This window comes from Ranitomeya variabilis, chromosome 1 (genome assembly GCF_051348905.1).
Source record: "Ranitomeya variabilis isolate aRanVar5 chromosome 1, aRanVar5.hap1, whole genome shotgun sequence".
Taxonomy (NCBI): domain Eukaryota; kingdom Metazoa; phylum Chordata; class Amphibia; order Anura; family Dendrobatidae; genus Ranitomeya; species Ranitomeya variabilis.
In genome coordinates this window covers 1,110,488,330-1,110,720,818 of record NC_135232.1, presented here as the reverse complement: position 1 = coordinate 1,110,720,818, position 232,489 = coordinate 1,110,488,330, and the positions used below count along the sequence as shown (strand labels likewise).

The 232,489-nt window shown below is 46.4% G+C and overlaps 1 protein-coding gene across 4 annotated transcripts; it reads right to left on the bottom strand.

Moving 5' to 3' along the window:
- Nucleotides 1-64,181: 64,181 nt before the first annotated feature.
- ZFYVE28 (zinc finger FYVE-type containing 28) lies at nucleotides 64,182-226,413 on the bottom strand. Of its 4 annotated transcripts, none has more exons than XM_077280179.1 (14): nucleotides 226,063-226,407; nucleotides 129,464-129,604; nucleotides 117,019-117,156; nucleotides 114,079-114,281; nucleotides 113,246-113,335; nucleotides 111,059-111,148; nucleotides 110,364-110,465; nucleotides 94,591-95,946; nucleotides 84,383-84,487; nucleotides 76,135-76,289; nucleotides 74,021-74,137; nucleotides 72,603-72,707; nucleotides 71,936-72,039; nucleotides 64,182-69,780 (listed from the first exon to the last, which is right to left on the bottom strand). In XM_077280179.1, the coding sequence occupies exons 1-14, from the start codon at nucleotides 226,099-226,101 to the stop codon at nucleotides 69,649-69,651; spliced, it is 2,877 nt and encodes a 958-aa protein (XP_077136294.1). In that variant the 5' UTR covers nucleotides 226,102-226,407; the 3' UTR covers nucleotides 64,182-69,648. The 4 variants fall into 4 exon arrangements, with proteins under 4 accessions (XP_077136294.1, XP_077136295.1, XP_077136298.1 ...); XM_077280180.1 differs by having other exon boundaries at nucleotides 76,135-76,286; XM_077280183.1 differs by lacking the exon at nucleotides 84,383-84,487 and having other exon boundaries at nucleotides 76,135-76,286; nucleotides 226,063-226,413.
- Between the last annotated feature and the right edge of the window lie 6,076 nt (nucleotides 226,414-232,489).

The window sequence follows — 232,489 nt, the reverse complement described above, 5'->3', positions numbered from 1 at the left end:
TTTGTTGGAGGAGGGGTAATGCTATGGGGTTGTTTTTCAGGGGTCACCCTCATCTCCTTAGTCCTAGGAAAGGGACATGTTAATGTTCCAGCACACCAAGACATTGTGGACCATTGTAGCTTCCAGCTTTGTGGGAACAGTTGGGAGAAGGTCCCCATGACTGTGCCCAGTGCACAAGGTCCATAAAGACACGGTGGGGGAAAATTGGAGGAAGAACATGACTGGCCGCACAGAGCCCGGACCTCAGCCCTATCCAACATCTAGAACAGAGAATGTGACCTGTGTCCTCACAGCCAACATCACTGTCTGCTCGGGGCAAGACCAGTATTCGGAACAAAACCTAGTAATAATGCCCTTGAGCGTCCATTAAAATAATAATGCCCCCTGAGTGCCCCCTTTATTGAGTAATAAATTGCACCTTAAAACATAGTGATGGCTCCTTAGTGCCCTATCCAAAAGTAATAATGCTACACCCCCCACACACACACACTAACAGAGCGGCCTGGCACAATGTAGTGACGTCATTGACCTTGACATCTTGCAGGCCTTAGGCCTATAGAAGTCCACAGGACAGGAAGTGATGGAGCATGGCTCCTCATCTCTCCAAATGGCTCCCTGCTCCACCACAAGATCCAGCTGTATCGGCCAATACAGATGAAAGTGACGCACCCCTGTTGACTTCAGTTTTGGGAAGAATAGTTGGCCGTTTCCAAAGATGGCCAAAAAAAAACTATGATTTGGGGGCAAAAAAACCTTTTATATAATATTATACAGAGAATTTCTCTGCAGTCCTGAACATGTTGCATGTGAAATTTTCTTTTTTTGTACCATTTGGATTAGTTTTTGTCCAATTTGTTATTTTGAAACGAGAACAATGTAAAAAAAAGTCGACAAGCGGCTCCAAACTCATATTACTCATAGGGTTGAGAGTTGAGAGTTGATAGGAGGCGCAGGGCTCTCCTGGGAGGTGTCTCCGGTTACTCCATAAGCCGTCAGCCTTCACTTAGAGCCTAACAAACCTTTAGCCCTCCCTTGTCCTATCACCTTCCAGCTATTCTCCAGACCTATGAACTCACCACTTGAACCTACTTTACTTTCTCGGAACCTTTTTTTTTCCTTTTTTTTCTTTTTTTTACAACCAAAATTGAAGTTTTATACGCTTTTCACTACACCAGTTCCCTGAAGCAATTACATTTGCAAGTTCTGCCAAGATATCGACCAGCTGAGCCTGCAAAAATCCCCGAAAATCCACGTAGTTCTGCTTGTGTCCAGATACAAAAAGCCCCATTAAAAAAAAAAAAAAAGTTCCATTTATGGACTAAAACTTCATCTTGATGACTGGTGGGAATGATGCCACTAAATCCGGATCAATAAAACAGGAAATAAAGTAAAATCACACAATATATATACAATATATGCTAATGTAGTGTCGGACTGGACTGGCAAAAGCCCACCAGTAACAGTCGGCCCACTGTTCAGCCACATGCAAAAATAACCTGACCCTGGAAAACAAATTAACTTTCGTTTCTGTGTAATATTAATTTGGCTAGCTTGCTTGATAAATGATAAGATGATACTCCTTCCTGCGCCACTCATTAGCACTTCTTCACAGGGGCCCACCAGAGGATTCCCCAGCTCTCCCGAATGCCAGTCCAAGCCTGTGTTAATGTAAAACTATATCTATATTTTCGATTTGAGATTTTTTTTTTGCGTTACGTGAGCCCAAAATAGGCTCCATTAAAAGCAATTTACAGATGCCTTATATTAGAAGACATATTGAAATTTTTCTCATCTTTACATTTTTCTGTAATGCATTTCCTAAATCATGTGAGATCATCAATCCCTATAAGGTTGTCTCAATTTTTACAAATCACAAACCCACTGTAGGGGCGTCCGGTTGTTTCCAAAAAAGTGAGACAGCGCCTTTCTTCTGAGAGTTCTAGGTCAAGTGTGACCTTAGCACCGGTCAATTGTTTTGTTGCTTCTACTTTTACCCAAAATTGTTGGAGTCATGGACATGACCAAAAATGTGTCATACTGTCACCACATCTCCACCATGCGAATACCGGAAGAAAAATAAGACTGCAGAACAGTCAGGCAGCGGGTACCAATTTTGTAGCCTGTTTCCTGGTATTTGGGAAACATGGAGGATCAAGACATCTTTTCCTCTTTGTTCAAAGGTCAATTGAATATTTAGTTTTCCCATTTCGTTAACAAAGCGAGGTGTTGAGCCGACTCATGGGAGATCAAAGTAAGCAGATAAGATTGATAAGATTAGCAGCCAATTCTACAATTTATCAGCAGTGGCCGGTCTACTAGGCAAAGAGCGCAGCCAGGGTCATAACTAGAGGCAGATGGGCCCCGATGCAAGATTTGGACCCCCCCATCCTGATATACCGGTATATATATATATATATATATATATATATATATATATATATATATATATATATATATATATATATATATAATAACCCAAACATCCAAATGACTCTGATCAAAAGTTCATATATCCGGTGATTTTGGCCTGATAACATGCACAGAAGTTGACACAAATGGGTTTGAATGGCTACTAACGGTAACATCCTCACCTGTGACCTGTTTGCTTGTAATCAGTGTGTGAGCATAAAAGCTGAGTGAGTTTCTGGGATCCAGACAGACTCTTGCATCTTTCATCCAGCCACTGATATTTCTGGATTGTGAGTCATGGGGAAAGCAAAAGAATTCTCAATGTATCTCACGAGAAAAGGTAGCTGAACTGTATAAAACAGGAAAAGGATACAAAAAGATATCCAAGGAATTGATAATGCCAGTCAGCAGCGTTCACACTGTGATTAACAAATGGAAAATCAAGGGCTCTGTAAAAGCAAAACCACGGTCAGGTAGACCAACAAAAATGTTGTCCACAACTGCCTGAAAAATTGTTCGGGATGCAAAGAAAAACTCACAAATAACATCAGCTGAAATACAGGACTCTCTGAAAACTAGTGGCGTGGCTGTTTCAAGATGCACAATAAGGAGGCACTTGAAGAAAAATGGGCTGCATGGTCGAGTCACCAGAAGAAAGCCATTACTGCACAAATGCCACAAAGTATCTCACCTACAATACACAAAATAGCACAGAGACAAGCCTCAAAACTTCTGGAACAAGGTAATTTGGAGTGATGAGACTAAAATTGAACTTTTTGGCCACAACCATAAACGTTACATTTGGAGAGAGGTCAACAAGGCCTATGATGAAAGGAACACCATTCCTACTGTAAAGCACAGAGGTGGATCGCCTACTATATCTATCTATCTATCTATCTATCTATATACACACACACATACACAGTGGGGGAAATAAGTATTTGATCCCTTGCCCACTGACAAAGACATGAACAGTCTATAATTTTAAGGGTAGGTTAATTTTAACATTTAGAGATAGAATATCAAAAATAAAATCCAGAAAATCACATTATATAAATGATATACATTTATTTGCATTTTGCAGTGAGAAATAAAAATTTGATCCCTCTGGCAAACAAGACTTAATACTTGGTGGCAAAACCCTTGTTGGCAAGCACAGCAGTTAATGGGAGTTAATGATGAGGTTTGCGCACATGAGGAATTTTGGTCCACTCCTCTTTGCAGATCCCACCTTAACCATTGTTTGTTGTTTGCACGTACTCTTAGACTCTGATGCTTACTTCCGAGCCCCATCCATACATACGTACCCAAATCTGCCGTACATATATGCCGGATGTCAGAAAACAATTAAAAGTAGTAAAATACAAATAAAAACTAAATAAATTTGGTATTTCCATAATCGTATAGACCGGCAGAATAAAGACGCCAGATCATTTTTTAACCATTTTTTTTAAAAAAAAAATTCTATGTTTTTCTGCCTATTTTAATGTTTTTAGAAGGTCCCATATTCCTGGTACTGAGTATCCGGCGTATTTCTTGCTCCGTCACTACTGTTGATAGTAAATACTACGTTCTTACATTTCCTGCCTTGGCGCCAGTATAATAAGAGAGGCAATAATTTACACCTAATAGCAGATAATCGCTGTCGGGTTTGTCACCTAAAGACACGTTATCAGGACACCCTATCATTATCCTTTAGTTTTAGACCAAACAGAGCAGATTTTACCCGTGCGTGACACGCAAATGTGTTTGTGTCTTTTACACTCCTCTGATAAGGAAAACATTTTCTTTTCTTTTTTTTTTTTACATAACATCTTTCCATTGAGAAAAAAAACAATATAAGCAGAAAAATAAAAAAAAGGAATACAAAACATGGAGCTGCACTTCTGCACTTAAAGGAACCTGTCATAATAATTTACTACTGAAACAAGCGGTACGGCTGTATAGGTCCTAGCGCAACAATAAAAATGATACCTGTCTTGTAGTAATCCGATGTGTCAGCGCTGAGAAATCAGGCTTTGATGCCACATGCAAATTAGCCTGGAAGTGCAAAGGGGGCGTGTCGATGCACTCGCCGTTCATTGACACGCCCCCAATGCAATTTCCAGTCACTGATGTGAAATACCATGTACAATCGGTTGATATGTGTGGGGTTGTTTTAAAATAAATCATCCATGCTGTTCTCATCTTGTATACAACCCCTTTAAGCTGAGATTACTCCTTTAACCTTACCCTTTAAAAGAGGTGCTCCCAGTCGAAAAGTATTTGAGGTATCATGAGGGTCCGAACTCAGAGCACAGCTGATATCACAATAGATACTGCATGTATTATTCTATGGATCTCCTTCACCTGATGATGCTGGTGTACTTATTTTGAAATGGCTGTATAATCGTGATAATAAGATGAGCAGTTTAGGAGTTTGGCTCTAAAATGAAATAGCTCATACTGTAAGTGAAAACGTATTCAGTCTGTGCCCACCGAGCCTCACTGACAGCTGCAGCTTGTGCTGAGTAATGGGAGTTCTCAGCAGCAGGGAGGAGGGACACTGAGGATCTGTACGACCCGGGTCGGAATCAATCAGGGGAACGTTTGTAGTCTGTTTAGCTTGATTCCACTTTGCCGATATATGTGCTAAATTTATTAACGAGTCTCACGTTGTTTGATAACTTTGGTACATCTTTATTATGAAGTCATCAGCAAAAAATGACCGTTTTGGTTAAATCAAGTTTTGTGTTACATCTATTGTTTTTTTCCTTTTTGGCAATATTTTTTTCTTTTTGTGATATAAAAATCTTTAAAAGCAAATAAAAAATAGTCATCTTGCTATTTTCACACTGACTCCATATTGTAAGATTTCATTCACAATAGGTGATGTCACAGCTCACCTCCTCCTCCTGTACAATGACTGATAACCCCTCTATATACAGTAGATAACCCAGGATCCACCATTCACAATAGGTGATGTCACAGCTCACCTCCTCCCCTGTACAATGACTGATAACACCTCTATATACAGTAGATAACACAGGATCCACCATTCACAATAGGTGATGTCACAGCTCACATCCTCCTCCTGTACAATGACTGATAACACCTCTATATACAGTAGATAACACAGGATCCACCATTCACAATAGGTGATGTCACAGCTCACCTCCTCCTCCTGTACAATGACTGATAACACCTCTATATACAGTAGATAACCCAGGATCCACCATTCACAATAGGTGATGTCACAGCTCACCTACTCCTCCTGTACAATGACTGATAACCCCTCTATATACAGTAGATAACACAGGATCCACCATTCACAATAGGTGATGTCACAGCTCACCTCCTCCCCTGTACAATGACTGATAACCCCTCTATATACAGTAGATAACACAGGATCCACCATTCACAATAGGTGATGTCACAGCTCACCTCCTCCCCTGTACAATGACTGATAACACCTCTATATACAGTAGATAACACAGGATCCATCATTCACAATAGGTGATGTCACAGCTCACCTCCTCCCCTGTACAATGACTGATAACCCCTCTATATACAGTAGATAACACAGGATCCACCATTCACAATAGATGATGTCACAGCTCACCTCCTCCTCCTCCTGTACACTCATTAGACACTTTAATACAAGATATAGTGTCGGAATCTGACCATTGTGGCTATGTACATGTGTTGTTTCCGAAAACAATGGGGATTTAGAGTCTGAAATAGCCCTAGTGGCCATTGTAAAAATTGCAAGATTTCAATTTTTTTTTTTTTATACAAAAAATGATATGTAAAAAAAAAAAGCCAAACAAAAAAAAAACCATATAACACAAAATCCTTATTTAAACAAAAGTTCATTTTCTGATGATTGCTTCCATTTAAAGGGGTTGAGGTTAAAGTCTACAGTCACTATACGACTACAGACTTTTCAGTTCTCACATCGAGTGCAACGCACGCCGTCAGGATCCTCCGGGGTTGGCGCCAGGGGGTGGTCATGGGGCCTCAAGAATGTGATTTGCATCCATGCGGTCATGTAATGGCTGTGACCTTGCTCAATACCAATAAATTGCACATTTTTGTATGAAAACGACGTAGAAAAATACAAATTTTTTTTTTACAACAAAAAAGGGCATAAAACACTAAACACATTTTTATATCGCATCATCTTATGATGAGGATTCATTCCCTTTAAGAATACTGACAGTTTAGAAAACCTGCTTTAAGGTACCCTGTGGTGGTGGAAATAGTATATATGGCTGTATGGCTGTATAGGTGCCTGTACCCTGATAACATTGACACTTTTTTTTTGCAGAGATCCGATGTGCCGGTCATGAAAAATACAGTGTAGAAGCTATAGACAAATCAGGCAGGAAGTGCACTGGGGGCGTGTCACTGCACTTGTAAGAAGGCGGCCACGTGCATTGACACGCCCCCAGTGCACTTCCCGCCTGATTTGTAGTTGACTTCTACAATCGATTTTTCATGACTGCCACATCAGATCTCTGCTAAAAAGGTAACATTTTTCCTGAGGGACAAGCCGCCATAGAGTCACACCACAGCATCTATATTGGCAGTTTCCCTTCAAGTTAATAGTTACCCATCAGCCACGTAATTTAATATTACGCTGAAGGACCTTTGCACAGGAAAAAAAAGAAAAGATCACCTTCCTGGGTCATGTAATATTAAAGAGACTTAATGCTTCTCCATAGTGTTTTATTGGGCTATCTTCGCACTTTGAGTTTTTGCTGCTTTCTTTTTTTCTGCATTAATTATGCAATTTAAAAAACAGCTTTTTACGGTACCAGTAAGCACGGTGAGATTTCAGAAATCTCATGAACACAATTTAAATGTAATTCATATGTTTGTCTAAAAATTAATTTTTGCAATTGGATTTCATTAAAAAATGTTGCAGCGTTTGCTTTGTATAGGTTGTTGTGTTCTCTGTATTACCCATCCTGTGCTCACTGAGAGATTCCCAGTTAACTCTTTCTGCAGCCAGCAATAAACAGAGCAACACCGAAGCTATAGAAGGAAAACTGAAACATTTTTAATGAAACCGTGATTTTTAGCTATTATGGAAAGCAGCGCACAAAAGTAAACCTACATAATCCCAAAGCGAGCCAGAAAAAAAACATGTATCAGTAATGCACAGTAGTGACTATGTGGTTAATATACACTGACACAGGGAAGTATATAGTAAAACCTTACAAAAAAAAACCAGGGAATGTAGCAACATCAATGCACACAGCATAAAAAGAGGTGAAAGCAAAACATGAGATGCAGCACAACCCCAACGTACGTTTCGCCTGAAGCTTACTCAGGGGCGGACGAGTGAGACCATGCTTTTTGCTGTGTCAGTGAATTTTCACTACTGTGTATCACTATGTTGTGGCTCATTTTGGGGGTTTGTTGCACCTCATGGTTTTTATTAGCCTTTGTGGGCTGCTTTCTATGCTTTAGTGGCTCTTTTATGTTTGTTTTTACCATATAGTGTGCGATATTTTATTAGAATTTAAGTCTATGGTATTGTAAAAATCAGAAACAATCCTTGCGCTGCCTATTTTTAATATTGCAAATTTTTTTTTTTTTGCATACGAGAAAATCACTGATTGTAAAAACTGACACTGATGAATTTATTTTTTTTTCACATTTTTTTTTCCTATATGCCCTACTGATTCTGGACCAATACTCGCAGCCCATTACTGCACGGCGGCAGTGCCACCATTGAGACCCTGTTACCTGTGCTGTCTGCCATCTTTGTCCCAGGGTGCGCTCGCTGTCATTTTCCAGGCAGATTTTTTCAGCTCACGGATTTTTTTTTCTATACACGATGCTCCATCTGGGATTAATGTTGCCTAAAGCAGCTGTCCAACCTCGTTCTGCCTCCAGGGTATTTCATTTTTCCACTTCACATGGATATGAGCTGTCAGATATTTACTTGGCGTTACCAGGCATCAGGTTACTTTATTTGGGCACATGGTTCTAATATCTGTCGTATTTCGCTGTATTCGAAGGCTCTGCAGCCGCAAAACTTCACCCGTTCTCTTCCGCAGGAGAGCTCTAGCTAAGAATTAAAATTCATTTGCAAACTAAAAAAAAACAAACAAAAAAAAACCCTAAAACATTCAGGAAAGAACACAAAATCTGAAGTTCCTCACAATTTTAAGATCTCTAGAAATGGAAGACTCCAGTTTCATAAAAAAACTGTACTTAACTCTGGCCGCTGTTGTGCTAACATTGTTTTACTTAAAGTGGAAACCTCCTTTAAGCTGGTAAGATCTCTCACCCCGCAGAACGTTTCTACTGCTCAAGAGTCCACTTTTGGCGTCTTTACACCACTCCATCCGACTCTCGGCATTGTGCTTGGTGACGTACGGCTGCATGCAGCTGCTCGAGAGGTGCATGGCAGTGACGTCATGCACCACCCATGGCTGACATGCCGAAGTCAGCTACAGAAGTGGACGCCACACGTTGTGTGACTGCACAAAGGTAAGAATCATTACAGGGGCTGTCCACAACTGGGACAACTCATTCTTGATCAAAATGTTTGGCCAAGATAAAAAAAATAAAGCCTATACTCACCTCCCGTGGTGGTGCTCTTCCCGCGGTATCGACACTTTTGGGACTTTCGTGCAGTTGTTGTGACACGTAACGCCGGCGCTCAATCTCCAACTTTGGGCAAAGCAAACATGAAGTGGAAGTCGGGGCTGCAGCTGATCTCTGACTTCCTCTTCCTGCTCAATTCGACAGGAGTCAGGGACAGAGACACCGGCGCTGATTGGGCTCCGGCGTCAACATGGGAGGTGAGTATAAGCTGTATTATTTCATGGGGGCAAAGCAAGGGGTATGAGAAGATGTTGTCCGTAGTGGACATCTTCTTTAATTTTATTTCTAATGTGGAAATGAGGGGGACATTATAACAGAAAGGGGCATAGGATGGGGAACATTATACCTTGAAGGGCCCTAGGATGAGAAATATTATTACAGAATGGGGGCCAGAACAGGAACTGGAAGGTGCCAGGACAGAGGACATTATTACAGGAAGGTGCCAGGATGGGGGACATTATTACAGGAAGGTGCGAGGGTGGGGGACATTATTACAGGAAGGAGCCTGGGATGTGGGGACATTATTACAGGAAGGTGCCAGGATGAGGGACGTTATTACAGGAAGGTGCCAGGATGGGGGACATTATTACAGGAAGGTGCTAGGATGGGGACATTACTACAGGAAGGTGCCAGGATGGGGGACTTTATTACAGGAAGGTGCCAGGATGGGGGACTTTATTACAGGAAGGTGCCAGGATGGGGGACATTACAGGAAGGTGCCAGGATGGGGGACATTATTACAGGAAGGTGCCATGATGGGGGACATTATTACAGGAAGGTGCCATGATGGGGGACATTATTACAGGAAGGTGCCAGGATGGAGGACATTACTACAGGAAGGTGCCAGGATGGGGTACATTATTACAGGAAGGTGCCAGGATGGGGGACATTATTACAGGAAGGTGCCATGATGGGGGACATTATTACAGGAAGGTGCCAGGTTGGGGAACATTATTACAGGAAGGTGCCAGGATGGGGGACATTATTACAGGAAGGTGCCAGGTTGGGGGACATTATTACAGGAAGGTGACAGGTTGGGGGACATTATTACAGGAAGGTGCCAGGATGGGGGACATTATTACAGGAAGGTGCCAGGTTGGGGGACATTATTACAGGAAGGTGCCAGGATGGGGGATATTATTACAGGAAGGTGCCAGGATGGGGGACATTATTACAGGAAGGTGCCAGGATGGGGGACATTATTACAGGAAGGTGCCAGGATGGGGGACATTATTACAGGAAGGTGCCAGGATGGAGGACATTATTACAGGAAGGTGCCAGGATGGGGGACATCATTACAGGAAGGTGCCAGGATGGAGGACATTATTACAGGAAGGTGCCAGGTTGGGGGACATTATTACAGGAAGGTGCCAGGATGGGGGACATTATTACAGGAAGGAGCTAGGATAGAGGACATTATTACAGGAAGGTGCCAGGATGGGGACATTTATCACATGGAGGGTGAACATGAATGTCTTTATAGGATCTAGAACGCTACAAAGGCCAATGCATCTGAACAATATGGAGGTGGAGGCCCAGGTCCAAATTTTTCATCGAAGACCATGAGACTCCAATTATACCACTGGCTCTAGCAACGCCTTATGTAGACTTTTCTTCAGAGTCAGAAGTAAGGCATGAGCCGTGGCTGGAGTGAGGATACAGTTTTGCAGTAAGTTGTACCACGCCGGTGTAAGCACCACATTCGGCACGTTATGGCACAGGAGATACTGGAAGAAGCATGTGCAATTTTCAATATTCTTAGTTACCACTTAGATATCGTTCTCATTACTCAGCGCTGTTTCATGCAGGGTATTTTTCCTTAGTGCCCCTCCTCCACTGACCTGCACTCCTGATTTACTCCCATTTTCTCTTCTTATGGATTAGGTTACATGATGAAAGATATAAACGAGGTCTGAGATTTGGCAAATTAAATGAATACCATAGAGTTATCACATGCCGTTGTTATGGGGCTCCTGCGGACAGGGGTGTGTGCGTTTTGGGTGGGGGTTCGCTCTTGTTCCTACCCTCTTTTCAACTGGATAATTTTCAGGATTCCCCTTTCCAATCTATAGACCTGCATTATACGTAAACACAGGAGGAGGCAAATGGAGCCAAGGGTCATGAATAGGGAACCAAATAATATTCCCTTTTGGGTTGCCAGTGAAGTGGAGTGAAGGAGAACATATAAGGGAAAAACAAGCCGGCTGTAACGAGTAACCACAAAAACATCAGCCGCTCAGAGTCGTAGTTCTGCAATCACGAGAGTCCTGTGCAACGTCTGCGAAATCTCTGCAAAATATCCACTCAGAATGAAAGTCACACCAGGCGTGGGCCGCCGTGCAGCTCACGTGGCCAGAACTAGCTGGTAGGTAACCATACTGATACAGCCGGTCATGATGTACGGGTATGCAGATCATAGAAAGCTGAATGAAACGATACCTTGATATCCGTCATCCGATGTTTTATTCCAGAGAAATCCAGGTTTTTCTTAATATGTAAATGAGCTGTTAAGATCTATGGGCCGGACATAGATCTTCTCGAGAATCTGCCTCCAGAGCTTATTTTTTATGAAACGGGGCGTTACCAATGTGAGTCATCTTGTGACTGACAGTCTGCTCTCCTGATCTTTTTTTCTAAAAAAATAAAGGAATTAAAAAAAAGTTAAAAATAAGCACATTAAGTATCGCTGTCCCTGTAAAAATCTGATCTTTTAACATCTAAAAATTACTTTTCCAATAAAGTAAATGCTGAAATGAAAAACAACTGCTGTTGCTGTTTTTGTTGTTGTTGTTGCTGCTGCTGCGAATCCTAAAATAAATGTAATAATAAACGATCAAAACATTATATGTACCCCAAAAGCTATCAATAAATCTACAGCTCGACGTGCAAGAAAACACTGGGTCATGCATGGGGTGACTTTTTTGGGATTATCATGCTGCGTTACACTCACTGCGTTCCCATTCATTGGCATTACGTAGTAATGTAGCAGCAATAAGGAGCAAATTTTTGCAATTTTTTTTTGCTGTTTAGCCCCAGACTTATACAGAGCGCTGTCCTAATCCTATATAAGGCACCCACTTTCCTAGCATTAGGCATTTCTTCCATTTCTAAGTCATAATAGCTTTGCCATGTATGCAGTGCCGGCACAGATCCATCTTTCTGCTGAGTAAATAGTAATGACGACGCTTAGTCGCCTCTTAACACTTAACCGTTTAGGCGCCACCGTGTTTACAATGTAATTCTTTTTTGCCCACAATGCAGACATTTTTGCGGTTTTTGTCCCATGTGGTTTGCAGAAACCAGGATGACCGTATCGTCTGAAAATCCATCCGTCTGTCAACATCCCGCCGAGTTTGAGAACACCTGTATTACATTACTGTATGATTAGAGGTAGCACCGGCCGATGGCACGGCCCAGAAATGATGTGGAGTGGTGTCTCTGGTTACAATCACTCACCGTAGAATATATGTCTCTGTTTTATGTGCGGCTATACGTCTATCTACTTTAACGTACGGGCATAAAAACTACTTTGCTATTAGGTGCCATATTTTGCTCCGAGACCAGTGGTGCACAAAAGGCATCTCAGGACAATATCAGTCTGCGATTTCCCTGCTTCATTTCACCTCTCATCTTCCAATCTGCTCTGTCAATGGGACGTCATTGCAAACATCATGATGATTGACAGCTGGCTCCCCACGGAGAGGTAGCGGGGAGCCAGCTGTCATTTAGCAGCCACGCCCCCGTCAACAGAGCAATGAGGAAGAGAAGACGTTGTTCTGTCAACAGTGTGACATACAGAATCACTGGCATAAACGGTCAATTAGCAACTATCTGCCTGTAATTTCTTAACCCCATATGCAAGAATTATAAAAATCCTCTTTTTTTTTAGTGTAAATGTTCAGCGTTGGGAATTCGTGTTCCCCGTGGCAAATATTTTTCCCGTGGCAAATATTTATCATTGTCACACTCATTTTTTTTTCTCAGCTCTGACTCAATTTTTCATCATAATTTGAGGATTATACAAACATTCTGACATTCATTAATACTTTTTGTCAGGATTGACGTAAATATTGTAATCCTCTTTACACCATCAACATGGTTATATCGGAACTTAATCAGGTAACGGTTTTTAGAATCTTTATTAAAGAGGGTCTGTCAGCAGGATATCGGCCCGTAACTACAGATACAACTGTAATGGCGCTGTGAAGCTGACTAAAATTATATATATATATATATATATATATATATATATATATATATATATATAAATATACACACAAGCTGTGGCAAAAATTAAGAAACCACTGCAAAATTTTCAGTTTGTCTGCTCTTTCTCTTTACAGGTATATTTTTGAGTAAAATGTACATTGTTGTTTTATTCTATAAACTACTGACAACATGTCTCCGAAATTTAAAGCTAAAAATTTTGTATTTATTTGCAGCAAATGAGAAATCAAATAAATAATAAAAAAGAAACAGTGCTTTCAGACCTCAAATAATGCAAAGAAAACAAGTTCTTATTCCTTTAGAAACAACAATACTAAGGTTTTAACTCAGGAAGAGTTCAAAAATCAATATTTTGTGGAATAACCATGATTTTTAATCACAGCTTTCACACGTCTTGGCATGCTTTCCACCAGTCTTTCACACGGCTTTTGGGTGACCTTATGCCACTCCTGGTACAAAAAATGTAAGCAGTTCTTTGTTTGATGGATTGTGACTATCCACTTTCCTCTTGATTACATTCCAGAGGTTTTCAATGGGGTTCAGGTCTGGAGACTGGGCTGGCCATGACAGGGATTTGATGTGGTGGTCCTTCATCCACACCTTGATTGACCTAGCTGTGTGACATGGCGCATTGTCCTGCTGGAAAAACCAGTCCTCAGAGTTGGGGAACATTGCCTGAGCAGAAAGAAACAACTGTTTTTCCAGGATAACCTTGTATGCGGCTTGATTCATACGTCCTTCGCAAAGATTAACCTGCCCAATTTCAACCTTGCAGTAGCATCCCCAGATCATCACTGATCCTCCACCAAATTTCACAATGGGCGCAAGACACCGTGGCTTGTACGCCTCTCCAGGTCTCCGTCTAACCATTAGAGGACCAGGTGTTGGGCAAAGCTGAAAATTAGACTCATCAGAGAAGATTACCTTACTCCAGTCCTCTGTGGTCCAATCCTTATGGTCTTTGGCAAACCTCAGCCTGGCTCTCCTTTGCTTCTCATTGATGAAAGGCTTTTTTCTAGCTTTACATGACTTGAGTCCTGCCTCTAGGAGCCTGTTACGAACTGTTCTTGCCGTGCACTTCACCCCACTTCACGTTAAATAAGATTTGGTTCAGGTGATCACCTAATCAGAAGCACATTAAGTAGAATGAGGTGTGCTCTGGTTGGAATTCAACTGACACTGGTATGGAATGGCTGTCAGACATGTAGAGAAGCTGATTTTTATAAAACTTTGCAGTGGTCTCTAATTTTTGCCTAAGCTGTATATATTTTTTTTTAGGAAATCTGTTTTTCTCGTTCTTCTGTAATCAACTGTGAACTTTTAAGCTAATGAAATCCAAGCAAAAAAACACTAATGAGGTGCAAGTGCATCAGGGCAGGATGTTGCACTTGGTCTTCTCCTCCCAGTCTGTGCATTATCCACCCCCCCAGTCTGCATCTGGTCTATGAATAATGGGGTCACTGCTTTTTTTTAGTGACCTGCCTCCTCTGGTTGAAGTTTCATGGATGCACCCTCATTGCCATGGTTGGGGATGTGCAGTAACTTCCAAATAACGTTGTCGAGCTGAAAAATCGATCTACACATGTGCTGCACCAAGAAATACCTGCATGAGATTTTGGTCAGAGGAGGCAGGTCACTAAAAAAAAAAAGCAATGACCTGTCTATCATAGACCAGTGGCAGACTGGGGGTGCAGATAATAGGCAGAAGAAGGTCAAATGCAGCGTCCAGCCCTGTTGCACTTGCGACTCATTAGCATAAATCCTCCACAGCTGATTAAAGAGGAGAAAAATGGTTTTCTCCAAAATAAGGTATCATTTCAATCAGTTTCAAAGCGGTTTTACAACCATTGTCTTTAGAGTCCAATATTCTGTCCACAGGTTTTCTTTCAAGGGAGCCCGTCAGCACAACATGGCTGTTCAAACAAAGCATTAAGTAGTTCAGTGCACCTTTCCTTCTACAAGTTTTCCATCTATTTCAGTCCTCTGGTGCCTGTAAATCCAGAGCTGCTAAAGGAGGGAAGAGAGAGATGCACAAGGTGGGAAGGTGCCCTGAGCTACTTGGCCACACCAAGGTGCACTGAGAGCCTCTGCTTGGTTTGATCAGTCATTTTGTGCTAACAGATTCCCTCTTATTTTTGGGGCGAGGATTGAGATTTCCTTGATTGCACCATTTTGTATGGTTGTTGCATCGATTATCAACATTTCCAACAAGATCCTCAACTATCACTGGTGTTAAATGATATTGGTCTTCTCATATGGGCCTAAAGGACGCTACTGGGCTCCAGGTCCTAGGTGAGCTAGCAACTGCTACGCCTTTTCTTCCTTTACTCTGGATCTCACTATCCACTGCCTCAGTTTCTACTCACGTCAGGGACACCCACGTCACGTGGTTCTGCCGGCTAGTCAGACCTTAGGTCTGCGTCTCTTGCACACTGGGCTCTATCTCATTCGCTACCAGGAAGTCCTCTCTAATCTTGCTACATAGCCCCTTTGTGGCACCCCAGGAGTTCCGGTACCACAGTAGTGCTGCCTTCCTCTCGGGGAGGGTAGTGCCATGTCTGGAGACAAGGGAGATTCCCTTTGGTAGGTTATCACACACACAACACCTTCCAAATCCAGGCCAGGAGGGGGAGCTCACAACCCTGTTTTTGGGCAGCTTCCCTGGATAAAGATCCTGGTTTGGAGGAGGCGCTAGACAGTAACTTGGTCCCAGGAGACCAGTCAGTTCAGTCTGTACGGAGAGTCTGTGAGCAAGGACAGACAGGAAGGGAGCAGGGAGGAGATGCAGGACTCAAGGAGGCTACGACTAGGCCTCCAAGGAGTCAGTGCGCAGAAACCGTGTACTGGGAACCCGAGGCTTTTGTGGAAACTCTAAGACACAGAGCAGAACCAGAGGGCATAGGATTACACGGACATTGCCCATTCACACCTGTGGTACAGCAGCACCCTGGAGCCTGGAGTCACCGTGTGGGGACCCCCAGTAAGCACGGCTCAAGCTGCCTACCATACAGGTACCTGTTCCAGGACAGGCGAAACAACTAGGACCTTGTTTGGAGCAGCAGGGACCTCAAACACAGCAAGCGCAGAGTGGAAGGCCCCCGACCTGACCTGCCCAGGGGATTCCACTCGTCTCTGGACTACCTGGACTACTAAAGTACCTGTTGCCGGTGCCCTGGACTGTGGCCTACCATCTGCAGTAAACCAGGTAAAGACTTACAACTTGTCTCCTCCATTTATTCATCGGCACATACCATCATCTTGGCCACACACCATATGACCCCGCTTCACTTGTGGGAAGTGTAGCATCCGTGCTGCAGTAACATCCCCCAGAGGACCCCTTTAACGCAGCGTCGGTCCCACTACTGACCGAACACCACAGGTTGAGTCACGACAGGCTTTTAACATTTTCCCCTTTAAAGACTGTTCCGCTTTAACGTTGAGCCCCAGGGCCACCGACCGGGTTGCAGCCACGTGACATCCCCCCTGCAGACCGGACCCGGTACCGAGTACCCCACTGCCCTGGCTGGGCGACTCACCTTACTCTAAACTCTATCCATACCTACTCACTACCTTGTTGTGAATTTTGTTCTCGAACTCCCTCCTGTGGTGATGAATGGTACTTCGGCGAGTTCTGTCCATGGACTCCCTCTGGTGGCTGTGAGTGGAGCTGCTGGTTCTGAGGTTCCTTCCTCAGCTGACCTCGTTTATTCCTAGGCTGGCTGCTCTATTTAACTCCACTCAGATCGTTACTTGATGCCAGCGGTCAATGTCCTAGTACTGGTTCAGTTCTCTCTTGGATCTTTCAGATGACCTGTCTACTCCAGCAAAAGCTAAGTCCCTGCTAGCTTATTTGTTTACCCCTGTTTTCTTGTCCAGCTTGCTATCATGATTTTGCCTTGCTAGCTGGAAGCTCTGGGATGCAGAGTGGCACCTCCGCGCCGTGAGTCGGTGCGGGGATCTCTTTTGCACACTCTGCGTGGTTTTTTGGTAGTTTTTTATGCTGACCGCAAAGATACCTTTTCTATCCTCAGTCTGTTTAGTTAAGTCTGGCCTCCTTTGCTGAAACCTATTTCATTCCTGTGTTTGTGACTTCCATCTTAACTCACAGTCAATATGTGTGGGGGCTGCCTTTTTCTTTGGGGAATTTCTCTGAGGCAAGGTAGGCTTTATTTTCTATCTTTAGGGGTAGTTAGCTCTTAGGCTGTGAAGAGGCGTCTAGGCAGAGTCAGGTACGCTCCACGGCTATTTCTAGTTGTTGTGATAGGATTAGTGGTTGCGGTCAGCAGAGCTCCCACTTCCCAGAGCTTGTCCGGTATTACTAGTTTGCTCATCAGGTCATTCCGAGTGCTCCTAACCACCAGGTCATCATAACAGTACAGCTGGCCCGTAAAGTGTTAATGCATCTCAATAGAGGGATAAGAGAAGTACTGAGACCATTTTTTTTTTCTCTGCAGCGTGTTTTGTTTTTCTTTTCCCCTAAATCTCTGGGTGGTTCAGGACACAGGTGTAGATATGGACATTCAAGGTCTGTCCTCTTGTGTGGATCAACTCACTGCAAGGGTACAAGGCATTCAAGATTATGTAGTTCAGAACCCGATGTTAGAACCCAGAATTCCAATTCCTGATTTGTTTTCTGGGGATAGATCTAAGTTCCTGAATTTCAAAAATAATTGTAGACTGTTTTTTGCTTTGAAACCCCGCTCCTCTGGTGACCCCATTCAGCAAGTAAAAATCATTATTTCTTTGCTGCATGGCGACCCTCAAGACTGGGCATTTTCCCTTGCGCCAGGAGATCCTGCATTGCGTAATGTAGATGCGTTTTTTCTGGTGCTTGGATTGCTTTATGATGAACCAGATTCAGTGGATCAGGCAGAGAAAATCTTGCTGGCTTTGTGTCAGGGTCAGGATGAAGCGGAGGTATATTGTCAGAAGTTTAGAAAGTGGTCTGTGCTTACTCAGTGGAATGAGTGTGCCCTGGCGGCAATTTTCAGAAAGGGTCTTTCTGAAGCCCTTAAGGATGTTATGGTGGGATTCCCCACGCCTGCTGGTCTGAATGAGTCTATGTCCTTGGCCATTCAGATCGATCGACGCTTACGTGAGCGCAAAACTGTGCACCATTTGGCGGTATCTTCTGAGCAGAGACCTGAGCCTATGCAATGTGATAGGACCTTGACCAGAGCTGAACGGCAAGAATACAGACGTCAGAATGGTCTGTGTTTTTACTGTGGTGACTCCACTCATGCTATCTCTGATTGTCCTAAGCGCACTAAGCGGTTCGCTAGGTCTGCCACCATTGGTACGATACAGCCAAAATTTATTTTGTCCGTTACTCTGATTTGCTCTTTGTCGTCCTATTCTGTTATGGCATTTGTGGATTCAGGCGCTGCCCTGAATTTGATGGACTTGGAGTTTGCCAGGCGCTGTGGTTTTTTCTTGGAGCCCTTACAGTATCCTATTCCATTGAGAGGAATTGATGCTACGCCTTTGGCCAAGAATAAGCCTCAGTACTGGACTCAATTGACCATGTGCATGGCTCCTGCACATCAGGAGGATATTCGCTTTTTGGTGTTGCATAATCTGCATGATGTGGTCGTTTTGGGTTTGCCATAGCTACAGGTCCATAATCCAGTATTGGATTGGAAATCAATGTCTGTATCCAGTTGGGGTTGTCAAGGGGTACATGGGGATGTCCCATTGTTGTCAATTTCGTCTTCCCATCCTTCTGAAGTCCCTGAGTTCTTGTCAGATTACCGGGATGTATTTGATGAGCCCAAATCCAGTGCCCTACCTCCTCATAGGGATTGCGATTGTGCTATTAATTTGATTCCTGGTAGTAAGTTTCCGAAGGGCCGACTGTTCAATTTATCTGTGCCAGAACACGCCGCTATGCGGAGTTATATAAAGGAGTCCTTGGAGAAAGGGCATATTCGCCCGTCGTCGTCACCGTTGGGAGCAGGGTTCTTTTTTGTGGCCAAGAAGGATGGTTCTCTGAGACCTTGTATAGATTACCGCCTTCTCAATAAAATCACCGTCAAATTTCAGTACCCTTTGCCGCTACTGTCTGATTTGTTTGCTCGGATTAAGGGGGCTAGCTGGTTCACCAAGATAGATCTTCGAGGGGCGTATAATCTTGTGCGTATTAAACAGGGCGACGAATGGAAAACAGCATTTAATACGCCCGAGGGCCATTTTGAGTACTTGGTGATGCCATTCGGGCAATGCTCCATCTGTGTTTCAGTCCTTTATGCATGACATCTTCCGAAAGTACCTGGATAGATTCATGATTGTATATTTGGATGATATTTTGGTCTTTTCGGACGATTGGGAGTCTCATGTGAAGCAGGTCAGAATGGTGTTCCAGGTCCTTCGTGCTAATTCCTTGTTTGTGAAGGGGTCTAAATGTCTCTTTGGAGTTCAGAAGGTTTCATTTTTGGGCTTCATTTTTTCCCCTTCTACTATTGAGATGGACCCTGTTAAAGTTCAAGCGCTTGAAAGACCTTAGGTGACGTCACGGCTTTGTGATTGGTCGCGTAGCGGTCACGCGACCGCTACGGACCAATCAGAGCGCCGTGTGTTATGACCCCAATGGCGAGGGTCTCAGAGGAACGTGGAAGTCTGCAGAATACAAAAATCCAGCTCATAGGGCAGTGGTAACTGGGTTGACCATATATCTACTCCTAACGCCAACACTAGAAGTAGCCGGGGATCATTCCTACGTTGATTCTAGATGACACGCGCCAGCCGGAGAATCTAGCTACCCCTAGTAGAGGAAAACAAAGACCTTTCTTGCCTCCAGAGAAGGGGACCCCAAAGCTGGATAGAAGCCCCCCACAAATAATGACGGTGAGGTAAGAGGAAATGACAAACACAGAAATGAACCAGGTTTAGCACAGAGAGGCCCGCTTACTGATAGCAGAATAAAGAAAGGTAACTTATATGGTCAACAAAAACCCTATCAAAATCCACACTGGAAATTCAAGAACCCCCGAACCGTCTAACGGTCCGGGGGGAGAACACCAGCCCCCTAGAGCTTCCAGCAAAGGTCAGGATATAGATTTGGAACAAGCTGGACAAAAATACAAAACCAAAACAAATAGCAAAAAGCAAAAGGCAGACTTAGCTGATTAACTGGAACCAGGATCAGTAGACAAGAGCACAGCAGACTAGCTCTGATAACTACGTTGCCAGGCATTGAACTGAAGGTCCAGGGAGCTTATATAGCAACACCCCTAACTAACGACCCAGGTGCGGATAAAAGGAATGACAGAAAAACCAGAGTCAAAAAACTAGTAACCACTAGAGGGAGCAAAAAGCAAATTCACAACAGTACCCCCCCCCTTAGTGAGGGGTCACCGAACCCTCACCACGACCACCAGGGCGATCAGGATGAGCGGCATGAAAGGCACGAACTAAATCGGCCGCATGAACATCAGAGGCGACCACCCAGGAATTATCCTCCTGACCATAGCCCTTCCACTTGACCAGGTACTGAAGCCTCCGCCTGGAGAGGCGAGAATCCAAGATCTTCTCCACTACGTACTCCAACTCGCCCTCAACCAACACCGGAGCAGGAGGCTCAGCAGAAGGAACTACAGGCACAATGTACCGCCGCAACAAGGACCTATGAAATACATTGTGAATAGCAAACGACACAGGAAGATCCAGACGAAAAGATACAGGATTAAGGATTTCCAATATCTTGTAAGGCCCAATAAAACGAGGTTTAAATTTGGGAGAGGAGACCTTCATAGGAACAAAGCGGGAAGAAAGCCACACCAAATCCCCAACGCGTAGTCGGGGACCCACACCGCGGCGGCGGTTGGCAAAGCGCTGAGCCTTCTCCTGTGACAACTTCAAGTTGTCCACCACATGATTCCAGATCTGCTGCAACCTATCCACCACAGAATCCACCCCAGGACAGTCAGAAGGCTCCACATGACCCGAAGAAAAGCGAGGATGGAAACCAGAGTTGCAGAAAAAAGGCGAAACCAAGGTGGCGGAACTAGCCCGATTATTAAGGGCAAACTCAGCCAACGGCAAGAATGTCACCCAATCGTCCTGATCAGCAGAGACAAAACACCTCAAATAAGCCTCCAAAGTCTGATTGGTTCGCTCCGTCTGTCCATTAGTCTGAGGATGGAAAGCAGACGAAAACGACAAATCAATGCCCATCCTACTACAAAAGGATCGCCAGAACCTGGAAACGAACTGGGATCCTCTGTCTGACACAATATTCTCAGGGATGCCGTGCAAACGAACCACGTTCTGGAAAAACACAGGAACCAGATCGGAAGAGGAAGGCAGCTTAGGCAAAGGAACCAAATGGACCATCTTGGAGAAGCGATCACATATCACCCAGATAACGGACATGCCCTGAGATAGCGGAAGATCAGAAATGAAATCCATGGAGATATGTGTCCAAGGTCTCTTCGGGACAGGCAAGGGCAAGAGCAAACCGCTGGCACGAGAACAGCAAGGCTTAGCTCGAGCACAAGTCCCACAGGACTGCACAAATGACCGCACATCCCTTGACAAGGAAGGCCACCAAAAGGACCTGGCCACCAGATCTCTGGTGCCAAAAATTCCCGGGTGACCTGCCAACACCGAGGAATGAACCTCGGAAATGACTCTGCTGGTCCACTTATCCGGGACAAACAGTCTGTCAGGTGGACAAGACTCAGGCCTATCAGCCTGAAATCTCTGCAACACACGTCGCAGATCCGGAGAAATAGCTGACAAGATAACTCCATCTTTAAGAATACCAACAGGATCAGCGACTCCAGGAGCATCAGGCACAAAGCTCCTAGAAAGAGCATCGGCCTTCACATTCTTTGAACCTGGTAAATACGAGACAACAAAATCAAAGCGGGAGAAAAACAATGACCAGCGGGCCTGTCTCGGATTAAGGCGTTTAGCAGACTCGAGATACATCAGATTTTTGTGATCAGTCAAGACCACCACACGATGCTTAGCACCCTCGAGCCAATGACGCCACTCCTCAAATGCCCATTTCATGGCCAACAACTCCCGATTGCCCACATCATAATTTCGCTCGGCAGGCGAAAATTTCCTAGAGAAAAAGGCACAAGGCTTCATAACAGAGCAACCAGGGCCTCTCTGCGACAAAACGGCCCCTGCCCCAATCTCCGAAGCATCCACCTCAACCTGAAAGGGAAGTGAGACGTCAGGCTGGCACAAAACAGGCGCCGAAGTAAACCGGCGTTTCAACTCCTGGAAAGCCTCCACGGCAGCAGGAGCCCAGTTAGCTACATCGGAGCCCTTCTTGGTCATATCCGTCAAAGGTTTCACAATGCTAGAAAAATTAGCGATAAAACGACGGTAGAAGTTAGCGAAGCCCAAGAACTTCTGAAGACTCTTAACTGACGAGGGCTGAGTCCAATCAAGAATAGCTCGGACCTTGACTGGGTCCATCTCCACAGCAGAAGGGGAAAAAATGAACCCCAAAAAGGGAACCTTCTGTACACCAAAGAGACACTTTGAGCCCTTGACAAACAAAGAATTTTCACGCAAAATTTTAAAGACCAACCTGACCTGCTCCACATGCGAATCCCAATTATCAGAAAAAACCAAAATATCATCCAGATAAACAATCAAAAATTTATCCAGATACTTCCGGAAAATGTCATGCATAAAGGACTGAAAAACTGAAGGCGCATTGGAGAGCCCAAAAGGCATCACCAAGTACTCAAAATGACCTTCGGGCGTATTGAATGCGGTTTTCCATTCATCACCTTGCTTAATGCGCACAAGGTTGTACGCACCACGAAGGTCTATCTTGGTGAACCACTTGGCACCCTTAATCCGGGCAAACAAGTCAGACAACAGCGGTAAAGGATACTGAAATTTGACAGTGATCTTATTTAAAAGCCGATAATCAATACAAGGTCTCAAAGATCCGTCCTTTTTTGCCACAAAAAAGAATCCCGCACCAAGAGGGGAAGAAGACGGACGAATATGTCCTTTTTCCAGAGACTCCTTGATATATGAACGCATAGCGGTATGTTCAGGTACCGACAGATTAAACAGTCTTCCCTTAGGAAATTTACTGCCTGGGATCAAATCTATAGCACAGTCACAGTCCCTATGAGGAGGCAGTGCACTGGACTCAGACTCACTGAAGACATCCTGATAATCAGACAAATACTCCGGAACTTCCGAAGGCGTAGAAGAAGCAATAGACACAGGCAGGGAATCCCCATGAATACCACGACAGCCCCAACTTGAGACTGACATAGCCTTCCAGTCCAGGACTGGATTATGGGTCTGTAACCATGGCAGCCCTAAAACGACCAAATCATGCATTTTATGTAAAACCAGGAAACGTATCACCTCGCGGTGTTCAGGAGTCATGCACATGGTAACCTGAGTCCAATACTGCGGTTTATTTGCTGCCAATGGTGTAGCATCAATACCCCTAAGAGGAATAGGATTTTCTAATGGTTCAAGAGTAAATCCACAGCGCTTAGCAAATGAGAGATCCATGAGACTCAGGGCAGCACCTGAATCTACAAACGCCATGACAGGATAAGATGACAGTGAGCAAATCAAAGTTACAGACAGAATAAATTTAGGTTGCAAATTACCAACGGTGACAGGACTAACAACCTTAGCTATACGTTTAGAGCATGCTGAGATAACATGTGTAGAATCACCACAGTAGTAGCACAAGCCATTCCGGCGTCTATGAATTTTCCGCTCATTTCTAGTCAGGATTCTATCACATTGCATTAAATCAGGTGTCTGTTCAGACAACACCATGAGGGAATTTGCGGTTTTTCTATCACATTGCACCGAATTAGGTGTCTGTTCAGACAACACCATGAGGGAATTTGCGGTTTTGCGCTCCCGCAACCGCCGGTCAATTTGAATAGCCAGTGCCATAGTATCATTCAGACCTGTGGGAATGGGAAAACCCACCATAACATTCTTAATGGCTTCAGAAAGGCCATTTCTAAAATTAGCGGCCAGTGCACACTCGTTCCAATGTGTCAGCACGGACCATTTCCGAAATTTTTGGCAATACACTTCAGCCTCGTCCTGCCCCTGAGACATAGACAGCAAGGCCTTTTCTGCCTGAATCTCAAGATTGGGTTCCTCATAAAGTAAACCGAGCGCCAGAAAAAACGCATCAAGATCAGCCAATGCCGGATCTCCTGGCGCCAGCGAAAAAGCCCAATCCTGAGGGTCGCCCCGTAAGAACGAAATAACTATTTTTACTTGCTGAGCAGAATCTCCTGATGAACAGGGTCTCAGGGACAAAAACAATTTACAATTATTCACGAAATTCCTAAACTTAAACCTGTCTCCGGAAAACAGTTCAGGAATCGGTATTTTAGGTTCTGACCTAGGATTTCTGATAACATAGTCTTGTATGCCCTGCACACGAGTAGCCAGCTGGTCCACACTTGTAATCAAGGTCTGGACATTCATGTCTGCAGCAAGCATAGCCACTCTGAGGTAAAGGGGAAGGAGAAAAAAAAAACTCAGAATCTTCTTTCTTATAATCCCTCTTCTGCAATGCATTAAACATTTAATACTGGCCTGGCAAACTGTTATGACCCCAATGGCGAGGGTCTCAGAGGAACGTGGAAGTCTGCAGAATACAAAAATCCAGCTCATAGGGCAGTGGTAACTGGGTTGACCATATATCTACTCCTAACGCCAACACTAGAAGTAGCCGGGGATCATTCCTACGTTGATTCTAGATGACACGCGCCAGCCGGAGAATCTAGCTACCCCTAGTAGAGGAAAACAAAGACCTTTCTTGCCTCCAGAGAAGGGGACCCCAAAGCTGGATAGAAGCCCCCCACAAATAATGACGGTGAGGTAAGAGGAAATGACAAACACAGAAATGAACCAGGTTTAGCACAGAGAGGCCCGCTTACTGATAGCAGAATAAAGAAAGGTAACTTATATGGTCAACAAAAACCCTATCAAAATCCACACTGGAAATTCAAGAACCCCCGAACCGTCTAACGGTCCGGGGGGAGAACACCAGCCCCCTAGAGCTTCCAGCAAAGGTCAGGATATAGATTTGGAACAAGCTGGACAAAAATACAAAACCAAAACAAATAGCAAAAAGCAAAAGGCAGACTTAGCTGATTAACTGGAACCAGGATCAGTAGACAAGAGCACAGCAGACTAGCTCTGATAACTACGTTGCCAGGCATTGAACTGAAGGTCCAGGGAGCTTATATAGCAACACCCCTAACTAACGACCCAGGTGCGGATAAAAGGAATGACAGAAAAACCAGAGTCAAAAAACTAGTAACCACTAGAGGGAGCAAAAAGCAAATTCACAACAGCCGTGACGTCATCTAAGGCCCTTCAAGCGCGCATTCTTAGGTACAACGGCTCCCGGTTACGGCGGTAAAGTCCAGGGCCCGCCGGAGAGGTGAGTATATCCCTATTTTTTATTTTAATTCTTTCTTTTACACATTGATATTAATCCCGATACCGATTCCCGATACCACAAAAGTATCGGATCTCGGTATCGGAATTCCGATACCGCAAGTATCGGCCGATACCCGATACTTGCGGTATCGGAATGCTCAACACTAGCGGCGGGTGCTGCAGGAATTTCAGGCTGATAGACCTGACCGTTGCCCAGCGGAGAAACTGTTTGTCCCTGATAGATGGACTAGTAGAGTTATCTCTGAGGTTCATTGTTCGGTGTTGGCTGGTCATCCTGGAATCTTTGGTACCAGAGATTTGGTGGCTAGATCCTTTTGGTGGCCTTCCTTGTCACAGGATGTGCGTTCTTTTGTGCAGTCCTGTGGGACTTGTGCTCGGGCTAAGCCCTGCTGTTCTCGTGCCAGTGGGTTGCTTTTGCCCTTGCCGGTCCCGAAAAGGCCCTGGACGCATATTTCCATGGATTTTATTTCAGATCTCCCTGTCTCTCAAAGGATGTCGGTTATCTGGGTGGTTTGTGATCGCTTCTCTAAGATGGTCCATTTGGTACCTTTGCCTAAATTGCCTTCCTCCTCTGATTTGGTTCCATTATTTTTCCAGCACGTGGTTTGTTTACATGGCATTCCGGAGAACATCGTGTCAGACAGAGGTTCCCAGTTTGTTTCAAGATTTTGGCGGTCCTTTTGTGCTAAGATGGGCATTGATTTGTCTTTTTCTTCAGCTTTCCATCCTCAGACAAATGGCCAAACCGAACGAACCAATCAGACCTTGGAAACCTATCTGAGATGCTTTGTTTCTGCTGATCAGGATGATTGGGTGTCCTTCTTGCCTTTGGCTGAGTTCTCCCTTAGTAATCGGGCCAGCTCGGCCACTTTGGTTTCGCCTTTTTTTTTGTAATTCTGGTTTCCACCCTCGTTTTTCTTCAGGGCAGGTTGAGCCTTCGGACTGTCCTGGTGTGGATTCTGTGGTGGACAGGTTGCAACAAATTTGAACTCACGTGGTGGACAATTTGACATTGTCCCAGGAGAAGGCTCAACGTTTCGCTAACCGCCGTCGCTGTGTTGGTCCCCGACTTCGTGTTGGGGATTTGGTTTGGTTGTCGTCTCGTTATGTTCCTATGAAGGTTTCGTCTCCTAAGTCGTTTCATTGGTCCTTATAAGATTTCTGAAATCCTTAATCCTGTGTCATTTCGTTTGGACCTTCCAGCTTCTTTCGCCATCCATAATGTGTTCCATAGGTCGTTATTGCGGAGATATGTGGCTCCTATGGTTCCCTCCGTTTACCCTCCTGCCCCGGTGTTGGTTGGGGGGGAGTTGGAGTATGTGGTGGAGAAGATTTTAGATTCTCGTATTTCAAGACGGAAACTTCAGTACCTAGTCAAGGTTATGGTGAGGAGGATAATTCCTGGGTGGTTGCCTCTGATGTTCATGCTGCCGATCTTGTTCGTGCCTTTCATTTGGCTCGTCCTGATCGGCCTGGGGGCTCTGGTGAGGGTTCGGTGACCCCTCCTCAAGGGGGGGGTACTGTTGTGAATTTTGTTCTCGAACTCCCTCCTGTGGTGATGAATGGTACTTCGGCGAGTTCTGTCCATGGACTCCCTCTGGTGGCTGTGAGTTGAGCTGCTGGTTCTGAGGTTCCTTCCTCAGCTGACCTCGTTTAGTCCTAGGCTGGCTGCTCTATTTAACTCCACTCAGATCGTTACTTGATGCCAGCGGTCAATGTCCTAGTACTGGTTCAGTTCTCTCTTGGATCTTTCAGATGACCTGTCTACTCCAGCAAAAGCTAAGTCCCTGCTAGCTTATTTGTTTACCCCTGTTTTCTTGTCCAGCTTGCTATCATGATTTTGCCTTGCTAGCTGGAAGCTCTGGGATGCAGAGTGGCACCTCCGCGCCGTGAGTCGGTGCGGGGATCTCTTTTGCGCACACTGCGTGGTTTTTTGGTAGTTTTTTATGCTGACCGCAAAGATACCTTTTCTATCCTCAGTCTGTTTAGTTAAGTCTGGCCTCCTTTGCTGAAACCTATTTCATTCCTGTGTTTGTGACTTCCATCTTAACTCACAGTCAATATGTGTGGGGGGCTGCCTTTTTCTTTGGGGAATTTCTCTGAGGCAAGGTAGGCTTTATTTTCTATCTTTAGGGGTAGTTAGCTCTTAGGCTGTGAAGAGGCGTCTAGGCAGAGTCAGGTACGCTCCACGGCTATTTCTAGTTGTTGTGATATAATTAGGGGTTGCGGTCAGCAGAGCTCCCACTTCCCAGAGCTTGTCCGGTATTACTAGTTTGCTCATCAGGTCATTCCGAGTGCTCCTAACCACCAGGTCATCATAACACTACCTGTTGCTGGGCAGACACCTCTCCTGTTGCTGGGCAGAACACAACTCTATCGCATAATGATGTAAAACATTGTAATGCATCACATCAGATATCAATAAGGGGGAACGTAGGCACAACTTCCAACGTCTTGCATATGCATAAAAGAGCTGGAAAGCTGTCAATCAGTGGCACAGGCAGGTTTATACTGCACTCATAATTAAGAGGACTAGTAGCGCTGCATCAGATAAAACAATGATTTTATCAAAACTACAGCAAGTAGCCCAGTAAGTGACCCAGCACTGGAAACAACGTCTCTGTTCATATTTTATGTTGCCTTAAGATTGGGAAGCAAAAACCTGGTGACAGATTCCTTTTAAATATAAGATACATTGAAGTGGATCTTTCACTTCACTGACAAACTTTTTATATAGGTATTTTGCTTTTTCAAAACTTATTTTGCATTGTTTCTTTTACATCTGACAGCTCCCCTAAAGTGCCATTATTTGCAATGGCTGCGGGATCAGGACACTAGGGTTTGGTTGCCAACAGAATGGTCTGGAGTGTATCTTATCTGGAGCATGATGTATGGGCAGAGACTCTGATTCCAGTGCTGTGTCACTCACTGGGCTGCTTGCTGTAGTATTAATATTCTCCTGCTAACAAAAGTTATCACTAGAGTCCTCCATATTCATGAGTTCTGAATAACACCGCCCACAACCACTAATTATGTTGTACACTGTATAGGCAGAAAGCTGCCAATCAGTGGTGTGGGGGCTGGGTTTTACAGGGTTAAGCATTCAGAGCACTGTCGGATCTACAGCTTAGAAAAATGTGATTTTATCAAAACTGCAGGAAGCAGCCCGGTAAGTGATAAAATGCTGCAATCAGGCTCTGTGTCCTTACATTGCGCTGCTCCAAGATGTGGTAGTAAAAACTGTTGACAGATTCCCTTTTTAAAAAACAAACAAATGGGCTTTTAGAAAAAAAAAGTTATAAAAAAGTCACAAAACACACGATATTATACACATTTTTCATCACATTGTATCGTTCATGCTGTAAGGTTCACATTGAAATTAGAATCATAGATTCATTGAATGATAGCGTTGGAAGGGACCTCCAGGGTCATCATGTCCAACCCCCTGCTCAATGCAGGATTCACTAAACCATCTCAGACAGATGTCTGTCCAGCCTCTGTTTGAAGACTTCCATTAAAGAAAAACTCACCACCTCTCGTTGCCGCCCGTTCCACTCATTGATCACTGACACTGTCAAAAAGTTTTTCAAATATCTATTTTGTATCTTCTCCCTTTCAGTTTCATTCTATTGCGTCTCGTGTTTCCATGTAAAAGTGAGAATAAAGATGATCCTTCTACAATGTGACAGCCCTTCAGATATTTGTAGATAGCTATTAAGTCTCCTCTTGGCCTTCTTTTTTGCAAGCTAAACATTCCCAGATCCTTTAACCGTTCCTCGTTGGACATACTTTGCAGTCCGCTCACCAACCTGGTAGCTCTCTTCTGAACTTGCTCCAGTTTTTCAATGTCTCTTTTAAAATGTGGTGCAAAGAACTAGACACCATATTCCAGATGAGGCCTGACCAAGGAGGAGTAGAGGGGAATAATTACTTCCAGTGTTCTAGACTGTATTCTTCTCTTAATACATCCTAGAACTGTATTTGCCTTTTTTTCAGCTGCATCACACTGTTGACTCATGCAGTCTGTGATCTATTAGTATAGCCAAGTCTTTTTCACACCTGCTGTTGCTTTTCTCTATTCACCCCATTCTGTAGATGTAATTTTGTTTTTTTTTTGCACAGATTTATAATCTTGCATTTCTCCTTGTTAAATACCATTCTATTAGTCGCTGCCCATCGTTCAAGCTTATTTAGATCCTTCTGAATCCTTTCTCTGTCTTCGCTAGTCTTCGCTTTGCATCATCTGCAAATTTGATTAGTTTACCTTCAGTTCCCTTATCTAGATAATTTATAAAAATGTTGAACAACACTGGGGCCAGGACAGAGCCTTATGGTGCTCTATTTGAAACAGTTTTCCAATTGAATGTGTAACCATTACCATGATGATGATCACTGAGCCAGTTAAGAGTCTACCTAACTGTAGCCTTGTCAATCCCATACTTGGTCATTTTTTCAATAAGGATAGTATGAGATACTTTATCGAAAGCTTTGCAGAAGTCAATATATATTATATCTACCGCATTTTCCTGATCCACGCAGTCAGTGATTCCATCATAGAAGGAAATTAGCTTAGTCTGTTATGACTTGTTTGCTACAAACTCATGCTGGCTCTGGTTAATAACTGTATTCTCATCTAAGTACTTACATACTTGCTGTTTATTAATTTGGTCATATATTTTTCCTGGTATAGAAGTAAGACTCACTGGCCTGTATTTTCCTGCCTCTGTCTTCTTTCCTTTTAAACGATAGGGACATTTGCCTGTCTCCAATCTTCTGGGACTTCTCCTGTTTTCCAGGATTTTTCAAAGATTCTGGCTAGTAGTTCTGAAATCTCTTTTGCTAAGTCTTTCAGTACCCTAGGATGTAACTCATCTGGGCCTGGAGATTCAAATTCATGTAAATTAGCCAAGTGTTCCCTCACCACCTCTCTGTTTATGGCTAGTGTGGATTCTTTTACTCCTTTGATATCACCATGAAGATCAGTTGATGTTACATTTGCTTTCTTAGAGAACACAGATACAAAATAGGAATTTAAAAGTTAATTCTTCTCAACATAAGGTTTTAACCACTTCAACCTTTTCATCCTGTAAAAATCCTATAGCAACTTTGACTTTTCTTTTGCTTTTGATATACCCCCAAAATACTTTTTTATTGTGATTGGTCTCTATTGCAAGCCTCACTTCATTACTGGCTTTAGTTCTTCTAACATTTGCCCTGCGTTCCCTGCAGAAAGCATTATAGTCTTCTTTAGATATGCCCCATCTTTCCATTTAATATAAATTTATTTTTTCCTTTTTAACAAGTGATTAAGTTCTGGGTTTATTCAACCTGGTCTCGTTAAATTCTTCCAATTCTTCCTTCTTTTCGGGATTGTTATCAAATGTGCGGTGAGAATTTCATTTAGCAAAAACTCTCATCCTTCTTGGACATTTCTGTCCTTTAGAACGCCCAGCCATTGGACTTTCCTACCCTCTTCTGAGTCCATTAGAATTTGTCTTTCTGAAGTGCAACCTTAAAGTCTGAGTCATCGCTGGTTGTCCTTCTCTTGTAATCCAAAATTCAAGGATAGCATTGTCGCTACCTCCGAAATTCCCAGCCACCTTTACTTACTCAACCATTTCCTCCCTAATGGTAAAAATTAGGTCCAAGGTTGCAGATTCTCTTGTTCTCTCTTTTGAAAGATAAAGTTGTCAGCAAGAAAAGATAAGAAATTTCTGAACTGAGTATTTTTGCCTGAGAGAGCTTCCCAACAAATATCTGGATAGTTAAAATCTCCCATGATCACTATATCGTACTTTTTTGGAGAACAGAGACATGTGATGTAAAAAGAGTTTAATTCATATCTTGAGTCTGTCCAGGTGGCCTATAGTAAACACCTACAATAGTGTACTTTCTGTTCTTCTCTCCTTACCCAAACAGTTTCTACAGAGCTACCAGTCTCTGAAGCTTGGATCTCTGTGGAGAAATACGTTTTCCTAACATACAATGCAACACCTTCTCCCTTCTTATTAATCCTGTTTCTAATAAATAAGTTGTAGCCTTCAAGGTTTGTATTCCAAACATGTGTACCATCCCACTAAGTTTCAGTGATGTACAAAAGATGTGTTAGAAACATAATAATGTAGTGGTACCTATATCCAAAAATGGCGATGTGATAAATAACAAAGGGTACCTAACTACATATATAACCAGACCGTAGTCAGGAAAAAACTGCCAGCCACAGGCAAAGAAACTACACAGATAAGCAGTCTAGGATTCCCATAAAAACTATATCTTTATTAATAATATATGATAAAATTACATAAATATCAGAACAGGTAGATGGACAGCAGAGAAAAACAGGATTGCGACATGGACAATGGACGAAAAGCCCATAGGCTCCGGGCAAACTGGATTACTGAGCCATTAGTGCGGTGTAAGTACACACTATGTATAGAAAACAGGGCCTAAAGTAAATACTATTGAAAAATCAATGCCCCCCACCACCGCCGCTAATGGCCATATGAAAAGAGACATAGTGCATGGTTCAAATACCTTGTAAATTAGAACCAGCAGCCAGGAGCGCACCGACGCGCGTTTCGGAGCAATACTGCTCCTTCCTCAGGGGGCGTGGAGGATGTACCATTCCCGGCATGAAATATATAGTACAGGGCCGGAAATGACCGGACAACGGCCACTGACGCGCCGTCCATCGCCGGCGCTGATGCGCACAGCGTCCGCATCACCAGCACGGAGCAAGCACGTGGGGCCCCACGTGATTGCTCACCGCATAGCCATGGGAACGCTGGGACGCAACAGACGTGCGGCAATGCGCATGCGCGAGGCCGCCGCCATATTGGAATAGGGAAATACAAAGGGCAAAATAACCGTACGCAGCCACAGAAAAACTAAAGAACAAGCAACATCATACAAGTACAACATGCAAAGTAAGCAAACAATATGACAGAAAATTAAAATACATATGCGTGGCTACATAGCGGACCTGTGCCACACGAAAAATACAAAATGAATACAGTATGTAAGGTATGGACGTACTGTCAACCAGAGACATCACAAAAAAGATAACGCTAAAATATGCAGTGCTCTATGTAGCAATGTTCAATATAGCCATAGAACAGTTAATCCGGCATAGATGGTGTTCCTATATGGATATCCTGTTGATAGAAGACAGCACCATCCTCAAATCAAAGCAGCCGTATAATGGACACATCCCCACAGCAACAATATTCTATAAATAGCAAAAAACATACAATGTTAAAAACATTAAAAACACACAGCCGTATACCATAACGCAACCAAGAGATGCACAGGGCGATCAATCACAGAAAAGGAACAAAGGAGATGTTCTCATTTAGTCCATTGGGACTAGTGGTCTGAAGCGTCCAAATCCATCTAGTCTCCATTTGAGCTAGACGTTTGCTGAGACCTCCCCCCCTAATGTTGATATTCAAGAGATCAATACCCCGGACCTTAAGTCCGGTGGCATCGCAGTGGTGAAAATCCCTAAAATGCCTAAAATCTCCCTTCCTTCCTGAAAGATACAGGGGACCTACTGCGCAGGGTCGACGGCCTGTGTTTCGAGGGTGATACTCTTTTAGCTTCCGTGGATGTTGAGTCCCTCTATACCAACATCCGGCATTCCGATGGTCTTCGGGCAGTTGGTTATTTTTTGGGCATGTCCAATCTCCCTTTATCTTTGAGGGACCTCATCCTGGAGCTACTTGAGTTCACCCTCACCCACAATTTTTTTATTTTCAAAGGATCCTTCTACCTACAGCTCCAGGGTACAGCCATGGGAGCGGCCTTTGCGCCATCCTATGCCAATCTGTTCCTGGGGCTGTGGGAGAGGGATCTTTTCCTGTCAGACGAACAGGGATTGATGGAGCGTGTCCTCTTGTGGACACGCTACATTGATGATATCTTCTTCGTCTGGCAGGGCACGGCCGTCGACCTTGCCCAGTTTATTTCTGCATTAAATGACAATGATCTTAACATACGTCTTACTCCGGTGTGGGATGGAGAGAGAATAGATTTCCTTGATGTTACTATTCATAAGGATGAATTTGGCCTTCTACAGACGGATATTTTTAGGAAACAGACAGCTACCAACACTCTGTTGCATGCCACCTCCTGCCACCCGCGCCATATGATTAGAGCTGTTCCAGTGGGGCAGTTCCTCCGTCTCCGGAGGATCTGCTCCACTGATGCAGATTTTGAGATAAGGGCAGATGAACTTAAAGCTCGTTTTGCTGCGAGGGGCTATAGTCGCCGTAGTATAAAACATGCATACCATCGTGCTAAACATTCTATCCGCAACAATCTTCTCTATAATCAGACATCCAGACAGTCTAAACATAATAACATGGTGAGGTTCGTAACATCTTTTAACCCCCAACATGAGAAGATACGTGCGGCACTTACTAGGGCTTGGCCTATTCTAAAAGTAGATCCTATAATGGGCAAATTTTTGCCTGACTGCCCTGCAGTTTCGTTCAGACGAGCTAAGAATCTTCGTGACCGGTTGACACAGAGTCACTATGTGAGTAAATCGGCCCCCACATTTTTGGATCTCATGCGTCCTGGAGGTGGATGTGGTCCGTGCGGTAGGTGTGTGGCCTGCCCTAATGTAGAGAAGTGTACCTCGTTTACTGATTCCCGAGGTACTAAGACGTATAACATCAAACAGAATATCTCGTGTGTCTCCAGGTACGTAATTTATTACGCCACATGTCCATGTGGACTTATCTATATTGGGCTGACTACACGTCAGCTCAAGGTAAGGATCAGAGAACACGTGCTTGGTATTCTGGCGGCGGCCACGTGCACGGATCCATCCATCCTCAAGACATTACCCCGGCATTTTAGGGATTTTCACCACTGCGATGCCACCGGACTTAAGGTCCGGGGTATTGATCTCTTGAATATCAACATTAGGGGGGGAGGTCTCAGCAAACGTCTAGCTCAAATGGAGACTAGATGGATTTGGACGCTTCAGACCACTAGTCCCAATGGACTAAATGAGAACATCTCCTTTGTTCCTTTTCTGTGATTGATTGCCCTGTGCATCTCTTGGTTGCGTTATGGTATACGGCTGTGTGTTTTTAATGTTTTTAACATTGTATGTTTTTTGCTATTTATAGAATATTGTTGCTGTGGGGATGTGTCCATTATACGGCTGCTTTGATTTGAGGATGGTGCTGTCTTCTATCAACAGGATATCCATATAGGAACACCATCTATGCCGGATTAACTGTTCTATGGCTATATTGAACATTGCTACATAGAGCACTGCATATTTTAGCGTTATCTTTTTTGTGATGTCTCTGGTTGACAGTACGTCCATACCTTACATACTGTATTCATTTTGTATTTTTCATGTGGCACAGGTCCGCTATGTAGCCACGCATATGTATTTTAATTTTCTGTCATATTGTTTGCTTACTTTGCATGTTGTACTTGTATGATGTTGCTTGTTCTTTAGTTTTTCTGTGGCTGCGTACGGTTATTTTGCCCTTTGTATTTCCCTATTCCAATATGGCGGCGGCCTCGCGCATGCGCATTGCCGCACGTCTGTTGCGTCCCAGCGTTCCTATGGCTATGCGGTGAGCAATCACGTGGGGCCCCATGTGCTTGCTCCGTGCTGGTGATGCGGACGCTGTGCGCATCAGCGCCGGCGATGGACGGCGCGTCAGTGGCCGTTGTCCGGTCATTTCCGGCCCTGTACTATATATTTCATGCCGGGAATGGTACATCCTCCACGCCCCCTGAGGAAGGAGCAGTATTGCTCCGAAACGCGCGTCGGGTGCGCTCCTGGCTGCTGGTTCTAATTTACAAGGTATTTGTACCATGCACTATGTCTCTTTTCATATGGCCATTAGCGGCGGTGGTGGGGGGCATTGATTTTTCATTAGTATTTACTTTAGGCCCCGTTTTCTATACATAGTGTGTACTTACACCGCACTAATGGCTCAGTAATCCAGTTTGCCCGGAGCCTATGGGCTTTTCGTCCGTTGTCCATGTCGCAATCCTGTTTTTCTCTGCTGTCCATCTACCTGTTCTGATATTTATGTAATTTTATCATATATTATTAATAAAGATATAGTTTTTATGGGAATCCTAGACTGCTTATCTGTGTAGTTTCTTTGCCTAAGTTTCAGTGATGCCTATGATATAATATTTTTCTTCCTGTGTTAGCAGCTCCAATTCTCCTTGATTGTTTCCCAATAAATCTTTTCCCAAATAAAAATGTATGTAGATTAAAAGCTAATGTAATTCCACTTGAACACTTATTGACACACGGCGTTTTACTTTTTAGTCTGCGTAAATCACCTGACATTCTGTAGATATTTATGGCTGTGTTTATATTCATATTCCAGGAACTTACTGAAAACCCCCTTGTTCCTCCTTTTGTAGGTTTTGTGTTGCACCTGGATGGACAGATGGGAATAATATAGAAGTTAAAACATCACTTCAGAGTCCTATCATCAAACGTCTGTCCTTATTCTCAGTCTTTCCCCACTTGCCATATATTGCCTCCCCAATACTTCAGATGCAGTGGGTATGGAAAGTATTCAAACCCTTTACATTTTTTACTCTTTGTTTAATTGCAGCCATTTGGTAAATTCAAAAAAGTTCATTTTATTCTCATTAATGTACACTCTGCACCCAACCTTGACTGAACCCCCCCCCCAGAAATGTCGAAATCTTTGTAAATGTATTAAAAAATAAAAACTGAAATATCACATGGTCATAAGTATTCAGACCCTTTGCTCAGACACTCATATTTAAGTCGCATTATGTCCATTTCCTTGTGATCCTCCTTGAGATGGTTCTACTCCATCATTGGAGTCCAGCTGTGTTTATTTAAACTGATAGGACTTGATTTGGAAAGGAACACACCTGTCTATATAAGACCTCACAGCTCACAGTGCATGTCAGACCAAATGAGAATCATGAGGACAAAGGAACTGGCCAAGGAGCTCAGAGACAAAATTGTGTCAAGGCACAGATCTGTCCAAGGTTACAACAGAATTTCTGCAGTACTCAAGGTTTTTAAGAGCACAGTGGCCTCCATAATCCTTAAATAAAAGAAGTTTGGGACCACCAGAAGTCATCCTAGACTGGCCATCCAGCCAAACTGAGCAATCGTGGGAGAAGAGCCTTGGTGAGAGAGGTAAAGAAGAACCCCAACATCACTGTGGCTGAGCTCCAGAGATGCAGTAAGGAGATGGAAGAAAGTTCCACAAAGTCAACTATCACTGCAGCCCTCCACCATTCGGGCCTTTATGGAAGAGTGGCCCAACGGAAGCCTCTCCTCAGTGCAAGACATTAGCGATGAGCGAATATGCTCGTTACTCGAGATTTCCCGATCATGCTCAGGTGTCCTCCGAGTATTTGTAAGTGCTCGGAGATTTAGTTTTCATCGCCGCAGCTGAATGATTTACAGCTACTAGCCAGCATAAGTACATGTGGGGGTTGCCTGGTTGTTAGTGAATCCCCACATGTAATCAAGCTGGCTAACAGATGTAAATCATTCAGCTGCTGCAAGGAAAACTAAGTCTCCGAACACTTACAAATACTCGGAAGACCCCCGAGCGTGCTTGGGAAATCTCGAGTAACGAGTATATTCGCTCATCACTACAAGACATGCCAAAAGTTCATTTTTTTTCTCATTAATGTACACTCTGCACCCCATCTTGACTGAAAAAAACAAACAGAAATGTAGTCATTTTTGCTAATTTATTAAAAAAGAAAAAATGAAATATCACATGGTCATAAGCATTCAGACCCTTTGCTCAGTATTGAGTAGAAGCACCTTTTGAGCTAGTGCAGCCATGAGTCTTCTTGGGAATGATGCAACAAGTTTTTCACACCTGGATTTGGGGATCCTCTGCCATTCTTCCTTACTGACCCTCTCTAGTTCCGTCAGGTTGGATGGTGAACGTTGGTGGACAGACATTTTCAGGTCTCTCCAGAGAAGCTCAATTGGGTTTAGGTCAGGGCTCTGGCTGGGCCAGTCAAGAATGGTCAGAATTGTTCTGAATCCTCTCCTTTGTAATTTTAGCTGTGTGCTTAGGGTCATTGTCTTGTTGGAAGGTGAACCTTCGGCCAAGTCTGAGGTCCAGAGCACTCTGGAAGAGGTTTTCATCCAGGATATCTCTGTACTTGGCTGCATTCTTGTTTCCTTCAATGACAACCAGTCGTCCTGTCCCTGAGCTGAAAAACACCCCCATAGCATGATGCTGCCACCATGTTTCACTGTTGGGATTGTATTGGGCAGGTGATGAACAGTGCTTGGTTTTCTCCACACATACTGCTTAGAATTATCACCAAAAAGGTCTATCTTCATCTCATCAGACCAGAGAATCTTATTTCTCATAGTCTGGGAGTCCTTCATGTGTTTTTTTTTTAGCAAACTCTATGCAGACTTTCATATGTCTTGCACTGAGGAGAGGCTTCCATCGGGCCACTCTGCCATAAAGGCCCGACTGGTGGAGGGCTGCAGTGATAGTTAACTTTGTGGAACTTTCTCCCATCTCCATACTTCATCTCTGGAGCTCAGCCACAGTGATCTTGGGGTTCTTCTTTACCTCTCACCAAGGCTCTTCTCCCACGATTGCTCAGCTTGGCTGGACGGCCAGGTCTTGGAAGACTTCTGGTGGTCCCAAACTTCTTCCATTTAAGGATTATGGAGGCTACTGTGGTCTTAGGAACTTTGAGTACTGCAGAAATTCTGTTGTCACCTTGGCCAGATCTGTGCCTTGCCACAATTCTGTCTCTGAGCTCCTTGGCCAGTTCCTTTGACCTCATGATTCTCATTTGGTCTGACATGCACTGTGAGCTGTGAGGTCTTATATAGACAGGTGTGCGCCTTTTCAAATCAATCACAGCTGGACTCCAATGAAGGAGTAGAACCATCAAAAGGAGGATGACAAGCAAATGGCAGCATGTGACTTAAATATGAGTGTCTGAGCAAAGCGTCTGAAAACTTATGGTCATGTGATACTTCAGGTTTTCTGTTTTATTAAATTTGCAAAAATTTCTACATTTCTGTTTTTTTTTTTCAGTCAAGATGGGGTGCAGAGTGTACATTCACGTGAAAAAATGAACTTTTTGAATTTACCAAATGGCTGCAATGAAACAAAGAGTGAAAAATTTAAATGGGTCTGAATACTTTCCGCACCCACTGTATGTGGTACAAATAACATTGGGGGAAAGAAAGATCGGACATGTCGAATTTTATCAGCCTATCCTTTTGTGAACAGGTAAGAAAAAGCGGATACCAGAGTCGGCCAAACCAAGTGTTCACGTGTTGGGGGGTGGGCTGCCGGTCAACAGCTGTAAGGTGTATAGAGACATTCTTACAGAAAAGAAGCAGAAGACACTCCAAATCTTAGATAAGAGAGGACAAAGTAGCAGACGAGGCACAAAATGTACAAGGAGGCCTGAGGTCTTCTCAGTTCACCATTCCGGTGTGCAGATAAACATTGGCCTGGTGTGTGTATGGAGAGAACACATGACAGCTACTGATGACTTCATATCTGAAGCAGCGAGATTTATTTCTCCCGTTCAGGCAGGTTGGCAGATGGCCTATTTCATTGCAAGGTTATTTATGACCAAACACGTTCGGCCGTAAATCATGTGTCTCTTTTAATATCTGTTACATCATCTGTTGCTCTTTTTTTGGTTTTTCAACTTTTTTTTGGCTTCCACTCAAAGTGACAGCATAATGATTTTTTTGGGGGGAAGATACACTAAATGGTAAAACTAACATGGCAATATGATTCTCCAGGTCAGTACGAGTTCGCAGATATCAAACGTATAGTATTTTTTGTTATTTCAGTAGTGTAAAAAAAATGCAAAAATTTGTAAAAGAAATCTTTTTTTTTTGCTTGTGCCGCCATTTTTGAGACTTGTAACTTTTTCATGTTTCAGGATACGGGGCTGTATGAGGGCATATTTGTTGTATCCGGAGCTGACGTTTTTACCAATACCATTTTGGGCTTCATTCAGTGTTTCGACAGCTCCAAAAATTGTAATTCTGCCGTTTTGATTGTTGTTGTTACCGATCAGATTAATTTATTTTAGATTTTGATAGATCGGAGTTTTACAAATGTAGGAATACTAAGTATGTGAATTTTTTATTATCTTAATTGCTTTATTTTTTAATGGGGGCAAAAGGGGGATAGTTTGAACTTGTGTTTTTTTTTAAATTTCTTTCATATTTTTTAAAAACTTTTTTTTACTGTCCTTTGGAGACATGAACCTGTGATTGCCACATCTGCTCCCCCATCAGTGATGACCAATTTCCTTGGCAAGGAAGTGCCGTGCTTACTAGCTATACGTTATATAGCTTGTAAGTCCTGCTCTGAAGCTGAATGCAGGCGACTTCAGTTCCCTTTGCTTCTCCATTGCAGCAGAGGCAGCCATGTTGCATGTCTGAGCTATCTATCAAGCAGGAGAGCACCGCTTCCGGCATGCGGAAAACCAGGAGGTTGGGGAGCTGTGTACTTCTAATTGAGAATGTGGGACAACCTCCCTACTTTCAACATTATGGCGCATTCACAGGATGAGTACTGTAGTTGCTGACGGACCTGGATTTCTCTGGACTCCTGGACTTAAAGGGGACTGGCTTATTCCAGGAGGAAGGTCAGGGTGTTCCCTAGAAGGCCATGTGGCGGGGTTGGGGGTGGGACTTATACGACCAGGAAATGTTGGCGACTATGCATGGTGTGCCAAACAGCCCCTGGCAAAAATTATGGAATCACCAGCCTTGGAGGGTGTTCATTCAGTTGTTTAATTTTGTAGAAAAAAAGAAGATCACAGACATGGCACAAAACTAAAGTCATCTCAAATGGCAACTTTCTGGCTTTAAGAAACACTAAAAGAAATCAAGAACAAAAAATGTGGTAGTCAGTAATGGTTACTCTTTTAGAACAAGCAGAGGGGAAAAATTATGGAATCACTCAATTCTGAGGAAAACATTTTGGAATCATGAAAAACAAACAACCAAAAAAAAACCTCCAACACATCACTAGTATAGGTGCTGTACATGTCTAATAGATGTGGATCACACTTTTCAGGCCTGACTATATGTCCTGAACAGAAATTTCCTGTCCCTTGTGCCACCTGGTGAGACAACTGCAGTATTTAGGGGAAGAATAAATGAAAAGCTGGTCATCCGTGCTTCACATAAAAGTGAATAGAAGGATCCACGGACAAGCATTGACAGGATTCGCTAACCTCACAAGATGGGACCCTTGTTGTGGGTGTCAGTGGTTTCATCACATTTATCAGTCGTATACTCTGGATATGCCATAAAGGTATAAAAGAGGATACCCAAATTCACTAATAATATAAGATCAGTGGCAGTCCAACATCTGGTACCTCCACCAATCAGCTGTTATCACCTGTGTACCCGGCAGCAGCCATTAAACAATGGAACGTAACGGGAGAGGAAACCCTTCAGTGACTTATTGGGTAATGTCTCTTTAAGATGTAGTGTATTACGCCGCGTCCCACTTCTCACATGCTATACCTAATATCTCGCCAAGGAACCTGTTAATCTTTAATTCCTTTCCTCACCAGACATCAGTGTGACTCAGTGTGGCGGCGTTATCTTGACGTGACTTGGCATTTCTGTCGAAAGAAACTGAAAGTTTTGCACAACTGTTAAAGACCAATCTCAATCTGTCTGACATGGGGTTAATCAAGGCATTACTATCCTCACTGGTGTATGGGGCCCGGTGAGCAGAAGCATATTGTGTGGAACTCTAAACACTGGACTCCATAAATATTGGTATCAGTAATATATCAGTAATATAATCCTCTCTCCACAATAACAAAAGAAAATTACAGCCAAATATGGTGCAACTTCAAAAACAGTACACCCTATATTGTGCCCCAGATGGCAATAACCCAGCACACAGTAAAAGCACCATCTTTGTTCTCAACATGGTAATAATGCCCACCATGGCACCCCTTCCAAAGTAATTATTCCCCAATTGTGCCCCCTATTCAGTAAAAAGTATTCCTAGAAATTAATGCCCCGTGTGCCTCTTAAAAAACTGTCCTCCTTTTTGCCACTGAGTAGTAACATTGCCCCCTGTGTGCCCCTTTGAACATTATAATTACCCAATTATAATTGACCCTTTATAAAGTAATCATGCATTGAGAGCAACTTATAAAGTAATAATGCCCCTTTATGCCATACCCTTTCTACCTGCCTAAAATAATAATGTTCTGGAGAAAAAAAAAAACAACAAAATGTATATTACCCTAAATCTGGGTTCCCGACAAGCCCTCCAGCCAAGTCTTCTCCTCATACTGTTAGCATCTAAGTGTTGCCCCAACTGTTTTAGAGATCACAGATTTCGATGTAGCCATGTTGGCATTTTGTGAATGTCAAAGAAGTTGGACATGCCAGTGTGGGACCCACTTTGCAAGTGTGCCGGAGCCAGTGGCATAACTAGAACCCCATGGGCCGTGGTACTAAAATTGGACCTTAGTGCCCACCTCCATGTTGGTCAGATGTATGGGTCCTTGTAGCTCTAGATCCTATAATGACATACATGTTCACCTTCCATGTGATGATGTCCCCATTCAGGCATCTTCCTGTTAAAACTTCCCTTGTCCTGGCCTATTCTTGTAATAATGTCCCCCATCCTGGCTCCTCTCTGCAATAATGTTCTCTTTCCTGGCCGTCCTTCTGTAATAATGACTCTCATCCTAGGCCCCTGTTCTAATGTCTTCTGTCTTGGGCCTATTCCTGGTATAATGTCCCACTAAATGGTATAATGTTCCCCATCTTGGGCACCTGACAGGTGTAATGTCCCTCATCCTGAGCCCTTTGCTGGTATAATGTCCCCTGTCCTGGGCCCCTTACTGTAATTATGTCCTCCATTCTGGCTCCTTCCTGTAACAATGTTCTCATCTTGGTTCCCCCCATCCATCCTGGGCACCTTCCTGGTGTAATGTCCTGCACACTGGGCTCCTTCCTGGTATAAAGACCCCCATTCTGGACTCCTTATTTGTATAAGGTCCTCCATTTAGGGTATATATATGCTGGAATATCGTCCTCCATCCTGGCCTCCTCAAATGCATATCCAGCCGAAATAGGCACTGGTGTTTGCGGGCCACCCTCCGACACCTGCCTGGTCTCGTTCCCTCTCCTTTAGTCTGTGATCGTTGACGGGAGCCTTTGCCTTCTCCCATACCTCCCCATTAGATACACTGATCCTTAGTGATAAGTGATTGCCTCCAAAGTCACTTCCTATGGGGTTGCTGTTGCTTTTTATGACATATAATTTGTAGGGCAGCATGGTGGCTCAGTGGTTAGCCCTTTTCCTTTCACCACTGGGGTCCTGGGTTCAAATCCCATCAAGGACAACATCTACAAAGAGTTTGTATGTTCTCCCTGTGTTTGTCTGGGTTTCCTCCGGGTTCTCCGGTTTCCTCCCACATTCCAAAGACATACAGATAGGGAATGTAGATTGGGAGCCCCAACGGGGACAGCGATGATAATGTCTGTAAAGTGCTGTGGAATTAATGGCGCTACACAGTGAGTAAAGTAATAAATAAACATGGTTTTGTTTTTTACGTGAACTGCCCATTTTATCGATAATTTCTGGATTTAAAAAATAAAATCATTAAAAATAAAAAGTTTCATGTTGACTCAAGCGGACATTCACCCCCTTCCCCTCCTGTTCTTAAGTACCTGTGTAAGCCTCAGTGTGCACCTCGGAGAGACCGTGCCCTAAGGCCGTGCCTTGTCTTCACCCCCTTTTCCACTGATTAGAAACACCGGGGAATTGTCATGGATCATTTTTTACTGCCCTCTTTGCCGGGGATACAGTTACACCCTTCCCTCCCTCCTGGTGTATCCATCTGATGACATCTGAATGCTGAATAGGTGCAAAATAAAACCTCAGCTCACCTCACGTGACGTGGCCTGAAGTACCACATCTGCTTCCAATCTACCCCCCCACTCTCCAGTCACAGGAGCGTGTGGGGGGACGATGGCAGGTGCTGCCGAGACCCTAATATGAATCATATGTGCATTCAACACAATGTACGAGTCTCAGACTAATGTCACCATCAGGGGAGAGGGTCCTAAATTATGATGGGAAGATTAAACTCGCCAAGTTTATAGCCGCTGATCCCGGCCGCCTTCTACCGCGCGGGAATATTTCACATTACCGTCTGCATTCAATAATTCATACGCTACCAATTCTTTACTATCGAGAAAAGTAGGAACTTCAGGGCGGTACGTCAAGAAAAATGAGATACCCACTATACTCAGTACCAACGGTCAAAATGTACTCTGGCTCCACCGCAATAATCGACCCCATAGCCTGCGTTCACATGTTGCGTATTTGATGCAGACTTTTGGTGCAGATTTTCAGCAAAGTGAGTTTTAGCTTAATCTCATCCACATTTTTTTTTAGAGCAGAATCTATGCTGAAATTGGCACGGTATTAGTAATTTTTGCAGATTTTTTTTTTCCGTAGAAAAGGGTGAAACCTGCACCAAATACCTAACCAAAATTCTGAAGCAAAATCAGCTCCAAAAACCTACTTAAAAACAAAGTTCACACAATGCCACACTTAATTTTTTTGCAGCAATTTTCTGAAATCACTGTAAAATGATAATGATTTTGGAAAAACTCACAGCACAATTTCATTGCGTGAACATGAACTAATCCAAGCAGAATTCAAATATCCAGCAGAAAACAACATAATTTAATGGCAAATTACTGACACCATAAGGAATATTCACGCTTCGGATATGCTGCTGATTTCCTGTGCATATACTGTATGTGTGTACTGTAAAACTGGGAGAGTAACTGCCATATTCTGCTACAAAGGTGAGGTTGTGGAAGACAGTTTCATGTCACAGGTCATACACTACTGTAAGACTGAGCACAACAAGACACAAGGTCGTTATACTGAATCAGCAAGGTGTCTCCCAGGCAAAAATTTCAAAGCAGACTCGGGATTTCACGATTTCCTGTTCAAAGTCTGACACAAACAACGTTGAGGACCTTAAATTCAGTGGTGGCCCAAGGAAACAATGCAGCAGATGAAAGACACATCAGACTTCTAAATCAGAAAATGTCCAGCAGTGCCATCAACTCAGAACTGACAGTAAACAATTGGGACCCATCTACCTCCATATACTGTTGGGAGAAGTCTGGCCAGAATTGGTCTTCACGGAACCATTGCAGTCAAAAACCATAATTTCAACATGGAAACAAGGTCAAGCGACTCAACTGTGCACAAAAAGAAGGAACTGGTGGCTGAAAAATGACAGCAGGTGCTCTAGACTCATGAGTAGTGATGGGGGACACCTGGATGTTCGGTTCTGGTGGGTTCGGGTACAAGAAGTGTACTCAAGCCCAAACTTGGACCTCATTGAGATGAATGGGGAGCCCGGACATCGTTGTATACTGTATATTTCAACTACATAAAAAATGAGTAACTTTATAAATACATTGCATTCCTTATTTTTCAGCCTGTATTAAACTTCAAAGCTGCATTCCTAATTCTGCTAATATCACTGTAAAGAGCCGAAAATCATGCTAATGACTGTAAATACTAAAATGTTTCAGAAGGCAAATTACCAGAACAAAGCTCCGTGCAGGCATGGAGGCAGGGAGCGATCTGAAGAAATGTCATCTGTGGCACCAGTAGAATTATGATCGCAGCTCTGGAGTACGCGGCAGATTGTAGTACAATGTGTTTACTGAGTTCCTCCATTTTTTGCATAGAATAATATTATAGAAGGGTCTGTAAAATTCCAGCGTGAGGTGAAGAATGGACACTGAGGTATCTGGCGAGGCCTGTGCAGGGGAGATATAATTACAGGCGGAGATGTTGCACTTTACGCACCATTGTAAGACATGACACGATTGTCATAATTGGATTAAGCCAGGAATGTGGTTCCCCTCTTCCACATGGATACCTTACTGCAGTCATGGGGGAGAAAGTCTCCTTGACATAATATAGGAGGACAGAACGCGTCTCCTGAGATTCCTAACATACATGTGGTGAAGAGGAGACAGTTGTGCACATGTTGGAGCCCTATTTCTGTGTCATTGAGCAAAATAGATATAAACAATGTCGGATTAAAGGGGTTCTCCAGGCTTGGGGTTTAACTCTGTGACTGCAGACTTGTGAATCCTCACATTGTGCACAGTGCACGCTGCCAGGATACTACGGTGCCGCCCCCGGGAGCGACGCATAACCTCAAGTATGCGATTTGCATAAATGCGGTCACCTGCCAACTAGACATGTGCAGCCTCACTTAATGCAAGTGAATTGAACGAAGCCGGACAAGTCTAGTCGGAATGTGACTGGAAGCATGTAAGTCGCATACTTGTGGTCACACGATTGTCCGTTCCCGGCGCCAGCAGCGGAGAATCTAACAGCACACAGTGTGAGCGCTGCCAGTATAAAGGGTATGTTCACACGTTCCTGATTTCAATCCTTTTTTTTCAGGACAAAAACCACAGCTCTTGGCAGAAAACGCAGGTGCGGTTTTTGGTGCGTTTTTGGTGCGTTTTTTGGTGCGTTTTTTGATGCGGTTTTTAGTGCAGTTTTTTATGCAGTTTTCTCTGCAGATTGTCTGTGTTTGACACAAATAAAGCTTTAACTGCAGTGGGGGGGAAAAAAAAAAAAAGAAATGATGTCATTTCCTTGTCCAACCCTTTTCTTCTTCCATCCTCCATTTTGGGACTAAACACCAAAATGAGTGGACGTGTTTTGAATGACAGCGCTCCGCAGAGTGCTGAGCGTAGGCCAGATCACAGCCCGCGGATCCAGCTCTATCCAGCTATTTAAGTCTACGTTCACATTTGCGGTCTGCGCCGCAGCGTCGGGTGCCGCAGCGTCGCCGCATGCGTCATGCGCCCCTATATTTAACATGGGGGCGCATGGACATGCATCGCGCTTGCGTTTTGCGCCGCATGCGTCACTGCGGCGCACACGTCCGGGCGCAGAGGACGCAGCAAGTTGCATTTTTGCTGCGTCCAAAATCAATCAAAAAAAGGACGCATGCGGCGCAAAACGCAGCGTTGTGCATGCGTTTTTGTTTGCGTTGTGCGTTGCGCCGACGCTGCAGCGCACAACGCAAATGTGAATGTAGCCTAAGTGCCACGTATTTAAGTGCCACGTATCACGTATTTAAGTGCCACGTATATATGCAGCGCCCCAGAGTCCTGGTCGTTGCAGTACTGTGGCTCCGCCACTAAGGGGAGCCACGGTGCGTTCGATGGCACTGAAGGAGTTCCTCCAATCAGGTATCACAGACACCAATATGTTTCACAGCTGGGCCTCCGGGGGGAGCTAAGGGTGCTATTCATTAGGCCACTCCCCACCATAGTGGGTAAACTGGGGGTCAGGCAGGAAGTTAGTAGAGAAAGCTGACTGGATCGAACGAAGCAACACCTAGTGAGAGAGGGTGTTGTGGAGGAAGAGACAGTAGGGTCTCTGCCAGGGGTGGGATCCTGGCAGAGGCTTGGCATTGAAAGAACGTAACGGGACCGTGCCTGCTCAGAATAGCGGCGGTGCCCTAAGAAAGGATTAGAAGCGAGATAGATTGTGCTGAGTGAGAAACGAAATCGAGCAGAAGGAGAATACCAGCAGGGGTTTTGTTGAAAGAGGCAGCACCTTGCTGAGGCGCATTACCGGTGGCCGGAACGCCGAGGGAGTGGAATAATATACAGCTTTAAGCCATACTCCAAACAGTGGCAGGACAGTCAGTCTCAGGCGGGCTGTCTACCACATATCACCTATGAAGTCTTGGGGGGCAATTGCGGGAGAGGGGCGTCTCTAGGGTCCCGGAAGAACTCCAGGCCTACCTGACAAACGGGTGCCGTTCTTACTGTAACATCAGGAAGGGACGGAAGATTAGCAGAAGATCAGTTAATCGAGTTGTGAGGGAACTTAAGAAACAGACACAACAGTTGTGGGGACTTTCCGTAAGCACAGCAGGGAAGGACTACAACACAAAGCGCTAAGAAGGAAGGCACTGATTTCCACCTGTGAGGAGAACTCTGGAGGTGCCATTGGACCGGCCGGACTTGCGCAGCCTGGTGGACCGGATTCTGGACTGAGGACCGAGAGATCTCCAGTAAAGAGGTAAAGAGACTGCAACCTGGTGTCCTCGTTATTTACCGCGACCTGCACCCCACAACTGCACCGCTATACCACCGTTAACAGCACCTATTTGCAACGGACGTCCCCCACTGACAGACAGGGCCACGGACCGGGTCTAGCCACCGTGACAACCCCAGGACTGAGATCCCAGAGGCCCGGCTCCGGGTACCCCTCGGCCCTGCGGCGGTGTGGGGGCGCTCCAAATCTTGGCGTCACGAACAGGATCTACTTAAGCCTGAAGAATCAGGTCATGTGTGCCTAGAGACTGTGATTTGTTGTGCATGAACTGTAGCTTTATTGAGAGACTGTGTGCTACCACTGACCAATAGAAGTTCCCGCCAAAAGCCGCCGCCATTGCTACTTTGGAGAAGAAGGAGGGCGTGCTATGGGAGGAGACTACCAGAATGGCGCGAGAAATGGATACCGCCCTCTGCGCTTCGGGCTGCAAGGAGATGACCTGCCCCAAAGCAGAAGACAACCTCCTGATTTGCAACGGCGGGAAGCAGGAGATGGAGAAGCCCGACCTCGGAGAAATGGCGGAGTCAGGTGCATGCACTGCCACCGACTATCAGGCAGCGATGATGAACAGCAAGTGCCTGAGCGAGGGAGATGCGACTCCGGCTTGCCCCTCTTCACCGGAGACGGACTTATGTCCCCTGCAGCTGGAGGACCTGAAACTCCTGGAACAGATAGCAGAGCTGAGTCCACCAACCCTGACCTTGGAGTCCGTGGAGGAGGAACCACAGCGAGCGGAGCAGCGTTCGGGGGCCGCATCGGAAGAGCCGCGGTCCGAGCAGCAGCCGACTCCAGCGTTCTTGTCAGCGGACCGGATCGACATCGGTGGAACCACATCAGGCGTAGGTACGGAAGACGCCCCTGCTCCCCCTCACAAGTCCGCTTCCACGACCCACCTCCATCTCAGTAAAGGTCGACCCTTCTCGGCAGGGTTAATGGTGTTATCCCCTGGTGACCTGGGGAGGATGGTGCCACCGCTGTCGACTAGAGTGGGGGAGCCCGTGGATGTGAGTCTAGATGGAGTAGTTCTTCGGTGGGACAGCCCCTGGGTTGGGACAGATGGATCCCAGGAGAACGGGTCCACTCTTGCGGTGCTTACGTGGGAACAATATAGACAGTGCTTGATTCTACAGTGGAAAGGCCGGAAAGAGGCCGAGCCGATGGGTCCACCGAAAATACAACAATCCCCTCCGGCATGGGATGACAGAGACGTGATAAGGCGGGGCACTGTGTTGGCCTACCATGCAAGAAGGGGGTGGGGCCTCATACACGAGCCGGGATTGGATACTGACGTTTTTGTTGCGCACTGTAACGTGAGGGCTCCCTGCTGTGGCCGAAGTGGAGAACCATTGCAAAAGGGGGATCAGGTGACCTACAGCCGCCACCAGAACCCGCTCGGGTGGTATGCACGGAATGTTCGGCGGTGTATGTTTGGAGCCGCGACCCTTACCACCTCGGATCTGGTCCCAGGAGCACCCGACCTTGTCACCATCGCGACAGTGCGCCTGGTAGCGGCCACCGAGTTGGCCAGTCGAGTTCATCTGCACGTTCGAACCGCGGACACTGGCACCACAGTGGCCGGGGGGCAGGAGCCCAAGCCACCTGAGCAAGAGTAAACCTCGGAAACCTGAAAATGTAAATAGTTACTGTTTGTTCTTTAAGTTGCTGCTAAACCCGTCCAGGGTAAACTTTAAAAAGGTGACCCCTTTGTTGACCCGGGGTCACTATTGTTGTTTTCTTGAAGTTTTGCACAAAGTTACACAAACTGCGAAATCATGGACTGTGCATGATTTGAACTTTCTTGTAAATAGTTTGCACCTTCTTAAAGGTGCTTCCTACTGGTTTTGTTTAAAGACATTTTGCGAAGATACCATTCCGGAGCCTTTGCATGGACTGGTAGGCTGAGAAGAAGAGCTACCTCAGAAAGACTTGATCTCCTCTTAAAGGGGAGGTTAGAATTGAACTTGAAAGTGATACTGTTTTAGAACAGTAATGTCAAGATAATGCTTTGAAGGAAATGTAACTGTTTTTCATGGAAAAGTTATGTGTGTTTAATTTGTTTAAAATGTGAAACCTAGATAATGTTCTTTGAAGAGAAAGATGTAGAAAGCCCGTAGGGGTAGATGTAGAGTTCCGTTTAACTAAAAGTAAAGAAGTAATAACGAAGGTGAGGATAGAAGGTAAACCCTGCGTCCCCATAGAAAGTTAGTTCGTTACTAAGGACAGAAAGTAGACCCGTAGGGGTTAGTGAGTGAGTCCTTATAGGAGCCAAGCAGAGTGGGCTCCATGCTCTCAAATTGAAAGGAATGTTATGTCTATACTATGTATAGTAGAGAAAGGCAGTAGGCCCTGGCTGAACGGGGCGGTCCTGTAAAAGAAAGGAGAGGCAGTAGGTCTGGTGCCATAGGGACAGGCGGTCCTGCAGGTTCAAAGTAGGAGAATGTGAAGTTATCTTGCCCTGTAATGTGATTATAGGAAGGCCTTTGGTAAACTAAGAGTGTATGTTTCCTAAAGGCAATGTTAATTTATTGTTCCAGCATTTGCACTTAGTAGAATACCCGGTTGGGTAATGAGAGTTAATTGTAGCCTGTTGCTATGATATTTGATTATGTTTTGTAACGTTAAAGTGTCCTCACCTCCCATAAAGGGAAGCCTGTTCAAGTATGCTTATTGTTTTGCACTCAACAAATTTGTATGTCTTTTTGCTAACCTGTATTGTTGTTTTCTTCCCAGTCCCGGAGTACTGTGTTTAACCAGGGGGGAGTGCAGCGCCCCAGAGTCCTGGTCGTTGCAGTACTGTGGCTCCGCCACTAAGGGGAGCCACGGTGCGTTCGATGGCACTGAAGGAGTTCCTCCAATCAGGTATCACAGACACCAATATGTTTCACAGCTGGGCCTCCGGGGGGAGCTAAGGGTGCTATTCATTAGGCCACTCCCCACCATAGTGGGTAAACTGGGGGTCAGGCAGGAAGTTAGTAGAGAAAGCTGACTGGATCGAACGAAGCAACACCTAGTGAGAGAGGGTGTTGTGGAGGAAGAGACAGTAGGGTCTCTGCCAGGGGTGGGATCCTGGCAGAGGCTTGGCATTGGAAAGAACGTAACGGGACCGTGCCTGCTCAGAATAGCGGCGGTGCCCTAAGAAAGGATTAGAAGCGAGATAGATTGTGCTGAGTGAGAAACGAAATCGAGCAGAAGGAGAATACCAGCAGGGGTTTTGTTGAAAGAGGCAGCACCTTGCTGAGGCGCATTACCGGTGGCCGGAACGCCGAGGGAGTGGAATAATATACAGCTTTAAGCCATACTCCAAACAGCGGCAGGACAGTCAGTCTCAGGCGGGCTGTCTACCACATATCACCTATGAAGTCTTGGGGGGCAATTGCGGGAGAGGGGCGTCTCTAGGGTCCCGGAAGAACTCCAGGCCTACCCGACAAACGGGTGCCGTTCTAACTGTAACATCAGGAAGGGACGGAAGATTAGCAGAAGATCAGTTAATCGAGTTGTGAGGGAACTTAAGAAACAGACACAACAGTTGTGGGGACTTTCCGTAAGCACAGCAGGGAAGGACTACAACACAAAGCGCTAAGAAGGAAGGCACTGATTTCCACCTGTGAGGAGAACTCTGGAGGTGCCATTGGACCGGCCGGACTTGCGCAGCCTGGTGGACCGGATTCTGGACTGAGGACCGAGAGATCTCCAGTAAAGAGGTAAAGAGACTGCAACCTGGTGTCCTCGTTATTTACCGCGACCTGCACCCCACAACTGCACCGCTATACCACCGTTAACAGCACCTATTTGCAACGGACGTCCCCCACTGACAGACAGGGCCACGGACCGGGTCTAGCCACCGTGACAACCCCAGGACTGAGATCCCAGAGGCCCGGCTCCGGGTACCCCTCGGCCCTGCGGCGGTGTGGGGGCGCTCCATATACGTGCCACGTATTTCAGTGCCACGTATATACGTGCCACGTATTTCAGTGCCACGTATATACGTGCCACATATTTTTGCTATTGTAAGGTGGCATTAATCCCGGTTAATAATGGAGAGGCGTCAATAAGACGCCTATCCATTATTAATGCTATCAAAGGGTTAAATGGTGGAAAAAATTGGCGTGGGCTCCCGCGCAATTTTCTCCGCCAGAATGGTAAAGCCAGTGACTGAGGGCAGATATTAATAGCCAGGAGAGGGTCCATGGTTATTGGCCCCCCCGTGGCTACAAACATCTGCCCCCAGCCACCCCAGAAAAGGCACATCTGGAAGATGCGCCTATTCTGGCACTTGGCCACTCTCTTCCCACTCCCTGTAGCGGTGGGATATGGGGTAATGAGGGGTTAATGCCACCTTGCTATTGCAAGGTGGCATTAAGCCCGGTTAATAATGGAGAGGCGTCAATAAGACACCTATCCATTATTAATCCAATGAAAGGGTTAAAAAAAAACCACAAACACTAGAAAAAAAATATTTTAATGAAATAAAGACACCCACTTTTTGACCATATTTTATTGTACGCTCAATCCGTCCTGAAGACCCTCGACCTGAAAAAGATGAAAAATAAAAAAACAAATTCATACTCCCTGGCCCTGTCCGCAGAAATCCATCGAGGGTCCCACGAAGATTTTCCATGGAGAACAGACACATCCAGAGATATGTCTGCTCTCCACGGCTGCAGCAACACACTGACAGGAGCCATAGTTCCTGTCGGTGTGTCACTGCGCATGCGCGAGCGAGTTTACCGGCGGTCATTGACCCCGGCACTCTCGCTTAACGGCAGTGCTGCGTGGGAAAGTTCAACGCAGCTGTACTGCTGTTAACCGAGACGCCGGAGCCATTGAACTCCGGAACAGTAAGCGATACACTGCTAGGAGCTTCGCTCCTGGCAGTGTATCGCCGGAGAGCAGGGGATCGGCGTGGGACACTCGTTTTATGGATTCTGCGGACAGGGAGTATGGATTTGATTTTTTATTTTGTGATTTTTTTCCTGGAGGATCGAGGGCTTCACCTACAAGTGTGCTGCTGGTGAGTATATACTCTATGTTATGTGTTGTATGTACTGTACTGTGTGTCATGTATGTGTATTGTGTGTAGGTGTTTTGTGTAACTTTACAATTGTGCTAAGTCGCCGGACACAGGGACAACTCTCCCATCCTAATACCGGATGGGAGTAGTAGTCCCATACGGCGACTTAGCACAATGGAGGCACTATCGTCGCATGGGGACACACGCACACACACACACACACACACACACACATACCAAATCAATCACGATCCCCATGCGACGGTATGCCTCCGTCACTTCGGAACACACTCCGCCCACGCACTTCCGCCCACGCACTTCCGGCCGCTTCCCCGCACTTCCTGCTGCAGCGGTTCTGCACCACAAACCGCAATAAAACCCGCAGATATATTTTTGATCTGCGGGTTTTACTGCGGGTTTGACCTCACAATGGAGGTCTATGGGTGCAGAACCGCTGCAGTTTCGGACAAAGAAGTGACATGCTCCTTCTTTTTTCCCGCAGCTATTCAGCGCGGCTTTTTTTTAAAAATTCAGGATCATGTGCACAGCGGTTCCTGTTTTCCATAGGGTACATTGTATTGTACCCTGCATGGAAAAAAGCTGCGGAACCGCAGCGGCAAAACCGCCGCGGTTCCGCAGTAAAAAACGCACTGTGTGAACATGGCCTAAAACTGAACAGCCATCAGGCAGTGAGGGTAGGAAAAGGCTCAAGGTAGTGGAAGTCAAAGGGCAGCCGCAAATAAATATTTGTCTGAAAAAGACAAAATACTCTGATCAGGTTTTGACATAGTGACACTTTTGTACATGAGTTATATCTGGTATTGTAACTAGGTTCCACCCCGTTGAAAAAAAATAAGAAAACCTTTTGCTTATCCTAATCTCAAACTCTACACTTTCCCTACCGGGAGATTTTCCACTTTGCGCTTTTATTTTTTCCTCCCCCTCTTACAAAAGCCTTAACTTTTTTTTTTAATTTCCTTGTCGAGCCATAATACAATGCTTGTTATTTGCAGGGCGAGTTGTACTTTTGAAAAGTTGCCATCCATTTTATCAAGCGACGTACTGGAAAAATCTAAAAAAAACAAAACAAAAAAAAAACAAAAAAAAAAAACAGCCAAATGGGGTAAAAGTGCAAAAAAAATACATATGATGTTTTGATCGCTACTTAATGCATATTTTGTGACGCTACAGCTGCCAAAAAAGACGCAATTTCTTTGCAAAATTTTTAGATCAAACTTGTACGGACGTGATTTTTTTTGTTGTTTATTTTTAATGGGGGACAAAAGGGGGTGATTAAAATTTTTAGATTTTTTTCCATATTTTTTAAAACTTTTTTATTTTTTTTATTTTGCTGTAATCTGTAGTTCCCTTTGGGAACTTGAACCTGCGATTGTCTGATCGCTTGAAGGACAAACTGCAATACTATAGTACTGCTGTGTATATGAAAATCACTGTCTTCTATGAACACAAGCCATGGGTACCATCATGACAAGCATGGAGGTCTTCAGTAGACCCCTGACTGACGTGGTACCCATCACTTGGGGTGGTGATGGGTAATTCAAATTGCGAGCCCCCAGGCCTCACACTGAGTGCCGCTGTCTCAGATTGACAGTGGCATTTAACTGGTGATCAGAGCTCAGATCCACCCGCGGCTGTTAGAGGCAGATGATGGCTGAATAATAAAGCCATCATCTGCCTGCAAAGATGCAAGCTCAATTCTTAAGACTGCATCAAAGACAAGGGAGGCGACACATGATGTACCAGCTTTTTTTTTTTTTTAGAATCGAAAGTTATACTCCATCTATAGGATACTTATTGAACACTAGCATTTCTAATGCTGGGACTCCTAAATCTCAAAATTGGGGCTTTGGATGCTGAAAACCGAAGTCCTTTCTTGAAAGAAGCAAATTTTTCCTGCAACTTACTCCTTATTCCACTAGATGGCAGACTAAACCTAGCTATAAATTGAATCTGGTACATAAAATGATATCGCGCGAGTCATCCTGAAAAAGTGCCATGACATTATTATTAGGTTTTATGGCTGGTACTGTTATAAGCAGGGATGAGCGGACCCAAGGATGTTTGGGTTCGGCGGGTTCGATCGTACTGCCGTCCAAAGTTCGGTTCGGGTATCAGAACTTGGCCCGAAGTTGATCCCGAACAAGAACCCCATAGAAGCCAATGTGGACTCGAACTTTTGTGTTGTAAAATGTTGGTACTAATAGGTAGGAGGCTGCAAAAGGAAGGAAAATGGGAGCAAAGGCTAGACAAGTGCCCTGCAAACAAGTGTGTTTAGGGAAATGACTTAAAATAACTTAGAATAATAAATAAAAATCTTGATCCAGGAGGTGGCGGTCCAAGAGGAGGAGGTGGAGGTGGCGCTGCACCTTTTGTAAGTCGACTCAGAGAACTGCTGACTCCAGTCCGGGGGGCGGCAAAATGCAGCCGCCGGGGGGGAAAGACACTTCGGACAGCCGCATTAGGCGGCCCAACTGCACCCCCCTGCCAGCCGCGTCCAAGGCACGTGCCCCGGCTGCCTCCCCCTAGATATGCCTCTGACTGGTGGTGTGCAGTCAAAATCTCGTAGCAGATATGGGCCTTGCCTGACACATGCCGAATTTGGTGGTGCAGAGTTTCCTGAAAAATTACACAGTTATGTCAGAGCTGCGGCAGAAAGTGCGGGCCGTCTGTGTGTGTGTTTTCGATGTTCACACCTTGCTGCTGCTCACCTGTCTGCGTTGTAGCGTCACTACTGCCTTCCTGCTCACCGCCTCATATGCTAGGAAAGAACAGTCAGTGAACGATATAATTCTGGTTAAATACAATAGTAATTTACAGTAACTTTAAACAGTTAGTGATAATAAGGTAAATCAAACAATAAACCAAATACTAATACGAGTGAATTAGCAGCGAAAGTTCTTCACTATAATATACTAAAGTTCTCTTCACAAAAGTGGCACATCCGTTCACGAGAGTTACCATGTAGATTCTCTCTCTGAAGCTCCGGCCCTAGTGGGGGTCATCGGGTCTTCCCGCTAGGCCGCAAGTCTTTCTGACAAAGTCTATACTATGTTCCAAATTATTATGCAAATTACATTTTTCTCGGATTTTCCTAAATGGTCGGTGCAAATGACAGTCAGTCTAATAAAAGTCATCACCCGTTAGATTATACATCGAATTTTATTGAAGAAACCTCCCAATTATAACAGTATAATCTCCAAAATGAATAAAAACTCACAATGCACTGTTCCAAATTATTAGGCACAGTAGAATTTCTAAACATTTGATATGTTTTAAAGAACTGAAAATGCTCATTTGTGGAATTTGCAGCATTAGGAGGTCACATTCACTGAACTAAAAAGCTATTTAACTCCAAAACCTCCTAACAGGCCAAGTTACATGTTAACATAGGAGCCCTTCTTTGATATCACCTTCACAATTCTTGTATCCATTGAACTTGTGAGTTTTTGGAGAGTTTCTGCTTGTATTTCTTTGCATGAAGTCAGAATAGCCTCCCAGAGCTGCTGTTTTGATGTGAACTGCCTCCCACCCTCATAGATCTTTTGGTTGATGATAATCCAAAGGTTCTCTATAGGGTTGAGGTCAGGGGAAGATGGTGGCCACACCATGAGTTTATCTCCTTTTATGCCCATAGCAGCCAATGACTCGGAGGTATTCTTTGCAGCATGAGTTGGTGCATTGTCATGCATGAAGATGATTTTGCTCCTGAAGGCACATTTCTGCTTTTTAGACCATGGAAGAAAGTTGTCAGTCAGAAACTCTATTTACTTTGCTGAGGTCATTTTCACACCTCCAGGAACCTTAAAGGGCCCTACCAGCTGGTTCCCCATGATTCCAGCCCAAAACATGACTCCTCCACCTCCTTGCTGACGTCGCAGCCTTGTTGGGACATGGTGGCCATCCACCAACCATCCACTACTCCATCCATCTGGACCGTCCAGAGTTGCTCGACACTCATCAGTAAACAAGACTGTTTGAAAATTAGTCTTCATGTATGTCTGGGCCCACTGCAACCGTTTCTGCTTGTGAACACTGTTTAGGAGTGGCCGAATAGTAGGTTTATGCACCACAGCAAGCCTTTGAATGATCCTACACCTTGAGGTTCGAGGGACTCCAGACGCACCAGCAGCTTCAAATAACTATTTGCTGCTTTGTAATGGTATTTTGGCAGCTGCTCTCTTAATCCAATGAATTTTTCTGGCAGAAACCTTCCTCATTATGCCTTTATTTGCATGAACTCTGTTTGTGCTCTGTTTCAGTCATAAATCTCATCAGAGTATGATGATCACTCTTAAGTTTTCGTGAAATATCTAATTTTTTCATACCTTGTCCAAGGCATTGCACTATTTAACGCTTTTCAGCAGCAGAGAGATCCTTTTTATTTCTCATATTGCTTGAAACCTGTGACCTGCTTAATAATGTGGAACATCATTTTTAAGTAGTTTTCCTTTAATTAGAATCACCTGGAAAACTAATTATCACATGTGTTTAAGATTGATTTCAGTGATTCATTGAGCTCTGAGACAATACCATCCACGAGTTTATTTGAAAAACAAAACAATTACATCTTTATGACACTTAAATCCAATTTGCATAATAATTTGGAACACAGTGTATTAAAGCGCGCTGGGCCTTCCATGCACTAACTGTCCACCTCCCAACCTGTTGCCCTGACCCTGGTCAACCCCAGGACCGTATGTCAAAACTGGAAGTGACGGTCCTGCTCACTCACGCTGTTCCTCTGCGGTTGCAGGCGTGCCTCTTTTGTTGTAGTCTCCTAGAGGATTTTCGCTGCTTGATCGTTGGTGAATATCTGCTGGGCATGGAGCGGGGAGGACTGGGGCTCGTCTCTTGATATGCGATGTCTGGTCTCTGGGCCTTGATTGGCGTAGGGCACTGGTCCTGGTCTTGACTGAACCTTGACAGGTGGTGAAAGGCACCCTGGTGGTGCAGACTTCCCGCTGAGGTCTCAGCGCTATCCCTGGTCCGCGTCTGCTCCTCTCTTTCTCTTGGAGCCAAATCTGTCCATAGCTTGGCACGCAGGGTTTTATATCCCGGGGATCCATCCTGTGAGTTACCTGACTAGGTCCAGCACATGAAGCTGCTCCCCTTGGAACCAATTTGTACCGAAAGAATTACAACTGATTGCGCCTGGTTAGCAGATGCCGGTCTTTCCTTACTATGGTTACATTCCAAGAGGTCTCTTCAGTGGTATCAGTGCTTCCTCTTACATTCTTCCCTCCTTTTAGCTCGCCAGTCCTCGGGCAAGTGGAACCTTTGTGTGTTCGAAGTTTGCCCATGGGTATGCCAAGTTCGATCAACATTTGAGCGCACTCCCGGGTTTTCTGCTGTATTTGTGACCAGACAAATTCATCTTAAGCATACCGAGTGGGGGGAACTCTGGCGTTGGCCCACTCAGTCCTGTGATGCTCTTCTTGTAAAGAATCTTCTGGAGTACTTGGAGACTCAGTCACCAGAGATTGCAAATCAACGAATGAGTCGTTTTCTGTCCCATTTGAAAGCGACAGCGGCATCTCTGGTGAACTCAACAGCACTATGACCCATGCTTCGTCCTCTTCCGGGACTCCAACTGACGCGAGTCCTCAGACTTCAGCTTCAGTTCAGAAATCTCTCCTCCAATTTGCCCAAACAGCAGCATGTAGGGAGTGTAATCGGTAGCCGCGTGGACTCTGTTGTTGCAGACCCACACTAGCTCAGACACGAATTTGGGCAACTTCATCTTCTTGTCCTCTTCCAGGGTCCACAATAATTGTAACAGGATCTATTTGAAGCATTCACAGGCTCAGTTCCCTCTTGGGTGGTACAGCATAGTTTGAGGCTCATAAATCCGGTAGATACGATAGTTTGCCTTGCAAGCAGGCCCCTTGGTTGGAGTGAGTTTGCTTCGGGCACCCATATATTGCGAATGAAGTCCCGACAGATGGCTCTGGCTGCAGCTTCGACTGTCTGATTCCGGGTTGTGGTCACCACCACAAACTTGGTGAAATGGTCAGTCATCACCAAACAATATTCATAGCCGTTGTGCAAAGTTCCGATAGTTCGGATAGCCTGAATAGGAGCCTGCTGCTCTGGGGGTTTGTTCAGCTCACACAGTCAACATTTTCAGCAAACATATTCGATCTTCTGTCAGAGTTGGGGCCAATATACCAGCTGTTGCAACTTCCGAAAGGTCTTCCCGAAGCCGAAGTGAACACCTCTCCCATGAGCTTCTTTAACAAGCTGCACCACTCATGGGAAGCACTCTCTGGAGCCACCACCTGCCAGGTAACATCGAACTCTCAAGAAAGCTGAATTCTTCAGCACAGTAGGCCACCTCTCAGAAAGAGCCTTTCCCACTGGTCCAAGATCTGCAGGGTGCTTTGGGATAAAGCAGTCCTAACCTCCTGATCAGGCCTTTGCCCCAGAGCGACCCATTTCCTCAGTTACGCCAGCGCCGAATCATACTGTTGCAGATGTATCCACTCGTCTCGAACAGTGCAAAATCTGGGTGGATCTGGATTCTTCTCTAGATTCCTGGGCGGTTATTACAGCGGCAGAAACCGTTTAAAGTCCAGAATCTTAACACCTTCCAGCTCTCCATCTATATATTTCTTCGGGTTGGCTTGAGTGGCCCGGGACAAGGTGTCTGCATGCGTGTTCTGGGACTTAGACCGGTAGATCTTAAACTGGTATTTGAATGTTCTTTTGACCCATCGCTGCTCTAGTGCCCCCAGCTTCACATTTTCTAAGTGGGCCAAGCATTTTTTAGTCTGTTCCCATATGTATTTCTGACCCTGACAACTACCTTGCAAATTTTTCTGTCATGGCCCGCACTAATGCTAGCAACTCCAGTTTAAACGAACTGTAATTGTCCGGATTCTTTTCCGTGTCTCTCAGTGACCTACTGGCATACGCGATCACTCTCTCTCTTCCTTCTTGCACCTGAGCCAGTACTGTCCACAATCCGTACAGGCTTCTATCAGCGCAAAGCACAAAGGTGATGGCTCCAGAAGAGCACACAGCTGAAAACTTTGCCAATTGGCTGCGCTGTAGCCTTTCAACCAACTTTATTAAGCATCCGATCCCGAACAGTACAATGAACCTCCAGCAGATGTCTGTTTTCAGAGTTCAGCACCGGGCACTAGGAGTCCGATACAAACCCCAAACTATGCACGTGGGGTTCGCTCATCTCCAGTTATAAGGGCACTTATTATAAGCACAACCTACTCGGTATTAACTCTTTTCAACACTAGGAATGGGCGAACCCAAATGGTAACGTTCAAGGTCCATACTGAACACAGTGTCTGTGCGGAACCCGACCACGGACTTCTCCCTGAAGTCCGCGTTACTGTTTGAGTTAGGCAGCCTGAACATCCAGTGTTTCTAGTCTGTCATCTGTGTGACAACACGAGAAACACCGGCTCTGATCGGCAGCAAGTTGATTACTGCCAGTCAGAGTGCTGCGGTTCCCTGACAGCTTGTGAACCAGTAGCTGTGACCAGTGGTAAAAAGGTTACTGCCGGTCACAGGCGTCGGGGGCTGAGAAGAGTACTGCGCTCATCGTACGCCTGGCTCACTGATAGCAGGCGAGTCTGATGAAAGTATTCACCAGCCAGTCCCTGTCCAATGAGAAAAAAAACACATTACGTGGGGTCTCTTCTATTTTTGCTAACCAACGTGGGTAACACCGACAGCAAGTTGCAACACCCAGCTGTCAGTGTTATCTTGGCTGGTTGTCAAAAATAGAGGAGTCCCCACGCTGTCGTTTTTTTAAATTATTATTAGTATTTAAATTTTAAGAAAACAGCATGGGTTCCCCCCCATTTATGACAACTAGCCAAGCTAAAGCAGACAGTTGGGGGGTGGTATTCTGAGACTGCAAAGGGGCCATGGATATTAATCCTCTCCAACTTAAAAATAGCAGCCTGCAGCCACCCCAGAAAATGCGCATCTATTAGGTGCACTAATTCTAGCTATTTACCCGGTTCTTTCCCGCTTGCCATGGTGTGGTGGCAATTGGTGTAATATTTGTGGGGTTGACGTCAGCTTTGTAATGTCCGGTGAGATCAAGCCTATGGCTTAGTAATGGAGAGGCGTCTAATTTAAAAAAAAAACAAAAAAACACACAAACTCTGTGTTGAGACCCATTTTTGATAACCAGCCAATATAACGTGGACAATCCAGAGAAATCCACATTTTTCTTATATGTTAATGAGCTGTTAAGATCTATGGGCCTGGCATAGATCTTCCCAGGAATCTACTTCCAGAGCTTATTTTATATTAAAAACGGCGTTACCAGTGAGACATGTAGATCAGGAGAGCAGACTGTCAGTCATTATTACATGTCTCACACTGGTAACATCCCCGGTCATGTAAAATAAGCCCTAGAAGCAGATTCTCAAGGAGATTAATGTCTGTCCCATAGATCTTAACAGCTCATTTACATATTAAGAAAAATGTGGATTTCTCTGGAACTAAAACATCGGATCGCAGATATCAAGGTATCATTTTATTCAGCTTTCTGTGACCTACGTGTCCATATAGACGGCTTAGGAGGGATGATCACACTGAGAGATTCCCTTTAATGCTATATATCAGGATATTATCAGCTGCAGGAACAATATTTTAGTTTTATGGCTGAGTTTGCTTCTCTCTTCGACTCTTGACCTGAGTGGGCTCCTGTAGCAGCTACTGTGGCTGCTAAACCTGCACTTACACCCATGCTCCTAAAGGGATGTATTTTTTGAAAAATTGATCACTTAGGGACCCAAAAAAAGATGGTGAAAAAGAAGCAAATTAAAAGTCACTTTAGTATATTTTAGCTTAAAGAAAACCCATGGCTGCTAATGTAAAACTAATTACTAGTGAGATAATAGCTGCAAATGCACTAATGGAAAAATCTCTTCAAGGAGACTTCGCTTTTCATTTATCCTCAGAGTTGAAGTAACATGCGACTTTCTAGATTGCCATCAGGTGCGGCCTCCTGTAAGTAATGGCAGTAATGCATATCTTGTCTGAAGAGCACATGTGAATCTACCGTGAATGTTTGGGATCTTTGTAATCTCCTCTTTGATCCCCCCCCCCCCCCAAAAAAAAAAATAAAAATAAATAAATAAAGGAAGGGCCTCCTTGCAGTTCGCCATTTGCACATTTTGACAGTAAAATGTTACAGGTTTGTCTTCAAAAGAAAAAAAATTAGACAGTCTGTAACGAATAAGAGTATCGGGGTAAGACTGCGCAAAAATGTTGTGATATTTTAAAACATCACAAATCAGCTGAAAACATCTTGAAAATGAAAAGCAAACCCGATATTGTCAAGGAAACTTAAAAGTTGTTGAAGGATGAATATAATCTAGTCTACAAAAAAGGCACAAAAAGACAATGAATTTGCTGAAAACATAGAAAGAGAGCAAACTTTTAATAAACAGTTCAAGGTTTCTCAATATGTGCACTAGTCGGACTTGGTGGAAATTCTGCTGTGCATTGGTACTAAATCGGAGAATTTGGCATCGGCACCAACAACTGCTGAATTTGGCATCGACACTGTTATGCTCCGGCCTGCCTCGCCGCATGTGTCTCATACTTACCACGCTGCGGCGTCCTGGCGCGTCCCTGCTCGCTTCCAGTCTTCTATCTCTGCGCGCTCGGCTCCTGCTCCTCCTCGGGTGCGCGCGCGTTCTGGGTTCTATGGCGCACGCACACACATCTCTCATTGATCCTGGCCGTGCCTTCTGCTTCGCTCTGTGGACTTTGACCCGGAAGGTATGCCTTTGCTCTCTTTATCAGGCTGCCTCTTCCTCTCGGCGGTGCCTGATTGTCATTTGTGTTCTACAAGTGAATCTGGCTCCACGTCCCTCCTGCGTACCGTCCTGCCTTCTTGTTCATCGCTCACTTCCCGTTGCTGTTGCTAACCCTGGTCTTCTCCTTTGCTCCCTCCTAGTGCCTGCCTTCTGGTGTCCTCCTTCCAGTCCGTGTACCAGTGTCCTTGCCTGCCTGCCTCCGTCCTCCTCCTAGTCCGTGTTCCAGTCTCCAGCCTGTCTGCCCGTGTCCTCCTTCGGTCCCTGCTCTCGTGTCTTGCCTTCCCACTCGTCCTCTCCGTCCAGTCCGTATTCCCACGCTCTGCCTGTTAGTCCTTACTGAACCCTATTTGTTGCCTTCTTGTCCGTCCTTCCTTACCAGCTGCCGTGGCGATAGTCTCCCTCGGGTTTGCCCCTAACGCTCCCTGTATAGAGGGTGGTGCACTTGGTCAGCTCGCCCGTGGGAGGTTCGTTGTCACGGTCCAGTGGGTCCACCCTTTAGCCTCCTCAGTCAATCCTCACAGGCACTAACAACTGCTGAATTTGACATCGGCACTAACAACTGCTGAATTTGGCATCGGCACCAACAACTGCTGAATTTGGCATCGGCACCAACAACTGCTGAATTTGGCATCGGCACCAACTGCTGAATTTGACATCGGCACCAACAACTGCTGAATTTGACATCGGCACTAACAACTGCTGAATTTGGCATCGGCACCAACAACTGCTGAATTTGGCATCGGCACTAACAACTGCTGAATTTGGCATCGGCACCAACAACTGCTGAATTTGACATCGGCACTAACAACTGCTGAATTTGGCATCAGCACTAACAACTGCTGAATTTGGCATCAGCACTAACAACTGCTAAATTTGACATCGGCACCAACAACTGCTGAATTTGGCATCGGCACTAACAACTGCTGAATTTGGCATCGGCACCAACAACTGCTGAATTTGGCATCGGCACTAACAACGGCTGAATTTGGCATCGGCACTAACTGCTGCTGAATTTGGCATCGGCACTAACTGCTGCTGAATTTGACATCAGCCCTAAACTGTTGAATTTGGCATCGGCACTAACAACTGCTGAATTTGGCATCGGCACTAACTGCTGAATTTGGCATCGGCACTAACTGCTGAATTTGGCATCGGCACTAACAACTGTTGAATTTGGCATCGGCACTAACTGCTGAATTTGGCATCGGCACTAACTGCTGCTGAATTTGGCATCGGCACTAAATTGCTGAATTTGACATAGTAAATTTTCTGAATTTGCTGCATAGAAAAGGGTGATAACTGAAGTAATTATCAAGCCATAGATGGGAAATGCGCAATACTGGTCAATTTCGTAAAATGTCATCCATCACGGTCTTGTCGGACTTCTCTGCACATTTTCCGCTGTGCATACGCCGCATATCAATATACCCCAATTCTTACAAATCCATGACATCTTAAAAAACAAAAAAAAGTTCAAAGAAATGGAAGATCCAAAAGGTGTAGAGAAATTACCATCATTTTAATCATCTTAAGTTATTACAAGACAGAAGTCTCCCTCCGAGGCGATTAGTATTGTGCTTTTCATTACAGAAATCTCAGTATATACATAAGAAACTACTGTACAGCATCTGAGATCAGTAAATAGATATATGGAAAGGTTTGTCTTTTAGTTTTTTCAGATTTATTTAATTTACAAAAAGAAAAAAAACAAAACAAACAGGCTGTAAATAAATAAAGTACAATCCATGAAATAACATTGTTCTACATCACAGCTTTCTGCATATTGTATCCGCTGTGCGATCGAAATGAAGCACGAAAATAAACGGCAAGAACTATTGCAGAGTGAAGCCTGAGATATAAGTGTGAATGTCGGTCATCGGTAGAATCCGGCGATCCAGCCGCACACACAGGAGCCGGCAGATCCTCATCCAAGGCTACATTTATGGCAATGGGAACCTAACATGTGTAATAAGCAGGCGGCACGGAGCACTGGGGATTCCACCATGTAAAGAAAAGTTTTCTTAGCTGTAAAAGTTCTTTGCCAACATTTACAACCCAATAGTAGGTCCCATTTCTCCAAGCATTTTTGGCAGGGCCACAAAAATTGTTTATTGGCCAGGGAATACGTCCGGCGGAGGGGGAATTCAATTCTGTACCATTCCTCTAAAAAAGTTAATTTTTTTGTCTTTTTTTCTCCAATACAGAAAGTTCTAAAACTTTACAAATCACTATTATTATTATTAGGGGACTTGTTTTCATTCTTGTAAAAAAAAAAAACAACAAAAAAACATCCAAGTGGATTCCAAACCCCTGTCTATTTACAGAACATACGCACGTGGAGTACAGATGATGGCAGTGAAAGGATCACTCACCGCCTGCCATCTTCTGAGTGTTCTCCGGCAGCAGCATATCCCCAAAATTCGACAAGGGCTTTGCGATGACACGTGTCGCCAAAATTCGCTTGGTGCCGCAATACAAGGGAATGGATAAGTTGCATTGCGACCTCGAGGGTCCTGCAACAAGCAAGTTGCAAAAAAATTACAAAATCAGAAGAAGTTGGACTTCTTGAGACTTGCATGTTTCTTGCTGCACCCTCGAGGTCGACCCCATTCACTTGTGCTGCCCTGCGAAGTAGCAATGGCGCGTAGCGAACCTTGGTGGCGGAACAAGTGTCATGGCCAAAGTTGTTGTATAGCGGTAGCGAGATATAGGCGCCGAGCCGACCCATTCACTGCCATCATCTGTACTCCAAATTAATATGGTCTAGATTGGGGAGTAGCAAGATTTTTAAAGCCACTTACATGATTTTTGTTTTACAGGAATGAAGACAAATCCCCTAATAAAGTGATTAATACATTTCCGTAATAGACAAAATTATAAAAAAATAAAGTTTAGTTACATACACGAGTATATAGATCTGATACTCGGCGTGTAACTGGTCACCATAACCAGCCACAGACACGACAGCCTGCGATTGTCATTAGGCACGTTAGGTCTATGAAGGGGACTAGCAGCTTCTGAAAAATTCTGCTCATCTAAGAGGAAAAATAGGGGATTGGCCAAAAATGGTCCAACTTGGACAATCCTATTTTTTTTCTGAATTATTGTGCCACACAGAAATTACCACCTAAGACCAGAGATGGGTCTCATATAGGGGCAGAGCTAGCCTAGATATCCAGATATCTAAATTAAAATGCCCCCCAAAAATTCCATGTAAAAATTTTGGAAGGCTGGAACGAAAGAGGTTTTGACACCCTAAGAAAGAACCCAACGTGCCATCAGCGGAGTCAATGGTCCCACCAAGGGCAAATAATCTATTTTTGTGTTTCACCTTTGGACACCAAGACTGAAACCATTAGAACCGTTCTTTACGGAAAAAGCCCCAAAATTCACAAATATATTTGTCAGTGCCAGGTTTATAGAACAGATCAAAAGTGACCAAAAAAAAGTGTCCAACCGGGAGTCAAGAACAAGGTTCATTTTTATAGCAGCTGTGAAGAAACCGTGGAAGAAGTCCTCCAGAAAGTGCAATTGTACATCTACAGCACAAGACGACGGAATCCAGTTCATCAAAGTCCAGTCTACGGCTCGCCGATAGAACATGGACAATGTACATAACTTTATTGACGACTCTCGGTGTACAACAACAAGTGACCGTATGCACAAAGAGCATGGAAATCACATCTTTCCACAACATAAGCCACAATTAGACATCAGATCCCCGGACAGGGATATTCCAGTGTTTAGGACTTGGTGCAGCTCTACCTGAAGGGCATTATTTTCGGAGGGTAATGTCTTCTCGCTGTCCTTCTTCCTGGTAAAGTTGGGGAACGTGAAGACCGATTATAGTTGGTCGATAATAGTCCCCGGTCTGGGAACGTATCAGGAGTTTGGTCAGCACTGATACGTCACCATTGGCCTCACACTTTGAAGATCTTAGAAATATTTCTGAATTATGTAAAGAAAAAATGTCAACTTTTCACCAAGGAGCTTCATAGTCAACCAAAGATTTACTTCCTTGAACTCAACCGGAGTTCTCCAACCGTTCTCCACTACCCTGTTCTGGCCACGGCAAAAAAATAGCACTAGATTGAACTGGATGTTAACCAGGCGAGAAGAAGCTATAACTGGCAGCTGACGAAGTTGCCAGTTATAGTACTTTCTTTGTGGTCAGGTGGCTCAGGCCATTTCTCCTCACTTGTAACGTTGCCACGGCCAATACAGGTTCAGGCTACATCCGAGTGGAGGACAGTATGGACTTAATGTAAAAGTTCATGGGAATTATTGAGTTATAGGAGTTTCAAGTTTCTCTCCGCTGAGGTTTGTTTTAAAACAAAAAATGTTCTCCAGCGTTAAGTCTCTGCCGCTGCACCGGATGTCTTTTACTGTTTGCAACAGCGCTGCAGCCAATCTGTGAGCTCAGAAGCTCATGCCATCAGTCGCTGAGATTGGCTACAGTGACCATTACAGACATCGGGAGCCGCAGCGGAGACTCAGTGCTGGACCGGGGGTGGGTGTAGGGTGAGCAAGAACAGTTTGTTGTATTTTTTAATTTTTTTTTAAAGCAAAAATGCTGCATAAAAAAAATCCATCGCATTTGAATGGGTGAAAAACGCTGAAAGGATTGACCTCCTGCAAATAAAAAAAAAAAAGACAAAAAAAACTTTGACGGTTCAAATCTGCAAGGAAAAATGATAAGCAGCGTGTGTGTGAGACTTCACAATTCTCATAGTTTGCTGGTACCGTAAAACGCTGCAGTTTTTTTTTCACAGCAAAATGCAACGTGTGAACAAGTCCTTACGTTTTTATTTTTTTATTTTACCAGATTTTACCCAAAACGATATTTTAAAGTCTTGATTTCATAGGTGGGATGCAAGTTTCTTAGGTGAAGAGTCAACATCTTTTATTGTAGTCTATTAGACCATTTCTAATTTTTGTTGTACCCTACGCAAAAGGTTACGGGTGATATTAAGTGCAATTATCTCCATTTAAAGTGAGCAGCATGTGACGCGTGCGCAGTCCGCGGGGTAATACGGCAGAATGGAACGAAAATTCGAAGAAACTAAGCAGCACGTCTCGTATACAGCAGATCATACACTGTACAGACCCGTCGGAGGGTGTAAGTGAGACGTCTTCCCAAATTTGAAAGGGACAGAAGAAGAATATATTGTGTAAATCAAAAACAGCGCCACTCTGGTCAGCAGGCAATGAGTGGTATTGCAGCATTAATTTACAAGAGACCGAGCAGAAATACAATGCACAGCCCATAGATGAGGGTGTCACTCTTCTTGGATGCGATCGGCCATTTTTTATTTATTTTTTTTACCCAGGGACGCTTCAATTAAAATTTATGAAATAAAAACAAATGAGTCAAACTAGGCTAAAAGATGAACAAAAAACCCCCTGAATTCTGATAAAAACCCACAATGGTCCCTTTGAGGTTCCAAGGATATCATGACTTTGGCTTCAGTTTGTTAGGAACTGAACTAGTGGATTTAAAGGGATATTCCATCCGAAAATATTCACCCATTCACTAAGCAGATGAGGGTCACATCGGCTGTTTGTATCACTCTTTGAGGGAGTAGAGGATCGGGGTCCCCTGGTAAGGGCCAAAGCAATCAGTTCCCTCACTGATCTGATAATTATCAACTTTCAAGTGGGATAGGCGATGAAAGTTTTTGGCTAGAACACCCCTTTTTACAGCTGGTCCCATGCGGAGCTATAGTTGGGGCACGATGTGGATCCATTTAATAAAAAAACAAAACCTTTATAATGGAATTGTAGGAAACATTTTTTTCAACTGTTCTCATTTGACTCCGTTCAGATCTGTTTAAAAGGTTCAAGAGTTGGAACCATGTGACAAGGTATTGCCCCGCCCCTGAGGTTCCATCACACTGAATTGATTAAGGACCATGCATGACCCTGAAGGCAAGTTTCCCTTTAAAATGCTCTAATAAGCTTTGCCTCAAAAGCAGTATTTTATATCAAATGGCTTACGAGCAATTGCTTTCTGTACAGGTATTACCAATTCTGATGTTACAAAAAAAAAAAAAATAATAATTATAAATAAATATTACTTTCCGTCAAACAAAAAATAAAAAAAGGGATTCAATTCCGATCATGCATCCAGATTCTTCTTGCAAGTGGGAAGAGCATTCTTAAGTGTCACAGTCAGCCTCGGCAGAGCTATGCTTTTTGAACAGGCTGCCAAGAGGAGTGGGGGATGGGAAGTGACAACTGCAGTGAGCACATTTCTAGCTCTGTGGTTGTCGGTCTTAAATTTGCTCTTTGGCATAATAAAATAGGCAGGACAACTACTTCATTAGGATTACAATACCGCTCCCTATATAAAAGAACATGAGGGTGAACAGATGAAGAAATTTCTGAATGTGACAGCAGTAGTATGTCTGTAGTGTAAAGTTATTGCTGTAAACTAGGAAAGCAAAAAAACCCACACAAACCGCAGCACGTGGACTGTAACGACCCCACAAACCCTATAATCTAGATTTTCCTAAACCATCTTGATTCTGCTCGACAGAGCAGACGAATGTAATGTATATAATGGAAGAGAGGTTCCTCGGGGGCGGGGTTTCCCAGCCACCAGAGGTGCAGCCATGCTTTACAGCAGTGCTGTGACAGATGCTACAATCTTAAATGTTTAAGGTAAGCCGTGATGCAGTGACATCCGTGAAGTCATATTCTTTGTAGTCTTCTGTGTCATGGCGTTAGGTGTGCCCGTGCCGGAACAAAATGGAAGACTGTACTGAAGCTGAGAGGCACGCATATCATCCTTTTTTTTTTTTTATCTTTTAGCAGCTTGAGAAAAATTAAAAATAAAAACAAAAAAAAAACAATCAAAATTTCTCTGTATAAATAATAATAAAAGTATAAATTAAAGCCGGCATGCCTCCAGTCTGTATTCAGTGAAAATTCTTGGCCCGGGTTCCCCCCCGGTGGGGTCATGGCATCAAACGGCAGCTTTGTCACTGTAGAAGGGAGTGACGTGGAACATGTAACAGTGCGTACAGACACGGACCGGCTTCATCTGCCCGTATCGCGGTAATGGAGCAGAATGGGAAGAGCAGCGAGAACAAAAGATCTGGAAGAGAAGAAAAAAAAATAATTATTTTTCTACTGACGCGCTTTTCTATATATTTTTTTTCTCATCCATTACTAATCCTATAGTTGTACAGTAAATAAAGACACAGCCAGAATAAAGTCTTTTATTTGAAATAAAACAAAACACACAGTTTTCCATTTTTATTTAAAAATAACATACACAGTTATACTCACCTAACGCCTAATTCCACTGAAGCCCTCGTCTCCTGTAATAAAACAAACAAACCCAACAATATCCCCCACCTGTCCTACGTCCTGTGCCACGCCATAATCCATGTCTGGGGATTAATAGTTTTCAATCTGGACGGTGCCAAGATGAAACCATCCAGGCTGAGAACCACTGGTGAAAGAGCTGCTGCGAGCAAAGCACCAGTGACCGGAGGTGACATCATCAAGGTTACCTGCGGTCACTGAGGCTGCGTTCCGTCAGGCTAATGGACTGCGGTGAACACACCTCTGCACAGTGAGACTTTTTCTCACAGTGCTAGAGGTGATCTCACCGGAGGGAGGTCACCACAGTTCAGCCAAGCGGGGAACACAGCCTCAGTGACCGGAGGTAACCTCTATGACATCACCGCTGGTCACCGACGCTGCGCTCGCAGCAGCTCATTCACCAGTGGTGCTTAGCCTGGATGGTCGCATCTTGCCACCATCCAGGTTGAAAAGTATTAATCCCCAGACATTATTAGCGGCAGCAGGCGTAGGTTGATGGGAGCAGTAGTCCCATCAGCTGATGCCAGTGCCGGAGGTAAACTTTTTACCTCCGATCAGCAGCTGGCTCGCGCTGTCATTTGACAGTGTGAGAACGGCAGTTGCCTGACAGACGCTAATGATTTTACTGCCGATCAGAAGCAGTGTTTGCCGTGCTGTTATGCAGATGACAGCGTGGGAAACACTGGATGTTCGGGTCCCCATTCAAGTGAATGTGGTCTGGGCTCGGGTCAGTGTACTGTTTTGGTAGCTGAACTTTTTTTTTTTTTTTTTTAACTGTTCGGCAGAACCCGCCGGACCCGAACATCTAAGGGTCCGCCAATCTCTACTGTTCACTTCTAGGAGAGTGTCAGTGCCCATGTGTGACCACAGCTCCATTCACTTTTAGAGGAGCAGTAGTGCGCATGCATGACATAAGCTGCATTCACTTCTATGGGAGCGGTAGTGCACATGTGTAACCACAACTCCATTCACTTTTGCCCAGGTATAACTCTGCAGCCCCTCGTACGGCCGGTGCCCCCTATAATCCTGACCTTGCAGTGAGATAATGGACAAGAGCAGAATAAATAACGAAAAGGAGCAGAACCATCCAACATCTTTACAGTCCATTTCTATCAAATCCGCCTTTATTTTACCAGCCGAGACGTCTCCCCGGGGGCCGGTGATCGCTTCACGATTCATCACGTCTGTGAAATATATGTGTAAGCGCAGAGTACAAGAGCGGGCGCAAAATATATCTGCTCATTATACGGAGCTGCGCCTGCAACCCGCACGGGGCCACTCTGGCGTCGTAAACCATTTCCTAAACCGCCAAGTCAGCAACTTTGGCCGTGGAAGTTGAGCACTTTTTTTTGGCCAACAGTAAATTTGCTGATTCTTTGCTTTATTTTTTTGTGTGCCAATTTTCAGTTATTTCCGGTACAAAAACGTACTTCGGCTCTTAGTGACTTCATAGGAAACTAATGTTGGACAAAGATGAGCAGGTCCATATAACATCTCTTTCCTCTGTCTAATACCCCTGGGATCAGGGCAAGGTTACTCCATAACCAGATCACAGGTGAGAAGATAGCAGCGGGAGTAGAGTGGTCTGACCTTGTGGCAGACAGTGACCAGGTGATTTTTATTTCTCCTGTGTGGACACTGCGGCCTGCCCTCACATACACATACATCCTGTACGATCATTTCAGCAGTATAAAAAAAATAAGATTCCTTGAAATCTCAGTTACATATAAGAAAGTAGCTCGTGGGGTAATTCCTTAAAGGGATAGTCTCAATTTTGGAAGTTATCTGTGGATTGGGGCCAACTTCCCGATCGCTGGGGTTCGGACCGGCTGAATGGCGTGGCGGTCGATCATGCGCACACCCGCTCCATTCACTCTTAATAGAAGCGTCCGAGATAACCGAGTGCTCCGACAATCACTTACCTTGCCGCAACTGCGACAGTGGTGTTTCCTGCGGATGACGGTAAAAGGAGCTTTACACGCAGTGCACAGACTGCAGACTTCATCCGGCACCCAGTCAGGAGGATCTGAGGAGCACAAAACAAAGCTTTGCAAAAAGTCGTAATAAATAATAATAAAAAAAGAAAACTACGTTTACAGCTCCCGTGTAAACCTATGTGTCTCCATGGTAACAGACTGCAAATAAACTCTGTGTGGTCTGATCCTGCAGAAAACGGGATTGCTAGACTACGCGCACAAGTCAGAGCTGATAAAAGAACATTTTGATCAAATCGTGTGAGCCCAAGCTGTCTCGTCGCTGGCAGACTGGATCACGCAATTTGATCAAAATTTACAAGACCCTCAGATGTATAATTATAGGGTAGATTGTAGTAATGCAGCTCAACATTCCTATATCTGTTTCCATAGCCCTAGTGTGTAAGACGTACGTCCTACAGGAGGGTCAACCCCCACAACTGCCGAGAGGAGGCTCTTTACCTAAGGAATAGCATGAACGTGCGTCGGGGGTGGGACACACCGCTGATTTTCCCTAGGGGCGGCCCTCTGTTATTTGTGTACCCAACAAAGATTAGGAACATAAAGCAGATGTCTGACAATTTTTCATGAAGAAGCACAATATGTCGGTCCATACCTTCAAAGTCCCCGTCCCGAGCCTTGGCAGCCAGCTCTGAAGAGGAGATGGTCTCCTGGCAGAGAGCACAGTCTTCTAGTGCAGCGCTCCTTAGTCCCTGGCTCACTGCAAAAAAAAAAGGGCGGCCGTCAGTCACGTCTCCAAACCGGGAATGGGATGTGTGCTCTTACAGAGAAGACCCCTTCCCATAAAGCGCACAGCTGGCCGTACACAGATGTCAGTGCGAGCAGACAAGCATCTAAGGTGTATGGAGGTGGTGCGGACTCTCCCTTTATGGCAGACTTTCGTGGTCCCTTTAACGTGTTTATGTCTGGTAATAATGCCCCTTTTTATGACTGAATAACAGACATGCAGCCTCAGACCGGCCTATTATAATTGTGATTATACGAAAGGTTAATGGGGACTTTATTGATGACTGGTCTGTAGGATAAGTCATCAATATGAGACCGGTGGGGGTCCGACCCCGACAACTTCTCCAATCAGCCGGTGACCGGATGTAATGGACGGAGCTGCTGTGATCCACCCTGTATATTACTTACAGAGCCGATATCTTATAGCTTATCCTGGGAGTGCCGGATGTCGGACCCCCACTGATGTCCCATACTAAGGATACGTCAGTAATATGCAACCCGTGGGGGTAAGCGCTCAGGTCTCCCTTGGGAGCAAAGGCTCCATCATGTTGCAAACCATCATGCCCACTCCTATTTACCCCCAATATATATTCGATAGTTACTGAAAGAATGCCTAAGGTGTGAGAAAGGGCTGTATTTAGGGCTCATATATTTAAGGCAAAAAAAAAATAAAGAAAAAGAGGTCTTAAATATAAAAATGTCTCATATTATGTTTATTACTTGGCACAAAGTTATTTGCCCTTTGCAACAATAAATTACAAGAAGTTGAACTGCTGCCACATTTAATACGAAAAGTTATGGGCTGCATTCTATGTGATCACCACTAGAGGGAGACATTGCACAGTTTATGGTACATGGCTCTATATATCTCACTCCATCAAACACAACCCGACTCCTTACTGGTCAGGAGACAGAGGCCGCTTTGGTAGTTAAGCCTGGTCATGTTACAGGGCTTTTCTATGGGTCAGACACGGACTTACAGGGTAGCTTCCCATAAGTAAACAGCATTTCCTTCCTTCTGGAGGAGAGCTATACCAAATTAAAGGAATTGCACAAGACGAGGAAAAAAAATGGCTGGTTTCTTTCATAAACAGCCCCATGAATGTATACAGGACATTTGTGGTATTGTAGCTAAGCCTTTTTCATTTTATCAAAGCTAAGCTGCAATACCAGTCCTCACCCATACACAGGTGTGGCGCTGTTTTGGGAAGACAGCAGCTATTTATTTTTTTTTACCCTTTAGGGTTGCATTGTGCAGATCCCAGTATCTATAGTGATGCCGAGTACCTTTCTTCTGCTTCCCCTTGTCGTCCACTTCTTGCTTGGTGGCCATGACTTCAAACAACGTCTTCAGAATACTTCTTAGATCACTCGCATAATTAGTCTGCAACTGATCGGCAACTCCTGAGGGCCACAGGGGAGGAAGAACAAGCTTAGTGGCATAATGGGTTTATCAGGGAGCTCAACCTAAAAAAGGTGAGGGGCCAAGCACAACACAGAGACTCAAAGACCACCACGGAGGGGTCTATGGCACCACCCAGAACACAGCGGGGCACTGCAAACTCACAGTACACGCTCATACAACTTATGGGCCTTTATATTTAGTGGTCATTTTTAGGGTTTTTCAAGAGGACATGGCTCACATAGTAATTATGCAAAACAACACAAAGACACGCCCCTGAGGATCCTATAACCCCCCAAAAGGCATGGCTCACATAGTAATTATGCAAAACACAAAGACACGCCCCCAAGGATCCTTTATGCAAGAGGGCATGGCTTGAATAGTAATTATGCAAATCAATAAAAGACACGCCCCCGAGGATCCTGTATAACGAATTCCTGGTACACACCATGACCTGTGTCTAGTATACATGGCCAATAAGACACATCCCATGGACTAAAGTGGTGTGGTTTCTAGAACAAATAAAAAACAACTTTTGGAACATTATGATATTCTGCGACTTGCACGTCACAGTAACTTGTGCGCTGCATCGCAAAAAATAGAAATCTAGCAATTCTCACACTGGCCACTAGGGCTTTTTTTGTTTTTAGACTCATACTTCCTATTGTTTCAGGACAGAACACATGTACATTAGCCACAATGAAAGGACTCCGCCCCTATCTTTTATATTGAAGCATTAAATGAGCGTGTGCAAAGGTCATTGTGAAGGGAAGGAGAGGAGGGGAGCTGTGACATTGCCTATTGTGATTAGTGGATCATTTGGTATTAGCTATGGTATTGCCATTGTAATCATGACTCTGATGATAAGAAAGCTGCTGAAAACTCTTTTGGAGAGGAAGTATGAGCGTAAAGAAGCCCCAGTGGCCAGTGTGAAAACTTCAAAATTAGTAATTTTAGTGGTTTTTTTTGGTTTATAATAATCACGATACGAAAAAAAAAATTACCAAACAAATACATGTAACAAATAAAACAATATAAACAATAGGTAATTAGTGCTTATAAAGTTCCATGGAGATGAAGGAGCCTGAGATAGGAAGTAACAGTTGGTGCTTATAAAGTTCTATGGGGAGGGAGGAGCCTGAGATAGGAAGTAACAGTTGGTGCTTATAAAGTTCTATGGAGATGAAGGAGCCTGAGATAGGAAGTAACAGTTGGTGCTCATAAAGTTCTATGGAGAGGGGAGGAGCCTGAGATAGGAGGTGACAGTTGGTGCTTATAAAGTTCTATGGGGAGGGAGGAGCCTGAGATAGGAGGTGACAGTTGGTGCTCATAAAGTTCTATGGAGAGGGGGAGGAGCCTGAGATAGGCGGTGACAGTTGGTGCTTTTCAAATTCTATGGAGGAGGGAGGAGCTAGAGGTCGACAGACATTCTACTGCAAGTTCTCATGAAATGAGTTACACTTCTCCATAGAACATCATGAGCACCAATTGTTACCTATCTCAGTAATGGCAACATCTGTATTCACTGCACATTTTCCCAGTGAATTGAACATTTTGATATCCGTCCAGGAGGAGAAATGAGCAGATTTCTCTGATAAGATATATAACCAAAGTCTCATTTTCACGTGATTTTATTTTAAAATATATATATATTTATGTCACTAAAATGAGTGAGACAATTATGTAATTTGTAGATTAGGAAATAGGGTGCGTTTCATTTTTCTTTTAAAAGCAGCGCCAATCTTGTCCATAGCTGCTCCTGGTACTGCAGTTCATCCCAATTAAAATAAATGCTGCAATACCAGACCCAGCCTATGCTCAAGAGAGGCGCTATTTTTTTTTTTTTTTTTTTTCCAGATCATGGAACATTGGTTTAGTCTGTTATTTTCTCCTTCTATATGTCAATCATCTTGTTATCACGTACGTACACAAGTGAGGAGTCTCATCTGGAAGGTGCAGAACAGCGATCGCTCCGCGCTGACTGCAGGAGGAGACGCACCTGAGATGCAGACAAAGAGCCGGTGAATGAGGTCATTGCTGCTGTGGAAGCGGGAGCGGATCTTCTGTCTGGAAGCGATCTTTGCAGCCTTCAGCGCCAGTTGTATTTCCTCCTGATCAATGTCATCTGACGAGCAGGAGCTGGTCATCAGGCTGCTGGGGGAGACATGATGGGGGAAGAAGAAGAGGAGAAAAATAATAATAATAATCATCAGCAGTAGCCAGACGGTTAGTGATGTATTATCAGAGCCGATAGAGGAAAGGTCAGGAGAGCGCACCGACACCGCATAGGAGAAATACAGATTTCTATCGCAGAATAACGAGCCTTCGCCTCAGCTGTCATTACTACAGACACAACGTGACAATCGCGGGATGAGATTCTGGGAGGGGTCATTCATAGCCGCCATCCAATCATCAAAAAGAAAACTTCCAAAAAGGGAGGAGTCAGGCATTCCGGAACACAATTCAAACTAGGAAACTACAAACTGTCGACCACTCCATATAAGGTATGGTCTACAAACTGTCGACCACTCCATATAAGGTATGGTCTACAAACTGTCGACCACTCCATATAAGGTATGGTCTACAAACTGTCGACCACTCCATATAAGGTATGGTCTACAAACTGTCGACCACTCCATATAAGGTATGGTCTACAAACTGTCGACCACTCCATATAAGGTATGGTCTACAAACCGTCGACCACTCCATATAAGGTATGGTCTACAAACCGTCGACCACTCCATATAAGGTATGGTCTACAAACCGTCGACCACTCCATATAAGGTATGGTCTACAAACCGTCGACCACTCCATATAAGGTATGGTCTACAAACCGTCGACCACTCCATATAAGGTATGGTCTACAAACCGTCGACCACTCCATATAAGGTATGGTCTACAAACCGTCGACCACTCCATATAAGGTATGGTCTACAAACCGTCGACCACTCCATATAAGGTATGGTCTACAAACCGCCGACCACTCCATATAAGGTATGGTCTACAAACCCCGACCACTCCATATAAGGTATGGTGGTGATGTCGTCAGGACGGACTACACAGGAGTCAAATCACACACAGCCCAAATGCCGTGCAGCTACATCAGAACCCCAAAATTAATTCAGACCCTGATAGAATATTGACCTGTCCAAGGTAGCGGAGGAGAGGCTGCTCCGCCATGAAGCAAAAAGGAAGACTGACTCCTGTATTGTGCTTGACGCCAAATGGAGCGGGTGCGAACTGTCCGCCATCACTATAAGTCCTAGTTTGTCCTAAACTACTTCTCCTAACCCATGTATCCTTTTGTCTTTACCACACAACATCCAAAAAATTTCCATAGCCAACTGGTATTGAGGAAGCCCCCACATCAGTGGAAAGTCAGCGCTATACTCCCCGTTTGCAAAAGCATCATACTAATAAAAAAACCCTCAAATATTGCCCCCCCCCATGTAACGCACAGCAGCAGTATGGGGGTATTGTACGGAATATAAGCCAGTACAATAGGATGACACTTGCTGTTCTCGGCAGCACACTTGTCAGCTTTGGTGTACAGGCTGTGACAGAACGAGTCATCTCATGATCCTTAGAGGGCGGGAGAGTTTATCGCACTGATATAGGGCTAGATAAGGCGAATAGTAGAACTATACATCATAAAGCTCTGTATACAGCTCTGCTGGCGGAGGAGGGGTGGCAGCCCAAAACTCTGGACACTTTAATAGTCTATAGAAATGGCTCTGATGATCACGTCCCGTTCACTGCAGCTGGTGTCAAGCAGCCCTCGCTGTACTGTGCATACAGACAACATGAGGAGACATCCGCATGGGGGTCCTCACACAAACCCGCGATCCATCAGGGTCCAGTGCGACTTCTTGGAACTGTAAGTGGCCAGGGGACCAAAAAAGGCAGACCCCGATACTCCCTCTTTGCTATGTACCCTCCACGTTGGTGCCAGCACCCCACAGTTTATGTGCACCCCTCCTCTCCTGTACAAGTCAGTGTAAGGGGCCCTATTAAAGAGCTGTAAATTGTGCCGCGCTGCAGCGCCAGCGTCTCACAGATCCATTACTGATCTGTAATCCTGAGATCAATGTGACGACGAGCGACATGTCCGCTCCCGAATCACCGATGTGTCAGCAGAACAATGGAGTCATCACCGGGTCAGAACCAGCGGTAATGGATCATCTGTACAGGACGACAGCAGACATCTGCGGAGGGGTCAGCACAAGTCTGAGAGCGGACAGAGGACCACTGTGGGCAGCACACCTCAGAACGGCTGCAGAACCTCACTATACACACCCCAGCTGCTGCAGAACCTCACTATACACACGCCTCTGCTGCTGCTGCAGAACCTCACTATACACACCCCAGCTGCTGCAGAACCTCACTATACACACGCCTCTGCTGCTGCTGCTGCAGAACCTCACTATACACACCCCAGCTGCTGCAGAACCTCACTATACACACGCCTCTGCTGCAGAACCTCACTATACACGCACCGCAGCTGCCGCAGAACCTCACTACACACACCCTAGCTGCCGCAGAACCTCACTATTCACGCACCTCAGCGGCTGCAGAACCTCACTATGCACACGCCTCAGCGGCTGCAGAACCTCACTATGCACACGCCTCAGCGGCTGCAGAACCTCACTTTACACACGCCTTAGCTGCTGAAGAACCTCCCTATACACACGCCTCAGCTGCTGAAGAACCTCACTATACACACCCCAGCTGCTGCAGAACCTCACTATACACACGCCTCTGCTGCTGCAGAACCTCACTATACATACGCCTCTGCTGCTGCTGCAGAACCTCACTATACACGCACCCCAGCTGCCGCAGAACCTCACTATGCACGCGCCTCAGCGGCTACAGAACCTCACTATGCATGCGCCCCAGCTGCTGCAGAGCCTCACTATTCACGCGCCTCAGAACCTCACTATGCACGCGCCTCAGCGGCTGCAGAACCTTACTATGCACGCACCTCAGCTGCTGAAGAACCTCACTATACACACGCCTCAGCTGCTGAAGAACCTCACTATCCACACGCCACAGGTGCTGAAGAACCTCACTATCCACACGCCTCAGCTGCTGAAGAACCTCACTATACACACCCCAGCTGCTGCAGAACCTCACTATACATACGCCTCTGCTGCTGCCGCAGAACCTCACTATGCACGCGCCTCAGCGGCTACAGAACCTCACTATGCACGCGCCCCAGCTGCTGCAGAGGCTCACTATTCACGCGCCTCAGAACCTCACTATGCACGCGTCTCAGCGGCTGCAGAACCTCACTATGCACGCACCTCAGCTGCTGAAGAACCTCACTATACACACGCTTCAGCTGCTGAAGAACCTCACTATGCACGCACCTCAGCTGCTGAAGAACCTCACTATACACACGCCTCAGCTGCTGAAGAACCTCACTATCCACACGCCACAGCTGCTGAAGAACCTCACTATCCACACGCTTCAGCTGCTGAAGAACCTCACTATACACACGCCTCAGCTGCTGAAGAACCTCACTATACACACGCCTCAGCTGTTGAAGAACCTCACTATCCACGGGCCTCAGCTGCTGAAGAACCTCACTATCCACGTGCCTCAGCTGCTGAAGAACCTCATTATACATACGCCTCTGCTGCTGCAGAACCTCACTATACACGCACCCCAGCTGCCGCAGAACCTCACTATGCACGCGCCTCTGCGGCTACAGAACCTCACTATGCACGCACCCCAGCTGCTGCAGAGCCTCACTATTCACGCGCCTCAGCTGCTGAAGAACCTCACTATACACACGCCTCAGCTGCTGAAGAACCTCACTATCCACACGCCACAGCTGCTGAAGAACCTCACTATACACACGCCTCAGCTGCTGAAGAACCTCACTTTACACACGCCTCAGCTGTTGAAGAACCTCACTATCCACGGGCCTCAGCTGCTGAAGAACCTCACTATCCACGTGCCTCAGCTGCTGCAGAACCTCACTATCCTCGTGCCTCAGCTGCTGAAGAACCTCACTACCCACACGCCTCAGCTGCTGAAGAACCTCACTATACACGCCTCAGCTGTTGAAGAACCTCACTATCCACGCGCCTCAGCTGCTGAAGAACCTCACTATCCTCGTGCCTCAGCTGCTGCAGAACCTCACTATACACACACCCCAGCTGCTGCAGAACCTCACTATACACACGCCACAGCTGCTGCAGAACCTCACTATCCACGTGCCTCAGCTGCTGCAGAACCTCACTATCCTCGTGCCTCAGCTGCTGAAGAACCTCACTACCCACACGCCTCAGCTGCTGAAGAACCTCACTATACACACGCCTCAGCTGTTGAAGAACCTCACTATCCTCGTGCCTCAGCTGCTGCAGAACCTCACTATACACACACCCCAGCTGCTGCAGAACCTCACTATACACACACCTCAGCTGCTGCAGAACCTCACTATCCACACACCTCAGCTGCTGCAAAACCTCATAATACACCTCAGCTGCTGCGGAACCACATAATACTTAATGAAGGGTTCTGGCCGACTGCATGACCGCAGACAGCAGGAATGGACAGTGGCACAGACACAATCCCAATGGGAAACACAATCTGCTGTCTCTGAGATTTACACCCCGTCCAGGGCGAGGAGACGAGCAGTCGGGGAATAACAGGGCGACACGTCTGGTATCTGTGAAGTGGAAGGCACATCTGTCTGAAGATGAAGGCTCGGCCACAAGGTGACACTCAGAAGCCTCCTATACCACGGCCTATGATAATACCGCAATACTCCTGCCAATAACACCGGCCAATCAGTGAAAAGCTAATCCGAATAATTACACCACATATTACTCATCAAGCAAAGACGTGAGCTCCGCCCCTCCGATCACTGAGCTCCGCCCCTCCGATCACTGAGCTCCGCCCCTCCGATCACTGAGCTCCGCCCCTCCGATCACTGAGCTCCGCCCCTCCGATCACTGAGCTCCGCCCCTCCGATCACTGAGCTCCGCCCCTCCGATCACTGAGCTCCGCCCCTCCGATCACTGAGCTCCGCCCCTCCGATCACTGAGCTCCGCCCCTCCGATCACTGAGCTCCGCCCCTCCGATCACTGAGCTCCGCCCCTCCGATCACTGAGCTCCGCCCCTCCGATCACTGAGCTCGGCCCCTCCGATCACTGAGCTCGGCCCCTCCGATCACTGAGCTCGGCCCCTCCGATCACTGAGCTCGGCCCCTCCGATCACTGAGCTCGGCCCCTCCGATCACTGAGCTCGGCCCCTCCGATCACTGAGCTCGGCCCCTCCGATCACTGAGCTCGGCCCCTCCGATCACTGAGCTCGGCCCCTCCGATCACTGAGCTCGGCCCCTCCGATCACTGAGCTCGGCCCCTCCGATCACTGAGCTCGGCCCCTCCGATCTGCAGATGTTCTACAGGAGAAGGACTGAGGAGATAAGCAGCTACTGTCATTATCTAATACCGCTTTATTTTATTTATTTAAAGGGATTGTCCATCATTCAGGACAATTTTTTTTTACTTAAGTGCATTTATTTAGGGCTAAATATCTTTTTTTTTGCAATCTGGTTTATTACACATTTCCCACCGCTTGCCTCCTATATCCACTGTGTGCACTATTGCTGGCTGTAGAGTTAACGGAGAACCTGTCAGTGAGTCAGGTCGGAGGGGAGAGTTGGCGACTCGTCTGGGCTGTTCTGAGCTCCTCTTAGCATCATAGCAGAATACCATATATACCGTATACATACACATATACATCCCGCACATCAGACCTCGCTACCAGCAGCACAGAGGACATAAGCGAAGGAAGGAAGGAAGTCTTGTGTTAGTGCGAGGAGGGGAAAAAAAAGATGGAGCACGACATGACGGGACAGAATGGAGAGAAGAGCAGCGTCATCTGGAGGATCCCAGGCCGGCTGATAGACCGGATGATGAGGACCCTGCGGGTTTCCGGAGGAGAGATCAGAATTAAACAGTCACTTTGTAGTTTTCACCCCAAAATAACCTGAGATCCCGGTGATCAGCTTTCATCCAAGAGCACACCTAACAGGAAGTGTTCAGTCCCCTACACTGCCCCCACAGGGCACATTCAGTATTACCAGTGCCTATCGGGAAAACAGAGACTCCGGCTGACAAGAGTAAAATCTCATCTCACCCCATTATGGCGGACCCCACATGACCCGGCATTACTGATTACATGGATCTTCAATGTTAATCATTGGGCTGTCATAGACCCCCGGAATCAGTGCAAACATCTGCCGCTGTACGGACCACCAGGAATACTGACATTAACTACTTCACTGCCTTAGGCCTGTTTCACACTTCCGCCTTCTGCTGTGCGTTGTTGTGCAGTAAAATGACGTGTCGCCGGACGTCAGGAAAGTAGTGAAAAACGTGTGTGACGCATCCAGTGTAATGAAGGATGTGTCGTTTGTGGTGTTGCCACAATTTCAATGGAGAAATTTTTGGCAAAGAGAGAAAGAAACAGAGAGAAACAGAGAGAAACAGAGAGAAACAGAGAGAAACAGAGAGAAACAGAGAGAAACAGAGAGAAAGAGAGAGAAACAGAGAGAGAAACAGAGAGAGAAAGAGAGAGAAAGAGAGAGAAAGAGAGAGAAAGAGAGAGAAAGAGAGAGAAAGAGAGAGAAAGAGAGAGAAAGAGAGAGAAAGAGAGAGAAAGAGAGAGAAAGAGAGAGAGAGAGAAAAGAGAGAGAAACAGAGAAAGAGAGAAACAGAAAGAGAGAACAGAAATAGAGAGAAAGAGAGAGAACAGAAAGAGAGAGAAACAGAGAGAAAGAGAAAGAAAAGAGAGAGAAACAGAAAGAGAGAGGACAGAAATAGACAAAGAGAACAGAAAGAGAAAAAGAAAGAGAGAGAACAGAAATAAAGAGAAAGAGAATAGAAATAGAGAGCAAGAGCGAGAGAGAACAGAAAGAGAGAAATAGAGAGAGAAACAGAGAGAGAAAGAAACAGAAAGAAAAGAGAGAAAGAGAGAAAGAGAGAGAACAGAAAGAGAAATAGAGAGAAAGAAAGAGAGAAAGAGAAACAGAGAGAAACAGAAAAAGAGAGAGAGAAAGAGAGAGAAACAGAGAAATTGAGAAAGAAAGAGAGAAAGAGAGAAAGAAAAGAGAGAAAGAAAGAAAAGAGAAAGAGAGAGAGAAAGAGAGAGAGAACAGAAATAGAGAGAAAGAGAGAACAGAAAGAGAGAACAGAAAGAGAGAAAGAGAGAGAGAAACAGAGAGAAACAGAGAAACAGAGAGAAACAGAGAGAAAGAGAACAGAAATAGAGAGAAAGAGAACAGAAATAGAAAGAGAACAGAAAGAGAGAAAGAGAAAGAGAGAGAACAGAAATAGAGAGCAAGAGCGAGAGAGAACAGAAAGAGAGAGAAATAGAGAGAGAAAGAGAGAGAGAAACAGAGAGAGAAAGAGAAACAGAAAGAAAGAAAAGAGAAAGAGAGAGAAAGAGAACAGAAAGAGAAATAGAGAGAGAAAGAAAGAGAGAAAGAGAGAGAAACAGAGAGAAACAGAGAAAGAGAGAGAGAGAGAGAGAGAAAGAGAAAGAAAGAGAGAAAGAGAGAAAGAGAGAGAAAAAGAGAGAAAGAAAGAGAGAGAGGCACTTTTTCCAGGATCTGAAAATCCTTCCGGGCATGGTCAGAGGGGAAAAACGTTTTCTCGATGGACCACTATTTTCCGACGGATCCAGTGCACAACTGATGAAACGTGAGGCCGTCCGTCACAATCCGTCGCTAATACAAGTCTACGAGAAAATGCAGGATCCCGCATTCTCAAGAAACGACGGATTGTGATGGGAGCTGAAAGACAGAAGTGTGAAAGAGGAGACGGGCAAGGGCCCCGATATTAACCTCTTCACTGTTCTAGACCACAAGGGGCATAGACAGTCCCCACGCCTCTAGTCCCTCATGTTGTTTATTACTTTATGCCTGGGTTTCAGTAGTACGGTGACGGTAGAGAGTGACGTCTGACCTGAGCTGTCCCTGCTGCCCCACATCTCCGCAGTATGGCAGTGACGTCTGACCTGAGCTGTCCCTGCTGCCCCACATCTCCGCAGTATGGCCGCAAGCAGAGAACACACCGATGACACAGGAGATTCCCGGCAGGAGGAGGCAGAGGTGTCTGCAGAACCTCCAGGACGGAGGTGAAAAGGAAAATCCAAAGGTCATTGCCACAGTGAGAGAGAACAGAGAGTGGCGCTGCGAGGAGAGCGGCGCCGGCCGCGGGACACACCATTACCTCTGGGTGTAACCACTGGAGAGACTACATGTGGTGACAGACACGCTGTCAAAGTCACTGCTGACCACCGAGCCGAGGGGGGAGTCCCGAGAGCCGTCCTGAGAACTGGAAACAAAAACATGGAAATGGCATGAACTCAAAAGGGCCCCTGAGGAAGCCAACGTTTCGCTCGCATGGTGGGAGCTTTATCCATCTGCGCACTCTGTGCCGCGCCACCGGCATTACCTTCTTATTCGGACGTAGCAGAGCCGGGTTTGTCATCTATTTTGGGGTTGATGCTAAAGATTTAGGCCTCATTGAGTAGAACGTATAAATGGAGCACGCGAAAAGAGAGAATAGTTTTCAGCCATTTTTTTCTTCCTATGAGGCCAGATTTACCATCAGTTTTTCTCATATGCAAAAAAAATACAACTTCCAAGCTTCATATTAAGGTCCCCATGACAAAGTCAGCTCTGCTGCATCTGAAGAACGTCACGTTGGTAAATGAATAGAAAGGCGACTTATCGCCCGTGTGTGATCAAAAAGGGGAAGAAAGCGTGAAAATATAAAAACACCATATAAATAATATATACATAACAGAAAATCACCACAGCGTCTGTCCACATTGCTGCTGTCCCGTATCTCGCCTACATGTAGCACAGTGGGGTTCAAATAAAGGGTTAATTGGGGACATTATTTTGACGACAATGCCGAAAAGTTTTACCCACGAAACTGCAAGACCATTAAATAAAAAGTTTTGCAGGCTTAAAAGGGTTTGTCCACTTTTTTTTTTTTTTACTTGAATGGATGTATTTGGGGCTTAAATTTTTTTTTTTTGCAATCAAGTCATTGGGGGCGTGGCCATGGTGACTCTTCTGCCAGCATGGCTCCACCTCCTTGACTCTTGCATAGTAAATTTATACACAGCTTATTATACAAATAGCGGTTCCTGCTATTACAATGTAAGAACAGGTTTAGAAAGCTAAAGTGCTACCGATCGGCGCCATAGCACTAACCACCCCTACCTAGACTCAGGTCACTGCTTTTCACCATGGCCCATTGTGTCCAGGGCTACAATGAATATTCCTGACCTGGACAATTTCAAGACTTTATTGACCTTACTTAAAGGGGGTAGAAAAGCTGAACAACCCCTTTAAGCAGTTTCTTACAGCCATATTTTTTTTTATTCTAGGAGGTAATAATCAGAGATGATAGATGCCGGTCACAGCTTTCTGAAAAAAACTAAAAAATCACCTAATTTGCTGGAACAGATGTGAAGAGGCGACATTCAGAGCACAGGGGACGTCTTGGCGGCAGCACTCTCACCTCGCGCTGAAAAAGTGTTTAGGAAATAAAATCACTGGCGAAGGGTTTGTTCTGCAGCTTCCGGGAATTTATCACGTACTTGTCTACAGCGAGAAATTTAAGAATTTTTTTTTTTTACTTTTTTTCTTAAAGTTTCCAATGCGGACTGGCAGCTCCGGCAGTAATTAGCGGTAATACCGATGTGGACGGCGTCTCTGGGGCTCTCGCCGTTTACTCGCAAATATCCGGGTTTTTGCTATAATATCGTATAGAGATTCCGTACATCAGAACCAGCACTGGAGAAATCTGCACTCATCTCCACGTGGACCCAATTAGTGCGGCTATTAATTAGTGACTGCGGTCTCTACACAAATATTCCCGGAGGTTAATTTCCATTTCTTGTTGAAAATGGGAAAGTTGTTAAAGTTAGCGAAAAATGACTATTGTGATTTATCAACGTAAAGAGTTTGTTCTCCTCACAATGGGTAGGACCGGAGAAGAAGGAGTCCGGGGGAAACGGAAGTCACCGCACACAGTTCTACGGATATTCGACAAGGCGGTATTGTGCATGACCGACTGCCGCCCCATCCCCCCAGGTTTTAACCGGACGCCTGCCGCCCCGTCCCCCCAGTTCTAAACGGATGCCTGCCGCCCTGTCCCCCCTGTTCTAAACGGCTGACTGCCCCCCGTCCCCCCAGTTCTAAACGGACGCCCTGTCCCCCCAGTTCTAAACAGCTGACTGCCGCCCCGTCCCCCCAGTTCTAAACGGACGCCCTGTCCCCCCAGTTCTAAACAGCTGACTGCCGCCCCGTCCCCCCAGTTCTAAACGGACGCCCTGTCCCCCCAGTTCTAAACAGCTGACTGCCGCCCCGTCCCCCCAGTTCTAAACAGACGCCTTCCGTCCCGTCCCCCCAGTTCTAAACGGCTGACTGCCCCCCCGTCCCCCCAGTTCTAAATGGCTGACTGCTGCCCCGTCCCCCCAGTTCTAAACAGACGCCTTCCGTCCCACCCCCCCAGTTCTAAACGGCTGACTGCCCCCCAGTTCTAAACGGACACCTGCCACCCCGTTCCCCCAGTTCTAAACAGACCGACTGCTGCCCCATCCCCCCAGTTATAAATGGACGACTGCCGCCCGTCTCCCCTAAGTCTAAACGGACGAATGCCACCCTGTCCCCACAGTTATAAAAGGACGAATGCCGCCAGTCTCCCCCAGTTCTAAATGGACGACTGCCGCCCGTCTCCCCTAATTCTAAATGGACGAATGCCGCCCGTCTCCCCCAGTTCTAAATGGACGACCGCCGCCTCCCCCAGTATTAAACGGACAACTGCTGCCCCGTCCCCCCCAGTTCTAAACGGATGACCACCGTCCCAATCAAAGGAGAGGACCCTCATGCTTCGTAGGGACTGCTACGATAATACTTTTATTGTCTAGTCAGTGGAAGGGTGATCAACTTTGTTTGGAGGGTCAACTCCTTTAAAGTGCACCTGACAACCCAGAGCTTAATGTGTGTGCGTGAGGACTTTATATAACTTTTACCCTGCATTTTTCCCAGTTTTCTCTTCTGCAGTATCTCTAATTTTCCATTCTCTCTGAACTACTGGGTGGGGACTTACTGCTATGATATCTCCCATACACAGCACACACAGAAATAAGATTCCTGATCCCCTGTTTTTGTGTAGCTTATGTTGAGAAGCAGCAGCATGGAGGACATTATACAGCAGCACTGAGCAGTGCAACTGTGAATCCAGCTTTGGGATGAGAAAACATTTACTAGAAAACAGCAGCACAATCTGCCCTTTTCACTCTATCTCCCTCCTCCTTCTCTTCTTTATCCATAGACTTCAATAGGCAGCTGTAATCTGATCGCTCAGAGAACTGGCAGGCTGACTGATGAATTTTGTCTACTTTTCTCAATGAGGAGATCTGGAAGCAGGAGCGGAGGGATGAGTACTATGCTTATACTATTGATTTAGACAATGGACAGTGATGTTTAAATCGCCATCTTGACCCCCCTGCTTCATGGGGAAACATTTGTGATCGGATGTGGAGTAGGTTCGCCATTACTTAGCGCTGCAAATGTGTCGGAAAATCAAAGAAAAGGATGAAAATTCAGGTTGTTATGGAACTGGATGGCAGCGGTCAATATGGTGATGTAGCGTCTGGCAGTAAGCATTCATCAGCAATATGCCAGGACTTACAGTAATATGGGGAAGCTTGCAGAATAATATGTTAACTCCGAGCTGCCCGGAAATCTTATCTCACACTTAAGGGAAAAAGTTAACGTCTTCCACCAAGAATCTCAGTCCAAGAAGTTGCATCTAGACCGACATCCATGAGACCTTGTGCTACTGGATGAGGTTTTCTTGACTGCCGGCATCACAAATTCAGAGCAAATAAAGTCTCTTTTTCCAATACAAAGGAGCCGATACTATGGTCAGACGCCGTGTGCACATCATTAGGCTTAAGCCCACCAATGTACAAAAGGTGGTCCGAGCGATCAACCACCCAGTGACTGTTAAAGCTGGCCATACACCTCAGATAAACGTCAGCCGAACCTGTCAATCGCAGCAGGATTGGCTAATATATATGGTGTGTACCCCAACATCACAAAAAGGAGATTTTTGTTTACTTACCGTAAAATCTTTTTCTCCGAGCCACTCATTGGGGGACACAGGACCATGGGGTGTATGCTTGCTGCCACTAGGAGGACACTAAGTAGACAGAAAGATTAACTCCTCCTCTGCAGTATACACCCCTTCACTGGATACAATTTCAACCAGTTCGGTAGTAAAGCAGTAGGAGCATGAACAAAGACAACTATGTCAAAACCAAAGAAGTAACAACAAGCCAAAACAGGCTAACAGGGTGGGTGCTGTGTCCCCCAATGAGTGGCTCGGAGAAAAAGATTTTACGGTAAGTAAACAAAAATCTCCTTTTCTCCTACGCCTCATTGGGGGACACAGGACCATGGGACGCACAAAAGCAGTCCCTGGGTGGGGAGCAATATGCTAATACCCCATGTACCACTGGCTTACGGCTTAAGGAACTGCCGCTCGCAGAATGCGCCTGCCAAGGGCGGCGTCTGCAGAAGAGATAGAATGAATGTGGTAATGCTTGGTAAAAGTGTGCAAACTGGACCACGTCGCAGCCTTGCAGACCTGCTGTGCTGACGCCTGGTGCCGAATGGCCCACGAGGCGCCCACCGACCGAGTGGAATGAGCCTTGATCCCAGCTGGGATAGGCACACCTTTGACACGATAGGATTCTTGAATGGCTGACCGAATCCATTTTGCCAGAGTGGCTTTTGAAGCAGGAGAACCCCTCCTGGGCCCCTCTGGAAGTACGAACAGGACGTCTGACGTGCGAAAAGAAGCCGTCCTCGAGACGTACCGACGAAGAGCCCTCACCACATCAAGAGTGTGTAGAGCCTTTTCGATGCGATGGACAGGTGTCTGGCAGAACGAAGGTAGGACAATCTCCTCATTGAGGTGGAAAGAGGAGACGACCTTGGGCAAAAAGGTGGGAGAGGTCCTCAATACCGCCTTGTCCGGATGAAAAATTAGAAAGGGAGGGCTGCAGGAGAGCGCAGCCAACTCCGAGACCCATCTGATGGACGTGACGGCTACCAGGAAGACTACCTTCCAAGAAAGGAAGGTTAAGGAAACGTCCTGCAGCGGTTCGAAGGGAGCCTCCTGAAGAGCTCCGAGAACTAAGTTGAGATCCCACGGATCCAAGGGTGACTTGTAGGGAGGGGCCACACGGGAGACTCCCTGGAAAAAAGTTTTCACCGGCAACCTATTGGCAATCTTCCGCTGGAAAAGAACTGACAATGCCGAAACCTGACCCTTTAGGGAGCTAAGGGCAAGTCCCGACTCTAGTCCGGACTGAAGAAACTCCAGTATGGAAGGAATAGAAAATACTAGAGGAGACCGTCCCTGTGCCTCGCACCATGAGAAAAAAATTCGCCAGGTACGGTGGTAACTACGCATGGAAACAGGTTTCCTAGCTCTGATCATGGTGGAGGACACCCTGGGAGAGAAACCCGCTTGGCCTAGAATCCAGGACTCAACAGCCAAGCCGTCAAAGACAGGGCCCTTGAGTTCTGGTGGTAAATTGGGCCCTGTGAAAGAAGATCCGCGCGATCCGGGAGACGCCAGGGGACGTCGGTTACCAGCTGAACCATTTCGGCGTACCATGCCCGACGCGGCCAGTCTGGCGCGACGAGAATCACTGGTACCCCCTCTGCCCTGATCTTTTTGATGACCCTCGGTAGTAGGGGAAGAGGAGGAAAAATGTACGGGAGGCGGAATTGGCGCCAAGGCAGGACCAGAGCGTCTACTCCGAGGGCCCGTGGGTCGAGGGACCGAGCAAGGAACTGAGGAACCTTGTTGTTCATCCTGGAAGCCATGAGATCCACATCCGGGGTCCCCCAGCGATGGCAAATCTGCTGGAAGACCTCCGGGTGGAGGGACCACTCTCCGGAGGCGATGCCCTGGCGGCTGAGGAAGTCCGCCGCCCAATTTTCCACACCTGGAATGTGGATCGCCGAAATGGGCGAATGGTTCGACTCCGCCCAATGGAGGATGTGAGACACCTCGAGCATGGCCGTTCTGCTGCGGGTTCCGCCCTGACGGTTGATATATGCCACGGCCGTGGCGTTGTCGGACTGGATTCTGACTGGATGACCTGCCAGAAGTCGGTGAAACTGGTACAATGCTAGCCTGATAGCTCGAATCTCGAGGATATTGATGGCAAGGCGAGACTCTTGAGCGGACCACCGCCCCTGGGCTGTGTGATGGTTGAAGACAGCTCCCCAGCCCATGAGACTGGCATCGGTGGTCACCACCAGCCACCGTACTGGGAGAAAGGACCTTCCCTGAGTTAGGGAGGACTTCAGCGTCCACCATTTGAGGGTCTTCCTGACCCGAGGGGACAGGATGAATCGGCGGTCGAGGGAGGACGGATTGCCGTCCCAAGCCGACAATAGTGCATGCTGCAGGGGACGGAGGTGAAACTGCGCAAAAGGGACCGCTTCCATGGCCGCTACCATCTGCCCGAGAACTCGCATGCTGGCGCGAATGGAGTGGGATACTGGACGAGAAAGACGCTGGGCTCCCTGCTGCAAGGCCAAAACCTTGTCTTGAGGGAGTATGACCAGACCGCGGGAAGTGTCCAGTATCATCCCCAGGAAGGAAATCTGTTGAGCCGGAATTGGAGAAGATTTTTCGAAGTTTATCTTCCATCCCAGACGAGAAAGAGTATCCACCGTGAGAACGACGGACTCTTCGCACGCTGGGTAGGAAGGACCCTTTATCAGTAGGTCGTCCAAGTACGGAATTACCACCACTCCCCTGGAATGAAGAATGGCCATGGCAGCCGCCATGACCTTCGTGAAAACTCTGGGAGCGGTGGCGAGACCGAAGGGCAAGGCCACAAATTGGAAGTGTTCCCCGCAAAAGGCGAAGCGAAGGAACTGCTGATGCGGAGGGAAAATCGGTATGTGCAGGTAGGCATCCTTGATGTCTATGGATGCCAGGAATTCTCCCTTTTCCATAGACGCGACCACAGAACGGAGGGATTCCATCCTGAAGTGTCTGATTTTTATGAATCTGTTTAGTAGCTTCAGGTCTAGGATCGGACGAAGAGATCCGTCCTTCTTTGGGACCACGAACAGATTCGAATAGAAACCCTTGAATCTTTGTTCTAGGGGGACCGGAATGATGACTCCGTCCCTTTGTAGTGCCCGGATTGCCTGGAGAAACGCTGTGGCCTTTGACCTTTGAGGGCAAGATTGGAAGAAGCGTGTAGGGGGGGGGGGGGGGGGGAAGGAAAATTCTATTTTGTATCCGGTGGACACCAGTTCTCTGACCCACTCGTCGGAAACGACTGAAAGCCAGGTTTGATGGAACAAGAGTAGACGTCCGCCTACTTTGTCGGAGTCCACCGGATGATGCAAGGAGTCATTGGGCGGAGGATCCCTGGGATGCGGATCGCTTAGATCCGGGAGGTTTAGGCCTGGGTCTCCAGTTACGATTAGGTCTGTAAGAGACCTGGGTGCCTCGGCCACCGCGTGAACCTCGTCCTGATGCGGGGGTAGAAGATGAGGAAGACCAGTTGGTATTGGGCCGAAAAGGCCGAAATGGAGGTTGCTGCTGGTATCGAAAGGGCCGGGTAGGCTTTTGCTGGGGGAGAAATTTACTTTTCCCTCCGGTAGCATCCGAGATCATTTGGTCCAATTTTTCTCCAAATAACCGACCAGCCTGGTAAGGCAGGGCAGTTAGAGAACATTTAGAAGCCGAATCTGCACGCCAATCCCTGAGCCACAGGGCTCTCCTGATGGAGATTGCATTGGCGGCTGCCTGTGCAGCGCAATTAGCTGCGTCCATAGAGGCGTTGACTATGAAGTCTCCAGCCTGCACTATCTGGTTAACCAGAATGCTGGCTTCTGGAGGTAAATCACTGGCTTGGATATTAGAGGAAAGAGTCTCAGTCCAAGAGACCATAGCCTTAGCCACCCAGGAGGCGGCGAAGGATGGGAAGAGAGACGCTCCTGTGGCCTCGAAGGCGGAACGAGCCAGATAATCAATCTGACGATCGGAGGGATTCTTAACGGAGGAACCGTCCGAAAGAGACAGGATGGTCTTGGACGCGAGGTGTGACACAGCCGGGTCCACCGAGGGAGACTGTAGCCAGTCTTTGACTAAATCCCGAGAAAAAGGGTATTTGGCCTCTATGAATTTTTGTCCTATGAAGCGTTTATCTGGGCGATCCCTATGTTTTTGTACAACCTCCTTGAAGTGGGGGTGAGTGACAAAAACATTTTTAACCCGTTTAGTTTTTTTGAAAGACACCGCGTGTTCGGGTTCCGATGCGGAGTCCTCGGTCACCTTCAGGGTCTGGTTTACCGCCTCAATGAGAGAGTCGAGAGACTCCTGGGAGGAGGGGGGGGTCCTGAACGTAGGAAATGTCGGACTCATATTCAGAGCCATCCGATTTAGGAGAAGGGGACCGGGAAGCAGAGCTTGCGGGTACTGAAGGGCCCGCTAGCTGATGGTCAGGGGATGAAACGTGAACACGTTTTCTAGAGCCCCGGGTGGAAAGTGACCGGGTACGCCCCCTGCTGGTAGACGAATTCATATCGTCGTCTGAATCCTCCGTGGTCCGACCTGGAGGGGGGCCCCGGAGGGAGTCAATTGCCCTGGCTAGGGAAGCCACAGATCGTGACAGAGAGGTTGCCCACTCAGGGGGACTAGGCTCTACCGGGTCGACGGCTGCGGCATCGGCGACGGTACCGGCGTCGGCAGGGGGCGGCTGCACAGAGGGCGAAACGCAATCTGCACACAAAGGGCTAGTGTGGGCTCGGGGCAGGGCCGCATTGCAAGTGGCACATACAGTAAAAAATACTGTGTGCTTCTTGTTACCCTTTTTTGTCTCGTTGGATTGAGACATAGTGCCTTAGGGACAGAGCGGGCAGTTATGCAGAGAAAGGGTTAAGCTATTTTGAAGCAGCTTACCCACGGTCCTATCTGTGTCCCCAGAGAGATAAGGCGTTCTCTTCTCCTCTAGATAGCATGGGCTCCGTGCAGGGAGAGAGGAAATATGGCCCCCGAGATTTGGAGGGCGCCTCTCGTCCCAGACGAGAAGCGCTGATGTAGGGGGGCGGAGCTACGGCCAGGGGAGGAGATTCTTCCACCGCGGCCTACTCCGGCTGAAGAAGCCGGGGACTAAATTTCTGGGCCCTGCCGACGGAGCGCCGCCGAGCACCACCGACCCCCGGTCGGCGGTGCCTCTCCCTGGGGACCCGGACCGCATCGCTGCCGCTAAGGGGGAGCAGGGGGGAGTCCCCTGAAAGTACTTACAGCCGCCATGTCCCGGTTCTCACAGGTCTGTTTCTTCTGTGAGGAAGTGAACTCGATCCATGCACCCTGGATGGGGATGGAGAGGCCCCTGAATGTATCACGCTGCTGCAGTAGATGGGGGCTGCGGCACAACATCCCCTCCGGACTGCATTCTTCTCCAGAATTACATTGCTGTAATGCAGGGTCCTGGAGGGGGTTGGGGGAAATCGGAACCGAGAGGAACCGTTGCCCTGGCGCAACCCTTTCGTGCGCCATACGTCGCAGGAGAGGAACGGGGAGGTATACTCGCCGTGCTCGCCTGTTGTTGATTCGGGGGAGAGCGGACCTTATGAAAAAAAGGACCCGTCGCCCCCTTCACTCCGTTAAATAAAAAATTAAAAATTTACATAAAATTAAAATCAAAAATTAAAATAAAATTGGGGTCTGGGAAAAAGACCCAAGTGCCTCCTAAGACACTAAGCAAGAACTGGTTGAAATTGTATCCAGTGAAGGGGTGTATACTGCAGAGGAGGAGTTAATCTTTCTGTCTACTTAGTGTCCTCCTAGTGGCAGCAAGCATACACCCCATGGTCCTGTGTCCCCCAATGAGGCGTAGGAGAAATGGGGGGTAGAGAAGGATTAGACATGTTGTTTTAGCATGCCCAATCCTTGGTTGCTGCAGAAGATAAAGCTTTTGCTACAAGGTTCTGGCAGCAGCCGATACCCATGCTTATGAAAAAGGTGCCCATATGGCCGAAAGCTAACTTAAAGGGGCTGTCCAGGACTGACATATTGATGACCCATCGATATGAGATCGGACCCCCTCACTGTTCAGCTGAAATTTGCTTCAGCAGCAGCCAAATAATAGGCGAAACTTAACAGCCCTGTACATTGCTTGGTGACCACCGCAGAGCTTTCTTCTCCCATTCTCCTACAAATAGGTCATCAATATGTCCGTCCTGGACGACCCCTCTAAGTGCATGCCCACAGTACTAACAGGGGTCACATGAGCAACAGTGGACTAAAAAGGGGCAACCAAGTGGTCCTCCTCTCTAAACAAAAAAACAACAACCACATTTCGTTACCTGGTACTAGACCTGGTGTCTTCTTTAGTTTCGGAGCCGTTCCCCTCCGTTTTTTGCGACGGCCCTTTTTCGCTTGCACTTTTTTTCCTTTTCGGATCCCTTTTTAGCTGACCAGTGGAGATCCCCATGTTCTCCTCGGATTCACTGTCCGTCCCCAGCTGTGATACGGAGCGGTGTGTCAGGCACTTGGAGGAATGAAAGTGTGATTGATCCGGTCTGTCCGTGTCCCTCTCCAACAACAAAACGGGAGGCCCTTCCATTTTTAACGCCTCTTTAGCAGACATGGAGCTTTCCGGTCTCTCTAAATGGCCCATTTCTTTGGACTTTATTAAGCTATAGGAAGCATTTATAACTTTCCCCGAGGAGTTAATACTTCTTATGTTGCCCAAGACGTCTTCTCTCGAGTCGTCGCAGCTCCCGCAACACACGCATGAATTGATTAAACAGTTAGTGGCCGCTATGCTGAGTTTGTTAGCCTCTTCCTCATCGTTGTTCGTTAACGGGTCCGAGGAAAGGGGAATCCGGCTGCTGGCTAAATCCGGTGAGGCTTCTGGGGATACGGGATTGGAAAGAGATTTAGGGTTAAAAATGACAGTAGCAGAAATCTTCATCCCGCCAGTTCTGTGAGCAATGATCTCTGCGGTCTCTGCCGCATTGTCACCGCTCGCGTCCCAGCCGTTGAGGTATAATTGTGAGTCTGACGCTTCCAGACAACTACAAGAGTTTTGCAGAGATCCGCTCGTCATGAGGATTTTACTCCCGTCGATGGTGTTGTTATTGCTTAAGTCGCTTTCTACATCTTTCAAGAGGTCGAGATTGTCCACGTCCCCATTTTGCACAAGGGTGTCTTGGCGTTGAGGCACCTGCTTAGGGTTGTAACAGGAACTGTTGACCCATGCGATGGTATTCTCCGAGGCTCTTTGTCTAGAAAGACCCTCCAAGGCTCCATCAAGGTCTTCCATGAAGAACACCCTGTCCTCCTCATCGTTGAGATGACCAAGAGGACGTCTGCTGGGGGAGGCCTCGGTGCTTGAAGTAGTAGCCCTGTGCGCAGGTGACTGACAGACACTTGGTGGAGAAAGTAAAGAAGACATCTCATCGCCTACCCTATGAACCATCATATTGAGCTGCTCCAGCTCCTGCTCATCGTACTGCATGGAGCAGGCAAGTTCAACCTCAGTGTTTTCGGCTTTGGATGAAAGCGGATCTTCTGTAGGTAAGGCATTGACTAAGACGGGAGAGATCGCCGTGGGCACTTCTGGATCTGTCCGGACTGGAAACTCCACATCTTGTGATATGCAAAGATTCCGCTCTAGAGTGTGCAGCTCTTCCTCCGTCAACGTCTGGAGAAGATCTCTGGAAAGATGTGGAAAAAAAAGAGAGAAGATTGAGTACAGAACTTCACTATTTTATAGACGCTAAAGACATCTGAAACTGCGCAGAAAATTGAGCTCTGATTCATCTAACAGTTTTTGTTAAAATTGTGGAGCAAAAACGGTGTGAAATTTTGCTAAAATTTTGTGATTTCTGGCCATCTCCTGGTCAAATTTTTCAAAAAGTGGGAAAAACTTCAAGAACAAATTCAGCATAAATTACAAAAGAAATGTACTCCAGACCATGAGTGGAGTGAATTTCTTGGGGTTGGCGCACAGGAGCTGGAACATGCACCAATTTCGCAAAAGATAGTCTTGGTTACACCATGATGAAGGAGTTACCTGAAACGTGTAGAGTGGTACAGTTCACATGACACGTCGGGTGGACAGCTTCTTTAAATCGCATAAAATAAGAAATGTTTTTACATTAAAAATTTTTCTATGTGCGGCCCATACACCCAGCAAAGTTTGAGACCCCTGGTCTGGTGTATCCCATTTTCCTATTCTACACCATTATTTCTTGCCATCACCCAGTTTGTTCATTAGAGCACATACAGCGACGGGTGTACAACGGGCCTATTTCCTGCATACCAGCCCCTGACCCACTATATCCGCCACATACCATATATTGTAGATGCAGAAACAATACATATAGCACAGGTATATAGAAATCTGGAGAGCAGCATGTTTTAGCTGACATATGTTCAGTTCTTAGATGTGAAATTCAAAAAAAAAAAATAAATTATTAACTCCCTAAATGGAATTTTCCTCTCTCGTAACAATCAGCCATGATAGAGCTTAAAGGTATCGCTGTCATGCCCCGCAGTGCCTGGGGGAGCGAGGCGATGACACCGCGGTAATGTGAGGAGAGCGATGGTCACTACAGGCTGTGGGGTATGTCACCTTACTGAGCTGATAATTAGGATCAGCCGCACAGGACCGGAGGGTTCATCCTCAATGAGTATTCATTTCTATTGTTTTTGTCCCCCTTCAAACAAAAAAAAAAATCATTTTTATGGAAGCCTGCGATAGAAGAATTTCAAGGTTAGCCGACTTAGTAATGTCTCCGTAACTACAGTAAGAGTCAAAAGTGGCTACATTCATTGTCATCTGCGTGCCTCACCACCCCCAACAGTCAGCTATCCGCATATCCCCCCAACACTGTCATTACCGTGCCCCTACCACACACAGTCATTCTCTCCCACACACACACACACATACAGTCAGTCAGTCATCCACGTGTCCTCTATACAGTCACTAGTGTTTACCCTACATACACAGGCACAATCTGTGTGACTCTCCACCCACACATTCTCTCCCACACACAGTCAGTCACCCACGTGCTACACACATACAGTCAGTCATCCGCATGCCACGTACAAAAAATTCCTTCCTCACACATTCATCCACATATCCCACACACACTCAGTCATCCGCGTAACCCCCGAGTTCCTTCATCTGTGTGACACCCCCACACATGATCCATCATCCACTGTGTTACAGTCATCCGTGTGTCCCTCACGAACACAGTCCATCGCACACAGTGTCAATCACCCACGTTCCACACACAGAGTCCTCCCCCACAGTCACAAGTATCCCACACACACCGGCATCCACGTGTCCCACACACACAGGCATCCACGTGTCCCTCACACACCGGCATCCACGTGTCCCTCACACACCGGCATCCACGTGTCCCTCACACACCGGCATCCACGTGTCCCTCACACACCGGCATCCACGTGTCCCTCACACACCGGCATCCACGTGTCCCTCACACACCGGCATCCACGTGTCCCTCACACACCGGCATCCACGTGTCCCTCACACACCGGCATCCACGTGTCCCTCACACACCGGCATCCACGTGTCCCTCACACACCGGCATCCACGTGTCCCTCACACACTGGCATCCACGTGTCCCTCACACACCGGCATCTATGTGTCCCTCACACACAGGCATCTACCGTATGTGTCCCTCACACACAGGCATCTACCGTATGTGTCCCTCACACACAGGCATCTACCGTATGTGTCCATCACACACAGTCCCTCCCATACACACAGTCAGTCATCTGTGTGCCTCACACACAAAAGCCCCTCACGCATTCGTCCACATGTTCCCCACACATTCCATCATCTGCGTGACCCCAACACACGATCCGTCATCCGCGTCTCACACACACAGTCATCCGTTTGTCTTCTACACAGTCATTCGTATATCCCCACCACAGTCATAATAAGCGTGCCCCCCCACCCCTACACAGAGTCATCCGGGTGTCACCCCCACACATACAGTCAGTCATCCATATTCCACACAAACAAACAATCCGTCATCCACATGCCATACACGCACACACTCCTCCTACTCACCCACATATCCCAGACACACAGTCACCCGGGTGACACCCCCACACACAAGAACCGTAATCTGTGTCAGTGTCCTCCACATAGTCATTTGTGTCCTCACAGTCACAATCCACCATCTGCATGACACACACAATCCTTCATCCCTGTGCCCCGTCCCCCACAGACTGCCATCTGTGTCTCCCCCATAACTGCACACTGTGCTGATGAGCAGCCTCGGACCCTCACCGATCAGCCAGTTATGGCACAATATCACTTATAAAAACATCTGTGCCCGGATCTATCACACGGCCGCACTGACGCCTTCATGTCATAGGGATGTGGGAAAACGTTGGCGCGGTATAAATAACAGAACACAAAACTCTTCGGCTCCGCAGGAATTTGTTTTTCAGCATTTTCTCTTTAACAACTAATTCTCTAGAAACAAAAGCAGTAAGAAACAAAAAAAAAAAAGAAAGTGCAACAATCAGACAAACCGCGGCGTCCTGAAATGTCTCGCTGGCATTTGGAAATGTCTGACATATGTTAATGCATCAAAAAGCTATTAGATTCCCACAGAATGTGCAAATAGAGGAAAACCGGGAGAACACGCAGCAAACGCTCGTATCTACATGCGGCTCCGGAGATGATAAACCTGCTGGTCGGGAAGTGAAAAAAGACGCAGAAAACATTGGTTACTGCTGAGCTCCTGGGGCAGCCCAGGCCGGGGGCACCTGACATCACCAAAAGATCAAGCAATAGGGCTAGTAACATCAGACTTTTGTCTCAGTTTTCGGTAAAACCCCAACATTCTAGCCATAATTTTGAAAATCAAGGCAAAAAAAAAAGCAAGTAATTAGTGAAATGAGAAGCCTGTGGATGGGCATCCTAGAGTCTAAGGGGCAATTTGTGGAGCGTGACATGCCAGTGTAAGGAGACTTATAGGCCGTGCAATGCTCCTTTGGGAAATTAAATATGCAAATAATGTCTTCAGAGAAGATGAGGACTAGAATGCCTATGCAACCTAATGGAAGTAGCAATCCTAAAAGTCACTGTTGACCCTTTAATGAGCCTTGCCACATGACTTGGGATAACAGCCGAACTAGAATCTCAATTTACAGACACGTGTTTCGGGGGTGTTGCCCCTAGTCAGTGCAAAGCAGGAGCTCGTATTTAGATGTATGAGAGGCATCTGACTTGGGTCTAAGGGGCAACGTTTGTCCTTGTGTAGATTGTCTCTTTAGAGAGGAATAGGACTAGAACTCTAGGGCCACCTATTAGAAGTAGCGATCCTAAGAGTCAATATCGACTCTCTAATAAGCCTTGCCACATGACTTAGGATAAAAGTCAAAAATGTTATCCTAAGTTATGTGGCGAGACTAGTTAGAGAGTCGATATTGTCTTTTAGGATCGCTACTTCTAATAGGTGGCACTAGAGTTCTAGTCCATTTCCCATCTGAAGAGACAATTTGTATATTTCCCAGAGGACCATTGCAAGCGTTAAAAGTCTCCTCACCTTGGCATGTCAGGCTGAACAGGTCACTCTCCGCAAGGAGAACCGTTACCACTTGGATTCTTGTGTTGAGTAACTCCAATAGGTGATATTATAGTACAGGTCCTCTTCCTCTCTGAAGAGACACTTTACATAATTTCCCAGAGGACTATCGCAGCCTACAAGTCTTCTTATACTGGCATGTCACACTCCAAAAGGAGAAACGTTACCCCTTAGACTCCAGTCAGAGTCCTCTCATACAGCTAAATCAGATCTCATGTTTTGCACCGATGAGGGGAAAACACCCCAAAAAATGTGCCTGCAAAATTAGATTCTGATTTGGCTTATATAAGGGTATATTGCAAGGCTTGTTAAAAGGGTCAATATTGACTTTTAGGATTGCTACCTCCAATAGGTGGCGCTAGAGTTCTAGTCCTCTTTCACTCTGAAAAGACAATTTGTCTTCCTAGGAGAACATCAATTTCACTATAGTACAACTGGTCAAGTGACCACAGGCTCATGCCCCATCGAGAGGTTAAAAAATAGAATAAAAATAAAAAATTCTAAAAAATTAAGAAATGCTAAAAAATAAATAATTCCAGACAAATAATAAAAAAAATGATATTGCAGTGTCTTTATAAATCAGATCAAAATATAAAATTATTCAAACCATACATTGAAAACCCCGCACCCCCCCCCAACAAAAATAAATGCCAGAATTGCCTTTTTTGGTCATCGCAGATCCCTCAGAAAATGCAAAAAAAAAAAATCTAAATGTTTTATCTACCTTAATGTACAGAAAAACAAGCCCCCACACAGTTCAGATTGATGAAAAGTTGCACGTTTAAAAAAAAAGAAAAAAAAAAAGAAAAAACAAACAAAGCACCATTTTTTTTTACTTATTAATATATACCGTATATACTCGAGTATAAGCCGACCGAGTATAAGCAGAGACCCCTAATTTTGCCACAAAAAACTGGGAAAACTTAATGTCTCGAGTATAAGCCTAGGGTGGAAAATGCAGCAGCTACTGGTAAATGTCAAAAATAAAAATAGATACCAATAAAAGTAAAATTAATAGAGACATCAGTAGGTTAAATGTTTTTGAATATATATATTGAATCAGGAGCCCCATATAATGCTCCATACATTTCATGATGGGCCCCATAAGATGCTCCATATTAAAATATGCCCCATATAATGCTGCATAAAAGGTTAATAATGGCCCCATAAGATGCTCCATATTAAAATATGCCCCTTACAATGCTGTATAAAGGTTGATTATGCCCCATAAAATGCTCCATAGATTATGCCCCATACAATGCTTTATTTAGGTTGATGGCCCCATAAAATGCTCCATAGTTTATGCCCCATATGCTGTTGCCGCGATTAAAATAAAAAAATGACTTAATCACCTCTCGTCGCTCAGGCCCCCGACACTTGCGATATTCCCCTGTCCCGTTCCACCGCTGCACGGCGCTCTGTCTTCCGGCTCTCTGACTATTCAGGCAGAGGGCGGTGCACACTAACTACGTCATTGCGCCCTCTGACCTGAACAGTCACAGGCAGAGGATGCGTCAGACGGAGCGGCAGTGGAACGGAGTCAGGTGAATATCGCGCAATGCACACCCTCCCCGGTTATACTCGCCTGCTCCCGGCGCGGTTCCTGGCAGCTTCTCACTGTCAGATGATCTCCGGGAGCATCTTTTTATGTTCAGCGGTCACGTACCGCTCATTAAAGTAATGAATATGCGTCTATATTCATTACTTTAATGAGCGGTACCACGTGACCACTGAACACAGGAAGCGCTGCCAGGAGACCATCGGACATGCAGGGACCGTGCCAGGAGCAGGGGAGTATGTGACAGCCGCCGCTCCCCCTCCCCCGCCGACAATGACTCGAGTCTAGAGGGGCACTTTCAGCCTTAAAAAATGGTCTGAAAATCTCAGCTTATACTCGAGTATATACGGTATGTATAATACATTAACCCCTTCATGACCGTGCCGTTTTTTTGCAATTCTGACCAGTGTCCCTTTATGAGGTAATAACTCAGGAACGCTTCAACGGATCCTAGCGATTCTGAGATTGTTTTTTCGTGACATATTGGGCTTCATGTTAGTGGTAAATTTAGGTCGATAATTTCTGAGTTTATTTGTGAAAAAAATGGAAATTTGGCAAAAATTTTGAAAATTTCGCAATTTTCACATTTTGAATTTTTATTCTGTTAAACTAGAGAGTTATGTGACACAAAATAGTTAATAAATAACATTTCCCACATGTCTACTTTACATCAGCACAATTTTGGAAACAAATTTATTTTTTGCTAGGAAGTTATAAGGGTTAAAATTTGACCAGTGATTTCTCATTTTTACAACAAAATTTACAAAACCATTTTTTTTAGGGACCACCTCACATTTGAAGTCAGTTTGAGGGTTCTATATGGCTGAAAATACCCCAAAGTTACACCATTCTAAAAACTGCACCCCTCAAGGTGCTCAAAACCACATTCAAGAAGTTTATTAACCCTTCAGGTGTTTCACAGCAGCAGAAGCAACATGGAAGTAAAAAATGAACATTTAACTTTTTAGTCACAAAAATGATCTTTTAGCGAATTTTTTTTTATTTTCCGAAGGGTAAAAGGAGAAACTGGACCACGAACGTTGTTGTCCAATTTGTTCTGAGTACGCTGATACCTCATATGTGGGGGTAAACCACTGTTTGGGCGCACGGCAGGGCTCGGAAGGGAAGGAGCGCCATTTGACTTTTTCAATGAAAAATTATCTCCATCGCTAGCAGACACCATGTCACGTTTGGAGAGCCCCTGTGTGCCTAAACATTGGAGCTCCCCCACAAGTGACCCCATTTTGGAAACTAGACCCCCCAAGGAACTTATCTAGAAGCATAGTGAGCACTTTAAACCCTCAGGTGCTTCACAAATTGATCCGTAAAAATGAAAAAGTACTTTTTTCACACAAAATTTCTTTTAGCCTCAATTTTTTCATTTTCACATGGGCATCAGGATAAAATGGATCCTAAAATTTGTTGGGCAATTTCTCCTGAGTACGCCGATACCTCATATGTGGGGGTAAACCACTGTTTGGGTGCACGGCAAGGCTCGGAAGGGGAGGCGTGCCATTTGACTTTTTGAATGGAAAATTAGCTCCAATCATTAGCGGACACCATGTCGCGTTTGGAGAGCCCCTGTGTGCCTAAACATTGGAGCTCCCCTACAAGTGACCCCATTTTGGAAACTAGACCCCCAAAGGAACTTATCTAGATGCATAGTGAGCACTTATAACCCCCAGGTGCTTTACAGAAGTTTATAACGCAGAGCCGTGAAAATAAAAAATAATTTTTCTTTCCTCAAAAATGATTTTTAGCCCAGAATTTTTTATTTTCCCAAGGGTAATAGGAGAAATTGGACCCCAAATGTTGTTGTCCAGTTTCTCCTGAGTACGCTGATACCCCATATGTGGGGGTAAACCACTGTTTTGGCACACGTCGGCGTTTGGAAGGGAAGTAGTGACGTTTTAAAATGCAGACTTTGATGGAATGCTCTGCGGGCGTCAGGTTGCGTTTGCAGAGCCCCTGATGTGCTTAAACAGTAGGAACTCCCCACAAGTGACTCCATTTTGGAAACTAGACCCCCAAGGGAACTTATCTAGATGTGTGGTGAGCACTTTGAACCCCCAAGTGCTTCACAGAAGTTTATAACGCAGAGCCGTGAAATTAATAAATGTGTTTCCTTTCCTCAAAAATATTTTTTTAGCCCAGAATTTTTTATTTTTGCAAGGGTAACAGGAGAAATTTGACCCCAAAAGTTGTTTTCCAGTTTCTCCTGAGTACGCTGATACCCCATATTTGGGGGTAAACCACTGTTTGGGCACATGCCGGGGCTCGGAAGGGAAGTAGTGACATTTGAAATGCAGACTTTGATGGAATGGTCTGCGGGCGTCACATTGCATTTGCAGAGCCCCTGATGTGCCTAAACAGTAGAAACACCCCACAAGTGACCCCATTTTGGAAACTAGACCCCCCAAGGAACTTATCTAGATGTGTGGTGAGCACGTTCAACCCCCAAGTGCTTCACAGAAGTTTATAACGCAGAGCCGTGAAAATAAAAAATAATTGTTCTTTCCTCAAAAATTATGTTTTAGCAAGTAATTTTTTATTTTTGCAAGGGTATCAGGAGAAATTGGACCCCAACAGTTGTTGCCCAGTTTGTCCTGAGTACGCTGGTACCCCAAATGTGGGGGTAAACCACTGTTTGGGCGCACGTCGGGGCTTGGAAGGGAGGGAGCACCATTTGACTTTTTGAACGCAAGATTGGCTGGAATCAATGGTGGCGCCATGTTGCGTTTGGAGACCCCTGATGTGCCTAAACAGTGGAAACCCCTCAATTCTAACTTCAACACTAACCCCAACACACCCCTAATCCTAATCCCAACTGTAGCCATAACCCTAATCACAACCCTAACCCCAACACACCCCTAACCACAACCCTAACCCCAACACACCCGTAACCCTAATTCCAATCCTAATCCCAACCCTAACCCTAACCCCAACCCTAACCACAACTGTAACCCCAACACACCCCTAACCCTATCCGTAACCCTAACCACAAGCCTAATCTTAACCCTATTTCTAACCCTAGCCCTAATTCCAACCCTAACTCTAATTCCAACCCTAACCCTAAGGCTATGTGCCCACGTTGTGGATTCGTGTGAGATTTTTCCGCACGATTTTTGAAAAATCTGCAGGTAAAAGGCACTGCGTTTTACCTGCGGATTTACAGCAGCTTTCCAGTGTTTTTTTGGTGCGGATTTCACCTGCGGATTCCTATTGAGGAACAGGTGTAAAACGCTGCGGAATCTGCACAAAGAATTGACATGCTGCGGAAAATACAACGCAGCGTTTCTGCACGGAATTTTCCGCACCATGGGCACAGCGGATTTGGTTTTCCATAGGTGTACATGGTACTGTAAACCTGATGTAAAACTGCTACGAATTCGCAGCGGCCAATCCGCTGCGGATCCGCGGCCAATCCGCTGCGGATCCGCGGCCAATCCGCTGCGGATCCGCAACCAAATCCGCACTGTGTGCACATGCCATAACCCTAACCCTACCCCTAACCCTAACCCTACCCCTAGTTCTAACCCTAGTTCTAACCCTAACCCTAGTGGAAAAAGAAAAAAAAATATTTTCTTTATTTTATTATTGTCCCTACCTATGGGGGTGATAAGGGGGGGGGGTTATTTATTATTTTTTTTATTTTGATCGCTGTGATAGAACCTACCACAGCGATCAAAATGTACTTGTAACGAATCTGCCAGTCGGCAGATTCGGCGGGCGCACTGAGCATGCGCCTGCCATCTTGGAAGATGGCGGCGCCCAGGGAGAAGACGGACCGACTTCGGGAGGCTCGGTAAGTATGAGGGGGTGGTGGGGGGGTGGATCGGAGCACAGGGGGGGGATCGGAGGATGGGGGGAGCGGACAGGAGCACGGGGGAGCGGACAGGAGCACGGAGGGGGGTACCGGACAGAACGGAGGACTGGGGAGGAGATCGGGGGCGGTGGGGGGGGGCCAGAAAATGATTTCCAGCCATGGCAGATGCTATTGCAGCATCGGCCATGGCTGGATTGCAATATTTCACCATTTTCATAGGTGAAATATTGCAAATTGCTCTGATTGGCTGTTGCACTTTCAACAGCCAATCAGAGCGATCGTAGCCACGTGGGGGCAAAGCCACCCCCCCTAGGCTGAAGTACAACTCCCCCTCTCCCTGCAGATCGGGTAAAATAGGAGTTAACCCTTTCACCCGATCTGCAGGGATGCGATCATTCCATGACGCCACATAGGCGTCATGGGTCGGGAAGGGGTTAATATATATATATATATATATATATATATATATATATACAGTTGTGCTGAAAAGTTTATATATCCTGGCAGAATTTTTGCTTTCTTGGCCTTTTTTCAGAGAATATGAATGATAACACCAAAACTTTTTCTCCACTCATGGTTAGTGGTTGGGTGAAGCCATTTATTGTCAAACTACTGTGTTTTCTCTTTTTAAATCATAATAACAACCCAAAACATCCAAATGACCCTGATCAAAAGTTCACATTCCCTGGTGATTTTGGCCTGATAACATGCACAGAAGTTGACACAAATGGGTTTGAATGGCTACTAAAGGTAACATCCTCACTAGTGATGAGCGAGTATACTCATTGGTGGGGTTTTCCCCAGCACGCTCGGGTGGTCTCCGAGTATTTGCTAGTGTTAGGAGAATAAGTTTTCATCACCGCAGCTGAATGATTCACAGCTACTAGACAGCTTGATTACATGTTAGGATTACCTAGCAACCAGGCAACCCCCACATGTACTCACGCTGGGTAGTAGCTGTAAATCATTCAGCTGCAGCAATGAAAACTTAATCTCCGAACACTAACAAATACTCTGAGATCACCCGAGCGTGCTCAGGAAAACCCGAGCAACGAGTACACTCGCTCATCACTAATCCTCACCTGTGACCTGTTTGCTTGTAATCAGTGTGTGTGCATAAAAGCTGAGTGAGTTTTTGCGATCCAGACAGACTCTTGCATCTTTCATCCAGCCACTGAGGTTTCTGGATTGTGAGTCATGGAGAAAGCAAAAGAATTGTCAACGGATCTACGGGAAAAGGTAGTTGAACTATATAAAACAGGAAAGGGATACAAAAAGATATGCAAGGAATTGATAATGCCAGTCAGCAGCGTTCAAACTGTGATTAACAAATGGGAAATCAGGGGCTCTGTAAAAACAAAACCACGGTCAGGTAGACCAACAAAAATGTTGTCCACAACTGCCAGGAAAATTGTTCGGGATGTAAAGAAAAACCCACAAATGACATCAGCTGTGGCTGTTTCAAGATGCACAATAAGAAGGCACTTGAAGAAAAAAAGGCTGCTTGGCGAGTTGCTAGAAGAAAGCCATTAGTGCGCAAATGTCAAAAAGTATCTCTCCTACAATACGCAAAACAGCACAGAGACAAGCCTCAAAACTTCTGGAACAAGGTAATTTGGAGTGATGAGACTAAAATTGAACTTTTTGGCCACAACCATAAACGTTACATTTGGAGAGAGGTCAACAAGGCCTATGATGAAAGGAACACCATTCCTACTGTAAAGCATGGAGGTGGATCGCTGATGTTTTGGGGATGTGTGAGCTACAAAGCCACAGGAAACTTGGTCAATGTTGAAGGAAGGATGAATGCAGCATGCTATCAGCAAATACTGGAGGCAAATTTGCACTCATCAGACCGGAAGCTGCACCTGGGACGTACTTGGACATTCCAACATGACAACGATCCAAAACACAAGGCCAAGTCGACCTGTCATTGGCTACAGCAGAACAAAGTGAAGGTTCTGGAGAGGCCATCTCAGTCTCCTGACATCAATATCACTGAGCTACTCTGGGGAGATCTCAAGCGCGCAGTTCATGCTAGACAGCCCAGGAATTTACAGGAACTGGAGGCTTTTTGCCAAGAAGAGTGGTCAGCTTTGGCATCTAGGAAAATAAAGAACCTCATCCACACCTACCACAAAAGACTTCAACCTGTCATTGATGTTAGAGAGAGCAATACACGGTATTAAGAAATGGGGCATGTAAACTTTTGATCAGGGTCATTTGGATGTTTTGGGTTGTCATTATGATTTAAAAAGAGATAATACAGTAGTTTGGCAATAAATGGCTTCACCCAACCACTAACCATGAGTGGAGAAAACGTTTTAGTGTTATCATTTATATTCTCGGAAAAAAGGCCAAGAAAGCAAAAATCCTGAGGAAAAAATAAGTTATGGCTCCTGGAAGAAGTGGAGGAAAGAAGGAAAGTGTTAAAAATAAATAAGTGGAATATTCTACAAACTGCAAGGTATGAACTAGGCCCAATAAAAGCTCCGCACTATGATGTGTTTGGGCCGAGTCCAGCAGTGAACATGGAGCAGCGGCCGCTAATGCTTGATAAACACAATGATACGCTCCGTCAGCCACATGGCAAACAGACAGAGTGCTAATAACACGTCCTAATGATTATCGCTCCAGAGGAACAATAAAGGCGGCAGCTTTATGGAGACCGTATATGATGAAAAATCTCAATTAATCTCATTAGCAAAGCTCACAGAAATAACCGGATCAGTCAACCGGGAACACAACCGCCATGCAGATCCACTGAGGCTTCAAGGCTGGAGAGTAAGAGGGTCATCAGCCGCTATCCCACCTCCCTCGGCGATCATGTAGTCTTCATGGTTCGTAGGTATAGTGAACCCAAAAATTGTTTGTGTAACCCACAGATTTTGGAAAAATTTTCTTCCCATTCCTGAAGCAGATGTCTTCTTCTGGCTGCTCTTCCTCCCCTCCCACAGCATGCAGTGTCACTGACACACTGGGGGTAATCACTGCAGCTGCATTCCGAGCACATCCCCCAAGGTAGGACCCTCCTCTATGTATTACGGTATATCCAAGGAATATATAATACATACAGTTACTATTGAGTCTATTTTATTAACCCTGTTCCCTTAGCGAATGCAGATTAAATTGTCCCCCGTTCCGCCCCCATGGAGCGAGTTTTGGGTGGGGGGGTGCACAAGAGCCTTCAATCATTAGCATGCTGAGAGTAACGGCTCAGAGCAGGGGGGGTGGTGTAGAAAATGAGCTCCAATTAGGCGACACCGGTATTTTCAGGATGCAAATGGCTGAATTAATTCGACTTAATCCCCAGGTAATATCTCGCCATCAGACAAGTAATCAAAAGCAGAATTTCATTATTAAGGCGGCTTAATATTCTCCTCGTCTGCTCCATCGGAGACCTTCCCAAAATGATGGAAGTACCAGGTAAGTACGTGCACGCTCGCTGGGGACGGTTGGAGAGATGGCTGTCATATTCCGTAATTACAGCAATATTTTGTTTTCTCGATCGCGCCTAAACTGGAATCCGATCAACAATAGAAGAGATGAAGGATGTCCTAAAGTCACTGCTCTCCAGGGGCCGGCCTAATCACACGATAGGCATTTAAAGGCGGCCTATCACTTGCCATAAATATGTATATTTTTTTCCTGGAGTAAATGCCTCTGTTCTCCGGAATCCGGCGTTGTTTTTCTTTTTCTCCTGCGCCTCTCCGTTCCTGAGATATGGCCTCCTGTTCCTTGTATGTAAATCCTGTTATCCCAGGGGGAATGGTCCTCAAGAAGAGAAAAAATTGTGACCGCACCCACTTGGCTAACAAGATCAATTTTTCTATACAGGGAAGAGGGGGCCATATCTCAGGAACGGAGAGGCGCAGGAACAAAAGAAAAACATCACCGGATTCAGGAGAACAGCAGCATTTATTACAGGTGTAAAAAAAAAAAGGAGACATTTATGGCAAATAACAGGTTGTCGTTAACCCCTTATTGACCTAAAAGGAAACCTAACCAAAATGAGAGGTGAACACAGCCTAAAAATAAGCTGCAAGAATCCAGTAATGTGAAGACGCTAAGAAGGAGAGAAGTGCTTAAAAGATGAGGGGTAAGAAAAGGGATAAAATAACGGTAGGGAGGAGGAAAACATTACTCGTAGGGGGAGGGTGACACAGAACCCCACAGTAGCCGGTGGCAGGATAAGATTATGGGAGACTAGGAATTTACTGGAGGAATACGGGGGAATGTGTTTTTTGCAATTTTGGTGATGTGGATAGGAAAAGACTTGGGGGCTTTAAAGTCAACGGGAAGAAGGCTGGAGTGACGTGATGGGTAAAGGTGTGCGGAAAAGGCAAGGACCCTCGTAATTACAGACAGGTTGGAAATGGACAAGTAGAAAGTATCAGTCATAGCTGGTCATTCCAAAAGTACAATACCTGGTGTACAAACAACAGTATCACTGTGCTTGATTGGCAGCGTACTCACCTGACCTTATCCCCATAGAGAATCTACGAATTATTGTAAGAGGAAGATGAGACACCAGACCCAACAATGCAGACGAGCTGAATGCTGATATCAAAGCAACCTGGGCTTCCATAACCCCTCAGCAGTGCCACAGGCTGATCGCCTCCATGCCATGCTGCATTGATGCAGTAATTGATGCAAAAAGAGCCCGACCAAGTATTGAGTGCATTTACTGAACATACATTTCAGTAGGACAAAATTTCGGATTTTAAAATCATTTTTCAAGCTGTTGATATAAAGTATTCTAATTTACTGAGATAATGACTTTATGGCTTACAGCAAATGAAAACCCAAATCATCAACATTAACAGAAATTAACACTCGAAATAGATCACTTTGTAATGACTCTGTATAATATGAGTTTCACTTTCTGTATTTAAGAACTGAAATAATTTCACTTTTGATAATATTGTGATTTTGTAAATGATTGTGGAAGAGAATAATAATACAAGAGCCATGAAGCAAAAAACAATATGTGTAAAATATTAAAAGAAAATCAGAAGGAGGTGAAGCGGAGGACACGGTGTTCAGAGCGGCACACAGGAGCCGCAGGAAGGAGACGGGCACAACGTCTACATAAACGGCACAACAGACACTTGCCTGATTTTCCGCAGCAATGTGTGGAAAGGCCGGAACAGTTCGGACATGTCTTCCGCTTTGCGATCGAGGTTTAGTGGTCCTTCAGAGTAAACGACAAGCCCGCTGGGGAAGAGGTGAGAAAAGAAACGTTATGTGAAATGCTTCATGGTCCACTCATGAAAGATTGTCGGCTCGCAAAAATGGGGCAAACGGGTCTGGAGAAGAGGTGGACAAAACAGGATTGTGTGCGTGTATGACTGATGGAAGGAGAATAAACCAAGATACATGCTCCATTTCTCTACACAGAAGCGGTGCAGTGCTCCTATTATGTAGGGAGCGCGGCGGCCAGACAGAGCCCCCCCTGGCCAGACAGAGCCCCCGTTGCCTGCTGATAGCAGAAATCATTGCACGCAGCTACGTAACCTGTCTGTATGCACATAGCTGGTTGCAAATGGTGCAGTAAGAGGAGAAGGCAAAACGTTGAGTGACCCTGCTGTGACTACTGGGGGAGCTGCAGGTACTATTATGTGTATGGTGCCTGCTGCGACTGCGAGTGGAGGTGGCATTGCTGCACTTTCTGAGGAATTGGGGACCTCCACTGGGAGAATAAGAGGGGGGACTGATCCCAGTATTAGTCCTATTTTCCCTCCTGGGGGAGGAGGGAGCCTGACCCACCTTTTGCACCAGAAGTCAGAATCTAAGCGTCCAACACTTACCATACGATAGCAAGTCTGGGGATTGTAAACATTAGTGCTGGTTCATAATCATCAATCATGTCTTGAGTGAGGTATCCAAGCTTTAAGGCTCTGTACAGGGAAACAAGGAATGACACAAGATAAGACTTATGGCCGGCAAAACCGGGAGGGCGACGCAGCGGCAAAACCGGGAGGGCGACGCAGCGGCAAAACCGGGAGGGCGACGCAGCGGCAAAACCGGGAGGGCGACGCAGCGGCAAAACCGGGAGGGCGACGCAGCGGCAAAACCGGGAGGGCGACGCAGCGGCAAAACCGGGAGGGCGACGCAGCGGCAAAACCGGGAGGGCGACGCAGCGGCAAAACCGGGAGGGCGACGCAGCGGCAAAACCGGGAGGGCGACGCAGCGGCAAAACCGGGAGGGCGACGCAGCGGCAAAACCGGGAGGGCGACGCAGCGGCAAAAGCGGCAGGGAGACAAGCGGCAACAGTAGCAGGGGTCGACAAGCGGCAAAATCAGCAAAAGCGGCAGGGCAATGCAACAGCAAACGCGGAAGGGTGACGAAGCAGCAAGTCTGAAAAAAATAGTATTTTTTTCTGAACCTCCCCCAAGTCCAATCAGTATATTTTATGTAGCAGAGGACAAACCCTTTAACAATATTTTGTTCTGCTGCAGACAGTTGCCTTACAGCCAGACACAGGACAGAGGACGTGGGAATTACTGATCTGTAACTTGCATGGGAAGATTTCCTTTCTGAAATCTGCAGTTTTAATTGTAAAATGAGACAAAATGTGATCAAAGAATTGGAACAGGTAATGAGCAGATACACACGGCTGAAAGTTACATTCCGCATTAAAGCCGCAACGCTCAGCCTGACCGCAGGCAAGGCTGTGGAGTCAGAGCCCATTTTGGTGGAGTCGGTGTCATGAAAATTGAGCAGTCATTCGGAGGTTTGGCTTACCGACTCCACAGCCCTGACCACAGGTCTCCTGACCTGACAGCCTCATAGACATATATAACTCTAACGCTGACAATCAGGGAGGAACTGCTGCATATTTTTTGGTGCACCTTCTACTTTTATTGTTTCCTTGCGCAGCTTCTATATTGCATGTGAGGCTGAACTGCTCAGCTATTTAATAGGAAAGGGGTCCACAGGCTGATCGGGCACCCGGGTCTTCTGCTGTGTGCCCCCTTACGGCAGTCTGTATTCTGGGCCCTTATTATGCGCCGCTCAGCCAGTGAAGTTCAAGCGCCGTTCAGCTTTTAAAGGGATTAAACCAATTTCCTCTCCGCCTCGCTGTATAACATGGAGAGCGTGAACGTATAAATCAGCTTTTCTTTGCTGGGAAATAATTCAATTACGGCTGCAGCCGCAGCACGAGCCGCCTTATAGGCTGCGGAGCTGCACATCTCCGGGTCAGCCCGGTGTATTAACCGGGGGATGAGAACGCCATCTACCCCTGGCACAACGCCTGTAATTCTGCCTCTCTTCAGTTACAAGAAGAATTTTAATTACCGGCTTATGTGGGAACAATCGGGGGTTAGCCTCGCTCTTCTCTTACTTTATGTCATCCAAGCAAACTCTGGACACGGCAGCGAGACTTATTCTCATCTCCAGGATCCTATCCCAACATGTAGTAGGTGTAATAACAATCATGTTAGCAAATACCTCCAATTAGACATGAGGTATAGTTCTTCTGATTAGCTGTGTCGCTTACCTCATATGCTGGGCATTGCAGTAGCTTAGGTATCCAAGGTTACGACCACTAGCAACTAACTGTCACTATGAGTGGTTGTAACCATGGATACCTAAGCTACTGCAATGCTCTGCACATGAGGTAAGCACCATAGCTTATCAGAAAAACTATACATTACTAATTGGGAGGCATTTGCTAATATTAATATTATTATATCAACTATATAGTGGGATAGGACCTCAGAGACGGGAATACCTCTTTAATGCCCTTATAAATGCCAAGTCTGCCTGGCAAGGGATCAGCATACTGAATAATTAGGAGGAGATGGGAAAGAAGTGTCACTAACTATGGTACTAGGTACCAATGAGTGCGGTGTTTATCAGCAGTCATCACTACTGCAATTTTTGGGAATAGTAACCACCCCCTTGGCTATTTGAAGGGCACACATCAAGGGTAACTAGGCCAATTACCCTTTATAAACGCCCATGAAGATGGCTGCCCCCTGGATAGTTACCTTTCTACAGTTTCACAGAAAAGGACGATTACTTCTTGCTGCACGTAGTACTCTTTTGGAGATTTTACAGGTACCATCGCAGACACGTAGCTGCAGGAAAAAAAAAACAGAAATGGAAGTGGATTAGTGAAGTTTTAACACACATTCTTATCAAATGACAATTTTGACAAAACAGTCGTCTGACAGCTCGTTCTCATGTTTCCAGGAGGAAGTACCAGCAAAATGCAAAGACAGGCATATCAGAAGAGCGGAGAGGTTTTCTTTATCGGAGTTCAAAAGGCAATGATTTTTTTTTTTATAAGTCTGTGCAGGAACGAGAAGAGTTTGACCTCCGAAACCCTGACCAATCCTTAGTAGAACCTCCCTTAAAAAGGGGTTATCTACTTTGGACAAGCTTTTTCCAACAAAAGCTGATCACCTTCCGCTACTGGGACCCCCAGCTGTGATCTGTTGGGAACTCAGACAGCAAGTGTTCATTTCTACTGCAGCAACCCCACAGGTGAAAAAAGGTATTACATCAGTCTGGTCCTCCTAAGGGAGATTTGTGGATGAAACGGACAATTATTTTATACGCTTGTGTGAACCCTGCCTAAGATTAAGATCTGCTCCTAGGGATTCCCAACGGAGGGGCTTATCCCCTACAAACACCAATGCACTAATCGTGTATAGGAAGTTAAATTCAGACGTTTAAGCCCCTTAATGCATAGGCCAACTCCATGCAAACCCACGAGCCCCAATTCTGGAGGCTCCGACCTCACCTCCAAGTTTAGCTCTCCAGGCACAATCTTTGGGCACTGCGCCCGCCTAAGGTCACATCTACGAGGCGATTTTACCTTAGTTCAAACTCTGCGAAGAGAACATCAAAGTGGCGCAGAGAGTCCTTAATTTTTTCCGTGTAGAAGTTCAGATCCCTGAGGGCCTGGTCTCGGATAATGTTTCGAACTTCCTCGAGGCTTCTGGTCAGGTCCTTGGCCAGCGGTCTCATGGCCATGCTCTCAATTTCTCGGTTCATGATGATCGAACCGGCAGCCAAACACTGGCGGAAGAGATGAAGAATGTCAGCAAGATACTATTGGAGGGGTGTCCTGGTGAGGGTCCATTCCTGGTGGCTACCTGCCCCTCAAAGTACATAGAGTAAGGTCAACGTGCCGCCATACATCATTATTTCATTATCCCCCCAAAAATGGCCGTTCTCAATTATGGATCAATAAAAAAAGAAAAAGAGCCAATACAAAGAGTAGTGTTATCACGGCTCCATCACCGCCGTATGATTACATCCCTATGGCACGATTACTATTCCGCACTATTAGTAGGCTATGCCCACATGATGTGTTATTTGCCGTGTTTTTTTTTTCTGTACCAAAAAATATTTGGAGGAAGAAAACTTTGTACAATACACACATTTTTCGCTGTGATTTTTACCCCATTCATTTGGGTGGGTGAAGAACTTTGCAAAAACAATGAAAGAATTGACAAAAATGCTTCAAGGGTCAAAATACGAGCAGAAAAGAAAACAAAAAAAAACCACGTGTGCACGAGCTTTCAGAAAAGCCGATGTGTAAAATAAAGCCGCCAAGAGTGAAAATGCTGGTAACTTATTCTTTTAGTACCAATATTGGAGTAGTAGCATTAGTTCAATATTTCTTTAGCACTATACTAGTGTAATAGTATTTTATTTCCGTTAGTACTACTACTAGAGTATTATTAGATTCCTTCAGCACTATTAGAGTAGTATTATATCCCTTTAATAATATTATTATTATACATTTTTATAGCGCCATTTATTCCATGGCGCTTTACATGTGAATACGGGGCAAATATAGACAAGTACAATAAACATGAGCAAAAAAACGAGGCACTAACAGGTACAGAAGGAGGGAGTATCCTGCCCGCGAGGGCTCACAGTCTGCAGGGGACGGGTGATGATACACTAGGAGAGGGTAGAGCTGGTCGTGCGGCGGTTCAGTAGGTTCAGGATCACTGCAGGCTGTAGGCTTGTCGGAAGAGGTGAGTCTTCAGGTTCTTTTTGAAGGTTTCTATGGTAGGCGAGAGTCTGATGTGTTGGGGTAGAGGGTTCCAGAGTAGGGGGGAAGCACGGGAGAAGTCTTGGATGCGGTTGTGGGAAGAAGAGATGAGAGGGGAGTAGAGAAGGAGATCTTGTGAGGATCGGAGGTTGTGTGTAGGTAAGCACTGGGAGACCATGTCACAGATGTATGGAGGAGACAGGTTGTGGATGGCTTTGTATGTCATGGTGAGGGTTTTGAACTGGAGTCTCTGGATAATAGGAACCGAGTGAAGGGCTTGGCAGAGAGGAGAGGCCGGGGAATAGCGGGGAGACGGGTGGATTAGTCGGGCAGCAGAGTGTAGGATGGATTGGAGTGGTGCCAGAGTGCTAGAGGGGAGGCCAGAGAGTAGGAGGTTGAAGTAGTCGAGGCGGGAGATGATAAGGGCATGCACTAGTGTTTTTATGGTTTCATGGTCAAGGAATGCATGGATCCAGAAAATATTTTTGAGTTTGAGATGGCAGGAGGAGGCAAGGCTTGGATATGTGGCTTGAAAGAGAGGGGAGAGTCGAAGATCACCCCGAGGCACTGAGCATGCGGGACTGGGGAAAGTGAGCAGCCATTGACATTGATGGATAGGTCTGGTGGAGGGGCAGAGTGAGATGGGGGAAGATGATGAATTTTATTTTTGTCCATGTTCAGTTTTAGAAAATGAGCAGAAAAGAAGGCCGAGATAGCAGACAGACAGTGTGAGATTTTGGTCAGTAAGGAGGTGAGGTCAGGTCCGGATAGGTAGATCTGCGTGTCATCAGCGTAGAGATGATACTGCAAACCGTGGGATTCTATGATCTGTCCCAGACCGAAGGTGTAGATGGAGAAGAGTAGGGGTCCTAGGACTGAGCCTTGGGGAACACCGATACAGGGGGTGAGGTGAGGAGGTGGTGTGGGAGAGGGAGACACTGAATGTTCCGTCTGTTAGATATGACGAGATCCAGGAAAGGGCCAAGTCTGTGATGCCGAGAGATGAGAGAATCTGTAGCAGGAGGGAATGGTCAACAGTGTCGAAGGCAGAAGACAGGTCCAGGAGAAGGAGGACAGAGTAGTGTCGCTTGCTCTTGGCGGATAGTAGGTCATTGGTGACTTTAGTTAGGGCAGTTTCAGTTGAGTGGTGCGGTCGGAAGCCAGATTGTCAAAGAGGGAGCAGGAGGAGAGGTGGGAGGACAGTTCAAGATGAACATGCTGTTCCAGTAGTTTTGAGGCATAAAGGAGAAGAGATATTTGCGGTAGCTAGACTCAGAGGATGGGTCAAGGGAGGGCTTTTTGAGGATGGGTGTGATCTTGGCATTCTTGAAGGATGAGGGGAAGACACCAGTTGTGAGTGAGAGGTTGAAGAGGTGTGTTAGAGTTGGGATGAAGACTGTGGCGAGGTTAGGGATGAGGTGGGACGAGAGCGGGTCAAGCGTGCAAGTGGTGAGGTGTGATCTTCACAGGAGGGTGGAGAGCTGATCTTTGGTCATAGTCATTAGAGCAGTATTATATCCCCCACCCGTGGATGATGGGTGAGGAATAGACAGCCCCTTTATCAGATACTTTACAATAGACTTTCCCTTATTCCCTGTACTTCCCGTAGGTAATAAAAACCTGAACCTCCCGATCGTACAGATGACCGCTATATGGCAGAGCGTGCAACTGACCATCTGCCTGTACAGCGGGAATATTGGCAGCAAACAATAAGGATGTTGGCACTATACAAAAATGTGAGTGTTTTACCTCTGCGCCAAACCAGAGCTGTCCTGCCAGATTATCGTGACGAATTTCTTCAGGAAATTTCACACAGAAGTCCCGGTTGGCCCGCTCGTGCTGGATACATTCCTCCATGATCTGGTTTATGATATTCAGAACATTGTCCTAAATGGGAAAAAAAATACAAGAAAGGTGAGAATTTAGCTTTGTTTATTTATTGGATTTACACCCCTGTGATCCCCGTGACCTGCTACAGTGCTGTCAGTCACAAGTTCCAGAATCCCTGTGCACTCGAGAGAAACTCTGAGTAGTAGATGGAGCATGTGCACTGGAGCATGGGCATCACCAGAGTATGCGCACTGGTGCATGGGCATCACCAGAGCATGGGCATCACCAGAGTATGCGCACTGGAGCATGGGCATCACCGGAGCATGGGCATCACCAGAGTATGCGCACTGGAGCATGGGCATCACCAAAGCATGGGCATCACCAAAGTATGCGCACTGGAGTATGGGCATCACCAGAGTATGGGCACTGGAGCATGAACGCCACTGTAAAAGTGCAAGCAGTGATATTTTGCAAGAAGCACAAGTGGGTCAGTGAACATTCACAATGGATTAAGATGCCCTCAGTGGGGCCTCTTGGACACTTCGTGCACACGCTAACCGCCATTTTTTGAAAGCCTCATAGGCAGTGGAAGAACTTAGTAAACTAATCGGCAGGAGATCTAGCGAGCTCCACACTGATTTAGAGGGAATGCTGAACCCCTGCTCCAGTCTTACAGGGCTGCACTCTGCGAATTCTGGAAGCTCTAAGAATGAATTGAGCACCGCCGCTCCATTTCGAAAAGGGGATACAAGTTACTCATTATGCCAAATCTGTGCGGGTCTCCCCACTGTTTAATGCCATTCTTTGGATCACTAGTAACTTGATTTCACCAGACACCCCTTCAGTGAATCGCGCCAGAATACTTGCACCATTGATTGCGCCGAGTAGAGAGGGGCACCCAAAATTGATGGTTACCTACCTTCCATACTTGTGGAAATATGACAAAAACAAACTTGTTTGGGGTCCAATGGACCCTATGCCACTAATTAAAGGGTTAAGATAAGCCATAAAAAGACATTATACAACAGTACTTCACAGTGTAGCTGTGAATCCAGCTCTGGGGTGAGATAAGCCTCTTACTAGAAAGCAGAAAAAAAAAAAAAAGAGTGTTTCTCAGACTGATTCTCAATCTGTTGCTTCCTCCTTCCAATCATCTTCTATACACAAGACTTCCATAGGCAGTGGTAACCTGATCTCTCAGTCAGCTGAAACTCTATTTTGCTTTGACCAACATGGAATGGAGCAGATTTTCAGAGTCAAAGATGAGTTCAGAAGGCAAGGAAAGAAATGGCTCATAAATGGAGAAAGACGTATATTTATAGGAGATGCATCACCAAGATCCTTATTTTCTGTTCTATTGATATTTGCATAAATTGTGGAAGCAATCATTCAAGAAACCTAGAGTACACAGTGTGCAGAATTATTAGGCAACGTGTATTTTTGATGATTAATTTCGTTACTGAACAATTGGCAGTAAGTTTGGGAGTGGATTTCAAGTCCATCTTCAACCGTACCGAGGTCCGTACCGGCTACTGATCCAGCCACGGTGCATCCATCTGGTCCGTCATCTCATCAGTCCATGTCTGCAGATATTTATTGACTGAGTCTTGACAGCAGCAGGCACAATTTTATACATCACCACTAGATGGCAGCGGCAGGCACAATTTTATACACCACCACTAGATGGCAGCGGCAGGCACAATTTCATACACCACCACTAGATGGCAGCGGCAGGCACAATTTCATACACCACCACTAGATGGCAGCGGCAGGGACAATTTTATCCACCACCACTAGATGGCAGCGGCAGGGACAATTTTATCCACCACCACTAGATGGCAGCGGCAGGTACAATTTTATACACCACCACTAGATGGCAGCAGGCACAATTTTATACACCACCACTAGATGGCAGCGGCAGGCACAATTTTATACACCACCACTAGATGGCAGCGGCAGGCACAATTTTATACACCACCACTAGATGGCAGCGGCAGGCACAATTTTATCCACCACCACTAGATGGCAGCGGCAGGTTACCAGGACACACAAGTGCAGCGACTGCTAAAGCTAGGCTATCCGGAATAATTGCCAATCATCATCAGGGCTGGTCAAGAAACTACAAGTGCCTAATTACACGTGTAATTAAGGGTGACCGAACGATATCTGCTGCCTACCCGCCTGCAGTCACCATTAACTGGGTCAGAACAAAGTTTGACGTTGGTCAAATGAGCAGTTACAGAATTAATGGAGCGATTTTTCCCGTTTATTGGGTAATTACTTGTGCTGAATTAACTTCTATTACTTTTTGCAATAATTAACAAGTTTAGAATGGAACGAAATGGCAAATACTAAGCCACTAATCCAAGCAGCGGAGTCTCAGCCCCGGGGTACGGCGGGCGCAGAGACTGAGGTTGTACCCGGGTGCTGGTACTGTATCAGAGTGGGGGTCTATGCCAAATAAGAAGACACCAATGTTATAAATGGCAAGTGGGGTCTGCTACAGAATTTACACAGGGGGCTCATGTTTATGAGTGATTGCTGGAAAGGAAAAAGCAAAATTTCTTACAGAGCCAAGAAAATGGGGAATCTGAAGTTTCTGATCAATATCCGCACTGAATATTTAGTAACAATACATAAAATAGAGAAACTAATGATCCTGGGGGTCATTTCTACGGGAGGGATGGAGATCGGCTTTTTATTAGTCATCCCGGCCACGTTGGCTAATGTTAAAGTGGACATGTCCTTATTGCACCATAGGAAATGTATTAATGTTTTGCTCCTCCACGACCAGTGCCGGACCTGGATCCAGAATGCTTGGCACAGAGTCCCGCCAATCTAATGCTTTTCTGCAGCCACCACCAGAGGGAGCAGTTCCAGTTACTGCATACAGCCCTTACATCAAGCTCAATGAGAGAGCAGTGTGCAGCAAGCTCCCAGGCTCCCTCTAGTGGTGGCTGCAAGCAGTCACAATCAGAAAACAAGCCAAACCGGGGTACAAAATTTTTTTTAAATAAATAAAAGTGAGGTTCAAGGAAGGCCATTCAGGCCAAGTAATTGTTTGGAAAAGTTCCAAATGAATCTAATATAATAAACAGGCTCCAAATTGGGATTATTATCCTACATTACTCAAGTATGTTACAATCCTATGCAGCTCGCCATGACTGAGGGCCCTATAACAAAGCAAGCTGTTGTATACACAACCATTTTGGAGTAATAAGCCAAGCGTTATTTACAGGGCTGTGGAGTCGGAGTTAGTTTTGGCTGGAGTCGGAGTCGGTAGAAATGTACCGACTCCAGCTTTTAAAAAAAATGTATTAATATTTCATAATTGAACTTTCATATGAATTTTATAAATGTTACTCAAATATATATGTTCTATCAAACTATGGACAACAGTGATAAGAAGTTCTGCTGGAGACATTTCTTACTTCTTGTGTGTCACTGTCCTCCACTGCCCTTATCTAATCTTATACTTGGTTAACCTCATGCTGCCCAACCCCCCTACTTACAATGTATGAAACTGAAAGTGAAAATGTGTTGCAAATTCTTAGTAGTAAAGCTCCTCCTCTAGACTAGATGTTTACTAGGTGTGCGTCTTCCAAGCATCTCACAGCTGCTACTCAGAAGAGGAAGACTGTAAGAAGTATTATCCTTTCAACAAACTTTGCATCAGTTAACTGTGAGTACATGAGGAATAACAGTATTACTGACCACTATATCAGTTGTATGACCTGGCAATAATTTTGTACAATTGTTGTTAGGAAAAACAATTGTCACTTGGATTGTGAATGCAGAATTAAAAACCTGAGAATGTCAAAGAAGCGTCACATTAAATCAGCTGTATTTGAACATTTCACCATCACTCAAGATAGAAAACATTATGTCTGTCAGTATATGACAAATGATCGAGACGAAAACAAATGCTGTGAAGCCAAGATCAGTGCATATTCAGGCAAAGATAAAAATGCTCCTACCAGAGCTTCTAATCTAAAGAGACATTTACAGCGCTTTCATCCAGAAGTACTGAAAGCAGTGGATGAGAAAGACTGCATCCAAACCAATGAACCAGTGCACAGCTCTTCCAGCCAAACAAAGGAGCAGAGAACTTTGCAGCCATCAGTTGCAAGATATTTTGTCAGTGACAAAGTTACTGTGACAATGACAGTAGATATATTTAAAAAACAGATCATAGAGCTTGTTGTAAAGGATAGTGTGCCTATTTCATTATTTTCACGACCAGCTTTTGTGTGTCTGAATGGGGAAATGGCCCGCAAGCTTGGTGTTTCTCTGGAGAGAGAGAGTATTAGAAAATTAGTAATCGATGAAGCTTTTAAACAAAAGGAAGAACTTAAAAAACTCTCAAGGGACGCTTTCTGTTTCTTAAAATGGATGCCTGCACACGTCACAGAGTGAACTATTTTGCCATCAATGTCCGATTTGTTTGTGACAAAAATGAAATAGTTACCAAGACATTGGCAGTAAAAGACACCAAAGCTCATCACACCAGTGAGTTTCTCCAGGTCTTGGTGGAAAAGGTTCTGCAAGACTATGAACTTAAAAAAGAGCAAGTTCTTTCTGTCGTAACTGACAATGCTTCAAATATGATAAGTACTATTAAGCTAATGAATGAGAATAATGATGGTGACCAGCAGCTAGAAGAACATTCTGGGTCCACAGACACAGAAATGTTTGAAATAGAGGAACACAGTATTGTAACTGAGGAGCAAACTGAAGTTGCTTCAGATGAACAGCAACATGATAGTTTAGATGATCTTGTTGAAACTGTCAATACGTTCTTTCATTCATCACATGCGCTGTGTTGTGCATACGCTACAGCTGGCTATAAGAGACAGTCTGCAAGAAGGACATGCTGCTGCACTGATTGGCAAGGTGAGAAAATTGGCTACTGTTACCAGAACCCCTAAAGTTGACTCAATTTTGAAGAGACGTGCTGGAAAAGGGGCAATTATTGATCAAGCCACACGATGGGGCAGTACTTAATGATTCAGCGCTTGGTTGAACTGAAAACCTTTCTTGTAGATATGGCTAACCCTCAACTGACGCTAAATAAAAGTCAGTGGAATCAGGTGACTGAGCTGGAAAAATTGCTAGAGCCCCCATTTACAGTGACTAAAAAATTACAAGCAGAGAACTTAACTCCAGGTATTTTCTTAAAGGAGTGGAAGAACCTGATGTTTCGCCTCTCCCAAAGAGGAGGGTTAATTGCAAGTGACATTGCTATATCAATGAAATGGAGAGAGGAGCTACTATTACAAAATAACATTCTTTTGGCAGCTGTTTATGTAGACCCAATGCATCGGATTCTTCTAGATGATCAACAGCTAACTAAAGGAAAAGAAGCTCTGTTTGAAATGGCAGTAAGGATGAAAGGGTTGCAGAACAGTCAGGAGGAACAAGAAGAATTTGGTCGTCCTGCCACATCTTCACCCTCATCAACTGATGAAGAATTTAATTTAGAAAAATATTTGGATCACAAGGACCGTGCAAAGCGTTCCCGCATAGAAGAAGAGTCATCCCCATCAAAGAACACAGCCAGTAGATTTCAGCAGAATTTTTCATGTGCACTAAAAGAAATTGAGAAGTTTGACCGTTCATCAAAAATAACAGTGCAACAAGCGATTCCTCTGTATCCTGACATTGTCAGAGATGTTGCCCGAGTGGTTACTGCTTTGCCACCAACCCAAGTTAGTGTAGAGAGGTTGTTCTCTGCTCTCAAAATAATTAGATCAGATTTGAGGGCATCCATGGAGGATCTGACAGAGGCAATAATTTTTCTGAGGACAAATTTATAGATTTCTTCTTATTAACTACATAACAGTGTTTATTGCATATTTACTTACAAGAGTTTAGAAAAGTTTATAAAAGTTATTTGCTATATTCTAATTGTATTCTAATAAATATAGTTTTTGCTCTAAGTGGTCTGATTACTTATATGATGGTGAGAAACTGAATAAGCACGATGTTAATATTTTACAACAGTAAATGTATTGTTACGAATTGGCCATTTATGAAGGAGTCGGAACCTGATAAAATCCAGGAGTCGGAGTCGCAACTGTGGCTTACCGACTCCACAGCCCTGGTTATTTAGCTGTCCTGGCTCCAGTGCTGGGTGCTGCACCCTTCTCCTGTCTCGGTCGCCTCTCTCTGCTCTTCTGAGTGTAGATTTACAATGCACACTACTTTGTAGGAAAGCTCAGGCAGTTGGATGCCGTCTGAGTATTCAGGTAGCTTTCATACATGAAGCTCTCTGGGGTAGCGACACTGCACTAACTCTGCTTCAAACATCTTGAAAAAATACCCAGCTCTGAAATCCACGGCTGGCCTCCTGGCATATGCTCTGCTACATTGCTAGGCTCGGCTGTCTAAAGGTCAGTTTTGGCCCAGACTGATTAACTACCCTAATATATAACTGGTAGTAAATGAACCTTGTGAGTATCACAACTCTGTAATGCTGTGAATGCAATCCTAGACATTGTGAAATTCCCGGCTCCGCTACTAACCAGTTCAGTACTGGACTCAGTGACATTCCCACTCAGTAATGGATTCAGCTATATCTTTGAGTCAGCTCTGCATTGGACTTCCTGACTCACTCTGCTCTGCTACATCACTGCATCTATTCGGGTATATTACCATGAGGTCTCATCTTCATCAAACTCCAAGGTTCCAGTCCTGTTCCTCCAGTTTCCGTCCAGCCTTCCTGCTGCATCATCATAGTGGTCTCCACTTCATCAAACTCCAAGGTTCTAGTTGTGTTCTCCCATATATCGTCCAGCCATTTTGCCCATCCTGCTGCGTCGACATAGTGGTATCCACTTCATCGAACTCCAAGGTTCCAGTCCTGTTCCTCCAGTTGCAGTCCAGCCATTCTGCTGCATCATCATAGTGGTCTCCACTTCATCAAACTCCAAGGTTCCAGTCGTGTTCTCCCATATATCGTCCAGCCATTTTGCCCATCCTGCTGCGTCGAGATAGTGGTATCCGCTTCATCGAACTCAAAGGTTCCAGTCCTGTTCTCCCAGCTACTGTGCAGCCATTCTGCCCATCCTGCTGCATCGACAGTGGTCTCCGCTTCATTGAACTCCAAGATTCCAGTCCTGTTCCTCCTGTTGCCATACAACCACCTCAGCAGGAGAGACGCAACACCAGAGATGGCATTATCCAACAAGCCGATCGCTTTACAGCCTGTATCTGCATTAAATTCCTGACTGACATTTTTAGAAATTCCCAACTTTTGTGTGTAGATTTTTAAAGGATGGCGTTCGGGCAGAATAAATCAAACCGGCAGTGGCAGCGATGGCTGAAGCTCCATTTCCTGCATTTATTGACTAATATAAAGATTTATCATGTGCAGATCGGAGAAATGCAAATTCCGAGTATATTTAGCGATCCGTCCCCTGGATCTCCTCTCTCTGGTGAAGGAGGAGGAGATTTATTAGCATTGCAGGAGGAGGCGCACATTGCAGGGAGACAGCAGCACATTGTACAGCTCATTAGACCCGGAGAAGAGTCTCGCTGCAGATTTCATGCCTAAAGACGTCCCCGTGTAATTAGCACTCATTACAAATCACAACGACAAGCGAACATTACCTAAGCACGTCACGGTGCAACAACTAAACAAAGGAGGCGGGAGGACTCAATTAAAAAAAAAAAAAAAAAAAATTGCTGCGGTTTAATTAACAGACAATTATTAGAGTTATTAATTATCTGCCGTTCTGAAAGTCATCAATAATTAACCATGATTGGGTAGGAGCAAAATCATGGAGATGACAGAACAGAAAGTAGCACAGCTGCTTATACATGGATGGCGCAGCACGAGCACCCGGCAGAGCGCAGCACGAGCACCCGGCAGAGCGCAGCACGAGCACCCGGCAGAGCGCAGCACGAGCACCCGGCAGAGCGCAGCACGAGCACCCGGCAGAGCGCAGCACGAGCACCCGGCAGAGCGCAGCACGAGCACCCGGCAGAGCGCAGCACGAGCACCCGGCAGAGCGCAGCACGAGCACCCGGCAGAGCGCAGCACGAGCACCCGGCAGAGCGCAGCACGAGCACCCGGCAGAGCGCAGCACGAGCACCCGGCAGAGTGCAGCACGGTCTCAGATCTAAGTAGCTTTTTCCTTATATTAAAGCTTTTCTTCCCAAAGATAAAACTATTTTTGATACACACACCAGTCTAATATTTGCACTAACTGTCCATATTCTCAATTGCCATCTACTTTTCTTTTTAAAATGACAGATTCCTCATCAGCATTCTGCCATAACTATAGGTGCTATAGCATGCACGACATCTAGCTGCCCAATGACTTGCCTGCCCTAAACTGAAATCCCACCTCTGTCATGCTTATATGCAGGGTGACAGACAGGAAAGCAAGACCAAAGAAAAAGATGACTCTCCCCACCTCCCACACAGAGATAGAGACCCTCTCTATTTCCCATAGCGACGAAGACCCTCCCCATTTCCTGTAGAGAAACAAAGACCTTCCCTATTTCCTTGTAGAGAAACAAAAGATCCCTCACTTCCTGAAACAAAGACCCTCCCTATTTCCCGCAGAGAGACAAAGACGCTCCCTATTTCCCATAGAGAAACAAAGACCCTCCCCATTTCCTGTAGAGAGACAAAGACCTTCCTTATTTCCTATAGAGACAAAGACCCTCCCTATTTCCTGTGAAGACAAATACCTTCCCCATTTCCAATAGAGACAAAGACCCTCACCATTTCCCATAGAGAGATGAAGACCCTCCCCATTTCCTGTAGTGCAACAAAAGACCCTTCTCACTTCATGAAACAAAAACCCTCCCTATTTCCTGTAGAGACAAAGACCTTCTCCATTTCCCATAGAGAAAATGACCCTCCCCATTTCCCATAGAGAGACAAATACCCTCCCCATTTCTCATAGAGAGACAAAGACCTCCCCATTTCCTGTAGAGAGACAAAGACCCTCCCCATTTTCCATAGAGACTAAGATATTCCCCATTTCTCATAGAGATACAAAGACCCTCCCCATTTCCCATAGAAACAAAGACCCAACCCATTTCCCATAGAGACAAAAGATCCTCTCCATTTCCCATCGAGAGACAAAGACCCTCCCCATTTCCTGTAGCAAAACAAAGACATTCCCCATTTCCTATACAGAGACAAAGACCCTCCCCATTTCCCGTAGAGAGACAAAGACCCTTCTTACTTCCTGAAACAAAGACCATCCCCATGTCCCATAGAAACAAAGACCCAACCCATTTCCCGTAGAGACAAAGGTCCTCCCCATTTCCTATAGAGAAACAAAGACCCTCCCCATTTCCTGTAGAGACAAAAACCTTCCCCATTTCCCATATAGAGACAAAGACCCTCCCCATTTCCTATAGAGACACAGACCCTCCCCATTTTCCATAGAGACACAGACCCTCCCCATTTCCTATAGAGACACAGACCCTCCCCATTTCCTATAGAGACACAGACCCTCCCCATTTCCTGTAGAGCAACAAAAGCCCCTTCTCACTTCCTGAAATAAAGACCCTCCCCATTTCCAGTAGAGCAGCTAAATTTCCCCTTCCTGCAACATCCAAAACTGACTGGTGTTCTAGGTTCATTTTTTTACTTTATTATATAGACATCATTTTCGTAAAACAAAATGAGCTGTACTCCCTTTGTCATCCATCTTGCTCCAGTGGTGCCTCTCCGCTGTTGCCCTGATTTTTGCTGACAGGCTGCATCAATGATGTCAGGACTACAGCACGTGACTGCTGCAGACAATCACTGGGCTTGGCCAATCACAAGACTATTGAACCCACTGATTGGATGCAGCCACGACGTGCTGTATTCGCGACATCATCGCTGCAGCAGTGGTCAAGTGTGAGCGGCAGAAAGGCCTCAAAATAATGTATTCACATCTCCCGAAGTGCTGCTGTTCCCGTTGGGTAACGTGATTTGTTGTGCCATGTGATCGCTGCAGTCAGTGGCCGCTGATCGGTTGCAGCTCATCAACATTCCGTCAGAGCGGACGCCCATTCTGACGGAACAGTAAAGATTGCCACTAACAATGCTGTCACTTTAAAGCTTAAAGTGGTGATCCAGTCTCAGCCATGAATACCTGAAGGGGCACGCATAATGGTTTTAAAAAAGCGATATAACAAGGGGCGGATTATAGGCACAATTGAGACTTCTACCATCACACAGCCACTGTGGCCTCCAGCTTTGTACAGGTATCACCTCCTGGACCACCCAACCTCTCCAGGGGTTCACATACAAATAAGTCTCTCTCTCAACCCTAGAAGACCACCTGAAACTCCCATAGACTTCAGTAGAAAGGGCCATGTATGTGGCTGTTTGGGGCAGTCAAAACATTCGGGGTCCAGGGTTGTGATTGTGGCCACCCATCAAACTTTTGCCCAGAGGTCTCCACTAGTGATGAGTGAAAGTGGTTGGATAAGGCGTTCTCCGAGCACGCTCGGGTGCTAACCCAGTCTCTTCAGCGCGCTTGAAAAATATTTTCGAGTCCTCTCGGCTGTTCGACAGCCACAGCACATGCCTGTTAGACAATCCCTGCATTTGTTGCAGCTGTCGAACAGCCACGTGGACTCGAATATTTTTTTGAGCATGCTGAAGACACGAGCATTCTCGGAGAACGCCTTTTCCGAGCACGTTCACTCATTACCAGTCTATACTAAACATAACCCGGGCCCGGATATTACATAGTCCAAGGGCAGAAGTGTCTGGAGGCTTGGCACAGCTTTGATCTTCATCGTATGGAGCGCAGTGATCCGATCCGCCGCGGCGGCGGTTGTGTCGATGATTGACATTGATGCAGTCCTACACTCTCCTCACGTCTGATGTCAGCCATTAGCTGATCCACCGGCGGCTCCTTCTCGGATGCAGCAGGGGGTTAATGATGAAAGCGCATCTCGCTCGGCAGGAACTAAAGCGTTCTTTTATGGCTTAAACTCGTGTTTTTCTAAAACATCAGTTTATCACATTATTGGCCTGTATTCTTTTGGCACTGCACATATTTAACTAGGAACACAACACAAGCAATACTTACATCTATAGACTAATTAGCTTTATAAGAAAGCCCCCGGGAGATCTCCGGCATCTGGCTAACGCAATTTGCATTTGCCGTTGTCTTTTGCAACCTCTAAGGGTAAATTATTTTCAATGAAACTTTGCATCATGAGATTAAAAAAATTGCAAGGCTGGTAAAAATCTGCAGGTTGCCCCCACCGCTGGCAGCTGGTACATAGCTGTGGTTTGCCCCCACCGCTGGCAGCTGGTACATAGCTGTGGTTTGCCCCCACTGCTGGCAGCTGGTATATAGCTGTAGTTTGCCCCCACTACTGGCAGCTGGTACATAGCTGTAGTTTGCCCCCACCGCTGGCAGCTGGTACATAGCTGTGGTTTGCCCCCACTGCTGGCAGCTGGTATATAGCTGTAGTTTGCCCCCACTACTGGCAGCTGGTACATAGCTGTAGTTTGCCCCCACTACTGGCAGCTGGTACGTACATAGCTGTAGGTTGCCCCTCATAGCTGGTTTTATGGAGAAAACCATTGTACTAGTAACACATCTATCTTTATACCATTTTTGGCTTTTTTTTCCGCTGGAAATTTGCCGCTGCCACCAAACCTTTTGGATTGTTTCACTTTGCAATTTGACAAATCCCATAAATCTTAAAAAAAAAACAACACATCACTTCATCCTAGTATGTAACAGAAAAGGACTGCCCAGCCTCTTTAGTTAATCACCTATTCTTAGGATGAGCCATCAATTTATGAGTGTTGGTGGGTCACATCCCCAAATATCACCCTCCCTACCTACCAATTAACAGAAGGAATAGGCTGCAGCACTTTGTGGACTGACATCACTGTACTACTAGATGTGACTGTACCTGGTTCTGTAGCTGTGTACTGTTCTCCCTATTCTCATATTACGGCTAAGCTGAAGTAGCAGGCACATCCATATTTACAGCGCTGTGTTTGCATGACCAGTAAGGGAACGTCCACATACAGATTTTTTTTTTTTTGCACAATAAATCTGCAGAAATGAAATGCACGTGTTGCAAGCAGATTCCACCGCGGATTCACCCCTGCTACATTGAAAGCTGTAAAATTGATGCAAAAGAAACAGATATCCTGCAGATGCAAATCTGCCCCTAGGAAAAGTCTGCAATGTGTGGAAAAGTTTTTTTAAAATGTCATCCATGGGTAGGGTAATTTGCTGCGGATTTTACCTGCGCTGCTAAAATCCACTGCTATTCTTTCCCATGTGGGCTTACTGTAAAGGATCAGGTTGCCACTTACGGATCACCACAAAACCAATCACCTAAAAACACAACCAACATTAATTTACTAACTCACCTGACATGAACGAAACTGGTTCACGAGCAGCGTACACCTCTGAGGATCCTTCCGTCCATCCAGGCTGTCCAGTTCAGCCGCCACTTGGTTGAGTTCTTCGTCTGCATAGTAGAATTGAGCAAGAAGCTGCGGATCTGACCTCTAGAAAAAGGTTAAAAAAAAAAAAAAAAAATTATATATGGATGGGCCAAATGATACCAAGACAATGGAACAGTATATATATATATTTTATTTTGACAGTTAAGTGTTCACCAGTGAGATTATCAACGTAACCCATCTCTATCCCCAGTGTCCTTGTGACCCCGAGCTTGTTGCTCTCAGTGGAGGGAGCCCACACAATGGATCATGAGTTTCGATTTTCTGCGCTCTCTCACCAAAAAAATATTTTGCATGATGCCCTTTTTCTGTAAAGCACGGCTTTATTTATTTGTAGCTCAGCCTGGCTGCCACAACACAGCGATAAATGTGATTTACGTCGGCAGAAACAATCCACCTTCCATCTATCGCCTCTCATTCTTGTAATAAAATCAGGGCTGCCAGAGCTGGCTGCTCTCACTGCCGGGGACAGAATAGAAATTCACTGACCTCAACTTACATGGGAAAGGGAGGAGAGGCTGGAAACGCGGAGCTGCAGAAACATCAATCAGACATAAGGAGCACTGCGTATGCTTCATGCTGCTACAGTCACAGTGAGAAACCAGTTTTAGGATTATGGAATCCAGTATCTGCACCCAGATCTTCTGATGGTACTAGCCCTGTATGGGCCCTCTGATCTCCTGATCCCAGATGGTACTAAACCCGGATATCTCCAGATCCAGGATGGCACTAGACCCTGTATGGGTCCTCTGATCTAATCCCAGATGGTACTAGAACCTGATATCTCTAGATCCAGGATTGTACTAGACCCTGTATGGGCCTCCTGATCCCAGATTGTACTAGACCCCGATATCTCCAGATCCAGGATGGTACTACACCCTGTATGGGCCTCCTGATCCCAGATTGTACTAGACCCTGATACTGTATCTCCAGATCCAGGATGGTACTAGACCCTGTATGGACCCACTGATCTCCTGATCCCAGATGGTACTAAACCCGGATATCTCCAGATCCAGGATGGCACTAGACCCTGTATGGGTCCTCTGATCTAATCCCAGATGGTACTAGAACCTAATATCTCCAGATCCAGGATGGTACTAGACCCTGTATGGGCCCACTGATCCCAGATCGTACTAGACCCCAATATCTCCAGATCCAAGATGGTACTAGACCCTGTATGGGCCCTCTGATCTCCTGCTCCCAGATTGTACTAAACCCAGATATCTCCAGATCCAGGATGGCACTAGACCCTGTATGGGTCCTCTGATCTAATCCCAGATGGTACTAGAACCTAATATCTCCAGATCCAGGATGGTACTAGACCCTGTATGGGCCCACTGATCCCAGATCGTACTAGACCCCAATATCTCCAGATCCAAGATGGTACTAGACCCTGTATTGGCCCTCTGATCTCCTGATCCCAGATGGTACTAGACCCTGATATCTCCAGATCCAAGATGGTACTACACCCTGTATGGGCCCTCTGATCTCCTGATCCCAGATGGTACTAGACCCTAATATCTCCAGATTCAAGATGGGACTAGACCCTGTATGGACCCACTGATCTCCTGATCCCAGATGGTACTGGACCCTGAATGGGCAAGTTCAGTTCCTGATCTCAGTTGTGACCAGACCCTGTATCTGCACCTTGATCTCCTGATCTCAGATGGGACTAGACCCTGTATTTGCACCGTGGTCTCCTGATCTCAGATGGGACCAGATCCTGTATCTTCACCCTGAACTCCAGATGGGACCAGACCCTGTATCTGCACTTTGATCTCCTGATGGGATTAGAGCCTGTATGGGCCCACTGATCTCCTGATCCCAGATGGTACTAGAACCTGTAGGGGAATGCTGATCTCCTAATCCAGATGGTACTAGACCCTAATATATCTCCAGATCCAAGACGATACTAGACCCTGTATGGGCTCACGGATCTCCTGATCTCAGAGGGGACTAGACCCTGTATGGACCCACTGATCTCCTGTTCCCAGATGGGACTAGACCCTGAATGGGCAAGTTCAACTCCTGATCCCAGATGGGACTAGAACCTGTATCTATACCCTTATTTCAGATGTGACCAAACCCTGTATTTGCCCCCTGATCTCATATGTGGCCAGACCTTGTATCTGCACTGATCTCCTGATCCCAGATGGGACTAGACCCCGTATTTGCACCTTGATCTCCTGATCCCAGAAGGGACTAGACCCCGTATTTGCACCTTGATCTCCTGATCCCAGAAGGGACTAGACCCTGTATCTGTTCCCTGAACTCCAGATGAGACTAGACCCTCTATCTGCACCCTGAGCTCCTGATGGGAGTAGACCATGAAATGTGCATCCTGAGCTCCTGATCCCAGACCCTGTAGTCGCATCCTGAGTACTTGATCCCAGAAGGGACCAGACCCTGTATCTGCACCCAGTTCTCCCTATCTCTGATGGGATAAGACCCTGTATCTGCACCCTAATCTACTGATCCCAGATGGGACCAGACCCTATATCTGCACCCTGAACTCCAGGTGAGACCAGACCCTGTATCTGCAGCCTCTCTCAGATGAGACTAGACCCTGTATGAGCACACGAATTTCCTGATCCCAAATGGAACTAAATCCTGTTTCTCTTGATCCCAGATAGCAGTAGACCTTGCATGGGCACACTGATCTCCTCATGAGATTAGACCCTGTATGGGTACATTGGTCTCCTGATCTGAGATGAGACTAGACCCTGTATGTGCACCCTGATCTCCTCATCCCAAATGAGATGAGACCACGTATCAGCCTAAAGACACTCCCCAGAGGATCTAGTAAGCCACGCCCCCTTGTAAATAGCATAATTAGCAAAAGGCCCACATCCCTGGAACCATATAACAGGTTTAAAAAAAAATGGAATACTCAGGGGAGCAGCAAGAATAAATTAAGATCAAAAGCTGGTCACTGTGGACCTGGTCACAGGTCCTCTAAAGTTATAAAGAGATTTTTTTTATAGGTTAAAAACAAGCTATTGACTATTTATATTAATGAGACAGTGGTACTCTCCTAATGGGAGTATGGCAAGCGTAAAGGAAACTAATCTGTGATCCGAGCAGTGTGTCCAGCATTAAGAGTATACACAACGCTTTACAAATGTCAATACCGCATAATCATGAAGCGGCAGCCACCTGACATTGGGCACACACACAACACATGACATCAGGACAAACACAAGAGTACGATACACGAGCGTGTGTACATACAGCAACACCGACGTCTGAGGCCGACGGTCATATCACCTTACAGGACCCATAGACATGTCTAGCTACAAGGCACGAGAAAGTGATCACAAGGGAAAGACACCCAACAAACTAACGACTGACACTAATGACTACCACGAAAACTGAAAAACAATCAACAGAGGAAGACTTGCAAAATGATATTATGATAAACGTCATTTATTCTTAGATTATAAAAATATTTGCTCATTTATTTTATGAAGTAGAATCTTCTGCATTGTGTTTTTTCTCTGTTTTTCCTCCTGGAAATTTATGAATAAATTGACAATAGGGCGTTATCATACCAGTGTGGGGTTGGAAGGTGAGAACTGGGGGTTCAACACAGCCTAATCTCATTCAAATCCGTAGCAGATTGGGGTGGGACAGACCCCTTTGAGAAGGGGGAAATGATAAATTGTTGCTCCATGGCCAATGCAGTTCCAGTTGCTCCATGGCCAGATCCATTCCAGGTTGTCCGCTCCAGTTGCTCCACTGCTGGCTCTGTTCCAGGTGCACCACGGCCAGCACAGGTCCAGGTTCTCCGTTCCAGGGGCTCCATGGCCGACTCCAATCCAGATGTTCAATGACTTGCTCCGTTGCAGGTGCCCCGTTCCAGTTGCTCCACAGCCAGCTCCATTCCACATTCTCCACTCCAGGTGCACTACAGCCGGCACCGTCCAAGGTTTTCCATTACAGATGCTCCACGGCTGGCTCCACTCCAGGTTGTTCGCTCCAGTTGCTCAACTGCTGGCTCCATTCCATGTACACCACGGCCGGCACTGTTCTAGGTTCTCCACAGCTGGCCCCATACCAGGTGCGCCGTTCCAGTTATTAAACAACTGGCTCCATTCCAGTTGCTCTACAGCCAACTCCGTTCCAGGTTCTCCACTCCAGGAGCACCACAGCCAGCACTGTTCCAGGTTCTCCATTCCAGTTGCTCCACAGCCGGCTCCATTCCAGGTTCTCCGCTCCAGGTGCACTACAGCCGGCACCGTTCCAGGTTCTCAATTTCAGGTGCTCCACGGCTAGCTCCACTCCAGGTTGTTCGCTCCAGTTGCTCCACTGCTGGCTCTGTTCCATGTGCACCATGGCCGGCACCGTTCTAGGTTCTCCACTGCTGGCTCCATTCCATGTGCAGCACATCCTGCACCGTTCTAGGTTCTCTGCTTCAAGTGCTCCACGGCTGGCTCCATTCCAGATGCTCCGCCCCAGTTACTCCACGACTGGCTCCATTCCAGGAGCACCACAGCCAGAACCGTTCCAGGTTCTCTATTCCAGTTGCTGCACTGTTGGCTCCATTCCAGGTTCTCCATTACAGTTGCACCACGGCCGGCGCTGTTCCAGGTTCTCCATTCCAGTTTCTGCACCACTGAATCCATTTCAGGTTCTCCGTTACAGGTGCACCACAGCCGGCGCCATTGCAGGTTCTCCATTCCAGTTGCACCACAGCCGGCGTCGTTCCAGGTGCTCCATGGCCAGCCGTGTTATGTCCACATCCAACAACTGTTAGATGTGCACATTAGCTAGGGTTTAGCACCCCCTGACTATTTTCATGGCTTCTATTTATATGGACCCATCTGATGGAAGGCCCAAAAAGTAAAAGTAAAGTTCTGAAGTTCTCATTCCATCACATATTGGGAAATTGGTCTTCTTACATGAGAGCCAACATCCTAGCATCTCAAACTGATACAAGGCATTGTGTAACTGGAGAGATAAACAGTATTTGGGGATCTGCTGAGCAAACAAGATGGCAGAACTGATAATCGCTGCGCAGGTCATCACACACATATATGATTACTCAACAATTTAACATAACACAGGATTTCTTGGGAATTCACCATCCGCCATCCATAAAAACTAATTGAATGTTTCCTGCTGCACAATAAAACAAGCCCTAGGTAGATGGTATTGCATGTGCCGTGCATCCTCAGCAGGCTAAAACTTTATTTTATAACATCGGATACGAGGATCATATATTAAAGGTGTAATTAGTTCTGCGGAATCTACGGAGAAGTGACAAAAAGCTCAAGATCGGCGCGAAAGTAAAAATCCGGATAATTCAACTGCAACAGCAATAAAAATAATATCATAAATGTGTGCAAGCAATGTGATAAAACATAAATGACCACCCTGGAGATCAACGGATCCCACAAAGGCCATCAAATAACAAAAGAATCATGGGAGCCTTCCAGTAATAGAAAATACCCACAGAATAATAACCCAACAAGGCTCCTGCAGATATAAATCCTGGTAGTTTTTCTCAAGTCATCTAAGAAAAATCAGGCTTGTAGAGTTCATTTGTGCAGGGTTTTTTTTGCATACACTAACAGCCAACGGCCTTAGATGGTGAGGAAGGAAGTAGCTAGCTTCTCCTCCCAATCAAATAAGAACAGAAGTCAATACAGCCATCAGCCTGGGATAGTGAGGAAGGAAGTAGCTAGCTTCTCCTCCCAATCAAATAAGAACATAAATCAATGCAGCCATCAGCCTGGGATAATGAGGAAGTAGCTAGCTTCTCCTCCCAATCAAATAAGAACAGAAGTCAATGCAGCCATCAGCCTGGGATAGTGAGGAAGGAAGTAGCTAGCTTCTCCTCCCGATCAAATAAGAACAGAAGTCAATACAGCCATCAGCCTGGGATAGTGAGGAAGGAAGTAGCTAGCTTCTCCTCCCGATCAAATAAGAACAGAAGTCAATACAGCCATCAGCCTGGGATAGTGAGGAAGGAAGTAGCTAGCTTCTCCTCCCGATCAAATAAGAACAGAAGTCAATGCAGCCATCAGCCTGGGATAGTGAAGAAGGAAGTAGCTAGCTTCTCCTCCCAATCAAATAAGAACAGAAGTCAATACAGCCATCAGCCTGGGATAGTGAAGAAGGAAGTAGCTAGCTTCTCCTCCCGATTAAATAAGAACAGAAGTCAATACAGCCATCAGCCTGGGATAATGAGGAAGTAGCTACAGTAGCTTCTCCTCCCAATCAAATAAGAACAGAAGTGAATGCAGCCATCAGCCTGGGATAGTGAGGAAGGAAGTAGCTAGCTTCTCCTCCCGATCAAATAAGAACAGATGTCAATACAGCCATCAGACTGGGATAGTGAGGAAGGAAGTAGCTAGCTTCTCCTCCCGATCAAATAAGAACAGAAGTCAATACAGCCATCAGCCTGGGATAGTGAGGAAGGAAGTAGCTAGCTTCTCCCAATCAAATAAGAACAGAAATCAATACAGCCATCAGCCTGGGATAAGTGAGGAAGGAAGTAGCTAGCTTCTCCTCCCGATCAAATAAGAACAGAAGTCAATGCAGCCATCAGTCTGGGATAATGAGGAAGTAGCTAGCTTCTCCTCCCGATCAAATAAGAACAGAAGTCAATACAGCCATCAGCCTGGGATAAGTGAGGAAGGAAGTAGCTAGCTTCTCCTCCCGATCAAATAAGAACAGAAGTCAATGCAGCCATCAGTCTGGGATAATGAGGAAGTAGCTAGCTTCTCCTCCCGATCAAATAAGAACAGAAGTCAATACAGCCATCAGCCTGGGATAGTGCGGAAGGAAGTAGCTAGCTTCTCCTCTCAATCAAATAAGAACAGAAGTCAATACAGCCATCAGCCTGGGATAGTGCGGAAGGAAGTAGCTAGCTTCTCCTCCCAATCAAATAAAAACAGATGTCAATACAGCCATCAGCCTGGGATAGTGAGGAAGGAAGTAGCTAGCTTCTCCTCCCGATCAAATAAGAACAGAAGTCAATACAGCCATCAGCCTGGGATAGTGAGGAAGGAAGTAGCTAGCTTCTCCTCCCGATCAAATAAGAACAGAAGTCAATACAGCCATCAGCCTGGGATAGTGAGGAAGGAAGTAGCTAGCTTCTCCTCCCGGTCAAATAAGAACAGAAGTCAATACAGCCATCAGTCTGGGATAGTGAGGAAGGAAGTAGCTAGCTTCTCCTCCCAATCAAATAAGAACAGAAGTCAATGCAGCCATCAGCCTGAGATAATGAGGAAGTAGCTAGCTTCTCCTCCCGATCAAATAAGAACAGATGTCAATACAGCCATCAGCCTGGGATAGTGAGGAAGGAAGTAGCTAGCTTCTCCTCCCGATCAAATAAGAACAGAAGTCAATGCAGCCATCAGCCTGGGATAATGAGGAAGTAGCTAGCTTCTCCCGATCAAATAAAAACAGAAGTCAATACAGCCATCAGCCTGGGACAGTGAGGAAGGAAGTAGCTAGCTTCTCCTCCCTATCAAATAAGAACAGAAGTCAATACAGTCATCAGCCTGAGATAGTGAGGAAGGAAGTAGCTAGCTTCTCCTCCCAATCAAATAAGAACAGAAATCAATACAGCCATCAGCCTGGGATAAGTGAGGAAGGAAGTAGCTAGCTTCTCCTCCCGATCAAATAAGAACAGAAGTCAATGCAGCCATCAGCCTGGGATAATGAAGTAGCTAGCTTTTCCTCCCGATCAAATAAGAACAGAAGTCAATACAGCCATCAGCCTGGGACAGTGAGGAAGGAAGTAGCTAGCTTCTCCTCCCGATCAAATAAGAACAGAAGTCAATACAGCCATCAGCCTGGGATAATGAGGAAGTAGCTACAGTAGCTTCTCCTCCCAATCAAATAAGAACAGAAGTCAATGCAGCCATCAGCCTGGGATAGTGAGGAAGGAAGTAGCTAGCTTCTCCTCCCAATCAAATAAGAACATAAATCAATGCAGCCATCAGCCTGGGATAATGAGGAAGTAGCTAGCTTCTCCTCCCAATCAAATAAGAACAGAAGTCAATGCAGCCATCAGCCTGGGATAGTGAGGAAGGAAGTAGCTAGCTTCTCCTCCCAATCAAATAAGAACAGAAATCAATACAGCCATCAGCCTGGGATAAGCGAGGAAGGAAGTAGCTAGCTTCTCCTCCCGATCAAATAAGAACAGAAGTCAATGCAGCCATCAGCCTGGGATAATGAGGAAGTAGCTACAGTAGCTTCTCCTCCCGATCAAATAAGAACAGATGTAAATACAGCCATCAGCCTGGGACAGTGAGGAAGGAAGTAGCTAGCTTCTCCTCCCGATCAAATAAGAACAGAAGTCAATACAGCTGTCAGCCTGGGATAAGTGAGGAAGGAAGTAGCTAGCTTCTCCTCCCGATCAAGTAAGAACAGAAGTCAATACAGCCATCAGCCTGGGATAATGAGGAAGTAGCTAGCTTCTCCTCCCAATCAAATAAGAACAGAAGTCAATACAGCCATCAGCCTGGGATAATGAGGAAGTAGCTAGCTTCTCCTCCGGATCAAATAAGAACAGAAATCAATACAGCCATCAGCCTGGGATAGTGAGGAAGGAAGTAGCTAGCTTCTCCTCCCATTCAGATTTCAATACAAATCCCTGTAGTTATTGGTCTGTAATACATGAAAGAGGAAGCAGTTAGCGTCTCCTGCCATTTCTATAAGAACAGAAGCCAACACAGCCATCAGCCTGGGATAAGTGAGGAAGGAAGTAGCTAGCTTCTCCTCCCGATCAAATAAGAATAGAAGTCAATGCAGTCATCAGCCTGGGATAATGAGGAAGTAGCTAGCTTCTCCTCCCGATCAAATAAGAACAGAAGTCAATACAGCCATCAGCCTGGGACAGTGAGGAAGGAAGTAGCTAGCTTCTCCTCCCGATCAAGTAAGAACAGAAGTCAATACAGCCATCAGCCTGGGATAATGAGGAAGTAGCTAGCTTCTCCTCCCAATCAAATAAGAACAGAAGTCAATACAGCCATCAGCCTGGGATAGTGAGGAAGGAAGTAGCTAGCTTCTCCTCCCAATCAAATAAGAACAGAAGTCAATACAGCCATCAGCCTGGGACAGTGAGGAAGGAAGTAGCTAGCTTCTCCTCCCGATCAAATAAGAACAGAAGTAAATACAGCCATCAGCCTGGGATAATGAGGAAGTAGCTACAGTAGCTTCTCCTCCCAATCAAATAAGAACAGAAGTCAATGCAGCCATCAGCCTGGGATAGTGAGGAAGGAAGTAGCTAGCTTCTCCTCCCGATCAAATAAGAACAGATGTCAAATACAGCCATCAGCCTGGGATAGTGAGGAAGGAAGTAGCTAGCTTCTCCTCCCAATCAAATAAGAACATAAATCAATGCAGCCATCAGCCTGGGATAATGAGGAAGTAGCTAGCTTCTCCTCCCAATCAAATAAGAACAGAAGTCAATGCAGCCATCAGCCTGGGATAGTGAGGAAGGAAGTAGCTAGCTTCTCCTCCCAATCAAATAAGAACAGAAATCAATACAGCCATCAGCCTGGGATAAGTGAGGAAGGAAGTAGCTAGCTTCTCCTCCCGATCAAATAAGAACAGAAGTCAATGCAGCCATCAGCCTGGGATAATGAGGAAGTAGCTAGCTTCTCCTCCCGATCAAATAAGAACAGATGTCAATACAGCCATCAGCCTGGGACAGTGAGGAAGGAAGTAGCTAGCTTCTCCTCCCGATCAAATAAGAACAGAAGTCAATGCAGCCATCAGCCTGGGATAATGAGGAAGCAGCTAGCTTCTCCTCCCGATCAAATAAGAACAGAAGTCAATACAGCCGTCAGCCTGGGATAAGTGAGGAAGGAAGTAGCTAGCTTCTCCTCCCGATCAAGTAAGAACAGAAGTCAATACAGCCATCAGCCTAGGATAATGAGGAACTAGCTAGCTTCTCCTCCCAATCAAATAAGAACAGAAGTCAATACAGCCATCAGCCTGGGATAGTGAGGAAGGAAGTAGCTAGCTTCTCCTCCCAATCAAATAAGAACAGAAGTCAATACAGCCATCAGCCTGGGATAATGAGGAAGTAGCTAGCTTCTCCTCCGGATCAAATAAGAACAGAAATCAATACAGCCATCAGCCTGGGATAGTGAGGAAGGAAGTAGCTAGCTTCTCCTCCCATTCAGATTTCAATACAAATCCCTGTAGTTATTGGTCTGTAATACATGAAAGAGGAAGCAGTTAGCGTCTCCTGCCATTTCTATAAGAACAGAAGCCAACACAGCCATCAGCCTGGAATAGTGAGGGAGGAAGTAGCTAGCTTCTTGTCCCATGCAGATTTTAATAGAAATCAATACAATATGGGACAACAAAATGGAGCATTTTTTTTGTTTGTTCTGTTTTTCTTTTCCACCGTGAGACAGACTCTGAATATGTTTTGCACAATTCCCTAAGATGTGTGTATTTAGTAAAATATTTTTGGTATTTCTTTGGAATGTAACGACTATCCATGAAGCCGGGAAGACTTCTGTATGGATCAGAGCGATCACAGGCCATACGAAATAGGACTTGTCCCACACACAGGAAACCGAACAACAATCCAAATCGTTCCATTCACATTGCATCACCTCGAAGGGCTCTGAAGAGTCTATTGTAGCCGGGAATAAATCATTCACAAATTAACAGAAGTGCAAATCTGGCAGCGGAGCGCGGCCCGTACAGGACACAATTGTGCTTCACATCATCAAGGATAATTTATGCTGCATTGCTGAATATTTTACACAGCGATTTGTAGGGTGGAGAGGAGGGCAGCGCCCGGACTGGGTCCCCCTGCTCCTGTACGGGGCTGACCGGCTCATGATAAATGAAATCCAATTAATCGTTCTCGATTTCTGAGATAATTAGTGATGAATTGGGTGGCATTAAAAAAATATGAGACATTCCTGAAGCTGCAGGTCAGGAAATAATAAACCATGAGATTTCTGAATTCTCATAGCTTTACCTGGCAGTGTAAAAACCAACTTTTAATTTGCATAAGGTAAAAACAAAAAAGATGCATGTGAACAAAGCCTTACTGTACCGGCGCAGAGGAGGGGACATTATGTACCACCAATTCCTCATGGGGGATCTTCGCCCCTGGAGGTCCCAGGTGGTAGATATTATCGTGATATTTCTTATCACGATTTTACCTTTACATACTGTTGAAACATGGCCTGGATAGCATCATCCATCAGAACGTTATTAGGTTGGAAAGTGTTAGAATGGCCTAAAGATGATGTGAGTAAATGCTTTATTTTCGTCCCTACACTAGGACGTCGAAAATATATCTCCCGTAAATATCAGATCAATGCAAACCCCAACATTCATCGCTGACCAGTGTCTCCAGCTGGACTGTGATCAGAGGAAGCCCTTTGGTTTGGAAACATACTTCCCTGCTAATCTCAAGCCTTGGTGTCTTCTTCCCACTAAATTTCCATGCTGTAACCACCTGACCACTGCAGGAGGTCCCTACTTCAATGGAAATGAAAGTGTCAGCTCTCTCTCTCTTAACTGTTTCACTAGACTTCTCTCTTCCTCAGTTATAAATACTCTCTTTCCCAGCCACAATTAATCCCATATGTTCAATCCAAGGAGATCTTATAGATTTTAATTCAAATCTCTGATTATCTCACATATGAGAAAAACAAACTGACGAGTTTCATCAGATTTGCTTTACATAGTGATAAGTGATGGCTCCTTATCACGGGCAGTGCCCACTAAAATGTAATTTTCTCTGCACTGGGCTCCGGGTAGCCATCAATACTGGTGACCGCTCACAGAAGTCACCTTGCAGCCGGATATACAAGTCAGGAACCATCAGAACCAGGTGGAAAAAGAAGGGGGATAAAAAAGGAGAACTGGAAACATGATACCATCCCAAGGCTGTGCTTCTGCCCCCCATTAGTCAGTGCAGGATGTCCCTTGTTAGTCATTGCAGTCTCTCTCATCTGTAGTAGTAGAAAACTGTCTCCTCACTGCTGCAAGCCAAGTTTTTTCATTCCCTGCCTATTAACAATCCTCTCCGCTCAGAGAATCCGAGGGATTTAAATTTTTGATGCTCAATGTCTAGGTTACCAGTCACCTCTGCAGAAGTGGCTGACCATGCACAGTATTAGCTCTTTGTAATAACGCTGGTAGATACGGATCTATAGCTGGTTCATCATATTGTTAGCTTTAGTGTCCCTGCCCTGCAAAATCGGAGCGCGTATCTGCATCGTCAAGGATAGCTGTGCAACCATGACACCGGTCCGACTGGTCAATCTTCAGGAGCGCATCATACCCTGGTAAGCAGGAAGCTGGGAGGCACTGGCTTTGACAGAGAAGGGGGCTGGCTTTGCTGCTTAAGTAGAGAGAGTAAAAATAATCCCAAAATATTCTTTAACTATATAAATAGTAAGAAACTAAAAAATGACAGTGTTGGCCCCCTTAAAAATAGTCTGGGTGAAATGGTGGATGAGGATGAGGAAAAAGCCAATATGCTAAATGACTTTTTTTCATCAGTATTTACAAAAGAAAATCCCATGGCAGCCAATATGACTAGTGATAAAAATTCCCCATTAAATGTCACCTGCTTAACCCAGCAGGAAGTACAGCGGCGTCTAAAAATCACTAAAATTGACAAATCTCCGGGCCCGGATGGGATACACCCCCGAGTACTGCAGGAACTAAGTACAGTCATTGATAGACCATTATTTTTAATCTTTAAAGACTCCATAATAACAGGGTCTGTACCACAGGACTGGCGTATAGCAAATGTGGTGCCAATATTCAAAAAAGGGGCAAAAACTGAACTCGGTAATTATAGGCCAGTAAGCTTAACCTCTACTGTGGGTGAAATCCTGGAGGGCATTCTAAGGGATGTTATACTGGAGTATCTGAAGAGGAATAACCTCATGACCCAGTATCAGCACGGGTTTACTAGGGACCGTTCATGTCACACTAATTTGATCAGCTTCTATGAAGAGGTAAGTTCCGGACTGGACCAAGGGAACCCAGTGGACGTAGTGTATATGGACTTTTCCAAAGCTTTTGATATGGTGCCACACAAAAGGTTGTTACATAAAATGAGAGTAATGGGGATAGGGGAAAATATGTGTAAGTGGGTTGAGAGCTGGCTCAGGGATAGGAAACAAAGGGTGGTTATTAATGGAGCACACTCGGACTGGGTCACGGTTAGCAGTGGGGTACCACAGGGGTCAGTATTGGGCCCTCTTCTTTTTAACATATTTATTAATGACCTTGTAGGGGGCATTCAGAGTAGAATTTCAATATTTGCAGATGACACTAAACTCTGCAGGGTAATCAATACAGGGGAGGACAATTTTATATTACAGGATGATTTATGTAAACTAGAAGCTTGGGCTGATAAATGGCAAATGAGCTTTAATGGGGATAAATGTAAGGTCATGCACTTGGGTAGAAGTAATAAGATGTATAACTATGTGCTTAATTCTAAAACTCTGGGCAAAACCGTCAATGAAAAAGACCTGGGTGTATGGGTGGATGACAAACTCATATTCAGTGGCCAGTGTCAGGCAGCTGCTACAAAGGCAAATAAAATAATGGGATGTATTAAAAGAGGCATAGATGCTCATGAGGAGAACATAATTTTACCTCTATACAAGTCACTAGTTCGACCACACTTAGAATACTGTGCACAGTTCTGGTCTCCGGTGTATAAGAAAGACATAGCTGAACTGGAGCGGGTGCAGAGAAGAGCGACCAAGGTTATTAGAGGACTGGGGAGTCTGCAATACCAAGATAGGTTATTACACTTGGGGCTATTTAGTTTGGAAAAACGAAGGCTAAGGGGTGATCTTATGTTAATGTATAAATATATGAGGGGACAGTACAAAGACCTTTCTGATGATCTTTTTAATCATAGACCTGAGACATGGACAAGGGGGCATCCTCTACGTCTGGAGGAAAGAAGGTTTAAGCATAATAACAGACGCGGATTCTTTACTGTAAGAGCAGTGAGACTATGGAACTCTCTGCCGTATGATGTTGTAATGAGTGACTCATTGCTTCAATTTAAGAGGGGACTGGATACCTTTCTGGAAAAGTATAATGTTACAGGGTATATACACTAGATTCCTTGATAAGGCGTTGATCCAGGGAACTAGTCTGATTGCCGTATGTGGAGTCGGGAAGGAATTTTTTTCCCCATGGTGGAGTTACTCTTTGCCACATGGGGTTTTTTTTCCTTCCCCTGGATCAACATGTTAGGGCATGTTAGGTTAGGCTATGGGTTGAACTAGATGGACTTACAGTCTTCCTTCAACCTTAATAACTATGTAACTATGTAACTAAGTTAGCAGGAGGCCAGCTTCCTTTATGCACAGCCTTGGTCACATGCCAACATGGACATGCCAGATATTACAGGACACCTTCAACGGTCTTGTGGGGTCCAAGTATTGTGGGGGATCCGCAGTATTGGACAGGTGGGTGATCGGGGCAGCGGTACTTGGTATACGAGCCGGCTTAACCGGAGCGTTGTGCCGACTATGAAACACGTCAAATATACTTAAAGGCTTGTACCTGACGCTGCGGATAAAGCTCCCGCGGTGAACGCCGGGGATAAACTATGTCCTGGAACTTTAATTCAATGCTCAAATCCTATTAGTCCTCCTGATCGGAGGTGTGCACCGGCCATTTATCAGAAAGAACACAAGGTTACGAGGCCCCAGATTCTAAGAAGATCTAACCGGCCTCCTGGAACAAGAACCAATTACAGAGGATCACTAGACGTGGATGTGTAATAGACTCGCACGGTGGAGACACAGCAGGAGGAGCAGGGCCCTTTAAGGAAAAAAAACAAAAAACATTCCCTTTAGCTAAATACAGTGGGGAAAAAAGTATTTAGTCAGCCACCAATTGTGCAAGTTCTCCCACTTAAAAAGATGAGCAAGGCCTGTAATTGACATCATAGGCAGAACACAACTATGAGAGTCAAAATGAGAAAACAAATCCAGAAAATCACCTTGTCTGATTTGGTAAGATTTATTTGGCAAATTATGGTGGAAAATAAGTATTTGGTCACCTAAAACATGCAAGATTTCTGGCTAGAAAACCTTTGGAGGGAGTTGAAAGTCTGTTCTTCCCAGCGACAGGCCCAAAACATCACTGCTCTAGAGGAGATCTGCATGGAGGAATGGGCCAACGTACCACTAACAGTGTGTGCAAACCTTGTGAAGACTTACAGAAAATGTTTGACCTCTGTCATTGCCAACAAAGGATATATAACAAAATTTTGAGATGAACTTTTGTTAATGACCAAATACTTATTTTCCACCATAATTTGCTAAATAAATCTTGCCAAATCAGACAAGGTGATTTTCTGGATTTGTTTTCTCATTTTGACTCTCATAGTTGTGGTCTGCCTATGATGTCACTTACAGGCCTCGCTCATCTTTTTAAGTGGGAGAACTTGCACAATTGGTGGCTGACTAAATACTTTTTTTCCCCCACTGTAGCTGTAAGATTTTGTGCAGACTCATTTATTAATATCAGGTTATATGGGAGAAAGTCCTGAGTATGGAGCCTTTCAGGCAAGGCACCATGGGAGAAAAGTATGCAAATGAGCTCATGTCAACAGTGCTGCAGCCAGTAACTGAGCACCATTTTCATGCTCTAGTTGACAGGACGAGTCGCTCAGTACTGGACCTGGGGAGGATGAGTAAAGGACTGTTTTTTTCTTTTTAAATAAACCACAGCTGAAAATAATACTGGAAAATCCCTATCAGAAATTCAAAAAATAAAAACATTAAAAGTTGATTTTTTATTCCAATTTTCTAATCAATATTTTAGATTCACATTTCCAGATGTTTCTAAAAAGCTTTTCTGTAGTCTCATTATTACAGACAGGATTACAATGAAAAGTACTAATTCTAAATATGGTAGATACCACAGGATTCATGATAGGTGGTGTCACAGCTCACCTTCTCCTCCTGTCCACTGACTGATAACACCTCTATATACAGTAGATAACACAGGATCCACCATTCACAATAGGTGATGTCACAGCTCACCTCCTCCTCCTGTCCAATGACTGATAACACCTCTATATACAGTAGATAACACAGGAACCACCATTCACAATAGATTATGTCACAGCTCACCTCCTCCTCCTGTACAATGACTGATAACACCTCTAAATACAGTAGATAACACAGGATCCACCATAGGTGATATCACAGCTCACCTCCTCCTGTACAATGACTGATAACACCTCTATATACAGTAGATAACACAGGATCCACCATTCACAATAGGTGATGTCACAGCTCACCTCCTCCTCCTGTCCAATGACTGATAACACCTCTATATACAGTAGATAACCCAGGATCCACCATTCACAATAGGTGATGTCACAGCTCACCTCCTCCTCCTGTACAATGACTGATAACACCTCTATATGCAGTAGATAACACAGGATCCACCATTCACAATAGGTGATCACAGCGCTGAGAAGTGGCAGCACCTGGACACAAATCTTTACTCAGTCTTGGACCAGGTGGAGGTGCACAGAGCACATAGCCGGGACACCACCGCTCCGCACACGGTGTAGTGGCCTTTCCCTGGTACTGCAGTCCAGCTCCTATTCACCTGCAATAGGATATAAGCAGGGAAAGGTCATTACACGGTATACAGAGCGTCCGGGCCCCAGGCGGTGTTCCCTCCATCGATAATGAAATCATGGACAACACTTCAAGTACAATCACCAGGGTTCTCCCACAACCAACATTAATCCCCTATCTGCAGTGTAAATTAAGATATATTTTCGATTGCCGAGTCCCTGGTTACTATCGTGGGGTCCAATCACAATGTTGGGAATCTATATATTCTCTACACAGCTGACAAAGATATAGAATGTCAGTTGTCAAGTTAATATACAATTGACAATTTCAGGAGGAACAATAGAGGAACCATACAAAGTTCAAAAAAATAATGCAAACATTTGCAGAAACATTTATGATTGAAGTCTGCCAGTAGGTTCTCTTTAAAAACGTATCTGTAAAAAAAATGTGACAATATAAACTGCATACATTAAATGTGGAAGGACATTCTGCAGCACCAGGTAGGAGGGACACTGAGGAGCTGTCAGTCTGGCTAGATGGGAGGACATTCATCAGCAGTGAGGAGGGACACTGAGGAGCTGTCAGTCTGGCTAGATGGGAGGACATTCATCAGCAGTGAGGAGGGACACTGAGGAGCTGTCAGTCTGGCTAGATGGGAGGACATTCATCAGCAGTGAGGAGGGACACTGAGGAGCTGTCAGTCTGGCTAGATGGGAGGACATTCATCAGCAGTGAGGAGGGACACTGAGGAGCTGTCAGTCTGGCTAGATGGGAGGACATTCAGCAGCAGTGAGGAGGGACACTGAGGAGCTGTCAGTCTGGCTAGATGGGAGGACATTCAGCAGCAGTGAGGAGGGACACTGAGGAGCTGTCAGTCTGGCTAGATGGGAGGACATTCAGCAGCAGTGAGGAGGGACACTGAGGAGCTGTCAGTCTGGCTAGATGGGAGGACATTCAGCAGCAGTGAGGAGGGACACTGAGGAGCTGTCAGTCTGGCTAGATGGGAGGACATTCAGCAGCAGTGAGGAGGGACACTGAGGAGCTGTGAGTCTGGCTAGATGGGAGGACATTCAGCAGCAGCGAGGAGGGACACTGAGGAGCTGTCAGTCTGGCTAGATGGGAGGACATTCAGCAGCAGCGAGGAGGGACACTGAGGAGCTGTCAGTCTGGCTAGATGGGAGGACATTCAGCAGCAGCGAGGAGGGACACTGAGGAGCTGTCAGTCTGGCTAGATGGGAGGACATTCAGCAGCAGCGAGGAGGGACACTGAGGAGCTGTCAGTCTGGCTAGATGGGAGGACATTCAGCAGCAGCGAGGAGGGACACTGAGGAGCTGTCAGTCTGGCTAGATGGGAGGACATTCAGCAGCAGTGAGGAGGGACACTGAGGAGCTGTCAGTCTGGCTAGATGGGAGGACATTCAGCAGCTGTGAGGAGGGACACTGAGGAGCTGTGAGGAGGGACACTGAGGAGCTGTCAGTCTGGCTAGATGGGAGGACATTCAGCAGCAGTGAGGAGGGACACTGAGGAGCTGTCAGTCTGGCTAGATGGGAGGACATTCAGCAGCAGTGAGGAGGGACACTGAGGAGCTGTCAGTCTGACTAGATGGGAGGACATTCAGCAGCAGCGAGGAGGGACACTGAGGAGCCGTCAGTCTGACTAGATGGGAGGACATTCAGCAGCAGAGAGGAGGGACACTGAGGAGCTGTCAGTCTAGATGGATAGAAGTTTAGTTTCATAAAGCAAATATAAAGGCTTTTTTTTCACGTTTAAAGTAAGTACACGGCCATTATGTAATGTATGCAGTTTGTATAGTAAAATCTGGTGACAGATCGGCTATAAAAATAATTCATATTACGGAACATAATATTTGGAGCAAACAAACACACACTTGTGGCTCTGTGCGGTTCCCATGGGTGGCAGATAAAAGAGTAATGAAAAAAAGACGGCGAGGAGGGCGGCGCTGGGGATTCTTTACACAGGATGTAACAATAGCATAAAAGAAAATAACTAAACCTTATACGCCAGAAATCCCAACTAACGACAGTGACACACGCTGCAGGCGATCACTGACAACACGAGACGTTTCCCACAGTCCTGACAGCAAAAACAGGAGGCACACAGCGTCTGCAGGTAACGTGGCAGACACCAATATCAGCCCCATTAGGAGTCGGCGGGGCTCGTCTCCCACCCATGTCGTGTCCCTCAGATCCACTAGAACGGTGTTATTAATGGTGCCCCCTATATTTGTGTCACAAGAGCCCATATGTCACTTTATTTGCCTATAAGCCCCCGCGGGCGGCATGTGATGGGGAGATGATCTCCGGCGCCACATTTTCCAGTCCCATAAGACAGGAGGCGAGCGCAGAGTCCGCACGCCCAGGTTTAATATCCATTAATTAAATAATAAAGATTATAAAGCCCCCCGGGTTTATTACCACCGCCGAGGCTCAGCGAGGATCGCGTCATTAACCCATTCACGGCTGCAGTGACGGCTTTTACCAGACCTACCGTTCATTTCATAAGGAGACTAATCAGGTGACTAATTTTTCCCACCAATCCCTATTAAAGGGTCATTCCCAACTCACTAAGATGGTCAGTACCTAAATGTTAGAATTCATGAAGGACTGCACCTCCTCTACAGTTCTTCTCTGGTCAACGTCCTTCCAGCCACCCAGTTGTGCTACTTTTAGAAAATAAAATTGTACCGAGTTTCAGTCTGAAACCTTTATTCCTTCATTCATCTCGTTTTCAGACCCCTTTTAAATGCAGTTTACAGCCTGACCCAAGTTTCTGAATTTACTCTAATGAGACTGCCTCTCTCAGTAATACGGGCTGGACATTTTGACATTCACTCTTATACAGGACAGCTTCTATCCTGCACTTATTTCTTTTTTTTTCAACGTGATTTCTTCCTTTTCTTCGGCTCGTTTTCTCTGCCTCCATGGGAAAACAGGTTAAAGAACAGGAGTAAAACACAAAGATAAACTAGGATAGAAGTTGTACTGATACATGAGCAAAGAAGATAGCAGCACCCCGATTTCCCCTCTCTCAGCACGGTGGACATGCGTGTGAGTGATGACCTAGCCGAGTGATATCTCATCACTTCTAAAGGGCAGGGAATCCATTTTTAAAGTGAACAAGCACCAACATTCTAAAAGAAAAAGGCTTTAGAATTCTAAGCAATATTCTCCATTTCCCTTTTTTATATGCAGCCTAATTTCACACTGAGCAGCTCATCCACCCAACAAAGGAGGAAAGGAAGAGGCATTTATTGGAGAAGTGGTCACATTTTTAGCAAAAATGCGGGACAGAGTCTAGGTAGTCTGACTTTTAACATTTCTTGGAAAGCCACTAACACCTTCAGGGATTAATCCTAATCTTCGTAAATGGGCGTTGTTGGAAGGGGCTTGTAATACAAGCAATTTTGCAATTTAGCACTTAAAAAAAAATTGCAGTTCTTGAGATATTAAACACTTTTCTTTTGTTTACAGCTTGTTGCCTTGGAGACCGACCACTACTGCTAAACAGCAGAGCATTCGCAGTGCTTACAAGCTCTTTTCTATTGAGCTTTTATCACAGTTTTGAAGCCGGCCAGGATTGCCAGAGCGCGTGGTTAGCACCTAATGCCAGCACAGTGCTTACAAACTAGACAGCCGCAGTGGTCGGTCTCCTAGGCAACGAAAACAATAAACTGTAAAAATCCTTAGAACGGTTGCAAATTTTTCCATGCAGTAAATTGTAAAAATAAAAATCATCCAACCCCTTTATACACAATGACAGGAATCGGGAAGCGATGAAAGCAGCCAATGCACGGGGGGGGGGGGGGGGGGTCTAAAAGTTCATGTGGCAGGAAAAACACAACAAAGATCAACTCACTACTAAAAAGAAAGAAAACTAGAAGCTCCGACGGATCCTTGCAATTTTCTAACGGACTTGTAATGGCCATACTCTTTCCCCCTCTTCATAAGAAGCAATAGTAGGAATGGAGCAATAACGGCTGGAGGTGCAAAGGCAGATAAATTACTTCTCCCTCTCTCCTCCCACCTCGATATTATGGTAATAAAAAATAACACTGAAATGTTAACTACCGTAATGGCAAGAAATACAACTTGAAAGTGTAGTCAAGGAGTATGTAGAGCAGACCGTTCGACTCAGACTCACAGCTTCACACAACGAAAACCTGCTGTCTTCACTAGCTCTCGTGTATCAGCACAGCTTCATTCCTGGAGCGATTTCCCCATCTACAGCTCATTAAAAATCATGCGTTTTCCTCTCCATCTACTGCCTGAGTGACATGCCCTCATTAATAACATTGATACTCCCAGCATTTGTCCTTTCTGATCTGCTATTTATCACCTCCTCTCCTTCCCTGCCGCTATCTCTAAAATAGAGTGAAGGGAGAAGGAAAATGGCTGTCAGGAGCAGAAGCTCTCAACAATCAGTATCAGATTCTGCACAGCAGGTTTTAGAGTGTAGTCACTTTACATTTATTTTAAAAACGGGATAGGTCCACTACCTCCACTGGTCTGCAGGGCTTTACTGTTTTGTTGTCGTTTACAGGGGTGAAATTTAGAGATTATTTTTTTTCGTTTAGCCATTAAAAGTCAACTACAGAAAACTTTGTCTTTTGGATAAGGGTGGTAAAAAAAATGAATAATAGAAAGAGGAGCCCTAGATTACTAGCTGGTGTCTTGAAGACGCAGAGACAGCGAGAGAGAAAGGAGAAGAGTCAGAAAGAAAGAGGAGAAGAGTCAGAGAAAGAGTAGAGGAGAAGAGAGTCAGAGAAAGAGAGGAGAGAAGAGTCTGAGAAAGAGAAGAGAAGAGTCCGAGAAAGAGAGGAGAAGAGTCAGAGAAAGAGAGGAGAGAAGAGTCCGAGAAAGAGAGAAGAGTGAGAAAGAGGAGAGGAGAAAAGAGTCAGAGAAAGAGGGTAGAGGAGAGAAGAGTCCAAGAAAGAGAAGAGTCCGAGAAAGAGAGGAGAGAAGAGTCAGAGAAAGAGGAGAGAAGAGTCAGAGAAAGAGGAGAGAAGAGTCAGAGAAAGAGGAGAGAAGAGTCAGAGAAAGAGGAGAGAAGAGTCAGAGAAAGAGGAGAGAAGAGTCAGAGAAAGAGGAGAGAAGAGTCAGAGAAAGAGGAGAGAAGAGTCAGAGAAAGAGGAGAGAAGAGTCAGAGAAAGAGGAGAGAAGAGTCAGAGAAAGAGGAGAGAAGAGTCAGAGAAAGAGGAGAGTCAGAGAAAGAGGAGAGAAGAGTCAGAGAAAGAGGAGAGAAGAGTCAGAGAAAGAGGAGAGAAGAGTCAGAGAAAGAGAGAAGAGTCAGAGAAAGAGAGAAGAGTCAGAGAAAGAGGAGAGGAGAAAAGAGTCAGAGAAAGAGAGGAGAGGAGAAGAGTCAGAGAAAGAGGAAAGGAGAAGAGTCAGAGAAAGAGGAGAGGAGTCCAAGAGAGGAGAGTAGAAGAGTCAGAGAAAGAGGAGAAGAGTCAGAGCAAGAGAGAACACAGAGCAGGAGAGAAGAGCTAGAAAGAGAAAGAGGAGAGGAAAAGAATCCGAGAAAAAGAGAGGAGAAGAGTCAGAGAAAGAGAGAAGAGTCCGAGAAAAAGAGGAGAGGAGAAGAGTCCGAGAAAAAGAGGAGAGGAGAAGAGTCAGAGAAAAGTCAGAGAAAGGGATGAGAGGAGAAGAGTCAGAAAAAGAGAGAGAGTCAGAGCAGACTGGCAGATTTGGCTTTGGGATGCAGGGAGGTCTCACTCCTCCTCTCCCACAGTGTGCGTGCTCCGCATGTTCTCAGGATTACGGCGCCCTGTAATTAATGCTACACGGTATTTAGTTTCTCCGCTCTGATGGGATTTCATTTCTTCCGTGATCGTTTAGTGGGTCAGGCTGGCGGAGTGTTAGCGTGAGAGATCGGATGCTTTGTGGCCGCGCTGTGGAGTTTATCATTCGTAGCTATACAGTTTCCGTGCGTACCGTAGCTTTACAATCATTAACTGCAACAAAAAACAAAACCCTATTCCTATTAATGCGCGGACTATAAATAATGCTTCACATCATCATCGCATATTTACTGTTCTGCCAGTAATATGTAAAGTTCTTATTTTTATTACTTTAAATAAAGTATTACAATTTGTAATTTTTGTTGCTACTGATACATTTTTTTTATATCCTCAATTTTCTTCTTTTTTGTAATAAAGAGCGACAACCATGGATATTGTCACACAGTACTCGTAGAAACACACACTTTTGCAATTTATTGCTTATTAAAATTTGGAGCCATACTTGAAATAAAATTTTTTTTTTTATATATATATACAGCACGTTGCCTAGGCGACCGACCACTGGGATCACTGGAGCGCGTAACATTGCGCTCCAGTGATTCCGCACAGCTTCACACTCAATAGTTAAGAGCTTGTAAGCACTGCGCATCGTTCTGCTGTCTAACAGCGGTGGTCGGTTTCCAAGGCAACGAGCTGTGAACAAAAGTGTTCATATCTCAAGAACGAATGAAAAATCTAAAAAGCAGTAAATGGCAAACTTGCTTGCAATTCATAGCGCTATCAGACATTATACCCATTTATGAAGATGGGAATAACCCTTTAAGAACAGACCTGGACTACCTGATGAAGAGGTATACTGGAAAAGAAGCCTCTTAATTTATGATGGGGCCAAAATGTGACCACCAGGATTCACATGGACACAGTCAGAAGCCTAATTGCACAGCCCAGTTGTCTCCGTGTACAGAAACGCATGAAAAATCATCACTCCTAAGGCGTTGATGATGTCATAATTTGGAGTGATGTCATCAAGTGAAATGTTAAAGCCTCTAAAAATAGTCTCATGTCATAGCAGGAACAATGATTTTACTGGCATATACACAGGCATCAGTCATAACAGAGATGTATCAGTTCCGGTGTGTGACATGTACCTACTCAACAAGGATAAATTAGACCTTTTTCTATCGATTCCTCCCTTCCTGACTGCGCAGCCCCTTCCCGGTGAGCGCTGTGATTCATATTGATCTGGGCAGACCATAGCAAGCACGGAAAATGATAATCTGGGATCGCCATTAGGGCAGCAAAGAGTCTATTGTAATTGATAACAATCAGGGCAGATCCATCATTCTAGATTCCAATCCTTTATACAGGAACCTCAGTGTAAAGTCCTAAGAGAAAGAGCAACGTCTGCGAATAAGACGAGATCGGTGCTATAGCCAAACTCCCTGTAGACCCTAGTAAAGGTTAATAATGCAAATTTACATCATAAATGGTGGCCATACACATCAGAGAGCCGACGTGTGACCCTTCGTTCAGCTGACACCATACACATGTATGCTCGGCGCCATACGTGTAGTTACAAGTTATACAGATTAAAGACTGGGGGCATTGGATCCCTGCCTGAAGCAGGTTATCTGATGGAGAGAAGAAATGGAGTGCTCTCACTGTGAACAGGTAAGTGAAGCAGGTTATCTGATGGAGATAAGACATGGAGTGCTCTCACTGTGAACAGGTAAGTGAAGCAGGTTATCTGATGGAGAGAAGACATGGAGTGCTCTCACTGAGAACAGGTAATTGAAGCAGGTTATCTGATGGAGAGAAGACATGGAGTGCTCTCACTGTGAACAGGTAATTGAAGCAGGTTATCTGATGGAGAGAAGACATGGAGTGCTCTCACTGTGAACAGGTAAGTGAAGCAGGTTATCTGATGGAGAGAAGACATGGAGTGCTCTCACTGTGAACAGGTAAGTGAAGCAGGTTATCTGATGGAGAGAAGACATGGAGTGCTCTCACTGTGAACAGGTAAGTGAAGCATGTTATCTGATGGAGACAAGACATGGAGTGCTCTCACTGTGAACAGGTAAGTGAAGCAGGTTATCTGATGGAGAGAAGACATGGAGTGTTCTCACTGTGAACAGGTAATTGAAGCAGGTTATCTGATGGAGAGAAGACATGGAGTGCTCTCACTGTGAACAGGTAATTGAAGCAGGTTATCTGATGGAGAGAAGACATGGAGTGCTCTCACTGTGAACAGGTAAGTGAAGCAGGTTATCTGATGGAGAGAAGACAGGGAAAGTGTTCTCACTGTAAACAGGTAATTGAAGCAGGTTATCTGATGGAGAGAAGACATGGAGTGTTCTCACTGAACAGGTAATTGAAGAAGGTTATCTGATGGAGAGAAGACATGGAGGATGTTCTCACTGTGAACAGGTAATTGAAGCAGGTTATCTGATGGAGAGAAGACATGGAGAGTGTGTAGACAGAGTAATTAACAAGTAGCCGACAGCTGTTGGAATGGCACACTGACTGTGTACAGCCCGATTTCCAAAGAGATGCTAATCAACGGCCGCACAGCATAGAGAAGTGGCGCCCCCCCCAAGTGGCATCTGAGGCACGTGTTTCGCGAGTGCTGTTTGTGGCGAACTGGTTGCTGCGGTAGTGCTGGTCATGACAATGGGTAAGTGAAGAAAAGGCCCCCAATACGCATTAGATAAAAGTCATACAAGCCTGATGATTATGGCAGGCTTGGCCAACCAGTTAATGTATATAGGGGTCTCCCGAATGTTGCCGGACAAGTGATGATGGGGGAGAGTAGGATCCGGAGGTTGGAATTAAGCCAATGTCAGAGAATTCTGGCAACAAAATAGACCAATGATGGCCACAGCCACCAATATCAAAGGGTTAATAATGAGGCACCATCAAACTGATCGTCAGGGTAAGAATTTTTTTTTTTTCCGGAACCACTTTTTGCAACCTTCTGATTAGGCACAGAGGTTTCAAAGAAGTAACATGCACATTTTTGGGGGGTTGTACATTATTCCCAGAACCATCTGCTTCGGTAAATTGGTGGCTGTGGTTGATCCTGACCCATCAATTGATTGAAAGCGATCACCTTGCACCAGCCAGGTGGCCAGTGGCTACCCATCAAAAACTTGTCTGCCTCTTCCAAAAACAGAGCCTCACCTGCTCATAGGTTTTATTTACTTTCAATAAAGATTTTCTGTAATACCAGACACCACCACGTGGACAGTTGTGGCGCTGTTTCTGTAAAGACGCGGCCGTATTTTTCCAATCCTGGCCAGATTTTTATTATTTCGCTGCACAAGCCGTTATGTGCGAGTCAGGCCACCAGAAATGTTATCACGTTCGCCAGTAACAATTGAAATTAATAACGGCATTAACATTACTCAGAGACCTATGAAAACAATTAATCATATCAGAGGGAAAGTACGATCCCCCCAGACGGCACAAAGCGGCGGGTCACCCAGACATCTGCAAGGATTTAATTAAGTTCTTAGGAGGTTACAGAGAGAAGGGACACAGGAAAAATCACATTGTCCGTACATTGTGTAAAGGTCATCGACGAGGTTTTGCTCAATTATCTGTAGTGCCATGCCATGAATTACTGAGAAAACAGATCAGAACTCGCGACAGAAACTGGAGACTGTGCAGACTTCTCCGTAGAGGACATTGTCCGCCCAGTCCCAACCTCAGCAAGAGGTCATGGTGAACCATCAGCGTGGGGTGGACCAAGGACGGCTTCATTCACACCTGCTTCCAATTTTCCATAATTTTAAAGGGAATCTGTCAGCAGTTTTTTTTTTTTTTTTTAATCAGGGCAACACGATGTAGAGGCAGAAACCCCGATTCCAGGGATGTGTCACTTACTGGGCTGCTCACTGCACTTTTCATAGAATCCCTGTTTTCTCTGCTGTAGACGAAACAGCGCTTGGAATGCCGAGCTGTGTTTAACCCCGCCCACATCCCTGATTGGATAATTGGCAGCTTCCTGTGTACATTATCAGCAATCTGCCAATCAGTGGTGGAGGCGGGGTTACACACCACACCAGCTTGTCCTGCAGCGATAATCTCCTGCTGATAAAACACTGATTGCATTGAAACTACAACAAGCCGCTGAGAAAGTGACACATCCCTGGAATCAGCCGTTCTGCTCTCAGATTTCTTAGCAAAAAAAAAAAAAAAAACTGCTGACAGATTCCCTTTAAGAAGAGGAAGAAGAATGTAGTGCTATTTTCTTTCTTCTTAAAAAGATAGACATACTATGGAAACACAATAAAGACACCAAGGTACGTCAGGCACTGCTGGTGCCCGTCATGTGACTTTTCAAGCCTAAATTCCCTTTTTGCGCTCCTGTAAGAGTACAGAAAAACAGAGTTCCTAATGCTGGTGTGAACCTAGCCCAAGTATGGGTATAAACTTGAACAAACGTGTGCTAACAGTATCTTTGGCTCGTTCGAATACAATGTTCGAGTCGCCGCTGCTGCACAACAGCTGCAACCCTTGCGGGGATTGCCTAACTGGTTAGCACCCGAGCGTGCTCAGATAACACCCTATCCGAGCACGTTCGCTCAACACTAGTTACGAATGACAAAATATATTACAGATCAATATTACAAAATAAAATTTAAAGGTGTTGATATATTGCATTAGATTAAAGGAATCTTTAGTTTTTACCCTTTTTCTGCTTTAGCACTGCCTCTGCAGTGCTGCTCCCAAAAGCAGCAGTGACGTCATGACACAACATGTGACCTCTGGGGCCAATTGGTGCAGTGTTTCTGCCAGAAGCAGCAGTGATGTCATGACACAACATGTGACCTCTGGGGCCAATAGGTGCAGTGTTTCTGCCAGAAGAACAAGTGATGTCATGACACAACATGTGACCTCTGGGGCCAATAGGTGCAGTGTTTCTGCCAGAAGAACAAGTGATGTCATGACACAACATGTGACCTCTGGGGCCCAATAGGTGAGGTGTTTCTGCCAGAAACAGCAGTGATGTCATGACACAACATGTGACCTCTGGGGCCAATTGGTGCAGTGTTTCTGCCAGAAGCAGCAGTGATGTCATGACACAACATGTGACCTCTGGGGCCAATAGGTGCAGTGTTTCTGCCAGAAGAACAAGTGATGTCATGACACAACATGTGACTTCTCGGGCAAATTGGTGCGGTGTTGTCTGCCAGAAGCAGCAGTGACGTCATGACACAACATGTGACCTCGGGGGCCAATAGGTGCGGTGTTGTCTGCCAGAAGCAGCAGTGATGTCATGACACAACATGTGACCTCTGGGGCCAATAGGTGCAGTGTTTCTGCCAGAAGAACAAGTGATGTCATGACACAACATGTGACTTCTCAGGCAAATAGGTGCGGTGTTGTCTGCCAGAAGCAGCAGTGACGTCATGACACAACATGTGACCTCGGGGGCCAATAGGTGCGGTGTTGTCTGCCAGAAGCAGCAGTGACGTCATGACACAACATGTGACCTCAGGGGCCAATAGGTGAGGTGTTTCTGCCAGAAGAACAAGTGATGTCATGACAACATGTGACTTCTCAGGCAAATAGGTGCGGTGTTGTCTGCCAGAAGCAGCAGTGACGTCATGACACAACATGTGACCTCAGGGGCCAATAGGTGAGGTGTTTCTGCCAGAAGAACAAGTGATGTCATGACAACATGTGACTTCTCGGGCAAATAGGTGCGGTGTTGTCTGCCAGAAGCAGCAGTGACGTCATGACACAACATGTGACCTCTGGAGACAATAAGTGCGGTGTTGTCTGCCAGAAGCAGCAGTGACATCATGACACAACATGTGACCTCTGGAGCCAATTGCTTGGCTCAGTAGTCTCATCTGATTGGATGCAGAAGTCACATGCTATAGTCGTGAAGTCACCAAAATCCGGGGGCAGCAGCGGAGAGGCGGCACTGGAACAAAAGGGGATAAGTAAGGCTGGTTTTAAAATTTCCACAGGGAGCAATTTTGTAAACTAAACTAAAACCACGGGAGTACCCCATAAAGTAATCACTTACAAACACAAATATTTACACAATAGAAAACTCTTTTTAAAAAGGTAAAGAAAAAAAAAGGTTTCGGAAATTGCCACTTTAATAGAAACCCGCTGTCTACAGGCAGCCGAAATCCTGGAAGTAATGCTAGAACTAAGTGTGTCTACCGAAGAACTCGAGAGGTCGGAGGGGTTGAAGGCTCATTTAACAAGCTCTTGAATAAGGCAGAGATCGATGGACGGTGCGAGCACAGGCAGAGCAGACAGGGATGTCCTGAAGATACCCTATCGGCATCAGAAGGGAAAAGGAAGATTACGGAGTCTGCAGAAAGTGATAATTCCTGATAAGCATCTAATCTGTAGTGGAGCTGCTGCCACCAGTAGCGGGTCACCTTATTAATGGAGCCTTGCGGCAATAATTACCTGGTCCTGACGAGTCACACTGCAATGATAGGAGTCAAACATTACAATAAAAAAAAAAACTAAAGTAAAGTATGGCCTCATCTAGAGGGAAAAAATGCTGGTGGATTTTAGCATCCGTAATATGGCCCCTACCCTAGCGGGGATTAACGACTGAACTACCAGCATCATGGTCGCCTTCCGACTCTCCAGCGACAAATGATGGGGCAGCAGAGAGGGATCCGGCATTGGAATTTCAATGGTTGATCCTTTTGCTCTGAACGGAGCCAAGAAGCTGACAGAGCCCTCCTCTCCCCTAACCCTCATTGGATGTACCCAACAAAAAACAAAAAATGCACAAAAATAAACATAAAAAAGAACCCCTACACTTCCTTCCAATCCCATTTTGTATATTTCAATAATAAAAAAAAAATTACAAATATTTGAAAAATAATTCTGTGAGCCGAAAGCCATCTCCCCCTCCACCTCGCGATCCTGTAGAACCATCAGACAACTAGCTGCATTGAAGACGTGGCGGGAAGCCGGCTCATCGCAACGTACAGTATGCAGGGAACAACGTGGATAAATGCAGAAAAAGAGGAAAAAGTTCTAGCTTCTGATGAAAAAAAAATTAACCCAACTTTATTTGATAATTAAAAATACGATGTGGGGGAGACGGGAAGCACAAAGGTAACGCGTTTCAAGCAAAGAATTTTCCAAACTACTACCTGCAGCATGATCCTCCTTCTTTTAGGACAAAAAGAGACCTTTCACCCTACCCCAAGACTACCCCGGCCTTTACTCATTAGTTCATTTGGTCGACAGCCATCTCGGGCGCAAGATACACAGAAGCCCAAGATCGATATCTTCACCGATGACTAGTTGGCAGGTGGCCCCCACACACATCAGACCACTAGCTCAACCTGTCGATATTGGAGGGCTCGGCTGACATTAGCCTAACGAGGATGGGGACCGTAAGAGGCCCCCCAAACACAATAGATAGTGGCCGATCCATCATTTGGCCGACAGGCTCCTGTGTTCTCTACGAGAGCCAATGTCAGACATCTCCAGTGGCGGATTATCTCTTCGAGAACCAAAAGGTAGCCGACCGAGATCAGACATGCCAGATCCTTATCTCCCCTGACAGGTCGGGGAGATAGTTAAGAGGCCCCCATACACACTAGACTAGAATCGTATGAACCCACGGATATCGACGGGTGCGGCCAAGAGTCTAACTGAAGGTCGGAGAGATGACGGTCGCACTTGTCCAATTTTGGACTGACGATTGCATTGTTCTCCCAGAGATAAGCCACCGGCCGATGTGTCAGTCGGTGGCTTTTTCCATCGAAAACAGAGAAGGGCTCAGCCGAATGAGAGCTCCTGTGTATGATTGTTGGCTGGACGATCGTTCGGCCGACAGCCATCTAATGTGTATGGCCAGATTTAGGGTAAGTGTGAACTAACGCCAGTTTGGACGGAAATTGGTGTAAAGGCATCCGCTGGCCAAGAAAACACGGTTGGCCATTCTTTCGTTCATAGGTATATTTTTCTCTGAAACACCAGAATATACTTTAAAGATCTGTTAGGGGGATCATAGTCGGATCCACCCACCCTTGGCCGACTTCTCCCAGCGCCGCTCCAGATGATTGATGGGTCTCTCACTATGGGAAACACCTGTCAATCACAATTCTCCAACGTTTTAGAGAAAATCTGGTTGGAATATCTGGCCGGGGAACATCGCCAGAGATTAGATTAGTCTAGCACAGTGAGACAGCTGTCAATCACCAGCACCGGCGCTGTGAAGAGCCGGTCTAGTTTATTTTCTGCCTGTGGTCTCGGGACAGATGATTTTCCAACTTTATGTTCCCTGAAAAGTTGGAGCGTTTAAAAAGAAAAATATACCTGGCTGCAATCGTACAGCCATTTTCTGTTCAAAGAAGTCATCATGTTCCAAAACTGTTCACCTGAAACACTCTGTGCTGCATCCAGTAACTTATCAACTGGAAGTTTATGAATAAAACAATAAGTGAAAAAATGACCGGTATGTTGTGCATCGGCATTTCGGCTCCTTTCGTTCCTGCGGGTCATTATGGGTGGAGGAGGCATCGTCAACAGGACCAAATGTCACCTGTCGGACACATGACAAGTGCGGACGTACTCACAGCTGAGGCGCGCGCATGACTCAGCCGAATGAAGATTAAATGGTTCAGCACATTCCTGGTGGTGTAATGATTTCACATCCAGGATCGCCAGCTAAGCCGCCCTTATTATGATACAGTCGGACAGAGCCGCCATGTAGAAGCAGAATGCAAAGATTAACTCTTCACATCCGACACCGATCACTTGCTCAGTCACAAAATTCCTACAGGTTCACAAAATTTTTCTGTGCCATGACAGTGGGCGGTGATCAGGGACTGGATAGGACACAAATATTATTGACCTTAAAATGTAGATTATGTAATGGATATCAAATCTGAGGTGGGGGTCTGGCGGCCAGCACCTTCGCCAGGACCAGCACCCTCCGCCTGGGGCCAGCACCCTCGCCGGGTGTGTGTTACCAGAAGCCAAGGACCAGCAGCCCTCTGAAACACCTCCTGAGCACAATGTGTCCTACCGGCAGCCGTGGGGTTCCTGCTGTCAGCTGATCTCTTATGTCGCGGTCCCATACCCAGCAACTGGAGATCGATTACCTATTCTGAAAAAAAAAAGTAATCTATATGTTAAGCTCCCCCATCCACATTTAACTATCGTTGGCCCAACCTGCCAATATCAAGGAGGCTTCCTGAATCTCCTACAACAGATGTCAGGGAGTGAAGGATCGAGGAGTTGGAAGTTTCAGTGGCCATACCTTTGTTCTCCGGGAGCCCGGCGGTGGGCAGGGGAGACCGGACTGGTAAATACAGAATGAACTGCTATTATACCAAGAGATATACTGAATCTTCTTACCTTAAAAAGGAGTTGTTCTAAACCGTCAAATTCCTTATTAAGAACCACAGTTTGCTGCAGCCAATTATCAGTTGCTGATTGACTGCAGTGGTGATGAGACGTTATGTCAGGGGAGCAATGGGGAGGAGGGACAGCGCCGAGATCGAAGTATTAATGCCGGTATAGGAGGTAAATAGTTTTATTTTTTTCTGCACACTGGGGTTATTATTAAGGAGCTTGTCCAATATTACATGATCCCTTTATTGGTCGTCATTCTCCCGCCATCGGTGACTTTGTTCCATTTTTGATCTTTAATATCGTTCTGCAGATAAGACTTCAGAAGGATTTATGGCAGAGCGTGTTCTGTGATCTGTGCAGAGGTCATTGTGCAGGGAGGGGGAGGAGGCGAGTTGTGACATCCACTATTGTGAAAGCTTTATCTACATTTATCTGCCATTGTAATCCTGCCTCTGATGATAACACCACTGCTTAGAAGTGATCTCTACAGAACGTGACGTATTAACCCAATACTAGGCCTGGTGGTCGGAGTGAAAACTGCTGCAAGATATATACACACACATATGTACACACATTATATATATATATACATACATACACATGCCAAGAGTGTGCAAAGCAGTCATCAAAGTTAAAGGTGGCTGCTTTGAAGAACCTAGAATATAAGACATAATTTGAGTTGTTTCACACTTTTTTGGTAAGTATATAATTCCACATGTGTTAATTCATAGTTTTGATGCCTCCAGTGTGAATGTACAACTTTCATAGTCATGAAAATACAGAAAAATCTTTAAATGAGAAGGTGTGTCCAAACTTTTGGTCTGCACTGCAATATATATATATATATATATATATATATATATATATATATATATATATATATATATATATTATATATACACACATGCATATGTACCGTATATACTCGAGTATAAGCCGACCCGAGTATAAGCCGACCCGAGTATAAGCCGACCCGAGTATAAGCCGACCCGAGTATAAGCCGACCCGAGTATAAGCCGACCCCCCTAATTTTGCCATAAAAAACTGGGAAAACTTATTGACTCGAGTATAAGCCTAGGGTGGAAAATGCAGCAGGTACCGGTGAATTTCAAAATTAAAAATAGATACTCCATACCGTTCATTATGGCCCCATAGATGCTCCACATAAAGCTGTGCCACATATAATGCTCTGCACCGTTGCCCCATAGCTGTGCCATATATATAATGCTCTGCACCGTTGCCCCATAGCTGTGCCATATATATAGTGCTCTGCACCGTTGCCCCATAGCTGTGCCATATAGTGCTCTGCACCGTTGCCCCATAGCTGTGCCATATAGTGCTCTGCACCGTTGCCCCATAGCTGTGCCATATAGTGCTCTGCACCGTTGCCCCATAGCTGTGCCATATAGTGCTCTGCACCGTTGCCCCATAGCTGTGCCATATAGTGCTCTGCACCGTTGCCCCATAGCTGTGCCATATAGTGCTCTGCACCATTGCCCCATAGCTGTGCCATATAGTGCTCTGCACCATTGCCCCATAGCTGTGCCATATAGTGCTCTGCACCATTGCCCCATAGCTGTGCCATATAGTGCTCTGCACCATTGCCCCATAGCTGTGCCATATAGTGCTCTGCACCGTTGCCCCATAGATAGCTGTGCCATATAGTGCTTTGCACCGTTGCCCCATAGCTGTGCCATATAGTGCTCTGCACCGTTGCCCCATAGCTGTGCCATATAGTGCTCTGCACCGTTGCCCCATAGCTGTGCCATATAGTGCTCTGCACCGTTGCCCCATAGCTGTGCCATATAGTGCTCTGCACCGTTGCCCCATAGCTGTGCCATATAGTGCTCTGCACCGTTGCCCCATAGCTGTGCCATATAGTGCTCTGCACCGTTGCCCCATAGCTGTGCCATATAGTGCTCTGCACCGTTGCCCCATAGCTGTGCCATATAGTGCTCTGCACCATTGCCCCATAGCTGTGCCATATAGTGCTCTGCACCGTTGCCCCATAGCTGTGCCATATAGTGCTCTGCACCGTTGCCCCATAGCTGTGCCATATAGTGCTCTGCACCATTGCCCCATAGCTGTGCCATATAGTGCTCTGCACCGTTGCCCCATAGCTGTGCCATATAGTGCTCTGCACCGTCCATTATTGCCCCATAGCTGCTGCAATAAAAAAAAACAAACACATACTCACCTCTCTTGCTTGCAGCTCCTCACGTCCCGTCCCGGCGTCTCTCTGCACTGACTGATCAGGCAGAGGGCGGCGCGCACACTATATGCGTCATCGCGCCCTCTGACCTGAACAGTCAGTGCGGAGAGACGCCGGGAAGATGGCGCGGCGCCCGGCGTGTGGAACGCGGACAGGTGAATATGCGATACTTACCTGCTCCCGGCGTCCCGCTCCTTCCCCCGGACAGCTGGTCTTCGGTGCCGCAGCCACTTCCTCTGTCAGCGGTCACCGGCACCGCTGATTAGAGAAATGAATAGGCGGCTCCGCCCCTATGATTTCTCTAATGAGCGGTCCCACGTGACCGCTGACAGAGGAAGAGGCTGCGGCACCGAAGACAGTGTGACAGGCAGGGGGAGCGACAGGAACGCCGGGACTAGGTGAGTATATGACAGTGCTCACCCGCCGACCCCACCACCGATCATGACTCCAGTATAAGCCGAGAGGGGCACTTTCAGCCCAAAAATTTGGGCTGAAAATCTCGGCTTATACTCGAGTATATACGGTATATATATATATATATATATATATATATATATATATATATATATATATATATATATATATATATATATATATATATATACACATATATACATACACACAGACATATACATACACACACGAAACACACATAATACACACATTATATATACAGTCATGGACAAAAATTTTGAGAATGAGACAATTATTAATTTTTCCAAAGTCTACTGCTTCATTTTTTCTAATGGCAATTTGCATATACTCCTGAATGTGAGGGTATGTGCACACGTTGCGGATTTCTTGTAGAAATTTCCTGAAGAAAACTGGAAATTTTCTGCAAGAAATCCGCATTTTTTTTTTTGCGTTTTTTTTGCGTTTTTTTAGCATTCTGCAAGCGTAATTAGCTTGCAGAATGCTAAAGTTTTCCAAGCGATCTGTAGCATCGCTTGGAAAACTGACTGACAGGTTGGTCACACTTGTCAAACATACTGTTTGACAAGTGTGACCATCTTTTTACTATAGATGCTGCTTATGCAGCATCTATAGTAAAAGATAGAATGTTTAAAAATAATTAAAAAAAAGGTTATACTCACCCAGACATCTCCTCACCGGCGTCCGTTCCTCTTCCTATAGCTGGTCTGTGCGCGCAGGACCTTCCGTGACGTCACGGTCACGTGAGCGGTCACATGACCGCTCACGACCAATCACAGGACAGTGACGTCATCGGCAAGGTCCTTCACCGCACATCAGCTACAGGAACCGAAGCGACAGCATGCAGTGGAGGCGGGAAGACATCGAGGGTGAGTATAGGACTATTTTTTATTTTAATTCTTATTTTTTGACCACTTATATGGTGCCCAGTCCGTGGAGGAGAGTCTCCTCTCCTCCACCCTGGGTACCAACCGCACATAATCTGCTTACTTCCCGCATCGTGGGCACAGCCCCGTGCGGGAAGTAAGCAGATCAATGGACCCCTAGGTGTGCGGAATCCCCTGCAATTCCGCATTTTAATGAACATGTTGCTTTTTTTTCCGCGATGCGATTTTTTCGCGGAAAAAAAGGCTACATTTGCACAAAAAATGCGGAATACACTTAAAATAATGGGAGGCATATGTAAGCGTTTTTTTCGCGTTTTTATCACGTTTTTATAGCGAAAAAACGCGAAAAAAACGCGAAAAATACTTAACGTGTGCACATGGCCTCAGAGTGATCAGCTTAGCAGCAATTACTGTATTTGCAAAGTCAATATTTGCCCAGAGAATGAACTTTAACCCCCAAAACACATTTCCACATCATTGCAGTCCTGCCTTAAAAGGAGCAGCTAACATCGTTTTAGTGATTGATCCATTAACACAGGTGTGGGTGTTGATGAGGACAGGGCTGGCGATCAATCAGCCATGATTAAGTAAGAATGACATCACTGGACACTTTAAGAGGCTGGTGCTTGGTATCATTGTTTCTCTTCAGTTAACCATGGTTATCTCTAAAGAAACACGTGCAGCCATCACTGCACTGCACAAAAATGGCCTAAAGGCCCCGTCTCACATAGCGATTTACCAACGATCACGACCAGCGATACGACCTGGCCGTGATCGTTGGTAAGTCGTTGTGTGGTCGCTGGGGAGCTGTCACACAGACAGCTCTCTCCAGCGACCAACGATCAGGGGAACGACTTCGGCATCATTGAAACTGTCTTCAACGATGCCGAAGTCCCCCTGCAGCACCCGGGTAACCAGGGTAAACATCGGGTTACTAAGCGCAGGGCCGCGCTTAGTAACCCGATGTTTACCCTGGTTACCAAAAAAAACAAACAGTACATACTCACCATCTGATGTCCGTCAGGTCCCTTGCCGTCTGCTTCTTGCTCTGACAGTGCCGCCGTACAGTGAGAGCAGAGCGCAGCGGTGACGTCACTGCTGTGCTGCGCTCTCAGAGCGGGAAGCAGACGGCAAGGGACCTGACGGACACCGAAAGGTGAGTATGTAGTGTTTGTTTTTTTTTTACATTTACGCTGGTAACCAGGGTAAACATCGGGTTACTAAGCGCGGCCCTGCTCTTAGTAACCCGATGTTTACCCTGGTTACCAGTGAAGACATCGCTGGATCTGTGTCACACACACCGATTCAGCGATGTCAGCGGGACCTCAACAACCAAAAAACGGTCCAGGCCATTCCGACACGACCAGCGATCTCACAGCAGGGGCCTGATCGCTGGTACGTGTCACACATAGCGAGATCGCTACTGAGGTCGCTGTTGCGTCACAAAACTTGTGACTCAGCAGCGATCTCGCTATGTGTGACGGGGGCTTTACAGGGAAGAGTATCGCAGCTACAAAGATTGCACCTCAGTCAACAATCTATCGCATCATCAAGAACTTCAAGGAGAGAGCTTCCATTGTTGTCAAAAAGGCTCTAGGGCGCCCAAGAAAGACCAGCAAGCGCCAGGACCGTATCTTAAAACTGCTTCAGCTGCGGGATCGGACTACCAGCAGTGCCGAGCTGGCTCAGGAATGGCAGCAGGCTGGTGTGAGTGCTTCTGCACGCACTGTGAGGTGGAGACACTTTGAGCAAGGCCTGGTTTCAAGGAAGACAGCAAAGAAGCCACTTCTCTCCAGAAAAAACATCAGGGACCGACTGATATTCTGCAAAAGGTACAGGGAGTGGACTGCTGAGGACTGGGGCAAAGTCATTTTCTCTGATGAATCCCCTTTTCGATTGTTTGGGACATCTGGAAAACAGCTTATTCGGAGAAGAAGAGGTGAGCGCTACCACCAGTCTTGTCTCATGCCAACTGTAAAGCATCCTGAAACCATTCATGTGTGGGGTTGCTTCTCAGCCAAGGGAATCGGCTCACTCACAGTCTTGCCTAAAAACACAGCCATGAATAAAGAATGGTACGAGAATGTCCTCCAAGAGCAACTTCTCCCAACCGTCCAAGAGCAGTTTGGCGCCCAACAATGCCTTTTCCAGCATGATGGAGCACCTTGCCATAAAGCAAAGGTGATAACTAAATGGCTCATGGAACAAAACAGAGATTTTGGGTCCATGGCCTGGAAACTCCCCAGATCTTAATCCCATTGAGAACTTGTGGTCAATCATCAAGAGACGGGTAAACAAACAAAAACCAACAAATTCTGGCAAAATGCAAGCATTGATTATGCAAGAATGGACTGCTATCAGTCAGGATTTGGTCCAGAAGTTAATTGAGAGCATGCCAGGGAGAATTGCAGAGGTCTTGAAGAAGAAGGGTCAACACTGCAAATATTGACTTGCTGCATTAACTCATTCTAAAGGCCCCGTCTCTCATAGCGAGATCGCTGCTGAGTCACAAGTTTTGTGACGCAACAGCGACCTCCATAGCGATCTCGCTATGTGTGACACGTACCAGCGATCAGGCCCCTGCTGTGAGATCGCTGGTCGTGTCGGAATGGCCTGGACCTTTTTTTGGTCGCTGAGGTCCCGCTGACATCGCTGAATCGGTGTATGTGACACCGATCCAGCGATGTCTTCACTGGTAACCAGGGTAAACATCGGGTTACTAAGCGCAGGGCCGCGCTTAGTAACCCGATGTTTACCCTGGTTACCAGCGTAAATGTAAAAAAAAAAAAAACAGTACATACTCACCTTTCGGTGTCCGTCAGGTCCCTTGCCGTCTGCTTCCTGCTCTGACTGAGTGCCGCCGTACAGTGAGAGCACAGCACAGCACAGCAGTGACGTCACCGCTGCGCTCTGCTCTCACTGTACGGCGGCACTGTCAGAGCAGGAATCAGACGGCAAGGGACCTGACGGACACCGAAAGGCGAGTATGTACTGTTTGTTTTTTTTGGTAACCAGGGTAAACATCAGGTTACTAAGCGCGGCCCTGCACTTAGTAACCCGATGTTTACCCTGGTTACCCGGGCGCTGCAGGGGGACTTCGGCATCGTTGAAGACAGTTTCAACGATGCAGAAGTCGTTCCCCTGATCGTTGGTCGCTGGAGAGAGCGGTCTGTGTGACAGCTCCCCAGCGACCACACAACGACTTACCAACGATCACGGCCAGCTCGTATCGCTGGTCGTGATCGTTGGTAAATCGCTATGTGTGACGGGGCCTTAACTGTCAGTATAACCTATTGGTACTCATAATATGATTGCAATTATATTTCTGTATGTGATATAAACATCAGACAAACACTAATAAAAACCAGAGGACAGCAGATCATGTGAAACTATAATTTTGGTGTCATTCTCAAAACTTTTGGCCATGACTGTACATACACACACATTACATATACACACACTACATATACATACACACATTATATATACATACACGCACATTATATATACATACACGCACATTATATATACATACTGTGATATATGTGGTGGTGTAGTGACCCCTGTGGCAGTTAGGGGGCGCTCTGTGCGCTCTGCGGGATATGCATGGAGGCGTATCTGTTGTGGTGATATTCGTGGTGAACCTGTGATCGTCAGTGTTGTGAATGGCCGATATGTGTCGCAGAGGGAGTCTGCGTAGTAAGTCTGATGTTTTGTGTTTATGCTGGGACCTGTAGTCCCTCAAGAGTTTCTGTAATGTGTATAGTTAAGTTTGGGTGACTTACTAGGCTAGTCATGAGAGACGGGTGGGTCAGACTAGCCACACATCCACACACACATCCAGGGGTGTGGTTTCAGGTATATAATGTGACCAGGATGTGGGTCACATGGGAGGCGTGTCCGGTAGGTCCTGTGTGGTACCTGTGTATGGACCTGACCGGTGAAGGTGCTGACTAGGGTCCCGAATGGTGCTGGATTGGCCTAGGAATGACTAGGGTCCGGAGAGCACCTAAGACCGTGAGACTTGGCTTCGGGTGGCCTGGGCATTGGACGTGCCCGGCTGCGGAAGGACGTCCTGAAGAATACCCGGACTAGGCCACCGGCGTGATCCTGGTAACCTGAGGTAACAGGTGGAGGACGGGGTCCAGGACCTAAGCTGATAGGTGGAGGACGGGGTCCAGGACCTAAGCTGATAGGTGGAGGACGGGGTCCAGGACCTGTTGTGACAGGTGGAGGACGGGGTCCAGGACCTAAGCTGATAGGTGGAGGACGGGGTCCAGGACCTAAGCTGACAGGTGGAGGACGGGGTCCAGGACCTGTGGTAACGAGGTGAGGACCAGGATCTGCGGAGCCAGAGACTGTTCCTGTGTGGGGAAGCTGCAGTCCTTCGGTGAGGTCCGGACTGTCTACTGTGTATTGACCAGGCGAGTTGGTGATCCCCGTTAGGCAGCTTACCCAAAGGCTGTTGGAAGAGTCGGCAAGGTGGAGCAGGAGCTCCCGTCAGGTACCAAAGAGACTGTTGGTGCCTGTTGTATTCTATGTAATGAACTGTGCTTAACCCGGTTTATCTGGCTTAATAAACCGTATGGACTGCTTTCTTTTATAAACTCGTGCTGTGTGCTTAAATATCGCGGTCAAGCGAGTGTCCCCCAACACTCTCAGTAAGAGAAACCTTACAAATTGGTGGAGAATTTTGGCAACGATCCCGCTAGCACGTGGAGTTAATTGCGGTGGCAGAGCCACGAAGGTGACAAGCGTCTAGCTGTAACTCGGCGGGGTTACGAAAGTGACAAGCGTCTGCTGTGACTCGACGGGGTCACGAAGGTGACAAACGGCCGCAGTGGAGCCGTGCAGAGCCGTGTCGAGAGTAGCCGCGGTTGCAACGAGAGGTTCCACAGCAGGCGGAGCTGTAGTGGCTTGTGGTTGGCAGCACCTGGAGGTGCCGGTTGTGTGTGACTGCAGCGGGAGCTGTGGCGGTACCAGCAGGAGCTGGTGAACTGACAGAGAAAAAAAAATAAATAAAAAATTTTTTTTTCCTTTTGTGCAGACTCTTAAAGGGCCAGTACAAGCCCAGAGACGTTGGGGTGTACTGTGTGAACTGGGGCCTGAGTGCCGTGGGGAAGTTCACGGGGTGTATCCCAGGGAGGGGAGTATCCCTAATAGTGAGCAGGAACCCAAATGGAGATAGTTGCCCAAAAGGGGGCGGAGTCCCAAAAAGGGGCGGTAACCCGAATAGGGGTAATGGCCCAAAAAGGGGTGGAATCCCGAAAGGGGGCTGAATCCCGAAACGGGGTGGTGTTAAAAAGCGGAGCACTTGCCCAAAAAGGGGGTGGAGCCAAAAAAGGGGTGGCAATCAGTGAGGAGCCACGTCTGTGTACTTTTTGGCTGAATGGAAAGTGTGTGCGGGGATTGATAGACCCAGGGAGAGAAGCGTCTGTGCTGGGAACCCGTCCAGGGGAGTTTGTGTCACCTGAGGACACTGAATATCTCCAGGTAGCCACTATCTACATTGTCGCACCGGAGGTTTCCACATACCGTGAGGTAGCTGTAGACCCGATCTTGCCGTATCCTATGGTAATAGGACAAGATTTGGTAGCACTATGGGAAAAGGCTGAAGTGTTTGTGGGTAGTGTTGAGCGATACCGTCCGATACTTGAAAGTATCGGTATCGGAAAGTATCGGCCGATACCGGCAAAGTATCGGATCTAATCCGATACCGATACCCGATACCAATACAAGTCAATGGGACTCAAGTATCGGACGGTATTCCTGATGGTTCCCAGGGTCTGAAGGAGAGGAAACTCTCCTTCAGGCCCTGGGAACCATATTAATGTGTAAAAGAAAGAATTGAAATAAAAAATATTGCTATACTCACCTCTCCGAGGGAACCGGCAGCGTTCTTTGTTTAAAATTTGCGCGTTTACTTGGTTACGTGAAGTCCCGGCTTGTGATTGGTCGCGGCGGCCATGTTGCCGGGACGCGGACCAATCACAGCAAGCCGTGACGTAATTTCAGGTCCTGCAGGATTTTAAAATTACGTCCCGGCGTTGTGATTGGTTGCGCCGCAGTCACATGGGCGACGCAACCAATCACAAGCCGTGACGTCACGGGAGGCTGGACACGCGCGTATTTTAAAATGCGCGCTTGTCCAGCCTCCCGTGACGTCCCGGCTTGTGATTGGTTGCATCGCGGTCAACCAATCACAAGCCGGGAGGCTGGACGCGCGCATTTTAAAATGTGCGCGTGTCCAGCCTCCCGTGACGTCCCGGCTTGTGATTGGTTACGTCGCCCATGTGACCACGACGCGCCCAATCACAACGCCGGAACGTAATTTTAAAATCCTGCAAGGACCTGAAATTACGTCACGGCTTGCTGTGATTGGTCCGCGTCCCGGCAACATGGCCGCCGCGACCAATCACAAGTCGGGACTTCACGTAACCAAGTAAACGCGCAAATTTTAAACAAACAACGCTGCCGGTTCCCTCGCTGAGGTCCGGGCTGCGTCGGAGAGGTGAGTATAGCAATATTTTTTATTTTAATTCTCTCTTTTACACATTATTACATTAATGTTGTTTCGATACCCGATACCACAAAAGTATCGGATCTCGGTATCGGAATTCCGATACAGCAAGTATCGGCCGATACCCGATACTTGCAGTATCGGAATGCTCAACACTATTTGTGGGTGTAATTTGGATGTCAGTTAGTAATGTAGAGAATGCGTCCCCTAGAGGTGACAGTCCTAATGTAGGCCTGACCAAGGGAAAAGATGCGATTGCCCAACTAACTGACCTGACGTCACTTGAAGTGTACCACAATATGACTGGTAGTGGTCTGTTGGATAAAACAAGTGGAACTGACACCCAGACAGAGAGTGACTTGCGGGGTCAACGTACTGTGGAGTGTGACACAGACTCTGGGGGTGACTGACAAGTCAGGGCCAGTAACAAGGGCATGTGCCGTGCTGACGATTGGTGGTGACTCCCATTCAGACGGTGATGCCAGTGAGAAAGAAAGGCTCCTGAGACAGGAGGCTGAGCACAGGCTGAATGAGCTGGAGAAGGAAGTCTCGGAGCTCAGAGGTCACCTATTATCCAGGGAAGATGTGAAAGGGCTCAGAGAAGCATTAAGTGGTCTTCTACAAGAGAAGAAGATGCTGGTCGAAGACTCACATCTATTAATGCCCATCGTGACCAGGGGTCTGGAAGAGGGTAAAACTGAAGAAGAGTGGGCGTTAAGAGCCGAACAAGATAGTCACCCGGTTGTGGCAGATGTCTTGTTGGAAAGGTCGATGGCAAAACAGGGGCCGTCCGTTCCTGAAGAAAGTGAGGATCCACTCTTCAAGTGTGTGATAGATGTACCCGAAGAGGCGCAAGATGTATGTACCAGTGAGAGTGTGCATGAAGCCTTTAAAAAGACAGTAAAAGCGTATAGTGTGCATTGGGCACTAGAGATGAAGCAGTTGGTGGTACGGTCGACTAACGAAGTCACAGTGAAGCGAGGACCGGTCCTCAAGAATATACGTCTACGTTGCTTCTGCATGAAACAGATGATCATGTTAAGGAATAATGGAGCAACTCGACGTTTGGAGCAGGCCAGGGAAGCTCAAAATCGCCTGGGCCTGGCGGAATGGCTGATCGCCAAGGAAGAGTTAGAGGCAGTTACTCCTCAGTTAACTCAGTGTTGAGTGACCTAGGTGGGAGACCTGGTAGAGAAAATGTAGTGACTAAGGGTTTGGTGACACAGACAGACTGTGATTTAAGGGCCCAAACTCAAGGCCTACGTGTGGACCGCTGGGGGCGGGGTAATCCAACCAGAGTATGAGTATGATTATGAGAGTTGCTCAAAACCGTTTGAGACAGTCTTCTCGACTGGTGGGACAAGAAAGTGTGTGTGACCTGTTTCGAGATTTCAGGTGTTTGTCAGGTGTTCAACCCTACGGGTGTGAACAGAGGGGGAGGATATGTGATGGTGTAGTGACCCCTGTGGCAGTTAGGGGGCGCTCTGTGCGCTCTGCGGGATATGCATGGAGGCGTATCTGTTGTGGTGATATTCGTGGTGAACCTGTGATCGGCAGTGTTGTGAATGGCCAATATGTGTCGCAGAGGGAGTCTGCGTAGTAAGTCTGATGTATTGTGTTTATGCTGGGACCTGTAGTCCCTCAAGAGTTTCTGTAATGTGTATAGTTAAGTTTGGGTGACTTACTAGGCTAGTCATGAGAGACGGGTGGGTCAGACTAGCCACACATCCACACACACATCCAGGGGTGTGGTTTCAGGTATATAATGTGACCAGGATGTGGGTCACATGGGAGGTGTGTCCGGTAGGTCCTGAGTGGTTCCTGTGTGGAACCTGTGTATGGACCTGACCGATTTAGGTGCTGGATTGTCCTGGGAATGACTAGGGTCCTGCAAGCACCTGGGAACGGTGCAGGACTGTCCTAGGAATGACTAGGGTCCCGAATGGTGCTGGATTGGCCTAGGAATGACTAGGGTCCGGAGAGCACCTAAGACCGTGAGACTTGGCTTCGGGTGGCCTGGGCATTGGACGTGCCCGGCTGCGGAAGGACGTCCTGAAGAATACCCGGACTAGGCCACCGGCGTGATCCTGGTAACCTGAGGTAACAGGTGGAGGACGGGGTCCAGGACCTAAGCTGATAGGTGGAGGACGGGGTCCAGGACCTAAGCTGATAGGTGGAGGACGGGGTCCAGGACCTGTTGTGACAGGTGGAGGACGGGGTCCAGGACCTAAGCTGATAGGTGGAGGACGGGGTCCAGGACCTAAGCTGATAGGTGGAGGACGGGGTCCAGGACCTAAGCTGATAGGTGGAGGACGGGGTCCAGGACCTGTTGTGACAGGTGGAGGACGGGGTCCAGGACCTAAGCTGATAGGTGGAGGACGGGGTCCAGGACCTAAGCTGACAGGTGGAGGACGGGGTCCAGGACCTGTGGTAACGAGGTGAGGACCAGGATCTGCGGAGCCAGAGACTGTTCCTGTGTGGGGAAGCTGCAGTCCTTCGGTGAGGTCCGGACTGTCTACTGTGTATTGACCAGGCGAGTTGGTGATCCCCGTTAGGCAGCTTACCCAAAGGCTGTTGGAAGAGTCGGCAAGGTGGAGCAGGAGCTCCCGTCAGGTACCAAAGAGACTGTTGGTGCCTGTTGTATTCTATGTAATGAACTGTGCTTAACCCGGTTTATGTGGCTTAATAAACCGTATGGACTGCTTTCTTTTATAAACCCGTGCTGTGTGCTTAAATATCGCGGTCAAGCGAGTGTCCCCCAACACTCTCAGTAAGAGAAACCTTACAATACACACATGAAACACACACATTACATATACATACACGCACATTATATATACATACACACATTATATATACACATATGTACACACACACACACACACACTACCAAAAATGTTGTAACAAAAATTAAACTAACATTTTCTAACAAAACATTCCTAGTACCGTAAGGCTACTTTCACACTTGCGTTGTGTGACGTACGTCGCATTGCGTCATTTTGGAGAAAAAACGCATCCTGCAAAGTTGCCCGCAGGATGCATTTTTTTTCCATAGACTTTCATTAGCGACGCATTGCGACGGATTGCCACAAGTTGCATCCGTCGTGCGACAGATGCGCATTGTTTTGGCGGACCGTCGGCACAAAAAAAACGTTCCATGTAACTTTTTTTGTGCGTCGCGTCCGCCATTTTTGACCGCGCATGTGCGGCCAAAACTCCGCCCCCTCCTCCCCGGATCTCACAATGGGCAGCGGATGCGTTGTAAAACTGCATCCGCTGCCCACGTCTCACAGCGTCTGTCAGTACATCGGCTCGACGCATTGCGACGGGCCCGTACAGACGGATCAGTGTGAAAGTAGCCTAAGTTGCACAAAGTAGACGACTGATTTGATGGAAAGTATCGGGAACCCGGACATGGAACATAATGGATTACTAAACTTCTACACATAGAGAAGTTTCCTTCTGTGCAAAAGCAATTGTCCTAAAACGAAATGACGGATTGACCACATAGATCCGTTAGCCTCTTTTTCTGCTCCTTCTTGAATTAATAAATGAAAGGCGTCTCCGCCGGTTTTAACGAAGACCGGTTCCTTATTTCAGCCCACGGCTGTTCTGCTCTCCCGTCGGGAAGTGTTGGCGGGATCGGCGTTGTTATTGTTGTTGAGTAATCACTGTTAATAATTGCGGACTCTGATTTCAGGCTTCATCGGCTCTCTGAATGCTCATCTGTATGTGACAATATCACCGAGCGGAGCTAAAAATCAACAACTCTATTTGGTAACGAGGTTCCGACAAAGCTTCTCTCTTTACGATTTACAAAGAAAAAAATGAATCCCTTGCCGAGCGGTTATTAGATGGGTAATGAAGTGATTCATCAGCCGATGCTTGTACCCAGATGCTTTTAGGCCAACGTAAGCCTCTTAGAAACAACAACAAAAAAGTTCTGACTGGAGAGAGACCCCGGGGTTAATTGATTGCTTGATTCAAGGTTACACAACTGGAAATGAAAGGTGGACAAGCGAGAACGTGGCATTAATCAAGACAACAAACTCCCAGGTAGTCCTCTCTTGACCTTTTACGGGCACCAATCTTACAAACTTCAATTAATTTTACAGCGTTAATAACTTTCGAAGTTGGCGCTTCGCCAATAAAACAAGTTAATACTTCATCGACGGACATCCAATAAAAATAATTAAAAAAAACAAAACAAGAAGCTTTAGAGAGAGTCTAATCTCTGGTGGACATGTCACATTGGCGATGAGGGAACCATTCAGTGATGCCTGGAAAGTTTGAGGGGTATTAACAGGTTATTGCCATCTCTGTCTGTTATGGCCAACACTGGAATAACTGCTTCTGAGTCCCATCCAAAAGCGTAGGGCTACGAAAAACATCCATAACGGGCCATAGAATTAATTAGGAGTTTAATAAACGCCACCGACTGGCTGAACGCCACAAACCAGCTGAAAACCACCGACCGGCTGAACGCCACAAACCGGCTGAACGCCACAAACCGGCTGAACGCCACAAACCGGCTGAACGCCACAAACCGGCTGAACGCCACAAACCGGCTGAACGCCACAAACCGGCTGAACGCCACAAACCGGCTGAACGCCACAAACCGGCTGAACGCAACAAACCGGCTGAACGCCACAAACCGGCTGAACGCCACAAACCGGCTGCACTACGTTGTGTTCCTGACCTCCTCCAGTACCCAGGACCTAAAGGCAGGTATTCCCATTTTGGCCATTAAAGAGCAAATTAGGAATAATGCTTTAAAGTCCATTTACAACGGCAAATTTCTACCCATAACCTAACGTTAAGCACTGTACACAAGTTTAGCTGATAACCGGGGTGGTACAATCGTTCTGCTCCCATTAAATCTGTTTATTGTCAGAATAACCCCCTGTCTACTTGGGAAGATATGCCGCCGACAATTATTTTAAATGGCCACCATAAATTATCAAAACACTTGGCGACAAGTTTATGTTGATTAATTGTTCGGTAACTTCCCCCATCCTACAAAACAATGTGCAGAACAACTCAACAAAGATGGCCATACACTTGACCCAATTTCCAACTCATCTATTCGAAAACAAGCTTTGCCAAGTATGGATCATTTTTGTTTTTTTCAATGGCAGCTCTTCTCCTGCCAAAGATTAGGCATGCTGAAATTCAACATGCCTGATACTTATTTCCCCCATATCGGCCACCAGACAGAGGTTAAAGACCACATTGGTGGTTCTCTAAACAACTCTTTGGTAGGTTTGAAGGACTTCCAGGCTGTTACCAGTCTAAGAAACATCCAGCATGATAACGGATGGTCTGTGCCAAACCAACAACCATTAGTAAAGGATCCTAATAGGCGGACCCCAAGGCTCAGCTGGTGTTGAGGCGGGAGGACTACACCGAAAAAGGAGGAGGCGTTAAATCAATTAAGTTATTTAAAAAACTAGGTGCCTAAGTGCTTAACCAGTAGAAAGGGCGTAAAATCACTGACTGTGGCTACAGGAATAAGGCCACATATCCCCATGAGACTAGCATGGGAAGAACATCCCACAAATATCCAGCGGGTCCCAACAGAGAGGAAAAAGATAGTAGTAGGAGAGGCAGTAGACTAAGTAGTGGAGGAAAACGCTTCCAGGACAGAAATTACTTTTAGGGTCGTGACATGACTGTTGTGCTTGCCAACAAGGGTTTTACCACCCAGTATTAAGCCTCGTTTGCCAGAGGGATCAAATACTTATTTCTCACTGAAAAATGCAAATAAATTTATATCATTTATACAATGTGATTTTCTGGATTTTATTTTTGATATTCTATCTCTCAATGTTAAAACTAACCTACCCTTAAAATTATAGACTGTTCATGTCTTTGTCAGAGGGAAAACTTACAAAATCAGCAAGGGATCAAATACATCTCTCCCCTAATGTAAATCAGTGGAGTGCACGAGCCTGTACACGGTAAGTACTATGGGCACGATTAACGATTACATTGGTGCTTTTTTTGGTAACATTTTTGGTATTTTTCCATTTGAACCCTTTTTAATGTCTACATTTCTAGGTTTTTTGTTTGTTTGTTTTTTTATGTTCGCCACTGTGGGTCGGGTGGGGAAAAAGTTGGGGCTTCAGGATAGTTTTGCCGATTCATTAATTCGAAGTTTTTTTTTCTTTAAAATTCCAAAAGCCCCGAGTGTGCACAATGCTACAGAAAACATAGCAGCGTTTCTTGCCAAACCCGGTCCAGGGCCGCACAACTGCTTTATTGTCACTTGCGATAATTGAATTAAACAATGGCAAATGTGACACGTCTGAAAGAATGTGCCCCCAGCGCTCCAAACGTCGTCTGCAGTATGGAAATGTGATTTCTCTATTTCAGCAGGTTATTCAGGGGTGAAATGTTTCTAATAAAATATTTTTCAAAGAAATATTGAAGTTGCTAAATCAAATTAATAAAGAAAATTGAAATCCACATTTTATTACTCCCGTTTATGTACCCGGCGACTACAGGCGCTGCATAACACAGGGTGAATTACATTTTTTGCTAAATATTGAACGAGACTTGTTAAAGGGAGCCGCCAAATTTAGGCTGGTTTAAAAGGAATCGGAAAATGTATTTAAATGAGTTTTTGTGTTTATTTTTTTTAAAATGTACCTTATAAAAATTAATTTGATAGTGATACAGGAAAGCTGAACACAAAACAAAAACTAAGGCTTGCAATTTTCACAATGGCCACTACGCCAAATACTAACTTCACATCATAGTTATGGGGGCTTTCACACTACGTTCAGTTGGTCAAATCAGGGCTTGCATTCGAACCCCCGGGAACATGGGATACGGGTGTAGACGGACAGCCAGATGCAGTCTACTATGTTTGGGTGTCAGTCTCCAGTAGGTGTACATGCCTGAAAATGATGCCAGCAGTTTATGGCCCCTGTCGGCGCATACGTCCAATACACCTCGTTTTGTGGTGTATTCAACCGTTGGGGCCAACAAACTGGTTCCTGAATACAATGCAAAAGTACCCCAACACAGAATCCACCATTCACAATAGGTGATGTCACAGATCACCTCCTCCTCCTGTACAATGACTGATAACACCTCTATATACAGTAGATAACACAGGATCCACCATTCACAATAGGTGATGTCACAGCTCACCTCCTCCTCCTGTAGAATGACTGATAACACCTCTATATACAGTAGATAACACAGGATCCACCATTCACAATAGGTGATGTCACAGCTCACCTCCTCCTCCTGTACAATGACTGATAACACCTCTATATACAGTAGATACAGGATCCACCATTCACAATAGGTGATGTCACAGATCACCTCCCCCTCCTGTACAATGACTGGTAACACCTCTATATACAGTAGATACAGGATCCACCATTCACAATAGGTGATGTCACAGATCACCTCCCCCTCCTGTACAATGACTGGTAACACCTCTATATACAGTATATAATACGGGATCCACCAGTCACAATAGCTGATGTCACAGCTCACCTTCTCCATCAAGATTTCAGAAAACGTATTCAGCTTGTTGTCTTAGCCCTAGGATACTGATCTCTCCTGGCCCCAGATCCGGTCCATGCATCTTCCCTCTGCTCTCAAGCACATCAGGTTATTATGATAACCTTGAGTAAATCTCTGACAAACACCCTAGGCCTCTTAAGTCCTACTCTGGTGGTTGCTGATGTCTTCAGGCAGTGTGCGCACGCCACTTCCACATTATGTCCAAGAAGTTTATCAACTAACCCAGTTAGGCTATTCCAAGGAGCTGTGAAACATTCGTCTACTACAACCAAATGCATGACAATCTCGGCTCTGCCGTTCAGGGATGCCGTTCACACACTCGGCACGGCCATACACAAGCTATCACCAAGTCTAATCATCTAAACGGTTTTAAAGTGATGTCCGCACATAAGATTCTGCTATTCCAAGGTGCCCATCGGTATCTCCTGTGCGCCATCTAGCTCGCCCAGTTCCATTGCATCACCGCCTCCCGGCCGTGCTGCTCACCCTCATCCATGGCTTAGCGGATTCACCTCGGCAGGTGGACAAGTGACTTTTTGGTGCCCCCTTAGGCCTCAACAGGTCCTTCTAGCGGTGCCCCAGCCAATTAAGAATGAACACTCATAAGACCTATTAATAAGAGATTTTAAAATATGTTCTCGAGATTCCTTTTTGCTCTTCGATGCTCGGGAATGAAGATCTTATTTCCTATGTGGGAGATATTTTTTACATAATTTGAGCAGGAGACTTAGCACACTGTTCTTTATGGTATAATTAGCGTGAAAATAATGTACATTTGGGGCCTTAAATCTCGCCCGCGCAGAGTTTTGAATATTTTCATTAAAATTTCTCTTGCTAGAGAAGATCATGGCTGGTAGCATCAAACACTTCCAGTACGGTCACCGACTCCCGCGGAGGTTCGAGTGCTCATTACCAAGCTGAAACTGGTCAAATTAGATATGAGAACCGCAAGTTGCGTGAATCATCTTCACAAATTACTAGGTTTAAGAAAAAAATACTCTACTAATGATGACTTTCTTGACCATCTGGTGGCTTTGTAGGCGCAAGAGTCATGTTCCACTCCCTGCGGCTCTGCGGCAGCAGCCTGACTACCAATCCCACCACGACAAGACAGCTGGAAGCTGCAGACTACGGTAATTATTTGCCTAGTACTTCACTAATATTATAGTCAAATTTATTTATAGGATATGCCAATCACTAAGATGGTGAGGCCCGACCTCTGAAACCACCGCTGATCCTGATAAAGGGGCAGAAGTTTAGCAGCGTCCAACCCCTCCATGCCCCTTGCAAGGAACAGCCCCCTACTCTTTATTCTTATTCTCTGTAGCCAATAAGAGGGAAAAAGAGGGACATGGCTAAACAAATATTTCAGTTTTAGCATTCAAGCGTATAAATCAGTGTTGGCGGCTTTACATCACTTCATCTGATGCTCGGCACTGTGCTTGGTGATGTAAGGATGCATACAGCTGCTCAGCCATGAAGTTCCCGGTGGGGGTGCAGTGTTTGTGCTGATGTTAATACCAGAGGAGGTCTGGACTCTGCAGTTATGGAGGCAGCAGAGAATTGGTGACTTTTCTGCCCTCTGCTCCTCAGCACTCGGCCCCCCGCTCTGTAACGTAACGTGGTCTCCACTTCATGGCCAAGTTGCTGCGGTTCCTTCCGGTTCTCAATAATATCAGTCACAGGTGATGGGGGAAGTTGTAGGAGAGAGGAAACATCATGACCGGACTTGTTGCCCAGGTGGCTCCTATTACAGGACCGTGCTGGTATCAGTGAGCTCTGCCCCTCCGGCAATTCTGTCACCTGTTAGTAAAGGCCGACGGCGCAGTGAGGAGGCCGGGATGTTATATGTCGGGGTGGAGGTGCGAGGCGGCTGGGAGTGTGATGGGGCTGGGATGTTATTCGCTGGGGTGGAGTGGTCGAGGGGGCTGGGATGTGATATGTCACTGTGGGGGTGCAAGGGGTCCAGAATGTGATACTCAATATAGCGGTGCAAGGGAGCCGAGACGTTACACGTCATGGTGGAGGTGCAAGGGAGCCGGGATGTTATACGTCAAGGTGGAAGTGCAAGGGAGCCGGGATGTTATACGTCAAGGTGGAAGTGCAAGGGAGCCGGGATGTTATACGTCAAGGTGGAAGTGCAAGGGAGCCGGGATGTTATACGTCAAGGTGGAAGTGCAAGGGAGCCAGGATGTTATACGTCAAGCTTTGGGTGCAAGGGAGCCAGGATGTTATATGTCAAGGTGGAGGTGCAAGGGAGCCGGGATGTTATACGTCAAGGTGGAGGTACAAGGGAGCCGAGATGTTATACGTCAAGCTGGGGGTGCAAGGGAGCCGGGATGTTATACGTCAAGGTGGAGGTGCAAGGGAGCCGAGATGTTATACATCAAGGTGGAGGTGCAAGGGAGCTGGGATGTTATACGTCAAGGTGGAGGTGCAAGGGAGCTGGGATGTTATACGTCAAGGTGGAGGTGCAAGGGAGCAGGGATGTTATACAGCAAGGTGGAGGTGCAAGGGAGCCTGGATGTTATACGTCAAGGTGGAGGTGCAAGGGAGCAGAGATGTTATGCGTCAAGCTGGGGGTGGAAGGGAGCCGGGATGTTATACGTCAAGGTGGAAGTGCAAGGGAGACGAGATGTTATACGTCAAGGTGGAGGTGCAAGGGAGCAGGGATGTTATACAGCAAGGTGGAGGTGCAAGGGAGCCCGGATGTTATACGTCAAGGTGTTGGTGCAAGGGAGCAGAGATGTTATGCGTCAAGCTGGGGGTGGAAGGGAGCCGGGATGTTATACGTCAAGGTGGAAGTGCAAGGGAGACGAGATGTTATACGTCAAGGTGGAGGTGCAAGGGAGCCGGATGTTATATGTCAAGGTGGGCATGAAAGTGAGCCGAATGTTATATGTCAAGGTGGGCATGAAAGTGAGCTGAATGTTATATGTCAAGGTGGAGGTGCAAGGGAGCCAGGATGTTATACGTCAAGGTGGGCATGAAAGTGAGCCGAATGTTATATGTCAAGGTGGAGGTGCAAGGGAGCCGGATGTTATACGTCAAGGTGGGCATGAAAGTGAGCCGGATGTTATATGTCAAGGTGGAGGTGCAAGGGAGCCAGGATGTTATATGCTGGGAAGGGTGGGAAGGGCGAGGAGACCGGAATGTTATATGCTGGGGGCAAAGGAACTGATTGGGAGACCGGAATTCAATGATTAATTTGTCCGTAACAATACACCTCTCCATATATTGTGCAGCCTGATCTGCTTTGATATTGTGGGAACAGTCAGTGCCGTCATGTCTGAATTACAGCATTTTTGCCTCCACGCTGCGGCAGCCGCTGCTTCCAGATCTACAGTCACAATGCCTGGAGCAGGATGGTTTCCTTTCCTCACTGCTGGTACTACGACGCCTACACCGATAACGCTCTATGGAGCAGCCATTGCAGGGATATCTGTAGAGTGAGGCCATTCCTCGGCTCCACTGCTCCATTCCTGTATAATCACTCAGCATGCAGGTTACGGTATATTTACTACCGCACCGCGGAGCTGACGGAGGGATATTCAGAGCGGCCCTAATAAGAAGCGTGCAGGAGGGTCACAGCGTGCGCCATTCCCAATAATGGTGTAGTTACAATGTGGCACAGGAAGGGGGAAACAAAAGATTTACTACCCAAGACCTTGGAAAATTATTTTGTAGGACAAAATGCGTCAGAATCCAAATGCAGAGTTTGCTCTGGAATAAGAACCTACAGCTTTTTCTTTACAGGAAACACGGGCTGTCTTATCCGCTATCATATCATCAGGAGCGCACGGCTTCCAGCTTCCCCCTTGCACAGGGGATAGTGCGCTCCTGATGAGGAACAGCTCGGACCAGTGGCATGGCTCCACCGATGGTCCTAACTGAGCTTTGCCTCTTCAGCATCGCAGGGGCACTGAAGCTGGCAGGTGTTTTATTTTTCATAATGGTAGCTATAGCTAAAAAGTGCAATTTTCACACCAAGCCTAATACTGATGCCGACCTTACTGAACGGTTATCAGGGTAATGGTCACTGAATGGAGGAGGAGGTGAGCTGTGACATCTCCTATTGTGTATGGTGGATCCTGTGTTCTCTACTGTATATAGAGGTTATCAGTCATTGTAAAGGAGGAGGTGAGCTGTGACATCCCCTATTGTGAATGGTGGATCCTGTGTTATCTACTGTATATAGAGGTGTTATCAGTCATTGTACAGGAGGAGGTGAGCTGTGACATCCCCTATTGTGAATGGTGGATCCTGTGTTATCTACTGCATATAGAGGTTATCAGTCATTGTAAAGGAGGAGGAGGAGGTGAGCTGTGATATCTCCTATTGTGGTTGGTGGATCCTGCGTTATCTACTGTATATAGAGAGGTGTTATTAGTCATTATACAGGAGGAGGAGGTGAGCTGTGACATCACCTATTGTGAATGGTGGATCCTGTGTTACCTACTGTATATAGAGGTGTGATCAGTCATTGTACAGAAGGAGGAGGTGAGCTGTGACATCACCTATTGTGAATGGTAGATCCTGTGTTATCTACTGTATATAGAGGTGTTATCAGTCATTGTACAGGAGAAGGAGGTGAGCTGTGACATCACCTATTGTGAATGGTGGATCCTGTGTTACCTACTGTATATAGAGGTGTTATCAGTCATTGTACAGAAGGAGGAGGTGAGCTGTGACATCACCTATTGTGAATGGTGGATCCTGGGTTATCTACTGTATATAGAGAGGTTACTTATTTGTTTGTGCTAATAATGAAACTGTTGAAAAGTCTTCTGTACAGATCAGGAAGAGAGAGTCTACTCAAATTTTAAAGAACAGATTGAGACTTTTTTTTGCCATTACAGTCACCTATATGTACTATATGCAAGAGAGACCGATAACTAAAAAGTAATTTATGGTTGAAATAAAAAATACTTTTGTTAAGTCCAAGTGGGTATTCTCAAATATTTTTCACTGGAGGCGTGTACTTCTACTCCCTGTATGATGTTAACTAGTGATGAGCGAATATACTCGTTACTCGAGATTTCTTGAGCATGCTCGGGGGTCCTCCGAGTATTTTTTAGTGCTCGGAGATTTAGTTTTTATTGCCGCAGCTGAATGATTTACATCTGTTAGCCAGCATAAGTACATGTGGGGGTTGCCTGGTTGCTAGGGAATCCCCATGTACAGATGTAAATCATTCAGCTGCGACAAGAAAAACTAAATCTCCGAGCACTAAAAAATACTCTGAGGACCTCCGAGCATGCTCGAGAAATCTCAAGTAACGAGTATATTCGCTCATCACTAATGTTAACCAATCATAAAGCAGGCATCAACACAGCACATAAAGAACTTGCCCACACAATAGTTTAGGTTTCTCTGTGTGACAGGTAATTCTACAGCCCTGATCTCCTGGTCTAAGGGTACCGTCACACAGTGCCATTTTCATCGCTACGACGGCACGATCCGTGACGTCGCAGCGTCGTATGATTATCGCTCCAGCGTCGTAGACTGCGGTCACACTTTGCAATCACGGCACTGGAGCGATGCCGAAGTCCCCGGGTAACCAGGGTAAACATCGGGTTACTAAGCGCAGGGCCGCGCTTAGTAACCCGATGTTTACCCTGGTTACCAGCATAAACGTAAAAAAAACAAACAGTACATACTTACATTCCGGTGTCTGTCCCCCGGCGTTCTGCTTCTCTGCACTGTGTAAGCACCATAGCCGGAAAGCAGAGCGGTGACGTCACCGCTGCGCTCGCTTTCCGGCCGGTAGGCGCTCATAGTGCAGAAAAGCTGAGACGCCGGAGGACAGACACCGGAATGTAAGTATGTACTGTTTGTTTTTTTTACGTTTACGCTGGTAACCAGGGTAAACATCGGGTTACTAAGCGCGGCCCTGCGCTTAGTAACCCGATGTTTACCCTGGTTACAAGCGAACACATCGCTGGATCGGTGTCACACACAACGATCCAGCGATGTCAGCGGGTGATCAAGCGACGAAAGAAAGTTCCAAACGATCTGCTACGACGTACGATTCTCAGCGTGATGTCTGATCGCAGTAGCGTGTCAGACACAGCGATATCGTAACGATATCGCTAGAACGTCACGAATCGTGCCGTCGTAGAGATGAAAATGGCACTGTGTGACGGTACCCTTACCTCCTGCATGATTAGAAAATGCTGGGAGATTAGATTCCCACATTTCAGATAAGGTCATTGTAAGAGAAGGGGCAGCACAGCTGAGTTTAGATGTGTCACATTCCAAAAACCTATCAGCTTTCCTCCTTTCCTAACACTGTTACCTCTGCTGTACTGTGTACTGTACCTTTCCTACCACACTGCCTGTCCGGAGAGGAGTCACAGTTATGTCTGTTGTGCTAAGTGCACCTTGTCTTGTGTTAACTGGATGTCACTTTGACTGACAGCTGAAATCAGGAGAGGAAGAGTGGAAGTGGGAAGGCAACATGAGAGGGGCATGGCTGGGTACTGCATGTCTTTGGGTATCGGATGAAGCATTTAATAAGTAACGATGAAGAAACGGTTCAATAACTTGGACCTTTCCTTGACAAACATTTCTTAGAAATGATGTTAACTTGTCTCATCGAGCAGAACAATCGAGAAGTGCAAATTCATGACTAACGGGGTCATATAGTTTGTTGTTGGTTCTGGAGATACAACTGGAATGTGACATGGATATAATAAAGTAGGCAGCCGATAGCACCAATACCGACGGTACAGTCAGTAAATATCCAAACATCCATCCGGCAAAACCTCAAAACCATCAAGAATCAGAAAGACTGCTGTTTATTGACCATAAACATATCTTAATTTTTTTTCCAAAATTTTCTGCTTTTCATTGAAACAATGAAAAAATAAAAAAAAAGATAGCAGAAGGCCGAGTGCTGGTTCAGCCTCATCGAATAAAAAAAAATAAATAAAAAAAAATAGTAATGATACGCTTCCGACTTCCGTTTACAGCAGGACACAATTTTTGCACTTAAAACACATACACACACACATATATATATATATATATATATATATATATATATATATATATATATATATATATATATATATATATATATATATATATTATATATATATACATGCACACACACACAAAATATAAAAGATCAACAAAAGCAGCTTGCTGATTGTTTCCAGGCAACACATTCTTTTTATAAACTGCACGTAAAAAAAATAAATAAATAAAGTGAAAAGGGAGATATATAAGAGATGGTAGATATCAATTCTCTTATTTGATATTTTATCAGAATTGAATGCATGGGAAGCTGGAGGTGACCTAGCGGAGGAACCAGCGGACGATGGAAATCTACCGCAATGTAGGTGATGGGTTTTATTATCTGATTTGTACCCAAGGAACAGAACAACAAAAAATAACAAATAAACAACTAAATGAAGGGTAAAGCATATGGAGTAAACAATCTCCGTGGCCGCTCAGCGAGGACATTAGTATGCCGACCTGTGCCTGCTCCATAATCACTCCAAGTCACTGTCTGCAGGACCGCCCGGCTACATGGGAAGCAATATAAGAGGAGGCAGCGCAAAAACGGACAGAGCAGGCGAGGCCTCCAAAAACAACAAGGAGAAAGAAGCAAAAATGATGAGAATTGTGCATCCCGGACTCAAATGCATCATGCAAAAATCAAGGAATTCAAAGAGTAACCTTCATTTTAGTTTTATGATTTCATAAATCAACCGTACATGTGAAAATAAGAAACTCTAATATATCTGATCAGAGAAGCCAGTTATTTTTCCCCTCTGATCTTTCATTCTCAAATTTCTCAGTTCACAGTTAAAATGTGTCTTCTGTGCACACAGATTGTTACATTGCTGAGATAGGAGGCGACAGTTGGTGCTCAAAGTTCTATGGAGAGGGGAGGAGCCTGAGATAAGAGGTGACAGTTGGTGCTCATAAAGTTCTATGGAGAGAGGAGGAGCCTGAGATAGGAGATGACAGTTGGTGCTCATAAAGTTCTATAGAGAACTGTACTAAAATCCTGACGGACGGTCAAATGTCGTTAACGGAGACTAACTGGCATAAGAAACCCCAGTGTGAACAAGCTCTAAAAGGCCCCCATACACATTAGATAAATTTCCATCAGACCTGCTGACCGATGTCGATCAGATAGTTGGAATTTCAACACCTTATCCTTTTGGGGGAGGTAAGCCGCTCTAGAAACATCTGGCAGCAGCTTTCTTTTCTCCTGGTTTCCTGTTGAAAACGCATACCGACCAACAAAGCTAAGATTTGGTAGAGCTAGCTGTCTACCGAACGGAATGGAATCTGTCAGCAGGTTTTTGCTATGAAATCTGAGCGTGGCATGATGTAGGGGCAGAGACCCAGATTCCAGCGTTTTGTCACTTATTGAATCAGCTTTGATAGAATCCCTGTTTTCTCTACTGTTGATATAGCAGTGCTCAGAACGGTGACTTAACTGTGCATAATCCTACCCACACCACTGATTGGAAGCCTGTACATAAGAAACTGCCAATCAATTGCGGAGGCGGGGTAACAGATTAGCCCGACTGCTCTGCACATGAGACCTAGTCCTGCAGTGATAATTTCCTGATGATAAAACACTCACTGTATTCAAACCACACAGGCTAATAAATGACACCCCTCATTAAAATCAGGGTTTCTGTCTGGTAATATGCTACTCTCAGATTAAAACAGCAAAAACCTGCAGACAGATTCCCTTTAAGGCTGTCCGTACACTTTGGATAGCGCTAGGCCAAGTGCTGGTTCAGCCAAAAGCAAACTCACCCGGCTCGTCATACACGTGTGCGCTGGGACACCCTTCAGAACAAAATCATTGGGGCATTATACTCAATCCTTCTTTCAAAGGAAGAAAAAAATCGGGATGAAATCTTAAAAAACAACCAAAAAAAACAAACAAACAACCATCTATACGTTGCGAATATTTTTGGTGATTAAAGTAACCGGTTGGGTGGATTTTTAATATCCGGAGCACACAATCTTTGTGTGCATTAACATGAAAATATGGGGATTTTAGTGTGATTTTCTGCCTCTGTTACATATCCATTTAACCCTACAGTTATAACCCTTAACACTTTTGGTGCCGAAACCCGGGCTACCTTTATGGGTCCTGCGGAGTTCATTCTTCCACCGGTCAGAGCTCTGCTGGCACAAGGGGGGACCTAAGCAGTATTAGCCAAAGTGATTTTAATGCTATGGGAACTATGAGTTAGAATCTAGTGATGTCCAAGAAGAATTGGCAGCTGGAGTTGTGATCCTTTCGTGTGGCTTGAAGTCTTCCGTGTGGTCCACACCCAGCCGAATGCAGCTCGTGCTCCGCATTAACTCCCTCCCTGCTGTAGCAGAGCGGATCAATGATGGACTAAAACCCACGGGGCCGCAAAAATAGAACGTGATAAATCAATGGCGAATTTTATTGCTGCAGGTAGACGATATTCTGTACTCAATCACCAGGAAGGTTTCCAGGACGGGCCGCGATCTCCGGGTCAGTGCGGCGCGCAGCCACCACCATCAATGCGATGTGGTTGAGCACTTCCCTGTGCAATCTCAGACAGAGATCCTGTCTCCTTGGAAGACCTACAATATCTCAATCAATGATTCATGAAGAGACATTTTTATCCCAAGGTTCTTGAGCGCGCGCGTCTTCTGGCTGCTGTCATTTTCTCCGCGACCGATTCATTATTTTCTGATGCCCATCACACAGCGGAGATCAGTGCAGGGCTCCTACCACCGCCATCCTGATCATGGTGCTCCGTTTACAGTAGGTTGTCAGCCCCCAGTGGGGGCAGACACTGGTGTCAGTAATGGCGGTATCTGTACGGCGCTGTTTAAATGCATAAAATATAGTTAATAAAAAATAAAAAAAGAGCCCAGATTTTATAAAAGGGGCACTGCACACAGGAATCCTTTGGATAATCCATTTGGAGAGCCAGTAGATTCCGCAAACCATGACAAGCATGCGTGAAAAACTCGGACGGCACATTGATGATATTTTACTCGCATCCGTTCGCTGTACAATTTTCACTGACCGATAGGAGAAGCTGGAGAAACCTCCGTCAGTTTTTTTTTTCCCCATCCAAGAAAAACTGCTGAAACAGATTTTTGCGTATGAAAAAAAAAAAAAAAAAAAAAAACTACTGACATCTGAATGAGCCCTTAGTGCAGCCTTTGGTCTGATTTTTAGGAATCTGTCCCTGCCGGGACACTGACGAAACGTTCTGACTGATGAATGAGGAAGTATCAGATATGTTACCGCGGAGCTCGGAGAAGTAGGTTTACGAGGTCTGCGAGCCACATGCTACGACCTAGGAGTCCACTACTGCAAGGTGCGTTATCCCGCTGTTCACACCACGTCTATACGTGAAGCGAAGGCCAAAGTTCTCACGAATATATGTCCGGTCCAAGCGCTGGCCGCAAAAAAAAAAAGCTGCACATCACGCAGACCTCGCGTGCTATTCAATTAATCTATTCTATTTTTTTTTCATGGACCAAATCTGAATGTGACAAAATAATAAATAATTCACAGTATGGACTAGTTTCTTCCGTTTGTCTATGGGTGCACAAAAAAGAAAAAAAATCAGATTCTAAACAGTCGAATATAGCAGCCAATTTTTACAGATATTTTGCAATTCTATAACACTGGAAAATGGATTTGGTCTTGTAAATTTTAATAACTGCTGCTGTATAAAAATGGAAGAACATACAGATAAAAAAAAAGATAAATAATTAGGCCTTGTGCAGCTCTTCTCTCTCCTGATCTCACAGGCGTGGAGAGATGCTGCAGCAGGGAAGCACGGACAAGTGCCGCAGCCGATGTTGGATGCCCAGGAAGTATTGTGCATGTTTACTGTTCTAATCCTTAGCCTTCCTCGCTGGGCATCCAACCTCAGCCAAGGCACTAGTTGGATCCGCAATTGGTGGCATCCACCATCAGCAGCGGCACTAGTCCGAGCCTCTCTTGCTGGGCATCCACCATCAGCAGTGACACTAGTCCGAGCCTCTCTTGCTGGGCATCCACAATCAGCAGTGGCACTAGTCCGAGCCTCTCTTGCTGGACATTACCATCAGCAGCGGCACTAGTCCGAGCCTCTCTTGCTGGGCATCCACCATCGGCAGTGACACTAGTCCAAGCCTCTCTTGCTGGACATTACCCATCAGCAGCGGCACTAGTCCGAGCCTCTCTTGCTGGGCATCCACCATCGGCAGCCACACTAGTCCGAGCCTCTCTTGCTGGACCATCCACCATCAGCAGCGGCACTAGTCCGAGCCTCTCTTGCTGGGCATCCACAATCAGCAGTGACACTAGTCCAAGCCTCTCTTGCTGGACATCCACCATCAGCAGCGACACTAGTCCGAGCCTCTTGCTGGGCATCCACCATCGGCAGTAACATTAGTCCGAGCCTCTCTTGCTGGACATCCACCATCAGCAGTGACACTAGTCCGAGCCTCTCTTGCTGGACATCCACCATCAGCAGTGACACTAGTCCGAGCCTCTCTTGCTGGGCATCCACCATCGGCAGTGACACTAGTCCGAGCCTCTCTTGATGGGCATCCACTATTGGCACTAGTCCGAGCCTCTCTTGCTGGGCATTCACCATCAGCAGAGGCACAAGTCCAAGCCTCTCTTGCAGGACATCCACCATCGGCAGTGACACTAGTCCGAGCCGCTCTTGCTGGGCATCCACCATCAGCAGTGGCACTAGTCCGAGCCTCTCTTGATGGGCATTCACCATCAGCAGTGGCACTAGTCCAAGCCTCTCTTGCTGGACATCAACCATCAGCAGTGACACTAGTCCGAGCCTCTCTTGCTGGACATCCATCATCAGCAGCACTAGTTGAAGCCTCTTTTGCTGGGCATGCACCATTGGCAGCGGCACCAGTCCGAACCTCTCTTGCTGGGCACCCACCATTGGCAGCAGCACCAGTCTGAACCTCTCTTGCTAGGCATCCACCATTGGCAGTGGCAATAGTCCGAGCTTCCCTTACTGGCCATCCAATACCGGCTGCGCCAATTGTTCGAGTCGCTCGTGCTCGGCATCCAACACCAGCAGTGCCAATTGTCCGAACCTCCCTTGCTGGGCATCCAATACCGGCCACGGCACTAATAAGAGATTGTCGTTACAGCATCTCTCCTATTGCCAGATCAGGCAGACTAAGAGAAGAGCTGCAGATTACCGGAATATCTGAAAATCCGGTATCACTTTTGTCCAGTTGATGCTGCATTAAATTTTATTCTAATTTTAATAATTCAAAGCAATAGGGGTCCTAGTCCTAGTCACAAAGACAGCAGACTATAAACAAGAGTAGCGATGCCGGGCGCTGTCTGCTGGCTGCAAAATCATAAATCAGCAGCAGAGCTACGGAGCAAAATGTGTGCGTGTAGAATATTGGAGGAAAAGTAGGCGACAAAACAATTTCCCCATCAGTGGCAAATCATTGCCATAAAGAGTTAGAGCTCACAAGATCCTACAAATCAAAAAAGAATGGTTTAAGGGGGTGTCTCATAATACAAACCCCTCAAATTAGGGCCCCCACAGAAGTCCACCTGATTTTTCCAAAAATCTAAAATAGCAGCTGTTCTTCTGAATCTGGCATTTGCCAGAAAAAAAACAATGTCATCAGGTCCATGTAAAATCCAAGTAACCCACAAACTATTAATATATTTAGGGGTGTTGCAATATATAATCAAGCATAATGGATAAGAAAACAAGAACTTGATAGTTACACAACCTCTGCCTCCTACGTAAAGAACTGGTTCATCAACACGAAAGATTCTCTAACTTCATGAGCTTTTGCCGCCTGCGAGAGAATGATTGCAGTAATCAAGATTTATGGTGAAACTAAAGGAAACCGCACAAAAGGAAGAAATGGTAAAACGGAGGTGGTTTCTCGCTCTGCCCGGGTTTTAAGATTGAAGAAGGCAATCGGGCATTTCCTTGTAAAACTGTCAAAGACACCCCCCCCCCAAAAGAAAAGAGGGAATAAAAAGTTATTTTAGACATCATAGATTTAAAGTGTAACCGTCATCTAGATCCTCCGACACGAAACTCACAGTCCCATCAGATCCTAATTTTCTATACCGCAGCCCCATGGCTCCAGTGATCTATATACAGTTGTGGCCAAAAGTATTCACACCCCTGCAATTCTGTCAGACAATACTCAGTTTCTTCCTGAAAATTATTGCAAACACAAATTCTTTGGTATTATTATCTTCATTTAATTTGTCTTAAATGAAAAAAACACAAAAAGAATTGTCCTAAAGCCAAATTGGATATAATTCCACACCAAACATAAAAAAGGGGGTGGACAAAAGTATTGGCACTGTTGGAAAAATCATGTGATGCTTCTCTAATTAGTGTAATTAGCAGCACCTGTAACTTACCTGTGGCACCTAACAGGTGTTGGCAATAACTAAATCACACTTGCAGCCAGTTAACATGGATTAAAGTTGACTCAACCTCTGTCCTGTGTCCTTGTGTGTACCACATTGAGCATGGAGAAAAGAAAGAAGACCAAAGAACTGTCTGAGGACTTGAGAAACCAAATTGTGAGGAAGCATGACCAATCTCAAGGCTACAAGTCCATCTCCAAAGACCTGAATGTTCCTGTGTCTACCGTGCGCAGTGTCATCAAGAAGTGTAAAGCCCATGGCACTGTGGCTAACCTCCCTAGATGTGGACGGAAAAGAAAAATTGACAAGAGATTTCAACGCAAGATTGTGTGGATGTTGGATAAAGAACCTCGACTAACATCCAAACAAGTTCAAGCTGCCCTGCAGTCCGAGGGTACAACAGTGTCAACCCGTACTATCCTTCGGCGTCTGAATGAAAAGGGACTATATAGTAGGAGACCCAGGAAGACCCCACTTCTTACCCCGAGACATAAAAAAGCCAGGCTGGAGTTTGCCAAAACTTACCTGAAAAAGCCCAAAACGTTTTTGAAGAATGTTCTCTGGTCAGTTGAGACAAAAGTAGAGCTTTTTGGGCAAAGGCATCAACATAGAGTTTACTTGAGAAAAAAATGAGGCATTCAAAGAAAAGAACGCAGTCCCTACAGTTAAACATGGTGGAGGTTCCCTGATGTTTTGGGGTTGCTTTGCTGCCTCTGGCACTGGACTGCTTGACCGTGTGCATGGCATTATGAAGTCTGAAGACTGCCAACAAATTTTGCAGCATAATGTAGGGCCCAGTGTGAGAAAGCTGGGTCTCCCTCAGAGGTCATGGGTCTTCCAGCAGGACAATGACCCAAAACACACTTCAAAAAGCACTAGAAAATGGTTTGAGAGAAAGCACTGGAGACTTCTAAGGTGGCCAGCAATGAGTCCAGACCTGAATCCCATAGAACACCTGTGGAGAGATCTAAAAATGGCAGTTTGGAGAAGGCAGCCTTCAAATATCAGGGACCTGGAGCAGTTTGCTAAAGAAGAATGGTCTAAAATTCCAGCAGAGCATTGTAAGAAACTCATTGATGGTTACCGGGAGCGGTTGGTCGCAGTTATTTTGGCTAAAGGTTGTGCAACCAAGTATTAGGCTGAGGGTGCCAATACTTTTGTCTGGCCCATTTTTGGAGTTTTGTGTGAAATGATCAATGTTTTGCTTTTTGCTTCATTCTCTTTTGTGTTTTTTCATTTAAGACAAATTAAATGAAGATAATAATACCAAAGAATTTGTGATTGCAATCATTTCCAGGAAGAAACTGAGTATTATCTGACAGAATTGCAGGGGTGTCAATACTTTTGGCCACAACTGTACCGCAGCCCCATGGCACCAGTGATCTATATACCACAGCCCCATGGCACCAGTGATCTATATACCGCAGCCCCATGACACCAGTGATCTATATACCACAGCCCCATGGCGACAGTGATCTATATACCACAGCCCCATGGCTCCAGTGATCTATATACCGCATCCCCATGGCTCCAGTGATCTATATACCGCAGCCTCATGGCTCCAGTGATCTATATACCGCAGCCTCATGGCTCCAGTGATCTATATACCGCAGCCTCATGGCTCCAGTGATCTATATACCGCAGCCTCATGGCTCCAGTGATCTATATACCGCAGCCCCATGGCACCAGTGATCTATATACTGCAGCCCAATGGCACCAGTGATCTATATACCGCAGCCTCATGGCACCAGTGATCTATATACTGCAGCCCCATGGCGACAGTGATCTATGTACCGCAGCCTCATGGCTCCAGTGATCTATATACCGCAGCCCCATGTCTCCTGTGACATACGCCTGAGCCCCATGTGATGTATATACACTTCAGCCCCAGTGTTTCCTATGTTGTGTATATACTCCAGCACCAGTATATCCTACATGATGTATATACTCCAGTCTCCTATGTGATGTATACAGCAGTCTCAATGTTTCCTATGTGATGCATACTCATTAGTCTCGGTGTCCCTATGTGATGCGTGTACAGTGTTCTCAATGTCTCTAATGGGATTTACACATAGCGGTCTCAGTGTCTCATGTGCTGTATATGACAGTCTCGGTGTCTCACATGTAATGTATAGTTTTTTCTGTATCTCCTATGTGATGTGTATACAGTAGTCTCGGTGACTCCTATGTGATGTATATACAGCAGTCTCGGTGTATCCTATCTTATATGTACTGCAGATCTCTCACTGCTTGAGTTGTAGAAATATTACATGACCAGTGATGAATATCGCACTGTGAGGGACCGGCAGTATAACACACATCTGTGTTCGGTACGACTTACTGCTGCAAGTTCATTACAAAATTTATAGCAAAGAGTCGCAAGCGCTCCAGATCGGCACAAACCTAGAAAAGTAGTTACAAATAGTAACCTCACCCATACCATCACAGCCGCACCAATGAGAAGCCGAGCCAGCCATCACATTAGGGGCCAGTGAATTAAATGGTTGACAAAACATAGGGTAATTTTCAAGGGATGGTATAAATATCCAAATGGCCATTGGCAAAAAAAAAATGGTTCCCCAACCCGGACTTAAAAGATTACTTAGACCTGATGTGAGTGGTGTACTTACTTTGGAATTCTCTGTCAGAATGGCTGTATAATCCTGACATTAAAAGCAGCATTTTAGGAGTCCTCATGAGTTGATGGGAATTCAGTCTTTGCCCACCCAGCCTTACTGACAGCTGCAGATTGTACTGAGCAGTGTGAGATTTCAGCAGTGAGGAGGTGCACTGAGGAGACGTCAGTCAGGCTTTATGGACAAAGATACAGTCACAGCAAGGTGAAGGAACGTTGGTGGGTGGAGATTCAGAAGCAGCAGGAAGAAGGGTCACTGAGGCTAAGAGGACACAGTCTCTGCAGGAGCAGCGAGGACCTTTTTTTTTTTCACACAATTTTTTGAGCTTAAAGGGAATCTGTCACCAAGTTTTTTGCTACCTATCCTGAGAGCAGCATAATGTAGGGTCAGACACCCTGATTCCAGTGATGTATCATAGTTTTTAAAGTTTTATCAGTAAGGGATCATCACTTGACGACTAGTAAACCTGCTGTCAGCTAGTCCGCCCCCAGCACTGATACATGCAGAAAAGCAGCCAATCAGTGATGTGGGCGGGGTTATACAGAGCTCAGCATTCAGAGAACCGCTAGATCTAAAGCAGAGAAAACAATATTTAAATCAAAACTACAGCACCCAGTAAAGTAAGTGATACACTGCTGGAATCATGGTCTCTGACCCTACATCATGCTGCTCTCAGATGGGGTTGGAAAAACCTTTTGACAGAACTTGTTCAATGTGTTTTACGTTCGGCATGGTCTCTGCTGTGTCCGACCCCACACCAGTGATGACTTTATAGAGAGACAAGCCGACACTTTAGAAGGTGTAACGCCCCTTTATGACATGGGGTACCGAGCAGCAGGAAATTTGTCAGGATTCTGGGTTTCCTCTGGCGTGGCGAGTCCGTATGCCGAGTAACGCTGCACATTTACTGACAATAACATCTCTATAAAGCGAGCAGGGAAGGGCGCAGCTCTGTGCCACCGCCGAGACGTCTCACAGGCACGGGGCTGCGTGCATATTCTTACTGTACGCGGAGCTGTCGCTCCTGGTTTACCCATTTTCCTCCCGTCGCTGGTGTGAAGTCATTTACATGAACACTTTTCTATTTCAGTTGGATGTGACAGATTCTGACACCTATCGGAATGAAGCCGTGATCGTTCTGTGGAGGAGTGACGGAACCAAGGAGAACTGATCTGTGAACACTTCAACCACGTGCCGAATAGAGAACAAGGCGCGACAACACAATGAAGACCGGAGGATCGCCATCTTCACCTTTCAAGTCAGGGTTGCAGAAGGACAAGTGAAGCAAGTGTTCTCGACACCATCCTAGCCTTCCTACCTGACCGACACGGGAGAGCACCGGCGCACACGGGAGGGCACCGGCCGACACGGGAGGGCACCGATGTCCACTTTAATGTGGAAGTAAAGTACGTGATCAAATCACTGAGGATTAAGTGTGGATCTGCAGCCATAAACACTTCCATTTTTATGAAGCTCCTGTGGAAAAGCTTCCTTGGTCCCCTGGTCAGTTCTGGTGAAACGTCAACACATAACCGCTGCAGTCAATCACTAGCTTCAGTAGTTACATGTTTAGGGACCAGCTGAAGGTCCTATTGTCTTTTAATCTTTTCCCAAAATCAGCACATTTTTCCTTGTGAGGTTTTGCAATCAGAATGAACAATACATAATGCATACATTACTAAATCGATATCTTAGTCCTGATGAGCCTGGTGTATTTACTGTGAAAATTCATGTATGAATAAGTGCATAATGTTTTCAAAGTTTATTTTAGTCTGCATCCACCTGGCGCCTTGTTTGACAGCTCCTCAGCGCCCTGCCTCTGCTGCTGAGATCTTACACTGCTCAGTACAAGCTGCAGCTGTCAGTGAGGCTGGGGGGGGGGGGGGGCGGAGACTGAATACATTGGGACTCATGAACTCTCACTCTTCAGCTGGAATCCTAAAATGTTCATCTTAATATCAGGCTTCCACAAGCATGTTCATAAATCTTCACAGTAAGTACACCAACCTGACCAGGTCTAACATCTAATTAATATTGCATACAGTTTGTATTGTGAAATGTGATTCCAGATACGTGGGCCTTTTTATGTAGTGCTAATTTCATAGTATTTATCCAAGTGGGTGTTTACTCAGAGTAATAATGCAATACAGCCTAAAGACACGCCCCTGAGGATCATGTGAGCCACGCCCCCTCTCTGGAAGTGTAAAAACAAAAACACACAAAAAACCATGAACGGAATGTTCAGGCGAGCAGCCGGAATGAAGTAAAGTTCTTTTGAAAGAGAATCTGTCAGCAGGTGTTTGCTACATAATCTGAGAGCAGGGGCTGAGACCTCGATTCCAGTGATGTCTTAGTTTGCTGTAGTTTCAATACAATCAGTACTGAAATTAGCAGATTATCATCCCTGCAGGACTAGGCGTCACATGTAAGCCAGTCCAACTAATTTATACAAACCAGCCCCCCACCACTGATTGGCAGCTTCCGTGTACACAGCCAGAAAGCGGCCAATCACTGGTGTGGGCGGGGTTATACAGAGCACTGCTAGTTCTGCAGCAGAGATATCAGGGATTGTTTCAAACATGCTGCACCAAGCAGCTCAGTAAATGATACATCGCTGGAATCAGGGTCTCAGCCCCTATATCATGCTAGCTGTCACATTTAGCTTGCTTTTTTTTCCTCTTTTGTCACCATGTGACCTATAAATATATTAGAGTCAGCTCCTGCTTTATCTGCAGACACGCTGTCCCCGTATCGGAGGCCGTTAGATAACGGCTCTACGCAGGGTCACAGCGCTGGGTAATTGGTGAAGGATTCACCCAATGCTGCAAGGAGTGCGCTGATGGTTAATGGATGAGAGAAGCAGCCCGGGGGTCCGGGGAGACGCGACATCGAGTCCTTTAAATGCCCAAACAACGCCTGGAAAGACAAAAGTGTCTGCGTGACATCTGAAGCCATCACAGCGAGAACTTTGATTCCATTAGTGAAGCGAGGCGCGCTTCCTTGGCACCTCCATGAATGATTCACACCGCGCCTCGACAGGCTGGAAGGAGGGGGACGGCTTTGCTTTTATTCAGCTGAATCACATACGAAACCCTGAACCAGCGAGAAAAAGAAAACCCGGCTGTGCCACGTGAACTGCAGACCGACCGGGTCAATAACAGCCGGCCGTGGCACGCTGCCACGTGGTAATCCACACTAAACACCAAGAAAGACGCAGATTAGACGCCCACATAACACCGGCAGAATTTATTTATTCCTAAAGCAGCAAATACGACATGCAGAGAGCTGCTGCAGAACATCTTTAGCCATGCTCATTTCTACAGATAAAGGTAAAAATGGACAAAAAGTCTAAAAATGGAAAAAAAAATTGGTTTGAAAATAGTAAGAGAAAAAAAAAATCTGAATGAGCTTTTAGACTGATGAGCACAGGAAAGGGCTGAACTCTGCAATCTCAGGTCAATCAAGGGGCTACCGCCTTTAATGGCAGCGGTCATGTGTGACCACTCAATCACAGAGATGTAGGAATATTTTTATTTATGATAAATGATCAATAACAGGTTTGTGTTTTTTTGTGTCCTAAAGTTAAAGGCATTTTCCAACTTAACTGCCTTCAGTCACCACCAGGGGGAGCTTCCTGCATACAGAGTTACAATGGCATTGAATGGAAGAACAGTATGCAGCAAGCTCCCTCTAGTGGTGGCATATGGAATTCCCCCTGCAATAATGATGGATTTTATTTTCCATAATAATGCATACACCAGCAAAAAAAAAAAAAAAAAGGAATCGTTTGTCACACTGGGAAAACGTCTACTCGTATGAATTTCCTAATATCCTCCAGTCCAACCTAAACCGGTATTTTATTCTATGAATCTTGAACAGCGCGAAAGTGACCTCTGGACATTCCCATTAATTGCTCCGTTCCCACACACATGCTAAGTAATTGGGAATAAAATTGATTTGTCAATCATGTCACCTTTTAATTGGCCGCGTTCCTGCTAATAAAACAGGGGCTGAACATCATCGCTCCCTAAACAGGAGCGGTCACCTTGTACAGGGTGTAGAAAGGAGGAAAGAGAAAATCTAGAAAACAGACGTGTAGTGCAAGGACTGGATAGAGAGGGGCTTACTAATAGTGCTCGAAAACCCTCTACTTTTATATTATCCCCTTAATAACCGGCCAATATTTTTGTTTTTTTTGCTGCTGCAGTTTGTCTTAATAGATCATAAAAGTTTAATTTATTGTTAATTTCTTTCCACTGTAACTGGGGCATCAATAGGAACCCAAGTTACAGGGGAAGACATAGTTACATAGTTATTAAGGTTGAAGGAAGACTGTAAGTCCATCTAGTTCAACCCATAGCCTAACCTAACATGCCCTAACATGTTGATCCAGGGGAAGGCAAAAAAACCCCATGTGGCAAAGAGTAAGCTCCACCATGGGGAAAAAAATTCCTTCCCGACTCCACATACGGCAATCAGACTAGTTCCCTGGATCAACGCCTTATCAAGGAATCTAGTGTATATACCCTGTAACATTATACTTTTCCAGAAAGGTATCCAGTCCCCTCTTAAATTTAATTAATGAATCACTCATTACAACATCATACGGCAGAGAGTTCCATAGTCTCACTGCTGTTACAGTAAAGAATCCGCGTCTGTTATTATGCTTAAACCTTCTTTCCTCCAGACGTAGAGGATGCCCCCTTGTCCCTGTCTCAGGTCTATGATTAAAAAGATCATCAGAAAGGTCTTTGTACTGTCCCCTCATATATTTATACATTAACATAAGATCACCCCTTAGTCTTCGTTTTTCCAAACTAAATAGCCCCAAGTGTAATAACCTATCTTGGTATTGCAGACCCCCCAGTCCTCTAATAACCTTGGTTGCTCTTCTCTGCACCCGCTCCAGTTCAGCTATGTCTTTCTTATACACCGGAGACCAGAACTGTGCACAGTATTCTAAGTGTGGTCGAACTAGTGACTTGTATAGAGGTAAAATTATGTTCTCCTCATGAGCATCTATGCCTCTTTTAATACATCCCATTATTTTATTTGCCTTTGTAGCAGCTGCCTGACACTGGCCACTGAATATGAGTTTGTCATCCACCCATACACCCAGGTCTTTTTCATTGACGGTTTTGCCCAGAGTTTTAGAATTAAGCACATAGTTATACATCTTATTACTTCTACCCAAGTGCATGACCTTACATTTATCCCCATTAAAGCTCATTTGCCATTTATCAGCCCAAGCTTCTAGTTTACATAAATCATCCTGTAATATAAAATTGTCCTCCCCTGTATTGATTACCCTGCAGAGTTTAGTGTCATCTGCAAATATTGAAATTCTACTCTGAATGCCCCCTACAAGGTCATTAATAAATATGTTAAAAAGAAGAGGGCCCAATACTGACCCCTGTGGTACCCCACTGCTAACCGTGACCCAGTCCGAGTGTGCTCCATTAATAACCACCCTTTGTTTCCTATCCCTGAGCCAGCTCTCAACCCACTTACACATATTTTCCCCTATCCCCATTACTCTCATTTTATGTAACAACCTTTTGTGTGGCACCGTATCAAAAGCTTTGGAAAAGTCCATATATACTACGTCCACTGGGTTCCCTTGGTCCAGTCCGGAACTTACCTCTTCATAGAAGCTGATCAAATTAGTCTGACATGATCGGTCCCTAGTAAACCCGTGCTGATACTGGGTCATGAGGTTATTCCTCTTCAGATACTCCAGCATAGCATCCCTTAGAATGCCCTCCAGGATTTTACCCACAGTAGAGGTTAAACTTACTGGCCTATAATTACCGAGTTCAGTTTTTGCCCCTTTTTTGAATATTGGCACCACATTTGCTATACGCCAGTCCTGTGGTACAGACCCTGTTATTATGGAGTCTTTAAAGATTAAAAATAATGGTCTATCAATGACTGTACTTAGTTCCTGCAGTACTCGGGGGTGTATCCCATCCGGGCCCGGAGATTTGTCAATTTTAGTTATTTTTAGCCGCCGCTGTACTTCCTGCTGGGTTAAGCAGGTGACATTTAATGGGGAATTTTTATCACTAGTCATATTGGCTGCCATGGGATTTTCTTTTGTAAATACTGATGAAAAAAAGTCATTTAGCATATTGGCTTTTTCCTCATCCACCATTTCACCCAGACTATTTTTAAGGGGGCCAACACTGTCATTTTTTAGTTTCTTACTATTTATATAGTTAAAGAATATTTTGGGATTATTTTTACTCTCTCTGGCAATGAGTCTCTCTGTCTCAATCTTTGCTGCCTTGATTTGCTTTTTACAGAATGTATTTAATTTTCTGTATTTATTTAATGCCTCCTCACTACCTACTTCCTTTAATTCTCTAAATGCTTTCTTTTTGTCCCTTATTGCGCCCCTTACAGCTCTATTTAGCCATATTGGTTTCCTCCTATTTCTAGTATGTTTATTCCCTTACGGTATATACTGTGCACAGGTCCTATCCAGGATGCTAATAAATGTCTCCCATTTTCTTTGTGTATTTTTGTGTCTCAGGATATCGTCCCAGTTAATTGCACCAAGATCCTCTCTCATCCGTTGGAAATTTGCCCTCCTGAAGTTTAGTGTCCGTGTAACCCCCCTTCTACCCATCTTATTAAAGGTTACATGAAAACTTATTATTTTGTGATCACTATTCCCCAAGTGACCCCCAACCCTTATATTTGATATGCGGTCTGGCCTGTTGGTTAATATTAGGTCTAGCAGTGCCCCCCTCCTTGTTGGGTCCTGAACCAGTTGTGAAAGGTAATTGTCTCTCATAGTTGTCAAAAACCGATTACCTTTACTGGAACTGCAGGTTTCTGTTCCCCAATCTATTTCAGGATAGTTGAAGTCCCCCATAATAATGACTTCTCCTTGAGTCGCAGCTTCATCTATTTGCTTTACGAGGATATTCTCCATTGCTTCCATTAGTTTTGGAGATTTATAACAAACCCCTATCAGTAATTTATTATTTTTTCCCCCTCCCCTTATCTCCACCCACAGAGACTCTACATTTTCATTAAATTCACCTATATTATCACGCAGGATGGGTTTTAAGGAAGATTTTACATACAGACACACCCCACCCCCTCGCTTATCTGTACGGTCATTTCTGAACAGGCTATAGCCCTGCAAGTTAACAGCCCAGTCATGGCTCTCATCCAGCCACGTCTCAGATATCCCCACCATGTCATAATTATGCTCCAACAACATTAGTTCTAATTCATCCATTTTGTTGGCGAGGCTTCTGGCATTAGTATACATGCACTTGATGTTCCTCTCTGTACCTCTATTCTTTCCTAAATTACTAACTGTTCTAACCCCACCCCCCATGCCACCGCCACCCCCAACTTCCTTATTTGTGCCCAGGTCTCTATCTGCACTATCTTCCCCTCCTATAAAATGAATACCCTCCCCCCCAATCCCTAGTTTAAACACTCCTCCAACCTTCTAACCATTTTCTCCCCCAGCACAGCTGCCCCTTCCCCATTGAGGTGCAGCCCGTCCCTAGCGTAGAGCCTGTAGCGAACTGAGAAGTCAGCCCAGTTCTGCAGGAACCCAAACCCCTCCTTCCTACACCAATTCTTGAGCCACTTATTAACCTCCCTAATCTCCCGTTGCCTCTCTGGCGTGGCACGTGGTACAGGCAGTATTTCGGAAAATACCACGTTGGAGGTCCTTGCTTTCAGCTTGCAGCCTAATTCCCTGAAATCATCTTTAAGGACCTTCCACCTACCTCTAACTTTGTCATTTGTGCCAATGTGCACCATGACCACTGGGTCCTCACCAGCCCCTCCCAGTAATCTGTCCACCCGATCAGCGATGTGTCGGACTCGAGCGCCAGGTAGGCAGCACACCATCCGACGATCCCTGTCTTTGTGACAGATTGCCCTATCTGTTCCCCTAATAATTGAGTCCCCCACTACCAGCACCTGTCTGGCCTGCCCTGCTCTCCTTTTTCCCTCCTTACTGGAGCAGTCACTCCTCCGGCTTTCAGAGGACATGCCTGGCTGCAGCAGTGCTACCCCTGTACTGGCACCCCCCTCATCTGCCAACTTAGCAAACTTATTGGGGTGTGCCAGATCAGGAATAGCCTCCCTGGCACTCTTCCCTCTACCCCGCCTTCTATCTGTCACCCAGCTAACTGCCACACTGTCCTGCAGCTCCATCCTACCATCCCCCCCCTCATCTATCCCATTGATCGTCTGCTCTGTGAGCAGAAGACTCCTCTCCATATTGTCTATGGATCTCAGTGTTGCCAGCTGCACATTTAGATCCAGTATCTGGGTTTCCAAATGCACAACGTGCTCACATCTCGCACAGCAGTATGCACCCTCGACCGGCTGGTCAAGGACTGCATACATGTGGCAAGATGTACACTGGATGGCATTAACAATTGTGGAGGACATTTCCTAATGGGGATTGCACCACACAGAATCGTTAATTAAAAATAAATACAAAGTATTAATTAAACCAAAAAAAACAAAAAAAAAACAGAAGCAATTCCTCCCTTGGAAACTCCCTGATTCCAAAGTCACTGAATCACAAGTCACACACTTACCGCCGTTCACACTTACGCTCAGGTCACACTCAGCTCGCTCACACTCGCTGTGCTGAAGATTTATAGATTTTTTTTTTTTTTTTCTCTCTATCTCCCCTCAACAGCAATCCACCTTGCTGTTCAGATGCACTTCCAAAAAGGACTTGAGCCCCAAACAGCTGCCCCTTATATCCCCTTAATTATGAGCCCCCACCCTAAGTTAACTCCTTATGAATATAGCTACTCCCAATTCAGCAACTCACACCAATTCACACAGGTATTTGTTAAAGGCCTTCCAAATACCTCTTCACTGAATCACAAGTCACACACTTACCGCCGTTCACACTTTCGCTCAGGTCACACTCAGCTCGCTCACACTCGCTGCGCTGAAGATTTATAGATTTTTTTTTTTTTTTTCTCTCTATCTCCCCTCAACAGCAATCCACCTTGCTGTTCAGATGCACTTCCAGCGTCTTCCAAAAAGACGCTGCCCCCATCACTGGCAGAGCTGATCTCTGGGATCTAGGACCCAACAGATCACTAGGATGGCAGGCACCCACCATCGATCGTGTGATCGCAGGGTCCTACAGAAGCATCTGCCTGGATTACTGGACACAAAATACACCGCTTCTGTCTCCACCGCCCAGGGCGCCCGGCTGCATATCTGATCGGCTCCTCTTATACTGCAGGATGACCAGGCCAATTTTTACAATTCTGACCACTGTCCCTTTATGGGGTTATAACTCTGGAACGCTTTAACGGATCCCGCAGATTCTGACATTGTTATTTCGTGACATGTTGTACTTCATGTTAGTGGTAACATTTCTTCGATATTACTTGCGATTATTTATGAAAAAAAACAGAAATATGGCGAAAAATTAAAAAATTTTGCAATTTTCAAACTTTTAATTTTTATGCCCTTAAGTCACAGAGATATGTCACACAAAAAAGTTAATAAATAACATTTGCCACATGTCTACTTTACATCGGCACAATTTCGGAAACAAAATTTTTTTTTTGTTAGGACGTTATAAGGGTTAAAAGTTGACCAGCGATTTCTCATTTTTACAACAATTTACAAAACCGTTTTTTTTAGGGACCACCTCACATTTAAAGTCACTTTGAGGGGTGTACATGACAGAAAATACATAAACTTGACACCATTCTAAAAACTGCACCCCTCAAGGTGCTCAAAACCACATTCAAGAAGTTCATTAACCCTTTACGTGCTTCAAAGAAACTGAAAATGTGGAAGGAAAAAAATGAACATTTAACTTTTTTTGCAAACATTTTACTTCAGAACCAATTTTTTTTATTTTCACAAGTGTAAAAAGAGAAAATGAACAACATACCGTAATTTGTTGCACAATTTCTCCTGAGTACGTTGATACCCTATATGTGGGGGTAAACCGCTGTTTGGTCGCACGGCAGAGCTTGGAAGAGAAGGAGCGCCGATTGACTTTTTCAATGCAGAATTGGCTGGAATTGAGATCGGACGCCATGTCGCGTTTGGAGAGCCCCTGATGTGCCTAAACAGTGGAAAACCCCCACAACAGTGGAAATTAGACCCTTTAAGGATCTTGTCTAGATGTGTGGTGAGCACTTTAAACCCCCAGGTGCTTCAAAGAAGTTTATAACGTAGAGCCGTGAAAATAAAAAATCCTTTTTTCCCCTCAAAAATGATTTTTTAGTCCGCAATTTTTTATTTTCTCAAGGGTAACAGGAGAAATTGGACCCCAAAATTTGTTGACCAGTTTGTCTTGAGTACGCTGATACCCCATATGTGGGGGGGCCACTGTTTGGGCGCATGGCAGAGCTCGGAAGGGAAGTAGAGACACTTTAAAATGCAGACTTTGATGGAATGGTCTGCGGGCATCATGTTGCATTTGCAGAGCCCCTGATGTGCCTAAACAGTAGAAACCCCCCACAAGTGACCCCATTTTGGATATTAGACCCCCCAAAACAGCTTATCTAGATGTGTGGTCAGCACTATGAACCCCCAACTGCTTCACAGAAGCTTATAATGTAGAGCCATGAAAATAATAAATCATTTTTTCTACAAAAATTATCTTTCCACCCCCAAATGTTTACTTTCACAAGGGTAACAGGAGAAATTGGACCACAAAATTTATTGGGCAATTTATCCTGAGTAGGCTGATAGCCTATATGTGGGGGGGGGACCACTGTTTGGGCGCATGGCAGAGCTCGGAGGGAAGTAGTGACGTTTTGGAATGCAGACTTTGATAGAATGGTCTGCGGGCATCATGTTGCGTTTGCAGAGGCCCTGATGTACCTAAACAGTAGAAACCCCCACAAGTGACCCCATTTTGCAAACTAGACCCCCCAAGGAACTTATCTAGATGTGTGATGAGCACTTTGAACGCCCAAGTGCTTCACAGAAGTTTATAATGCAGTCGTGAAAATATATATATATATTTTTTAGCCCCCAATTTTTTATTTTCCCAAGAGTAACAGGAGAAATTGGACCCCAAAATTTGTTGTCCAATATGTTCTGAGTACGCTGATACCCCATATGTGGGGGGGGACCACTGTTTGGGCGCATAGCAGAGCTCGGAAGGGAAGTAGTGACGTTTTAAAATGCAGACTTTGATGGAATGGTCTGCGAGGGTCATATTGCATTTTCAGAGCCCCTGATGTACCTAAACAGTAAAAAAACCCCACAAGTGACGCTATTTTGGAAACTAGACCCCCCAAGGAACTTATCTAGATGTGTGGTGAGCATTTTGAATGCCCAAGTGCTTCACAGAAGTTTGACGTAGAGCCATGAAAATAAAAAATCATTTTTTTCCCCCCACAAAAATGATTTTTTAGCCCCCAATTTTTTTTTTATTTTCGCAAGGGTAACAGGAGAAACTGGACCCCAAAGGTTTTTGTCCAATCAGTCCTGAGTACGCTGATACACCACATGTGGGGGTAAACCGCTGTTTGGGCGCACGGCAGAGGTCAGAAGGCAGGGAGCACCAATTGACTTTTTGAACGCAAAATTGGCTGTCGCGTTTGGAGACCCCCTGATGTACCTAAACAGTGGAAACACCCAATTCTAACTCCAACTGTAACCCCAACACATCCCTAACGCTAATCCCAACCCAATCCATAATCCTAATCCCAACCCTAACCCTAATCCCAACCCTAACCCTAATCAAATCCCTAAGCCCAACACACCCCTAATCATCTCAACCCTAACCTCAAACCTAATCCCAGCTCCAACCCTAACTTTAGCCCCAACCCTAACTTTAGCCCCAACCCTAACTTTAGCCCCAACCCTAACTTTAGCCCCAACCCTAACTTTAGCCCCAACCCTAACTTTAGCCCCAACCCTAACTTTAGCCCCAACCCTAACTTTAGCCCCAACCCTAACTTTAGACCCAACCCTAACTTTAGACCCAACCCTAACTTTAGACCCAAACCTAACCCTAACTTTAGACCCAACCCTAATCCTAGGCCTAACCCTAGCCCTAACCCTAATTGGAAAATAGAAAAACATACTTTTTTTATTTTATCATTTTTTCCAAACTAAGAGGGTGATAAAGGAGGGTTTTTTACTATTTTTTTATTTTGATCACTGTGATAGGATCTCACAGTGACCAAAATAAAACAAGAGAAAGAATCTTCCTGACGGCCAGCACATCACGGCAGGCGCACTGCGCATGCGCCCCCCCATTTTCTTCCCAGAGGAAGAAGCCGGCCACCAGGAGAGGACGCAGGAGGACCCAAGGACACCGGTAAGTATGACAGGGTCCCCGAATCCCCCTATTTCTCTGTCCTCTGATGTGCGATCATATCAGGACAGAGTGACACGCCGCTTTTTTTTGTTTTTTCTTTTTGCGCTCGCCGGTAAACGGTTAATTACCGGCGATCGCAAAACGGGTCGGTAAAAACCAACCCCGATCATGTTCTTTGGGGTCTCGGCTTCCCCTGGCATTTTTTTTCCAGGAAGAAGATGGCGGCGCCCATCGGGAACCACGAGAAGCATCGGGAGAGACAGGTGAGTATCGGGGGGCTATTGGGACCCCATTTCTCTGTTCTCTGATGTGCGATCACATTGGAGGACAGAGAAATTAAATGGGAAATCGCGTTTTTTTATGGCCGCTGGTAAACTGTTATTTACCGGCGATCGCAACCCGGGGGTTGGTAAAAAACTACCCGAATCATGTTCTCTGGGGTCTAGACTACCCCCGGCAACCGAGACCCCACACAAATTCTGACTCTGGGGGTGCTACACACTTTTTCCACAGAGCCGTTAATTAACAGTGCTGTGGTTTAAGTACCCTTAACTACCGCCGTTAAAAGGCGTATCGGCGGTCGTTAAGGGGTTAATACTGTTTTTTTTTAAAAAAAAAACATTTTCAGCATTTTTTCACCACAATCAAAAAACATTTTTTCCTTGTTAAAACAGATTGTAATATGAGGCATAAAATTATATATATATATATATATATAAAATTTTGTGCCTCATATTACAATCTGTTGTATCAAGGAAAAAAATAAATCTAATTATATATATATATATATACATATATATATACATATACATATACATATACACACGCACACACACACACACACACACACACACATATGTACATATATAGGTATTGCCTTGCGAAAGTATTCGGCCCCCTGGAACTTTTTAACCTTTTCCCACATATCATGCTTCAAACATAAAGATACCAAAAGTAAATTTTTGGTGAAGAATCAACAACACGTGGAACACAATTGTGAAGTTGAACGAAATTTATTGGTTGTTTAAAGTTTGCAACAAGCCCCCTGGGAGACACCAAACATGTGGAAGAAGGTGCTCTGGTCAGATGAAACCAAAATCGAACTTTTTGGCAACAATGCCAAACGATATGATTGGTGTAAAGGCAACACAGCTCATCACCCTGAACACACCATCCCCACTGTCAAACATGTACTATCCAACCGTATCAATTTATGAAAGTGGGAATCACCCCTTTAATTGTACCGCCGATTATTTATATTGTATATTGATTATTGTATAGCTTCGTTATATTACAGGATGGAGCTGCTATATGATCATGGCAGGTACTTGAGCACTTTATGGCGGTGTTTTTAGGCATTACTACACAGGCGCCATACAGCAGATTATTACTGCGGTGTATGTAGCGGCAATATGTGACATATTATTACATAGCCAACTGTATGGCGGTACAAAAACTAACCCGTTATTTAGGCGCAGCAATAGCCTGGCCCTGGAATGCATTAGTTTTTTATTTTTGGCAGACTTCAATATAAAAGGAGCCATGGCCGCCAGAGATTTATGGCACCGCAGTGACTCGGAGATTTTATCAAGTGCATTCAACAGCCAAATGCATATTGATTACCGCACACTGACGAGAGGAGACCGCGGAGGTAAAAGGTGAGCGACGCCGGCCATCATCGCGAGCTTGTGCACTACGCTCTACAGGGCTCGCGGAGCCATGACACTATTATTCCATTCGCAGCAGCAGATCGTTTATAACTCACGGGTGACAGCAGGAAGAGGTGCAATCATCTGCTATCACATTTTATGGCAAATTTCACAAGTTGCTTTTATTTACCCTGGTCCCTGAACGATTAATCTACACCCCTCCTGACACCCAAACTCACTGCTACGATCATATTCATGGGCGGCACTTCTGTTCTAGAGTCCTGGCAAAAATTTAAAGGGGTTGTCCAGGACTATTATTTATTTATTTATTTTTTACTATGGGCCTAAAAACTAACAGGCAGGCAGCTACTATGCTCTGCCGGCAGAGATCAGTGCAGGGCACAACAGGCAGGTAGTAGCTGTGCTCTGCAGGCAGGGATCGGAGCAGGGCACAACAGGCAGGTAGTAGCTGCGCTCTGCAGGCAGGGAACGAGGGTCCTGGGGGGAGGGAGGGGGAACGAGCATCCGGGGGGGGAAGGGTACGAGCGTCCGGGGGGAGGGGGAACGAGCGTCCGGGGGGAGGGAGGGGTACGAGCGTCCGGGGGGAGGGAGGGGTACGAGCGTCCGGGGGGAGGGAGGGGTACGAGCGTCCGGGGGGAGGGAGGGGTACGAGCGTCCGGGGGGAGGGAGGGGTACGAGCGTCCGGGGGGAGGGAGGGGTACGAGCATCCGGGGGGTACGAGCATCCGGGGGGAGGGGTACGAGCATCTGCGGGGAGGGGTACGAGCATCCGGGGGGAGGGGGAACGAGCGTCCAGGAGGAGGAGGAACGAGCATATGGGGGGGGGGGGAGGGAGGGGGAACGAGCATCCGGGGGGGGGGGGAGGGGGAACGAGCATCCGGGGGGAGGGGGTGGGGAACGAGCATCCGGGGGGAGGGGGAGGGGAACGAGCGTCCGGGGGGGGGGGGGGAAAGAACACGAGCGTCCGGTGGGGGGGGGGGGGGGGGAGAAACACGAGCGTCCGGGGGGGGGGAAAGAACACGAGCATCGGGGGGGGGGGGGGGAGAAAGAACACGAGCGTCCGGGGGGGGGGGGAAAGAACACGAGCGTCCGGGGGGGGGGAAGAACACGAGCATCGGGGGGGGGGGGAAAGAACACGAGCGTCCGGGGGGGGGAAAAGAACACGAGCATCGGGGGGGGGGGGGGGAGAAAGAACACGAGCGTCCGGGGGGGGGGGGAAAGAACACGAGCGTCCGGGGGGGGGGAAGAACACGAGCGTCCGGGGGGGGGGGAAAGAACACGAGCGTCCGGGGGGGGGGGGGGGGGGGGAAAGAACACGAGCGTCCGGGGGGGGGGGGAAAGAACACGAGCGTCCGGGGGGGGGGGGGAAAGAACACGAGCGTCCGGGGGGGGGGGGGGGGAAAGAACACGAGCGTCCGGGGGGGGGGGGAAAGAACACGAGCGTCCGGGGGGGGGGGGGGGAAAGAACACGAGCGTCCGGGGGGGGGGGGGGGAAAGAACACGAGCGTCCGGGGGGGGGGGGGAAAGAACACGAGCGTCCGGGGGGGGGGGGGGAAAGAACACGAGCGTCCGGGGGGGGGGGGGGGGGGGAAGAACACGAGCGTCCGGGGGGGAAAGAACACGAGCGTCCGGGGGGGAAAGGAACACGAGCGTCCGGGGGGGGGAAGGAACACGAGCGTCCGGGGGGGGGAAGGAACACGAGCGTCCGGGGGGGGGAAGGAACACGAGCGTCCGGGGGGGGAAGGAACACGAGCGTCCGGGGGGGGGGGGAAAGAACGAGCGTCCGGGGGGGAAAGAACGAGCGTCCGGGGGGGGAAAGAACGAGCGTCCGGGGGGAGGGAGGGAGAAGGATAGAGCATCCAGGGGGAGGGAGAAGGGACGAGGGGAAAAAACACGAGCGTCCGGGGGAAGGAATGAACGAACGAGCGTCCGGGGGGGGGGGAAAGAACACGAGCGTCCGGGGGGGGGGGAAAGAACACGAGCGTCCGGGGGGGGGAAAGAACACGAGCGTCCGGGGGGGGGAAAGAACACGAGCGTCCGGGGGGGAAAGAACACGAGCGTCCGGGGGGGAAAGAAGAACACGAGCGTCCGGGGGGGGGGGGGGGGGGGGAAGAACACGAGCGTCCGGGGGGGGGGGGAAAGAACACGAGCGTCCGGGGGGGGGAAAGAACACGAGCGTCCGGGGGGGAAAGAACACGAGCGTCCGGGGGGGAAAGAACACGAGCGTCCGGGGGGGGGGGAAGAACACGAGCGTCCGGGGGGGGGGGGGGGGGGCTGGGTTGGGGGGAAAGAACACGAGCGTCCGGGGGGGGGAAAAGAACACGAGCATCGGGGGGGGGGGGGGGGGGGAAAGAACACGAGCGTCCGGGGGGGGGGAAAGAACACGAGCGTCCGGGGGGGGGGGGGGGAAAGAACACGAGCGTCCGGGGGGGGAGAAGAACACGAGCGTCCGGGGGGGGGGGGGGGGAAAGAACACGAGCGTCCGGGGGGGGGGGGGGGAAAGAACACGAGCGTCCGGGGGGGAAAGAACACGAGCGTCCGGGGGGGAAAGAACACGAGCGTCCGGGGGGGAAAGAACACGAGCGTCCGGGGGGGAAAGAACACGAGCGTCCGGGGGGGAAAGAACACGAGCGTCCGGGGGGGAAAGAACACGAGCGTCCGGGGGGGAAAGAACACGAGCGTCCGGGGGGGGAGGGGGGGGGGGAAGAACACGAGCGTCCGGGGGGGGGGGGGGGGAAGAAAACACGAGCGTCCGGGGGGGGGGGGGGGGAGAACACGAGCGTCCGGGGGGGGGGGGAAAGAACACGAGCGTCCGGGGGGGGGGGAAAGAACACGAGCGTCCGGGGGGGGGGGAAAGAACACGAGCGTCCGGGGGGGGGGGGGGGGAAAGAACACGAGCGTCCGGGGGGGGGGGAAAGAACACGAGCGTCCGGGGGGGGGGGGGGGGGGGAAGAACACGAGCGTCCGGGGGGGGGGGGGGAAAGAACACGAGCGTCCGGGGGGGGGGGGGGGGGGAAAGAACACGAGCGTCCGGGGGGGGGGAAAGAACAAAAGAACACGAGCGTCTGGGGGGGAAAGAACCCGAGCGTCCGGGGGGGGGAAGGAACACGAGCGTCCGGGGGGGGGAAGGAACACGAGCGTCCGGGGGGAAGGAACACGAGCGTCCGGGGGGGAAGGAACACGAGCGTCCGGGGGGGAAGGAACACGAGCGTCCGGGGGGGAAGGAACACGAGCGTCCGGGGGGGGGGGGGGAAGAACGAGCGTGGAAAGAACGAGCGTCCGGGGGGGGGGAAAGAACGAGCGTCGGGAGGGGGGAAAGAACGAGTGTCCGGGGGGGGGAAAGAACGAGCGTCCGGGGGGGGAAAGAACGAGCGTCCGGGGGGGGAAAGAACGAGCGTCCGGGGGGGGGGAAAGAACGAGCGTCCGGGGGGGGGGGGGAAAGAACGAGCGTCCGGGGGGGGGGGGGGGGGGGGGGAAGAACGAGCGTCCGGGGGGGGGGAAAGAACGAGCGTCCGGGGGGGGGGGGGAAGAACGAGCGTCCGGGGGGGGAAGGAACACGAGCGTCCGGGGGGGAAGGAACACGAGCGTCCGGGGGGGAAGGAACACGAGCGTCCGGGGGGGAAGGAACACGAGCGTCCGGGGGGGGGGGGGGAAAGAACACGAGCGTCCGGGGGGGGGGGGGAAAGAACACGAGCGTCCGGGGGGGGGGGGGGGGGAAAGAACACGAGCGTCCGGGGGGGGAAAGAACACGAGCGTCCGGGGGGGGGGAAAGAACACGAGCGTCCGGGGGGGGGGGAAAGAACACGAGCGTCCGGGGGGGGGGGGGGAAAGAACACGAGCGTCCGGGGGGGGGGAAAGAACACGAGCGTCCGGGGGGGAAAGAACACGAGCGTCCGGGGGGGAAAGAACACGAGCGTCCGGGGGGGAAAGAACACGAGCGTCCGGGGGGGAAAGAACACGAGCGTCCGGGGGGGGGAAGGAACACGAGCGTCCGGGGGGGGGAAGGAACACGAGCGTCCGGGGGGGAAGGAACACGAGCATCCGGGGGGGAAGGAACACGAGCGTCCGGGGGGGGGAAAGAACGAGCGTCCGGGGGGGGAAAAGAACGAGCGTCCGGGGGGGGAAAAGAACGAGCGTCGGGGGGGGGAAAAGAACGAGCGTCGGGGGGGGAAAGAACGAGCGTCCGGGGGGGGGAAAGAACGAGCGTCCGGGGGGGGGGAAAGAACACGAGCGTCCGGGGGGGGGAAAGAACACGAGCGTCCGGGGGGGGGGGGGGGGAAAGAACACGAGCGTCCCTAAGAACACGAGCGTCCGGGGGGGGGGGTAAGAACACGAGCGTCTGGGGGGGGGGGGAAAGAACACGAGCGTCCGGGGGGGAAAGAACACGAGCGTCCGGGGGGGGAAGGAACACGAGCGTCCGGGGGGGAAGGAACACGAGCGTCCGGGGGGGAAGGAACACGAGCGTCCGGGGGGGAAGGAACACGAGCGTCCGGGGGGGAAGGAACACGAGCGTCCGGGGGGGAAGGAACACGAGGGTCCGGGGGGGAAGGAACACGAGCGTCCGGGGGGGGGAAAGAACGAGCGTCCGGGGGGGGGAAAGAACGAGCGTCCGGGGGGGGGAAAGAACGAGCGTCCGGGGGGGGGGAAAGAACGAGCGTCCGGGGGGGGGGGGGAAAGAACGAGCGTCCGGGGGGGGGGGAAAAGAACGAGCGTCCGGGGGGGGGGGGGGGGGGAAAGAACGAGCGTCCGGGGGGGGGGGAAAGAACGAGCGTCCGGGGGGGGGGGGGGGGGGAAAGAACGAGCGTCCGGGGGGGGGGAAAGAACGAGCGTCCGGGGGGGGGGGGGGGGGAAGAACGAGCGTCCGGGGGGGGGGGGGGGGAAGAACGAGCGTCCGGGGGGGGGGGGGGGGGAAGAACGAGCGTCCGGGGGGGGGAAAGAACGAGCGTCCGGGGGGGGGGGGGGGGAGAACGAGCGTCCGGGGGGCAAGAGCGAGATATCGGGGGGGGGGGGTGAAGAGCGAGCGTCGGGGGGGGGGGGGCGGGAGAACAAGGATTACTGAGGATCGAGTTGGACAGTAGTCTGATGGGAAATTCCTTTAAAGTTGATGTCAAAGGATTTCATTAAAAGGGCCAGGTTTCGGTAAAGATTTTGGGATTTTGGCCTGTGATGTTATTACGAAGCATAGAAAGTTACCATGAGCAATTTAGTTCAGACTTCCGTGGATTGTACAGACTGGGTGACGCTCCGGACATGAATTGTGCACTTAGAGACACGGCAATGTCATGATGCAGCAGGGGAATATACAGATGGTAAAAGTTGGTCGCAAAAGATTAATCAGTGATTGAGTAGCAATGACTCGGGCACGTGGCATGCAGAGCGCGGTGTATATGGGGCAAGGTGCGGGAACGGCCATAAAGGACATTACGATCTCCGATACAGCAGGAATGCTATAATTTCCCATGAAGATTATGAGTTATGCCAGCGTCACTGAGCAGCCGCACATTCCTGTCCTGCAAACTATCATCTCCAGACTTATTATCACTGTCTTACAGCAAACACCCAAAGACACGTTCTACAGACATACCACATCAATACCGTCTGCTACAAACCGCCGACAATAATCATAAACATCGGGGCAGATAGTAAACATTATAAATCAGTACTGTGAACAACTGGAAACAATTATTCACAAGGACCTTATAAACGGAGCAGGGTCCATTCATTACTTGTGCAGGAAAGGATTCTTCACGGCTAGAGCGGTGGAACGCCCAAAGACAAGAGGTAGTAATGGCAGAGACTAGATCAGAATTTATAGGAGGGCTGGAAAATGTTTCACAACAAATGGCATTGTGGACTGGAAATAAACTAGCGATAGAGAAAGGATGGACCGACGCAACATCAGTTATGTCACCAATTAGGAGTTAATTCCCATAGGCAAGAATGTTTCTTTTAATGAGAAAAGGCGAGCTAATTCCATCAACCATAAGAATTAAACCACACCCACTTGGCTAATAAGACTGGAGTTATACAATATAGAAGGAAGAGAAGGAAGTATCTCAGGAACAGAGAGGAGCAGGAACGAAGGAAAAACAGCGCCGGATTCAGGAAAGCAGCGGCCTTCACACCAGGTAAAAAAAAAATTATATATATATATATATATATATATATATATATATATATATATATATATATATATATATATATATATATATATACACTCACCGGCCACTTTATTAGGTACACCATGCTAGTAACGGGTTGGACCCCCTTTTGCCTTCAGAACTGCCTCAATTCTTCGTGGCATAGATTCAACAAGGTGCTGGAAGCATTCCTCAGAGATTTTGGTCCATATTGACATGATGGCATCACACAGTTGCCGCAGATTTGTCGGCTGCACATCCCAAAGATGCTCCATACAAGGCAGGATGGATCCATGCTTTCATGTTGTTTACGCCAAATTCTGACCCTACCATCCGAATGTCGCAGCAGAAATCGAGACTCATCAGACCAAGCAACGTTTTTCCAATCTTCTACTGTCCAATTTCGATGAGCTTGTACAAATTGTAGCCTCAGTTTCCTGTTCTTAGCTGAAAGGAGTGGTACCCGGTGTGGTCTTCTGCTGCTGTAGCCCATCTGCCTCAAAGTTCGACGCACTGTGCGTTCAGAGATGCTCTTAGGCCTACCTTGGTTGTAACGGGTGGCGATTTGAGTCACTGTTGCCTTTCTATCAGCTCGAACCAGTCTGCCCATTCTCCTCTGACCTCTGGCATCAACAAGGCATTTCCGCCCACAGAACTGCCGCTCACTGGATTTTTTTTCTTTTTCGGACCATTCTCTGTAAACACTAGAGATGGTTGTGCGTGAAAATCCCAGTAGATCAGCAGTTTCTGAAATACTCAGACCAGCCCTTCTGGCACCAACAACCATGCCACGTTCAAAGGCACTCAAATCACCTTTCTTCCCCATACTGATGCTCGGTTTGAACTGCAGGAGATTGTCTTGACCATGTCTACATGCCTAAATGCACTGAGTTGCCGCCATGTGATTGGCTGATTAGAAATTAAGTGTTAACAAGAAGTTGGACAGGTGTACCTAATAAAGTGGCCAGTGAGTGTATATATGTATATGTATATATATATATATATATATATATATATATATATATATATATATATATATATATATATATATATATATATATATATATATATATATAATATATATATATATTATGTGCACAATATATTATATATAATCCATGACAAATGACAAGTCATCTTTAATCATTACTTCCTGAATGTGGAGGCGGCCAGAGCGGAATTTGTGGGGGGGCAGAAAATTGGGACGTTGGCTCTATGTCCAGAATTTTGGCTTTCAGTAGAGCTCAGGTTATCAGAAGCCATTATCCTGTATGTCCGCACACCGTCACAATGCAACGTTCAGGTCAGTGATCAGACGCTCCGTATTTGACCCGGGTGCACAGCAAAAAGATCTCCAAGTCTAGTAGTAAGAAGGAAGGAGCAGCTGCGTGTTGCTATACGTCGTAGCCATGAGTCAGCAGATGTAACTATGAATACACATACGTTCCCCTATATGTCAGAACCAGCTCGCCTTGGGCGAGGCGAGAACCTGCTGGAAATAAGACGACAATGGTTTTATGATAACCCTTTAGTGTCTCATGTTCTGTGCATCACAAGGAGCATCGACCATGGTGGTCGTTATTGTGTCCTGCTGTGAGAGGGGAGGAAGAGCACCTAAACCTGTCTTATAGACTTACTTAATTGCCCCCAATAATTAAAAACAGATCTGGATCTTGAGACCCCATCCCATAGATTACTCTAGAGGAGCGACACTCCGGAGAGAGCACATTGGCTTAGTGTCTTCATTTACTTGCATGAAGAGTGCTGTGGGCATGCTCTGGAAGAGGTGATGTGTGACCATCGTCTATTGTGAATGGTGGGCATGCTCTGCGAGAGGTGAGCTGTGACCATCGTCTATTGTGAATGGTGGGCATGCTCTGCGAGAGGTGACCATCGTCTATTGTGAATGGTGGGGGCATGCTCTGCGAGAGGTGAGCTGTGACCATCGGCTATTGTGAATGGTGGGCATGCTCTGTGAGAGGTGACCATCGGCTATTGTGAATGGTGGGCATGCTCTGTGAGAGGTGATGTGTGAGCATTGCCTATACATTGCCTATAGCCCCCATCTCCTCCCTCTCCTGTCCAGACTTAGCATTGTCACACTTCAATAATACACTGAAGAACGCCCTGGATGAAGCAGCACCTTCTACACGCAGAAAGACACGACACAGACAACGGCAGCCCTGGCACACTAAGCAAACACGCTTTCTTCAGCGTTGTTCAAGGTGTGCAGAGCGGCAGTGGAGAAAATCTCAATTAGCAGAAGACTTCATCCACTATAAGTTCATGCTCAAAACCTATAACTCTGCCCTTCATCTGGCCAAACAATTCTACTTCACCACCCTCATCACCTCACTATCCAACAACCCAAAACGACTTTTGGAAACCTTAAACTCCCTCCTGAAACCTAAAGTACAGGCCCCATCACCAATCTCAGTGGTGAGCATCTGGCCACTTACTTCCTAGAAAAAAAATCAACCACATCCATCAGGATATTTCAGCGCAATCTCCTCAGTGCCTGGATCCCCTTCCCTGCCGCACTTCAAGCTCATTAGACATCTTTGAGCCTGTTTCAGAAGAAGTTTCCAAGCTCCTCACTTCTGCTCGGCCTACAACCTGCAACAGTGACCCCATTCCTTCACCTCTCCTGCAGTCTCTCTCATCAGTGGTCACCACTCACCTGACTAAAATATTTAACCTCTCTCTTTCTTCAGGTATCTTTCCCTCCTCATTTAAACATGCAATCATAACCCCTTTACTTAAAAAACCATCCCTGGACCAGAACTGCACTGCTAACTACAGACCTGTCTCTAACCTTTCCTTCATCTCTAAACTCCTGGAACGCTTGGTCCACTCCCGTCTAATCCGCTATCTCTCGGATAACTCTCTTCTTGACCACTTACAATCTGGTTTCCGCTCTTTACACTCCACTGAAACTGCCCTCACTAAAGTCTCTAATGATCTAATAACAGCTAAATCCAAAGGTCATTGCTCTCTGCTGATTCTCCTGGATCTCTCTGCCGCATTTGACACTGTGGATCACCAGCTCCTCACTATGCTCCACTCCATAGGCCTCAAAGACACAGCCCTCTCCTGGTTCTCCTCCTACCTCTCTGACCGCTCCTTCACTGTATCCTTTGCCGGCTCCTCTTCCTCTCCTCTTCCCCTTACTATTGGGGTTCCGCAGGGCTCAGTCCTAGGCCCCCTCCTCTTCTCTCTATACACGGCCCCCCTATTGGACAAACAATCAGCAGATTTGGGTTCCAGTATCATCTCTATGCTGATGACACCCAATTATACACTTCTTCCCCTGTCATCACCCCTACACTAATTCAAAATACCAAGGATTGTCTGTCTGCTGTCTCTAACATCATGTCCTCCCTCTATCTGAAACTAAATCTCTCCAAAACGGAACTTCTTGTGTTTCTCCCTTCTACTAACCTCACTCTACCCAACATCGAAATTACCCTGGAGGGTTCAACCATAACTCCCAAGCAGCATGCCCGCTGTCTTGGGGTCATATTCGACACCGATCTTTCCTATACTCCCTATATCCGATCACTCACTTGCTCTTGTCACCTGCATCTTAAAAACATCTCCAGAATTCGACCTTTTCTCACCGTTGAAGCTGCTAAGACTCTTAGGGTACTGTCACACTCTGCAACTTTCCAACGATCACGACCAGCGATACGACCTGGCCGTGATCGTTGGAAAGTCGTTGTGTGGTCGCTGGGGAGCTGTCACACAGACCGCTCTCCAGCGACCAACGATGCCGAGGGCCCCGGGTAACCAGGGTAAACATCGGGTTACTAAGCGCAGGGCCGCGCTTAGTAGCCCGATGTTTACCGTGGTTACCAGCGTAAAAGTAAAAAAAAAAAAAAAAAACGTACATACTCACATTCCGGTGTCCGCCAGGTGCCTCGCAGTCTGCTTCCCGCTCTGACTGAGTGCCGCCGTAAAGTGAAAGCAGATCACAGCGGCGACGTCACCGCTGTGCTCTGCTCTCACTTTCCGGCTGGCAGTCAGTCAGAGCAGGAAGCAGACGGCGAGGTACCTGACGGACACCGGAATGTGAGTATGTACGGTTTGTTTTCTTTTACTTTTACGCTGGTAACCACGGTACACATCGGGTTACTAAGCGCGGCCCTGCGCTTAGTAACCCGATGTTTACCCTGGTTACAAGCGAACGCATCGCTGGATCGCTGTCACACACAATGATCCAGCGATGACAGCGGGAGATCCAGCGACGAAATAAAGTTCCAAACGATCTGCAACGACGTACGATGCTCAGCAGGGTCCCTGATCGCTGCTGCGTGTCAGACACAGCGATATCGTATGGATATCGCTGGAACGTCTCGGATCGTACCGTCGTAGCGACCAAAGTGCCACTGTGTGACAGTACCCTTACTGTCGCTCTTAGGCTAGGTTCAGATTGCGTTAGTGCAATCCGTTTAGCGCGAGCGCTAGCGGATTGCGCTAACGCAATGTCTTTTTCGGGGCCGCGTTCAGGGGTCGCGTTAACGTCCCCGCTCTCGCAGATCCCCGATCTGCGAGAGCGGGGAACGGACCTCTGGCGCGCCACGGACGCTGCAAGCAGCGTCCGAGGCGCGCTACAAAAGACCGGCACATCGCTAGCGCGTGCCGAAAATGACACGCGCTAGCAATGCGCTCTAACATTGCCGGCAATGGGAGCGCTAACGGACGCGGTGCACGGCGTTAATTTCGCCATGCAACGCTGTCCGTTAGCGCTATCCCATTAACGCAATGGGAACCTAGCCTTATTCATTCTCGTCTGGACTACTGCAATTCTCTTCTGATCGGTCTCCCTCTTACCAAACTTTCTCCTCTCCAATCCATCTTGAATGCGGCAGCCAGGGTCATATTTCTGTCCAGCCGCTTCACCGATGCCTCCATCTTGTGCCAGTCATTACACTGGTTACCCATTCACTACGGGGTCCAGTATAAACTCATCTCTCTCACCCACAAAGCCCTCCACATTTCTGCACCTCCTTATATCTCCTCTCTCATCTCTGTCTATCGCCCTACACGTGCCCTTCGTTCTACAAACGACCTAAGATTAGCATCCCCCATAATCCAAACCTCGCACCTCCGTCTCCAAGACTTCTCTCGTGCTGCGCCAGCTCTCTGGAATGCACTTCCCCAGACGATCAGGCTGATACCTAGCCCCGACCTATTCAAGCGCGCTCTAAAAACCCATCTCTTCAAACAAGCCTACCACATCAACTACTCAGTAAACTAACTTTCCCTGTTCCCTCCTTCCAAATATTACTCTGAATCTGCACCCTACTATTCATCTGTCTCCACACCCTCCATGCACACGATAACTGCACTTGATACTTGACTATTGCACTTAAACACACGGGCTGATGACCGGATCATGCAGCTTTATATAAAAATCCCTATGTATTATAATTGTCAGACCTGAAATAACACGCACTTTTCACCAATTGTTTCCACCCCATTTCCTTGTAGACTGTAAGGACCTCACCCCTAATGTCACTGTTTAAATTGTCTTAACTTGTATTGAATTTGTCTGTGCATGTCCCCGCTTAATTGTAAAGTGCTGCGGAATATGTTGGCGCTATATAAATAAAAATTATTATTATTATTATTGTGAATAGTCAGCATGCTCTGTGAGGTGAGCTGTGACCATCGTCTATTGTGAATGGTGGATTATGAGCAACTACCTGCGTTATTGGTCATTGTTATCCTCTGATGATCATGAGACTGCTGAGAAGTTTCCTCTACCGAACAGGAAGTGTCAGTCTACTTATGAGGCTCAGAGTGAAAACTGCAAGAGTTCAGGTTTTTTCTCTTTATATTGAAATTTTAAATATTGATCTAAAAACAGAATAAAGCTGCATGCACACGTTGCGTTTTTTTCGCGTTTTTTTTTTCACTATAAAAACGCGATAAAAACGCATACATATGCATCCTATCATTTAGAATGCATTCTGCAATTTTTGTGCACATGTTTTTTTTCCGTGAAAAAAACGCATCACTGTAAAAAACGCAGCATGTTCATTAATTTTGCGGGTTTTTTTTGCGTTTTTCCAGCTATATAATGCATTGGGAAAGCTCCGGAAAAAAACGCACAAAAAAGCATGCGGATTTCTTGCAGAAAATGTCTGGTTTTCTTCACGAAATTTCTGCAAGAAATCCTGACGTGTGCACATAGCCTCATTGTAAAACTATTAACAAAAAAAACTAATTAACAACAAACGGTGTTAAAATAATCCGCTCTCCCAGGAGACGAGCTCATGAACACTCATGACACCTGGCAGACCAAGCGCGCGTCGTGGCAGGTGTGTGGGTTCATAGAGTCATCGGCAGCGCTCAAAACCCTTTAAATAACAAAAAATAAAAATCAGGTCATTTTCTGATGACACTTTAATATTATGTGCCCTAAATGGGACTTCTCATCAGCGTCCCCCCCCCCGATAATTTACTAACCACCTAAGGATGCAGGTGCGCACGCTCACAAATTGGCCTTTCAGCGCTGGCTTACGAGCCTCCCAGTAATCGCTGGCACACGTCCGTATCAGGCCTTACAATCTCTACAGTTTAGCTAATGATTCATTAAAATGCAAGTTTGGTCGAATTGACATTTTTTTCAGCAGACTCAGCAAAAATTAAAACCTACTAAGGATTCGCTCACTTAATTTTAACAGTTTTGCCAACGATTTTGTTGTGCAGCGACGGTTAACTCTCGCCGCCCTCCATTATTCACAGCCCACTGTGAAAGGCAGATATGGAAGTCGTCAGTAGGACTTTACTGATGTTTCAATGCCTGAAATTAAAGGGGTATTCCCATCTCATAAAAGTGATGGTCATACCGTGTCTGGTGCCCTGGTTCCTGGATTTCTTTGCATTGCTACCACCATTTGGAGGATTGCACCAAGCGCGCGGATGAGGGGCGCGCGGACCGCGGACGAGGGGCGCGCGGACCGCGGACGAGGGGCGCGCGGACCGCGGAAGAGGGGCGCGCGGACCGCGGAAGAGGGGCGCGCGGACCGCGGAAGAGGGGCGCGCGGACCGCGGAAGAGGGGCGCGCGGACCGCGGAAGAGGGGCGCGCGGACCGCGGAAGAGGGGCGCGCGGACCGCGGAAGAGGGGCGCGCGGACCGCGGAAGAGGGGCGCGCGGACCGCGGAAGAGGGGCGCGCGGACCGCGGAAGAGGGGCGCGCGGACCGCGGAAGAGGGGCGCGCGGACCGCGGAAGAGGGGCGCGCGGACCGCGGAAGAGGGGCGCGCGGACCGCGGAAGAGGGGCGCGCGGACCGCGGAAGAGGGGCGCGCGGACCGCGGAAGAGGGGCGCGCGGACCGCGGAAGAGGGGCGCGCGGACCACATCTATTCTAGCCTACTGACAGCTCCTCGGTAGTTGGTGCTTCGTACGTCCATGACAGTAGTCTGTGACCCTGGCCTTCCAGCGTGTCCTATTGTGTCGTCATCGTTACAGCATGACGCACATGTGACATGAGAAAAATCAGAGCCAGGGATGGCGGCAGGTAAGGAACACGTGTGAATCAACTTTACTCCTCAGTGTCACCCCTTCCTGCTGCTGCTGAATCTCGGCCCACCGAGCCAGATTAACATCTCCTCAATGACCCTCCTCCCTGCTGAGATCTCAAGATGCTCAGTACAAGCTGCAGCAGTCAGACTGAACACACTCCTGGACTCCTAAAAAAAAATAATTCTTATTTTAATATCGGGATTACACAGACATTCTGACAAGGAATTTCAGAGCAAGTACACCAGCATCATCAGGTCTAAGCAATCTAATAGAATAGATTGGCATTCTTGTGTTTTCAAGCTATAATTGATAAATTGGGCTATTAAAATGCTTGGCACTTCCCCGCAGGCTGTCGTCAGAACCTTGGGCTTGTGTAATTCAGTCCCCTAATATCATACTTACACTGAGGCTTCACTTTACAGGAATGAGATCAGAGCGGCGCAGCATGGGCCACCGGGCAGAACAGAGCTCAGATTCCTTGGCACGGAAGGCAATGATCTCACAGCGAATAACAGGTCACTGCAGTATAATGTGCCGGCGGAGCGTAATAACACCTGATCTACATAAGTGGGTTAGCCGAGCTTCTGGGCACAGGTAATGATAGCGATGGAGGATGGGTGGGAGGGGGCGACTGCGGCGGAACGTGACAAGTCCGGGATTATATGTGCCCTACATTTCACCAGGCGCCCTCCAGAGAGGAACGTCCCCAAGTAGCCGGCATCTAAATATAACTACTACATCCATCATCCGCCGGTCACAGGAGGTCGGACAAGCTTTATGCGAGTCCCGGCACCCAAATATATTCACGAAGGAACGAATAAAAATAAATTTAAAATAAAAAAAAAAAAAACTCACAAATCTCCAGGAAATAAAGTATCTACAGTTGCAAAGAGGGCAGAGAAAACAATAGTATAGGTACGGAGGAAAGCACATGAAGAGGAAATCCGTGCAGGATAGAAGCTGTGCTGATTTATGGGCCCACATCCAGCCTATATTACTGAGAGAGACGCTCCCACAAGAGAAAAATCGGAAACTAAGATCAGGGCACAAGCTGCAAATCAGACGTCTGAAAGGACGAAAGAATAAAAACAACTAAAAAATTAGTGCAACTTTTTTGACAAAAGGAATGTATGAGTTAAAGGGAAGGGGTCCTCTGTTAAGGGTCCATATCTCTTACAGTCTCCCTCTGTGGAGGACCCAACCTGATTATTCTGAATGGACACTTTATTTTCCCTGCGGGGGGCGCTGCAGAGAGCTGAAACACTTACTGACAAGTTTCACCACAGATTACAAATGATCCTTGGGGGGGGGGCGAAGGGGTCACTGAACACTTTGCGATCTGCCTAATGTTAGGACTGTAGAAAGAGAACCCCTTTAATAGAGCTGCACAGGGCTCAGAGACTGTCACCTATCACCTTGTTCTGCTGGGTATGCCGGAGAGGCTTATGTTATAGCAGAGCAGATAACATGGTCTCCAATTACAGACCCAATGCTATGCTATGTATGCGCATATTGGGAGGGGGAGGAAGAGATCACTGAACACGCCGAAAATACAGGTGAGACTCTGCTGTAAACTCTGCCCAAAACAAACCTGCAGCATCGTGAAATCCATTTTTTTTTCCGTTTACAGCTCGTTGCCTTAGATACCGACCACCGCTGCTAAATAGCAAAACAAGCTCTATTCTATTGATGTGAAGCTGAGCTGGGTCACTGGAGCGCACCATTACCTCCTACTGCCGGCCAGCTTCAGAGCAGGGCGTCCAAGCTAAACAGCAGCGGTGGTCGGTCTCCTAGGCAACAAGCTGGAACCAAAACTGCTAATATGTCAGAGAATCTTTCATGCAAGAGTATCAGATGCTAAACACAAACGACCCTCGGCTCAATGTCTGCTGCGAGTGTGATCACTGAATGGAATCCCAGGTGTGAAGAAGATGGAGAACTTAACTTCTCTATTGTGTAAGTCGCCATGAAAAAAAGAAGAAACGCTACTCAGCACGACACGGCTCCATAGTGTAACACCGCACACGTGCTACCCGATACTCATCTACCATATACACTGGCTACTCGCCACTGTGAGAGAAAGATGTGCGGCCCCCCGCAGGGGCGAAGAACGGGACCCAGGACACGCCACTACAATGGACACAGTGACTGCAGAATAGTGAGTGCAGCTCTGGAGTATAATACAGGAGGTATCTCAGGATCAGTAATGTAATGTATGTACACAGTGACTGCACCAGCAGAATAGTGAGTGCAGCTCTGGAGTATAATACAGGATGTAACTCAGGATCAGTAATGTAATGTATGTACACAGTGACTGCACCAGCAGAATAGTGAGTGCAGCTCTGGAGTATAATACAGGATGTAACTCAGGATCAGTAATGTATGTACACAGTGACTGCACTAGCAGAATAGTGAGTGCAGCTCTGGAGTATAATACAGGATATAACTCACGATCAGTACAGGAGCAGTAATGCATGTACACAGTGACTGCACCAGCAGAATAGTGAGTGCAGCTCTGTAGTATAATACAGGATGTATCTTAGGATCAGTACAGGAGCAGTAATGTAATGTATGTACACAGTGACTGCACCAGCAAAATAGTGAGTGCAGCTCTGGGGTATAATACAGGATGTAACTCAGGATCAGTAATGTAATGCATGTACACAACGACTGCACCAGCAGAATAGTGAGTGCAGCTCTGGAGTATAATACAGGATGTAACTCAGGATCAGTAATGTGATGTATGTACACAGTGACTGCACCAGCAGAATAGAGAGTGCAGCTCTGGGGTATAATACAGGATGTAACTCAGGATCAGTAATGTAATGTATGTACACAGTGACTGCACCAGCAGAATAGAGAGTGCAGCTCTGGGGTATAATACAGGATGTAACTCAGGATCAGTAATGTAATGCATGTACACAGTGACTGCACCAGCAGAATAGTGAGTGCAGCTCTGGAGTATAATACAGGATGTAACTCAGGATCAGTAATGTGATGTATGTACACAGTGACTGCACCAGCAGAATAGAGAGTGCAGCTCTGGGGTATAATACAGGATGTAACTCAGGATCAGTAATGTAATGTATGTACACAGTGACTGCACCAGCAGAATAGAGAGTGCAGCTCTGGGGTATAATACAGGATGTAACTCAGGATCAGTAATGTAATGTATGTACACAGTGACTGCACCAGCAGAATAGTGAGTGCAGCTCTGGAGAATAATACAGGATGTAACTCAGGATCAGTAGTGTAATGTATGTACACAGTGAGTGCAGCTGTGGGGAATAACACAGGATCAGTACTCAGTGATGTATGTGCATTGTCTGTAGCAGCAGAGCAGTGAGTGCAGCTCTGGGGCACAGCCCAGGTAATAATCCGCCGTCTCCCGGTGTAGGTGCACGCTGCTGCTTGCTCTCTTACACAGGCGCTGTACATCCTGGGACACGAGATGAATACGCTTCCTGACACCACCTGACGGGGCCCCCGGGGGCCAGTCCTGCCCGCAGCAGCTCAGCGCCTACCTTGGGTTTGTACAGCCACTTTCTGAACCTGTTCATCATTCCTCCGAGGCTGCGCGGCTGCTGGATGTCACTGATCCCCCGGGGATTGTCCCGTTCTCCGGCCGGCGGGTCCTAGTGCTCCTGTGTGAGTCCGGGCGTCAGTCACCCCAGCCCCGGGACCAGAGCCGAGGCCGGCCGTGCGCGGTACACCGAGCAGCAGTGAGGGCTCCGCTGACAACCCCAAGACGGTCACCATCCCAAGCGAGCAGCGCCACTCTGACACGTCCGCGCATGCGCGCCGGCTAGCTCCAGCCAAAGCAACTAGCATCGCTCCGCCCCAAGCCGCGTCCCAGCAACCAATCAGCAGAAGTAGGCGGAGACAAACATTTTAATTACCTCTGCCCAGTGCGGTTTTCTTGGTCGCCATTTTTGAACCGGGCAGACGTTACGTTACACGACTAAAATGGAAAAAGTAGCGTTTTGTCACGTGATGAAAACAAAAATGTAAGCTGTGAAAGATAAAAACCTTGGACCAAAGTACAAAAAATACATTATGACCAAACTGCATCCGGAGTTGTTCTGTTCAGGTAGATAGTGAAACAGTGAGGAAACGCTGAAGTGTTTTGCCCGATTCAAATATGGCCGCCGTAGACGCAAGGGTGGAGACTAATACGCCCCTCCCACCCGCTGAATCCATATGTATATAAACACTGCCCCCATGAGATGCTCAGACTGGGACTTGGAGATGTTTCCCATAAGATGACGTGTGGCTGAGCTGGAAATAGAAGTCATTATCATCTCTGTGTAGGAGAAAGAAAGTGACAGCGTGAAAGAAGGGCGCCATCCGCACTGACACCTAGAAAGAAAGGCGCCATCCTCAGTGACGGCGAGAAAGAAAGGCGCCATCCTCACTGACACCTAGAAAGAAAGGCGCCATCCTCAGTGACGGCGAGAAAGAAAGGCGCCATCCTCACTGACACCTAGAAAGAAAGGCGCCATCCTCAGTGACGGTGAGAAAGAAAGGCGCCATCCTCAGTGACGGCGAGAAAGAAAGGCGCCATCCTCAGTGACAGCGAGAAAGAAAGGCGCCATCCTCACTGACACCTAGAAAGAAAGGCGCCATCCTCAGTGACGGCGAGAAAGAAAGGCGCCATCCTCAGTGACGGCGAGAAAGAAAGGCGCCATCCTCAGTGACGGCGAGAAAGAAAGGCGCCATCCTCAGTGACGGCGAGAAAGAAAGGCGCCATCCTCAGTGACTGAGAGAAAGAAAGGCGCCATCCTCAGTGACGGCGAGAAAGAAAGGCGCCATCCTCAGTGACGGCGAGAAAGAAAGGCGCCATCCTCAGTGACGGCGAGAAAGAAAGGCGCCATCCTCAGTGACAGCGAGAAAGAAAGGCGCCATCCTCAGTGACGGCGAGAAAGAAAGGCGCCATCCTCAGTGACGGCGAGAAAGAAAGGCGCCATCCTCAGTGACGGCGAGAAAGAAAGGCGCCATCCTCAGTGACAGCGAGAAAGAAAGGCGCCATCCTCAGTGACGGCGAGAAAGAAAGGCGCCATCCTCAGTGACGGCGAGAAAGAAAGGCGCCATCCTCAGTGACGGTGAGAAAGAAAGGCGCCATCCTCAGTGACGGCGAGAAAGAAAGGCGCCATCCTCAGTGACAGCGAGAAAGAAAGGCGCCATCCTCACTGACACCTAGAAAGAAAGGCGCCATCCTCAGTGACGGCGAGAAAGAAAGGCGCCATCCTCAGTGACGGCGAGAAAGAAAGGCGCCATCCTCAGTGACGGTGAGAAAGAAAGGCGCCATCCTCAGTGACGGCGAGAAAGAAAGGCGCCATCCTCAGTGACAGCGAGAAAGAAAGGCGCCATCCTCACTGACACCTAGAAAGAAAGGCGCCATCCTCAGTGACGGCGAGAAAGAAAGGCGCCATCCTCAGTGACGGCGAGAAAGAAAGGCGCCATCCTCAGTGACGGCGAGAAAGAAAGGCGCCATCCTCAGTGACGGCGAGAAAGAAAGGCGCCATCCTCAGTGACGGCGAGAAAGAAAGGCGCCATCCTCAGTGACGGCGAGAAAGAAAGGCGCCATCCTCAGTGATGGCGAGAAAGAAAGGCGCCATCCTCAGTGACGGCGAGAAAGAAAGGCGCCATCCTCAGTGACTGCGAGAGAAAAAGGTGCCATCCTCAGTGACGGCGAGAAAGAAAGGCGCCATCCTCAGTGACGGCGACAAAGAAAGGCGCCATCCTCAGTGACTGCGAGAAAGAAAGGCGCCATCCTCAGTGACTGCGAGAAAGAAAGGCGCCATCCTCAGTGACGGCGAGAAAGAAAGGCGCCATCCTCAGTGACAGCGAGAAAGAAAGGCGCCATCCTCAGTGACGGCGAGAAAGAAAGGCGCCATCCTCAGTGACGGCGAGAAAGAAAGGCGCCATCCTCAGTGATGGCGAGAAAGAAAGGCGCCATCCTCAGTGACACCTAGAAAGAAAGGCGCCATCCTCAGTGACGGCGATAAAGAAAGGCGCCATCCTCAGTGATGGCGAGAAAGAAAGGCGCCATCCTCAGTGACACCTAGAAAGAAAGGCGCCATCCTCAGTGACGGCGATAAAGAAAGGCGTCATCCTCAGTGACTGCGATAAAGAAAGGCGCCATCCTCAGTGACAGCGAGAAAGAAAGGCGCCATCCTCAGTGACGGCGAGAAAGAAAGGCGCCATCCTCAGTGACGGCGAGAAAGAAAGGCGTCATCCTCAGTGACTGCGAGAAAGAAAGGCGCCATCCTCAGTGACGGCGAGAAAGAAAGGCGCCATCCTCAGTGACAGCCAGAAAGAAAGGCGCCATCCTCAGTGACTGCGAGAAAGAAAGGCGCCATCCTCAGTGACTGCGAGAAAGAAAGGCGCCATCCTCAGTGACTGCGAGAAAGAAAGGTGCGATCCTCAGTGACAGCGAGAAAGAAAGGCGCCATCCTCAGTGACGGCGAGAAAGAAAGGCGCCATCCTCAGTGACGGCGAGAAAGAAAGGCGCCATCCTCAGTGACGGTGAGAAAGAAAGGCGCCATCCTCAGTGACGGCGAGAAAGAAAGGCGCCATCCTCAGTGACAGCGAGAAAGAAAGGCGCCATCCTCACTGACACCTAGAAAGAAAGGCGCCATCCTCAGTGACGGCGAGAAAGAAAGGCGCCATCCTCAGTGACGGCGAGAAAGAAAGGCGCCATCCTCAGTGACGGTGAGAAAGAAAGGCGCCATCCTCAGTGACGGCGAGAAAGAAAGGCGCCATCCTCAGTGACAGCGAGAAAGAAAGGCGCCATCCTCACTGACACCTAGAAAGAAAGGCGCCATCCTCAGTGACGGCGAGAAAGAAAGGCGCCATCCTCAGTGACGGCGAGAAAGAAAGGCGCCATCCTCAGTGACGGCGAGAAAGAAAGGCGCCATCCTCAGTGACGGCGAGAAAGAAAGGCGCCATCCTCAGTGACGGCGAGAAAGAAAGGCGCCATCCTCAGTGACGGCGAGAAAGAAAGGCGCCATCCTCAGTGATGGCGAGAAAGAAAGGCGCCATCCTCAGTGACGGCGAGAAAGAAAGGCGCCATCCTCAGTGACTGCGAGAGAAAAAGGTGCCATCCTCAGTGACGGCGACAAAGAAAGGCGCCATCCTCAGTGACTGCGAGAAAGAAAGGCGCCATCCTCAGTGACTGCGAGAAAGAAAGGCGCCATCCTCAGTGACGGCGAGAAAGAAAGGCGCCATCCTCAGTGACAGCGAGAAAGAAAGGCGCCATCCTCAGTGACGGCGAGAAAGAAAGGCGCCATCCTCAGTGACGGCGAGAAAGAAAGGCGCCATCCTCAGTGATGGCGAGAAAGAAAGGCGCCATCCTCAGTGACACCTAGAAAGAAAGGCGCCATCCTCAGTGACGGCGATAAAGAAAGGCGCCATCCTCAGTGATGGCGAGAAAGAAAGGCGCCATCCTCAGTGACACCTAGAAAGAAAGGCGCCATCCTCAGTGACGGCGATAAAGAAAGGCGTCATCCTCAGTGACTGCGATAAAGAAAGGCGCCATCCTCAGTGACAGCGAGAAAGAAAGGCGCCATCCTCAGTGACGGCGAGAAAGAAAGGCGCCATCCTCAGTGACGGCGAGAAAGAAAGGCGTCATCCTCAGTGACTGCGAGAAAGAAAGGCGCCATCCTCAGTGACTGCGAGAAAGAAAGGCGCCATCCTCAGTGACAGCCAGAAAGAAAGGCGCCATCCTCAGTGACTGCGAGAAAGAAAGGCGCCATCCTCAGTGACTGCGAGAAAGAAAGGCGCCATCCTCAGTGACTGCGAGAAAGAAAGGTGCGATCCTCAGTGACAGCGCTGAATGCTCCGCATGTGATTGTGACATACTTACACAATTATATATATATATATGTATATATATATATATATATATATATATATATATATATATATATATATTGCATAAAAAGAGAAGAGAATTGCAGCACTCACCCCGTTTGTTTCTTCAGTTCTTTATTAGAATATACATATCCACGATGGGATGTGGCACAGAGACGGCTTGGGCTTGTGAGGGGAGCAGGGATGTGCAGAGACGAGACGGACGACGGCCGTTTCACGCGTTTGCGCTTCTACGGGTCCATGTGAAGTGGGCTTACAACGTCATTTCCCTTTATGGGATTTAGACAACTTAGAAATTTACATAAATTTACATACTTATACACCATAGTGAGTTAAAACCAACAACTTACTCGAGCTGCACCTGTCAGATATGCACCCTCAGGAATGAACATTAAAATATCTCATTTAGATAAATACCGATAAGTCTATTTTTTCATTTAAACCCCAAGGACCCTGTGCATTGGTCCTTAGTATCCACCTGGCTTCCCGCTGTAAGAGAAGCCTATTGTGATCACCTCCATATTTGGGGAAGTTTACTTTTTCTAGCCCAGCGAATTTTAGAACATTAGGGTCACCTGCATGATTTTCTTGTATATGCTTAACTAAACGCACTCTGCCTTTTCCTGTAAGGATTGAATTATAGTGCTCCCGAAAGCGCACCATTAACGGCCTTATCGTTTTGCCTATATAATACCGATTGCAAGGGCAGAAGATGACATACACAATGAACTTACTTCTACATGTTATAAAATCTTTAACTGTATGGAGATATGTACCTATTTTTAGTGGATTATCTGTTTTGTGAAAAGTACACATGCTACAATCTCCACATTTATGGTACCCACTGCATAGCACCACCCAGGTCTTCTCAAGCATTGCTTCATAAAAACCCCCAGCTTAAGAGAGATTCTCTTGCGGACATTATCCAAAAAAATTACATGCCCGGTTCAGTGCCAGTGCTTTGCTTTTTTACGTGCTTTACCTTTTGATATATATATATATATATATACACTCACTGGTCACTTTATTAGGTACACCTGTCCAACTTCTTGTTAACACTTAATTTCTAATCAGCCAATCACATGGCGGCAACTCAGTGCATTTAGGCATGTAGACATGGTCAAGACAATCTCCTGCAGTTCAAACCGAGCATCAGTATGGGGAAGAAAGGTGATTTGAGTGCCTTTGAACGTGGCATGGTTGTTGGTGCCAGAAGGGCTGGTCTGAGTATTTCAGAAACTGCTGATCTACTGGGATTTTCACGCACAACCATCTCTAGGGTTTACAGAGAATGGTCCGAAAAAGAAAAAAAATCCAGTGAGCGGCAGTTCTGTGGGCAGAAATGCCTTGTTGATGCCAGAGGTCAGAGGAGAATGGGCAGACTGGTTCGAGCTGATAGAAAGGCAACAGTGACTCAAATCGCCACCCGTTACAACCAAGGTAGGCCTAAGAGCATCTCTGAACGCACAGTGCGTCGAACTTTGAGGCAGATGGGCTACAGCAGCAGAAGACCACACCGGGTATCACTCCTTTCAGCTAAGAACAGGAAACTGAGGCTACAATTTGTACAAGCTCATCGAAATTGGACAGTAGATACCCCAAGATATTAGGACCATCCACAACTTGCATAGCTTTAGGCGCTCACTCAAAACTCATTTGTTCAGAGCGGCCTATCGCGTTCCCTAATCAGTCATTTTATGTTTGTGTGTGTGTAGCCCATTCACTATCTCACCTACCCCCCACCCCCTGAAGATGGCTGGACCATCATTGTAAATACACACCTGTACTTTGTATCTCCCCACCTCATTGTAGATTGTAAGCTCTCACGAGCAGGGTCGTCTTATTTTGCCTTATTGCTGTATTGTTAACATTGTTACCTATGACTGTTGTGTTTGAAACTGTTAAACTGTAAAGCGCTGCGGAATATGTTGGCGCTATATAAATAAAGATTATTATTATTATTATTATTATTATTGGAAAAACGTTGCTTGGTCTGATGAGTCTCGATTTCTGCTGCGACATTCGGATGGTAGGGTCAGAATTTGGCGTAAACAACATGAAAGCATGGATCCATCC

What these genes read in the sequence shown, in the direction of transcription:
- ZFYVE28 (XM_077280179.1), bottom strand. Translation starts at nt 226,101, where the DNA reads ATGATGAACAGGTTCAGAAAGTGGCTGTACAAACCCAAG. An exon ending in AGTGGCTGTACAAACCCAAG is followed by an intron (nt 129,605 to 226,062) that starts GTAGGCGCTGAG and finishes ACCTTTTTCTAG; the next exon opens with AGGTCAGATCCGCAGCTTCT. An exon ending in TTCGCAGAGTTTGAACTAAG is followed by an intron (nt 113,336 to 114,078) that starts GTAAAATCGCCT and finishes TTTTTCCTGCAG; the next exon opens with CTACGTGTCTGCGATGGTAC.